The sequence below is a fragment of the Desmodus rotundus genome, chromosome 5 (assembly GCF_022682495.2).
Source record: "Desmodus rotundus isolate HL8 chromosome 5, HLdesRot8A.1, whole genome shotgun sequence".
NCBI classification, from domain to species: Eukaryota; Metazoa; Chordata; class Mammalia; order Chiroptera; family Phyllostomidae; genus Desmodus; species Desmodus rotundus.
In genome coordinates, this window is record NC_071391.1 from 153497678 (window position 1) to 153715372 (window position 217695).

Genomic DNA, 217695 nt, shown 5'->3' on the forward strand with positions numbered 1-217695 from the left:
TAATTACATTACCCAAGATGTAAGATGAGAGAATCTTAAAAGCAGCAAGAGAAAAGGAGAGAGTTACCTACAAAGGAGTTCCCATCAGCTGATTTCTCAAACCTTGCAGGAAAGAAGTATTTGAAGTCATGAAAGGCAAAGGCCTACATCCAAGATTACTGTATCCAGCAAAGCTATCATTTAGAATGGAAGGGCAGATAAAGTGCTTCCCAGACAAGGTCAAGTTAAAGGAGTTCCTCATCACCAAGCCATTATTACATGAAATGTTAAAGGGACTTATCTAAGAAAAAGAAGATCAAAACTATGAACAGTAACAACATAACCTTAAAGAAAAACAACAACTGAGCAAACAATAAGAACAGAATCATGGAGATCACGTGGAGGGTTACAGCAGGGATGGGGGGTGGGGGGAAAGGTACAGGGAAATTAGGAGCATAACTGGTAGATACAAAATAGGTGGGGGGGGTGTTAAGAATAGTGTGGGAAATGGAGAAGCCAAGGAACTATGTATGACACATGGATTAAGGGTGGGAATGCTGGTGGGAGCAGGGTGCAGGGCAGAGGGGGATATAGGGGAGAAAAGAATGGGACAACTGAAACAGCATAATAAAATATACTTAAGAAAAAGAAAAAAATCTTGAGACCAAAGAATTTGAAAACCACACCCTGCAGAAACAGGCTCAGTAGCTACCTGGTCTGCCTTGTAGAGACCAAAGAAGTTTGAGAACCCTGTTCTTTACCACTCTTGATTATATTGTATCTTACAAGTCTGATGGCAGGTGGCATCTCCCTCAGCCATTGCTACTCTACCAATCCAAATCCAAAGGTTGGGAGACATACACAGAGTCCCCACACTCAGTATTGGGAATCAAATCAGCTGCGATATTCTTAGCGACTCTGTTTGTCTCAGTGTTTCACTCCTGCAGAGTTTGGACAAGCAGGCGAGGCAAGAGAGCTACATCAAAACCCTGCTCGCTCTCGCCCCCAGCTCTTTCCCACTCTGGTGGAAGGGCTTTCTCCCCAAAATGTGGCAGGAACCTGTGCTTAGTCTATGGCTAGTCCTCTAATAGGCATTGGAACACTGTTAGAAACAATAAGCCCAGTAAGGTTGTAGGATACAAAAGCAATGTACAAATACCCAACGCTGTCCTATATACTAACAATGAAATTTCAGAAACATGAAAAAATATCCCTTTTGCACTTGCAACAGAAAGAATAAAATGCCTAGGAATAAACAAAGGGTGTGAAGGACCTTATACTGAACGTTACAAAGCATTATTAAAAGAGATTGAAAAGTACACAATGAAACGGAAATATATTCCGTGTTCATGGATTGAAAGAATCTGCATAGTTAAAATGTCCGTATTACCCAAAGTAATATACAGACCTAATGCAATCTCCATGAAAATCCCAATTACATTTTTAAAAGAAATAGAACAAAAAATTACCAGATTTGCATGGAACCACAAAAAACCCTGAATAGCCAAAGCAATCCTCAGGAAAAAAGAATGAAGCCAGAGGTACCACACTACCTGACTTCAAATTGTACTACAAGGGAATGATAATCAAAACAGCATAGTATTGGCAGAAAGGCAGACACACAGACCAAAGGAACAGAACTGAGAGACCAGAAATAAAACCACATGTTTATGGGCAAATAATTTTTGACAAAGGAGCCAAAAACATACACTGGAGGAAAGAAACCTCTTCACCAAATGGTGCTTGGAAAGTGAAAGGCTACATGTAAAAGAATGAAACTAAGCTAAAGTTCGTCCCCATGTACAAAAATTAATTCAAAATGGATTAAAGACCTAAATAAAACATCTGAAACAAATTACAGAGAAGCAAACATAGATGCTAAACTCATGGACCTTGGCCTTAGAGAAGATTTTATGAATTTGACCCCAAAGGCAAGGGAAGTAAAGGCATAAATAAATGAATGGGATTATATCAAACTCAAAAGCTGCACAGCAAGAGAAACTGCCAGCAACAAGGCAACCAACCGAATTGGAGAAAGATATTTGCAAACAACAGCAGAACTCATTCAACACCAAACAAACAATCTAGTTAAAAATGGGCAGAGGACCTGAACAGACATTTCTCCCAGGAAGACATACAAATGGCCAAGAGATACATGAAAAGACGCTCAGCTTCATTAGCCACTAGGGAAATGCAAAGCAAAACTACAATGACATACAACCTCACACCTGTGAGAATGTCAACTATCAAAAAGACAGGTAATAGGAAGTGTTGGAGAGGTTGTGGAGTAAAAGGAACCCTCATTCACTGCTGATGGGAATGTAAACTGGCACAGCCAAAATGGAAAACAGTATGGAGATTCCTCAAAAAGTTAAGAATAGAGTTCCCTTGTGACCCAGCAACCCCTTTCCTGGGTATCTACTGAAAAAACGTGAAAACATTCACAAAGACATACGCATCCCTATGTTCATTGCAGCATTATTCACGGTGGCCAAGATGTGGAGACAACCGAAGTGTCCTTCCGTAGATGACTGGATAAAGGAGGAGGGTACATACATACAATGGAACACTACTCAGCCATGAGAAAAGATACAATACTGCTATTCGCGACAGCATGGATGGACCTCGAGAATATTAATGCTAAGTGAAATAAGTTAGTCAGGAAAAGCCAAGAACCTATGATTTCACTCATGTGGAACATAAAACTAAAACAGACACAGACCACAGTATGGGGGTTACCAGAGGGAAGGGGGTTGGGGGCAGTAAAGGGTAAAAGGGTCTAAATATATGGTGATGGAAGATTTGGCTTTGGGTGGTGGGCACACAGTGCAATATAAAGATGTATCATGGAAATGTACATTTGAAACCTATATAATTTTATTGGCCAATGTCACCCCAATAAATTTAAGTTAAAAAGAAAAAAAATCTAACGTCAATTGAAAAATAAAAAAAAAAAAAGGCATTGGTTCTTTTCAGGTAGAAACCCAGCTTTGGGATTTCTGAGAAAAAAAAAAAAGCCTTTCATTTTCAAAAAACCCCTGGCTTTCAAGACTATTGTTCCACTATGAACATTTTAAACGTCTCGTTTGAAGTGCAAAGCTGAGCCATAACTTCATTCTTTTAGCCAGTGTCCACCCTTCTTCCTGGGCAATAGGCTTCAATTTCATTGTTTGACCAGAAGGCTTGCAGGGGCTGCGGGGCAGGGGCGGATGAGTTACTGCGAGGGGAAGCACATTAGTATCCAATAACAATGGGTTGCAGGTGTCAAATAGGTTGAAGAAGCCGTTCGGCGCACTGAGACCCTGCTTGTCAAGTGGCGAGCCCACGTGTGTGTGCTACCTGGACTTTTATGATGGGTGAGTTGGAGAAAAAAATCTCATGGATTTCATTTGTAGTTTTCAGTTCTGCATAGTAGGTGTTCTGTAAATATATGTTGAATTGAGCAGAATTCTTCATTTGCATTACACAATTCTTCTACATTTGAGAGGTGGGGAAATAGGACAGACGGAACACAAGAAAGGTAAGGAAGGTTTTTTTTTAAGTCAGATGTGAAAGAGGGAAGCATTCATTACATACTCTAATTTCAAATCATACTACAATTATTAAATTAAGAAATATATAGCTGAAGCAATAGGCAAAGTCATACCAATATTATGTACTCCTTTAAGTATACTTAGGAATGAAAAAATGTTCTAAGCATCACCTCTCCTCAATTTATTTGCAAATATACTTTATTTACAAATAAGTATATACTAGTATATACTTAGAAAGTTAAATTTACAGTGTATCTCTTGTTTGCTGAATCAATGCTTCTCTACTTTAATCTCTTAATTGCAATAGTAATATTAGCAATCAGATATTTATTGAGCGTTAACCATGAGCTTGAGGATGGGAAAGCTGGTCCCCGAGAGGAGTAAAGGAAAGACGACAATGACAGGTTTACGGCGTAAGTATGGCCAATCTCACGTACCTAGGTCCAGTGGGCATCGGCCCCTTGTAAAGGGAAATTACGCAATTCTATTATTCATGGCAACACACCTACATTTGTATCGCACATCTCACAAAGTGCTTTACGAAATGCATCCCATTTCATCCTCATCGCTGTCCTGTGAGGTAGAGAATATCATGCTTATTTAACATAAAAATCGGAGGCTCAGAGGGGATCGAGGGCCTGCAGTCGCACAGCTAGTTAGTGGCAGAGGTGGGGGTGAAACCCCGTTTTCTGCACCCGGGACACAAGCTGCGCCAAGTGCCTCCCTTCTGAGAAGGGGAGCACGTGCCCTGGCGTTGCTGTTCTGTTCTGCTCTGGCACTTCCTACCTAGCAGGGAGGAATCCAGCCTCCTTCAGGGGAGAGAAAGCTCTGCAATTAGACTAAGTATAGTCTGGGAGAGGCTGCATCTCATTTGGACTGATTATCCCGTCACCCGTCAGAAGAACAAAGAGGGAAGAATTTTCCAGGCCCATCATTTCCATTCCTCTCACTGGCTTGTGCTTCCATGTACTGGCCTGACTTGCAGGCCTGGAGACAAATACTAACAGAGCAGACGTGCTGGCTGGCGGAGGAATGTCTGGGCTGCCCAGGAATCCCCCACAATGACCCTATTTAGAACTGGAGGGAGGCTGGCCTGGAGAGAGGTCCTGCAGTCCAGGAAACGCTCGGATGAAGGGACAGGGAAGAAGGAAAGGTCTTCAGACAACGGCAACCTGACAGTTGTCTAATGTTATCGATACCCCATTTTGCAAAGCCCTCCTTGTCCTCCCATTTGACAAACACTTTTCACAGGCCATGTGCTAGGCACGCGGGGAGTTTATTAAATATCACACTATAAGGAGAGTCTCACTGAATTTCTGAAGAGTTCAAAACCAACGTTAGGGAAATTCAAGAAAAAGAAAGGTACTTGGGGGTAAAGAAGACTTGCACTATTGAAGGCTACTATGTCAGGGGCAAGTTGAAGCAATGAAATATCTCAGGAAGCTTTTATGAAATGCTCGTGTACACTAGGGGAATGCTATAGAACACTTGGCATCGGCCGATAAGATTTTTAAAAGCAAGAATGATGCTTAAACGAACACAAAATTCTGTTAACCACGAGTATTACAAGTGATTCCGATTAATCTGTTACTTTATGAGGCACAGCCTCTGCAGGTGGGCTCAGACAAAGTGTTATGTCAAAGAATCGGCAGTAACACATTTAACACCTGCAACAAGTTCCCAGTAAAATACCGCATTGGAAAAAGTGGTTTGCACATTTCAGATCAGACGTTTGCACATTTTAAAATACAATCTCATTTCTAAGAAATGGTACGTAGCTTGCTCAGCCAATGGGACATGAAATACGGAGTTCAAAGGATTCACAACATAGTTTGAGTCATCATCCAACCCATATGAGTGGGTACATGATTCATACATCCTGTGCTTGGTACTAAGTGCTGGATATTCAAGCTTTCTCAACAACAGTACATAGTCACTGATAACCCACTGTGACAAGGTGAGTGGGCGTGGAAAAGAGCCTTGAATTTCACACACACATCCTAGCTTCCCTGCAGAGGGCCGTGCTGTTTCCACACAGGATTCTGCTTCGGGGCGCAGCTATGAGGCAGGACCTGCCCAGGGGCTGGAGGAGAGGGAAGTAGGCTAGATTCCAATGCAGTGCTTTGGGGAAGCGGGATAGAAGACCGAGGTAGGCTGAGGGTGGGAACCGGGGCTCTTGAAGCCGAGAAAGTTGACGACTGGCCATTTCCCTTCTTTCTGTGCTTATTAGCCCTGCCCTCAACTCCTTTGGTTCTCTCTCTCCTCCCCTTTCTCCCTCTCTCTCCCCATCTCTCTCTTCCTTCCTCCTTCCCTCCCTTCCCTTGTGGCTTCATTTCATTTTGCCTCACTCCCCCTCAACCTCTGGTTTCTCCAAAATTGTATTGCTTTGCTGCACATGGGTGAGAAAACCACCAGATCAAAACCAGTCACTGCAGAAACCTGGGCTGCCCTAAAGTCCAAACTGGATTAATTATGCCCAGACAACTTTGAAAACACTTTAAACAGGAAGAAAACCAAATGAACTGAAAACTTGGGTTCAGTATAATTTGGTTCATTTGCATATCATGGTAGGGTCTTCAAAGGGTTAAAAAAAAGATGTCTTTTTCCAGGACCTTTTTGTTCGAAAACTCATTTCTATCAGAGACGCAGTCAAACATAACACTCACCAGATGCAGTCACAGTGCTGAGCACTCTGGAACAGAGTCCGGGGCCATTCTCTCTGCCCCCAAGAGCCGCCTCAGCTCTCCCCGCTCCCACAAACCCCAGTGTCATGGAGGGCAGCACAGAGGGCCAGTTTGCTAGGACATATAAGGATGAAATGTGTTTCTCTGCCTTTGCTGCCGAAAATAACTGATGTGGACGAAACAGGGCCCCTCTAGACCATGGTTTCTTGCCTTGGCACATTGAAATTGGGGGCCAGGCGAGCCTGTGCCGTGGGGCTGTCCCGTTCGCAACAGGGCGTTTGGCAGCATCCCAGTAGCACGCTCCCTGGCCCCCAAGTAATGAAAACAAAAAAACTGTCTTCGGACATCGCCGTATGTCCCCTGGGCAGCAAAAGCAATCCCTTTTGAGAACCATTTCCTTAGAGAAGAGGATAAAACATTCTGTTCCAAAATAGACATATAAGACCGTAAGTGTTTTAAAGTGTTTAGGGAAAGATAATACTTTAGAAGAAATATGGCGATAGCTTACCCTTCCTAGCTCTGAAGGCACTGCTCCAAGCTGGTGTTTCTCCTAAACTGCAAGCTTCATAAGGGTGGAAACATGTTCCTCATATACTGCCATAGTCCAGTACAGGGCCCAGGACATAGTAAGTGCTTAATAAACATTTGTGGAATGAACACCTCATCTAGTGAGCAAACACTGCACGATAAGCACTACAGCATATTCATGTCTCAACCCTAGTCCTTACAACAACACTAGTGTAGGATGGGCTTTAAGTAAAACTCGTCAATAAAGCAAATTCAGGTATCACGTCATTGTTAATTTCTCCTAGTTCCTGTCCTTCCCCAGCCACTGCTCTCCAATGAGATGAGCTGAAGTTCTTACCCAGCGGAGTGGGGAGGGCCGCAGCTCTCCTGGGACAGTGCGGGGGCAGGGGGCAGATGTCCTTGTGTCCTCAGAAATCTTCCAGCCAAATTTCCCTCGATCCAGAAGACACAATGGGTGTCAGGTAACTAAGAGATTCTGGAAATTATCGCCGCTCTCCTGGGAACCTTAGCCAGCCACGTAGCCAGGACCCGTACTTGTTCCCATCAATATTGAAACCGGAGTAAACAATCCCCAGGTGGCAGCACACCGCAGCTGGGACGGGACCGGATTTGGCTCATGTAGTCGGAACCCGGCAACCCGAGTCCTTTCATGGACATCTCAAACGCACGCCCTCATTTTATAAGACTGACCCCTTTCTGCCCACCCAGCACCTTAGGCTGGGGTTTTACTATATTGCTCTATGGCACCGATGAGGAAACTGAGGCCCTAAGAGGGCCTGAACAAGTTGCACGACTTGTTCAGATCCCAAACACGCTTTGTGGTAACTTGAAATTCGAACCACGCACAGCTGGGCTGACTCCGCACTCTGCCAGGCAGCACGGACCAGCGCACATGAACCCTTTCCGGAGAGAGCTGGTCATCGCCGTTCCTGTGTTCCCCGTGTTACAACTCCCTGAGTGGCTGGGGTGGGGGCCTCCATTCTCCACGGTGTGGGCTTGGGAAGGGCAGCTGAAGAGGACCTGGTCTGGAGCCAGCAGCCTCAAAGCTGTGCCAAGCTGGGGTGCAGCAGGCACGCCAGGATGAAGAGCAGGCAGGACTGGGCTGGCCTGGGAAGAACAAGCAGAGGCAAAAGAAAAAAAAGCATCTACTGCAGAGTTGAACAAGGTGAGGCAGAACCCAAATCAGGGACTTACTCACCACTCTTGGGGGAGACAGGACCATGAGTGAGTCGCTGCCTCCCAAGTAGGCCCAGGACGCCCGGTATCAGACAAGCCTGGCAGCCTGCTATGCTGGGGAGCACGCATGTTAACATGCGTACACAAATGTTTGCGGGGAAGAAAGCTAGCTGAGTATAGGAGTAAGCCAGGGCTGCTTATGAATATACTTTTTTTTTAGAGCACTCTCATTCTTGAAAAAACGTTACGCTCTGGGCAGTTGAGTGGTCACCAGTCTGGTCGTCGATGTGCGTCAGAGACTGGGGCCAGGCTCTAGTGCGGACCAGGAGTCCAGCTGGCCAGAGCAGCTGACTGTGTAGCCGTTCCCAGCACAGATGGTTGAAGCCAAGATGCTTTAATTCAGGGAGGAGCCGCAGGGCACTGTGACTCCATGACCCTTAACCGGGAATTCCATCCCGGGAGGGAGGAAGCCAGGGCTGCTGTGGGAGAGGGAACCCGAACTAAAGGACGTAGAACAGAAACACAGTCCAAACGAGCAGGCAATGCCAGCCCTCAACCCTCCCCAGATGTGATCAAGGGGTTGGGCTCCTCCCAGGCCAGGAGCAGGCCTCCCTGATGTGAAGAGGTCAGGGTGGCTGGCAGGGCAATGGCGAGAGGTGAAGTTCACTTCCCGCTCCACAGAGGTAGAGCTGCTGTTTAACACTGAGGAGACACACTGGCCTGACAGGACATCGCTCTTTGTACTCATTAACCTTCACCTGAAGTTGCTCTCTTAATTCTGCAGGGATATATGAACAATTGTACCTATTACATCCCTTCCTTTAGTCATTTTGTTTATTTCTCTTTTAAATTTAAATTTTTTTAAATCACAGTTTCTCATTTATTTATTTTAAAGATTTTATTTATTTGTTTATTATTTTTAGACAGAGGGGAAGGGAGGGAGAAAGAGAGGGAGAGAGAAACACCAATGTGTGGTTGCCTCTAATGCACTGGAGGACCTGGCCCACAACCCAGGCATGTGCCAGACTGGGAATCGAACTGGCGACCCTTTGGTTGGCAGGCCGGCGCTCAGTTCACTGAGCCACACCAGCCAGGGCTCTCATTTACTTTTTTAATGCATGAAGAACTAGTAGTATATAGTGTAAAAATGCATTCCGATTCTCACTGACACTTGCTCTAAGCTTTGCTCCAGACCCAGGAGCGCAGGACACGTAAGGTTCCTGCCCCCAGTCCAGTGACGCTCCTCCGGGGTGGGACTGGAAAGAAACGTGCATGTACGCAAATAAGACAGTTCCCCACTGGGGCAGTCATGTCTCTGAAGTTACCACGGTGCATCAGGATTTCCTGAATCAGTGCATTTGTCGTTCTCTATCATATCCTGAAGCTCATAATAAATGGTATTCTCCCTGGACAGAGCGTGAGCCCTAGATGCATGCGTTCAGCCGTGGCGCTTGGCTCCTGAGCTACCCTGTTTTCAACAGGCTGCTTTGGGTCGTATCCTTTTTGCCCCGGCAAAGCGAAGTTACCTGCGCGATCCGTGAGTCAGGGGTGTCATCGACTTGCTGCAGCTGCTCAGGAGGGAGAGGCGGCTGTTTTGTCTTGGTGAAGACTCTCGCCTTTAGTGTGTTGCCACATGTCAAGCCATGGCCCGCCCCAGATGCCCAAGCCCTCATCTTTGGAAACTGTGTGTCCTACTGGAAATGACAAAAGGGAAAGGGAACTTTGCGGGTGTGTGAGCTGGGGAAATGACACTGGATTATCTGGGTGGGTCTGATGTAATCACGAGTCTTTGTAAGAGGGAGGCGGGGATTGGAAGGGATGGAGGGAACCAGAATGATGGAAGCTGAAAACGCAATGTGCTGTGAGCTGCTGAGCGAAGGGATGGAAGGGCCTCTACAAGCTGAAAAGGCCATGAAGTCTCCCCTAGAGCCTCCGGAGGGATAGAGTCCAGCAAACCTTGCTCTTTGCCCTTATATGAAACTCATTTTGAACATCTGACCTCTAGACTATGGGAAAATCATTTTGTGTTGTTTTAAGCCAAGTTGTGCTAAGTTGTTAAAGCAGCAATAGGAAACCAACATACGCATTTTCCTCTAGACCCTGTGACAGAAAAATGTATGAACCCTTCTCCTTCTGGTTCCATCTCTCCTAGCGGCTTGCAGAGCAGGGTTGGACTGGGGAAGCCAGAGAGAATGGCAGGGTCATCTAGAGAAGGAAGGTCACGCTGAGCAGGAATCTGATCATTTTCTCTAGCTGTTCACATGATGTCCTCTGCCTCCTGCCATATTTTTAAGTCTCTCCTCCGAAAATGAAAGGGAGCCCTCTGCCTCTCTCTGTGCTCCCAGTGGAGAGGTGCTGTGTCTGGCTGGAGAGATTGGACCGAGCTAGGCCTGGCTTTTATTCCCTAGCAGCCAATTAAGGAATCCATAAGGAACACATGAGTGAATGAATTCACAAGGAGTTCAATTGGTCACCTGCATTTACTGAGTGCCTACAATTTGCCAAGCACTGCACTGACACTACAGAGCCAGAGAGAATTAAGCTTATTCCCTGACCTTGAGAAAGGACAGATGGGCACACGGTTAATTATAAAACAACAGATAAATTCCAAATGGGCCGGAGGAACCCAGGGCAGGGATTAATTCCGCGCTGGGATTAGAGGTGGCTCCATTCAGGAAATACCGTGTGATCTGGGCTTGGGAGGGGGTACAGAGACTTCACCGAGAAGAGGGAACACACGCCCCAGGGCCCCATGAACAAAATCACACTAAGCTTCACGGACAAAGAGTGTGAGTAGGAGTCACACACAAAGGACCGTGGAAACCAATATCGCGCCTTGGCCATGTGTGATAAGGGACCATTTCCTTCCAAATGTGGAATTGCTGGCCTCGAATTAGCTGCCAGCCAGCCTTCTTTCGGTTCTTCTGAGTATTCCAAATTTACCGTTTAAGTCTCGTTCCCCAGTGGAGGCGAACGTTTCTCCTGTTATACCTATGTGGAAACTACTATGTGACTGTTCAGATTTATTATAAAAATTTGTAAGACTTTACAGAAAAAAGGAATTTCATAAATGTATGTATCACTTCAACTTTTCTGGCTTTCGTCCAAAAAACGTACCAAAGTTTAAAACTGAAAAATAAAGTAAGAAAACTAATTTATCAAAGTTATGCTCCTCCCTCCCACAGAGAGGGGGCCCGGGGCCCCGGCTTCAGGTGTTGGCTGCAGCCTGAGTTTTCTCGGGCAGGCACCGTAAGGGGGCCGAGGGTCACCCTAAGGAGTGGCTTTGAGCCGTGAGGAACTATGCTAGTGTCCGTTCAAGTCTTTCTTGGCCAAAGTTGAGGGAGGGAGTGTTTGGGGAGGGCTCAGAGGAAGGAGCCTGGCTAGAGTTTGGGGAAGGAGCAAATTGTCACCACTCAGCTGCACTGTCTTGTCCCTGATGGCTTTCCAGGTCTTTGTCCTAGTCCTTCAAGAGACCTGTGTCTATTTGTTGCTCTTGGTAGCCCTGAGACACCCTTGTGTCCTCATTATAAAATGTCCTGTATTTAAGCGAATTGGCTGGAGTTCTGTCTGCAGAAGGAAGCAGTCACAAAGACAAATCAGTTTACCTGCATTGGCACGGCCCGCAGACTTGTCACATTTGCTCTTCGGTGGCCGTCCCTTCACGTAATGGATCAGAGCTTGTTTCTCAAGGACTTGGGTCATTTCCAGAAAGTTACTGACAACATTGCTTTTCCCCGTGTAGAAGGTGAGGAGGCGAGCGGAGCTGAGAGCCTGCACATGGCTCCTGGGCTCCTCCAGCCGATTAGCCGCAGCCCCACCTCAACGGGGGTCCCTGTTATTTAATGTGGTTTGTGTGATGGTGCCTTGGAGTCGTTTCATCAGTATTTTAAAACTGCTAATGCAATTTTATGAGGATTAAATTAGATAATATAGACCATAGCCCAGAGCCTGGCATATAGTAAGCTGTTATTATTATTAATAGTGATTGTGTTAAAAGTTAAATATTGACTTTACATATTTGTGTTTTTCTTACGTATTTGTGCTGGGCGTTGTTTCTCTTTGCACCCACGTGGGAGCCCCTTCTCAGCCTGCTGTGTGGCTTCAGGCTGCTTCTCTGGGCTCTTCTCACTGTACTGAGTTATTGATTCCATTCAGCCCATCTCTCTAATACTCTCTGTACGCTGGCAACTCACATTCATATCCCCAGCCTGCACCTCTGTCCCGCGCTCCGAACATCTCTAACTGCCTCTTTGCATCTCCACTTGGATGTGGCATCTCAGAGCTGAGCTCCTGCTCCCCTACACTGCCCCCCCGAGCTGCTCCTCCCCTGGCCTTTCCCACCTCAGCAATTGGCAACACCATCCTCCAGGCATTCAAGCTAAGGACTCTTGAGTCTTCCTCAACTCATCTTCCTCTCAAACTCCACATCCAGACCCCGCATCCTTTGAGCACCACCTAAAAAGTGTATCCAAAACCCAGCAACTTCTCTCCACCGCCACGGTCACCACTCTGGCCAAGACACCATTGTCTCTCACCTGCAAGACCTTCTCCGTGGTTTTCCCACTTGTCCATCCTCAGCATTTCAGCTTTGACCTTGGCCTTCCTCCCGATCCTACAAAGCCTGGTATAGTACCAACTTGAGGGTGAGATATAACGATTGCACTGGAAGAGGAGAAACCTCTTCATAAGAGTAAGAAAACCATTTGCAGAAAGCTCTCCAGAGTCTCGCCTGCCCGTCCCTAAGCCAGTCATTGGCAAGAGGAATAGGGTTACCGGACTGACTGAGACTAGCTGGCTTGTCTCCAAGATGGAGATGGGGAACAAGTAGATTCCTGCCGTACGGAGGCTGCTCGTTGAGGAAGAGATGCGGGACAGGTGCTGGGTAAGCATCAAGAGTCTGCCATGATGTAGTAGTTCAGAGAGTCAGTAAGGGTCCAGCTCCTTTTCTGAGCTGCTTAGTGTGGGCAGCCCTGGGCCCCCAGGACTTGGCTGGGTACAAAGGAGCAGAGGTCTACTCACCAAAGAGGGACAGGGATGGGGCAGGTAACGTGGGTATCTTTCTGCCCATCCAGAGAATCCCACCTTTCTTGGGGTTTCCTTCTTTCAGGTTAATGGAAGAAGATATTTTCTTCTCTTATTAGTATCCTAGGGCTACTGTAACAAATTACCACAGCCTGGGTAGCTTAACAGAAACGTATTCTCACACAGTTCCAGAGGCGCGCAGCGTGAAATGAAGGTTTCGCAGGGCCGTGCTCTCCCATGCTCTAGGGAAAATCTCTGCCGTGTTTTCTCTCAGTTTCCAGTGTCACCGACAGTCCTTGGCATTCCTTGGCTTGCAGGTGCATCACTACAGTTTCAACCTCTGTTGTCACGTGGCCTTCTCCCTGGGTGTCTCTGTTTTCTCTTCTGCTAAGGACATAGCTGTACTGAATTAAGGACATGTCCTACTCCTGTGCGACCTTATCTTAACTAATTACATCTACAACGATCCTATTTCCAAATAAGGACACCTTCTTAGGTGTGGGGGTTAGCACTTCAGCATGTCATTTGGGGACACAGTTTAATCCATTATACTTATATTTTCAGTATTAATATTTCTTTACTTCTTCCTTTCCAATTTGGGTGCCCTTTCTTTCATTTTCTTGTCTAATTTTCTGGCTAGAACCTCCAGGCCTTTATAGCTATAAATTGTCCTCTATGTACTGCATTAGCGGCACCCCATAAGTTTTGGTATGTTGTGCTACATTTTCTTTAGAACCTATGGTCTGTGCAGGCTTGACTTGAATTTGTTATGTAGGTATCAGTAACTGAAATGTTAAAGAGAAACGTGTACAAGATAGGTTCCTCATCTTTAAATGAGTGCAGATAATTTACTGAATAATAAACCAGTAGCCATGAATTAAGAATTATAGTGTTTATAGAAAGAGTGTAAAGACATTGTGTATTAACTTCCTCTCTTCTTTTAGTTGTTCACACCTAGGTTATGTCTTACCACGCTGCTAACGGGCCACAGCTGATCCCATTGCTCATGTCCCATCAGTTACCAAATCACAGGTACTGTGTGTTCGAGGAAGAAGCCTCACGGACCTTATAATTTGGAGACTACATGTGAAATTTGCATTTTTTATTTCAGTGCATCACTGATTCAAGTTTTATCTGTGAGCCAGCAACTTTTTGTTTGGTTAATTGCCTCCATTTGACAGAGCCATTTTTAAGACCCACTGCTGCAGTGAACTCAACGACCGAGTATTTATATTCTTAGGGTTTGAGGGACTGGACGAGCTAAAGCCGGAAAGGGAATCATCACAATGAGACTGTGCCTGCTATTACTTCTCTCTGACAAAGACGCTTCTCCTCACCTTTTCCCAGCTCTTCCCTGCGACACCCACGCCCCTGTGCTCCCAGGGCTCTCCCACGTCACCAGCATTCACCCCCTGCGTTCTCCACGCTGCCTTCCTCTTTCCTACCCAGTTCTCCAATAGCTTCTTAACATCTCAGGTGCCAGCATTCCCTCCTACTCTTTCCCCCAAGGAAAGGTGATGTCATCGCCAAGTTCACTGTTTAACACTTGACATTCAGACAAACATTTCTCTGTGTTTCCTTGCATGAGCCCACCTCTCTTTGATGCAAATCCACCCCAGAGTGGCCAGCCCCTGGCGTCTCCACCCCGGGGTATTTATAGGCCATTATCACAGCGCCCCTCACCTCACAGGCTGTGAAAGGAAGACTTCCAAGCTGACTTCTCCCTCCATCCCCATCCCCATCTCCATCCCCATCCAGGCAGAGGATGGAAATGGCTAGAGGATGAGATGAGGTCTGAATTGACTCCCAGTATAGCTCAACCAGAAACAGTCCAAATAAAAAGCCAGCTTTTGAGCATTTCACACCGTTTAGCTCAGAGTTCATCCAGCCTGCTGCTTCCGCAGCTGCTCAGGGGCTGCTCATCTTCACTGGCCTCTGCGCCAGGCCATTAGCAAGCTGCCAGAGCAGGTAGCTCGGGCTCTGGCTGCTGAGAACAGGCTGTGCTCAGAGCCACCGGCCCATCTATTGCGGACTTCACTGGGGATGGGTTCAGACCTTTCAAGGTCAGTGACTACTTGGCAGTCATACACAGTTCTGTTACTGAAGGTCTCAGTCCTGACTGTGGCTCATCATCTTGTTGTTCAGAGAGCAAAAGGGGCAGTAGGAAGGTGGCTTTTAGTAACTGTAACACTAGAACACATTCTAAACAGTCACCATTACCATTCTCAAGTTTCATGTTTTTGCATATTGTTTTTCATAGTTGTATAGCTCTAATGGTATTTTCTACACTTACTCATACATATTATTTAGTGTTCTTTTATAAATATTTCCTAAGTTCCCATACAATCTTTATGACAATTTTATTGGCTGCCTAATGCTTTGTTGCATATTTAAGCTTTTGCAGCAGTCACTTAGTTGAAGAAGGTGCCAGAGCATGCGGTGCTTCCCAGGGCCATGGTAAGGGGTGCCTCAGAGAGCGATTCTGGCACCCACTGCCACCTGAGGACAATGGGCACCTGGGGGATGGGGTTGTCCCAGGATGTCAAAAACAAACCGCTCGCCCGTTTGATCGGACACTAACCCTGGTTCCACGTACAAGTCAAGCTTTGCCTTAAAAAAAAAGACAACATACATAAACAAAAGAAGTTGAGTCTAGTGTTTTTGTACTACATGAATCACATGGGGCCTACGAGGGTCCCAAAGCCAGAGCCCACCGGTCGGCTTGGTAAAATCTCTGTTGGCTCCAGGACCAGCAAGGCTGCACCTGGCATTTCTGCTTGAGGTTGTGAGGGGGCAGTGTACGGGCTTCCTGCTCCCCCAGCCCTTGTCCCACAGCTGCGGCCACTTGGCCCTGCCTGAGTACCTGGGGCCCTCCCGCCGCCGGGCAAGGGAGAGCTAGTTAGCCTTAGGAATAGGAGTCACCTCGGGGAGGAGTGCTGAAAGTATAGATTCTTGGTCCTCACGCCCAGAATGGTAGGTACGGGATGGGGCCTAAGAATTATAGGATATATTTACCCATGCCTTGTAATTATTCCTCTAAATAGTATTTAATCCTGAATAATAGTACGCAGTAAATTCTAGTTACAGTGATATATTGCTGATGACTCAGATGTGTGTTTGTAAATTAGAGTTGACCTCTGATTCAACAACCAATAAAGTATAAACCTGTCATTTATTGTAAGAACCTGCAATGTCCTTCTTTCACCACTAGGAGGCAAAGGTGAGGCATTTCTACCTTTTTCTTTTTCTGGTAGCTTAGCACTACCTGGGAAGGTGCGAGACAGCAGAGGGGTCCTAGGTGCCCCAAGTCCATAAGAGCTGGGGGAGGGGGGCAGTGAAGGAAGCCACTGAAATGGGAAAAGGAGGAAACCAACATTTACTGTAGTCTGTTCCGTGCTGGATTTTGCGTTAGGCATTTACGCATACGTACATATCTAATTTAATCCTTGTAGCTACCCAGTTTACAGATGAGGAAGCTGAGAATCAGGGAGATAGAAGGACCTGCCCAAGATAACAGGGGTAAGACTCATGGAGCATAGATTTTCATAGAAGGCCCTCTTGACTCCCAAGCCTGAGCTTGGAGCCTAAATAATACCAGAGGGAAGGCTGGGGTTCCTCACTAAAATTTGGCCTTATTTTTAGTCTTTATATTTGTTTCTTCTATTGATTCTAGTGAGAGAGGCAGGGAGAGAGGGAGAGAAGCACCGATGTGAGAAAGGTTGACTGGTTGCCTCTTGCACGCACCGTGACTGGGGACCTAACCCGCAGCTCAGGCGCGTGTCCTGAGGAGGAATCCAGCCAGCGACCTTTCAATTTGTGGGATGACGCCCAGCCCACTGAGCCATACCAGCCAGGGCTTGGCTTTAATTTGCCCAATGACCAGCTCTGTTCTTGTCTGTGCCCAAACCACAGCTGTCTGCGAACCTCACACTTCACACAGCTACCTGCGTGCTTTTGCCTGCTGAATGGGCTTTGGAAGCCTGGCATGGCTCCTTTCTTTCCCGAAATTGAAACAGCCAAGTGTCTGATAGGGTCAGGCCCTGAATCGTAAATGATTGGCCAGATGCCCCAGTGTAGGGCGCTGGCAATGCAAGGAGCAGCAGCCATGCCATCAGCCCTCCCAAGCAGGGGTGCTGCTACCCAGGCCTCCTTGCACCCAGCTTTCAAATGTCCAGCATCACCCATTTGAGCCAGAGTTGTATTGATCTTCTTTAATTCCACTATGCATATTGTTTTAAAAAAACATATCACGGATAATTCCACTTCTGGGTAAATGTACAAATGAACTGAAAACAGGGATTCCATAGGAATTTATACACCAATGTTCATGCAGCGTTACTCACAACGGCCAAAGGGTGGACGCAACCCCAGCGTCCACCCCCTGAGGAACGGGTAAGCAAACTGTGTACACACACAGCGGAATACTATTCAGCCTGGAAAAGGAAGGAGACCCTGACACGGGCGACGACGTGGATGAACTTGGAGACATGATGCGAGGGGAAACGAGCCGGCCACGAAAGACAAACATCGCAGGTTGCACTGAAATGAGATACGGGGAGACCTAGTGTTTCACGGGGACACAGTTTCAGTTGGGGACAATGGAAGGGCTTTGGAGATGGTGGTGATGGCCGCACAACAACGCGGATGTGCTTCATGCCACAAAACGGCACACTTAAACATGGTTAAAGCGGCGAATTTTGTGCGATGGACAATTTACCACAATTTTGAATTTTTTAAAAAGATTTCCCTGGAACCCTCAGTCCGGCGTTGTTAGCGTCCAGTCCTCTAAGGCAGCTTTGTCTCCCACTGAGTGCCGCCGAAGGGGCGCATCCCTGGGCACATCAGAAAGCCTTGCTGTCTGGCTTGGCAACCGGGGGACCCCAGAAAAGGCTGGCTCTCGGTAGCACGTCCTTGAAAGCTCCTGAGACCCCCTCCCGTGCCAGCCTTCCGCTGGGCTGGTGTCAGCCCAGTCTGGACCATCGCCGGGCACATGCCCCTCTGCTTGCGGCTGCCAGCCTCACTGGAGACAGCCCCGGCCAGCTGGCTGCGCTCCTGGTTCAGCTCGCGCGCTCAACAGGACCTCTGTGTTGCTTGGAGATCCCGTCTTTTCCAGCTCGAGTAGAAGCAGTAGCTCGTTTTTCAGCGTGACTTTTCCAAATTCCTTCTGCTGTCTGCAAGCTTTCGGGATTTCAACATGGCTCTTGTGCCCCCAGCAAAGTATCTCCGTTTCTGCTTCACTAACTTCACTGTTCCAACCCATCTCCTAAAGGTGCCCGCCGCCCTTTCTGTTGTGCTTGGGGCCGACGGCCCGGGCCACGAGGGCTTTCACTGACCCCTCCGTTCCCTGTTTCAGCTTGGCATCAATGGCTCTACCTATGGGGCGCTGAATAAGGTTTGCCTGAAGGAAAGTTTTCTGTTTAAAAAAACTTTTTTTAAAAACAACGTTGCCTTCAAGGATCAAGCATCTCTCTTCTGATAGAGCTGACAGCCTTGATGCCTGTCCCCTCTTCTCCAGGGCAGTGATGCTTGGTTGTCCTCTCATCGGCCATCTCCTCACCCACGGACATGCTCCACGGTGCACACCCCTTGACCTTGCTTCCCCTTGACCTTGCTGACCCGAGCAGGCGGCCCTCCCAGCTCCCTGTCCTCACCACCACACTCAGCTCTCAGCTCCTCACAGTCTGGCCTCTGCCCTGTCCCCGCCAACACTCTTAGCCTGACACCTCCTGAAGCCCAGCGCCCTGCTCTGCGGCGCTCCCTGCACCCTCACCCTCGACGCTTCTCCCAGGCCTTCAGGCGCTGCGCCTGCTCTGTAGTTGCTTTTCCCCTGACACCTGAACTCCATCCTCTAAGTCCCTGCCTTCAGTCCTCTGCTCAGACCCTTCTGCCTCTCTGCCCACAGGCTTTCAATGGCTAGTTCTCGCTCACCCCTGAGGTCCAGCTGCCTGCTGGACACGGCCATTTGCATTCAACTCACTGTCTCCTGAGCTAGACCCTCCACTTCCACCCCCTGCTCCAGCCGGCCCCTTGTCAGCATCCCCGGGAGTCTGTGTCCCGGGCTGTGAGCCCTGGAGTTACCTCCCACTCCTTCCTCCCACGGGACACAGTCAGTCACCAAACCCTCGTGGTCCTGCCCCTGCAGTGTCCCTCTCACCGGTCTTTCTGTTCCTTCCACTCAGCTCCTGGAACCGCAGCCTGATCAAGCTCTCCTTGCTGCTCCCTTGCCTAGCTGCTCGCTTCCGGTCTTCCCTGCCCCGATTCTGTCTCCACGCTCCTGCCACCGCCAGGCAGACCAACCGCTCAAGGTGTGACCCTCCTGGCTCCAGCCCCCTCGGTGCCAGGCCTTCTGCTGGGCTCACTTGTGTCCTCTGACCACTCGCCGCTGCCCCAGTGCACCGGAGGAGGACTTGCTCCCTGTGACTTCTTGCTTCCACTGGCTGCTCAGACCATGCACCTCCGCAGCTGGCACCTCTGATGAGACTCCTCTGTCAAGACCAGAGCCAGTCATCCTGCCAGCTGGACATGACCTCTTCGTCTTCCTGACATTGGTGGCACTGGTTTTCCTACCTGGCAAATGATCTGCCTGTAGCAGAACCCTCTCTCTCTCCTTTCTCCCCATCCCCCAGCCCCACGTGCTATTGAGAAGCAAGCTCCTTGTAGCAACATCCCTGTCTTAGTCATCTTTACGTCCTCTCCAGGGTCTGATGCAAAGCAGCTGCTCAGGACTGCTGGCTGGTTTGAATGGACACGGATGGGGGGCTGAGGCGCTGTCTTCTGTCTGTACCTCTCTGGTTTCTGGTAACAGAAACAGGCCAGGTCACCCCTCAGGCAGGGCAGGTCCCTTGCCTTCAGCTCTTCTGCCAGAACCACCGTGGACAAAAGACAGGGCACCTCAGGGTCTCTCACAGTCGTTCTGTCTTCCCGAGTCACCATCTCTGATGGTGTTCCAGATGGCCTCCGTGACCCTCTGCTCAAACTGGGACTCCTGGTCAGCCCCCCCGGGTCCCTGGTGCGCTTGCTGGACGCTCCCAGGAGGGGCCCCTGCCTGTGTCAGGGCCCCTGTGGCTTGAGGGGCTCCAGACCACCCCATGGGGGGGCCTTCCTGCTCTGCTCACAGGGGAACGCTGGCTCGGTGCTGAGAGTGAGAGCAGAGAGAGATCTGGGGTTTAAAAAATAACTTTACTGTCAGGGCGACCTATAAGTAATAAGAAGGCCTTCCCCATAATCTCAGCTCTTTTACACAACTGTCTGCTCGTTCCTTTTCAGCCTTTGTTCTCATGCGTGGTCTGTTGTAAATAGTTACAGTGACATTATACATATGGCCTTCTTTCACTTACTGTGAAGTCAGAAACACTTCCCTAGCAGTCCACAGCCTTCCCAGGAATCCTTGTAATGTCTACCTAATATCACCCAGGCAATAATGTATTTATCCTTTTTTTTTTAGACATTTAGATTGTTTCTGATTTTTTTTTTTTACATTGCACTATAGCCTTTCTCTTATGTTTAATTATTTCCATGGGGTAAATTCCCAAGAATGGGGTTACAAGTCAAGGGACATTTTTATGACTCTTGGTTCTTATTCCCATATTGCTTTCCAAAAGAGTCGTACCGATGTGCAGATAACGGTATTTCAGCGGCCCCATAGTCCATTGTACCGCCGACGCCCATGCAGATCCAACGTGTATCTGACTGCTTCTTACGTGGGAGGCACTTTCGTTGTGACTTGTGCATCCAAGCCTCTTCCTTTCAGAGTTGGAGGACATCTGCTCGTTTTATAAATGAGGACACGAGGCCCAGAGAAGGGAGGTACAGGGTCGTGGCTGCAGGTTTGAAAACGATTGCACGTGTCCAGTAAAGGGGATCTGCAGACCTGGAGGCCCCTGCACTCTCTGCTGTGCCCAGCTGGTGCAGTCTGGGTGTTTGCTTATTTCCTGTTGAAGCAGAGCTGAGAAGTGACACTGCAGGTTTGTCCTCTGGCTGCCGCCACCCTGAGAGTCTTTTCCATGGAGTGGCAGTTGAGGTGGGAAGGCTCCCGCGGCTAAGCCAAGACCTCTGTTGACTAATGAAAGACTTGCTGGTACTGCCTTCTAAAAGGGGCTCCTGTCCTCCTTGGAGTAGTTCCTGCAGACTGCGGCACATTGAACACGAAGTAGCCTAGGAAGCCCTGTCCTTCCCCTCCCCGAGGCCTTTGCTTACACCCCTGCTCTCTCTTGCAGAGCCGAGAGTACCCTTCCCCTGGCTCTCCGTGCACTCACCCTCTCTGATCTTTAAGTACTGGCTCCTCCAAGAAGGCTCATCATTTATCCACTGCTGCCTTATAAACCCATCCCAAGAATGTTTACTTAGACTAGTAAAGATTTAATTTCCCACGATTCTGTGACCGGCAGAGTGGTTCCTCTTGCTGGTTTGGCCTGAAAACCCTCACTCAGTGCAGGGTATGCAGGGCTGGGGGTCCAAGGTGTCTGGTGGCTGTGGGCCAACAAGCTTAAGGTCCGTGGCACAGGCAGACACACAGTCCCTACCTGGGGGCCACGAGCCACTGGATCATGACACACTGTAGCGCCTCCGTGGTCACAAACGGTTCCCATCCCTCCAGGAGCACTCTCACTCCTCCCAGGGCCCTTTCATGGATGTGAATGGAGGCCACAGAGGCCCCAAGGAGCACCCCTTGGTAGTGACCAGGACATGAAAGAATCCATGGTAGAGAACAAGAACAGGGGCCAGACTGCTGCAGGCTGAGCTTGAAAACTGCTGAGACACTGAGCCACAGGGGCTAATCCCAAGACAAGGAAGTCAAGACAAGAGTTGAGAAGCAGAAGAAAGATGGGCCAGCCCAGCATTAGTGACAAGAAAGCACTGTCCTGTTCCTGGGGACGTCTGGCCTCATGCATCTTTCCCTTCGACTCTAGGGAGGAGCCCCGAAGGGAAGGGAACACGTATCTCTCTTCTCTTCCCTTCCTCGCAGGGTAACAGGCACTCCGGAGACTTACATTTCCAATGTCCAAGTCTGTCTGGTAACATTCTGGAATGCAAGCAGCTCTGCCCCCCGCCCCCATCACTCCTGCAGGAACGGCCTGGCCAGAGTCGAAGCACACGTGGCAGAATCGACGTCTCTCTTCCACCCTGGCCTGTTCGTCCTTCGCACTCGCCCTACAGCCAGAAGCTCCCCGAATAATTAACTTTAATGAATGGAGAAGCTCAGTGGTTCTCCACTTTGGCCACACATTATGTCCCTAGGGAGCACTCTTAAAACTTCAGTTCATCTCGGGTAGATCCCGGAGGTACCTGTGTTTTCCAAAGCGCCCAGGTGATTGGTAGTATGCAGCCCAAGTGGGAACAGTTGCAAGGACTAATCTTGCCAGTTCAGAAAGTTCAGTCAACACAGAATTTGTTGATCTTTTGAGGTATCTGAAAATATCACATAAGTCCTTAGCCTTCGGTAAACTAGCAGCACCGAGGAGATATCTTTCCTTGGATACTGTGGCCTCTGGGTTGCCTATTGGGGTAATTCCTGAGGATCTTCTGGGGGTCCCCTGTAGCCTCTGGCCTCCTGAGCTGCCCCCAGTGTGGAAATATGGTAGCTACTCCTGTGATCTCACAGAAGTCACCCTAGTGGGTCAGTTTAGTGAAATCTCCAGTAAGACACTGAAGGACAGTTTTGTTGCTGCCGTCCCTGATGCAAATCTTAGAAAGTTTCATTCATAAAGGTTTTCCTTGCAATTTGCCACAGACTCTCTGAGTCCACAAGCTCTCATGGAAAATCAGAACACCCTTGTCCCAGCACCGCCTCTCTTTCTGGCCATCCCGTCCCCGTCCAGAGCCTCCCCTCTGTAGATTCTGAGGGGGAACCTTCCTTCCACGATTTTGGACGAGCCTGAGAACCAATGAAGCAGCCTCTGGGGGGAAGCATTTCCACATCGCTACCCACTGTGCAAACTACCGGTTCCTCTTTGTTTCTTCCAAAGCTGCCTCTTTCGGCCAACAGCAGCTACCTCATACTGCTGGCACCCCAAGATTTGGAGGTGGCAACTGTGCCCCGACTATGCACACCTCTGGCGTATCACGTCTGAGTGCTCATCTTTCTCTGAAGGCCAGAGTTTGTGTTTTGCTTGTCAGCATGTAAAGAACACTCCTTCTGCTTGTCACTTTAATCACCCTCTGCTGGACCCTTTCCAGCCCTATCATGTCATCTGGAAGTGCCGGAGAACAGAATGGCACACATTATGGTGTCAGTTTACCATAATCTGATGCAAGGATGGAATTGTGATGGTTTCCAGGATTCTCACCCACATGTTTTTAGGGTTTTTTTGGTGGGGGTCGGGGGACAGCACCGTGCATTCCCGACTTCAAGGAATGGTTTTTCAGTGCCATTAAATTATTTTCCTTGAGCTGTGGCGACCTTCCTGCCTTCCACATGACACTCAGCTGGCAGGGGTCTGCCTGCCTACACAGCTCTGTGCGCCCTCCAGCCTCCCTCCCGACGCCGTGGGCTTGCTGCCCAGCCAGACCTGCTGCCCTGAACGGCCTGGGCATTCACTGGGCTCCTCTTCCCGCATCGCTTACAACCATGGAAACGAAGGCCTGGATGTTCAGACTGCAGAATGAAAATGGGGCAGGTCCTAGCAGAGATTTTTAAAAATACTTATTCCTGTTATTAAAAAAGGGCATGTTCACTGAAGACATTTTGAGACTATGAAAAAATACAAAGAAAATTAAAATCACTCTTAATCCTACCCCCACAGGTAATCCCAGAATATAAATCCCTGGATTATATCCTTCCAGTCTTTTATTCTGGGAGCACCACACACACACACACACACACACACACACACACACACTCTTTCCCTTTATTGTTTTTGTAATATGATATTTGATATCTAACAACTACGCCTGAAGATAATATAACATTGAATGTTGACTGTATTGAAAAAAATTAAAAATAAATATACTTGATACAAAAGAATATGTGGAACATCATACACACGCAAACAAAGAAATAAAACGTTACGTATAATTGGCGATAACCATCACTCACCGAAGTGCTCCCCCAGCCACCACTTCCTGGTGCAGGGTAACTATTTTCTCCAAGTTTGGGTTTGTTCTTCTCTTGCTTTATAAGAGTAATTCTATAAATTATTTGGGTTTACTTGATTTTAAGCTTTATAAAAATGGTATCATTTATAATCATATGTCTCTTGCTTTTTTCACTCAAAAATACATTAGTTCACTTTATCCATGTTGCCTTATGTAGAGATAGTTACTTCATTTTCTCCGCTGTCTAGTATTTCCATTATAGATACAGGCACGACTTATTTACTCATCCCTCTGTTGTTGGACATTTGGACTGCTGCTCGCACTGTGCCATTACAGCCGCTGCCTGTCCATGCCTCTGGGGACCTGTGTTGAGAGTGCCTTTGCGGGGAGATCGTTGGATATAAAGTATACAAAATTTCATTCTGAGCCATTACCAAAGTCACGGCACCAATTTACATCCCAGCATCAGTGCGCTGGGTCCCAGGTGAGCAACCCCCTGCCCAACATTCTAAATGATCAGACTTTAAAACTTTTGCCTTCTTAGTAGCTGTATACATTTGTAGTATTAATGTGCATTTTCCTGAATACATGCCCTAATGAAATTGAAGATCTTTGCATAGGTTTACTTTCCATAAGTGTTTGCTTTTCTTTAAAATGTCTTTTATGCTTTTGCCCCCTTTTTTATTAAACTCATCTCTCACACATGTTTAAACAAAATTTGAATCGTGCTACATACACTATTTTACACTTTCCCATGACATGAAATATTCTTTTACACTGTGATTTTAATGCCTGTGGCATCTTCTATCTCATGGATACCTCATAATTTAATTAATCAAAGCCCTGTACCTTAAATTTCTTTTTTTTTAGTTTCTAGATATAACTCTGGTAAGCTACCCTAATGCATAAATTTACACATATCACTTAATGTTTTCACAAAATAAACCGCAAGAATTTGAATTTCTTGGTCAAAGAATATCAACATTTTTTTTAAAAAGATTCCATTTATTTTCAGAGAGAGAGGAAAGGAAGGAGAAAGACAGGGAGAGAAACACTGGTTGCCTCTAGCACCCCCTACTGGGGACCTGGCCCACAACCCAGGCATGTGCCCTGACCAGGAATCAAACTGGTGACCCTTCAGTTCACAGGCAGATGCTCCATCCACTGAGCCACACCAGCCAGGGCAAGGATGTCAACATTTTAAAAGAGTTTGATGTGTTTTCCAAATCACCTTCCAGAAAGGTTGTATTATTTATATTTCTCCCCCAAACACTTTAACACTGGGTATTAAATTTCAAATATTTTGTTAATTTGTAGATATTAGAAATAAAGATAATCAACATTTTAAACTATTCTTATTGGCCATTGTGATTCTTCTTTTACTGGTATTGATTCTTCCCCCCCCCTCCCAGTTTATTGTTTGCATTAGACTGAAGGTGTATCAAAGCACTATATTCAATGACTTGGTTTACTTCTTTCTCCTTCTTCAGTGTGGTTATGCCATTCATTTGACATCCAATTGGGTTTATTTGTTTCTGTTTGCATTTAGTTACAGGTTTTAATTTTTCCCTATGCTTATGGATTTCATTTTATTTTTTGAATGTATGTGACATAACATGCTTCCAAAAGCCAAACTATACCAAAAACATGATGTAATCAGCATTGCCCCTCCCTCCCTACACTTTCCACCCCGTTCCCTCACTCAGGTCCTTACAGACAACCAACTTCATTGTTTTCTGGTTTATTGTTCTTGTGATTCTTTTTACTAAAATAAGTAAAAGGTAACATACTCTATATTTGCTTTTTTGCTTTTATAAGCTAATACTACACCCTGGAAACTGTTACATATCAGTTCATAGTGTTTTTCTTTTTAAATTTTTTTCAATTACAGTTTACATTCAATATTATTTTGTATCAGTTTCGAGTGTACAGCATAATGGTTAGACAGTTACATAATTTATGGAGTGGTCCCCGATATTTCTAGGACCCACTTGGCAGAGGCATAGTTATTATGATATTATTGACTACATTTCCTAATCTATACTTTACATCCCCATGACATTTTGTAACTACCAATCTGTACTTCTCAATCCAGGAAGACAACCTGTACTCCTATTTGTTGCTTCCTAGTAGTTGATTATGTGGAAGGACCATAGTTTATTCCCCAGTCTTCTATGTTTGGGCATTTAGGTAGTTTCCAATATTCTTCAAATGATGCTACAATGTAGAAGCTTACACGTGTAGGAGTGGGTCGTACCTTTGGAGGTATCTTTTGGGTAAATTCCTAGAAGTTGGAGTGCTAGGTTGGGAGGTAAATGTATAAATTGTTTCATTAGATATTGCCAAATGCTCCCCACAGGGTTTCTACTATTTTTTACTCCCTCTAGTAATATTTGTCTACTCATAACCTGACCAACACAGTGCGGCTGTGTGTGGCTATCCAGTTTGCCCCAACACCATTTATTAACAAGTCCTTCTTTGCCCTAGCTGGGTGGCTCAGTTGGTTGGAGCATCCTCCCAGAGAGTAAAAGGTTGTGGGTTCGATCCCCAGTCAGGGCACAAAAAAGTCCTCCTTTGACTTAGTCATTTGGCTGCTTGTCATGTACTAGATTTTTCATATGCAGTTGGATTGGTATCTGTATCTTCTATTTAGTTCCATTGGTCTGCTTATTCCTGTGCCAGAACCACTGTATTTGCATTCAGGAGCTCTGCAGTATGTTTTAGTATTTACTAGGGCTAGTCACCTCTCATACCTCCTCCTTTTCAGTGCCTTACTAGCCGTTCTTGAGTGTCTATTTTTCCAAAAGAACTTTGGAATCAATTTCTTTAGCTACAGAAAAAAAAACTTGTTTGTATTTTTTGAGGGGAATCATATTAAATTTAGAAATTAACATAAGGAGAACTGTCATCGTAACAATGTTGAGATATTTTAACCAAAATAAAGAAATTTCTTGTTCAAGTATACTTTCGTGTCTTTCAGGATTGTTTTATAGTGTTCCTCTTTCAAAGAACCAGATACATTGATACCCAATTCATATACCTTTTAATTCATCTATTTTAAGTGTGTGGTTTTGGGTGTATTCACAAAGTTGTGAAACCATCACCACAATCAACTTTAGAACAATTTCACCAATTCAAAAAGTAACCTCATATCTATTAGCAATCCTTTCTCAACCCTTCCAACCCCTCCAGCCCCTGGCAACCACTAATCTCCTTACCATCTCTATAGATATTTGCCTGTTCTGGATATTTCATGTATTGTACAGAATCATGTAATATGTGGTCTTCTGCGACTGGCTTCTTTCACTCGGCCTAACGTATTCACGTGTCATCCACTACAGCATGTATTCCATTCTTTTTTATTGCTGAATAATATTGTATTGTATGATTGGATTCACCACATGTTGTTTATCCATCAATTGATGGAGTCTGGGGTTGCTTTCATCTTTTGGCTATTTTGAATAAGACTCTATGAACATTTGTGCATAGCTTTTGTGTGGGCATATGCTTTCAAGGCTCTCGGGTGCGTACTCAGAAGCAGAACTGCTCGCTCATAAGATAACTTCACGTTGAACATTTTGAGGAACTGCCCAGCTGTTTTCCGGAGCAGCTGCACCATCCGCATTCTCACCAACATGCTGTCTGCAACTGTCGTCATAGCCGTCCCCGTGGGCGTGGAGAGGCACCGCATCCTATTTTGATTGACATTCCACTAACAGCTAATCGTGTTGAGCATCTTTCTGTGGGATTATTGACCATCTTCTCTGAAGAAATGTCTGCTCGAATCATTTCCCCATTTTCAGCTGGGTTATTTGTTTTATAACTGTAGTGTTTTGTTTTTTTTTAAATATATTCTGGGTATGTTTCTTATCCTATATATTATTTTAAAATATTTACTCCCATTCTGTAGGCTGTCTTTACACTTTTTTAATGGTGTCTTTTGATGCACAAAAGTTTTACATTTTGATAAAGTACAACTTGTCTATTTTTTCTTTTGCCACCTGTGCTTGTGGTGTTGTATCTGATGAGGCTTTGCCATACCCAGAGTAATGAAGATTGACACCCATGTTTTTGTCTGAGAGTTTTTATAGTTACAGCTTTTATGTTTAGGTAGTTGAAGTTCTACCCAGTCCTGCAGAATGTGACTGCATTTGAAGGTAAGGTCTTTAAAGATATAATTAAGTTGAAATGAGGCCACTGGGTGGGGGAGCCCTACTCCAGTACAACTGGCGTCCTTGTAAGAAGAGGAGACTAGCACAAAGATGCTCCCGGAGCAAAGGGAAGGCCCTGTGAAGGGCACAGGGAGAAGGCAGCCATCTACAAGCCGGAGACAGAGGCCTCAGAAGAAACCAACACTGTCAGCACCTGGGTCTTGTACTTCTAGCCTCCAAAGCTGTGAAGAAATACATTTCTGTTCTTTAGGCCAGTCTGCGGTACTTTGTTATGGTAGTTCTAGCAGACTAATGCATAAACCCCACTTGGTCACGGCATGCTATTTTCTTAAATCACATGGGCTTTGTACTTTTTTTTGAGAGATATAACTTCCTCTGTTTCTTTCCCTCCCGTATAGGAGGGGCAACTGCAGTTCGTGGGCCACGTTGAGACTGCTGCCTACTTTGGTAAATCCAGTTTACGTGAGGCGTAGCCACAGCCGCTTATTTGCATCTCATCTCTGGCTACTTTTGTGCTACTGTGGCCGAGTAGAGTGGTTAGGCCTGCAAAATGTTTACTACCTGGTGCTTTAGGAAAAAAATTGCTGATCCCTGTTGTAGTACTCGGGGTGGGCTTATGTGCATAGCTCCTTGAATTATAGCACTTTAGAAAGTTTCTTCTGTGGCCTTTGATGTTTGCAAAACGGCATGATGGATAGAAAATCCTTAACTTGCATCTCCTTTCCTTGGGTCTTGAGAAAGTTCTGCATCATTATTTGCCTTGTTTGGCTCTTGAGAAGTCCAATGCCAAATATTTTGGTTAACAGACTCCATAACAAACTATGTATCCTAAAAAGTAATGGCTTAAAGTAAGGGCTGTTTTTATTATAATTTCACAATATTTGTGGTCAGGAAACTGGGCAGGGTTGAGCTGGATGATTTTCTGCTCCACATGGCTTCGACCGGGGCCACTCAGTGGTACTTAGCTGATGGCTGGACTGATATAAGGCATCCGTGATGACTTCGCTCCTACTGGCTGGGATTCGCCAGGCCCCTCTGCTGCGAACCTCTCCACAGAGAGTTAGATATTTTACAGAGTGGCTCGGGGCTTCAAGAGCTAGTGTTCCCAAAGTCCCAGCTGGACTTTTCAAGACTTCTCCTGACCTACACTCGGAAGTCCTATACATAACCTCCCACGTTCTATTGGTCAAGCAATTCACTCAGGCCAGCCTGGAACGACAGAGGTGATAGGGAATGTGCAGCCATGTTTGATGTCCTGCAGCCTGGTGTTCTTACCCTTTTAAGCAACTGGAACTTTCCACGTGGAGATTTGGAAGATCATTATTATTTTTTTGTCTAATAATTTTAAGATGCTAGCTCTCAGAATCGATCATACTGTGGTCGTTTCCTCAAGCTCCTGTGGGTCCTTTCATTATGTGGATTTAAATTTTCTCATTTCCAGAAAGTTTCCTGAATAGTAGTTTCCTTATACCAGGAACTTTAGGGACACACATTTTGGACATTCTTTGCTTGTGTTCAAGTGGCACTCCAGAGAGAGAAATAAGTACAAAAGTATGGAGGCGAGAAAAGGTGGGGACACCCAGGAGTCTGGGCGGGGTGTGTGCAGGGAGTGACAGGACAGGCCGGGGCTAGATGAATGGAAGGTCTTGTGCGCCACACTGAGCGGCGACACCACGGACAGCACGTTTCTGCAAGTTTTTTTTCTGACGCACAGTGTGGAATGTGAATGGGAAGGAACAAGCCTACAAGAGGGAGACAAGATAAAAGGCTATTTATTACGTTAGTCTGGGGGAGAGGGGCTGAGAGGGACAGATTCTGGAGTTACTTACGGGGGAAATCAACAGGGTTGCTGAGTGTCGTGGGGAAAGGGAGGGAGGAATCGCGGATGACTCCCAGGTTTCTGAATGGGGCGTCCCAGTGGACGGTGCTGCTAACATGTGGAGCCGGAGGGGTCTCTCGGACCTTCAGGTGGGTGCGTCTGGCAGGTTTCGCATGTCTAGAACTCCGATGACTGGTCTGAGCCAGGTCACGCGTGTGGGAGTTGCTGATAAGTGTGGCAGATGAAGGCAGGGAGTGAGGGAATGACTCAGGGAGGACGCATGGAGATGAAAGCTGAGGACGGTGGAGACCAGACGGGAGTGGCCCCCAGGGTTAGCAGAGGAGTCCGGTTGTGCAGATAACTGGGGTTTCGGGAAGACTGGAATGCTCTGAGTGGCCTGGGGCATTTGGGATTAACCAACCACAAGGACCGAGACAAGTGCTGTGACGTGGCGGCGGTGACAAAAGCGACACAGCCACCAGGTGAGAAGTGAGAAGCTGCTCCGTTGGCTAAGATAAACTACTTCCAAAGTGTTTGTGAAAGAATTTGAGGAGACAGAGCAATAACTATGGCGCATTCAAGAATGACAGAGGGGTTTCTTCCTTTTTCTTCTTCTTTTTTTTAAATCCTTACCCAAGGACATGCTTACTGATTTTAGAGAGAGGGGTGGGAAGGGAGAGAGAGAGGGGGAGAGAAACATGGATGTGAGAAAGAAACATGGGTAGGCTGCCTCTCGAGGGCGCCCCTACTGGGGACAGGACCTGTAACCTAGGTATGTGCCCTGACCGGGAATTGAACCCATGATCTTTCCTATGTGAGACGTTGCTCCAGCCAAGTGTGCCACGTTGGCCGGGGCTCTTCCTTTTTCTTTAGGACGGGAAAAGCTTGAATATGAATAGATGTTGAAGGAATACAATAAGTAGGTAAAAAAGGAGTTGGTGATTTTCGGGGAGAGGGGAGAATGATTGAAATACGTTTGAAAGATGTTTTCTGAGGACTGGGGAGGTGATGAAACACAGAACCTAAATAGGGAAATGCTAATAGGAGGGCACTTAAAGTAGTCAGTTTCCAGAATGGTTTACAACAGTCTGGCCCCCATATTGAAATTACCTTGGCTTCCATCAGTAGGGCAACTATTTAAATATTTAAAGCAATATTTACATATTTATCTTACATCATTTACACATGTTTTCTTCTCGGAATAGGATCAATATTTTACCCTTTCAATGCCTCCTCCACAGCTGGTGCTCCAAAGTGGCAAATGAATAAACAAGATGTCTCTTCTCGGCATTCTTAGTATCTTAACATATCAGAACCCAGTCAAGGCCCTGCATGCAAGCGACAATGTCCTCTAGGCAGGCAAAATTGTCGTGAGGGTCCCACGTGAAAGGTGATGTCTTTTTCTGAGGAATCTGTTTACTCCCACTCGATAGAGTTGGTTGCCAGCATTTTTCCTTCACCATAGGAGTTTAAAAATAGGAAGAGGAGAGGAGGAGGAAGAGTTTGTTCTGAAGGCGGGCAGACAGCAGCAGGAGGTGGCTCATCTGCCTCATCATAAGGTGCCAAAAAGCAGTCAACGACCAGACTGAAAGCCTGCTGGCTCCACTTAGGGAGTCAATGTACTTCACTCACGTACAATGGTCCTTAAAGGACACTGCTGTTTTCAGCCTTAACTAGCGTTGAGGAGAACGATTCTCTGAGTCATTAAAAAGGCTGAGCCGTCTCTAATTTGGAGTCATCCTATGTTTTACATGGTTTGGAAAGGATTTTATCAAAAATGTATAATATTAAAACCAAAAAGCTGATGTGAGATGGGAAACCTCGGCAACCCTCTGTTCACTTGCCCAAGCTGTTCACCTAGGCTCTGATGTCCTTCCCCTTTTCTACTAAGCCTCTTTTTTTTTTTTTCTTCCTTCAAGGCTGAACACAAAAGCCACCTCTTCTAGGAACCTGTCTCCACGGTCCAAGAGGAAGTAATCTCTTCCTCTGAAGCCCTCCACAGTATCTCACTGTGACTGGCTTTGCACGGGTCACCAGTCCGGGTTGTTTATACGGCTCGGCTGCTTTTCCTCTAAGTTATGCGCTCCTCGAGACCAAGGACCGTGATCGTGACGGTGTACCCACCCAGCACCTGGCACGGCGCTAGGTACCGAGTCAGTGCTCAGTAAACGCTTGCTGAGTTGAATTAATTTGGAAAAATCATTCAGGGGAGGATCTCGTTTCCCGAGGACTGGATGAATGATTCATGGGGTGGTTCTTCGCATTCTTTACCGCGCAGTCACGTCGGGCGGAGTATCCAGCTCGCCTGGCAAACACCTGCAGAGTTGAAACGCACCTCAGCCGCCCGCCGTTAGCGTGCGGGAGACGTCCGCAGGCGACGAGTTTCACTTGCCCTCCGCGAACCCCGAGGCGAGCTGGGGAGCGGGGCCCGCCCGGCCGCAGGGGGCGGGGCTCGACGGGAACCCAGCCACTTGCCCGCCCCCTCCCCGGCGCGGCGGAAGCCACGCCCCCAAGCGCGCACCCGCGTCGGTAGCGCGTGCCCGCCTCTAACCCTGAGTCCTCGCGCCCTCGCGCCGGGGGCGGGCTCGCTGCGCGTGCCGGGCGGGGGAGCAGCGCGAGCAAGGCGCTGAGAACGTTCGCCGCGGGGGCGGCTCCAGGGCCTGAGAGCGCTGGTGCCGTCTCTGCTGCGAACGCCGGGCCGGAGGTGGCGGAGGAGGCTGCGGCCGCGGGACACCTTCTCGACGCCCCCTGCTCCGGCCGGGAAGTGAGTATGGTCGGGGTCCGCGGCGGCGGCGGCGGCGGCGGCGGCGGCCGCCGGCTGCGTTAGAGGTGCACGGTGCTGGAGCCTCGCACCCGCGGGGAACGGGAAGGAGCTCGCGCAACCCCCGGACCTCGGGATCCTGCGTGGGTGCAGGGCCAGGCGCGGCGGAGATGGTGCGCGGGGAGCCGGGGCCGCTGCACGGCGCGCGCTGCGAGAGAAGACGGCGCCGCGCTCACGGCCCTGGAGGGGCGAGCGGAGGGGATGGAGCGGAGCCTGGGGCCGGCGCTGCCGGGCTCTGAACTCCGGGCCGGGGAGGGGGGACTCCGGGTTCCCGAGCGCGCCGTGGTCGTCGGGCGCAAAGCCGGGGTGCGGGCGCTGGGCTGATGCTGCTGGAAGGAGGCTCTGCTTTAGGTGCTGAAAGGGGGCAAAGGAGGCAGGTCCTGGCAGAGGGCAGGTGAGGCAGGCAGGCCCTGGCAGAGGGAAGGGAATTTATTTCAGATCACCCCAAAACACTGTTTCCCGTGGTGCCTAACAGTGAACCTGTGCACCCTGTCACCCGTGGAAGGAAAGTGTGCTGGGAGGAGGGAGGATGCAGCTAACGAATGCTTGCTGTTCAGTTCCTGTGCCAGGCCTTGGGATTATGAAGACCTTCCAGCATTCTTAGCAAATGTTTATTGATTAGGTAGCTACCGCGGGTAGAGAACCGTGTTCAGCACTGGGACCGCAAAATAGTATCAAACACAGCCATAATTTGCTATTTAGGTGCTAACAATTCGTTTGTGAAAGTATGTGTATAAAATACAAAGCAGCATTGAATTTTGTTTCACACCTTATTCACTTTAGGTCTCTTTCCTTTTTTCCCAGTATTGGAACATTGGAGCCATACATTACTTGGCTTGGAGATAGAGCAGGAGGGTCAAGGAAGCTTGTGGGAGAAACTTAGGATATATTTTGAAGGCTCTACTGTGTAACATTTAAAGGGAGAGAAGAAGAAAACATTTGAAAAGAGAAGAAGTTCTCTTCCTTCCCTACTATTATTAAGCTCCGTGACTATTCACTGCTAAATCCTCAGTGACAGTTTCACTTAGCATAATGCTCTCCAGTTCCATCCATGGTGTTGGAAAGGGTGGGAGCTCCTTCTTTTTGCTGCGTGGTATTCCATTGTGTAAATATACCATAGTGTTTTGCTAAGTGAAATAAGCTAGGTGGTGAGGCACAAATACCATATGATCTCACCTTTAAGTGGAACCTAATCAACAAAACAAACAAGCAAGCAAAATATAACCAGAGACATTGAAACTGAGAACAATCTGACAGTAACCAGAGGGGAGGTGGGAGGGGATCATGGGAGGGAAGGCGGGGAGGGTTTTGAGGAACAGCTGTAAAGGACACAGGGACAAAACCAAGGAGAGGAGGGATGGGAGGTGGGGATGGCTGGGGTGGGTAGGGACTGGTGGGGGGTAAATGCAGACAACTGTACATGAACAACAATTAAAAAAATGCTAAATATAACATGTAATTGAAAACAAAAAGGAAGTTAAAAATAAATAAGTAAATCCTCAGTGACAAGAACAGTGCCTGGCCCAACAGCAGTTGAGCAAGAAATGCTTATTGCCTGAATGAATGAAGCAGGCACGGTTCTGCTGTGTATTGCACGGAGCAGTATTAATCACTCTGGATGGCTGACGGGCGTCCCCTGTTCCTAAAGTCCACCTCCCCCCTTTTTCTGCCGCGTAAGGTAACCCAGGTTCACAGGCCTGGGCATTTAAAGCCATGGCTAATTGCAGGTTGGCCCGTCAGGAACTTAGTCCCTGGGCCATTGCCTCAAATCATCCCCTTTCTGGCTCTTCTCTTTCTGTCACTTGAAGAAGAGTACTTTTGTCTAGGGAACATTTTTTTTTTTTTTAACTTTATCCTGGTTCTTGGATGGTAGGTCTGCAGTAAGAGAATGAATGTATCTCTTCTCCTCTGTATGGGCTGGAATTCTGCCTGTTCTCTGCCTTGGGTGGATTTCTGGACTCTGCAGCTCCAGTCTGCTGTTTCAGTTCCCTGGGTTGCAGTGCCTGTTAGGTTACTTTGCCTGCCAAATTAAAACTTGACCTTTTATGAGTTCTGTGAGGATTTTTATCATACATACGTGGAGCCACCTTGGAGGGGGGTTATGCAGTCGAAGCAGTGCTGACGAGGTTTTTGAGAGTCCACTCTGTGTGTGAGAGACAGAATTTCTACTTAGAAAATTAGACGTAGAACCAGTAGAATGCTGAGTTACCCCTTATTTTATATCCTTACTAGAAATCTCTAAGGACCTTTGTTTCCTCATTTAAAAAAAATCAGGTCACATTAATCCAAATTTGGCATTGTGTGATCAGTCTTGTAGAATGAAGTTAATTTCTTTGTAGGTTTCATATTGTGTACTTCAGAGTGCGTCTAGCAGGCGTCTTCCAGTTCTTGTTTGGGGGCTTGTAATTTGGGTACCTTCTTCCAGGTTCTCCCAATGATAATATATTTTATTCATGTATTTAATTTACATTTATTTTAAAGTCAACTTTACTGATGTATAGTAAGTATAGTACGTATAAAGCGCATAGAGGTCCATGTACAGATGGATGAGTTTTGAAAATGTGTGTACTTTGTCACCACTATCCCGGTCAGGATGTAGAAACCTGCATCACCCCAGAAAGTTCCCTCTTTCTGGTTTGCAGACCCCTCCCCCTTATTTAATTCATTTCTCACTACACAAGCATCAGGGATGTGGTGTCTCGTTGTGCAGGGTGTATACTGCCCGGCTTTGAGGGGTGCCTTCCGCAGCAGAGCCCCTGGGAACGGCAGCTCCTGGGTTGCGTGGGCACAGTCTGTGGGGCTGGGTGCCGCAGTGCGCAGATGGCTCAGGAATGCGCGCTCTTACAAAGTACTCCGACAGTCGGACAGGATAAAACCCTTCTTGGTGCACTCCCTTCTCTGCTGGAACTGTCGTTAACAGTTGGCTGTGATCCTTCCCGACCTGTCTCTGTGCGTTTTCATCTATGTACAGGTGATACAGAAAAAAGCAGACTTGCCCCATACACCTCACATTTGTGACACGATGCTGTACACACTGTTTGCAGCTTAAACAAGCAGAATATCTGAGGTCTTTCCCTGGTGAGACGTAGGGGCCTCCCTGGCCCTTCCTGTCCGCTACACTCCCTCTTACGAGTGTGCATCGTGTTGTAGTTTGGGCCTGTGCTGCAGCGAGTGGGAGGCAGACTTGCTGGGTCAGAGGGGTGCACATTTAAGATTTTCATTGCTGGAGATTGAACCATGTTGCTACTACTTGTGGATCTGATTCATTTATTTTTAATTGCTGAATAGTGTTCAGTTCCAGACTGAAACGACCGTTTGTGGTTTATGTCGCCTTCACTCAGTGAGGGACAGTTAGATTTTTTTGGATACAAATTTTTTTTGATGGATATATGTGCTGTGAAGCCACCCTGCCAGGCTGAGGCGTGCCTTTTCCCTTCGTTCACAGTGTCTTTGCTTGTATACAAGTTTTAAATTTTCATGTTATGTTTATGAAAAAATTCCCTCAAGTTAAAAAAAATTATGTATCTGGTTAAGTAAATTTTCTTTACCTCAGGGTATGAATTACATATTTCTGTATTTCCTTCTAAAATTAAAAAAAATGTTGCTTTCAGTGTGAAATTTTTATATGGCATAATGAAGAGAGATAATTTGTTTTTCAATTGGCATAACCAGTTTTTCAGCACTTTTTGTCATAATTTTAAAAAATACTTGATTTGTTTATGTTTAGAGAGGGGAAGGAAGGAGAAAGAGAGGGAAAGAAACATCCGTGTGAGAGAAAAACATCAATTGGTTGCTTCTGTTAGGTACCCCAAATCTGCCAGACTGGGGACCAAACCTGCGACCCACGCATGTGCACTGACCGGGGATCGAACCCACAACCTTTGGTGTATGAGACAACACTCCAACCAACTGGGCCACCAGGCCAGGGCAAGAACTTTTCCGTCTTTCCCACCTGAAACTCTGTGCCCGTCAAACACTAACTCCCAGTTCTCTCCTCCGTTCAGTGCTGGCAACCCCCATTCTACTTTCTGTCTCTATGAATTTGATGACTCTGGTACTTCGTATAAGTGGAAACATACAATTTTTGTCCTCTTGTGTGTGGTGTATTTAACTTAGCATAATGTCTCCAGTGTTTAGATGGTTGCATGCATCAGGAGTTTTCCTTTTTCAGGCTGAATACTATTTCATTGTATGTATATATCACATTTGTTTGTACATTCATCCATCTGTGGACATTTTAGTTGTTTCCAGCCTTTGGCTGCTGTGAGTAATGCCGTTGTAAACCTGGGTGTGCAAATACATTTTCAAGTCCCTGCTTTCAGTTCTCTTGTGTATATACCTGGAAGTGGAACTGTCCCTGATAATTTAAAAAGTTATATACATAACAATATGACCAAAACGGGTGGACTGTACAGAGAGTTCCTGTATACCTGTTCTTCCCCACGGGCAATTTCTTGCTACTACTATCTTGCATTAGTGTGGTACATTTATTAGAACTGATGATACATTATTTTTTTAAGTATATGTTATTGATTATGCTATTACAGTTACAATTTTTTCTCCCTTTGCCCCCCTCCGCCTGGTTCCCCCCTTCCCTCCAGCAATCCCACCCCTTTAGTTCATGTCCATGGGTCTGCATGTAAGTTCTTTGGGTTCTTCATTTCATATGCTGTTCTTGACTTCCCCTTGTCAGTTTTCTTCCTACCAAGTATGCTTCTTAATCTCCGCACCATTTCCCCATTCTCCCCCTTCACCCTCCCAGCTGATAACTCTCCAAATGGTCTCCGTATCTATGATTCTGTTCCTGTTCTGGTTGTTTGCTTAGGGTTTTTTTTTTTTTTTTTTTTTTTTTTAGATTCAGTTGTTGATAGTTGTGAGTTTGTTGCCTTTTTAATGTTCATGGTTTTAATCTTTTTCATAATTAAGTCCCTTAAGCATTTCATGTAATGATGCCTTGGTGATGAAGAACTTCTTTAGCTTTCCTTTTCTGGAAGTACTTTATCTATCCTTCGATTCTAAATGATAGCTTTGCTGGATAGAGAGATCTAGGTTGTAGGTCCTTGCTTTTCATCACTTCGAATACTTCTTGCCAGTCCCGTCTAGCCTGCAAGGTGTCTTTCGAGAAATCAGCTCACAGTCTTATGGGAACTCCTTTGTAGGTAACTCTCTGCTTTTCTCTTGCTGCTTTTAAGATTCTCTCTTTATCTTTAACCTTTGGCACTTCAATTGTGATGTGTCTTGGTGTGGTCCTCTTTGGGTCCCACTTGTTTGGGACTCTCTGTGCTTCCTGAACTTTTATGTCTGCTTGCTTCGCCAAATTAGGGAACTTTTCTTTCATTATTTTTTCAGGTAAGTTTTCAATTTCTTGCTCTTCCTCTTTTCTTTCTGGCATCCCTATCATTTGGATGTCGGCTCATTTGGAGATGCCCCAGCGGTTCCTCAGCCTATCCTCATTTTTTTTGAATTCTTGTTTCTTCTTTTTGTTCTAGTTGAATGCTTGTCTTGTCCGTATGTTCCAAATCATTGGTTTGAATCCCAGCTTCCTTCCCTTCTATGTTGATTTCCTGTGGATTACTCTTTATTTCACTTAGTGTGACCTTCATGTCTTCCTTTATTTTTTTTGCTGTACTCAAGGAGTTTTTCACTAAGCATCCTGATAACCAGTGTTTTAAACTCTGTATCTGATAGATTGGCTATCTCTATTTCACTTAGTTCTTTTTTGGGGGGTTTGTTCTGTTATTTCATTTGGGCCATGTTTCTTTGTCTCTTCAATTTAGCAGCCTCCCTGTATGTGTTTCTTTGTATTAGGTAGAGCTGCTTTTACTCCCTGTCTTAATAGTGTGGCGAATGTAGAAAAGGCACCTGTAAATGTGTGGGGTGGAGCCTTAGGTAATTGTGGGCGGGGCAACCCCCTTCACCACTTTCTGGCTCTGTGTGAGGGGAGGGCTCTGAGAGGGGACAGTGCCACTGCCTGGCTTCTGGCAGTTTGCCTGGCACTCGTCCGTGTCCAGTCACTTCACCCTCGACCTGTCTGTGGCTGGTGCCCTTCCAGCTGCTGCCTGGAGTGGGTGGGTTTGCCTCCCTTCGAAGACTGTCTGGACCTTTTGGCGGCAAAAATCTGGCAGTTTCTTCTGCTACCCCAACCCCCTCTGGTTTTTACAGCCAGAGGTAATGGAGATCTATCTTCCCAGTGCTGGCACCCTGGGCTGTGCAGCCCTGGGCTTTGTGGTCTGGCCTGGGCCTGGGATCACTCGCTTCCAAGGTGTCCCTCCCAGCACTTACGCCGCAGCTGTCCCTGCCGCCTGTCTCCAGGACTCTGCCCCTCCTACCTGTCTAGATGAATGAGTCTTTAAATCCTTACTTGTCAGACTTCCATACAGCTGAATTTTCTGATGGTTCTGGGTGTTACTAGCTTTGAGATCTGGTTGTAATTCTTTCTGTGGTTGCAGGAGGAGGCGAAGTGTGTGTACCTATGCCTCCATCTTGACCGGAAGTTTGATGATACATTATTATTAACTTAAGTTTATAGTTTATATTAGGCTTCACTCTTGGTATTACATAGGTCTATGGGGTTTCACAAATGTATGTCATGCCACATGACATTTTACGTAATGTCACTGAAGAATTATACAGAATAATTTCATTACCCTAAAAATCCTATCTTCCGCCTGTTCAGTTTTTCCCGCCCTCCTCCTGAGCTCTTGGTAACCACTGGTCATTTTACTGTGTCTATAGCTTTGCCTTACCCAGAATTTCATAGAGTTGGGATCATATAATATTGTAACCTTTAAGACTGGTCTCTTTTACTTACTGGCCTTATGCATTGAAGGTTCCTCAATGTCTTTCCCTGGCTTGATAGCTCATTTATTTTTATTGCCCAGTAATCCATTATATGAAAGTACCACAGTTTGTTTGTTTATCCATACCCTTATTGAAGCACATTTAGGTTATTTCCAGTTTTTGGTAATTTGGAATAAAGGCTCGTTTAATATTGGACATGCGTTTTCAGCTCTTTTGGATAAATACCTAGGAGCGTGATCACTGGATCGTAAGGTCAGACTAAGTTTTGCTTTGTAAGAAACTGCCTGTCTTCCAAAGTGGCTGTACAGTCCTGCATTTCTAATAATTTTAAAAGTTTATATTCTAACACCCTAAATAGACTTAAAAACAAGTGTTTGCCAAACTGTTCTGTAAAGGTAAACTTCATCTGGAATTCACATTCCAGTTGTTGCTTTTGCTGGCTCCCTTACTCAGCATTATATTCCTTGGTGTGGTGTGTTGATTCACTGACTTCAGTGTTAATGCTTTTGATTTTGTTTTTCTTATCGCTGCGCTCACCCTTCTCTGTGGCGCTTTCATTGACGGAGTGAAACATCAGATACGATAATTGTGGGTCAGGGGTTCTGCCCTTTGCGGTAATTGGGGCTATTTTACATCCACTCACCGAGTATGTGAGTTCTTGGTTCAGTTCCTGGTCACGAGTCTGTGTTTTTATCTTCCCAGGGCATTGCATAAACTAGTTCTAGGCAGAGACTGGCAGCAGAATTTTTTAGCTTCCTTTTAACTCTAGCCTCGTCCTTGGCCTGGAGCTGTGAGTCTGGCTCAGGGGGCTCCCGTTGGTCCAGGCCCTCTGTTTTGTGTGAGTGCCACTGCTCCCTGCAGAAAGCGCACCAGCTTCTGCAGTCAGCGTCCAGCAAGCCTGTGGCCTCAGTCCCGCTCGCAGTGTTGCGTGGCTCTCCTGTTTATGAGCCAGGGGGAGGTTTTTCTTGTCGAACCTTTCTAAGTCGTTTCAAATATATTCTAAAAGTACTTGAGTTGTTACTGTGTATTTGAAGCAGAGGGGATGCATCCAGGTGTCTGCTTGCGGCATTGCTTTGACCGGAAGACTTCCCCGGCCGGGCTTCTGTCTCAGCTTCATCGCACGCGCTCTGTTTTCCGAGTGCCGCAGCACCTCGGCCCTGCGGTGCAAACGTTGAGCAGCGGGGATTGTGACGGCACTTACCTTTTCCTGAGTGGGAATGCTTCCAGTGGTTCACTGTCAGATGTCGTGCTTCCTGAAGGTTTCTGGTAGGTGTCTGCCAACTTAAGGAAGTTTCCTTCTGTTCTTGGTTTGTGTTTTTATTGGGTGTTGAATTTTATCAAGGGCTTTTGGGGGGCATTTGTTGAAATTATCATTGTTTTCTCTTCAATAGGTTAAGAGTAGGAGAGACCTTTCTGAATTATAGATAACCAAGACAAACATATTTATATGATTTACTTGGTAATGCATTTTTAACAAAAAATAAACCTTTAAAGAAAACACATTTATATTTTGAATTTTTGCATATTAACCTTATATATAAGCTAAAACAGGACTGAAATGCGGAAATGGTCAGGTTTGGACTACATATTCTTATAACTAAGCCTCACTATAATGAAATAGTACTCACTTAAAATATGTATTTTTTAATTTGGTGACTTCTGGGACTCTGTGAAGACTTTTTCAACCCCTAACCATTTTAGCGTTTTCCTGGCTGCTTTTTCTAGAGTCTTGACTTTCCCCTTTTAACTCTGGTCTTTCCCAGCTCTGTCTCCTCTCGCCAGAGAGAGGCGATCTTCCTTAAGTTATAATAACTGTTACCTGTTATGAGGCCACTGTGTGCGAAGGAATTTCAGGGATAATGGCTCCTGTTTAATCTTTATGTCTTTGGCAGCTAGACATGGTGTCTGCAGTGTGGGGGTGAGGAGGTTGAGCTCAGAAAAGTTAGGCCTAGTTGGGGGCCACGCAGCTAATCGGCGACAGGGGTGACGTTTGGACCCAGCGTGCACTTCATAGCCCATGTTCTTTCCACGCGCTGTCCCTCAGCCAGACTGGTTCCCGTTCCCAGTTCAACTTGGCTTTGGCTTTTGGCTTTTTCATGTGATTCCCGAGCACGGTGATAGGACCGTTTTGTGCCTCCAGTCCTGTTTCCGGTGGGGACTTTTTCTTCAGTCGGTACTTCATTTCTTTTCACCAGGCGGAGCAACTGAGCCTTTCCTCACTGCATAGACCAGAGCAGAACAGTGTCAGGGGTAAGCCTGTGGGCTCCGGAGTAAAACTGTTTTGGTTGGTTTTTTTTTTTTTTTTAATTCTTTAAACATGCAATATTAGTCCTCAAAGAGGTATAGAAAATACAAATAGTGAAGACCCGAGTACGCGCTACTTAACTTAGGAAACTAGGCCCCTTCTAAATTTGAGCCCCATGTACCTCTTTCCCAGTTGCATTCTCCTCTCCTTCCAAGGGGACCACTGTTCTGAATTTGAGGCTTTTAATTCCTGTGCAGATTTTCATACTTTTATTATTTAAATAGCTCTAAAATGTATAATAGTTTTGTATTTTAAAAACCTTTCCATTAACACTGTTATTACACATTTTTGTGACTTTGTATCTCTCAATACTGTGATGCCCACTTATAGGGATGTATGTAGCTCTAGTATGTATTTTTCTTGGTGAATAGGATTCTGTTGTTTGACTACATCACAATTTACTTTTGTCTTTTCCCGACGATTGGCAATTAGTTTGTTCTGATTCTTTTTGCTAGTATAGATTATGCTGCTGTGAGTATTGTCACATCTCCCCGTGCACCCATGCGTGCCTTTAGAGTGTGCACCTGGGAGAAACCGCCGGCCTGTGTGCCGTGCACGCCCCCTGCAGTGTGGGGATTGCCACACTCCTCCCTGAGGTGGTGTTACAAGGTAACATTCGCACCAGCAACGGTGCCTTCTGCTGCTTCTCTGCCTTGTCAGCTGTTAGTGTTGTTAGGCTTTGTCAGTTTTGCAAATCTGCTTGATGTACAATGTAATTGTATTGCTATTTTTTTAAAGCCTCACTCAGCATTTTTTCCTTGCTTCTAGAGAGAGGAAGGGAGGGAAAAACATTGTTGTGAGCAAGAAATATTGATCGCTTGCCTCCAATATGCGCTCTGACTGGGGAATGAACCCACAACCTAGGTATCTGCCCTGCTGGAGGATCGAGCCGGCAACCTTTTGGTCTATGGGACGATGCTCTCACCAGCTGAGCCACACCGGCCAGGGCTTACTTTGGATTTTAATATATGTTTTTCTGATTACTAGTGAGTTGGGACATTGCTCCCTGTTTTTATTGGCTCTTTAGATTTCGTCTTCTGTGGTTTGCTTCTTTTCATCATTTACCTGTTTTCTGTTGTGTTGGTTTTCCTTTTTTCATATTGATTTATAACTTTCATTATAGTGTGGATGCTGACATTTCACTTAGATGGCTTCAAATGTCTTCTTCAAGTTTGTGGCTTGTCTTTTAAAACATTTAAAAAATAATCATCTTTTGATACACCAAAATTTTAAATTTGTGGTTTTAATTTATTGCTTATAAATTCTTCCCTACAGATCGTAGACACAAAGAAATGATCTTAGCGCTAACATGTAGAAGGGCGGTACAATGGACTAGGAGTTTGGGGCTCTCGGTTTCTGTTTCCATTTCCTTACTGTGAGGCACAGACATGCTGGGAGACACGTGCATGTACTTGGATGTGCAGACTGCGGGGTCCTGGTCCTGGGGAGGGCGTTTCTAAGCCCTCACATTCTAATTCCTTATTGCTGTGCTCGTGGTCTTCGTCGCTCATAATCGTTCCTACCGATGTGTGAACTGACATTAGAGTTATGAGACTCGGCAAAGAAATCGTTGCTGACAGCCGGGATTTAGATGCGAAGCCTGCACGTTGCTGTTCTGGTCAAAAAGAAACACAAATGACTTAGGTCGGAACACATTTAATACGTTTTTCATAAATTGCAAAATCGTTTAAAGAAGTAAGTCTTATACATCTTTCTAAAAACATTTCTCTCTAGGGACACGCTTAATTATAGAAATAATAAGGATCCTTTTTCTGAACTGTGACTATGAAAACTAGAGCTTTGGGTGTCATTGGGAGTACACCTGTTTCTTTATTATGTATGTGCTTTTAATATTTCCTTATTAGATACGTAGTAGTAGCTTTGCTTAGAACTAAAATTTCCTTTATGAACTAGGCAGTCCATAGTAAGGTTTTTTTTTTTTAATTAAGGTTTTATTTATTTATTTCTAGAGAGAGAGGAAGGGAGGGAGAAAGAGCGGGAGAGAAACATCGGTGTGAGTCCTCACTGGGGACCAAACCCGCAGCCCAGGCATGTGCCCTGACTGGGAATCAAACCGGCAACCTTTCAGTTTACAGGATGACACCCAGTCAACTGAGCCACACTGTCGGCTCAGACCGTGGTAGGTTTTAGGAAAAATGGTGAGGTTTGTCTTTAGTGGACTAGAAGCACCTGTTTCTCCTTTTGGTGACTTAACTGTCCCCTTATTTTCTTCTAATAACGATTCATTGGCCATGTGTTTTTTCTGTCACTTTGCTTCCTTTTACTTTTGTTAAAAACCTTTTTTTCTATTCTAGATTTCAGATGTTGCAAATGGTTGATAATAAAGTATTTATTCTTCTTTCAAGTCTATATTTGTATACTTTTAAATGAGTCAGAAGAACTGTAAGTTAAGACAAAGGATCCCTTGATTATAGAATTCTGGTCTAGGCGCCATCCAAGGGGGAGTTGCATAGTAACACCAATAATAATAGTGGGAGCTACCATTTATTAGGCTCTTATTTTGTGCCAGGTGTCGTGCTAAGTGCTTTACATAATTTATTTAATTGTTGCCACAGCCCTGTGAGGTTTTTGTTTGTTTTATTCAGAGCTCTGTGTAGTAGAGTGCAGTATTTGAATGTTTTTTTATTGGAAAACTTTTCCAGATTTGTAAGATAGAAAATCTAGGGTTTTATAAACATTTACTTTCCCTGGCATTTTTTAAAATCTAGAAGAAGTATTAGAGGAAGGACAGTGGAGAATTTCCCTGAAATAAGCAAGGAAGTTACTTCTCTTTCAGGGAAGTGTGACTAGTTACAGCCAAGTACGTGGTCATGACAATCTCAGTCATCTCTGACTTCTTAGTCACGTGGTGTCCTGAGAAGAGCTGACAGAAGTTTTGCTGGGAGACAGTGAACTCGCCCATGAAGCTCTGATGTCTGGATGCTTTATGGTAACTGAGAGCTGGAAGGGTGAAGACATTAACACAAAGATTCAAGGAATGAAGGATATTTAACACGTAGGTATGGTGCAGAGACATTCTGGAAACGTTTCTAGAGCCTACTCTCTCTCTTTCTCTATCTTTGTAAAGTTTTTAAAAAATTTACTGATTTTGGAGTGAGAGAGAGAGAAACACCAGTTTGTCCTGCTTCCTTACGCCGTCAGTGGGTGATCCTTGAATGCGTTCTGGCCAGAGACTGGACCAGCAGCTACCGTGGTGCATCGGGACCACGCTCTAACCAGCTGGGCCACCTCGCCAGGGCTAGAGCCTGCTCTCTTTCCTTTAGTTTTTGTTTTTGTTTTTAAACAAATCCATTTAATTTATTTACTTTTCAGTAAGTTTAAATCCTTGAGGGGTACAGCATCGCACGGATTCTATGTCCAATGGCCTTAGCAGGAAGTTTCAGAATTCGGCACAAGCCATCCACTGTTTCCATGCGTACGGGTTCCCTTTCCCCAGACGACTCGGGTTTTGTTCCGTTTGCCACCTGGAGTCACTGTGTTGTTCTTTGCTTTGTACACAGAAGCACGTCTCTTGCCTGGATAGAGTTCGGTTTCGTCTGGAGCGTACACACCTTCAATTTTAAGAAGAGCTGTGTGCTCCCTCTGGTTCCAGAGACTCTGCTTAAGTAGCCGGCAGAAATGGCTTCGGCCCACAGCCCTCCAGCTGTATTTGTCGTTACAGACATGCTGCCCCCGGCAGGCCCCCTGAGTTCAGCAGCAGGAACGCTGCTCTGTCCCATAGTTTTTACTGTGGGAGTTACTCCCCTCCTGCCTGCAGACTGAGTGTAATCTGGAACACGGTGCTTCCTAGGGAGCACCGACAGGAGGCCCGGCGTTTTGCAGCTCTAGCCTCCAGACCCCTTTTAACTACGAATCAGGTTCTGATCCAGGACCACAGTTTGGGGACCTGCATTCTTTCCCCTCTCCTGGAATCCTGGCGTTTGTCCTGGTGGGGGCGATGTGACACAGTGGAAAGAGAATGGACTTTCAGTCAAATCGGTGGCCTAAATCCACAAATTACTAGCTTTGTAACCTTAGGCCAACTTAACTCACCACATAGGTGCTAAATTTACTCATCTAATTTTACCGTCCACATTCTTCATTCGCTCCTCAAGGTAGGCACAGTCCTTCCTGTCTTCTCAATCTTGTTTTTTTTTAAATTTATTTATTTTTATTAAAAAATTTTTTAAGGTCAATGGTTTCTAAATGGGAGGCATGCACAAATGATTCTCTATGTAGGGATAACAAGAACATATGGGCAGGTAACTTCTAGTACTATGTAATCCGTAGTTAGTCCATAGGCTGGCATTTTACACCCGTCTGTAGGTCTGGCGATACACCCCCCCGTATGGTAAGCGAGGTAGGCCGAGCGGCGGGGAGTGCAGCACCTCGGCCTGGAGAGGCTGACACGTGAGCCTCCTTCTTTACTTCCTTACATTCTGCTCAGTGTAGTGGTCTTTCAGATTCCGTTATCTGATTGGAATGAAATGCAGCTTGCTCCACAGACAAAGGGCTTAAAAAGATCCCTACAAAGAAACTGCAGATTGAAGTTTCAGATTCAGCTGAAGATTGAAGCAACAATGCCAGGACAGGCGAACTGCAAGAGAAAAGCAGAGCCGATGCTTCTGTCTGTATCCTGGGCTTGTTGTCAGCGGCAAAGTACAAAAGCAATAATAATCTAAGCAGATTGAAGGGGAGTCAGTAAACAAAAACTGTAAATTGTTAAAAATGCTACTTGACACATGGATTTATTTATATATACCATTGAGTACATTGTCCCTCGGATAGTCACCAATGATAGTACGAGGCTAATGTTATCAGTTGAGATATTTTAAAACTAAGCATTAGAGTATGAAGGCGACGTTTTTGAACTTTTTCATTGATGGTTACAGTCATGTGCTAATTAATCTAGTACTTTGAAATTTTAGCTTAATAATATATTTTTAGAGGTTTTGTGGAGATTTCTTGCTTCAGGAGTAAAAAAACAAAAAGCCACAAACCTTTTCTTCCTGTTTTGGCACTTGTGGCTGAAATAACATATAGACAAATCAATAATTTTTGTTTGGTGAAATGCATCCTTGGTTAGCAAATACTGTTGGGATGCTCCTAGAAGACATTGCTGAAGATTTGAAGTAGTAAATATTGTACCCAATTATGGAGTTTGTGAGAGTTTCTGTTTATTTGGGTAACAGTACAGAGCTTGTGACATCTGGTATACGCCCATTTTATTAATAAAATATGTGGAGACCTGCCTTCTCCTCTTCCAGGCCACTGAAGAAAAGGTTTACCAGAGAATATATTCAAAGTAAAGAACTTAAAATTTTACTATGAAGTAGGACACATGATAGCATGAAGAATATCACCGTGTACCCAGAACAGCCTCGTAAGTAAGACATAGCCAGTGGGTGGTACGCCTCTGCGGTCGGTCACTTCTCTGAATGTGGCGGGGCGTGTTTTCTGTGTACCTGTGAAGAATTTGCATTCTGTCCTGATCGGGTGACATCGGTACAATCAGATCTAGTCGGCTGATGGTGGTGTTCAGTCCTGCCTCGTACTTCTGGACTTTCTACGTGTGTGGATCGTGGAGGAGTGGCGAAGTCTCCAAGTGTGAGTGTGGTTTGTCTCGTTCTCCTCTCAGTTCTGCTCGTGTTTTACCGAGTGCCTTTTGAAGTACTGTGGTTAGATGTGCAGACATTGAGGGTTGTTATGTCTTAGCAAACCTGTATGTTACAGGCCCAGCAATACAGTTTGGTAGGTATACTTTTGTGCAGTTGCTTTTTACTTATTTTTATTTTTATTTTTCCTTTTTTGGTAGCAGGGTGGTTTATTAAGCTGTGCTTATAAACCTTAGTACAGGCGCTGGGGCTCGCCTGTGGCGCTCTTGATGGACAGCGCCCGGACGTTCTGCCAGTCCTTTCTGAGCAGTGACGGCAAGGAGCTGACAGCGGAGTGGGTGTGGCGCACAAGCTCATCATCTGTCGTCTTCACGTGGCCACCAGCCACTGCCAGACACAGAACCTTCTTCATCTGGGACTTAACTGTGGCTTTGATTTCAGCCTTGGCCACCGACCTCTCATTGTGGGTCAACAGGAAGGGAACCGTCCAGCCTTATTCAGGCTGGGCCCAGGATTCGTGGGATCTGCTTGATCAGAGCCTCTGAAGCCACAGAGGCATCCTCCTTCTTGGCCAGCTTCTTATTCTTGCTGAGTTTCGTCAGCGCCTCTATGTCCACATGGGGGACGTCCACGGCCTTGGCCTCATCGCAGTGCTCTGGCCCCCAGGACACACACAGAGGGCTTGGGACGGGAGTGGACTTAAGCCTGATGGTCCCCGAGAAGCGTTTGTCCTTCTGGGGGTCACAGTTCTTCAAGCTGAGCTGCAGCTCCACTGTCTCCAAAGACTTCCGGTGCTTGTGCTGGTTCCTGTGCGGCCCCACCTCGTAGAGGGTGTCACGGGGAGACTTTGCTGCTCATGAGTCCTTACGCCGAAAACAGTGGAGAAGGGTGCAGTTGCTTTTTAAATCAGTTAAGAGAATAAAGAGAAATGAATATGTTCGTACTGCCTTTTTTAAAAAAATAAATTTTAATTTTTAGAACCGTCTTGGCTTTATAAGAAGAAAAGAAAAATAATTGCATCCCCTACTCTATTCTGTCATTAACCTCTTCCATTTGTTACAATTGATGACCCGGTGAGGATACATTATGCCAGGTCGTGTCTCCTTAGAGGTCTCTCGGCTTGTCAGTTTCTCAGATGCTGCTGATCAAGTTTTTGATGAATTTGACTCTTCCTGGCAAGGTCTTTGTAGATTATCCCTCAGCTGAGGTTTGCCTGATGTTTTCCTCACGGTCAAGCTGGGCTTGTGGGTTTGGGGAGGAAGGTTGCAGAGGTATGGTGCCGTTTTCATCACATCATGTCAAGGGTATACTCGCAAGTGGTCAACATGATTTCTTGCTGCTGATGCTGAACTTGCCCTGGCCAAGGTAGGGCTGATCGGGTGTCTCCACTGTCAGGTTACTTCCGCTCCCCGTCTTCTGCACCGTCGTGTTTGTGAGGAAGTCCCTGCGTGCAGCCCACACTTAGGGAGTGGGGGTTATGCTTTACTTTTTTCAGGGCTGAGAATTGGCATAGATTATTTGCAATTCTCCGCAGGACATTTGTTCTCCTTTGTTTATTAATTTACTCACTCATTTGTATCAGTATTCACTGATGGGCATGTAATACTGCTTTATTTATTTTGTTGCTGAAATTGTTCCAGCTTTGTCCGCCGGGAGCTCTTTCAGTTGGCTTCTGTGTCCCTTTGGTATACCTCCATCATGTGGTTTTTTCTCCTGGAACTTCTTTACTTTCCACACTACAAGATGCTCCAGTCTCATCTTGTAGATTTCCTGCCTCCAGCACTTCTCCTGGTTCCTTTTACTGGAGAATGGTATTGTAAACCAAAATTTGGGCACTAGGTGTGCTCATTGCTGCTGGGATGTTGTCGTTTCTACACCCTCTCAGTAGACAGAGCAAGGACTTACGTGTATAGGAACCCATGATATACGCCTCTCTAGAATTACTTCTGTATGTAACTCTGTATCTGTATTAAGTGAAACATGATCTCATACTGATGTCTGCAGTTGTAACCCAGGTGGATCATTCTAGCTTCTCACCGTGCTTGTCTGTAACCTTACACTCCAGTAAATGCCGCCCCTTTCCGTAATTGTTCAATTCCAGTATACAGGCACAGCAGTATTGGAGCTGGTAACTCCTCTAACCAGCGGGAACTAGAGTACAGCACTTAGGCATATTTTGTTTTGCTTTAGTCGTACCAGCACCATTCATTTCCAGAGTTACTTAGGCCACTTCCTTTACCTCTCAGCCCCCCGCAGCGAGGTTGTTTCATACATTTGTAATACAGTTAGATCGTTTTGTCACATTCTGCATTTCACCCTTGGATCCTCTGATGTCCTAAAGCACAGGAGGCAAACACAAGGCCCGCCTGGCCGGCCGAATCCGGCCCTCCACTTTGTTTTATCCTGCCCAGCACCTTGTTTCTACCTGGTGGCAGCGTGGAGTTCCTTGCCCTAGTTAAGGAGTAGTTACATTTATACAGTCCTAAACTTACATTCGGCCCCTTGAAGGCACCCGCAAGGCTGATGTGGCTCCCTGTGAAAATGAGTTTGATACCCCAGTCCTAAAGGACTTAATAAAAATTACATCCATTAAGGTTCACTCTGTGTTGTGAATGTCTGTCGGCTTTGACTGATGTGTGACGTCACGTACATACACGGTTGCAGCACCGTACGGAAGTTGCCCCACCCTAAAAGTCTGTGCTTCACCTGTGCATCCCTCATCCCTTGCCCCAGATCTCTCAACCACGGGTCATTTTACCGTTGCTGTAGTTTTGTTTTTTCACACGTTCATCACCTCACGTGGTACTTGTGTGTGTGTGTGGTGAGCACGTTAAGATCTTAGCGAATTTCAGCTGTACTGAATGTACATTACGCTATTAGCAACTGCAGTCACCACGCTGTGCGTTCAGTTCCCATGTTATAGGTAAAGTTTGTATCCGCTGACTGACGTCTCTCGATTTCCCCACCCCTTAGCCCCCGGCAGTCACCACTCTACTCTGCTTCTGCGATGAGTTTGACTTTTAAGACAAAAAGGTGTTATTCATTTATTTTTAGAGAGAGGGGAAGGGAGGGAGAAAGAGGGAGAGAAACATCGAAGTGTGAGAGAAACATTAATTGGTGGCCTCTCACATGCTCCCGACCAGGGACCTGGCCTGCAACCCAGGCATGTGCCCTGACCGGGAATTGAACTGGCGACCTTTCGGTTTGCAGGATGACGCCCCACCCACTGAGCGACACCAGTCAGGGCTGGCTGTCTTTCTTTCTTTCTTTCTTTCTGGTATTATTATATTCCACATATGAGTGAATTCACTCATATGTGTCTTTCTCAGTTGGGAATATTTCACTTTTGTGCTCTGATTTTTTTAATTGGGTGAAATAAGGCTCCTGAGTAGGGTGATTAGGACCCACTGAAGGGCGAAATATTTGAATAAATAACCTAGTGGGTTTTGCTGGGTGTTCACAGGATGAGTGGCAGGAAGAAGGGAGCACAGAGTCCTGAGATCACGGTGTCACAGATTTTTATGTGTGCATTCATACGGACAAAGGTTTTGGCAGTGAAAATGGGAAAAAGGGTGGATATGAGAGTGATTGCGAGGAAGGAAATGGCAGGGTTTGAAATCAGAGTCAGTATGTGAAGGGAATGTTAGGCGGTCTGCCTATCTCCAGATTGTGAGGCCAAGAAAAGGCAAAGTGCCAGGAGTCCGGGTGGAAGGAAGCAGAGAGACTACTTACATCCTTGTCAGTGTGGGTTGTCACGGTTACGTCAGGAAGACAAGGACGTGTAATCAGGCCTGTCAGGAGGCTTAGATCTCTGTCGAGTGGAACTGTTGTAATTGCAAAGATGCAGCTCTTCGTATCCGCAGAGCACTGGGACACCGCCGATGCCCAGGGAGGTCATTTGCAGTCACGGTAGTTTGTGTGTGCCCCGCACATTGCATGCCGTCTGAGTATAAGCGTGGTCGAAACAAGAAGACAGTCTTCGAGTTCCCCTAGGAGCTGACTCTTAGATTTGAGTGCAAGTATTTTGTTTTGGAGGTTATCCCAGGAAATACCAGTAGGGGAACGAGAAGGGAAGGGAGGAGGGAAGGGAAGTTAGACAAAAAAAAGGGGGGGGGGTTGTTATCAAGTACGATAGCACTGTGGATAACTGGGGAGGGGATGAGGTAGGTGGAGTGTGGTTACGAGGTCTGTCTGGAAAAAGTCCAACAGTTGTTAATATAACAAGAATGGTTTGCACAACATCGATGTAACCTGGCAGCTAAGAAGAGTAGACTGGAATGTGCATGTGTGAACTATGACGACTTCACTGTACTAGTCAGCGGGGGTGGTAGACACCGTTGAGTGAGCATGTGTACTGTGTGGCCGTAGCATTTAAAATGACTGAGCGAGTAGAGCATCGAATCTGCATCAAATTTTGTGTTAAGCTTGACCATTCTTCCATGGAGACTATTCAGATGACTCAGAAGGCTGCAGCTATGGGCAACTGGTGATTGGCAGCTTCATCACAACAATGCACCTGCTCCCACATCATGTCTCATGCAGAGTGTTTTGGTGAAACATCATATCACCCAGGTGACTCAGCCCCTCTACAGCCCAGATTTGGTGCCCTGTGACTTCCGACTTTTCCCAAAACTAAAATCATCTTTGAAAGGGAAGAGATTTCAGACCATTGACGAGGTTCAGGGGAATACAATGGAGCAGCTGATGGAGACTGCACTGTGTGAGGTCTCAAGGTGCCTGCTTTGAAGGGCACTGAGGCATCATTGTCCTATGTACAGTGTTTCTTGTATTTGTATCTTCTTCAATAAATGTCTCCATTTTTCATAGTACATGGCTGGATACTTTCTGGGCAGATGTCGTATACCAATTCCATCAATCACTGGTTAAGACTGCTCCAGAGAGTAATAAATCTATAGTATTTTAGTATTTCAGCCCTGCCATGCAAGAAACAAAAATGGATTTCAGATGTCAGAGAAAGTCCTCAGGTTAAAAAAAAAAAAATGCAGATGCTGTCAGTCCAGAATAGAAAGAATTGGTAGAGGTTAGGAGATACTGACCCTTTCCTTAACACCCTGGCATACAGCTCCAGTGTCTCCGATTCATTTTTTATAACACACCGACCCCCGCCCTGCAGCCCAGCATGAAATGAACTGATCCAGCAGCTTACTAGGACTGGCTCCAGGTGTCCTTTCCTTACTAACCTTACATTGGCCCCCAGGTCAGCACTATCAAGAGCCATTCCCAGGTATGTTCTCCCAGTTTCTGCCGGTGTATATCATCAGCTCCAGCAGCTGTTTTGGTGAATCACCCCTTTGCGTCCAAAGCAGGGACAGGACCTCCCTGTTCTGATGATACCGTGACTTGACCCTAGTTATTAGCCCAGACGCAGCAAGGGAGGCAGGGACAGGCCTGACGAGGGTCAGGTCTTTGGAAGTGTGCGTCTCGGGTGAGGCCTGTGCCTGGTCTTCACGCACAGGAGACTCTCACTTCTCATGGCTCGGAGGGTTCAAGAGGACGTTGGCTGTGATTTGCTTGCTCTCATAGTCAGGATTTGGGCCTGATTTTAGCGTCTTGTGTCCTCAAGTAATAGGGGCTGAGAGTTCCTTAAAATGCTGCCATGGAGGCCCCCTGGCCGCTGTGCCAGGCTCTGAGTTGACACTTGGCTGATTTAAACCCTGACATTTTCTTCTTCTGTGAATCAGTACCACTTAACAAAAGTTCAACACATTTGTCTTTAAATTTTTCTCAAATGCTAAAGCTGTTGCATAAGCCAGTCATCTTCCACCTGCCTCCCTTCCTAGCTTCACCGCACGGAGAATCGGTAACATCTGTGCAGCGGCCCCCCCCCAGGCCGCGCCCCAGCAGCCCTGCGGTCTGCGTCGTCTGGGTGGCACGTGGTCCCCTGGCAGAACCCGCCTGGAAGATCTGTTTTGCAGGATCAGACCTCCGGTTTGGGGTTACTCTGGAAGCAAACCCTGATGGAAGGATTCAAATAAAGGTTTTTGTTTTTAGTGATCCTAGGAAATGCCAGCAGAGGAATAGAGAAACGAGACAGAGGAGAAAGTAGTTAGCAAAGGGTTTCTGATTAAGCACGGTGGGTAAGCAACATTAATTCCAATGGAACCTGGCTGGTGTGGCTCAATTGGTTGGGCATCATCGCACAAACTGAAAGGTCACCGGTCCGATTCTGGTCAGGGCACACGCCTGGGTTGTAGGTTTGGTCCCCAGTTGGGGTGCATGCAGGTGGCAATGGATTGATGTTTCTCACATCGATGTTTCTCTCCCTCTTCTTCCCTCCCTTACCCTCTCTCTTGAATCAATGAAAGAAAAAAAAATTAAATCCAATGGGGAACTCAGGGAGCCAGTGCTCCACATTGGTTCAGAGTTACCCCTCTGATGGACAAAGGAGGTGGAGTATTGATGTATTACTTCTATCAGTGGGAGGGCTGCTCCCCGGGTAGTTAATTCTGTGGTACTTCTGGACTTCCCTGCAGCTGCCAACACAGTCTTCAGTGTCCAGAAAAACCCTCAGGCAAGACAAGCAGATTCTGGTAAATGCAAGCTGATCAGTTAGGCATCAAAGTAATAGTACAGGCAACGGAATAGTCAGAGTATCAACAGGGCCTGCTACACCTGCCAATTCAACACATGATGTCAGTGTTGTGGCTGCTGTTCAGTAAAAAGCTTTTCTTTTGTGTGGGTTTAGTTTTGAGGCTTTTAAAAATATATATTTTTTTTTCCTAAAGAAAAAGGTCTCATGGACATGGACAACAGTGTGGTGATTGCTGGAGGGTGGGGAGTATAAAGGGGCTAAAAAGATAATGTAAAAAAAAAATACAGTGAAGATAAAAAAAATATTTTTCTGGATACAAGTTCTGTGTCACATATATGATTTGGAAATATTTTTCTCCCGGTTTGTAGTTTGTCGTTTCATTTCTTTCTTTTTTTTATTTTAAAGATTTTATTTTTTGTTTTTGGAGTGAGGGGAAAGGAGGGAGAAAGAGAGGGAGAGAAACATCCATAGGTTGCCTCTCACACGCCCCCATCTGGGGACCTGGCCCACAACCCAGGCCTGCATCCTGACCAGGACTCAAACTGGCAACCTTTTGGTTTGCAGGACGACGCCCAACCCACTGAGCCACACCAGTCAGGGCTGTCTTTTCATTTCTTTTTCCCCCCTATTTTATTTTTTAAGTATATTTTTTTGATTATGCTCTTACAGTTGTCCCTGTCTTTTCATTTCTTATTGAAAGTGTTTAGAACAAAAGTGTTTAATTTTGGTAATGGCCAATTTAGCAATTTTTTTTTCTCTTACGTCTTTTATGCGATGTGCCAGACCATGAAGATTTTCTCCTGTGTTTTCTTCTAAAAGTTTTATACTTTAATATTTACATCTGTCTTCCATTTTGAATTAATTTTTGTATATGGCATGAGGGACAGGCAAGGTCCATTTTTTAATGAAGGTACAACTGAGACACAGCATCAGTTCACAGCAGTGATTCCACAACGGTTCATCTTTTTGGCACATACATAACCAGCTTTCCCACACACCATCTTTTCTTCCTTGAATTACTTTTGCACCTTTAAAAAAGTCAAATGGCAGTGCCTGTGTGGCCTGTTTCTGGACTCTGTTCTGTTTTATTGACTTGTGCGCCTGTCCCCTTGCCAGTGCCACACTGTCCCGGTCACCGGAGCTTTACAGGAATTCTGAAACCTGAGTCGTCTGACCCTCCAGGGTCATTCTCCTTCAGAATTGTCTTATCTGTTCTGTTCCTTTTGCTTATCCATAGAAAATTTAGAATTGTCGACATTTACCAAAAATCCCAGCTGGGATTTCTTCTTCTTATTTTGTATTGATTATGCTATTACAGTTGCCCCATTTTTTCCTCCTTTGCCCCCCCCTCCACCCAGCACCCCCCACTCCCTCCGGTGATCCCTCCCCCTTTGTTCAGGCCCATGGGTGTTGCATGTAAGTTTTTTGGCAACTCCATTTCCTACACTTGCTCTTAATACCCCCCTGTCTATTCGGTAACTGCCAGTTTGTACTTCTGAATCCCTTCACCTGTTCCCTGATCCCCCCACACCCCACTCCCCACTGGCCACCATCCCAATGATCTTCTTACCTACGATTCGGTTTCTTTTCTGCTTGTTTGCTTAGTTTGTTTTTTAGATAATTGTTGATAGAGATGTATTTATTGCCATTTTATTTTCATACTTTCGATCTTTTTCTTAAATAAGTCTCTTTAACATTTCATACAGTAATGGTTTGGTGATAATGAACTCCTCTAGCTTTACCTTGTCTGGGAAGCACTTCATCTGCCCTTCCATTCTGAATGATGGCTTTGCTGGATAGAGTGATCTAGGATGTAGGTCTTTGCTTTTCATCACTTTGAACACTTCTTGCCAGTCCCTTCTGGCCTGCAAAGTTTCTTTTGAGAAATCAGCTGACAGCCTTATGGGAACTCCTTTGTAGGTAACCCTCTGCTTTTTTCTTGCTGCTTTTAAGATTCTCTCTTTATCTTTAAACTTTGGCATTTTACTGAGGATGTGTCTTCGAGTGGGCCTCTTTGCATCCATCTTGTTTGGGACTCTGTGCTTCCCAGACTTGTATGTCTATTTCCTTCACCAAATTAGGAAAGTTTTATTATTTTTTCAAATAGGTTTCCAATTTCTTGCTCTTTCTCTTCTCTTTCTGGCACCCCTATGATGTGAATGTTGAAACACTTGAAGTTGTCCCAGAAGCTCCTTACACTCCTCAATTTTTGGGGTTCTTTTTTCTTCCTGCTGTACTGATTGGATGTCTTTTTCTTCCTTATGTTCCAAATCATTGATTTGATTCTTGGCTTCATCCACTCTGCTGTTGATCCCCTGTAAATTGTTTTTTATTTCAGTTAGTATATCCTTCATTTCTGCCTGGGTCTTTTTTATGCTGTTGAGGTCCTCGCTGAGTTCCGTGAGCATCCTAAGATCCTGTGTTTTGAACTCTGCATCTGATAGATTGCTTATCTCCATTTTGTTTAGTTCTTTTTCTGGAGTTTTGTTCTGTTCTCTCGTTTGGGCTGTTCCTTTGTCTCTTCATTTTGGCAGCCTCCCTGTGTTTGTTTCTGTGTTTTAGGTAGAGCTGCTTTAACTCCATGTCTTGGTAGCGTGGCCTAATGAAGTAGGTGTCCTGTAGGGTCCAGTTGCACAGCCCCCCCTGTCACCCAAGCTGGGTACTTGAGGTGTGTCTTTCATGTAGGCTAAGTACTCCCGCCTCTTGTAGATGAGTCCTGATTGCTGTTGGCAGGTCAATGGGAGGGATTTACCTAGTCCAGACAGCTGGTAGGCCTGGCTGTGACCCCTGGCTAACAACCACCTTCCTCCGTGGCTTGTGGAGGTGGTTGGGTAGTATTCCAACGTGGACTGTAACTGTCTTCTGGGTGTGCAGACTCTGGGGTTTCCTGAGTGGTACAAGCCGAGATCAGCCTCCACCTGTTCTCTGTCTGGGACCCCTTGGCATAAGCTGTAGACTGATCCGCAGGTGGCTGCTGCTAGTGCCGGACTCGGGGCCATTCAGGAAGTGGTATGGGGCTGGGCTTTGCTTTTGCTCATTTGAGTGGATTTAGAAAGGTCTGGAGTCTGTTCCCAGCCCAGCCCTTCATATGGAAAAGCCACTGTTACCAGGGTGGGAGGGTGGCTTGTGTGGGCTGGTAAGTGGGATGGGGCGGACCCTTAGGTAATTGTCGGGGCAGGACTTACCCTGTGAGCCAGGTTGATGGAGATTCAGTCGAGGTGCTGCCGCACTGCACTGTGGCGCTGTGTTGGGGAGGGCTCAGAAAAGGTACAGGGGCCGTTGTCTGCGTTCTGCTGGCAGGAGCCTCTCCCCTAGCTCTTGCCCTGGTGCCAGACATTTCAGTTCCGCCCCGTATGCCACTGGTTCCCTTTATGCTGCTGCCCTGGTGCTGGAGCCCAGAGGGAGTGAGTCTGAGTAAGTCCGTGTACAGTGTGAGGCCCTTTAAGAGGCGAGGCCTGAGAATCCCACTGTTCTCCTCACCTGTCACTGGAACCCTGGGCTGGGTGGTCTGTTGTGGAGGTGGGACCCCTCACTCCTGAGATACCCGTGTGTTTTACATCCACCACGTGTGGGTTTGGGACCAGCCTGTTCTGTGTGTCTGCCCCTCCGTCCCTCCTACCCTCCTGGATGGGTGTGGTTTCTTTAATTCCTTAGTTTGCAGACTTGCATACAGCTCGATTTTCTAATGGTTCTGCGTGATGGGTGTTCTGTAGTTCAGTTGTAATTTTGCTGTGGTTCTGTGCAGAGGAGCCACATCTACCTACATCTCCTTCTTGACCTCAGCTGGGGTTTTGATTAGATTCTATGTCTTTAGAAATTAACTTCATCAGTGTTCCCTAGTTTTAATATACAGATCCTATACGTATTTTGTTAGTGCATACCCAAGTATCTTATTTTTGTTAGAGGCATTATTATAAATACTATTTAAAATACTCAGTTTGCAGTTGTGCAATGCTCGCATGTAGGACTGTGGCTGAACTCTGTTTTGAGCTTGTGTCCACATTGTTAAACCTAGTTTTTAATCCTAGCAGCTCTTCTGTGTATTCCTCAGGGTTTTCTTAACAAAGATAATCATGTTGTCTGCAAATAGGGATGGCCTTCTTTCTTCCTTTCCAATGTTTGGCTTTTATTTCTTTTCTTGACTTAGTTCACTGGCGAAGACACCGTGTAGTGTTGATTAGAAGTGGTGAGAGTGGACGTCTTTGCCCCGTCCCCAGCCTTCGGGGGAGCCGTTCGGTCTTTCACCAACCAGTCTGACAGTAGCAGCCGGTGTTTGCAGATGCCCTTCGTCAGGCGGAGAAAGCTGTAATTTCCCGCTTGCTGAGAGTTTATCATTATGAATGGGCGTTGTATTTTGTCAAATGCTCTTTCTGCATCTGATATGATCGTGTGTTTTTCTTTAGATTGTTAATATGTTGGATGATACCAGTTAACTATCAAATATTGAATTGCCTTGCATTCCTCTGATAAAAGCCAGTCTTCTTTTTTATATCTAAATTCAGCTTATAATATTTTCTTGAGGATTTTGTTGCTGAGGGTTTTTGTGTCTGTGCTCACGAGGGATATTATTTGTTTTTGCACTGTCTGTGTCTAGTTTTGGGATCACGATGTTACTGGCTGTATAACCTGAGTTGAAAGGTGTTCTTCTGTATTTTTTGCTACAGATTGTGTGGACTTTATGTCATTTCTTCTAACATCTTTTCTGCTGCTGCCCTTCATGTGTAATGTCTCAGGTTTCCGTACGGAGTTATTTCCCTCCTTTCTGAGGAACTTGCTTTAGTAGTTCTTCGAGAGCATGTGTATGGGCTACAAATTCTCTTAGCTCTCTTTAATTTCTGAAGAGTATATTTCCTCAGTATCATTCTGGGTGGACAGCTTTTCAGCACTTTCAAAATGATATTCCACTGTCTTCTGGCGTCCATAGATTTTGATGAGAAATCCACAGTAATTCGTGTCATTCCCTCTCACAGGAGCCGCAAACTATGGTGTGTGGGCTGCCTGCCTGTTTATTTTCTGAATAAGTTTTAACAGTGCCATACCCGTCTGTCTGCATGTCATCTGTGGCTGCTCTTGTGCCACAGTGGCAGAGTTGAGCAGTTGTGACAGAGACCGTAGGCCCTGCAAACCCAAAATGTTTACTGTTCGGTCCGTTACAGAAATTGTTGACCCCTGCCCTGTGGGTAATGCATTCTTTTATTCTGGCTGGTTTTAATAAGTTTTCTTTACATTTCAGCAGTTTGATTTCGATGTGTCCACTTAGATGTTTGTTTGTTTTAGCTTTAAGTTGTTTGGGGTTTGCTCACTGTCTTAAATCTGTGGGTATATGTCCTTCACCAAACTTGGTGAGTAATAATCTCTGTGTAACACTTAAACACCGTATATTATTTAATGGGAGACCAAGATTGGGGAAGAGGAAGCAAGCTTTTGAATGTTTTTCCTTTGTAATTACAGGCTACTGGTACCAACTCCTGTTTTTTCTTAGGGCCTAGATTTCATTAGGGTTTTTTTGTTTTGTTTTTTTTTTTCTGCTGTTGGCTGCGTTTTCTTTGGCTTACTTTTTGTTTACAGTTCTTTCCTCTTGTGGCAAATTGTTAAGTAACTGTCGTATGTTGCAGTCTTTCTGGTAACATTTCAATGAAGTAGGAAAGAACCAATCTTTTTTTTTTTAAGATTTTATTTATGTATTTTTAGACAGAAGGGAAGGGAGGGAGAAAGAGGAGAGAAACATTAATGTGTGGTTGCCTCTCACACACTCCCTACTGGGAACCTGGCCCATAACCCAGACATGTGCCCTGACTGGGAATTGAACCAGCGACCCTTTGGCTCTCAGGCCAGTGCTCAATCCACTGAGCCACACCAGCCAGGGAGGAAAGGACCAGAGTTAATTATCAAAATGTTAATTGCAGAATATTAAGGAATATGTTCACATTTTACATTTTCTTTAGGACATAGTTATAACTAAACTTTCACCAGGCGCCTTGCTTTAATGGATATGTCATCTGCGTGGTCCTCATACTTAATTTGTGATTCTAACATATGCGAGAATGATTTATGACAGTGTAATCTGCTTAGGGAAATTATTTGGCTTATGCTATTTGGGTATTTTTCTTCATAGAATAAAGCAAAGTTCAGCTAAAGTTGTCACAAATTTTGTATCAACAGGGTCCAAGCAATGGGCTATTTCTGTTCTAGCTTTTTAGGCCTAGATATTTGAAAATAGGCCTCTAAAATCAATAATTATGTAAGAAGTTTAATGAAAGAGTTGAGAGTCTGCTCTCCCAGTTCTGAGGTGTGTGCTCTTGAGCAGGTTAGTGGTCTTTTCTAGGCATCTGCGTCCTAGTCTGTAAAATGGGGATAGTTTAGCAATAATAACAGCAGCACCCAGGGTTGGTGGGAGGGTTAAATGGGCTAACGCATGAAGAGAGTTCTAACAAAGTCACTGGTCTCAGTCCGACGATGTAAACTACTGTTACCATGTGATAGAAAGTTACATTTACGAGCTCTTTGAGTGTGGGGAGGAATACCTGTATTTGTTTGATATAAAAATAGATGTTATTTGTATATTTTATGTCTAAACTCACTATTTTATGTTCTTTACTGTAATAGCCTTTCATTATAATCACTTCCTAAATTATATTTAGTAACATACTTACCTATGTCAAACAGTAGGGATATGGGAAACTGCCTCAGCTAATCCAGGACTCTGCAGAGAAAATAAAGTTAGAAATAGGACATAGCCCGTATTTTCAGCACAAGAGGCATGCACAAGCTCATTTAAGCATTGACTTTTAATGTTTTAGAAGGTATCATAGAGGAGAAAGGGTTTATCTTTTTGGTATCAGGCTTCCACTTTATTTTTACTGATACCCTCTTAGTATGTGCATATTCAACTTGGTTTCCTGTACCTCTCTCTCCACAATAGAATGATAAGCACTTGGTCGTCAAATTATACAGTGATTTACTGTGTCTTTCTTTGTCTCTAGGATGATTGAGGAAAGTGGGAATAAGCGGAAGACCATGGCGGAGAAGAGGCAGCTGTTCATAGAAATGCGTAAGTCTTGAATCCTTCTGGAGTCCTTGTTTATATGTGTGGGAGTGTTTTTTTTTTCCTCCAGATGAAGTCACAGAAGTTTTTAGTTACAAGCTTTTGAACGGGAAGAATGAGAGTTAATGAGTCATGGAGTTGGAGGACCCCACGCCAGAGCATATTATTTTAATTGAACTGACTTGAACTACTTTCTGCAGCAAGGCCATAAATAGTACGGCAGAAGTGTCACCTACAGTATCTGTCAGACCAGGGCATGCCGGTCCATTTAGACCTCTTGCTGTAACTCCATCGTTACCATGGGCTGGCACGTGCTGATACATAATTAATATGTCATGTAATTTACCTGACCCTGGATACAAATTCTGAGCTAGAGAAGACTGTTAGGGTAACACTTAGAGCAGGGGGAAAAGTTAATAGTGTGAAGGTGTACTTCAGTATATTACTTTACTATACAACTTGAAATCTGTTTAAAAACTACATTATTATGTAAAACAGAACAAAGAGAAGATGGCGGAGAGGAGGTCCCCATTATTTGAAGGATTGTTTTGCTTTGTGACTACTTGTCTGTGCGGCCTTCACTAGCGCACTCATTCGCCAGGCCTCAAATTCCTCTGCCTGAAATGGGGCTGCTGGTCCCGGCCAGTGACCGTGAACCCTTTGAAAAGCATTTGACAGTTACATAGTCGGCGCTGCTCAGCTGAGCTGGAGAGGGGAGGCAGGAGCCCAGCCGGGATGGCCCCTGAGGTCCTTTCTCAGTGGGAAGGCCAGCTTGGGTTCCCAGGGGGAGCATCCTGAGAGAGGGAGAGCAGGGGCAAGCTGGCCACCTTTCGCCACCTGTCTTCAGAAGTCAGGCAGTGTCACTTCTGCCACATTCTGTTCATTAAGGCAGTCACAGTAACCTGCTCAGATGCAAGTAGAGGGAAATAATCTTTTGTTCTTGATAGGGAGGGACGGTGCACTGGAAGCAGGTAAAATACTGCTCTGGAAATTCTGTTATGGCCAGTTTTTGAAAAATGCAGGCTGCCACAGATCTGGAAGGGGACCTCAGAGATCAGCTGGTCCAGTTCCCTCATTTTGCAGAGGAGGACACTAGGGCTGAGAAGAGGCACATAACGGGGCCACGGTCAGGTTCTGTGGTTGGCGGTAGGGCTGGGGCTGGAATTGCCGTCCCTGACTGTAGGCTACGGTCTTCCCCGCTACGCCACTTCATTCCTCCTTCCTAATACCAATGATTAATTCATGCAGACCGTGAGTGCTCCTCCCCTCAGAGCTTGCTGAGGCCAGTAGACTGGATACTGTCGGCAGAATTGCGGGCGTAGTGCCTGGCGTGGAGTGGGCACGCAGAAAACGGACCTGGTTAACCCCCCTTCCCGCCTTTGGTTTTGTCAGAAGGCTTAGTTGAAAACTTCACTGTACGTTGTGCCAACACAGTGGAATGGAGTCTCTTCCCGGCATGTAGGAATTAAACAGTACGTCCAACCGAACGTGTTTTATTTGCCCCATTTTCAGGTGCTCAGAATTTTGATGTCATACGACTATCAACGTACAGAACAGCGTGCAAATTACGATTTGTCCAAAAACGATGCAACCGTAAGTCATTTCTGTGATAGCTGGATAGAGTTCCCAGTAATATAAAATGGAAGACTTTAATATCTTTTAGTCATGTGGTCATTTTAATTGAATTATTTTTGTCTTAAGTGCTTAGCAGAATATAAGCTGTGTAATGGAAAGAATGTGGCACTTTGAGTGTCTGTCGAAGTAGTAAATCAATTCCATATGTCCTAGTTGCGAGACTAGCACATTATTCACGTTCTTTAAATGGGAGAATGGCTTTCTCCTTGTCACGTTTTAATGAAAAGTTTTGTGCAGAATTAATACAATTTACCAGCTTCTGGAGGAAAAGAAAAATATTAATATTTTGATAAAGATGTAATAAGAATTAACTTTCTTGATTAAACTTAACATAACACAAATCAGCCTTTTCTATAAATAATAGCTCAATTTCTACTTATAAAATATGTATATAAAATATACGTAAACATATATACATAATATGCATAAAAATCTTTCCTAATTTCTGTGAAGGTGACCTACCTTACGGGAGAATTAGGGCACTTTTCTCATGCGTGTTTGTGTGTGTATGTGTGTATTAACGAAACACTTTTGTGTAATGGAAAGAACATTGGCCTTAGAATGGGCAAGAACCTTGGTTTTAGTCCTCGTTTTGCCATTTATCATAAACCCATGCCTTGGGCAAGTCACTTTCACAGCTAAATACTTCTACCCTACTTTACGTCTTACTCAGAAATCCTAGCTTAAAATTCTCTTTGAAGCGTGTACCATCCTAGACTGAAGTCATGTTTATTTTCTGGTGTTTCAAAGCATTGTTTTTCCAGTTATGGGTTGTGACCCATTAATAGTTTATGAAATCGTTTTGGTGGCCCGAGACAGAATTTAAAGCATGTAATAGAGAAAAGGAAGAAAGAGAAAAATCCGAACGCAGCTTATGTGGTAAATCTAAAAAATATTTTGTGAAATTTGTTTTTTATTATATCTAGGGTCTTAGGGGTGTGTGTGTGTGTGTGTGTGTGTGTGTGTGTGTGTGTGATATGATTTAAATATAATTTTGTGGGTTGTGGTCAAAAACTTTGAAAACCACTGCTCTAAAGAACCCACTATTTTTGCAATTCTTCCTGTAATTACTCGTGGGAAGCGGCAGCCTGTGTGTGGAGTGTTGAGAGTCTGAACCAGGCCCGTGGCATTTGTAATGTAGCAGATGCATCGTGCTAGAAGTTTGTTTCGCCACATGCGATTCTCAATCCACATGGAAAGGGTTTCTGGGGGTCTACAGCATCTATAGGGGTCGCACCTCAGGTGTTTCTACATGTGTGTTCTGTGGTCCCTCTACTGTTTGTTCAGAAGACCGCTTTTTCTCCATTACTAAACAGTCCTTTCTTCACTCTCTTTGGAAAAATGTACAAGAAAGCTCACAGCAGCATCTGTGTATGAGAAGATCTGCTTTTGGACTCTCGCACCCCATCGGTCTGTCTGTCTGTCCGTCTGGCCTATACCAGTACCCACTGTCACAGCCTCATACGAGTGTTGGTGTCAGGTCGAGGGGGTCTTCCTACTTTCCCTGTTTTGCTTTTCAAGATTGGGGCATTCCTGGCCTTTTTACACTTACTTTCATATATAGTTTAGACTCTGCTTGTCAGTTTCTACTAAGAACAAACAAAACAAAGAACTTTGCTGGGATATTTTCCTTCTTCATCTCTTTTTATAAGTATAATTAACATACAGCAAAATCCATCCTTTTAATGTACAGCCCTGTGGGATTTTGTTGCGGCTGTATTAAATCTAGAAATCAAGTTGGGACAATTGACATATCTCCCATATTTCCCATATTGAGATTTCCTCTTGTGACCATGGTATATACCTCTATTAATTTAGGTCTTTATTTCTGCCAATTATATAGATTTTTTTTTTTGTAGAGATGTTGCACATTCTTCACTGGCTTTATTTCTAAGTCTTTGGTGACTTATGATACTTTTAAATTTCACTCTCTGTTACTCATACATAGAAATACAGTGACTTTTAAATCAGTCTATGTTTAGCAATCATTCTAGACTCAAATATTAGATTCAGTAATTTATCCATAGAATTTTTTTGTTATGATTTTCTATGTGTATAATTTACTCATTTCTGAATAATGACAGTTATATGTCTTCATTTTCAATACTTATACCAATAATTGTTGCATAATTATATTATTTGGACCTGAAGTGCAGTAGAAATGATGATAGTGGGCATTTTTTGTCTCCTTCCCAATATCAGAGGAAAGGCTTTCAGCATTTTACTATTGAGTAATATGTTTGATTTAGTTTTTTGTAGGTATCTTTAATTCGATTAAAGAAGTTCTCTAATTTGTTTCTTCATTTCTAAAGATAAAGTTCATTTAAAAGTTACCTTTTTGATAATGATTTTTAACTTAATTTCATTTTGTTCAGAGAGCATGATTTATGTGATCTCAGTTCTTCGAAATTTGTTGAGATTAGCTTTCTGCTCAGTCAAGGTCAATTTCTATACATATTCTTTGGGTTCTTGAAAATAAAGCATATTTTCTAATCATTGGGGGCAGTACTTCAGATAATGTTCATTATCCCTTTTTTGTTAGTTGTAAAGTTTGATTTTCTATCCGTACTTATTTTTGTGTGTTTGCACTCTCATGTACTAAGAAACGTGTGTTAATACCTCCCCCAAAGCTTGTGAATTTGTCTTTCTGACGTTTGGTTGAATTTTACATTACGTGTTTTTGAGGCTATTGTAGAGGAGACAGTATTTACCTCTGCCCTCTTAGGGTCTCTGGGCCTGAGAATTAAATTGATACAAGACAGATTAGCAGGAGAAAAGCATACAGATTTTTACGAGTCCATGGGAGCCCCCATAGGAAATTGAAGACCCAAAGAGTGACTGGGTCCAAATGCTTACATATTAGGTTAAACAAAGAGTAGCAATTTTGGAAAAGTAACTAAAAAAATATATGGGGATACTAAAGAAAGGTAAGAGTTATTTGAACAAGTCCGTACAGATTACTCTTGGCCTCCATTCACTGCCTCTGTTGATGAGAATGTTTCTTTCCCCCGGGATAGGAAAAGCATCTTTCACATGAGAGTTTTATTTCCTGCTATCAGTGAGAAAAGGTGAGGGTCCGGACACCTCACCTTTGGCACCTGCTGTTTCTCAAGTGTCTTTAGCTCAAGGGAATCCTTATGCCAAAGTGGCATGTTGGGGTGGCATGTTCTGCCAGCCTTCACTAATCTATTAAATATAAGTACAGGTAAAGTTTGTGTGTCTTTCTGATGTATTAAAACTTTTAACTTGTTGACAGTTTATTTGCTTTGTGTTCTAGTCCACCTCGTTGATATCTGGAACATGATCGAAGCCTTCCGAGACAATGGCCTTAATACACTGGACCATAGCACTGAGATCAGTGTGTCCCGCCTCGAAACCGTCATCTCGTCCATTTACTACCAGCTGAACAAGCGCCTGCCTTCCACTCACCAGATCAGTGTGGACCAGTCCATCAGCCTCCTCCTCAACTTTATGATTGCCGCGTACGACAGGCTAGTACCTTATACTGAATTTTGGGGATGTTTGTCCCTTTATCATTCTTCTTCCATACTCCCTTGTTAAGGGTTGTTCATTTAGAATCATAGTGTCGTGCCGTCCTGTGGCATGTCACATGCTAAGCTCTGTAATGTTTCGGAGAATCACACACTTGAGACAGAGTGTTTGGTAACAGTATAGTTGCCTATCCAGTGAGACAAGGGCAAGTTATGAATTTGCTTATGAGGATTTCTATTTGATTTTATTATTATTTCTTTTTAGTTTTAATCCTCTACCCAAGGATATGTTTTTATTGATTTTAGTGAGAGAGAACGGTGGGGAGAGAGACACACACAGGCAGACAGACACATCAATATAAGAAAGAAACATTGATCAGTTGCCTCCCTTATGTGCCCCATCAGGAGATGGAACCTGCAGCCTAGGTTTGTGCCCGGACCGGGAATTGAACCCACAACCTTTTGGTGTACAGGACAGCATTCCAATGAACTGAGCCACCCAGCCAGGGCTCTGTTTGACCTTTAGAGCTAACTTGTCTTTATTATGTACAACAAATGCCCCTGAACTATATAGGATCTCATTTTCCCTTTATTTATGTTTAGTGTCTTATTTTAATTTTTTTTTCAATGCAGAACATTGTCTTATAACCTTATAATAATAGAAGAAAACTATTTAAATATTCTCTGAATTAAAGTAGAAATGAGTTGTTCTCTTTGTATCTATGGAGAATTAAGTTGGTTTTATAAAAAACAAAAAGAAATCATAAATGATAGAAACACAGAGTTTAATGGTTGTATTCCAGGAACTAAGAGTTCAGATTTCTTTTCTTTTTTAAAAAAATATTTTATTTATTTATTTTTAGAGAGGGGAAGGGAGGGGGAAGGAGAGGGAGAGAAACATTAGTGTGTGGTTGCCTCTCGTGTGCCGCCCACTGGGGACCTGGCCTGCAACCCAGGCATGTGTCCTGACTGGGAATCAAACCAGTGGCCCTTTTGCAGTCTGGTGCTCAGTCCAGTGAGCCACACCAGCCAGGGCAGAGTTCAGATTTTTGATCCCTGCTATTTCATCAGCCATCTGATTTGGAAGAGTTAATTCTCTCTACTTCATTTTCTCTTTCTGTAGACCTATTTTGTTGTTGTTGTTCATACATTTGCTATTAGTTAAATTTTATAATGTTGAGGATTCTGTGAATTAATGGTAAAACCATACAAGTGTCAAAGCCAAGTTACAGCATCGGCATTCACTAAATTTATAACATTTTTATAAACGTTATAAATTAGATATTTTATTCACTTAAAAAAATTATTTAAAGCAATTTGAATTTTTAAAACAACTGTGACATGAGACATAAGTCCCAAAATTCTGATGCCATGTTTTTAGCAATTTACATAGTGAAGCTATAATTTTAATACTGTCCAAGGAATGATTCTTTTGATTCAAAAATCTTAGTAAAACTGTAGCCGAGCAAACCGAGGCTCGGCCACATGGTACCTTGACACATGACCCAGCCATTAGCATTGAAGGAAACAGGTTTCTATTATCAGGGTTCCAACCTGGGTGGGGACAGGGCTGAGAGCACTATGACTATGAACTAGTTTAAAATCTTGTTTTAGCAGCTTAATTTGGATATATTTAAAATTTTCCATTGTTCCCTCCTTATGCTGAATGCTAAAAACAAAACAATATAAAAAAAGCAAAAACAAACCAGTTCATTTCAAATTCTGAATATGCCCAACTAGCATATTATAGAATGGACATGGCTAAAAAAGGATAATATCAGATTACTATCTTACTCAGTAGTGATTTTTAAACAAAACTAGAATTTCCTGGGAGGCACAAACATTTCATGTGCGGAAGGAAAGGGGCCACATGCAAAACCTTACAAGGTGGGGGAGGGGGGAGGGGGTGCTGTGTGGCGGCCTTACACACTCAGAGACCTCAAGTAACCACACAGGATGGTCTGAAATTAAAACTTTCCAACTACAAGCAGCGCATGGTGGGCCGTCATATCCCAGGCAGGCATTTTTCCCTAACAAAGATCAGTCACCTTAACCTAGTCTGCCTGTTTTCTTTTTGGATCTGTGATAACACACCTCTGGGGTGTCACATTTCCTTTTCTGGACCCCTCAGCACAGGCACCACAAGGCGGGGCGGGGGTGGGGGAGCCACAAGTCCCCTCGCTGTGACTGTTTTCTTGTTCGTTGTTGACTGTTAACTATCCTGTACCCACCTGTGTAAAAGGTGTGTCTGTCATTTTACTTTTTATCCAGCCCCAGAGGTCCCTCCCGCCTCCCTGATCTGTCCCCAGTGGATTTCATGTAACCCGTTTGTGTCTCCTCTTTTGGCTTTAATGTATAAAGTAAGGTGCAGAGCTGCCGTTTTCTGGACCATTTCTCAATCCACTGAGCTTTTGCTTCCTTTCAGTTGTCGTAAGTTTGGCTCAAATAAACTCACGGAAATTCTCTGCAGGCTTGATCTTACGCGGACACATGAGTTTATGGACAGTACTTACTAATACCCCTCCTTGTTCTTCGGTTGGTTCAAGATGACAGGGAAAAGGCAGCCAAATAAAGATAGGGGATGACTCGTGCTGGGTGGGAGGAATTTGCCCTCAATAGTAGCCCAGTTTTGTAAGCATCTGACCCTTCTAAGGATGGGATTATAGCTCTTTGAGGAAATGTCCAGGCAATGGTGGAAAATGAGTCAGGGTTGTGAATGTTTTAAAAACGTGAAATCCTAAGGGGAAACCTAGTGCAAAATGGAGAGAAACGGCTGCTCTGGTGGGAGAGAGGAGTGGAGCCCACCTGCCTGCAGATTCCCTGCCCTGCGGGACGCCATTGTCCTGTGGGTGTCCTGACCTGCTGTGTGATATGACACGACCAAAACCAGCTCCCTGAGCCCCAGGCTAAGTGCTTGGTGGCAGAATTATTCAGGCAGCAGAAGTGAATGAACTTGAAATTCTCCTCTTCCTCTTCCCATCACTTACCGTGTATTTTGTAGCTTTTCTTTTCTCCGGAGTGAAGTCATGCATTTGTGCTGATTTTCAGAGAGGGATCTCCTTGATGCCAGGGCCCCGTGCAGACCTGCAAAGGCTTGGTTTGACCATTAGCTAATAATTCAGAAAATTTATTTATTTTTTTGCTTATTGTGTTAGCCTCATTGTTTCCTTTTTATAAGCTTTTTTTTTTTTTTTTTTAAGAAAGGGCAAGGGGAATTCTTTTTCTGAGTGTGTTGCTTTTTCCTCTCATTGTTTCTCTCTGAAGGTGAGGACACAGGTGGTACCAGACTCCTCCAGTCCACGTTAATCTGGTTAGGACACCGTTTCACCGTGTAACTTCCCACCCCAGAAACCTTCAGACTCCCTGTGGTTTTTGAATGAAATTCATACTCCTCAGTTAGACCAAACAGTATCAATTCATAATTCTCTGCTCACACCAAGCTCTAGTTAAGCTTCTTGAGGCACTTCTCAATTTTTCCAATATGACATGTTCATTTTCCCTCCGTCCTGTCTGTCCTCCCCAACTCCAGTTCCTCCCTCCTCTGCAGCCTTATTATCGTCACCAGCCCGCTTTCCTCCCTTCGAGGGCGTGTAGTCTGTATCATTATTTTGACTTGCAATTATATTGCTCTGAACTGCTTCTTAAGTGTGCAAATAAGAGGGAAAGTCTTTGAGAGCAGAGATTTTACCTTTTTTTTTGATTTCTCAATTAATGCAGCATTGGATTCTTAATAAATATTTGTAAAGCTGAAATGAAAACTAGTAGGCAAAAAACATAAAATTATCAGGCATTCTGATTATGATAAAATTGAATAAGATTTCTCATTGATTTTACTTGATTAAGCTATTTGATATTTGCCAAGTGGATTCTTGATTTGTAGTTGATTATTGCATAATCCACTCACTGTGAAGTTTTGTAAATTAAGATTAATTGGAAAAATATGAGTTTGAAAATCAAAGAGAAATGCTTTTATTACTTTGAGCTGCATGTGATCATTGGACTGGTAATAGTGTTTCTAGAATAGGAGTCTATTTTCAAGGAAAAAGTACTAATTTATAGTTGGCAGCATCCACAGTTATTTGCTAAAGATGTAGAAACAGCTCATTTTCTTAAGTAAAAAGTGTTCCCTATCGTCTTGTTTTCAAAAGAATTAATTTGAATAGCAAGCTCGTATTAGTGCAAAGCTATAAACACCCAGATTAGGTGAGTTAGATATGAAAAAAGCTATAAACACCCAGATTAGGTGAGTTAGATATGAAAAAATACAGGCAGAATTTGAGACTTTGCGCAGCTGAAATGAACAGTCCCCATCCAAAGTGTACAGGTCGGGACTGCAGCGGCTTCTGAAGGTCCCTACCTGCGTGTTCAAACATACGTGTTTATTCAGGGTGACTCACTGTCTGCTTAGCTTGGCCCAGCGGCGGTCCTGGGGTTTTCTGTTTTGGATAATAAGAACTCTTTTAGAAGTCATGTGCACGGTTTACTGTCAGGCTGTAAAATGATAGGTCTGTGGAAATGAGTCACGCAGGGATGTCTGAGAAAGAAAATCGCTGTCATTCTCTTCATTGAGGGATTCTGTTTGGGTGGGGTTAAAATACCACATTTCCTCTCTCCCATCATCCTCAACAAATAGTGCCTGTTTATCCTTTCATTTTAGTATCTTTATGTGGGGTTAGTCTTTACTGTTCATTGTGTTACAGCTTAAATATTGACCTACCAGTCAACTCTGCACCTATCACAGGCCAGATTTCGAGTGAGTCATGTTTCTGTGATGAAACCAGATCTTTCCCAAATCTTGTTTGCAGAGAATTGATTCTGGTATGAACCTGGGCTTCACCTTGGCATTGTTGAAAACATGGAGTTGGGTGAGGTTATGTTGTATATGCCATGGCCAGGGGCAGCTGACTCTTCACTTTTAAATGTTACTTGACCAATGTATGTGGATTAAATTCACATGTCTGGTGGGAAGGATCAAGAATGAGTTTTTTTCAAGAAAAAAAGAATCAATTAGGTAAAGGACATAATCATAGGGTATTAGACTGCTAAGTGGCTAGTTTTTCTCTGTTGCCTCTAATTGTAGAGGAAGAATGCAGGAGCTGTAATGAAACATTAGCAAAGCAGAAGTGACACTTCCCTTGGCTTCGTTTGGGGCAGCTGTAGGGAGTCGTACTTAGGCGGAAAGTGACTTCAGGGGCTGAGCAAAAGAGCGGATGCTGAGAGCAAGCAGCTGGAAGGAGGGAGCTCAGTGTTTTTCTTTTTGGAGTAAAAATGAAAAGGACACGTGATTTGAAGAAGTAAGAATTGTGAGAACACCCCTTCAATAATGTTATTTGGACGATTATTTCTTTATACTAAGTTATACTTAGATTTTTATGTAAGTATCTTTAGGAAGTACTCCTAAGTGTCTTTATACCATTTATTAATTTGTTTATATGAATATTTTCCTTCGAAAGGCAAGTAAACCTTTTGATAGTAGAAACTGTGAACCTAAAGTTGTAAATGATGGTAAGCATTGTAAGTGGGGAGGATTTGTTCATAATTAAGACCTGAGCCTACTTTGCATACTTTTAAACGGGTCCTTAAACGTCAGGGCTCACTAAACATCATTCCCAAATCTCTCCTTCCTGCCAATTCATCCCCCTCACATTTGCTGTGATCCTTACTCACGCAGGCCCTTCGTCCTGTCGAGTTACAGGTTGACACTGAGAGACACGTGTCCCCCCCACTCAATAAAGCATGTGATGGAGCAGCCCAGAGAGCTTGTAGGCAGAGAGAAGACCCGGGGTTTGCCGGGAGGGAGATTATGTGTGGAGGTTGCTGTGTCTGTGTTGCGACTAGGAAAAATGGCTGGAAAGTAGATATGAGAAAGGATGAGATAATTACTACAGATAATTATTAGTTGAGGAGTTAAGGCATAATTTCGTTACTGCATCCACAGAATACTTGATCAGAGACCAGCCAATGAGACTAGTGATAACCCTAACTCGTGGACAAGGATACAGGTGTTTGAATGCTGATCCAGGTTGAATGAGAAGTTTATCTATTATTCTGTATGACTTTCTGAATCTAGGACTATTATTTGCAACACAGTTGAGTTACATAATATTTTGAATAAAGAATGGAAAATGTTGTCAATACTAGTTTCTAAAGCATTTTGAAAGTTAAGGAAAAGTGTTAGGTGCTAACTGTTACAGTAGTTTTTAGAAATAAGGATGTTATAGTACCCATTAAGACCTGTTGTATGGTGTTTACCGATGGGCACTATGTATGGGGTACGTCAGTCTTTCTTCAAGAATAGAGGCGGAAGTTGGACCTGGCTCTCCTGCCAGTGTGCTGGGCCCCGCCACATTCTCCTGTTTGCGTAGATGACACCGGTTTCTTCTCTTCGGCAAGGAATAGCTCTGTGAAGGAAGAATGTGAGATTTGGAGCCAGAGAGAGTTAAACAAACACAGATTCATTCTCTTTAATCTTTTATCACGTCCTTTGATCTATCATTGCCTGTGAAGTAGATGCTGAAGTCCTAGCATTGCATTCAAAGTTTTATGTTCATAGTTCTCAGCTCTGGATGCATATTAAAGTAACACAAAGGACTTTGAAAAAACGCTGAGAACAGGGTGGGATTTGGCCATGTGAGTTGTATCTTTGGTATGTTCTCATACCTCACTGAACTTTGTCGGGGTTTACAACTCTAAGGGTATACAGAGAACCACCTTGCTGATTCCCACAGAAGAGTCCTGTTGTGAGTTTGATTGGAATTGCATGGAGTCACCACAGGTTGTGGTGAGCTTGGGGAGGGTTGGCAGGTTAACAGTATCGCCTTTCATTGCATGAACATGTCGCCTCTCTTTACGTCCTCTTTGATTTCTTTAATCAGTAGTTTGGAGTTTTCATTGTATTGATCTTGACCATTTTTTTTTTTTAACTCTTTGTTGCCCTGGCTGGGTAGTTCAGTACATTGGAGCATTGTCCTGATGCTCCAGCTTTGCGGGTTTGGTCCCCTGTTGGGGCACATGCAGGAACTAACCAATGAATGCGTGGATAGGTGGAGCAATGAATCGACGTCTCTCTCTCTCTGGTTCTCCCTTCCTCTTGAGCTCTACAATCAGCACATTTTTTAAAACATTAAAAAAACTTTTTATTGATGCTTTTGATATTTTTGGTGCTACTGCATTTCCTATGATCTTTTGCTAGTTTATAGAAACAAAATTGAGTTTTCATGTTGACCTTGTATTCTGCAGCATTGCTAAAATCCATGATAGTGGTTTTCTTGATAAGGTCTATAGACTTTCTTGGTGGGTTCTTTGGGATTTTCTGTATAAAATGTCACATTGTCTGGAGTAGATAGAGTTTTATTTTTTAATTTTCAATCTGTATGCCTTTTCTTTCTTTCTTCTTGCTTTATTGCACCGGCTGGGTTCTCCAGTGCGACGCTGACTATTGGTGAGAACAGTCATCTCTGACTTGGTCTTGGTCTTGGGGGAAAAGCACTTTCATTATTAAGCAAGATGTTAGCTGTTATTACTTTTAGATGTTCTTTATCAGACTGAGGCAGTTCCTTTTTGCCTCTAGTTTTCCAAGAGTATTTATCAGGAATGGATGTTGAATTTTGTCATCTGCCCCTATTCACGTGATCAAATGGCTTTTCTCTTTTAGTCTGTTAATATGCTGATATCGATTGGTTTTCAAATCAGTGTTAACTAACATTCCTGAAATAAAGCCCCCTTTATCCTCTTTATATATTGTAACACTTGATTTGCTCACATTTTGTTGAAGATTTTTGTGTCTAAATTAATGAGGGACCAGCTTGTTCTCTTTGGTTGTAACGGCTGTGTGTTGTAGAAATGATGCTGGCCTCTGAAAAGAATTGGGAACTGTTTTTTTCCTTTTTTATTTCCTGGGAGAATTAGTGTAGAAGTGCAATGATTTCCTTCTTCAACTGTTTAGAATTCGCCAGTACAGCCCTCTGAATGAGGAGCTTTATTTTTTGAAAGGCTTAAAAATACCGATTCAATTTCTACAGTGGATACGGGCCAGTTCAGGTTATGTGTTTCTTCTTGAGTGAGCTCTGGAAGCTGTGTTCTGTCAGGGAGTAGGCGTATCTGTCCAGTTCATTGAGATTGTTGAATTTATGGACATAAAGGTTTTTGTAGTGTTTCCTTATTATTTCTGCGATGTCTACAGAACTTGTGGTGGGATCTCATCTTTCATTCTCGATATTGGTCGTTTGTGTCTTTCCTCCTCTTACTCTGGGTAGCGGTTTATTAACATCATTGACTGATGTGAAGAACCACCTTTTAGTTTCATTGATTTTTCTCTGTTTTCTGTTTTCAATTTTTATTGATTTCTGCCCTCACTCATATTATTTTTTTCTTTTTGCTTGTTTTGGGTTTAATTTGCTGTTCTTTTTCTAGTGTCCTGAGTTGGAAGCCTAGGTGATAACTCCAGAACCTTCTCTTCTAGTATAAGCATGTCGAATGTTCGTAAAGTGAAAAGTGACCACTCTTTCATTGCTTTCCTTTGGCTGCCTGTGTGCCGCCCTGGAGAAACTAGTGTTACTTTTTCAGTGTCTTTTCGCGGTTGGTTAAACTCATACAAACAAATGCACATGCTCTTCGCCTTACAGTGGAGTTATGTCCCAATAAGCCCATCATACCTTGAAGACAGCCTAAGCTGGAAATTCGTTCGATACTACCCAGTCGAGCACCGGCTGTTTACCTTGTGAGCACATGGCTGACTGGGACCCTGTGGCTCGCTGCCGCTGTTCAGCATCATGGGAGAATATCACGCTGCATATTATTAGCCCAGGAAAAGGTCAAAATTTGACATGATTTCTACTGTAAATGCATGTTGCTTTTGCACCACCATAAAGTTGAAAAATTCTAAGTTGAACCAGCATAAATTGGGGACAGTCCATGAGGATATTATTTTTGCTATTTCCTTTTTAAAGTAATTGCTAGACTGCATTCTAGCAATTATTTTGTTCCATGCCTTGCTTTTTCTACATCGTAAACTATCTTAGATATATTCTTTATCTTTCATATATTTCTTTTTAAAAATATTATTTATTTTAGTGAGAGGGGAAGAGAGGGATAGAGAGAGGGAGAGAAACATCAATGTGTGGGAGAATCATAGATCCGTTGCCTCTCGCCTCCATCTGGGGACCGGGCCCACAACCCAGGCAGGTGTCTTGACCGGGAGTCAAACCGGTGACCTTGCGCTTTGCGGAATGACACTCAACCAACCGAGCCATACCAGTCAGGGCTATTTTTATTTTTTTTAAATTTTTTATGATAGCATGAATAGCCAGTCTTCTATTAGTGGACACCCAAGGATGGGGCCCGGGCCTTGGTATTATTTTCTTTTTTCATATACTTTTATTATGGGAAATTTTATACATTGCAGTTTCTGTATGTTAAGTGTCTTTTAACTTCCAGGTTTCCCCTTCTTCATTTTCCCCTAAAGCCATTAGCTGTGTCCAGTAGTGGTAGCCTTCATTTTCCCAGGATTCATTTTTTTTAAAGAGCAGTTTTTGAGAAACAGAAAACAAGTACAGAAAAATACAGAAAATGAAGTGCAGCTTAAAATGAATTGTGATAAAGCAACTGTGACGCAAGCACTTGGGGGGCCAGGAACCCGCCAGCACCCCGGAAGCTCCTTTCTGTGTCGCAGCCCGCCCCTCCCCCAGGTGGTTCAGTATCCTGATGTTTATGAACATCTCTTCTAAGGTTTATTTTTACTTTCCCCCTGTGGAATTCCCCGGATATTCTTGCATCATGAGATGTGTCTGCAGAAAGATATCTTGAGCACATTTACCTTAAACAATGTCATTAGCGGTGTTTGCATGGCCTGGCTCCACTGCCGTGGGCCCTTCTTCGTTCTGGCCCTGCGGCCCCTCGGGCATGTTCCCTCTCCCTCTGCATGGCCGGCATGTTTGCTGCTGCTGCTTCATCTCTCTGCACCCCTTCAGGATCCAGGCTGCCTCCCTGAGCTCTTGGTTGTAAGCGGTAGAAACCATCTCGGGCTAGTTCATTAAAAGGGAGTGGGTCTTGCTAAAGATTCTCCGAGAGTATTGGGAGGGTGTAGGCACCGAGAGCAAAGCTCAGAGTCACCAGGATGGCCTCATAAAGCCTGTCTGCCGCCAGCCTGGGCACAGGTACTGTGGCCTGTGCCCCGGACACCACTGATGCTGGGCTGCGGGTGCCGCCCCAAGGCTGTGTCCCTGTTGCCTCAGGACACGGGGTGTGACTGCTCTGGCAGCCACCACTCTCTCCTGTGGACTCTTTGAGTTCCAGCTGCTGAAAGATGATTGTTTTCTCCTTGAAGTCTAGAGGTGCATCTTATTGGTGGGGCTTGTGTCATGGGCCCATGTCTGAGTTTCAAGAAGGATGGGAAAGCAGGTATCTGAGGGTTTTTTCTTTTTCAACATTTTGTTAGTGAGAAGAGTACGTGTCACATAAGGAGGGTCTACTTGAATGTAGACTCAGCATTTGGGTGGTTGGTGACCAAAAGGAAACGTGCACTGTTAGAAGTTCTCAGTGGGTTTGGATATCCATTCATTGTAACGTAATTGATGCTCTTTATGTGACATTGCCCCATGCAGTGCAGTGGGTATTGGACACAGGAATGGTCCTGATCAGTTCCAGCTACTGTATAAGACAGGATAGTCTCTGCATTTCTAGAGATCTGTGTATTTAAAACACCCCATCCTAATTTTACCTGGTTGTAGGGATTTCTGTTTTACCTTATGAATCAACTTAATGAGATGTAATAGTTAAAAATGTCATGGCGATTTTTCACTGAGAACCTTCTGGCTTGTAGATAATTTGCCTTTTTTCAGGTATGATCTTACTATATACAAAGGTTTGGAAAATGGGAGACACTTAGTAAATATAAGTAGGCTGATGTCAGATAGTAAATATAACAGGGCCATTAGTAAACATAAATAGGACGACACTTTATTAAAACTGAGACAGTATCATTCTGATTATTGCACAGGTATTTTACTGAGTTACTAGGAAACTTTGTAAGCACAAGCGGTATAAAACTAGCACAGAAACCCTTGTTAACTTACACATGATCATTTAAGAAGCTGAGTAGTGGAGCTTTCATCTGCCGTGAACCCAGGGCATGGTTGCCTGGGGGGGGCAGGCGGCCTGTTGGGTCAGGGGCCTTGCCGGCATTCTCTCGACTCTGCAGGTGCTGTGCAGCATTGCCTTGGGTAATTCATGTATGCGCTTCCACATCTCATCTTTCCAACTCCTAAGAAAGATTTACTGCTACTGACCCTTCCCCTTCACTTTTCTCCCAGTTGTGGGATGGGAAGGCCGGAGACAGGTATGACTGAGCTTCTTAGAATAAACACATGGTACCATAAGGTTGTCACAGTAAAACAAACAAGGATGAATGTCCTGTAAAATCTCTATAGCAACGTGCACCCTGTTGGTTTAGTACATAACAATAAACTATTGTTATAATATGGTGATGGATGGACACATTTCTGAATTAGTATTCAAAACAAGTGATGCCACAGTTGTGAATACTTTAAAACACTGCAGCTGTGGATTTAATGGGCTAAATTGATAAGAAATTTACTTCTGCGTAGGCCTCTTTCTGCACAGCCAGTAGAAATTGCTTTACAGAATGTTTATAAAACCAGTTTCCAAATAATTTGGGTTACAGGTAGTTTTAGCACTACTCACCTAACGTAGATGCAGCCTTAATTCTACAAAGGCACAAAAAATCCAAGGTTCCTAAAAATCCAAGGTAATGTGGCAGAACGGGGTAGGGATCAATTTACTGGTTGCTCGATGTTTAATGATACATTTGATTGCTTTTGTGGTTCCAGATGGCAATTATTTCTAATATAATTTCTCTTGCAGTGAGGGCCGAGGCAAGATGACGGTATTTTCAGTTAAAGCTATGTTAGCAGCCATGTGTGGTGGGAAAATGCTGGACAAACTGAGATGTAAGTATTTTCATATTATTTGAAAATTTTTTATTTTCAAATTAGGACTTTGAAGCAGTTTTAAGTGCGTGTTTTCAGAATTTTGGATGATGCTGTATTAAACATTTTTGTTTACTGCCACACCACTCACCTGACTCAGAGCATGTAAATTATGCCACCTACTGTTCAGATAGAAAAGTTGGTTGAGTTAGTTTGTTCGGTGTTTTTATTTTAAAGCTTTAAGTTTAAAGCAAGAAAATTGAAGGGATTCCAAGCAGTATGTGGGCATTTAAGAAATTATTTTTAAAATGGTTTCCATATTATTAAAAACCGTGTTTACAGATGATTATGTTGACTGTAGTTGGAAAATAAATCTGATTACTTTCAGCAGGTTTCGTGGTGGTTAGCCCTTTTCTTAGCCACGCCCTTCGTCCTCAGGCGGTGGTGTCTGCTCAGACTAGACTGTTCTTTCGGCCTCGGAGTCCAACTCGGTTGTCTAGAAATCGACAGCGTGTTTTCCCAGTTACCTTTCCAAGTTTTTTTCTTACTGTTGGCCATTTTGGCATTTTATTGTTCGTAAGATACTATAAAAAGGTGGTTAGATGAAAGCAGAGGAGGTGAAATGCACAATTACTTAATATTTTTGCTTTGATTTCTATTTATTCACTCTTTAGATAGTTACTAACTGCCTAAGACGTGCCAAGCGTTGTGCTAGGTGCTTGACACGTATTTTCTCACTGAATCCTTAAAATTTCTGTGAGCAGCAGGCAGTATTTTGTCCATCTTACAGACGAGCTAACTGAGGGACAGAGCTGGGTTTCAACTCAGGCTGTCAGGCCTCCGAGCCCTGCTCCTAGCTGTTTGCTACGTCCGCTGTGCTGGTCCCGTGCAGGGAGCGGAGTGCTGTACCACAGGTACCCGCAGAGCGCGGCACTGGCAGGTTTCAGGGAGCTAGGACAGAAGCCGTGGGTCTCTGCGAGGTGTGGAGATACGCTGTGAGCTGATTTGTTGGAGACTGGGCCAGCAGTCCTATAGCATTTCTCATAGACTGGATTTTGATGATTGGGTCCCTGCGATGTTCCTCTGTGCCTTACATGCTTTGTTTTAATTGAAAGATAGAGAAGCTTGATCAGATTCAAGTACAAGCTTTTGGGCAAGATTACTTCGTAGGTGCCTTTGTCTTCAGTGCTTTTCTTTTCTTTCTTCCTTTTTTTTTTAATTCTCACCCGAGGACATGTTCATTGATTTCAGGGAGGGCAGGTATGGGGAGTGAGAAACAGAAAGAAAGAGAGAGAGAAACATTGATCTGTTGCCTCCCGTATGCACCCTGACCAGGGATCGAACCTGCAACCTAGGTATGTGCCCTGACTGGGAATCAAACATGCAGCATTTTGGTGCACAAAACGATGCTCCAGTCAACTGAGCCACCCAGCCTGGGCTGTGCTTTTTCTTTTTACTTTTGTTGTTCTTTTCTTTTTTATTTCTCTCTGTGTGTATGTGTGTGCATGTGAGAGAGAGACTTTGAATTCTTTTTTTAAAAAACGGAATCTGCTTTTTCTTACATGTTACCATGACATCGGAAGCTAGAAAGCTAGATGGCTCACTAGATACAGACTTCAGCGTCTAAAGCGAGATCTCAGATAACACGTTGGGTCGAACCGTTACCCGGTTTGTCTCCATTTCAGGATCAGCGGCAATGCCTATCGAATTTTTGGTAGTGAAAATTATAGTTTTATTTAAGTGCTCTTCTGGGGTTTTTTCACATGGTAACATTATTCTTTTGGGCTGAAATTTCTTAATATTTTAATTCTAGCATGGTGTTTTTCTGAGGAGGACAATATAATATAATACATTTTATTTCATTCAAACAGAAAGAAAAAGAAAGTTGAGTTTTTGTTATTTAATGATGATGATACCAGATAAAGAATATATGACATTGGCCCTGGCTGGGTGGGTCAGTGGATTGAGAGCCAGCCTGCAAACCAAAGGGTCGCTGCTTCGATTCCCAGCAAGGGCATATATGCCTGGGTTGTGGCCAGGTCCCCAGTAGGGGGCGTGAGAGAGGCAACCACACCTTGATGTTTCTCCCTCTCTTTCTCCCTCCCTTCCCCTCTGTCTAAAAATAAATAAAATCTTTTAAAAAGAAAAGAAAAAAGGAATATATGACATTGTACGGCAACATGTGTTTCAGAGTCAGGGTTTCAGGGTCAGGTGACAAAGGTGAAGGGAGGAGGAAGTACAGTTGGTAGTTACAAAGCAGTCATGGGGGTGGAAAGGACAGGCAGGGCTGTCCAACACTTGGCCCGGGATGGCTCTGAATGTGGACCAACACATCGGAAATTCACTTAAAACCTTTTTTTTGCTCATCAGTTTTTGTTATTGTTTGTGTATTTAATGTGTGGCCCGAGGCAACTCTTCTTCTTCCTAGAGACGCCAAAAGGTTGGACATCCCTGCTAGGGAATATTGTTGTAGTCGGGAACATCGTAATACCAATGTATGGTGCTGCGTGGGTACTAGACTTTGGGGGGCAGTTCATAAATTATATAAATTTTTAACCACTATACGGTACACCAGAAACTCATATAAAATATCGAATGTCAAATGTAATTGAAAATATAAAAATTTAAAAAATGGTTAAAAATATATATACATTGCTGTCTTAATTAGTACTAAATAAACTGGTCGAAAATAAAAAATGGATTATGTAAGTGCACATTTTGGATGGCTCTGGAATCGTTAAGTTTCTGTGGTTGAATCTGCTGCATCCACATGGAGCGGATACCTGGCACATAGTGAGTGCTAAGATTTTGCCAAGTGTACATTGTTGGTTGAGTCCCTAAATTACTGCAGTTCTCTGTTGTAACTGTTAGTGAAAAGGTACAGACTTCAGTACTGTGAGACATGGAAGGGACTCAAGTGACAGCGGTTTTCTTTGTTTTACTGATGTGGCTTTTGAACTTCTGGGAGGCACACAAGTGACCAGTATTCAAGTGGTGTGAAAGCACGCACACCCAGGCACACGTGGCATGGCAGGTGTGCTCACAATGCCAGGTCATTGCACACACATGTGGGCCGATGAGTTACACGCCACTCTCAGTCACTCATTACCATGTTTATGTCATTCAGATAGATTTAAAACGTAGCGTCATGTCTTCGTCATGTTCAAAATCGTAGTTGCTTTACCATCTGTCACTATTTCATTGTTTTTATTGTACCACAAATAGCGTGAGAATGAGATGTTTAAAATAAGCAAAATAATCAGACATTGAAGCCTATTTCCCTTTTTAAATTTTAATCATCCAGGGCAGAAATCACTTTAAATGTGGTCTGTCCCCCTCATATTAAACAGAGCTCACCGATCATAATTTAAACATGTTTTCATCTCTTAGGGTGTCACTCTCTGGTGCACTTAGGGCTAATCATGAGGCCCTGGGTGGTCTGTCCCGTCTCCTGTTTTCAGACCGTTGTGCTGCTTCGGTTCTTGAGTGTTTGTTGTTGTGGTGGTTTGTAGTGATGGCGATGATGTGTGCGTGTGCTTTATCACTGTGATGTGATGGTGTTATCACAGGATGTGATGGTGTTATCAGTGCACCCGTCTCTGCAGATCTCTCTTTGCTTCCGATTTACTCTCGATGGACTGCTGACAGAGGAAACGTAACTGAACTTCGTGGTATTCTCTGTAGAGTGAGGAGATAGCGATTACTCTGATGCCATGGCAGACGCCCTTGCGCTTTTGTAGCTTGGTTGGCAGTTCTGGCTGTCGGGAGAATCCTTTTTCCCCCTGGTTTCCTAGTTCTCAGCTGTGTCCTACTTGGTTGAAGTAGCTGAATAACAGTGTAGACAAGAGTGGTGTGTCACACTGCATTGTAAGATCGCACAGCATGTGACCATTTATTCACTTTCTTCTACCTACTTACTCCATCGTCTTGGCTGTTCTTAGTTTCCCCTCTTCTTAGACTGACAGTGCTCTCTGCTGTCACCTCTGTTAATGTCCCTTTTAAGTCAGGTTTTCTAACTTATGGAATGTGCCTTAGTATCTCTACTTTCCTTACTCTTATTTTGATCTTTCTGCTTTTTACCTTTTCCTTTCTACTTTTTCCCATAATTTTGTCCCCTCCCTTTTTTAATTTGATATATTTTTGTTTTGTTTTGCTTTAGTGTCAAGATAGCCTTTGAAGGGACTTAACCAATATTTGTGCTTTTAGTCTGAAACTTTTCTTAGAGTTTTCAAATCTCCCGTAAGAGTTTCTATCCCAGGTGGCATTTATGTACAGAAATGGCTCGCTGTTGTGGGTTATGGATATGGTCCTCTATAGATTCAAAGGTAACTTAGTTTAGGATTCCAAATACAGTACCAAAGATTTATAATCAGAATGTAGACTTTAATTATAAGCATGATCAAAACTCAGTAATGTCAGTAACCCCCCAAATAACTCAGAGAACAATAAAATTTACAGACTATAAAGCCCATTATTTATTACATTGTACTTAATTGTCAGTTTCAGCATGTAATTTATTTACTTTGTCTAATTCTGCTGTTTGTTTTCTGAGAGACTTAATCTACTCTTATTCAAGCCCCATCTGTTGTACACCAAAAAGTAGGAGCCGATGAACTCATGCAGTTTATTTTTAAATTCTTTGAAAAACTGGCGCTACATTTTGAAGGGCCAGTCTCATGGGGAGCATCAGGAAGATTGTAAGAATATTTACATCCATTGACTCATTCTGCTACTTCAGCTTGTCCTGAGGAATCAATCAGAAGTGTACCCCAAGTTTTGTGTATATCTGTTGCAAGACTTTTTATAATATATGAAAACTTGAAAGAGCTGTAGTGTCCAACAGTGAGAGCTCAGTTAAGTTTTGCAACCCACATGTAATGCCTTTCAACTATGTTTCAGGTGAAATGCATAACTGTAATATAGGGTTTTTTTTTAAAAAAATTATTTATTTTTAGACAGAGGGGGAAGGGAGAAAGAGAGGGAGAGAAACATCAATGTGTGGTTGCCTCTCACGTGCCCCCTACTGGGGACCTGGCCCACAACCCAGGCATGTGCCCCGACTGGGAATTGAACCAACAATCCCTTGGTTCGCAGGCCAGTGCTCAGTCTACTGAGCCACACCAGGCAGGGCTGTAATACAGTTTTGAACAAAAATTTATGATGCACGTAGAAAAAGGATGAAATATACTAAAATGATAATAAGTATCTTATCTGGGTTGTAGTATAAACATGGCTTTATAATAATACTAGTTTACGTTATTGTACTTATGTTTTCACATATTTTTGATGGATGGCACTTTGAGTAGCCAGAGATAAGGTGACTCCAGGTTCTTTCTATTTTTAACCAGAACTGGCAGCTGTGGCATTTTAATTGTCTGCTTCCTGGATGTTTCATTAACAGACTATGGGAGGCCAGCCTTTGAAGTTATAAGTCGTTTTACCTGTTCAAAATTTATCCCTGTCTGCTCTGGTCTTTTGACCACCTGTCACTGCATATTTACCCGGCTGCCTTCTGTTAACCATTCCTTTTCTTGACTAGACAGAAGTGACTTTAATTTGAATGATGCCGTGTTTATGTTTCTCATACAACGAAAAAGGTTTTAGAACTGGAAGCATGTGAGTGATAAGTCCTGAATCTGCATTTAATGAATAAGAAAAAGAAAAGCAAGCAAACACCAAGGGAGGCCTTGCGACTATCTGAGGCGGTTCTGGTGGAGTCAGCGCCAGGAGCCCCAGCCTGCTGACTCCCTTCCGCCAGCCTCGGTCTGGCTCGATGAGCGATGTCAGGGTGCGTGTGAGTTGGGAACCACGTATGTGCTTGGGTTTAGTTACACACAGGCATTTGTAAACATGCAAATGTGTGTACATGCTTACTTGGTAGAAGGACGACAGGAGATGAAAGTCATTTGCCAAGGAAAGCTAACACACAAAAGAAAATGCTTTCCAGTTATAGACTTGGGTCTTTATTGTAAACAGCCCTGTCATCTTGCCAAAGTGCCGTGTGGGTGTGGTCGGTCGTGGGGGTGGAGGGGAGTGGACAGGTGGACAGACGCAGTGAGTAAAACCAGGGTCGTCGTCATCAGGGAAAAAGTGGAAGCATACATGATGCTGGTAGAATAATAAATAGCATTATTTTGCCAGTACACAGAGGACAGAGTGTTTTTTAAAGTGTGTGCACATGTGCATTTAAGGGCTTGATTGTGGGTTTTTCATAAGGGAGAAAGCCTGTATTTTTATCTGGAACAACTAATGGGGAATCAGCATACCTTTTTTCAGAGGTGTATAAACAGAAAGAGAATTACTGGGGAAATTAACCAATGATCTGGGAAGTAATTTAGTCCCTAATGCCAGAAGGTTTTATGGCTTTAATTAGAGGACAAGTTTAATTTTTTGGATATTTTTATTAAATTGTATTGTCTCTTCTTTAGTAAGATCTTTTTATCTGTACATAGTAAATCATACTTAGATTCATTGTTATACTTCATTTGTGATTTAAAAAATTAGCAGTCATTCTTATAGAAAAACTAATCTCAAAATACTTCTTAAACCAGTAATTCAAGAAGTAATGACTTCCAAGTAATTAACTATACCTTCAATTTTGAGGTGTAGTATTTCTCTTATGAAAACAAACCAACTAACAAATGTGTTTCTGCTTGTTCTCTTGCTATTATAAAATGGGCCTATTAAGTTGTTATGTTTTTTTTCTTGAATTAAATTTTTTTTACTACTTTGAATCTATATGATATATGTGTAACTGAAAATAGTACTTTATTGAGGGGGTAGTTAGTCATTTCACTAATCACTCCCTTTTATTGCTGTGAATGAGTTGGGTTCTGATTTGTTGGTGAGGGTATACGCCCATGTTTTTCTGATTGTGAAGTTATACTATGTGTATCTATAGAATTGGTAGCCCGAGTATCTGGTCTTAAGTATTTCTACCATTAGTGCTACAAGTTAATAACTTGCCAGTTTATCAGTTTGGAATGTATTGAGTAGCAATTGAAATTCGACTAACTGTGGCTTAAAACCATTGGGATTTATTTTTCTCATGTGGAGTAAGTCCATAGGCTGGTAAGTTCAAAGTTAGTACCACGACTTAGGGAAGTCACCAGCGACTAGGGTTCCTGGCTGCCTGCTCTGTCACATGGTTTGCCTCCTTAGGTTCGTAAGCAGTTGCTCTATGCCAGGCGTCATGTACTCATTCCAAGTCGAAAGAAGAAAGAGAGGCCTTTTTCAGGAAAGCAAGAGCTTTTCTCAGAAATCCACTCCAGAGTTACGATGTGCAGCAGAGGCCGGGAAGTCATTTTTTAAGTGGGCACGTTGCCCTTCCAAACAGCATCAGGGTCCAGCCGGTGAGCGAGAAGCGGAAAGCAGATGCCGAGTAGCAGGCACCTTGCAGTGTCTGCCGCATCCCATACTGAGCCTTTGTTTCCATCCAGATTTAACGGGTGATTATTGTCCTCATTATGAGAATAGAAGCCAGCTGTTTTAAAAATCGTGTTACTATGCTTCTCCTTCCTTCAGAGGACGTCTGTTATTCACATAACTGGTAACGCCTTCAAAACTCTGTATCTGTGGTCTCGAACTGGGGCCCGGTACCCTCTTTCTAACTGCCTGCAGGGTCGTTCCCCTGGGAAACTTGCTGATTACAGTTACGTGCACAGCTTGGTGTCTTAATCTTCTGCGTGTGTACTTCGCTCAGGGTCGTCAGCATTTTCCCAAGCGACAAACCGAGAAGAACCCTAACTTCTCAGATTCCTTTATTCTCTGATGCAGCTTGCCGTCCATTGCAGGTCGCTGCATTGAAGTGTACTGGAGTTGACCCCTCTCCCCCAAAGTGTCCCCACTGAAGCCCCGACCCCTCCTTGTTCATTCATTGTGCCAGTCAGTAGGTCTCATTTTCTTGAAACCCAGCTCTATAAATATTTCTTCCCTACTTAAGAGTTTTTAAACCAAGTTCAAATTGCTTTCCTCTTTCAAAGTTTTCATTCATAGCATACTATTCTTATTTAATCTTTATTTTCATTTATTTCTCAATGTAAATAGTCTTTCATAGAATGTCTTCTTCAATTCACTTTCTTGCTTTTCATCATTAATCGATACGCTCTATAAATTCCTGTCACAGAAACTTTTATTCTTCTTTCCTCTAGTTGTGTCCCCAAACCTTCACTCCCAGGCTGTTTTGACCTTCTCATTCCAAATCCTATCTTTCAAGGCCCAGTTCTGAATTCCTTCCTTGACAATCCTGCCTGTGTGCTTTTGTATCTGTTCTACACTGTAGTTTGAAGAAGTGTGGTGCAGTGGAGTTTCTTTGGAATCAGGTAAGTGTCGGTTTAAATCTTGATTTAGCCACTTACTAACTTTTGGACCTTAAACGAGTTAATCTTTCTAACCTAGTTTTCTTATCTGTGGTTTTTTTTTTTTAAAAAGATTTCATTTATTTATTTCAGAGAGACAGGAAGGGAGGGAGAAAGAAAGGGAGAGAAACATCAATATGTGAGAGATACATCAGTAGCCTCTCACACACTTCATCCAGGGGCCTGGCCCACAACCCAGCCACATGCCCTAACTGGGAACCATACCGGTGACCCTTTGGTCCATAGGCTGGTGCTCAATCCACTGAGCCACACCAGCCAGGGCTCTTATCTATAAATTTTAAATAATCATGTGTATACATATATGCTTGTACACACACACACACCTCTTTGTGCAAATAAAATGAGGTAATGTTTAGTATTAAGGATTGTTGCATGAAAACAAAAACTTAGGATAATAGTGTCTTAAACAAAGTTGAAGTATATTTTTTTCTTGTGTGAAAGAAGTGCAGGAGTAGGTAGTCCGGGGCTGGTCTGGTAAGTGTCTTCATTTTCACCTGGGACCAGGCTTCCTCTGTCTTTCTTTTCTGTCATTCTAGTGCATGGTTTCTACATTAATATTGGGATTACCATGTATTCCAAGGTGGCTGCTGGAGCTCTTGCCATCACCACTGCATTCCAGGTAGCAAAAGGAGGAAGGAAAAAATGGTCTACCTCCTACATTAGTCAGCTTGCTTTAACCAGTCGTCTTGGAACTATCTCATAACCCTTCTGTTTATAGTCTCTTTAGCCAGCACTTAGTCACATGATCACAATTTACTAAAAGGAGTCTGTGAAGTTTAATCTCTCAGTTGGCTACATTGCTGCACAAAATAAAATTACTATTCTATTACTAAAGTAGAAGGAAATAAGAATATTGGGTGGCTATAGGCAGACTCAGCCATAGTTATCTATTGTGGCACCTAGAAAATAGTAAGGTTTAACAAGTATCTTTATGCCTCTCTCCTATTTTATTGAGAGTCAGCACTTAATTCTTCTTTGCTTCATATGTATCTTATTTTTTTCAGCTACATTGAAAGTTTCATGGGAAATAAGGACCATGAGTCAAACTTGTTTGTTGTGTTTTGAAACACCTAGCAGAGTGCTTGACACTTGGACCACATAGTAAGAATTTGGGGTGCACAGTATTAATTAATTGACTTTACTTTCCACTAGGACTATACTTCTTTTAGCCTTTGGTCGCCTGTTGCCCACCTGTATGGTTATTTAATACTTTAGCTATAAACTGGTAGCTGACGTGAGAGGATGTACTGACAATGTTCATTCTTTGGTTAATTTCCTGTTTTCTAACCCCTTAAAAGTTAACCTGTGGAACTGAACACTTAACATTGATCTTTCTTTCATTAATGTATTTTGAATGTTTCCCCACCCCCCAAACCTAATGCTTTGAGTCAAATTCCTCAAACTGAACCTAAAGAGTAATGTGTCCATGTATATTACCTAAGTCTATTACATACAGTATACCTGTCCATTGTGAATATATAGGGTATGACTATTCAAAATGCTGTTTGGAAAGGCCTCAGGAAATGATGTGTGTGTGTGTGTGCATATTTAACTTACCAGTTTGTTTGTAAGGAAGCTCAGTAGTTTGAAAAAAATCTTAGGTCACATTTCTTTAAGTACTTTTTAAAATCCTAGTTTTTTTTCCTTTTTTTCCCCAATTGTGGATGGGAAGAAACGGATAAGTAACTGGGCACAGGAAACTTTCTCCATGAAGATAAAGAAATAGTACTGTTATTGGAGACTTCTTTCCCAGTAACAGTACTCTGCTTGGGACAGAGTTTATGTAAAAATATATCTTACAGAATCAGAAAGTATCTTGTGATAGAAACATTTATGAATTATTTTCATTCTACTTTGGAACTCATTAGATGGAATATTTTTAACATGCTGTATGCTTCCTTCCAATTTATTCCATCATGGAAATATTACATTATTAGTACATGAGTATATAAATATAATACAATTTCTTTCATACCCCATCACCAATATGCTAATATATTCACACACTCAGACATGCGTATGTCTTATATAAACACATATATAAAAAAGATATGCTCCTACAAATCCTGAGGCATAAAAATATATATGCACATATATATAATTCAGGACTGTACACTCAGAAAAAGTACATAATAGATAGCAGACTGAGTGGAGATTTGATTTGAGTTTAGGATGAATTTTAAGTGGGTGGGGGAGAGGGGCCTCATCAACCAAGTAACCACACAATGTTAATAAAGAGTAAGAATCCATGTCAATTAAAAATTGTAATAACTTTATGGCACTTTTTGACTGGTGTACTAATGACTTCGAGCCATTTATACAAAGCTGATACTTCTTTACAGTTTGACTTTATCTGGTTTTGTTCTCATAGATATTTTCTCCCAGATGTCAGATTCCAATGGCTTAATGATATTCAGCAAGTTTGACCAGTTTCTGAAGGAAGTTCTGAAGCTCCCAACAGCCGTCTTCGAAGGGCCGTCTTTCGGTTACACGGAGCACTCCGTGCGCACCTGCTTTCCACAACAGGTGAGGCGGGGGGGGGGGGGGGGGGGGGGCAGGACCAGAAGAGGGCGCTGGCCCACTCCTTGAGCTTCTGTCAGGTCTCACCAGGTCGCCTCCCTCTAGGGATATAGGTCCTGAGTCAAGGGGGAAACAGAGGTTAAGGTCAGGGATGGGGTAGAAAAGGGGGGATTAAAATTCACCCGAGAACTTTTTTGAGGGGTGGGGAAAGGAGTATTTTCTATAAAAATAACATTTGAAATGCTTTAAATTACTAAAAATTTAAAGAAAGATGTTCACGATGAAGTGGCTATATTGTTGCTACTGAACATACATGACTCTTTCCAATGAGTTCTTTAAGCCGTGGAACCCAGGAGTTTGGGTGCGAAGCTGTCTGCAGTACCGGGTTGTTGTTTCCCGAGTGCTGGGGACAGCAGAGCCAAGCAGCCCCCGCTCCACACTGAGCCCCTCGAGCGAGCCAGCGAGGGACCGCTCACTGCCACTTTACCCAAGTGATGAAATGCCTGTCACCAGTCAGAGGGGCAGGCTGACACTGCTGCCTCCCAGGAGGGCGCACTGAGGAAGGGCCCAGTGCCATGGCGGTAGTCCTGCCTGGGAAGCATACCCGAGTCCCATCTTCCCAAGGGCAGGGGTTTCTGCAACATAGAATGTCAGTGTCAGAAAGACCGAAAGAGGCTAAGGGGCTCTTCCAGAGCGCAGGCGTCCACAGAGATGGGAAAACCGAATGCAGCCTATGGTCCAGGATTTTCTTTTGTTATAAAAGATATTATGGGGATATTCTGGAAAAATCGGAAGAAAGTTTGTAGACTAAGATAATAGTATTCTGTCAACGAATGTTAATTTCCTGATTTTGATATTTGTAGTAAGAGAATGTCCTGGTTTTTGAGAAAAATAATATGAGGTATTTAAGGGGAAAGGGGTGTCTGTGCTGTGGTGTTAACATTTGAGGAACCTGGGATAATGGTAAATGGAATTTTTAAAATAATCTCTTACAGCCTTTCTGTAAGTCTGAAATTATTTGAACATAAAAGCTAAAATATAAAATGAACAAACCCTCCTGACCTGTGATACTTTGATTCACAAAAGAAGCAAAAGCACACATATACCCCTTTTTACCTTTGAAGTTAAGAATCCATATTTGTCTGAATTCAGACTTTCAAACAATATTTTATAATTTGTTTAGAGAGTCTCAACTTTAGCTCTGAAGGTGGCACCTATAAATACTGCAGAGTTATTTTTAGTAACTTCTGAGGAGATGCTCTTCCCAAATTTGTACACATGCCGGCCGATTGTTTTTGTGAAAATTAGCCTCTATACATTATTTATTTTTTCTCTCAGCATAAATAGCAATATCAGCTTTTAGCACGTTAAAAATATCTCTGTGCTTCAGTTTATCCTAATAAAGCACAGTTTGCATTTTTCCCTCTGAAGATGCATTTTCTAACGACATGGGGCTGGTACTGAGCGTCCTGCAGGCATTGAAATGCCCTGCGGGGCCATAACTGAGGATGAGGATGAGGATGAGGAAGACACCAAACAGCACTGTGGGCGGGGAGCCTTGTACCTGACGTACATGCAGCTCTTTGCTCTGCTGCTTCCTTTTGGTCAGGCAGAAAACTGATCAAGTTCTGTCAAGTAACGTAGTCTCAGGACGGGGGAGAGAACTTATACAGAGGAGTATCACTGAAGAACATTTGCCCGCAGGGTGATAGTTATGTGGGGTACTAGCTAAAGCAATCTTTGATGTACTTGTAACGTGTGTACTATAAGGAGAATCCAGTATTGCAGTAACAGTTTAAAATGTTGAAGTATATTTAAAACATTCTAATTGTGACTCTAAGAATGCTGTCTAGGATTCTCTGAATTACTTCATGCCACCATTGCCAGGCCTTTGAACTCACAGCCTGATTGTTGCTTTTTACTCGCTTCAGATTCCTGTAAAAAACTCCGTCTCTGCTTTTAAACATGTCAAATTTGGAAAGTCAGAGAAGCACAGGAATGTTGCTTTTAGATCTAAAAGATGACAAAAGGGCCTCCAAATAATAGAAACTACTGAAAGAATGACCAAAAGTATGAGACTTGGGACAAAGTTTCATGCAGCAAGAGTTAAATTCAGTGAGTTTGGGGTGTCTTTTTGAAAATGGGCTTTTCCTATATGGTTTGTTTTCCTACATTAAAAAAAAAGATTTTATTTATTTATTTTTAGAGAGAGGGAAAGGGAGGGAGAAAGAGGGAGAGAAACATCGATCAGTTGCCTCTTGCGCGCCTCCTATTGAGGACCTGGCTGCAATGCAGGTGTGTACCCTGACCGGGAGTTGAACTGGCGACCTTCTGGTTTGCAGGCTGACACACGCACCGAGCCACAGCAGCCAGGACAATTGTTTTCTTTTTAAAACAGGACTTTTGTCAGTTAGCAACACCAATGCCAGCTGCGTACTTGCTATGGGAAAGGTTCCTCCTGCCCCCCGCCCCTCTCAGTTCCTACTCATGAGCTGAAAGCGGGTCCTGATGTGCTCAGCCCTGCTCCCTGGGCTGTGGCAGGGCTGAGAGCTGCTGGGCACGGCGTGCTGGGGGCCGGGGGCCCAGGTCCCTCTCTGGGGCACAGTGGTGGGACTCCCACTCCACCACCTGCCCCAGAGACTCATGCTCACTAGTCTCCGGGGAAAGCAAGAAAATTCTTCGCCAACAAAACCGAGGACCCTGGTTTCCTAGTCACTGTACTCCGTGGCCTAATGGCCCCTCTTAGATATTACTTTTGTATTATTATTCCTTTTAGTCATAAGCAAGTTCAAGTCAGCATATTAAACTACAGCTCTGCTGATGTCTCAATTTTGCTTAAAAACACATTACTAACTCCTGTTTCCTAGTGGATGAGGTTTTTATCGTGGCACCAGGGTGCTTATCAATCAAGCCCCAGCCTCGCTTTCCCCCTGGGCTCCACGGCACGCCTCAGACCCCCTCCACCAGCACGCCCAGGGTCTCTCTGGAGGTTGTCGAAGTGCCACGGGAGCTCTAATGCACCCCTGTGCATCCCCGCTGGCAGTGTATAAGGGCATCTGTTTCTCCCCATCCTTGCCAGCAGCATATGTTCTTACATTTATGAATTTCTGCCAATCTGATAAGATGAGAATGTTACCTCAGTATAGTTTTGATTTGCATTTCTCTTGTGTTGAGTAATGTGCATTTGGAGTGAGCGAAAGTAGCACAGTTCTTGTCTTTGTTTATGCTGTTTAGCTCTCACTGAAACGCCAATAATCCCGACCCTTCTCCTCCAGCAAAGGCCTCATGTGTCAGATTCCCCTAAAATATCCCCCCTTCTTTGATGCTCTGAGGGTTTCAGTGCAGGATTATCCTTCCTCCTCTGCAGCCCATGACATGTTACGACTAGCTCCCTGTGCCCTGGAGGGGCGCGCCTCAGTCTCCTCCAGCTTTCTGTCCCCGTGACAGCAGTGTCTGGAAAGTGAGCGTGCTCACTAGGTATTTTTTGGGTTGGGTGGTGATTTTAAGGCAAATAGGCACGAGACAGGGTCATTGTCTCGAGTGCTGAGGGAAAGCTCAAAGCTCAGGGAGGCTCTCCCAGCTTGGTTTTCCTTGATGTTATTCCATGATTTTCTCAGATGAAACCATCTTTGTAGTGAGGAGAAGGAAGTTTTTCCAGTTTTTCTTTTAGCTATAATCAATAAAAATACCTCTGCTAAAAAGCACAGCAACATTATATTGTGTATTACCAAGTACTGTAATGTTCAAAGTCCAAAATAAACCTGTGATATGGACAAATGCCGTGTCTAATACTAACTGAGAGGCTGAGCCGTAGCACCAGTCCTATAACTGGTTTTTTATCACCAGTGTGTCTGCCTTTGTCAGGTTAAATAGTGTTAAAACGCTACACAAAAGTTCGTATAAAACCATTTTAATCTAAAAGTTTAAAAAAATACGTTAACTAAATGTCATACGTATAACTGATTACCAAGTAAAGGGACAGGGGACAAGAAATATTTCCCTGTCACCCATAAGGGAGTAAGTTTTTAATGGAAACGATGGGATTGGCAGTTGCATCTGTGATGATCTAACGCTAAATTATTTTGCTTGTTTTCTCATGTAATTCTGCGTGTCTCATTTTTAAGAGATGGTTCCACTTCCTTTTTAAAACAGGAAAGATGTAGCCAAGGGCGGAGGGAAGGAAGTGAGAGTGGCGTTCGGGGTAATAAAGTGTCGATGCTGAGGACAAGAGTGACGGAGTGAGGTGGCAGACAGGAGCATCCCTGTTTAAGACCAGAGGCGGGAGTGCGCTCCAAGGTCGAGGCGGCGAGGACTCAGACGCAGATCGCGGTGTTTGAGCTGAGTGGGGCAGCTGCTAAAGTGGTTAGAAATGAAGGTCTTGTAGCAAAACAATAAAATGTTTAGTGAAATGTTAAATGCAAAAACAGATGATATGTTTTTTACTACTTTGTGCACATGGTTACATAGAAACATTTATACATTGGGAGGGAGACACAAAAATGAGAATCGTGGGGGGCAAATTTGCATTATTTGCAACTTTATTATAGTGTTTGTTATAACTATTGTGCTATAAAAAATAAGGAGATATGCAAAGAATGCGTTCAACTGAAGAGGAAAAATAAAATAAAACAAAAAGGAAGAAAAAAGAGCCAGTCTTTCACATAGTAATGTAGTAAGTCACGGTTTTTAAGCTGGAATTCTATCCCATAAAGTTCTCAAATTTTTGATCTCAGGACTTCATTACAATAGAAAGTATTGAGGACCCCAAAGAGCTTTCGTTTGTGTGGGTTATATCTATCAATATCTCCGTATTATAAATTAAAATTGATAAATTAAAGAGCATTTTAAGTCATTAAAAATAACAATGATAAACCTATTGCATGTTAAGATAAGGAATATATTTTAATGAAAAAAAGAACTATTCCAAAATCAAAAAATTTAATGAGAATGCCATTGTTTTACATTTTTGCGAACCTCAGATTTGCTTAGTTGAAGACAGCTGGTATCTCGTAGTTGCTTATCCATTCAGTCTGTCGTGCTGTGTTTTGGTTAAAGCATAGAAAGAAAGTCTGGCTTCACGCAGTCACGTCGCTAGAGGGAGGAGGAGCACTTTCCTGGTGTTTAGCGGCAAGTGGGGATATACCAGATTGCCTCTGGACCCCACTGTACACTCAGAGGAGAACAGTGTTGAAACAAGCAACCATGTCTTAGTATTGTTATGAAAATAGTTTTGGTTTCCTGAACTTTCTAAAAATGTTTTAGGGACCTCCCAGGGGTACCCCCTAACCATGCTTTTGAGAACCACTGCCCTGGAGAAATGAGAAAGCTGAAACCAGAATGTTAACTGATTTCCTCCCCCCAAATCACATGTTAATGGAAGACAGAAACTGGGGCACAGTTCTGGTTTCATTTCTCACACTTTCAGGGGACTTCACAGGACAGTATGACTTTAGGACAGCTTTCGGAAACTGATCCTGAGTGTGTTTATGAGGCTCTTCTGAGACAGTGAATCTAACTGCTCGTTTTTGTCTTGAACATTAAAAACAAAGTTAAATTCCATGACTGCTGAACCAAAACTATTTGTTTTTAATCCTTACCTGAGGACATGCTTATTGATTTTAGAGAGGGGGGGAAAGGAGGGAGAAAGAGTGGGAGAGAAACATCAATGTGTGGTTGTCTCTCATGCTCCCCCTACTGGGGACCTGGCCCACAACCCAGGCATGTGCCCTGACTGGGATTTGAACTGATTACCCCTTTGGTTCACAGGCGGGCACCTAATTCACTGAGCCACACCAGCCAGGGCTACCAGTTTCTTCTTTTAAAGACTATTTTCAATAAGAATGACTTCCAATTTGCATATAATGGAGTCAAGATTCTCACAGGTTGCCAAAAAGATACCCGGACTTCAGTCTGTGTGGTCCCGTGGCATTGGAAGGTATTGTGGTGGGTCAGGGGAAACTGCCCGAGGCTTATGTCGCCTGGCCAAACGCCACACTGCCTGCACTCCTTGCTTCCAAGTTGTGCAAAATGTGTTAGTGATGAAAGTCAAAGTTACTTTGTAATGGACTGCCAAATATTTGTCAGCTCTCACCAATTTGGTATTTTCTACCCTTTTCTCCTGAGGTATTTTAAAGTTTTATGGGGAAGCCCTATAATTTTTATACTGTTTTTCACTTTGAATAAAGTGGTAGGACTGAGAATGTACAGCTTGGGAGAGGGGGAGGCGACATTCGGGGTGCCTTGTGGCTTCACCCACCCTTAAGGCTCAGTGTCTCCCCCAGCCCCAGCCTTTCAGTGGTGGGGCCAGGCCTTGGAAGAGGCCTGTTTACTGGGCTCTGCGTCTCTTACTCTCTGTGTGGGCCCTTTTGCTTTGCTCTCCTTTTGGAATGAAGTTTGAAGTGGGGGCCTAGGTGTCCAGGTTACAGTGACAGAACTCCATCAGCTAGTTGTATGGCACTGCCTTTTCCTCCTGGTTCCTTTCCTTTTGGAGCTAGAAAGGTGTTCTGTGGGTTAGAGTAAATCAAAAGAAAAATAATTAATTCGAAATATTGTTGAGAATGTGTTCTATCTACATCCTGTGACTATTTTTATTCTGGACTGTTTTCTAAGTTTCTAGGTCTGCATGGGATGTAATTTTATCAGTGTTTCCCATACAGTGGAAGCTTACTGTACATGGGTTTAAAAGAGAGAAACAGCAATAGGACAGAAACATGCAGTTCAGCCAGGGGCATGGTGTGATGGGGGGGGAGGCTGTGACGGGCATTTGGATAGTTAGGTTCTAGTTGCGTCCTTCTCACAACTGCTTCTGTCCTCCATCAGACAGCTCACTGCTCTGAGCTCCAGTTATCTCTCCTGTAAATGTGAAGGTTGTTAACTGGTGTTTACACCAATAAGTGGTGCAAAAGGCAAGACCTTTACAAGTCCTTTAAATACTTGGTTCTTTTTTTTTTCTCATCTGTAAAACAAAGATAGTAATACCTAACCTATTTACCTTAGGCAGGTGTTTTAAGACTCAGATAAAGTAAAGTATGTGGAGATGCATTTGAATATAGGAGTAGCGTATAGTATGGTGTGTGGCAGTGTCTGTGGTAATGCAAAATATTTTATTTTGCTGTGAAATTCCACGTGTAATTTATTATGATTTGGTTGGGGGAGTCCTAAGTAACCTTAATCTTGGAGTTCAGAGGTACTTGAAAACTACGAAGTATATATATTTTTTCTTTTCTTCACAGAAGAAGATAATGCTAAATATGTTCTTAGACACCATGATGGCCGACCCTCCTCCCCAGTGCCTTGTCTGGCTGCCTCTCATGCACAGGCTTGCCCACGTGGAGAACGGTAAGCAGAGCCCACAGCCTTCGTTCCTGCGCTGTAGGAAGTAGATGAACTGAGGGCGTTTGTTGAGTCCTTAGCTCTTACGATTGAAATTATATAATTGACATTTGCTGGCACTTTATCATTTGCATTTGTGACTTTAGCTTTCAAGGGAAGAATATGTCGCAAAAAAAAGAAGTGGTGGGGGTCTTATTACTTAGGGTGCCAAGAAGCAGTAATAGCAGGTCATAAAACTTTGTGGCTCGAACTCTAGGCTTTTTTTCCCCCTGAGGTTCCAGGTGGTGGTTTTGGTCTGGAGCCCACCTGATTTAGCCGTGGCTTCTTTTTCCCTTTGATTTATAAAAATCATAGATCTAAAAAGATGGATATATTCGATATCAACCACTGAAACTATAATTATTTTTGAATTGTCTGAAGGACAGCGGCTAAGAAAGAACTTGGCACATCGTCAGTGTTTTCTTCTACTGTTTTCCCTGGGATTTCTCTCAGTAGCCTTCCCAGTAGTTGGGCTTAAATCTTTGTTTCACTTGGAATTGCAACGGCACTTATCTCTTAGTACCATTGCTTCTTTTCTGCCGTTGCTGTCACTTCTTCTCCTTGCTGAGGCTGTTTATTAAAGGGAAGGCTGTGGTTTTTCTCCGTGGCCTGCCGTCTCTCAAGGCTCTTGAGCATCTCGCCTCCTTCCACGCGAGAACAGTAACAGCTGAAAGGCCCTGGAAGCAGAGTCCTCTTTTCCCCTTCGGAAGAGTGGAACACACTTTTGCACATTTTTATTCCCCCCCCCCTCTTATCCGTACATATGGTTTTTTCTTTTAAACTGTGGCTTTGGTGCACGAGCGCCTTAGGTCCGGGGTTACTTTCTTCAAGGTTCAGTGTCTCTTGGCTACAGTGAAACAACTAAAATTTTTAATAGGATTTTTGGATAGAGATTTATACTGTTAGATTATTACAGTATTATTGGTTCTTTTGGAGGTGCTACTTTTAAAGCCTTAAATGTTTTCGTAGTTTTATAGCCAATTCCTTTTCATAAAATAATTTTGTATCTGCTGTACTAAGTAGAAAGAGTCATTTTTCTTCACGTATTATTATTATTCATATGAACATTTTATTATGAATTTGTATTATTTATTGATTACATTCTTACATGGTTATTGATATTTTTCTTAGAGACAGAAATATCATGAACTTATTAGAATACCTAGAAAATAAAACATCACCTAGCACACTAACATTTATCTATATATCTTAATATTTATGATGGGAAAGAAATTAAATTATGGTGTTTTTAGGGTTTTTTGTTGTTTGGGCCCTTAGGAAATTCATCACTTGAATTGTATTGAAGTTACTATTTCTAAGGACAAATATTTATTTGCTTAAGCAAAAGTTGCATTTTTTTATACTGGTTTACTAACTCAAGTGTATGTAGTACATCAGAAGTTAACTACCACTTGATGTGTTCTTCCAAAAAGAATACTTTACCAAAACCTGATCTTATTTATCATTGACCAGCATACTTGTTGACTCTTTCCTCACTCTGGCTCTGCGTTTTCCCCCCGGTCACCCATCCTACTGACGAATGTAAGCACTAGCTGACCGGTTATAAGACAGGAAAAATCACGTAGACATGCATGTTCAACCAAAATGATCGGGACCTATTTGAGAGTTTAATGTTGATATACGTGTCATTTAATATTGACCCCGAATTACTACACGGGATTGTATATATTGGCACCTTCTGCTGCGTGCACTGATTTAGATTGATTTAGGAGTATGTTTTCTGGCAGAACTCTGCTAAGTTGTATAGTTTTAATTTGGAACACAAACTCAGCATTTTTATGATTCCTTAGAAATTTTTTGATGAAAAAAACTTGAATTTCTTAGAGGAAGTATTGCCTTTGGATTTCTCACTTGTATTTTACTTTTCTTTTTGTCTTTGGTTATCTTGTTATATTGTTTTCCTCACCTAGTGCTCAATTTTTTTTTTTGACTCTTGATTTCCTAGTTAATATACATTTTTGGAAGTAGGACTAAAAATCCTTAAAATTGAGATAAGATTGCTTTGTATGTAAAGTACTAGAAAGAGTCATTGAGATGAAGATTTGACTACTATGAGGGAGCCCCACAAAAATGAAATTTATTTATGAAAAATTGTGTATTTATCCTTAGATGTTTGAACTTCAGTCACCTTCAAAGTGCTCTCTATTTGATGCATTACACCTGTAGAGACGTTCTTTCTGCTGCTCAAAACAGTTTTTGAACACGTCGATTTAGATGCCTTTTAGTGCTTCAGCAGCTTTTTTGTTTCACCTCTTCCACATCGACAAAATGTTTCCCTTTGAGGACTTTTTTCATCCAGGGAAACAAAAAAAGTCTCTCAGGGCAAGATCGAGTGAATAGGAAGGGTGAGGCACGGGGTTCATGCAGATTTTGATAAAAAACTGCTGAACACTCAGCACGGTGTGGGCAGGTGCACTTGTAAATCACCCATCATGAAATGGGCAAATGCGTTGAAAGTCTTCAAAAAAAAAATTCGCTGAAGCTGAACACAGCCTCTCACAACAACACCAGCTGGTACGCTGATACAGATGGGTTCCTAGAACACTCATCTAGCAGGGAAAGTCTGTATAACATGGTGCCCACCATCCAGAAGATAATTCCACTTTGGGGGGATCCCCCCTCATATATCCCTATTTCCTGTTGACTTTCATTTCTTCTATTCAGAATTGAATTGCTACAGGGGACAATTAGACTACCAACATTTAAAGATATAAATAATAATCTGTAATATACAACTGTGAACTAGACTTCCCACTCAGTGAATTAGACTTTCTGGCTCTAAGAGAATCCCAGTAAAATCTTTTTTTTAAGTCTTTTTTTTTTTTAAGATTTTATGTATTTATTTTTAGAGAGGGGAAGGGAGGGAGAGAGATGGGGGGAGATAAATATCAGTGTGTGGTTGCCTTTTGAGCTCTCCTTACTGGGTTCCTGGCCTGCAACTCAGGCATGTGCCCTGACTGGGACTCGAACCGGCCACCCTTTGGTTCTCAGGCCGGCCCTCAATCCACTGAGCTACACCAGCCAGGGCACAGTAAAATCTTTATGAATCCTTACTGCCATCTGACAGTTTTTCATAAGGTAAGAAGCCCAGTGTGGTGGAGAAAAGAGCCGCAGATCATGGAGTTTCCCTTCCTCCAAATTACTGTCCCTTACTTGGTCTAGAGTACTTTATTTTTATGCTGCTACTTAGAGCTCTTGGCCCAAACTGCTATTTTAATATGTCTTGTCTTACTTTTTACCAGTTACCTTTTGAGCCCAGGTGTGTGGTCGTATTTAATTCAGGAAACATTTGCAGGTCCTCATTGTAGGGTGCTGTGTAAAATACCATTTGCAGTAACAGTGATACACGGTACCTCGTCCTGGTGCTCACGGATTTTGTGTTAGTGAAGGAAACAAACTCATGCATGTACCACTCACCGTGATATGTAGTAGATCTTAAAAAAGCAGTAGGTTTGGAAAAGAAATTTTGGAGCGAAGGCTTTTCTTTCTTCCTTATTTGTATCCTCATCTAAATTTTGAGAAACATGAGTTTCATTTTAAAGAAAGAAATTGGCAGCAGGAGGCAAGGAGGGGAAGCCGATTCCAGCTGCATCCGCAAGGCTTGTGACTCAGGCAGTCCTGCAGGGACAGCAGGCCTCTGCAGTACCCTTTCTCCCTGCTGTCTTGGTGCTCTGCTCCCCCCACCCCCCAAGTCCTGTGCGCTTCCCAGGGGGGTGGAGGAAGAAGGGCTAGAAACATTGGTTAGCAGGGCTGGCGAGGTTGTGCCAGAGAGACCGGGGCAGGCACCTCTGAGCCCTGGCTGTGGGCAGTGGCCACTGGGAGCCAAGGAAGGTTAAAGAGGTTGTGGAAACAGTCTCTACTTTTGCAAGCAGGGGAGAGTAGGGATGGTGAGAGCCCAGGGTGAAGCAGCAGCACTAAGCTGTGAGCAGACAAAGTCACTTCGGAAACCCAGTTCAGTAGCTTTTAAATAAACTATCAAGGGGGGAAAAAAAAGAAACTGGTTATTTTCTGAGGTGTTTGAAAAAAATTTTTTTCTTACTGTCTTTCTTTTTTATTCTGATAAATGGCTGGTTAAATGAACTAACTAGGAGACAACTTGGAATCATCAGTTCTAAGTTTGTTTTCATCCTTGCTTTTTTATATTAGATTTGGTCTCCACCGTATTGACTTTATTCTCCAAGTGAAAATGACTTTTTCTCCCTCTTATCCCACTTCTTCTCCGCTGCCCCGCTCTCTCCCCGTTTCCTCCGCCTCCTACAAGTCTTCCATCCTGTGGAGTGCTCCTACTGCCGGTGCGAGAGTATGATGGGCTTCCGGTACCGATGCCAGCAGTGCCACAACTACCAGCTCTGCCAGAATTGCTTTTGGCGTGGCCATGCCAGTGGTTCTCACAGCAACCAACACCAGATGAAGGAGCATTCCTCCTGGGTAACCGCTTTGTGTTTCTGTCTGGGTCCCCACCTGGTCTTCTGTTTCATCGGTGTCAGCATCGGGCCTGCTTCTGGCCAGACACCAACAAATGAGCTTGTTGTGTAATGAGCTCGTAATACTGACATTTAGGGCTGGGGTTGCAAGGATGTGGTGCCTCATCGCTTGATTTTGAAAGCAGAATTTTTATTTATTTATTTATATTTTTAAAGATTTTATTATTATTAGAGAGAGGGGAAGGGAGGGAGAAAGAGAGGGAGAGAAACATGAATGTGTGGTTGCTTCTCATGCACCCCCCAACTGGGGACCTGGCCCACAACCCAGGCATGTGCCCTGACTGGGAATCGAACTGACGACGCTTTGGTTCACTGGCCAGCACTCAGTCCACTGAGCACACCGGCCAGGGCAGAGAGCAGAATTTTTAAGGTTCCAGGAGATGGAGACACTATTACACTTGCAGTGGTCCCTTTTATACAGTAAAATGGAATGTTACAATGCTCCCTTTCCCAAGTAAAAAGCCAGTTTTTTTCTTATTGTAAAATTGTACAAGATATCCTCTAAACGTTTACTCCATCATCGTTCAGTAAATTTAAAGGTTTTTTTTTCAGACAAATTTTCTTAATGTTTATAAGATTTAAATTTTTTGACTGATTTTTAGAGAGAAAGGAAGGGGGAGGAGAGGGGAGAAAGAGAACGTGAATGGATTTGTGGTTTCACTTATTTACGCATTTATTGGTTGGTTCTTGTATGTGCCCTGACGGGGAATTGAACCTGCAGCCTTCATATTGGGATGATGTTCTAACCAACTGAACTGCCTGGCCAGGGCTGTTTATAGGGTTTAAGTGTTGTAAAGAAAGCTGCATGAGATAAAGAAGTTAAATTTTTGCCTTTCTAAGTTCGGGAAAATACTATATTTTACAATTGCCACATTAGTCTCTCAAAAGTAGTCTTTTAAAAAGAACAATATTTAGGTGCAGGTTGATGTCTGATGTTTGTGTAGTGTTTATAGATCATGTAACAAGCTTAGTATCAGTCATTTTTCTTCCCTTCTTTCAATTTATTTCCAGTTTTTAAAATGCCATACTTTTATTGCCAAAATGTTGCTGTAGCTTTGTTTTAGAATCTTTTTCTCTAATTTTGATTGTTGGTTGGTTGGTTTGCTAAAGGGTGGAAAAATATATAGGGTTATTAGCATAATTCAGAATTTAGGTTGTTGAGCCTGGCCATTTCACTGGACTTTATTAAGTAAAAAAAAATATTTATCTTCTAGTTAGCTTTCCTAAAGGTCAACCAAGAAAAAACAAGTTTATACCAGGGATTAGTTTTTAAAAAAAAAACAAAAACTTCCACCCGAGTGTACACTTTACTTCCTGCATCTCTGGCAACGTGTTAGAGATTTTTTTCTCTATTGTATAGCTTTCCAGTTACAGTTAATGATAAAATTTTGTTAAATTGAACATCCTAATCTGGGCCTTGTTGTGTTGTAAATTCCAATATCTTTTTGTTTGGGGAGTTATTTTAAATTTTTTAAATGAAGGAAAAATTAAAACCAGGTCATTTGTTCTCTTTTTCATTGAATAGAGAGAATTTATAGATTTTCGATATAACTTGTTTCCCTCCTAAAGTACAGGTGTCCCACACTGTTCTTTGGTTCGTTAGTGCTAACCCCGCAGTTCTCTGTTCAGTGTCTAATTCTATGCTGAGCTGGCTCTTCGCTCCGTTACTTTGGAACGGTGGATTCCCTGAGAGGTCGCTAATGAAAGTTCTCATTCTCAATGTTTGTGCTAGGAGAATGAGGATCTTCTTGTACACCTTACTTTCAGCTTGCTCACTTAACTAATGTATAACCCTTTTGGAAATGGGAATTTTACATTCATTTAAATACAACTGACTGCTGAAGTGTTGCTTTGTGATTTACAAAGCGGTTTTTGATGCGCTTTGTTGACTTTTCATTGAGCTATAACCTGTGTCAGGAAAAGTAAGGAAATCACAAATGGTCCTACTTCTGTTTGGGCCTCAGCACCCTTGTAAAGTGAGCCTTACCCCAGTTTGTTATTTTTATTTCAGCGCTTTTATTTTTTCTATTTTATTAATTCATTTTTGCTGGAATGACTTCAGATTTAAAGAAAATCCAGTATTATCAGCATGCGTAATTTTGAAGCTGGTATCCCAAGGTGTCAGTTCTGAATTCTGACGAGTGTGCATGTTACGTGGTAGATGCAGACTGGGGAGGTCTTTTAGCTGTGTGTGCGCAACTTGTTTTCAAGGTCAGGACTCTGTGTGCAGCGCCTTCGCTCTGTGAGAAAAAGCTCGGGGTGAATTTTGAGGCCGATGGTGAGAAAAGAAGTTTCCACCCAACAAAAAGATGTGTGATCATTTAAAAGTAGTTTCTTTGAAGATTGTCCTCCGTGTTTGTACCAATATGTCGAATAAATGTTTCTCTGTGTTCACAGTGCATGAATTTGGTGTGCGTTTAACCAGCTCGTGTGTGAATTCTCACTGTGGATTTATTATGTGTAGTGTCGGTGCTTAGAAGTCTGTTTTGATTTTTCCAAAAGCTTCTGCTTAATGTTTTATCTAAGTAACTATGCAGTCTAATTCATTATTCTTTTAGTCAGCAATCCATTCATTTGCCTTTATTATATAAAAAATGCCATATGGTATCATGTCCATGATTCATCCTCTTCATTCATTATTCATTCAGAAGATATTTTTTGAGCGCCGGCTGTGTGCCAGACACTGTAACAGGCATGAGGAGTGCATCGAGCAATAAACCAGCCAAAGATTCCTGCCCTTGTGCAGCTTCTGTGTTGGAGGGAGTGACAGAGACTGCTAGCGCTCGCCAGCCTCGCTGTTTTCCTGTTCTTGCTGGGCCCGCAGCGACCTCCATTTCTCAGTCCCCGGTATCTAGGCCGGACCATGGGAGGGGTTCTCACCGGTGGAGTGTGAGCAGAGTGAAACGTGCCTTCCCAGGACAAGACAGCTAGTAGCCGGGTGCCTTTTCTGTCCTCTCGGTGAGCTTAGTGGGGAACAGTGCATGAGATCCCAGATGAGGGTGAAACCACAAAATGAAAGGAAACTAGTTCCTTGAATACGGGGTTGAGAAGAATATCTTGCCAACCCGCTTGACTTCGGTGGGAGCGAGAGGCAGACATTGTGGTCAGCTCCTGAGGTTTTAGTGTTTTCACAGTAGTTGGTACGGGGAGCGGAGTGCTCTCAGAACAAAACCTTCAAATGTGTGCCATCGGCTCAGCCGTCAGGTGGCACGCTTGCGAGGACACTGGCGTTGGAACTAGGAGAGACAAACCCACGCTGTGCGGTGGTGAGCAGTTGGGCAAATTTGTCATCTGTGATAACTTGGAAGGCCCTCCTGCCGACCGAGCTCGAGGTTAAATGTTGGAAAGGATCAGAGTGTGACTGTGTGTGTTAACTGTGATTGACAAGGTATTAGGAGGAAGAGGTGAGCTTATGAAAGAATTTGCAAGTTCTCAAGCAAAAACCGAAAGGAAATAGAGAAAGTTCTGACCCTTGGGACAGTGAAAGGAAAAACCAGACTCTTTCTAGACCCTAGAGAGTAAGCGATAAGAATTGAGAAAGGCTTGGAGCGACAAAGGCCTAGCAAACTTCCTCAGGTCAGCCGAAGTGGCTCAGTCCTGTGGCAAAGGTCAGATGAAGGGTACAAGTTCTTGTTCTTGGGTGCTCATCAGAATCTCCTCGGTTTCACCTACACAGTTTCTGATTTAATGGTCCGGGGTACATGAAACCTGGACACAGGCAGTTTTTTAAAAGTTCCCCCAAGTAATTCTATGTATTGGCAGCCAAAGGTGGAAACCACTGACCTGCTGCTTCATGTGGCCTCCAGGTGGCTGCCGTAAGTTGAAAGCAAGAGTCATGGAGGCAAAGACATAACTCAGGCCTGAGAATTACGTCTAGGAAAGAACTTCATCATTACTGATGCATGGGACTTATGGGAAGCAAACAAATCAGAGGTGTATTGAGTTTTGGGGGGAATTATATTAGCAAGAACCATGAGCCTGGGGTGAACAAGTCATTGGCTATTTGAGCTTAAAAACCACTTTCTAAAGACCCAGAACTTGCTCTGGCGGGAAGCGGGTTGTGAAGAGTATATGGCCCCTTAGGAGGGCATGCCAGTGCCTGGTTGGACACAGTGCTGGATGAGGAGGAGCCTCCTGCACCTGTCCCACCACTGTATAGTGGGACTGCGGAGGGAGAGTGCGATAGTTTGGTTTTTTAGTTCATAGGTTGCATCATAAAGAGCTACATGTGATCTCGATGAAGAAGACTGTGCTGTACCCAGAGTTCTTGGACTTGAGTTAGATGCACTGGCTGACTAGGCGGGACTTCAGGTTTTCTTTTGAGGGGTAGAAGGATTTGAGTGTGTTTTATGTTTAGGAATAGGTAGCAAAAAGATATTTAATGATTAGGAGTACTCACCTGTATTCCAAGTTTTCCTTTTCTTCCCGGACATATAACTAGCATATATGCGTTTAGCCCGACCTCCTTGCCGTCAGATGGAGCCATGGGATTAATTTCACCAGTGAAAGTTGTTAGGAAATGATCTATATTACTTCTGTGTGAAAGCAGTTGAAAGCCTTCTCCATCTTCTCTATCTTAACCCTTCCATCTCACGCTATACATTGGCCAAATGGAAATGTCTCCAGAGCAACTGGCCAAGGCGGAAGCCGTTCGATAGAAGGAGGCTGGATACCTGAGTGGACGGATCAGAGTTCCTCTGCCAATTCACACTGAACAATAAGTCAGAAAGGGGAGGCAGGGGGAGCGGGGGGAGAGTCCTATAGGCCTTGTTGAGAAAGTGAGGTTTGAGCAGTCTTAGATGTCTGCCGGCAGACGTCTGGAGATGAGCAGAAATGTTTGGTGTTGGGCCCAAGGGTAGGAGTGTGCCTCTGAATTCAGGGAACAGCAAAGAAGCCCACGTGGAGTGAGCAGGGGAGCGTCGTAGGAGAGGGGGTCAGAGAGGTAATGAGGGCCTGTTGGCCAGTGTAAGGACTTCGGCTTTTACTCTGAATGAAAACAGGAGTCTTATAGGGTTTCAAGTAGAAAAGTCATGTGATTTGATTTATATTTTAAATTGATCATTCTGGATGCCATGTGAAGAGTAAACTGGCCCTGGCTGGGTATCTCAGTGGGTTAGAGCATCGTCCCCATACACCAAGGTTGCGAGTTCCGTCCCTGGTCAGGGCACATACAAGAAGCAACCAGTAAGTGCATAAATAAGTGGAACGATAAATCAATGTTTCTCTCTCTTTCTCTCTAAAATCAATTAATCAAGAAAGAAACAAAGAAAGACTTTTTTTTTTAATTGTAAACTGGAAGGAAAAGATAGTAGCCAAGAGACCATTTAGGAGAAATGATTGCAATTATTTTAAAATAAGATAGGAAAAAAAAGATTGAATTAGGCTTTATTTCATGAATCAGCCTAATGGGTTGAATGTGGCTTGTGAGGGGAAAGGAGTCAAGATAAACTAAGACTTTTGTCCTAAACAACTAGAAGTTGGAAACATCTTCATCGGCCATGGGGACGTCTGTACATGGAGTGTGTTTAGGATCAAGGGTTCCGTTTTGGAGAGGTGGAATTTGGGTGTCCGTATGTGGCGTTGTTGAGTAGGCCACTGTACGTGAAGCCTCGACTTCAAGGCGATGTCTGAGACAGAAATACTGATTTGGAAGGCATTGTCACGTAGTTGATGTTTAAGGCCGCAAGAGTGGATGATACCAGTGAGTGAGCAAATGATATACAGGGGAGAGAAGAAAAAAACTGACCTCTGGAGTTAGCCAGCATTGAGAGGCCTGGGAGAACAGGAGGAACCAGCACCCACGAGGTGGAGAGGAAACCAGGAGAGTGTGGTGCTGTGGGAAATGAGGAGGGTGTTCTGTTGAGGAGGAAGTGATCCTCTTTGTGCTGGATGCTGCTGATGCTGAGTAGGAAGACCGAGCCCCAACCCTGACGGTGTGAGGATCATGTTGACGGAAACAGCCCCTGTGGTTGGGACAAAAACCTGTTCAGAGTGGGTTCAAAAGGGAAAGGAGAGAGGGGTGGGGACAGCAAATGTAGACAATGTTGCTAGTGAATATCTATTTCTAACCCTTTTCTAATGGTAGTTTTCGGATGTTGGGAGACCCATTTAATCCCACTTCCCTTTTTCCCACCCATGATTGCAGCCGAGTTAGGAAGATGGCAGTCTGTTTGAGAAAGTGGCTTTGATTGAGAGAGAAAACTGGACTTGCTCGTAGCCCCTGAACTGAATATAACCCTCACCCAGCATGGGCCTCTCCAGCGGGGAGTAGAGCCTTGCCGCTGCCCCTCCTGGGAGCAGGGGAATGTATGCTCTGTGGAGTTTGCAGGTCCCAGGAAACAGGACGGGAAGAGGCTGAGCCAGGCATGTTTACTACTTCTCCAAACCCAGCCAGTCTGATTGGGAGAGGAAGTGAGTGAGGGCAGATCATGTCCTCGAGAGTCCTACAGAGAAGGTGACACCGTGATCCCACTTCCCTTCCTTCCTTTCTATTAAGTATGGTAAAATATACCCTTTCTTGATATGCAAAGAGGCTGGAAATAAACAAGCCTATTCTTACTCTCTGCCCAAAGTGCCTTACATTCAGATCTCTGCTTACCGTGGTCTTCACTGTACCAGGGGAACTTTGAGTGATTCCCGCCTGGTTATGCTGTGGCCGGAAGCGTGTGTGCGTGTGTGTGTGTGTTTATATGAAGTACACACACACAGGTTGCTAGGAGAGGGCCTCAGTAGAGGTAGTTACATAACTCAGCTGCTGCCACCTTTCTTCCCAGCAGATGGCAGACTTCACCTCTAAACAAAGTTGCTTTTTTTTTTCTTCAAAATCTACTATAAATGACAGAGTATTTGGATTTATTTAACAGCCTCTGTTAATATTATTTCTTCCTTTTTTAAAAATAAATGTTAACGAGCAATTTGTATATGTCTACTGCAGTTGTTTGGCATTAGTGATGTTAAATCATGTCCTTTAAGGAGTCAGAGCAAATTGCGTCTTTGTAGACCTGGAACAATTAAGATTGTTGACTTACCTTTTTGCCAGAAAAATCCTTAGAACAAAATATCTTTGTGAACTTGGGGTAGCACCCAAGTTCATAGAACCTTCCTAGACATGATATGAAAAGCACAAGTAACAGATGAAAAACAGATAAATTGAATTTCATCAAGATTAACAACTTCAGTACTTCAAAAGATATCATCAAGAAAGTAGAAAGACAACCCACTGAGAAGGAGAAACTATTTGCAAATCATGTCTCTGAAAAGGGACTTGTATCTAGAACTACATAGAACTCTTACAACTCAGCGACAACAAAAACACCAAGGAACCCAATTTAAACATGGACAGCAGGAAAGTAGAATGGTGGTTGCCAGGAGCTGGGGTGAGGGGCAAAAGATGGGGAATTATTGTTTAGTTGGTACAGAGTTTCAGATTTATAAGATGAAAAAGTTTAGGAGATCTGTTTCACAGTAGTGTGAATAAACTTACTACTAAATTGTACATTTAAAAATGAGGACTTCTGGCCAAGATGGAGGCATAGGTAGATACACTTTGCTTCCTGGCACCACCAAAAGGAGGACAACAACAAATTTCAGAGCAAAAAATAACCAGAACTGTAAGAAAATTAAACTATGGAAGTCTGACAGCCAAGGAGTTAAAGAAGAGACATTCATCCAGACCGGTAAGAGGGGCAGAGATGGGCAGCTAGGGTGGGCGAGGAGGCAGCTGGTGGGGTGGTCGGTCCCACATTTGTGTGTGAATAAACTGGGAGGAGCAAGTAGGGAGCGAGACAGACTGTGCAACCCAGGGCTCCAGCGTGGGGGAATAAAGCCGCAAAAGCTCTGAAAAAACCTGTGGCGGTTGAGGCGGCGGAAGAAACTCCCAGCCTCACAGGAGGGTTCATTGTAGAGACCCACAGCGTCTAGAACATACACAAAACCAACCACCCAGGAATCAGCACCAGAAGGGCCCACCTTGCTTGTGGATAGCAGAGGAAGTGACTGAAAGCCAGCCAAGAGCTGAACAAGTGGCATTGTTCCCTCTCAGACCCCTCCCCCACATACAGTGCCACAACACAGTGACCTGGTTGCCCTGCCCTGGTGAACACCTAAGGCTCTGCCCTTTACATCGTAACAGGTACTCTGAGACAAAAAAAAATATGGCCCAAATAAAAGAGCAAGCCAAAGCTCCAGAAAAAATACAACTAATGAAGAAGATAGCCAACCTATCAGATGCACAGTTCAAAACACTGGTGATCAGAATGCTCACAGAAATGGTTGAGTATGGTTGCAAAATAGAGGAAAAAGTGAAGGCTATGCAAAGTGAAATAAAGGAAAATGTACAGGGAACCAACGGTGATGGGAAGGAAACTGGGACTCAAATCAATGGTTTGGAGCAAAAGGAAGAAATAAACATTCAACCAGAACAGAATGAAGAAACAAGAATTCAAAAAAATGAGGAGAGGCTTAGGAACCTCCAGGACAACTTTAAACATTCCAACATCCAAATCGTAGGGGTGCCAGAAGGAGAAGAGGAAGAGCAAGAAATGGAGAACTTATTTGAACAAACTGTGAGGGAGAAATTCCCCAATCTGGCAAAGGAAATAGACTTCCAGGAAGTCCAGGAAGCTCAGACAGTCCCAAAGAAGTTGGACCAAGGAAGAACACACCAAGGTACATCATAATTACATTACCCAAGATGAAAGATAAGGAGAGAATCTTAAAAGCAGCAAGAGAAAAGGAGAGTGTTACCTACAGAGGAGTTCCCATAAGACTATCAGCTGATTTCTCTAAAGAAACTTGTAGGCAAGAAGGGGCTGGGAAGAAGTATTCCAAGTCATGAAAGGCAAGGACCTACATCCAAGATTATTCTATCCAGCAAAGCTATCACTTAGAATGGAAGGGCAGATAAAGTGCTTCCCAGATAAGGTCAAGTTAAAGGAGCTCATCATCTCCAAACCCTTATTATATGAGATGTTAAAGGGATTTATCTAAGAAAAAGAAGATAAAAAACTGTGCATAGTAAAATGACAAGAAATTCACAACTATTTACAACAGCAGCGGAACCTAACAAAACAAAAATGAACTAAGCAAACAACTAGAATAGGAACAGATTTGCAGAAATGGAGATCACGTGGAGGGTTATCAGCGGGGAAGAGGAGGAGGGAGAGGGGGGAAAAGGTACAGGGAAGAGGTAGCATAAATGGTAGGTACAATATAGACAAGGGGAGGTTAAGAATAGTATAGGAAATGGAGAAGCCAAAGAACTTATGTGTACAATCCATGGATGAACTAAGGTGGGGGAATGCTGGTGGGAGGGTGGGTACAGGCTGCAGGGGGATTAAGGAGAGAAAAAATAGGACAACTGTAATAGCATAATTAATAAAATATATTTAAAAATGGTTAAGATGGTAAATTTTATGTCATGTATTTAGTACCTTATTTTAAAAGTAAATTAAGTGGGGGAAAATGGGCAAAGGACCTGAGTAGATATTGTCCAAGCAAGATGTACAAATGGCCAATAAGCGCGTGAAAAGATGCTCAGCATCATTAGTCATCAGGGAGATGTCTAATCAAAACCACAACGTGATGCCACTTCTCACCCACAAGGATGACTAAAATAGAAAAAGGTTGACAATGACAAGTGCTGATGAGAGTGTGAGGAAATAGGAACCCAAATACACTGCGGGTAGGACTATAAGATACAAAGAAATGAATATAACAATGGACCATGGGTTGTCGGCTGTTTAAAGAGAGAAATAAGGCCGTGAGGGAGATAGGGGAGTAATGGAAGGTGCTAGCCTCAGGGGAGTAGAGGTCCCACGGGGGCTGGAGTACTGTTAAAGGAAGGGCACTAGGAGTCAGCTCGGAAGGTAGACGTTGGTAGAAGAGTGGGGTGCTCAAAGTTACGATTGCAGGCGATGTTCCGTGATTGGAAATAAAATGTTCTGCAATACGCCCGAAGCTGATGGCCAGTGTAGAGGAGGGGAGAGGTTGTTGCAGGAGAGGAGTTGAGTGAAGCCCAGTGTGCAAGTTCCCTTCCTAGGGCTGCCGTAAGAAATACCCCAAACCTGGCGGCTTACTGCAAATTTACTCTCTCACAGCTCTGGATACCACAAGGTCGAAAGGAAGATGTCTAGTGCGGCATCTCTTTGTGCTCATCAGTGTTCCCCAGAGAAACAGAACCAGGGGAGATACATAAATAAGAAGAGATTTGCTATAAGGAATTGACTCACGCTATGGTGGAGGCTGAAAAGTCTCAGGATCTGCAGGTTGAGTTGGCAAGTGGAGACCCAGGCGAGCTGATGATGTAGTTCCTGTCGGAGTCTGAAGGCCTTTGAACCCACAGAACTGATCATGTAGTTTCGGTCCCAAGACCAGCAGGTGTGAGACCCAGGAAGAGGTAGGGGATCAGTTCAAGTCTGAAGGCAGGAAAAGGTAGGCAGGCAGGAGGAATTCTCTCTTACTCAGGGGAGGGTCAGCCTTTTTGTTCTACTCAGGCCTTTAACTGATTGGATGATGCCCACCTCCACTAGGTAGGGCAATCTGCTTTATTCAGTCTCCTGATTTAGATCTTACTCTCATCCAAAAATACCCTCATAGAAACAGTCTAATAATGTTTGACCAAGTACCTGGGTAACCCATAGCTCAGGCAGTCTGACACCTGAATTGGCCATCACACCATTCTTGACCTTGTCCAGCTTCTGGTGGCTGTTGTCGTTTCCTGACGTGGGGCTGCATCACTCCACTCTCTCTGCCTTGTTGGTCCTACTGCCTCTTCCTCTTCCCTCTGTCCTCTTCTGTGTGTCTGTCTTACGAGGATACATGTGATTGCGTTTTGCGCCCACTCAGATAATCCAGGAAAAATTTTTGCTTTCCAGGTCCTTAACTTAATTACATATTTTCCTATACAAAGTAATGTTAACTCATTTGCCACATAGGGTAATATTCTCAGGTTCCAGAGACCAGTGGGAGATGGGGTCATGTCAGGGGATGTGCGGAGCCTCATGGGAATGAGGATCCAGCGGGATCCAGCCCTGGATGTCTTGTGAAACCAGCATGGCCTCTGATAAAAGTTGTGCTGGAATTGGCCCCAGACGACCTCCAAGGCAGGTCACGGTGCTGCCGCCGTGTTCGGAGAGAGTTTTGCCGGGAGCATGCAGCGCTCTGGCTTCCTTTCTTTACTCCTGTTAGCAGTGGTGTGCAGGCCTGGGGAGAAGTGGCCTGACCCACCGCTAAACTCACTGCATCATGGCCAAGGCCCTCCCTCCCCCTGAAATTATGGACTTTCCAGGGTCATCCACGAGATAGGAGGAATGGGCTAGGGGTGTCTTGACAGCATTTATCAGCGTTTTCAATAGGTTGATAGGGGTGGTTTAAATACTGCCCTTTGTAGCATCTGAACATTGCCCTCCTTCAACTGTGGCACTTGGATGTGCTATTGATTCTTAAACCCCTTTACAGCTGCAAAAGTGCTGAGTTAGAAGGCAGGCCGTGTGAAACGGCCCCCGCTGTTTAAAAAGATGGATGCTTCCTGAAGACAGTAGTGGCGTAGAGTTTTTATAACACGACAAGGCAGCTTTTTCACCCGTATTCTGATTGCTCTTGGAGCAGAGAGATGACAGGGAGGTTTTCCGTCGCAGAGAAATGTGTGACTGTCCTCTAGCAGTCATCACTTCGCCACAGCCCTTCTCCAGGGTTAGATGTTTTTCAGTTCTTCCAGGTGGCCGCGGGAGCTGAAGTGGAGAATGTGTAGCCGCGTCCACGTGTGGGAGGAGTAGGGCTCTCTGTGACTCAGCACTGTGAACTGCTCGTCTGTCTCTACGTGGACTCAGACACGTCAGTGGTGATTACCTGTTTAGCTAGTGCTTTGTGCGCGTGTCTATAGATACAGGTTTAGGGTAGAACTGTTTCTATAAATACATTCAACATATGTGCATTGTATGCCCATTACATTTTATCTCCACTTAGTGACTGCAGAATGTCCAATTATGAAATGTTCCTGTGCCGTGTATTCATTAAACCTTTTGATTACCTGCGATAAAGCAGATGGTGTGTCCCCAGCATTCTCTCCTGGGCCCTTGTCTTGTCTTGCGGTGCCTTCCCTCAGTTCCAGGTTTTACAAGACCCCTCCCCCCCTCCCCACCCCAGACACTGATAAATGGCTAGAGGTTTGATTCCAGCCCAGGCTTCTTGTCTGCGTTTACTCCTGTATTCAATGGTCTTAGGGACGTTTTCGTCTGGAAATCTCACTGACTTTTCTGCGATACACGGACCTAATAATTGTTCGCTTAGTTTTCTTGGACTTCTAGGTAGATAACTACATCATCTGTAGGAAACGACTTAGCCATTTTGCAGCCATTGTACCCCTCTCTCTTTTTTAACCTCTTTGTGTTGGCAAGAACTTCTAGAGAAGTGCTTTCAAAAATTGCCTGGAGAGAATCATCTGGGCTGCTTCTTAAATATGTAAAGTACCAGGCCTCTTCCCTGGGAATTATAACTTAGTAGGTCTGGGTTGAGGCAAAGGAATCTGCCTTGTTTTGTTTTGTTTTTAAACTAAGTACCGCAGGAATTTCTTATCTTCAGCCAAGTTTGGGAAACACTGTTTCAGGGCAGTGCCAGATGACCGTGGCGGGTGTCTTTGGGTCCTGCCTGGTGTGTCTGTGTCATGTGTGGTGTCGATTGACTGCTGGCTCTGCTCCTGCCTTGACCTGTGGTGGTACTGGCAACAGGCTTCGGAGTTTTTGGGCGCCCAGGGGCAGTCATACAGGGGCCAGTCTAAACCAGACAGAGAGCTTTCTGCCCTGGTATCCCTGCAGTAAACACGTCTGGTGCCTGCTATGTTCCAGGCCCTGCAGAGAGCTGCGGGACAGAGAAGCACATGCCAGGTCGTCTTGATTTTCCGACCCCCGCGCTCTCTCTAACCTCTAGCCTTTCCTGGGACTGTGGCTGCCTGTGAATATACTTCCATAGTGCTCGTGGGCTCTGCTTCTTTTTATTGTAGCTGATTAGACCCTTAGCTTGCCAAAACCTGAAGTATTGGTCACACTTCTTTTTCATTCTGTCCTGCTCTGCTGCCTGTTACTTCATTTCAGCCAGAGAACTGTCTGCTCAGTGTCTGCTAGAAGCGGCTTCTAAACCAGAGAGGATTTGGAACACATTGAAGTTTCATCTTGTGGAGTAATATTTGAAAGCTTTTACAGTCGTTTCCTTGGTCTGGGACTTCTGTGTGTCTCACTCACAGGCAGCACCGTGGCGGTATTGAACTAGTTGCAGTTGCTTGTTCCGCCCTGTTTTCTTTTATGCCTTTGGAGCTGCTGTGCTAGCTGCCTTCGCCTCCTCCCTTCCCTGTCCTCCCAGCTTTCCCTTGCCAACCTCTTTGTAGCCTCTGAGATTTAGCCACTGCCTCTTCCCGATCCCCCAGTCTTTCGGTAAAGCTCTATAATTTTTCCCCAGAAAGGTCTTATAAAAGTTAGATTAATTCTTGTTTCCTTTACTTTGTTGTTGCTGTTGTGAATGGTGCCTTCTTTCCTAGTTTTTTTGAGACATAATTTACATGCAGTAAAACGCACCTACTTTAAGTATATAATTTGATGAGTTTTGGCAAATGTATATAGTCATGCAAATGATATCTTTTTTGAATTATGTATCTTAACACTTTGTTGCTGGTGTATGGAAATGCAGAGTATTTTGGTATTTTAATGCACTATGTAGTTAGTTGTATTCCTTAACTTGCTCACTGATTCGAGTAATGTGTACTCAGATTCTTTTGGATTTTCTATAATAACTATACCACCTGCAAGTAGTGATAACCTTGTCTCCTCCCTCCCACTCCTTTTACTTTTAAACGTTAATCATACTCCCCCCTCTTTGGGTCTTCTAATGCATCTAGAACCTCCAGCACAATATAAGTAAATAGAAGTAAATTTAAAAGAGTGACGTTTAAAAAAGGAATGAGCTAATAACAAGAAAGGACCAAATCGAACTTCTAGAAATAAAATACTATGGCTAAGCTCAATAGAGAGGTTAAATAGCAAATTAGAGACAGCTACAGCAAAAATTAGGGAAGGGAAAATATATCTGAAGGAATCAACCAGGATGGAGAATATTGAACACAGAGACAGGGAAATGGAAAATGTGAAAGGCAATTGAAGGGTCTGGAGAATGGAATGAAAAGATCAACCTAGAATTCTGGGTGTAGATAATTTATTCAAGAGCAAAGATGAAATAAAGATATACTTTCAGAAAAAGTTGCAATGGGTTTGCCACCAGCAGACCATTGCTGAGGAACTAATAGAGGATATACTTTGGGGAAAGAATAATTGAAGCAATAAGGAAGAAATGGAATACAAGAAGAAATGGTGAACAGTGGAATTAATAAATGTAAATACATTTAGAGGAGCATCGTGTATAGAATAACAATAATAATGTCTAATTTTGATGGGCTTAAAATAAGATGCCGCTAAAGCACCAGTCGGCTATGACATGGGTATAGTTGAGGCATGATTACAGAGTTACAGGATTTTAAGTTTCCAGAGATGCTGGTTAGGAGTGCGGTCAGTGTTCATATGAAAGTAGTTAGAGGAGGTTCCTGTCTTGTCTGAGGATGCAGTCGGCTTCTGCTTCTGCTTGGACCCCTCAGACGGTGGCTTGACGCTCAGGATGATGGACTCAGAGAGGGTGGTTTCAAGTGAGCAGGACGGGAATGGCCTCCGTGGCTCCAATCCTGAGCTCTTTCCATTAGGCCGCTGTGCTCCCAGGAGTCAGGGCCTGTCGGCACGTGCCCTGAGCTTCAGACTGTGCAGCGCAGGGAATCAACTTGAAGCTGATTGAAAACACAGTCATCTGACCTTAGAAGAACTTTCTCCCCGCGGGGTGTCTTCGTGCCAGGTCCACGAGTTGCAGCCCTGACCCAGGAACTCTCAGTGCAGCAGTTCCAGCACAAGTCACCTCCCTGCCCCTCAGGTGGGAACTCTGTGTCCCCACTCCCAGCTCAGCAGAGCTTTCCCTGTATGACCCCTACTGCAGTACTTGGGGTTCCCAGTGTCTTTCTGACTCCTCGCAGGAATGTCGCAAGGTCCCAGGCTGTCTCTCCCCATCAATCCCTGTGTGCTCTCCCTCCGGGTGGTTATTCCTGCTGAGGGGCTGTGCTGGACCGTGAGAAGAGTAAGACAGGCCCATTCATATGAGCTCTCATTTCCACACCTGTAAAACTGCGGCCATGAAACTAATTCACAAGACTGTCCAATGGTTAAATGAGTCTGTGTGTGTGCACAGCACCTCTTAGGTGCCTGACACTAGCTAGTGTCTTAATAAACGTTACTTCCATTTCAGGGGAGAAAAAGATGAAACCACCAGGAGAGTAGACTCAAAGACTATAATTGCCAAAAACAGGAAATCAAAATGAATTAAAATGAGAAAAATAAAACCTGAAAAGTAGATAAGAAAGGAGAAAAATAAAAGAACAAATGAAATAAAATGAAAAATGTTATAATAAGCTATAGAAATAAATAAAAATATATTAGCAGTCAGTAAATTAAAATAACTACTCATCCGATATGCCGCGGTTGTGAGTTCAACCCCAGTCAGGACACATACGAGAATCAAGCAATGAACACATACGTGGAACACCAATCAGCGTCTCTCCCCCTCCTTCCCCCTCCTCTTCTCTCGTTCTCTAAAATCAATTTTTAAAAAAATCTATAAAATAACTAGAGATAAACGAGAAATGCATAGATTCTGTATGGAAAGGAATTTATAACTATTGAAAGACATTAAAGAAGGCATAAATGCATGAGGAGATGAATATATTTATAAAGGAATATTCAGTATATAAAGATGTCACTTCTCTCCAAAACCGCCTATAGATTTGATCAGTTCCCATCAAAATCCCAACAGGATTTTTGTGGTAAACAATGCACTGACTTTAAAATTTGAGTGGTCGTGTGAAGTGTCAAAAGAGAAGAACGTGAGTTCGGGGCTCGGACACTAACCACGAAGAGCAGGGGACGCCATAGCAGTGACATCATGTCGCGCCCGCCCAGGGGTAGAAGCACAATAGCTAGTACGGTGAGAACAGACTAGTTACTAAGTGATCCTCAGGCAGTTGAGAATCCGTAAGGAATAAAAGTGGGTTCTTTCTTCATACTTACCAAGCAGATTAGTTCTAAGTAGATTGAAACTTAAATATGAAAGTTAAAATCTCTAAAACTTTGGAAGACAATGTGGAAGACTACCTTTCTGACCTCAGAGAGGGAAATATTTCTTAAGATACAAAAGTACAAAATATAAAGGAAGAGCGCACTAAATTGGGACTAATGTTACATTCAAAGATGACTGTATGAAGAACAAATAGAGTGAAAAACAGGCCTTACAGTTAAGGAGTTGTTTGCAAGTCATAACTTCCATAGGATTAACATCCAAACAATATAAAGAACTTTTATAGATGAAAAAGAGAAAGACAACCCAGTGAAATACTATGCAAAAGACAGGAACAGGGATTTCACAGATGAAAGAACACAAATGGCCCATGAACACAGGAAAAGATGCTCAATCTTTTCGGAACTCGGAGTTATAAATTAAAAGCACGATACTGTTTATCACCCCCCAGACTGACAAATGTTAAAATGTGTGACAACACCAAGGACCAGCCAGAACGCGGAGAGGCGGGAGCTTCCCACACAGCCGAGGGGAGTAGGGATTAGTGGGGCCACTTCGTTAAGACAAGTTGCCGCACCTGGTAAAGTTGAGTGTGCGTAACTCATGACCCCGTAATTCCACTCGTATGACATTCTTACATGTGGCCACCAGGAGTCGTGGACAAGGAAGTTTATGGCAGCATTGTGACTGAGGGGAAGAATGGAAGCAACCCAAATGTTCGTCAGCAGTGGATTGAATCTATAAATTATGATGTAATTAGGAAACGAAGTACAATCAAACATTGAGAAAAATGAATAAATTACAATTAATTATGTCAGTATGGATGAATTATAACGTAATTTTGAGTGAAAGAAGCAAGTAGCAGAAAAACTATGCAAGTCTATATAGGTTTTAAATGTGTTAGATGAATCATATGACTTATGCATAATTGAAAAATAATAAAATACAAGAAACGATGAATACAAAGTCCAGGGCGCTGGTTCCGGGAGAGCCGCCAGTGTGGTGGGGGGGGCCACACCGGGTGAGGGCCCGCCCACGGCAAGGCCTCGGACTGACCAGCACCAGCGCGTGCTGCTTCTCAGGAAGGATAGTAGGTAGGTGGGGACATGCTTTATAACTTTTGAAACTGTTCATACACATTTTATACACAATTTGGTATATTTTTAATTGTAAAAATATATGAGGGGGACCCCCAAAACCCCAGAATTTATTAGAAAAAATTGTGGTTTTATTCTTATATGTTTAAACTTCATTCACCTTCAAAGTACTCTTTTTTAAAAAACGATTTTGATTATTTATTTTTAGAGAGAGAAGGGAGGGAGAAAGAGAGGGAAAGAAACATTGATGTGTGAGAGAGACATCAATTGGTTGCCTCTCATGCGCCCCCCCGACCAGGGGCCTGGCCTGCAACCCAGGCATGCGCCCTGATTGGGAATCGGACCAGAGTCTTTTTGACTTGCAGGCCGGTACTCAGTCCGCTGAGGCACACCAACCAGGGTTCAAAGTACTCTATTTGATTCAGTACACCTATCAAGACTTTTTTCCACTGCTCAAAATAGTTTTTGAATATGTATATTTTGATGCCTTTTAGTGCTTCTGCTATTTTTTTGTTTCACCTCTTCCACATCGGCAGAAGGTTTCCCTATGAGGACTTTTTTCATTCAGGGGAAGAAAAAAAGCCGATCAGGGTGACATTGGGTGAATAGGGAGCGTGGGGCACAGGGGTCATGCCGTTTTGGTCAAAAACTGCTCAACACTCAGTGCTCGTAAATCACCCATTATGAAATAGGCAAGTGCATTGAAAAAGTCTTCAAAAAAATTCACTGAAGCTGAACACAGCCTCTCACAACAACGCCATCTGGTACACTGATACAGATGGGTTCCTAGAACACTCCCTAGCTGGGGAATCCTGTACTACACGGGGCCTGCCCTCCAGAAGGTAATTCTGTTTTTTGGGGGGTCTGCCCTTGTATATTTTAAACATTTAAGAGATGGTAGGAAATGTTTTGAAATTAGATGCATTAGGGTGTTGAAAATTCACAAAGACTGGAAGTCATCACCTAAAACTGTTTGGAGGAGACTTAATTTTCTAGGTTAAGGCCTCCCCATATTTCAGTTTCAGAGTTCGGGTGAAGGGGGAGGGACAGAGACCTAACGGAGCATCACTGGCACAGTAGCATACACGGAGTATGGGGGACACTGGTCCCCGGACCTGACGGCTTCTCCTCCTCCCTCACCCCCTTCTTCACGTCATGAATATTCAGTGACTGACTCCCCAGTCTGGGCACTGTCTTTGGGGCCAAGTAGCCAGAAGAGGTAAAGGCCCGTCTTGGTGCTCACGGTAGTTTTTGAACCTTGGTTAGTACAGGCTTTGTTACTCTCAGCCTCCTGACTGACTCCACAGTGAAAGTCACTGCAGGTCTGTGTCACAATCCAGTCTTTGAGGTTTTGTTAAGGAAATCATTTATGTACGTATTTGAACAATCTAATCAAATGCCGTCTTTGAAGTTTTCAGTGTAATGGCGTTTCTGATTTGGGACTAGCCCATAGTTAATATTCTAATTCCTGTATTTTTTATCTTCTAATGTTTTCCTATATATCTATCAGGCTTCTCTTGATGAACTCTAATTATTAGGAACTGACTTTGATGTATTGATTTTACCATTCTATCTATATTTTTTAGACTTGAAATTGTATCTAATTTGAGACCTTGTCTTAAAGCAGTATTTGCAAAGCACAACAGGTATACTGCTGGAGAACATTAAGTGGGGCAAGGGGAAACATTTTTTTATTTAACAGCCATGTAGTTGTTTTAATGTTTATTGTAAAAGATACATATGGAACCTGTGATTGCATGGCTGCTATTACTCAGGGTACAGCTAAGATAATCCATCTCCCACAAACTGCATGAGTTAATGGCCCAGGTGGCTCCCAGATAGAGCAAAGCTCCATGAAGTGACTGCCTAGAGTACAGATGTGGGGCTCAGCTGTAGAGGTGAATTTAGGTATTCTCTGGTGTCCTCTGCTTGTCTGCTACTTGTACCGTAATTCTCGAAAAATAAAGCACGTGTGGTTTGGTCAGGGAAAAAGCAATCTACGAAATTCATCTAGGCAAATAATTTATTCAAATAACATATTCTGTTACAGGACAGGTTCTGGAAATACACAAGTACATGAAATACAGATCCCACCCTCGTGGAGCACCAGACTAGCGGAGATAGGCACGTAACTTAACAAGTGCAGGGCGACACGGAGAGCACGCCAGGGGAAGTGCGGCCGTGGGACACGGGCAGCATTGAAAGGTGGGCGCTGACTTAGGGAGCAGTGAGGAAAGTCTTCACAGAGGAAGGGAGCTTGCGAGCAGTCTTGGGAGCTGAGCAGAACATTCACAGAGAACCAGGCTGGGAGAGGCAGACGTCAGAACCAACGGCAGGTGCCGAGAGACAGCTGGGAGAACGTGCTGTGTTGGGTCAACTTGAGCAGGCGCTTGTCACTTACGCTAGTGTGAGGTGAAAGGTGAGGGGCGAGGAGCCAGGCATGAAAGCTGTAGAATATGGTGGCATGTACTGAGATCTAATTCTGAAAGTGATAGCCAGCCTTTGGAGGGTTTTGAGCAGGAGACTGATGTGTCTGGGGGAAGTGTAGACAGTGGACTGAAGGAGGAAAAATCAGCATCCTGTTACAGTTAGTCCTGGGGCAAAGGGACCAGGACAGCCACTGGGGGAAGTTCAGAATTTCTGCTTTGTTTCGTTTCGTGTTATTTTCAGGAAACTGGATTACATTTAGACTTTTCTGAGAATTTGATGGTTCAAAGGGGATAGTGCTTGGTGATTTGGAGGCTATAATATATGAAGTTTCTGAAGGAATTGGTATTATTCCATCTTTAAACAAGGTATTAACTAACTTTGCCTATATAATCTTAAAAGCCAATAGATTTTTGCTTGTTTTGTGTTAAAATATATATAAGCAGCATATAAAGGGAAATGGAGAACATGGTATTGATGAGGTACGTGGCTGCAAGCAAGCAAGTCCTCTTTTCCAGTGAGGCGGTGCGTGTGGAAATAGACTGCAGAGGCAAGAGAAAGAAAGGTTTAGACTCCTTCGCAGTTAATATCCTGCCAAGAAACTCTCAGACAACAGTGTTATTGGAAGGGAATTGGGTGGACAGCAAAGTCAGCGTCCTATAAAGAGCCTCCTTGAAATCATGAATGTTCTACCTCATTGTGGCATATGTTTACTGTGGTGCGTGTTTCCTCTTAAGTCCTAGACTTGGTAGTCTTGGCGTTTTGTGTGCATTGTTCTACCTTCCAAAGAAATGTATTAGAATGCCAGCCTATTCTTGTACCTCAGCATATCACAATGTAGAGCCGCGGGCCTGACGCTGGCTGCCCGTGCCTGTGAGTGCTCATTTGTTTCTGTAGGCAGAGCCAGACCCTGAACACCAAATTCTCTGCCTCATATTTATTTTGGGAATGTTCTCCTAATAGGCACGTTTTGGCATGTGGCTTAGTCAGCTAATTGGCTAACATTCAAAAGCCATGAGCTCTCAGCACTTCAGCCCAACACAAATTTCTGACTCCAATTAGGGAATGAACTCTAAAATCTTAAAAAAAAAAAAATCCAGAAGCATCAAAAGGGGGAATTTATGTAAAGGGCACATAGGGATGTTCAGAAGGGAAGTTGACATTGCCTGGGTACTGTGACTGCACAGGGTGCTGAGGAAGCCAGAAATGAAGGGCCACAAACGGCCCGGGGCAGCTGTGGGTGCCTTTCTGCAGAGCCCATGAACATGGGTTATAATGGAGCGTAGTTTACATGGAAAGCTGTGTTCTACAGCTCTTGTCACCATTTCTTTTGAAATTCTTTTTCATGCGTTTGAAGGTATAATTTTCCTTACTTCCTTATTTTCTACTTTGACACAGAAATCCCCTGCAAAGAAGCTGAGCCATGCAATTAGTAAATCTTTGGGGTGTGTACCCAGCAGAGAACCCCCGCATCCTGTTTTTCCTGAGCAACCAGAGAAACCACTTGACCTTGCAAATATAGTGTAAGTATACCCCTGGTATGGATGTGCATTAGACTGACCTGGGGACCTTGCTAAATTCTCTTGGATCCAAACTACCTAACATGAACTTTTAACCTGGTTTGGGGAAACTTAGACTTCAAGCTTTCAGCTCTAAATCACTGTACATGTCTATGTGGATACCTAGCTCCTGAGCCCTGAATCTGAGTGACATATTAGAGTCTCCAAGAAAAGCACTGATACATTGAAGAGTAATTATTGTGCTGGATTTAACAAAGTTGCCGTTTGTTGTCGGTGTGCTCTTCCCTTAAAACAGTGGTAGAGGTTGTTTCTTCTCTATAGCAGTAATGCCTATAGATTTTAAAAATAAATTTAGACAACGCGGAAATGAATACCAACCTGATTTGCTCTTTCTGTATTGAGAGAAAATTAGGAAACATAAGGCTGTATTTTATAAACAGAACTAGTGAGATATATATATATATATATATATATGTGTGTATATATATATATATTTATTTAATTAATTGAATATTCATGCTAGAAAGCTGAAGGGACCAAAAGAGTTAGAGAAACAGAGGAAAAGGAAGGAGGAGGGGCAACAAAGGTGGATACTATTCTGATCCCTTCTCTCTGAATTAAATGATGGTACTAAGTTCAGTCTGCTGGATGAAGGTGGGAGTTTTTGATCATTAGTCTTTATCAGCTGTTAGAAGTTTTTCTTTTGGAGTAGACATTCATTTTCTTTTCCCACCTGATGGTAGAATAATACAAGCATGTGGCTTAAAAGTTCAATAGCACAGAATTTAAAATGAAACCCAACACATCCTTCCACACTTCATTGTGTTTTGTTTGGCTTTTGGATCTACTAGTGGTTAGAGATATGGAGATATCTCTAAACAGTACCTTTAGAGCACCATTTCTTGACTTACCAGTGTTGGACATTATTGAATCCTTTCTGGGGCGTGAGGAATCAACCCGTCCCAGTTTTTCATAATTACGAGGTCTGTCTGGAACAAGTCCAGCCATTGTTAATATAACGAGAACAGTTTGGAAGACATCAGTGTAACTTGGCAGCCACAGAGAGTGGACTGGAATGCACATGCGTGAACAGTGACGACTTCACTGTACTAATCGGTGGGGGCAGTAGACGCTGTTGAGTGAGCATGTGTCCTGTGTGGTCATTGCATTCAAAATGACTGAGTAGAGCAACGAATCTGCCTCAAATTTTGTGTTAAGCTTGATCCTCTGGAAACTATTCAGATGATTCAGATGATTCAGAAGACTTTCGGGGATGATGCAGTGAGTGCAGCACAAATAAAAGTGTGGCACAAGCGCTTCCAAGATGGTCGGGAATCTGTTGAAAGTGACCCACGTTCTGGAAGGCCTGCAACAAGCAGATCACCTGAGAATGTTGAACGTGTATGGGCTGCAATCAACAAAGATCGGCGACTGACAGAGCAAGAACTAGAAGCTGATCCGGGGATTCCAAAAACTACTGTGTCTGAGATTTTGACTTAGGATCTGGGCATGAAACGTTTTGTGGCAAAATTTGTTCAGCAGCTCCTGCTACCAGAGCAGAAGGAACATCATGCTGCAGTTGCTAATGACTTGATTCAAACCACTGCCAATGAACCAGATTTCCTCAAGGTCATAAATTTGAAGGGGACTGAGCTGTCATTGACCTATGTACAATGTTTCTTATATCTTGTATCTTCTTCAATCATTGTCTCTATTTTTCACATTACGTGAATGGATACTTTCTGGACAGACCTCGTATATCACCATTTTTTACATTGGTCAGCTTTGTAATTTTACATGATTTTTTTTAAATGTATTTATTGATTATGCTATTACAGTTGTCCCATTTCCCCCCCCACTCCACTCCATCCTGCCCACCCCCTCCCTCCCACATTCCCCCCTATAGTTCATGTCCATGGGTCATACTTATAAGTTCTTTGGCTTCTACATTTCCTACACTATTTTTACCCTCCCCCTGTCTATTTTCCACCTATCATCTATGCTACTTATTCTCTGTACCTTTCCCCCGCTCTCCCCCTCCCACTCCACTATTGACACCCCACCATGTGATCTCCATCTCTATGGTTCTGTTCCTGTTCTAGTTGTTTGCCTAGTTTGCTCTTGTTTTTGTTTTAGGTGTGGTCGTTAATAACTTTGAGTTTGCTGTCATTTTTACTGTTCCTATTTTTGATCTTCTTTTTCTTAGGTAACTCCCTTTAACATTTCATATAATAAGGGCTTGGTGATGATGAACTTCTTTAACTTGACCTTATCTAAACCTCTGTTTCTTCTAAGTTTTCTTGACTTCTGTATAAAATGAGGAAATTAGTCCCTTCTGTTTCCTCCATCTCCTCGCGCCTCCTGACTTGTGTCATCTGTGCCTTCACTTTTATATTGTCAACACTGGTGATATGTCTGTTCCCTTTTCTGCAGGGTTAAACTAAAAGTTATAAGCCAAATAACAGCATTTACAGTTAATACCACTTATTACAAAGTGCAGCCGTGTGCTGTGATTCTGTATGCTCTTTCTTGTAGTTCCAAGTTCGTGATCCCTGTGAACTCATCTGCGTTCAAGGGGAACTTCCTCCTCATACAACGCTGACTGCTCAAACCGTGCCTGTTGACTTTGTAATTGCATTGGCTTTCTGACTTGTGTTTTCTTCGGTTTCCCATTGTTTTCGTCTTCTTGCTACAGAAAAAAAAACTTGCTTTTTTACCCACTATGTTCCATACTGAGTTTTACCTGTTGCGTGTAATCCATTTTGGGGGTTAAATTTGTTAAATTTTCCCTTTTTGGTTAGTGTTTTTAATGTTTCATTTTTTTTTTTTAACTTAAAAACAAAGTCCTTGTCACCCTGACAGGTGTGGCTCAGTTGATTGGGCTTTGTTCCGTGAAGCTAAAGGTTGCTGGTTCGATTCCTGGTCAGTGCACCTGCCTGGGTTGCGGGTTTGGTCTCGGTTGGGATGCATATGAGAGATCAGTGTTTCTCTCTCGCATTGATGTTTCTCTCCCTCTCTTTCTCCATCCCTTCCTCTCTCTCTAAAAAATAAATAAATAAATAAATCTTTTTTTAAAAAGTCCTCGTGTATCCCAACATTGTAGAGGTTTTTCTGTCTCTCCTTTTTCCTTTTTAAGTTTTGAGAATTCCCCTTTCACTATGTCTTTAATTCATCTGAAGTAGATTTCTGTGTATAGTGTGATATAGAATATGTAATTCTCTCTCTTTCTTTGCTTTTGAATCATAACTTGTCTCAAAGCCATTTATTGGATAATTTATCATTTCCCCACTGACCTACAGTGCCGCTACTATGGCATAAATGAAGTTTCCAAATATACACAGTCTTGTATCTGGGCTCCTTCTTCTGTTCCTATGGTTAAATTGTTTATCCCTATGCCAGTATCTTAATTACTATAAGGGATTAAGTAATCTTTTTAAAAGAGTGTCTTATCTATTCTTTGCTCTTTCATATAAAGTTTAGAATCAGCTTATTGAGTTCCTCATTATTGAGTTCAAAATTTGGTTGGGTTTTTATCAGGTCTTCACTGAATCTGAAGATCATATTGGGGAGATTGACATCTTTACAGTATTAAATCTTTCATCCCAGGCATGTTTTATGTCTTTGCATTTATTTAAATATATTCTTATGCCTTTCAATAAAGCTTTCTAATTTTCCCCAGAAGGGTCTTTATATAAGTTAGATTAATTCTTATGTACTTTACATTTGTTGTTGCTGTTGCAAGTAGTACTTTTTTCCCTATAGTTTAAAAATACAATTGACATGCAATAAACCACCCACTTTAAGTGTGCAATTCGCTGAGTTTTGGCAAATGTATATAATTGTGCAAATGGCATCTTTTTTGAATTATGCACTGTAACAGTTTGTTGCTGGTGTGTGTGGAGGTGCAAATTGGTTTGGTGTGTTAATCCACTGTATAGCCATCTTGCTATGTGTAACGTGCTCATGATTCTGGAAATTTGTACTCAGGTCCTTTGGGATTTTCTCTAAATAATATATTACCTGCACGTAGTGACAGCTTTGTTTCCTCTCTCCCACTCCTTAAACTTTTAAGCATTAGTCATACTTTTTTTTTTTCTTTAGGTCTTATAATACTGGCTAGAACTTCCAGTGCAATATTGAATAGAAGTGGTTTAACAGGCATTCTTGTGTTATCGCTAATCCCAAAGAGAATGCTTTCAGCGTTCATTTAGTATGTCATTTGATGTAGTCTTTGAATAAACTGTTTATCAGGTAAAAGAGGTTTTCTTTTATTACTAGTTTGCTAAGACTGCTTGCTTTTTGTCATGAATGGATGTCAGATTTTCTTAAAGACTTTGTCTGCATTAATTGAGATGATCATATGAGGTTCTTTATTAATGTAATGAATTACATTTTTTTAAACAATCCTGCAATAAGTGTAAATCGACTCTCCTTTGAATACACTGCTAGGTTTCACTTCCTGATATTTCATTTACCTTTTGCCTATGTTTATGAGTTAAACTGTTCTGTAATTTCCCCCCCTTTTTTTTGTCTTTAGGGCAAAGTTTGCCTAGTTTGCTTACTTCAAAAAGTTGAGGAACATTCTCTCTTTTTATATTTTTTAGAAGAGCTTGTTTAAGATTGGAATTATTTGCCCCTTAGCCTTCTCTGTGGGAAAGTTTTTAATGGTTAATTCCATTTTTGAAAATGCTTATAAGACTATTTTCATTTTTTATTTATTTTGTAGTCACTTTGGAACATTTTATACTTGTAGGAATTTGTCAGTTTCTTCTAAATTTTCAGTTTGTAATATTTTAAAAGTTTGTAATATTTTGTGTACAGTATGTATGTTACTGTCCCTTTTTTCATTCCTAATTTCATGTGTTTATGGTTTTTCTCTCTCTTTTTTTATTTGAAAAATCTTGCCATAGGTTTGTCTAACCTCTTGGGTTTTCAGAAGACCACCTTTTGTTTTTTATGATTCTCTTATTGTATGTAATTGTATTTTTAAATTTCACTTCCACCCTTACCTTCATTATTTTTGTTATAGTTTCTGTGAGTTTCTTTTGCTACTCTAAGTTCTTTAAAGACATGGCAGCTTACTCGCTTCAAGTTTCCCCCTAATGTAAGCACTGAAGCCTATTAACTTCTCTAAGCACTACCAGAGTGGTGTTCCAGGGCGCAGTATATAATTTTTTTGTTTAGCCCTAAACATTTTCTAAGTTCTGTTAAGATTTCTTCTTTGAGATGTATACTTCCTTAATTTCCAAACACAGTTCCTTTTTGTGATTAATTTTTAGTTTATTTCATTTTGGTCCACATTATTCAGTTCTTTCCGATTTGTTGATACGTATTAATTATCGAACACAGACTCCAGTTTTTATCACGGTCGCTGTAAATTTGGAGATAACACGTATCCTGTGCTAGCTGGGTGCAGAATTCACGGCACAGGACTGACTCTACGTCCGTGGGGTCCACTTTGTAGTCACGCTGCTCAGCACTTCCGTAGCCTTATTTACTTCTTCCAAGTAATGCATTTCTCTAGCAAATGGAAAACTTATTTTCACGTAGTGCCTCTCTTTATTTCTGATAATTCTGTGTGTTCTCAAGTCTATCTGATATGCTAGTAATGTCTTTTAACATCTTCTGCTAGGTATGTGCCAGCTATTACTTTCCCATTCTTTTAGTGTCGGCCTTTCTGTGTCCTTGGGTTTTCAGTCTGTTTCTTGCAACCTGGATTTTTTTTTTAAGAAATTTTATTTTTCAATTACAGTTTATTATTGGAATATTTAACCTTTTGTCAAACTTGCTGCCAAACTTTTCTGAATTAGTAAATATCTCAACTATTTTTCTTGGTCAAGTTTTTAGTTTAAAGATCAAATTTGTTACATTTTTTCATGGTTTATGGCTCCCCTTTCATATTTAAAATAATGTTCTCACCTAAACATTATAAAAATACCTCTGTCTATAATAAAAATTTTCTCATTTCTGGATTTCTTCTGTAATCAGATGAGACAGAATTTAAGATTATTTTTTTCAATATGGATAGCCATTTGTTCCAACTCCATTATTTTCCTAATTATTTTGTTGCAGCTTTAATATGACTTCTTTTAGCAATTGATACTCACTTTGAAGCTCTGAGAAATCATATAAATTACATATTTGCCCTCTCTATGTAATTTTTTAAAAAGATGTCTTTGCTTTATGGTCTGTCTTTATCTTAGGGGCAGGTTAAGAAAGGCTTTTGTGAAGAATCAATAACATTTACAGTGAAGCTTAAGAGATGAATAGGGATTAGGCCGGTGGAAGGCAGTGGGAGGAGCGTTCCCAGCAGAGGGGGCCCTAGGACCGAGGGCCAGGAAAGTCTGCACTGGTTCGCAAAGGCGCCCGAGGTTTTGGTCGTTATCTCAAACTGAAGGGTTTGGATAGGAGAGGGACATGTTGAATTTTATTTAAGAAAAGGCATTGCCTACTGTGGGGGAATAGGAGTGGGACCACAGTGAAAAAGAAGAGCCGGCTAGGATTCTTTTTTTCCACCAGCCAGGTGAGAGATGGCGGTGGTTTGAGCTATCATAGAAGTATACCCAGAAATAAGATTAAAACCCCAGTAGAAATTTGGGTCAGGAATTGAAACTCAAGGTATACCGTAGTGTTAATTGCTTCCATTTCATTTCTGACATAGAGTAGAGATTTATTCAGAGCCTCACAAATTTGAGATTCCAGAGTTGCTGATATTTGTGGAGCACCCTTAGTGTTCCAAGTCCATTGCTCACCTCCTGCTTACCCCTCAGTGTGGGTCCTGAGCCCAGGGTCGGACTTTTTCTGTTATTGGTAGTCTGGCTGACGAAATAGGTAATGTACTCATCAAAAGTATGTATTTTGTTAGGCTGAGATGAGGAATCCAAAAGATCTTTGAAATTAAGATTAGATGTTAAAGACATTCTGATAAATTAGAGAGTTGTTTTTGTAAGGAAACAATTCATTCCAGGTTAATCTAATTTTCTGTGCACAGCCTAGAAGTGGTTTAAGAGTGGGATTTCCACAAGCAAATTGTTCAGATAGGCATTTTTATTATAGTGGAGTTCTAATGATGTAGTAGGGAGAGAATAAATCACACAAAAACTATACTCTGGGGCTCTTATTGTTTTACCTTCCTAGAAACAACTTTACAAGAACTGTGATCTAATATCATGCTATTGGTGTTAATTTATACACTAAACGATCGAAAGTAAGTTTTTCTAAAAGTGCCGCAGGTAGTTGAGACACTGCACCACCCACCAGCGATCGAGAACAGACTCAAGAGCCACCCTGCCTCAGTTCAAATCCTGCTTCTGCCGTGACTGGGTTGCGACCTCAGGCATCGCACGTTACTTCTCTTCATGCCTCAGTGTCTCCATCTGTTAGAATAAAGATAATAATAGCGTCTGCCTTATCGGTGGTTGTGAGGTTCGAGTGAACGAGTCTGCGGGAAACACTCGAGCTGAGTGTGGCACGCGTGAAGCCCTCAGTGAGTGTTGCTGCTACTGTTATTAAAGACTCTCCACGCTTGACTCCATTACCAAGTTACAGACAAGACTTCGCTGCAGCTGCCAATACTGTAAACACATCTACCCCATGTAACAACGAAAAATGTCACTATTTCACTCTGAGAATAGTCTAGATATAACTAGACTAGATATAACACTAGATATAACAGAGGTTACTCCTTACACACTCTACACGTCTGTGTATTAACCTGCATGGGGCTGACTCACGACCAACAAATATTTCCTGAAAGCCTGCTCCATACGCAGGCCCTCGAAATACAGTGATAAACAAATCACAGGTTTCTTAGTCTGGTCGTGGACACAACGCAGGTTGATTTAAGGTGGTTACTTTCTTTTTGGAGGAGGTGGTGGTAGGGATGTTGGGGGACTGTGCAACTTCGAATCTATTCAAACCATTTAACAGGTTCTTCTTGTAGTGACAGTGTCAAAGTTGTCTCTGGGTTTGTAACACTTTCCTTTTCAGTTTGCTTTGTTAATAATAACAACAATACCATAGACTCACCTTAGAAAGTTGACTCAGTGGTGTTATAGTTACATTTTTGCTTTAACTTTTTCCTACTTTATAATTTTTACATTAAACATCTTTTCCTCCAAAAATCAGGAAAAATTAAACTGGAAGAATTGGAGAAATATAGAAAAGTATAAATAGGCAGGAAACAAGTTACCCATAATTCCACTTTTCTTAACAGTTTGATATATTTCCTTCAGATATTTTGTCTTGTTATATTTAGATGAGACCATGCTGTGCGTATGTATAAATAATTTTATCTTATTTTAGAGGGCTATTGCCAGGATAAAATAATGTATTTAAAGCTCTAAACACAATGTCTGATAGACTTATATAAATATTTAATAGTTGTTAGCTATTATAGTTATCTTGCCCTTCCTTTTTACCTCTTACAAGCTAAGCACTTTTCTATGTAATTAGAAAGTCTTCATAAGCATTATTTTTTAATGACAACACAATGGCCTATAATTATGGATGCACCATTGTTTACTTTTCCTTTGTCTTATATTTGAACATTTAGATTTCTACAATATTTATCCTACTCTAAGTATTTCCCTAAATATTTAAAAGTGTAGACTCGTCTTTGCATTTCTGATTAATTCCTTAGAATTGATTTCTAGAAAGGGAATTATTGAGTCAAAGTGAACATTTTTAAAGGTCTTTAATAGACATATTACCCAATTGCTTTCTAGAAATTTTGCTTAACTTTATACTTTTACTCTTTCCCGAGAGTGAGTTAACGGCCTATCTCAGAAAATCCCCTCCAGCCCTGACCAGTGTGGCTCAGTTGGTTGGAGCATCATCCTATGAACCAAAAGGCCAAAGGTTCAATTTCCTGTCAGAGCACATACCTAGGTTGTAGGTTGGTCCCTGGTTGGGGTGCATACAGGAGGCAACCAATCGACGTTTCCCTTTCTCTCTCTCTCTCTCTCTCTCTCTCTCCCCCCCCCTTCCTCTCTCTCTGGAATCAATGGATATGTCCTTGGGTGATGATTAAAAAAAAGAAAAGAAAATCCTCCCCAGCCTTAAGGATTACCTTTCTTCACCTTTTTTTTTTTAAAGGTTTTATTTATTTTAGAGAGAAGAGAAGGAGGAAGAAAGAAAGGGAGAAAACACTGATGTGAGAGAGAAACATCAATCGGTTGCCTCTCACACATGCCCCGAATGGGGACTGAACCTGCAACCCAGGCTTGCGCCCTGACCAGGGGTTAAACCAGCGCCCTTGCGCTTTGTGGGACAACACCCACCCAACTGGGCCACACCGGCCAGGGCAAAGATTACCTTTTAAAAAATTATGTTTTAAAGGGAAAGTGGTCTGTAATTTTAACAAATTTCTTTGCTTTTTTAAAAATACAATTAAGATACTTTTATGTTATTATTTGTATTGTTTTTTAAAGGTATATTTTCACTTTGCTCATTTATCTAATTGAAATCTTAATAACTGTCTTAATGAATTTGTGTGAAGACTATTGTTACTTTCTCATATTTGTTGAAATAAATCCCCAAATTTTGTTTTCTTTCTACTTGATTTTAATATTTCAAGTTAATTAGTCTTTTCCTTTGTAAGTTTTTTATGGCTTTTGAGCTTAGACCATCCTTTCTGTTCATAGACCTGTATTTTTGTCCTAATTTATGTAAGTTAGCATTTACATTTAGCTCCGGAGCACCCCGGCAGTGTATTTGCCTCTGTGGGGCGAGGGGTCTTCCTTTGCTGGGGTGCAGGCATAGAACGCCGGACAACGCGTTGGGTTTGTGGTAGGGTTCGCATGTCAGCGAATGCCAGCTAACTGGTCCGATGAGGCGTGTGGGTTCTGCTGCTTTCTGAGTTTCTGTCTGCCCCTGGAAGCATTGTTCTTGCTCTGCCTCACTGGGGCTGTGAAGACTTTTTTTAAGCAGAAGTCATTTTTGGTGCATTACATCTCTCTTTTTATTTAAATCCTCACCCAAGGATATGTTTGTTGATTTTAGAGAGAGAAAGGCAGAGAAAGAGAGAGAGAGAGAAGCATTGATGAGAGAGAAACATCAATCGGTTGTTTCCCATATGTGCCCCAACCAGGATGGAACCCACAAGCTTTTGATTTACGGGACGACACTCCAGCCAGCTGAGTCCCTCCGCCAGGGCGTGTGTTACATCTCCTGACTGCATCTGAGCTGTTGGCTTCCACAGTGACTTGTGGATCTAGTGGGAGACATCAAAGATCCCCTTTATGTTTTCTTTTTCTTTTCTGGTTTTTTTTTTTTTTTTTTTTTTGGCTTTAAAACAACAGAAAGTCATTGTTTCACAGTTCCGAAGGCCAGAGGTCAGGGGTCACACTGTTGGCAGCTTGGTCACCACTGGAGGCTCTGAGGGAGAGTCTGCTCCCTGCCCTCCCGAGTGTCGGGTGGTTGCCGACTGTCCTCAGTGCTCCTTGGCTTGTGGTGGCATCACTTCACTCTTTGCCTCTTCCTCTTCGGATTGCTGCCTTTCTTCTGTGTGTGACTGTGTCTCCTATTCTAAGGACACCAGTCACTGAATCAGGGCCTGCACACTCTAGTATGACTACATGTTGACTCATTACCTCTGAAAACTTCTCTTTCCAAATGGGGTCACATTCTGATGTTGCTGGTGCCCGTGAATTTTGGAGGAATGCTATTCACCCCAGTACAGGAAGGAATCAGAGTCTGACTCTATTATGCAGACTTTAAGCAATCCTCTGTTTTCTGTCTCACACCTCCTGATCTCAGACGTACCTGTGCATTCAGATCCTGAGTCCTCCCGGGCCTGGTTCTGCCTGCTTTGGTCTCTCCAGTCCTGCAGGCTCAGCTTCCACTTTCTCTGTTCTGTCCAGTGAGGGACCTTGTGTGGCAGATATACAGTCATCATGGGCATAGACTCTGGGGCCAGATCATCTGGGTTTAAATCCTGGCTCTGTGGCTGTGTTACACAAGTGACTTAACCTCTCTGTGCCTCGGTTCGCTCATTTGTAAAAGGGGGTTGATAATAAGAGTACCTACTACATACAGTTATTTTGAGGAGTAAGGGGAATGCTTAGGATGGTGTCTGGAACGAAGGGTTTGTGATGACTCTTGGCTGCTCTACTTCTAGATTCAAACGTTTAGTGGCAGTTTTTCCTCTGGTTGCCTTTGTCCCTCTATGTTTTCAGAGGCCTCTTTCATCTTGGACTGCAAACACATACCCATTTTCTCCTCAAAATTTGCTAGAAGTCTGATATTTGGGGCAGCCATGATTGGTTTATAGCTTATATTACTGTCTGGTTTTGAACATTAGAGAAGAGGCTTTGACTGTGTGTAGACCGTCATATTTGAGCATGGTGTTTGCCAAGAGTTAGAGATGATTACGAAAGACTTTTATGATATTGGATCAAACAAAATGCTACAAATCATGAAATTTTATCACATGGATCCATGTATAAGGGTTTTAAAATGTTGTTTTGTCATTTTTCCTCTGAGAATGCCAGAAAGAAATTGAATGAGTGCAGTGTCTTCAATACTGATATGTACTAGGTAACCGCATTAGGTTGGTTTGTTTGCTATTTTTTGGTTCATAAGGTTTTTAACTGTCATTTCGCAGTGAAAATTTTTAAAGTTTCCTCGGAGTACTTAAAATGTGAGAGGCATAGGTCAAAGAAAAGCAAATCTTATAAAACCGGGTTCCAAAGAAAGAAACAAGACTTTTTTTTTTTTTTTTTTTTTTTTTTTTTTTTTAAATATATTTATTGATTATGCTATTACAGTTGTCCCATTTCCCCCCCCACTCCACTCCATCCTGCCCACCCCTCTCCCTCCCACATTCCCCCCCCATAGTTCATGTCCATGGGTCATACTTATAAGTTCTTTGGCTTCTACATTTCCTACACTATTTTTACCCTCCCCCTGTCTATTTTCCACCTATCATCTATGCTACTTATTCTCTGTACCTTTACCCCCCTCTCCCCCTCCCACTCCCTTATTGACAACCCTCATGTTCTAGTTGTTTGCCTAGGTTGCTCTCGTTTTTGTTTTATGTGTGGTCGTTAATAACTGTGAGTTTGGTGTCATTTTTACTGTTCCTATTTTTGATCTTTTTCTTAGGTAACTCCCTTTAACATTTCATATAATAAGGGCTTGGTGATGATGAGCCTCTTCAACTTGACCTTATCTGAGAAGCACTTTATCCTCCCTTCCATTCTAAATGATAGCTTTGCTGGATATAGTAATCTTGGACGTAGGTCCTTGCGTTTAATCTTGGGTAATGTAATTATGATGTGTCTTGTTGTGTTCCTCCTTGGGTCCAGCTTCTTTGGGACTCTCTGAGCTTCCTGGACTTCCCGGAAGTCTATTTCCTTTGCCAGATCGGGGAAGTTCTCCATTATTTGTTCAAATAAGTTTTCAATTTTTTGTTCTTCCTCTTCTCCTTCTGGCACCCCTATAATTCGGATGTTGGAACGTTTCAAGGTGTCCTGGAGGTTCCTAAGCCTCTCCTCATTTTTCCAAGTTCTTGTTTCTTCATTCTTTTCTGGTTGAATGTTTGTTTCTTCCTTCTGGTCCATACCATTGATTTGAGTCCCAGTTTCCTTCTCATCACTATTGGTTCCCTGTACATTTTCCTTTGTTTCTGTTAGCATAGGCTTCATTTTTTCATCTGTTTTTCGAATAGATTCAACCAAGTCTGTGAGCATATTGATAACCAGTGCTTTGAACTGTGCATCCGATAGGTTGGCTATCTCTTCGTCGCTTAGTTGTATTTTTTCTGGAGCTTTGAAGTGTTCTGTCATTTGGGCCATTTTTTTTGTTTGTTTGTCTTGGCGCGTCTGTTACTTTAAGGGGCGGAGCCTTAGGTGTTCACCGGGGCGGGGTAATGCTGGTCGCTGCGCTGTGATGCTGTACGTGGGGGCGGGGCCGAGAGGGAGCAATGGCGCCCGCTTCACTCTCCTCCGGATTTCAGTCTTTCACTCCGCTACCCACAATCAAACTGGGCCCCTCTGGTGCTGGTTCCCGAGTAATTGGGCCTGTGCACACTCTAGGCCCCTGTGGGTCTCTCCAACAACCTCTCCTGTGAGGCTGGGAGTCTCTCCTGCCGCCCCAACCCCCAGGGGCGCTTTCAATCAGAGGTTTGAGGCTTTATTTCCCCGAGCTGGAGCCCTGGGTTGCGCAGCGGTCTGCTTCTCTGCCCGCAGTTCGTCCGGTTTATCTGTGGGCGAATGTGGTGCCGCAATGTGCTATCCGCCACTCTGCCTGCCCCACTCTCCGCCACTCTGAGTCCGGCCCTCTGGGTTTATCTGTGCAAATGTGGGACCGCAGGGTCTGCTAGTGCTCGGACTGCCTGCGCCATTTGTCCCACACTCCGCCAGTCTCAGTCCCGCCACAGCCACGCGAGTCCTCTCCACCCCAGTGCCGTCTCCGCCCCTCCTACCAGTCTGGATGAATGATTATTTTCTGTTTCCTTGGTGTTGGTCCCCCTTGCTGTTCGATTCTCTGTCAGTTCTGGTTGTGCGAGGAGGCGCAGTGTGTCTACCTACGCCGCCATCTTGGTTCCACCAAAACAAGACTTTAATACAAGGCCTAAGATAGACAGAATTGGGGAGCTCCTCTAATTATAGTCAATATCCAACACACTGGTCCTGTTACCCCTTGTTTTTTCTGTTTATGGCAGAGAGGTGCCCAGGGAAAAAAGAATGTAATCCATAAAAGAACAGCAGGCACTCCGGCAAGACCGTCCAGTTCTTGGGTGGACGTGGTCCAAATCTCCTCGTAGTGGTCAGAGAGTAGTCAGATGTGCACGGGTACTTTCTCCTCGGGTGCTCGCGCGTGACTCTGAAAGGCCGATTGTTCACGTCTGTCTCTGTTATGTGGCAGACAGATTTCTCATCCAACTCGATGGTATTTCAGGATGGAGAGCCCCCTGTAGGAGCCGTTCATCAGCACCTCCACGACCTCCATGGTACCGTGGTTGGTTCCCTCTCTCTCTCGGCCCGGTCCAGCCAGGTCACATTGGGCTTAAGGTGCCAGCCCTTGGTGATGCGGGTGGCCACATCCTCATCATCAAGCCTGTGAAAACTGCACCTGGGGCCTTTCAGCGTCATTTACTATTAACTTAGCTGTACTTTTGCCTCTTCCGTGTGGTGTGATGGCTGAGCACTCATAGTTTCATCCGTGAAATCCCCATTTCTCAGTAAAAGTGGGGGAGTCCTCTCAGAAATTTCAGCCCGATCCATAGAGACTTTTCCCTCATACGGGCAGTCTGGTTCTCCAGTTGCTCTCGTATTCCTCTTGGATGTCTTCTCATTCCCAAGAAAACAAGATTTTCTGTGCCCTCCCCAAAGGAGAAACGGCAGGAGAGGGCGATACCAGTCAAAGGGCGGCCTGTAACTCTTCCCTAGACGCTACACATGGACAAGCAGGAGTGTGCTGGCAGTCAGCAGCAAGAAAGACCTTCTGTGTTACAGCTGGTCCCTCTGATCAGCCAGGTGAGAAGCAAGTGGGGTGGAGTCAGGCAGGTCTTCAAAGGGACCGTTGTGTGGCAGTCTCCAGGGTCTTCTCGGTGATTCTGTTGTTACCAAACTGTGGCAGCAAAAGCTCAATGCTCCGTGAAACTTAATACTTCTAATGGCTGTGTTTTTTGGCCAAACAAACGTGTTTGCAAGGAAACCTAGACAGGGTGGCAAGGTGGCCCTGGATTTCGGGGACAGGTTACCAGATGGGGGCAATGTAAAGCAGGGCGTGGTTCAGAGAGCAGTGACCTGCGTTAGTTTTGAAAGCAATATGAACGTGTTCTTATCTTACTTGGGAAGGGGGTCGCTAATAGTAATGTGTTAGAGAAGCAAAGTCCATTCTGTTTCCAGGACCAGGATGTTTGTGGTGCTCTCAAGTGCGAAAAGCTATGAGGCTAGATTTCTTCTTTCATAGGCATTGTCTCCTTGTTCCATTTGGACAACTGATTTAAAAGAACTGGTGGCAAAAATGTAAATTTAGGACTAAAATTAACCCAGTTTTTGAGTTGATGTTCACTTCTATTATTAATCAACCTAAAACGATTGATTATTATCCAGCAAAGCCAGTAGTGTTAATAGATCGAACGTTTAGGGACAAAACCAGGTATCTGTTTGGAAGGCAGGTAGTAAGATAAATAATGTGGATTTGAAGTCCAGCGAGGCGTGCTTCAATTCTGAATGCCTGCCTTGGGGACCTGCCACGCACTCGGAGGGTGTGTGACAGCGAGCACAGTGCTATGGCTTAAAGATCAAGAGACCTAAATCTGTTCCTGCAAATTATTTGCTATCTGTGGTTCTCTCCATTAAATGGGAAATTACAAAAATATTTCCCTACCCAGAAATGAAAATTGGCTTTAAAAAAAAAGTGCCCAGGTAGACAGACGTAGATCTGCGTAGACTGATCCATTCATCCCTCTTAACCTTTCGTCTAGGTTCCTTGGCTCTACCTGAGAAATTTCCCTTGAGACTTTATTAGAACGCACTATGAAACCTGTAAAACAATAAAGGTGTTGGTCCCTTCATGTTTACCAAGACTTGCTAAGTATAACCTCTACAAAAACATTTTACATAATTAACTCTTAAGGAGAAACCAGGAGATAGTTCTCAAAACACCTAAATATGAGAGAAGGATTTTCCTGCTTTACTTTTCTGATTTTGGTGAACAAATTTCTCTGAAAAGTACTTTCACTTTAGGAGAGGAAGTAGGAGATTTCCCAGGAGAAACTGGCAACAGTCATGTGAACCTGGCGGGGGGGGGGGGGGGGGGGGGGGCGGGGCGGGGGGGAGGGGGGGCGCTGTCGAGGGCCTGAAAGGCCAAATCGTAGATTCCTTTTGGTAAGTTTGGATTCATTCATTCATTCTAGACACAAGAGGGAGAAATAGACCTGGAGTCCAGAAAACCAGCAGTTAAAGACAAGTTATCAAAAAACGCTTACCTTCAAATTTAAATTTGGATTAAACTAGAAAAGGAAGCATTGTAAGTGGAGCATAGGTATAAAATGTGGTTCATTGTTCCCAGGCTGGGGCCATTGTTAAGAGTCTAGTAAAGGATTAGTGCAAGAATTTAGCATTTAACAGTTTAGTTGTTTTGGTAAGAAGTGTGCAGGCTAAGTCTGAGGGAAGGCGTGGGCTCCAAGGACGTCTCAGGTGCTGCGGTGACCTGTGTGATGCAGCACAAGCGCCCACACCCAGTAAAACACCTGAAATGCAGAGCTGCTAACGAAGTGGAAGAACTCGGATTGCCGGGTACTGACTGACACGACAAAGCAAAGAGCGCAGCGCCTGTGTGCGCGTGGAACGCTCCTCCCGGTAACATCTGGCTTCACTGGGAGGACCCTTCCTGTGGAATTTACCTTAGGCTGGAAGTATCGATTGTTTTTTTTCCTGCCCTCTCTCCCCGTGGGTCCCACTGTGCTTCTCAGGAATGATGGTTGGTTCTTTTATCATTCTTCATTTGCTCTCCCCCAGCCATGTTGGTGATTATTAATATGACGTAAATATCTTTTTTTTCCTCAGTCCTCCTCGCCCTCTGGCCAACATGAATGACACCGTGGTGAGCCACATGTCCTCTGGAGCGCCCACCCCCACCAAAAGGTGCGTGTCATGGCTTGTGCCTCAGTCGCCACTCAGATTTGGGGACAGGCCTCTGGTTGGGAAACAGAGCGTTCCACGGGGCAGAAAGGACTGACTTGCTTTCTCCTCCTTTGACTCTCCTGTAATATTATTTTCTACTTTTTACTTATTTATTTTCCCACTGACTCCTACATATAGCAGCTGAAGGAGTCTGTTTTGAGTGGTGCCTTGAGGTGGAAACTCTGCGTTTGTGACAAGCAGCGAACATGGTGTCAAAACAGATTAGGCATGTTTGAGATCTTTTCCCGCACGTTAAAAACATTGTGATAATCCCGAATTTCAACACTCGTGCATTTGAGTCTTTGAGTGTCAGGGATGGATCCCGTGTCCTGATTAGACTGTGCGAAGTAATTCCTCACATTCTCCTGAGTTGTTCTGCCGATGATTCAGCAACGTTGACGGTGAAAAGCACAAGAAGTAGTTTCCTTTACGGTCCTTCAAGGAACCAGAACTCTGTGTCTCCTTTCTCTTTATTTAATTTGTTTTGCTCCAAAACTCTCTTAGGCAGAACTTGAAAGAACTGTATAAAATGGCTGACCTTCTATTTGATTTAAGCTGTTCCCTGACCAGAGCAATGCAGAAACTCCCTCGGGCACAGCCCTTAAAGAAGTCTTTCTGATAGTCACCACTCATACAGGAAGCGCCAACAACAAAAGCATGTCAACCCAGTCCCCACGTCCTTCCCACGGGAAGTCGCTCTGCGCCACAGTGTGCTGACTGCTTTGGATTGATTCGGCTATAGACATGTCATCTGGTTGATAATGCTTCGATTGATACATGATATACAGCAGGTCCTCAGGTAGCATGGCTTCATTCAATGTCATTTCATTACACTGTTGGTAAGATGCCCACGGAACTTGTCTTGTTTTATCAAGTAGCCTGTGGTAAAACTGGTTTCACTGTACGTCTTTTTGCCGCGGTTCCGAGAACCTACCCACAACGTTAAGTGAGTGCTTGCTATATAATACTTAAGATCAACTCTGTTAGTTCCCACGGGCTGAAACTCCTAGAGCAATGTTTCCCAAACCTGACTGATGCAAACAGTCACCTGGGCCCCTTACTGAAGATACAGCCAACTGGGACCACGTCAAACCCAGTGGATCCGGAGACCCTGAGAAGCTGCACGTTCAGCAAGAATTCCAGGCGATTCTTATCATCAGGCAAGTTTGGAAAATAGCCTTAGAAAGAAGCTAAGTAGTAAACTGTAGGCGGGCTCCCCTAGAGCGGAGGATTTAGGGACTTCATACATCAGAGTGACCCAACAGCACAGTGTAGCCCACGTGGAGACTCAAACCCTGGCCCGGCGAGAGTGCTCGCCCACGGCCTTATTGAAACACCGCCGGCAGGGGAGTGGCCGCGCCGCTTCTTGTGGGCGGAGGTGATGGTACCGTGTACTAGAGCGTAGACTTTTTATTTTTTTACATTCTCAACATATTTGTTTACTTATTTTTCTCGTTTTTTAGATAGAATTTATTGGGGGTGACATTGGTTAATAAACCCACACGGGTTTCACGTGTACAGCTCTGTAACGCGTCGTCTGCACACTGTGTCACGCTAGAGCAGCAATTTCCAACCAGCGCGCTGCAAGGATTTGTGAGACATGCAGTAGCTGACTATCTAGTAGGGACACTGACCTCTTTTCCCTTAGGCGGCCAGACAAAAAGATGACAACTGCCAACACCACAATAGCCACTTGGTGTGAACGAATCAAAATTATACCTATTTTTTGTAGGGTCAGCAAAAAATATAAGTAATACATTTTCTGGTGTGCTCAGAATTTTAGTAGTTTGTAGGTGCCGTGACGTGAAAAAGGTTAAAAATCTCTGTGCGAGAGCGTGGGCTCTTGAGTCAGACTGTTCTCGTTGGAATCCTGGCTCCTGCCTGACCTTGGACAAGATTCCTATGTTCTTTTTTTAATCTATAAAATGGGGACAATAATAGTGCCTCCCTTGTGGGGTTGGTGTGAGAACTTAAGATGTTGTTTTCGTTATTTAAGAAATGAACTGTAATGAGAGAGCTGGTGAGGGAGAACAGAATAATTTATGAGTGATACTCCCTCAAGGGGAACAGAATGCTTCTGGAAGGAAACAGAGCAATGAGTCTTCTCCTGTCTACCTGGACATGACAATGACCCTTGCTGCCCTTTGTCCTCAGCTTCTTGTGTTAAACACCCACAGCGTTTACCCAGACCCGGACCCAGAGTCTATCAACTTGGGGATGTTTCCATTTCAAAATTAGGAAGACAAGGTGCGTTGTTGGAAGAAGTCAGCTTGTAGGTTGTGTGTGAGTTTTAGCAATGCCGCTGATTGGGGTTTCGCTTCATCTGAGTTGTCTTCATGTGGTGGTTTTGTCACTTGAGTCACCTGAGTCCCCGAGGGCCCTGCGTGCCTGCGCACCAGACGTTCAGTGACCACAGCCGAATGCAGCTGCCAGAGGCTGTTAGAGGGAGCGCATCTTTCTAGACCAGGGGTGTCCAACCTTTTGTCGCCTCTGGGCCATGCTGGAAGGAGAGTCATCTTGGGCCACACATTAAATACACAAACGAAAACTGATGACCGAAAAAAAAAAAAAGGTTTTAAGTAAATTTACGATTTTGTGTTGGGCTGCATTCATAACCATCTGGCCTGCATGAGGCCTGCGGGCCACAGGTTGGACACCCTGGTCTAGACAACGTTGTATGGCTCACAGAGACGGAAAGAAGGGACTCTGGAGCAGTAACCATCGAGGCTGCCTCTGTGGAACTGACCTTTAGGCTTGAGGTGTCAGTATTAAGCCCCAGGTGTACAGTAAGTGGCCAGCTGCAATTGTCAGTCACAAAGTATCTACCATTTTTGAAAGTGGTGTTAGATAATATAGCGCAGCCTAGATTAAGATTTTATTTTGAAGATAGCATTTCAGCCAGCACCTCTTTCTAGGTAGACTTAGTCCTGGAGGTGGTTGGCTAGGGGCTGCCCAGCACACCAAGGGCAGCCAAAGCCCCTAGCAGAGCAGAAAGGGAGCATCACCAGACTCTGCAGACACAGGACTGAGGACACTCAGTGGAGGAGAGGGGAAGTGACGAGCCCCGAGGAAGTAAAGAGCTTACTGGCTGGAAGTGCGTATTGTTCGGAACAGGGGCTACGAAGGGCCAAATCTATGAATTGTGCAATTAATGTTCACATGTCATATCATAATGTCACCCTGGATAGAAATGGCATCTCCTACAATTCAAAGGACTGTGTTACTAGTGAGGGGGCATCTGGTTCCCATGTAGCCTCTACTGCAGGAACTGCCCTTCCCAATTCACCACAGCATTTAGACCCAGGCAGCTGCATTCGGCTGTGGTCACTGAACGTCTGGTGCACAGGCACGCAGGGCCCTCGGGGACTCAGGTGACTCAAGTGACAAAACCACTACATGAAGACAGCTCAGATGCAGCGAAACCCTAATCAGCGGCATTGCTAAAACTCACACACAACCTACAAGCTGACTTCTTCCAACAACCCACCTTGTCTTCCTAATTTTGAAATGGAAGCATCCCCGAATTGATAGATTCTGGGTCTGGGCCTAAATGCTGTAGCGAATTGGGGTTTCCTTTAGAACTCAGCATAAGACAAAAGTCCCTCGGCCCCTCCCCCACGTACAGCGTCACAGCGCAGCGACCAGCATTACCCCACCCCGGTGAACACCTAAGGCTCCGCCCCTTAAAGTAACAGACGCCAAGACAGACAAACAAACAAACAAAAAATGGCCCAAATGACAGAACTCTTCAAAGCTCCAGAAAAAATACAACTAAGCGAGGAAGAGATAGCCAACCTATCGGATGCACAGTTCAAAGCACTGGTTATCAATATGCTCACAGACTTGGTTGAATCTATTCGAAAAACAGATGAAAAAATGAAGCCTATGCTAAGAGAAAGAAAGGAAAATGTACAGGGAACTAATAGTGATGAGAAGGAAACTGGGACTCAAATCAGTAGTGTGGACCAGAAGGAAGAAACAAACATCCAACCAGAAAAGAATGAAGAAACAAGAACTTGGAAAAATGAGGAGAGGCTTAGGAACCTCCCGGACGCCTTGAAAGGTTCCAACATCAGAATTATAGGGGTGCCAGAAGGAGAAGAGGAAGAACAAAAAATTGAAAACTTATTTGAACAAATAATGAAGGAGAACTTCCCTAATCTGGCAAAGGAAATAGACTTCCGGGAAGTCCAGGAAGCTCAGAGAGTCCCAAAGAAGCTGGACCCAAGGAGGAACACACCAAGGCACATCATAATTACATTACCCAAGATTAAACGCAAGGACCTACATCCAAGATTACTGTATCCAGCAAAGCTATCACTTAGAATGGAAGGGAAGATAAAGTGCTTCTCAGATAAGGTCAAGTTAAAGAAGTTCATCATCACCAAGCCCTTATTATATGAAATGTTAAAGGGAGTTACCTAAGAAAAAGAAGATCAAAAATAGGAACAGTAAAAATGACAGCAAACTCACAGTTATTAACGGCCACACATAAAACAAAAACGAGAGCAAACTAGGCAAACAACTAGAATATGAGGGTTGTCATTAAGGGAGTGGGAGGGGGAGAGGGGGGGAAAGGTACAGAGAATAAGTAGCATAGATGATAGGTGGAAAATAGACAGGGGGAGGGTAAAAATAGTGTAGGAAATGTAGAAGCCAAAGAACTTATAAGTATGACCTATGGACATGAACTATAGGGGGGGAATGTGGGAGGGAGGGGAGTGGGCAGGATGGAGTGGAGTGGGGGGGGAAATGGGACAACTGTAATAGCATAATCAATAAATATATTAAAAAAAAAAAAAAGACAAAAGTCCCTGAATTAGACAAGGACATGCACAGGAATAAAAATGCAGGAAAATTTAAGAGCCCCAGTTTCTACTTTCTAATAGGCATTGCATAGAAAAAAATAGTGATAGCCACAGTACTCAAAAATAATACTGTGTCATACATCAGTCCAAACAGTCAATGATCTCAAATATAAGGGTTACTTTTTACAGAAGAAAACCTTACAAATGGCAGCGATGCTGGCTGTCGTGTGAGATACTATGAATTATGTTCCTGGGAGGTTCCACTCTAGGGATTTGCCCTCTTTAATATTCTTTTATTATTTCCATATTGGGATTTCTGTAATTTAAAAAATGATGCCTTTGCCTCAGTGTAGTTTCTGCAAATTATATTGAAAATAAAAGGTTAAAACATAATTGGAATAATATTAAATTGCTTTCTTTAAAAAGAATCAGAATAGTTCACCTAAAAACAGACAACAAAAAAACTTTAAAAGAGGCTTAAAATCTCCCTCCTCCATCTAATTTCCTCTACGGTTTGCTTTTGTCTCTTTGTCCCCAAGGCTCAGAATGTGAGCTGTGATGCTGTGCTCTGTACTGTTTTAAGTCGTTCCATATATTCAGACCGATGTGGGAAATGATGCTAATATTTTCTATTTTTAATGTCTTCTGAAGATTTACCTTATTTGTAAATGTTTAAGTTTTTACAAGTCTGTGGACATTTCATATAACTATGGCAGTAACAAAAACCTTCAGTATAAAACTTTTTGCTGTGTGCATTTGGTTGGTATATTAGTATCAACTCTTAATTTCAGGTATTAAAATTTAACTTTAAAAAACACAAACCCAGTTAAGCAAGATGAAAACGTTATAATTAACACTACTATAGTGTACCCTAAGAAATGTAGGAGGATAGATCTCATATTATGTATTCCCACTCAAGTGAAAAAGGGCGGGGGGAGTCACAAACCCACAAAGGCAGAAGCAGAAAGAGAAGGGCAAAAGTGTCCATGGGTCACCAGGGCAACTGAACTGCTCCAGGATGCCCTGCGTCCCCTGCTTCCCCAGTCTTCCTTCCCTTGTACTGCGGGACAGCTACTTCTCATTCCTGCCAGCGCTTCAGACACATATCCAGCGCTTGTCACTCAAGATGCTGGGCTCCTCCCATGGATGAGAAAGCTCCAAGGATTGTATGACTGCCCATCCTTGTATGTGTGTGATGAGTTATACCGCTAAGAACAGAAGAGAGCGATCCTGGGAAGAAAAATAATGGAGGTTGTTGACAGACCACTGTTTTGCTACCCAGCACACGAATGTGTGCAGAAGTGTGTCCTTGCCCACATGAACAAGCCCTCACACACTTCCCGCACACATTCACATTTCCAGAGTGTTTCTTCTTCACGTAGTCCAGCCCTCCATATACAACTGCAGATGCACACGAGCCTTTCCCAGGAGTGTCGCCCACCTCCTGCAGACAGCACGGGGCCCCAGATAGCCAGGCTATGTCCGTTCGTCCAGGTGGGGGCTAAGTAGGCCACTAATTCTGAATAGTCGCCGATTGCTAGGAATCTTAAGAAAAGGCAGGATGTTATCCGTTGGAATTTTTCTGCGTTATTTTAACACCAACTTCATAAGAAGGGAAAAGCAGTTTTTAAAGGCCAGAAGATCTCACTGTAAAAATACTATTTCTGACCAAATTTGGAGATGTAATTGTATTAAAAAGGCTTTCTGCTTGGATGCCAGGCCGAAAGAGTTTTTCTTGTTATCTACAGACTACAGTGAAGTGACAAAAGCCACGAGCTGCTGTGTTTTTAGACTGAGAACGGAAGAAATGTTGGGGAAACGGAGAAAGGAGGCAAGATGGGATCAGTTGAGCCAGAAGCTGTCCATTTATGGAGTCACGCCACTGATTCTCATCCTTCCTGTGAAATAAGAAAAGCAGAATTTGATTGAAAAGCACAGTAATGAAGGTTTCAGCCTGGGCATGGGACAACCAGCTTGTGTGAATTCATGAGAATCTCTCCATGGCAACACAGGGATTTTTTTTCCCTCCAATATTTTTTTTGAAAGACAAAAAAGCAGAGTAATTGAAAATTAACACATACTCGTATGGAACAGCAGGGTCCTCCCTGCTGGCCGGGTTCCAGAGTCCATCCTATAGCTTGGGCAGACCTCCAGCTTTTAACTGCTCCTGGGTTGGGATTGAAGTCTATTTCCATTCATGCATTTAAGGTAAACCCACCAGCAGTTCTAACTTAGGTTAATACAAACAAAAACAATGCGTGTGTATATTTATAATTTACATATACAGTAATATATATGTTTTTTGTCAAAAAGGGAAAGTTTAAATTCAAAAAGTAAATCTGGAAATCAGGTACAATTTTGAATGTGAGTAGGAAATACGTAGACATGTAATTTCTTCAGCTACCATGGGCTGCTGGGATAATGCTTTTCCTTTTGGCTTAGACCCCTAATTATCTGGCAAACAACGCCAGTTCTGAATAACAGTCTTCACGTGAAGCCGATGGAGCTCGGTGGACTGTTGCTTTTGTAGTGCACGCCTCATCTCTGTTCTGCCGTTCCCTGGTCAGGTCTCCCCTTCCCGTTACTCTGCCAAAGCCATTTCTGTCCAGGAGGCCGGTGGCTTCCTTAGCGCGAATCCAGGACTTACCTTACTTGATCTATCAGCGGCAGTTGACATAGATGATCATTTTCTTTTACTTGAAACACTTTCTGCCCTTGCCTTCAGGTATTGTGCCCTTCTGGTTTTCCTCTTATCCCTGCTCGGCCTCCTCTGCTGGCTTTTTCATACTTCTTTGAACTCTAGACGTTAGTATCCCAGAGGGACCCCTTCTCACTTTTGTCTGCACTCACTCACTGTAGGGAATCCCATCTAGACTCAGAGCGTTAATACAGCCGACACACTGGTGACTTCCAAACTTATTTTTCTGGACCCGACCTTTTCCCTGAGCTCTGACCGTATACTCTCCTCCTAGTCAGTATTTTCACTTGGCTGTTTCATGCATGCCTCACAATTAGCATGTTTCAAGCTGGGTACTCTGCCTTTCCCCACCGAACCTACTTCTCCCATGTCTTCCCCAGGCTCAGTCAATGGCAGTTCTCCTAGTTGCTAAGTCAGAATCTTTGATCCTCATCCCGTCTCATCTGTCAGATTATTAGCTCAGCCTCATTCAAAAACACCATCAAAATATGTTCAAGATCTTGCTATTTCTCACCCCTTCTGCTCCTGCTAATTTCCTAGCCTCTTTGGTCTCTCATCTGGCATGACGCAGCAGCCTTCTAATTAGCTGCTTCTTCCCCTGCTCTCTGGTGCTTTACCTTCAAATGAGCCTTTTACAATACAAGCTGCATCTTGTATTGTAAGATGCTCACCTCTGCTCAAAGTCCTCCAATAACTTTACACCTTGGAGTAAAAACTAAAACCCTTATAATGGCCTACCAGATTATACAGCATTACTTCTCCATGTCTGCCTTAAAGAAGCAGTTTTGTTTTAATTTCTAGTTTGAAGTGGATCAGTACTTTACAAAGGTGTGATAAAAATGAGTTACTATAAGAACTTTCACTCCGGTCATGATGAAGTAACTGGCCACAGATTAGCTCTTCCACTATAAACTGCTAGGAAACCAGTCTGAATATAACAACTGTTTTCAGAAATTAGAAGGTAAATAAGGCAGGGCTGATCTCTGAGGGATGAGAAACAAATGAGGAGATTGCTGTGATTGTCCAGGCTTTCTGCTGAGAGGCATTTGCCCAGCTCCAGTGTGCGGTACAAGCAGAGCAAGGCAGTCTTACTGAGAATAAGGAGACAGTGGTTGGAGTTCGGGGAGGCAGGAGTTTATGGAGCAGATTACCAGAGCATAGGAAGTATGCAGAGAAAGAGCTCCATAACTCTGCATGGAGGACTCTTGAGTCTTTGGGTAAAAACTAAGCTACATTTGCATAGAATGAGATTTCACAAGATCAGCAAAGAACAACTACCTGGGAAATTACAGCCCCCGAAGAATATGAAAGTGGAATAAGTACCCGGGATTACGCGGTTGTTGAGTTTCAACCAACATGGTAGAGAGACATCATTGAATGCTTGAGGCATTCAATAAAGACCCCAGAGAGTCCTAGGGACAGGGCAAAAATAATCCTAGGTAAAGTTTACCCTGGATCTGCACTAATGAAGCTTAAATCCAAGCCTCATAAGGATGCAGCCATCCACAAGTAAATTAACTAACAGATTCTTTGGAGGAAGACATCAAAATCCAGACATTCAAAAACAATAAAAAATTTTTTAATCCAGACATTAAACAATATAATACTCACAATTTCCATCATTCAGTAAAAAATTAGAAGGCATAGGAAGAAGCAGGAAAGTATGACCTGTAACCAGGAGAAAATTAGTTAATGTAAAAAGAGCCAGAAATAATAGCCATTATGCAATTAGCAGATAGAGACTTTAAAACAGTCATGATAAATACCAAAGAATATAGTGGAAAATATGAACATATTGAAGAGAAAAATGGAAGAAATAAAAAAATCAAGTATAAATGTAATTCTAACTTTCTACTTAAACTTACCATTTTTAAATTAAAAAAACAACTTCTAGAGTTGAAAAGGATAATACCTTACATGAAAAATTCAAGGGATGGACTTAACAGACCAGAATGCAGGTGAAAAGTCCACTGAACTTAAAGACAAACGACCCAAAATGAAGCACAGAGAAGGAAAAAGTTGGAAAACAAACACAGCATCGGTGACTTGTGGAACAATGTCAAGCAGAGGGGGAGAGAGAAAAAAATAGTTAAGAAAATAAATTTTTTCCAAATCAGTGAAGATTATAAACCCACATATACAAGAAGCTCAACAAACTGTAAGCAGGATAAATAGAGAAAACCATACCAAGGCACATCACACTCAAATTGCTAAAAACCAGTGATAAAGAGAAAATATTCAAAGCAGCTAGACAAAAAATGATGTTACTCACAGGGGAACAAAGATAAGATTTTTCAGTGACTTCTCATTAAAAACAATGCAAGCTAGAAGAAAATGGAATGGCATCTGAAAGTACTGAAAATTTTGTTTTCTAAAATATATAAATTTACTAGCTTTATCCACCGAAAAGGTCTAGAAGCAGTGACAACCCAGGAACACTGAGCGCCATAGACCCCTGTCTGTGGTCTCTAACACTCTTTTCCAGTAAAGGGAACCTGAAGTCCTTGGAAGAACGGTGGATATCAAGTGTGGGGCAGGATATACTCAAGATGGGACTAGATATCCTACTGTCCCAAGCAAGAAAGCTAATAAGAGCTACTGTGTATGTCGGAGGAGCACAGGAGCCTACTGCCTACAGGGCTCCCGCTGACCAAAGATAGGACAATCTGAGCAACAAAAAGATGATTGTAACTGATTGAAGCACATCAGATACATACAGATCTGAGTTCATGTGACACTAAAAAGGAAAAGCCCTTGGTAACCATTGGAGTTTGCTAGGGTACCAACTCACTCCTTGTCCTGAATTTTGTTCAGTAATAGGAAACATCATCCATTCATTTTACCTTTTCCAAGTGAGCAGTATTTCAAGATAAACAAATAGAGGAGAGTTATAAATGGAGAAAATGAACATTTTGCAACCCTTACGGAAATAATGAATGTAGTCAAGAGCATCAATAAAGGCAAAAACCATCAGGTGTAATGTTGATGGGGGACTTCATAATGGAGACACGTAACCAATAACATCTGAACCCACTGGTCAACATTCATATTTCATTATGTGCCTCCTACTTGACTTATAAGTACAGCGTATTACCTACGATGGAGTCTAGCCCCTTCCCCCTTCCAAAAAAAAAGGCACAAACTTTACCCAGGCATTTATATCTAATCACAGAGGATAGAGAGACAAATTAAATGACACCACAGGAAATAATCAGTTAAATACAGAATATAGGATATGCTAAAAGACAACCTGTTTTCTTCACAAATAAATGACAGAATGGAAAAGGAGGAAGTGCTATAGATTAAAAACAGAAACATCAACCAATTGCAAGATCTGTGGACCTTGTTTGGATCTTGATTTTAACTGTAAAAGTATTTTTTTAAAAGATTGATGAAATTTTCAGATGGACTGAGTTTAAGTATTTTTGTTAATTTTCTAGGTGTCATAATGCCATTGAGGTTATTTAAATTAAGTATTTCTGAGGCAAAGAATAAGTTGTCTGGGATTTGCTATAACCACCCTTCCTGCACAAACTGTTAGGAAAAGGAAGACTAGAGTGAACAAGTAGGAAAGTGTTGATTTTTGTTGTCGTTTGGTGATGGGTACGTGAAGGGTGTTCATTGGATTACTCTCTATTTTGTGCACATTTTAACATTTCTACAATAAAAAGTATTTATTTTTAAAAAGATAGCGTGCTCGAGGACCTTCCGTCGATCTCGAGGAGAGAGCCTCGCTCGGAACACATGAAGTGTTGTCTCACAATGAGATACAACTCTGACAAGTTTGGTTTAAGTACCAGTTGTGTGGGAGAGAGCAGAATGATGCTAGAGGCGGTGTTCTTACAGAAATAAAAAGGTTGAACTGCTATCATGAGGCAACACTGACAACTCTTACATCTAGACAAAGGGGGTGAAAGCATTAGGGGGCCTCTTTGTGGTGTTAAGTAGACCCACTTTGCCTGTCCTCGTGCCAGCCGGCATTCCCTTAGAGGTGCACCCATCACAGAGCCCCGACCCTGGACAAGCCTGTGGGGCAAGGCTCCATGGTGGCCCCTCCGTGGTTTCTTTGCTCAAGGGTTGTGGTGTCAGGTGGCCAAAGCTATCTCCTAAGGGACTTCTTTTGCTCAAAGGCTTTGTGAGACATACTCCCTATGGTATAACACCACATTCCATTACGCATTGTGGTTTTTTTTAAGTTTGTCTTATCATGATTTATTATTTTTCTATATTTCTTTGAAATTTGCCCATTTTAACTCATGTTCATTTCTCGCTCTGTGTTTGTGTCATGCTTGCTGTCTTTGCCTCCATTGTCCCTAGGTTACAGTGTAGCCAGGATATGCCCAGTCACCTGGCCGATGAGCACGCGCTGATAGCCTCCTATGTGGCCCGTCTGCAGCACTGTGCACGGTCAGTGGGAGGGCGGCAGCAGGCGGGTAACCCGGGGCTGAGCAGAGGGTGGGGGAGCTGCGTTGCCCAGGGTTGCCAGCTGGAAAACGCTCTGCATGTGGGGTTTTGCCTGAGAAGCTCGCAGCTATGTTTGGCAGAGTTTATGTTATTGCTAAAGCATTAACTTCTAAAGGAGAAGGAGCCTTGCCAAGCCCAGGCACTTACCTAAACATATAGTCAAAATTCTCCTTTGAAGTGGAGCTCACTTCCTTCAGATTGTACTTAAAGAATATACAAACCTCGGAGAGATAGGCGGTCCGAAGATGTACATCCACAGAGGCATGTGATGAGCCTCTATGTTCATTCTTGCCTAAGTAGTGAGATCTTTCTGTTGATACTCAAAGCCTAGGCCAGGCAGCCCACGCACATCGCACTCCGTCTCATCTCCGGTACTGCCACTGTTAACATCTTCACACCTCACACTGCCACCTCGTCCCCCAAGTCTGCCGTCATTGTTCATTTAAACCAGTGCTTTTCAGCAGTGGTATTGGGTCATTGTTGCCTTAGGGACTTTTTCCCAATGATGTATGCCTCCTCATACTATAATAATTACATGTGCTATACTAGCCCCACATGCCCCTTTCCCTGAAGCCTGTGATCATGACTCATTCTTAATATGGGAAGGTGACCGACCCTTCAGTGGGTTAGGACAGAAAACCGTTTGATAACCACTAACCGCAGCGAAGGTAACCCTTTAACAGAGTTCATACCAAAGTGCTGTCACGCTCAGGCAGACCTGGCCACCTGCCCGCGCCATGCCCACACCCACCAGCACTCCACAAGGAGAATGCAGGTGAAGGGTGAGTCACCCAAAGCCATCGCAGCCGCTCTGCATGGCAGAGTCACTGTACCTGACAATGAGATTCTTAGTCTTGGGGGGACCCCATGATGTATAAACCAAATACATAAGGGAGGCCGGAGCCTTAAATTTTGGTCTTCGTTTTGCCCATAGCATACCATGGTTCCATGAGAAGGCAACTCTTATTCCCCATGCTGACAGATCAATTAATAGTCAATGAGGAATGCATATATTTAAAAAGGACTCTTGTTAATATTATACTTTATATCATTTCCCATAGTTTCCCTAGTACGACTAAATAGCATTGCTATTTCTAGGCACTTACCTAGCTCTAGAGCCTTAGAGAGACTGTAGGGTTCTCGTACTTCCCAAGTACGTTTGACAGGCTTCTGCTTCAGGAGGGCAGGCGGGGCCTGGCTGCTGCTTGTGCACTGTGTCACAGAGAGCGTCTTCTCATCCGGCAGAGATGGTTTCTGTGCGGTCTGCCCCGCCCCTCGGTCGGCAGGAGCAGAGTCGTCTCCCCTCACCCCTGGCAGGACAGCTCGCTTAAAATCAGGGCAATTGTCCAGGTGGTTAAAAGTTTCCACAGGGAAAGTAGCAACTGAATGTTGGACAGCAACTGCTACCTGATATTTCAGCCCAAGAAGATTTATGGTAGTTTTAGCCAAGGTCCTCACGTCTTTGGCTTGAGGATAAGGCCCCCTGCTCAAGAATCAGTGGCCAGGGACCCTGGGAGAACGTTAAGGTGCGGTGAGTACTACCTCTCTTCCCGACTTAGACTCTAAGGAACTGAGCTTCATACTTCCTCAAAGAAATCAGAAATTTCATGGCTAATTCTGCAAATGAATTCAGTTCAAGAAGAATAGGGATCCTTTCTAATGTTCCTCATAATTTTCATTGACCCTAAAACCTCTCATCAACACAAAGTTCTAGTTTCTGGCTGGAAAGCAGAGACCATCAGAACAACCATGTCGTCTACACTCTGGTGTAAATGACAAGCAGGACTGCCCTCCCTGGGCGTTGGAATGAGCTGGAGAAGGAGCTCTCCTGCACTGAGGAGCACGGTGTCCCTGGCCAAAAAACAGAGGTTAACCTTGTTAAGTCTCACTTCTTAGGCTGCCAGTCCCTCCATGATATTATCTACTTGTATTGTTAAATGTTCATTTCTGTTGTTTATTTAAAGGATAAAGGTAGCTCTCTTGTGTCAGACAAACACCTTTAAAACACAAATACATTTCAGCCCAGACCTGGGGCCTTGGCCCGAAGATGTTAAAGTCAGCTGATGGTAGCCTGTTCTTACTGTATGATCAACTTCTGAGAGGGGAATTATACATGTTGGAGACTGACATTTGCACACCTAAAGTTACAAAGGGTTCAGAAGTGTCATAGGCAGAAGACTTTAAAGCATATTCCCTCCCCCCCCCAAAAAAAAAAATCTATCCTAGAGGAAAGACTAAACTTACAGCATTAGCCACAGAGATAGAAATATAGAAAGGTGAAAAAAATCTAGGAAGAATACAGTTGATTGTATACAGAGAAGGTGGAGCTCTGTTAATCTAACTCTACCCTTCCCAGATTCCCCTCAGTGATTATAACAAGATTTGACGAGTATTGAGCTCATGTCTTTAAATTTTTTCGTAGCATGTGTCAGGTTGCTAAATTCCAAGCAAGGGTTTTTAGAACTCCGAAAGCCTAGGGCCAAAGTAGAAGCAAGCTCTGGTCTGTCATCGTCATCTCTGTTACGTTAAAGCTCCTGCCAGACTTAAACAAAGGGAACTGTATAGTCACAGTCCCTGTTCATCAGGAAGTCCCTGATACGAACACAGGACAGTCGATGTCATGTGCTAAATTAATGGAGTCAGCTGTTTCATCTACAGCTCATTGCATTGCATAGAGCTGACCTGCTTTTCATGCAGGTGCGGCATTACCTGATATCCCACCTCGGTGGGTCTTTACATTTTTAGAGTGCTGGAGCTCTTGTAAAGAGTAACGGACTGAGTGGCTCCAAGATGGGGCTGCCACGTGAAACAAGCATGGTAAAAGAAGAAAAAGAGGCACTGAGAGAAATGTTTGATACCATGTACGCTTCTCCACCTTTACCACACGCTGGGCCTGCCTCAGCCCTCTGTTTTGCTCGGCCAGTGTAAATTGTACTTTTTTCAGCCCTTTTTCATGCTGCTTTGTCAGCTTTCTTTTGGTCTTTTGGGGTTGGAGACTTATGTCTAAAAGTGGTGAGCTTTTTAGAACATTTGATCGGAAACCCCTCTCTCGGACTCTGTAAATGCCCTGTCTTTTCTCAGTCCTCGTATGAAAAAGGAAGTGCCCGTCTGGCAGTGTAAGAGCAATGGGATGTGCTGCTGAAGAGAGGTGACATGCGTGGCCTCATTTCTCTAAGTCCCCTTTGTGTCGGACGGCCATTGGCGTGCGTGAGCCAGGCCTCCACTTCTTCTCTTACCATCCTTTCTACAAGCTTTTCTCCCATGTCATTCTGAAAGAGAAGCAAGAAGAGGGGATGTTTGGGAGACTCCTGTTGAATTTTTATCTCCTTGACAGTGTCCTGGACAGTCCCAGCCGACTGGACGAGGAACACCGGCTCATAGCTCGCTACGCCGCCCGGCTGGCCGCAGAAGCAGGAAACCTGGTGAGTGAGTAGAGGGTTCCAGTAGCACAGCACATATTAGCGTTACTTGAACGCAAGTGATAGGGGAACAGTCAACATGAAACTCAGGAGGATGAGCACTTCAGGGACAGGAGAGGAGTGGGTTTAGGGAAGGGATTTCAGTGGTCTTTAATTTTATGATATTCTGTCTTCAAAAAGTGAATCAAGAACAGAAAATCAAAGAGTCAGTTTATTAATTCTTTGAAAAAAATCAATAAAATTAATAGATCCCTAGAGATCCTGATCAAGAAAAAAAGAAAGAAACCCCAAATTACCAATATCACAAACGAAAACGGGACGTGGCTACAGGTCCTGCAGACGTTATTAAGGATGATAAGGAAATGTTAGGAGCTACTTTTTGCCAATGAATTTAACAACCTAGATGAAATAGACACATTTCTTGAAAGACAGATTAACAATACTGACATAAAAATAAATAGGAAATCTAGCTAGTCTTAAACCTGTTAAATTGTATCGATAACTTCCCAGAAGGAAAACTTCAAGCTCACATGGCTTAGCTGTTAGATATTATCATATTCATAAAAGAGACATTATAACAATCTGACATAAACTCTAACAGGAAATAGAGGAAGAAGGAACAATTCCAAGTCATTTCATCAGACCCCTATAATCTGATATCAAAATAATACAAGACAATTACAAGAAAAGGAAATCGATGGCCAAATTCTCTTATGATCATGGGTAAAAATTTCTTAACAAAATATTAGCAAATTGAGCCCTGGCTGTTGTGGCTCAGTGGATTGAGTGCTGGCCTGTGAAACAAGGGGTTGCCAGTTCGATTCCCAGTCAGGGCACGTGCCTGGGTTGCAGGCCAGGTCCCCAGTAGGGAGTGTGCGAGAAGCAACCACATATTGATGTTTCTCTCCCTTTATTTCTTCCTCCTTTCCTTTCTCTCTAAAAATAAATAAAGTCTTTTAAAAGAAAACTTCTTTTAAAAAAAATTAGCAAATTGAATCCAGCAGTATGCAAACAGGGTAATACTCCACAATCAAGTGAGATTTATTTTAGGAATGCAAATTGATTTAATACACAAAAATCAGCCAGTGTAATTCCCCATACTAGCAGTTTAAGGAAGACAAATATGAGGCCATTTCAATAGATGCAGAAAAAGCCTGTGACAAAATATAATCATTATTTATGGTACAACGTCTCAGTACCCCAGGAGTAGAAGAAACTTCCTCAGATGATAACAATTGCCTACAAAAAACATACAGCTAATACTACACTTAAAGGTTAATTTTCAGACTATTTTCTCTACCTAATATTCTCACAACAAGACAAAGATGTCCCCTTCTACCACTCCTATTCAAAATTGTTCTGAAGGCCCTAGCCAATGCAACATCACAAGAAGGGCATAAATATTAGCAAGGAAGAAGTAAAACTGTTATTATTTGCAGATGACATGATACTGCATAGAAAATTTCTAAGGAATCTGCAAAAACAATACTAGAACAGATTCGTGACTTTGTCACAATGTTGCAAGATACAAAGTCAATATAAAAATTTATTTTATTTACTAGCAGTAAACAAGACAGTCAAATTTAGGAAATATGTCATTGACTATAACATTAAAAATCATCAAATACAAGCACAGAGCTTAAAGGCGGAGTGATCTGAAGCCAGAACAACAGGCCGTGCGAGCGGTGACCAGGTAAAGAAACTGTGATGAGTGGCCACTGGGGTGTTTTGACACACGTCGAGGCCCAGAGTGGGGGATTTCAATAAGAGAACAATCCCGGAGTGAGCCGGGCTGGACAGGAGGCCAGATCGCTCTGGACTGCAAACACGGTATATTAACTGTAGAAATGTGTACCAGTTCATGTTTACTTTTTCATAGCAAGGTGGAGTTATGAAAGCTGCCAATAGAGAATCTTGCTTTGTTTCTCCCCCCCAAAAAGTAATGTATTCCTTTGCGTTTGTTTAGAATTCAAAAAAATATATTTTTTAAATCTCATATTAAGTCCTACATCACACTCTAACATTACAACTCTAAAGGTTAGTGAAATAGAACAGAATAGAGGGGAAAAGTCTGGGGGAAAAGCAAAGTGCCATTAGTTAAACCTCACACATATACTCAATCAGTCACAACTATTCACGTTATTTTAGCAATTAAAATTTATAAACAAAATTAATTAAATTCATTGAGATGGACAGCATCATGGTCGAGTTTTTTAAATTAGGTATATTTAATGGCATTATAGAGTCTTGTTGACTTTGCATAGTACTTTCAAAATGCCATAAATTAAAGCTCCAAAGCCATTTGACCCTGAATAGGAGATTGCAGTTCTCCTTCACTACAAACAAGATAAGTCTGTTTACACCTGATAGCTTCTGATACCAATTCTCTTATTTGAGTGAAAATGATCGTTGTTAGATGGGCTTGAGACTAAATACTGATATGGTGCCTTTCATCTTCAGTTTATTTTCTAAAGTGTAGTTGTCTTATAAATATTAGACCTCTCAGGTTGGGTTCTCCTTGACTAGATTTCTGTTACCCAGAAGACTTCTAATCTGCTAATCTCTCACTGGTACAAGTGCTCTGCCTAAAGTGGGTGTAGTGCTTAGAAGAATTTATAGCCTGCCAGATAGACTGTGCCTTGATCTTTTTACAAAACATTCCTCCACAAAGAAAGACCATTAAATCACCCCAGCAGTCGGCACTGCACCCCGTCGCGGGCTTCGGCGTCCCCCTCCCCAGGTGGCACACAGTGGCCACTGACACCGTGGCAGGCTCACCCTCGAATGCAGAGATTCTAGGTGCCCGGAGGAGCCAGGGGAACTAATGTGTTTTTCTGAAGAAGTAAACAAAACAAAACTACAGTGTGTGGAAAATCATAACAACAGTAAATTCTTAAAGTTTTATCAAAAACATCACCAGCATTAGATATACTCAGATGTTTGGGGTTTGTTTCTAAAGTAATTTTTTGTGTGTGAAAAATTAAAAATTTGCAATGGAAATCTTGGAAGAAAGGTGGAAAGGAAGGGGAAACTTTTGCATTTGCATCCCACGAAGCTGCACAGTTTTGAGATGCTTTTACCCAGGTAGCACGGTCTTAGCCACCACAGCATCTTCTTGGGTCGGTGCGCACCATTCCAGAATTCTTCTGTGGTTTCTTAGAATCACGGATCAGCAGTGTCCATGTGGCGATTTGCACACACTCAGTGACTCAGAATCCCCTGTAAAAATAGTAAGTGACAAACCTGATATTCTAATTGTGTGAAGCAATTAAAAAATAGGCCCTTGGCTTTGCCTCAGACCTACTGAATGAGAGTCTCTTGGTTTTTGATGCCTTGATTTTTATGTACAAAAGGAGTAGAAGATTCCCAGTCTTCTTCTGTATAAGCTAGCTCTGGGACCACCACCCTAAAAGACATTATTGGGTTTTTGAGAGATGAGAGAGAGATTAGTAATCCACAGCCCTCGTTAGTCTCAGTGGGCTTGGGGTGATGGCAGGACTTCCCCTGCGATACAAAGGGAAGTCTGGTTGGTATCAGGCACATACCTCCCTTTGGAATTCATCGTCACCAAGTTCATACAGGTGGGCAGCCTCCAGTGTACAGGGTCTGGCAGAAGTAAGGTCTGTGTGAGTGTGGTTGGTAGGGTAGTAATGTGGGTGTAATCATTTATAGTTTTAATTTGAGCATTTCACCTAAAATGTCATATGGTGTGCTTGCGTGTGATACTTGTCATGTTACAGAATTATATGCTTATGATTTTGTAGTAAAAGATTTTGTAATGAAAAGGGCATTATTTATGCCGGGCCCTGTATTTTTAGGAGGCCACAGAAATGCATATTACCAGACGGCAGTTCGCTGACGGTTGGCGTCCCTTGGTTGTATAACTTGTGCCCAGTTTCACTCGAGGGGGTCTCGTCTCTCATCCTGTACTTTCCAGGTGTATCTCCATCTCATTAAAGATGGTGGAGCTCTGCGAGATTGCCTGAACCTAAGAGAGTGCCGATGTAACAGAGGAAGTGATCCTTTTCACATCTCTTTTTGTAAATATCCCCACTCTACAGACAAGAAAAAAAAGGCCCAGTAAAACAAAATAACTCAAGCTCTCCATGATGATAAGTAGCAAAGGCTGGGATTCCTACCTAGCCCACCCACTTGCATTCTTACCCCACTACAGCAGATTCTCCACTCGGCAGCCAGAGCAGTGTTGTTCGGAATAAACTTTTATTGCAGGCCAGTTGTAGATCTACAGAGGAACTGTGAGGCTAGGTCAGAGAATTTCCATACCCAGTTTCCTGATACTAGCATCTTACATTAGTATGGCATGTTGCTTGCACATAATGAGCCAACATTGATACATTATTATTAACCAAGCTCCATATTTTGTTCAGACTTTGTTAGTTTTTTACCTAATGTCCTTTTTCTTTCCCAGGATGCCACATTGTACTTAGTTGTCACGTCTCCTTCGGTCCCTCTTGGTGGTGACAGTTTCTCTGACTTTCCTTGTTTTTGATGGCCTTGCTGGTTTTCAGGAGTATTCGTCACATACCGTAGAATGTTCCTTACATGGGATTAGTATGATATTTTTCTCATGATTAGACTGAGACTGTGGGTTTTGAGGAAGAAGAGGCAAGCGCCACTTTCTCTCATGTCAAGGGTACATAGGATCAGCATCATTTATCACTGTCGCTGTTGACCGTGGTCACCTGGCTGAGGAAGTGTTTTGTCAGGTTTTTCCAACATAAGATTCCTCCCCTGCCTTCCCACCGGCCTCTTTGAAAGGAAGTCGTTATGGGCAGGCCACACAGGAATGGGGAGTTAGGCTCCACTTTCTTGAGGCTAGAATGTGTTCCTGCATTATTTGGAATTGCTGTATTTCCCGTTCAGGGTCCTGTAGTGGCTTCACTCCACATTCAGAATGAAACGGAGCCTCCTGTCCTTGGCCCACTGTGATCTGGACACCAGCTTCATCTCCCAGTTCATTACTGGCCACTCCCACCCCAGCTCACTCACTGACCTGAGAACAGCAAACGCAGCAGCTGTAGGCCTGTGGCCTTTGCTCATTCCTCTGACCTTCCACTGGTTTGCTTCCTAATGTCAGTGAGTCTCTGAGAGCATTTCACCACCACCTCATTTAGAAAGAGTCCCTGTCTCAGCTCACTCTGTCTCATTACCCTGTGTTTCTTCATTGCGTTTATCACAATGACCATATATCTTTCTGTCCCGGTGTAACGTATGCTCCGTGAGGGTGGGGGCTGTATCTTACCCACTAATGCATCACTAGTTTCCAAAGCAGTGTCTAGCACACAGTGCTTGGGAAATATTTGTTGAATAAATGAATGCATGAACTATTTAATTTTTGAAGGAAATTATCTTTTGGTCTCTTCTTGCCAAAGTAGTCTGTGTCTTTATGACCTAATAATTCCCCTTCTGTTTTTTTCTCTTTAGTATCCTCTACATTTTAGAAATAAGGATACCTGGCTTTTTTTTTTAAGGAGCACTATGGTGTTTAAGATAGTAAATAAATAAAATTCTCAGTTTCTCTGTTATTTAATGTGTAGCTGACAGTGTTTAAAATCTGACCTGGTGAAATAAGCCCTGGTGAAAAGTGGACATTTGCCAGTGGGGCTCTCCCCGTTCTGTCCCCAGGCACGATACCCCAGTGGGAGAGCTGCCTCAGGGTCCCACTCTTCCTCCACCTTCCCCCGCCCATGTCTTTGTATGTAAGTGATGAAGCTCCTTGGTGCCAAAGGCTCCTGCCTGGTCAGGAGCCGCTGTCGATAATAACCCCTGATCGCTGTATTAACCTCCCCTCTGAAAGATGCCTTTGAGTACCTTCAGACACTCAAAACTGAAAAGGTTCTTTAGAAATTTCCAGTGGATTACTGTGGGGTTTTTGTCTGTTTGTTTTCTATCTAGGAAGCCGATTCCTTTCAGAGATCATTTCCTCCTAATTTTCCCTGGTCCCACTCTAATAAGAAGCCATTAGTTTGAACTCCAGTTTTCAGAAATTGTAAATCTATTATTCATAGCAGGTTCAGTCTCAGGCAAGCCATTTTTCTGAGGTTCAATTCAGAGTCTCACAAGATTCTTAGTATAATATAGAAAATTCGCTGAATTGGCTGCTGGTCCACTCGTCTCTGGAGGAGAACAAAGAAAAGAAAGAAAAATACTTGGTAAAAAGCCTCCCACCCAGATTTGCTCTGGGCTTTGCCCCTGTTTGTTTAGGAAACGCACCTTCAGGCTCTAGATAGGGGTCAAGGTTCCTGCTTCACTGCAGGTCAGGTCTGGGGCAGCACTGAGAGTGTGCAGAGTGAGGCGCAGCCATCGAAGGGCCTTCACTGAGAGCTTTCGCTCTGGTTAACAGCAGAGGGAAGCCTCACCTGTTCACCTGTTTTCCTAGTTCGTGTTGATTGGCTTCCGTATTCTTAAAGGGGGTAACAAGTGTTGTAAACATCAGTGGACTTACAAAACAAAACCACAGTGATTTCTTCAAAGATAATATATAAGTGACCGATAAGCACACGGAAGCGTGCCCAACACATTAGTCATGAGGAAGATGTAAACCGATTCCACAACGAGATAGCGCTTCATCCCTACCAGGATGGCGATGATCAAAACGAAGGACAATAACAAGTGTTGAGGAGGACATGTTAAAAATGGAATCCTCATGTGTCAAGAGTAGGACTGTAAAATAGCTCAGCCACTTTGGAAAACAGTTCGGCAGGTCCTCAGATGGCAGTTACCATGTGACCCAGCAATTCCCCTCCTAGATGTCTACCCAAGAGAGATGAAAATACATCTCCATGCAAAAACTTGTCCACAGATGTTCATAGAAGCATTATCCAAAATAGCCCAAAAATGGGAACAATTCAAATACCCACCCACTGTTGAATAAACAAAATGTGGTGTGTCCATATCATGGAATGTTGAGCAGCTGTACAAAAAGAATGGAATACTGATACATGTGACAACATGGACGAACCTCGAAAACATTTTGCTCCGTGAAAGAAGCCAGATATAAAAGCTCATGTATTGCATAATTCCATTTGTATGAACTGTTCAGAATAGGCAGGTCCAGAAAGACAGGAACTAGATTAGTAGCTGTTGGGTGGGGAAGGGGCTGTGGGGAGTGACTGCTAATCAGCTGGGGTTTCTTCGTGGGGGTGATGAAAACGTTCTGGAATTAGTGACGGTGATTTCACAACATCACAACTCTTCTGGAAAGCACTGTATTCTGTCAAAGGGTGGGTGGGGTTCATGGCCTGTACATTACATCTCATTTTTTAAAACAAACCCACAGTTAGATACGTCACACCCCCCACTAGAGTGATTAACACTAAAAAGACAGTGACAAGTGTTAACAGGACGTGGAGCATCGCTCCCTGATTCATTGTTGGTGTGACTATAAAAGGGTATAGCCGCTTGGGAAAACAATCGGACAATTCCTCCAAACATCAAATACCTTATAACTCAGGAATTCCACTTTTAGGTGCTTGCCCAAGAGAAATGAAAACAGACACGAACACATAGCTGCTTCACTGAATAGCAGAAAGCGGCAACAATGGAATGCTACTCAGCAATAAAAAGAGGGAGCTCCTGACTCATGAAGCAACGTAGATAAACACCAAAAACATCATGCTAAGTAGAAGCTAGAAGCCAACGACTGCATGTTATATGATTCCACTGACAAGCAGCTCCTAGAAAAGGCAAAGCTAGACAGCAGACCAGTGGGTGCCTGCACTGGGGGATGGGAGTGAGTGGCAGTTGACCCAGACTGGCACGAGGGGCATTTTTCTGTGGTGGTGGAGATGTTCTAAAGCTGGACTTCGGGTGACTGGCTCCACCACTGTTTAAACTCACTAAGACTCATTGAACTGTACACTTAAGATGGGTGGGTTCTATGGTAGGTCATTCTTACCTCGAAAATTACCCAACAGTCTGTCTAGGACTCTGGATATATTTGAATCAGGGGGAAAAAGCCACCTTTCTGTCTCCTCACTGCAGACCCGCCCTGCCACGGACCTGAGCTTTAACTTTGATGCCAACAAACAACAAAGACAGCTCATTGCAGAACTGGAAAACAAAAACAGGTAAGAACACACAGGCTGAGCCGCTTTCTGAAGTCCCAGATTATCACGTGAGGATCTCGTTTTCCTGGCAGACTAGATGGCTTTTGACAACAAAGGAAGAACCTTGGCCCCCACCCCCTGCCCCCCAGTGAATATAGGCCAGCCCAAGTCCAGTAAATTCAGAGTAAGACTGGTAGAGATTGCAGTGCAAGAGTGGAAACTTCTGACGGAAGAGGGAGCTGTGAGGCCCTCTTCCTTTCTTCTCTGTCTCCAGGGAGATCCTGCAGGAGATCCAGCGGCTCCGCCTGGAGCACGAGCAGGCTTCCCAGCCCACCCCGGAGAAGGCCCAGCAGAACCCCACGCTGCTGGCCGAGCTGCGGCTGTTGAGGTAAGAGGCGGGCTATTGCATCAAATGATAATCTGCTCCGGTAGGAATTTATATCCCAGGAAATCAAATCAGTGGGATAGAATCTGTTTTATCAGTGTAACTAGTCAGGTCAGAACAAACACTGAAGGTTCCACTCCTTCCATTATGGCTTCAGGCACTTGGGTTCCTTTGTTAGTCCCTCTGAGAACTTCTGCCTGCATTACAGAACTAGGCGAACACCCATCTCCAGCTCCATGCCAAGGAGAACAGGGCTTATACTTCTGTGGTTGCTTCAGGAAGACTGTGGTGCTGCATTCCATCTTCCTGTCTTGCTCATCACTCTGCCTGCAGGAACTCTCAGCAGGAGTAATGCTCTCCCGGACCTAAGGATCTGTTCTCCTGGCTCTTCCTAGTCTGAGCAGGACTGTGTTGGAGGAAGAGTGCTTCCCACACACATCTTACTGAGACCCGAAACCAAGTGCGAACCCCTCACACCATGGTTGGGGGACCTTCCCACTCCCACATAAATATGAACTGTCCCGAAGATCGAGAGGCTCAGGGTGCAGGACCAGGAGAGTAGAGAGCAACTCCGGTTCCATTCAGATGCTGTTGTGGAGGGAATGAGGTCTTCCAGAAGAGCAGAGCATGAGTGCGGTCTGATCAAAGTTATTAGGCTCTGATTTGCTGTCAGTCTTAGAAAGATGTGTGTGTCTTCTGCAAGTGGAGACAGTCTGGAAACTGAGTGAGTGACGCGAGCCTCACTCACCAGACCTCTAGACTTCCGGCTGGTGGTTTTTTTCTGTTCAGGCTGTGACATGTAACATTCCATGGTGGGTTTTAATATGCTGTCGTCTGGGATTCTAGCTGTGTGTCCTTTCTGAGTTCTTCTTTTGACTTAGGTCATGTAGCTTCTCAACCACGACTTCTTTTCCTAGAAAAGAGAGAAGATAGTTTTTCTATAACTCATCCTGTTTAGATTTATAGCATTCATAAGTAAGTCATAAAGAATCTTAAGGGTGCAGATGAAAATCATCAGAGGTGGTGAGATCCTCCTTTTCCTAAAAATTCATTGTAGTTTCTAAATTTAGTTGGGCGAGATGTCGGTTGCTCTGTAGTCCATGGCCACACGGCCATCGAGAAGGATGCTGGGTCAGTTGGTGATGCGTACAGGCAGAGCACCTGGGCTCTCTACCGCACACTGATACCGAAAGAAGGAAAGTACCAACCGACAGATTAGATGTGGAGACGAAACTTCAAAACTTGTAGAAGAAACTGTAGGGGGATTTCTTTAGGATTTGGGAATAGAAAATAATTTCTCAGAATTACTAAGCATGAAAGAAGTTCATCAGTTCATCCATGTTAATAACTTCTGTTTATTAAAAGACACATAAAGGGCAAGGTTCATGTATAGGTACCTGGCATCCGTCTGTTGCTGATCGATATGTAGGAACTGCCAGGAGCTGCGCATGCCCGGCCGTATCACAGAACAAGCCAGAGAATTTCATCGTTAGGGTTAGTGGTGATGATTCCTGACCACCAGAGTTGTGTTTTCCTCCGTTATTACTATTCTACTGGCATATTTGGCACAATAATTTATGTGACAAAGGTGTGAAATACGGAGCGTGGTGATAAGGTGGGCCCACACCCTACTGGAGAACTCATATGTGACAAAACCACGTCATGTGTGTACGTGCCCCCTTATCCCACATCCTCACTTTCGCCTTCCCCCACAGAGCTAACCTCTGCAGAATTTGGTTTATTATCCCTTTGCTTTTGTAAACAGTGGTATCAAATATATGTGTATTCCTACATAATAAGGTATTTAGTTTTGCTTTTGTTTTCTAGACGTTATAGAAATGTTATTATATGCAGCCTTCTGGGATATTTCCCCTCCGTATTACTCTTTAGGACCCTTCCATGTTGCTGCACGTGGCTGTAGTTCATTCATTTTCACTGTGTGGTACAATTATTTGGTCGTGTCAGCACAGAGGGAGGGTACTGTGTCTAGTCCTGGGGGTTCAGGGAAGAATGAGCCAGCTCCCCTGATTGAGTTTATACCTGTGCTGGAAATACGGGGCATATAATGATTCTATCCTCAAACTTTATAATCTAGTTTTGGAAACAAAACATAAAATAAGTTGCTAGTCAGCTAAGTAACAATATACAATGTTAATAAATAGTATGGATATTACAAGAAATCTGACTAGAGTGTTATAAGAACCTAAACCTGCACAGGCTAGAAGCAGTTAGGCCCATGGAGCGGGGGAAGTTGAGCGAGACCATGAGAGGTAGGTATGTCTTGCATGGAGTGTGAGACAAACCATTTCCGATTAGAAGTGATGTTGGGGTTCAGCATGATCCCCCAAATAAATATAACACATCTCAGAGAGGGGAAAGGCTCTCAGAGCTAAGAATTTATTTTCAATCATCCATGGAATTAATCTTTAAGTGCCAGCGATAGGAGATAAAATTAGTTAGATAATTGATACCAGATTCTGGAGAACCTTAAGCAATAAGTCATTGGAACTCCTTGAGGAGTTTCAAATAATGATTTCCTTGAGTTAACTAGAGGTTAACTGAGTACACACGGGATGTGTGATAGTTTATTAAGGCTCATCCCTTAACCTCGAGGGTTCTGCAACAGTGGGAATGACAGCGCAGCAATGCAGGGTGAAGTAAGGTGCCACAGAGAAGCACCGATTGTTGTAGTGATGAGCTAAGCAGGACCTGATACCTGCCGAAGTAGTCAGGAGCAGCTTCCTGGAAAAAGTGGTTTGGGATAGACTTGAGGAAGTGAATAATATTTGGAAGGGTGGGTAGCTGTGAGCTGTAACTTGATGGGGTCTGTTTAGGGAAAAGTGCACCATCTGGAGGTCCAGACCTGGAAGGAATAGGAGGTGAGGCACTGTGGACAGGATTGTGGGTGGGGTCTGGAGCCGAGCTCTCCCACAGAAATACACTGGGAAGCACGTGCCCAGCTAAAACTTTTCTAACACCCACAGCGAAAAACTGAAAGCAAATAGGTATCATTAATTGTAATGCTGTCTTTTACTTGACCTTATATATCCAAAATACTGTCATTTTCACATTTGATCATCATGAAAACTTACTAATGACATAATTACTTTGTTTTGTCCACACTAAAGTGTGTGAAATCCAGTGTGTGTGCTCCTTTCAATGCATCTCAGTTAGGACTAGCCACGTGTCAAGGGCTGGGGAGGCACATGTGGCTCGTGGTTACCCTGTGGGGCAGCGGAGGCCTAGACTGTGCAGAGCAAGAGGCAGTGATGCAGACATTCTATCGAGGTCATTACAGAGGATGATGGAATGAACGCGCTTTCCTCTGAGCAGCACCGCAGACCTCACAAAACACTTGCATCGTCGTTACCTTTTTTTCTGGTATTCCTCAGAGCATTGCTGATGTTGTACATTATCGGCCCCCTTTCACAGAATAGGAAATTGAGGCTCAGACAGGTTAAGAGACTTGTCCAAAACTGCACATTTAGAAAAGGATGGGCCTCGAGCCTCCCACCGCTTTCTGCTCACTGTAGTCCATGACATCGGGATCAGGCAAGCTCAGAGCCATCGGGTGTGTGCGGTGAGCAGCACTTGGAGAAGGTGAAAGGAGGGAGACTAGAAAGATGGGTGCCTAAATTTCCAGGGAGGGATTATCTATAATAATAATGTCATTGCCTATAGGACAGAAACAGGAAAGTGTCGCAGAGGACTGACTTTTTCAGCAGTGACTCCTGGAAGGAAATGGGGCAGAGATGGGGGAGCTGGGAAGGAGAACTTCGGGGGAGGGAGGCTTGGTGGCGGGCACACTTGGGTGGCCAGCACTGACACAGAACCTGTCCTCAGGGAAGAGCAAGTCACCCTGGTGCCTGTCGCACGTCTAGAACCGGTGTCAGGTGCTGGAAGCATGGACCGCTGGACCCTGGTTTTCCCGAGCGGTTTTCATGCCTTTTCTCCACCATTAATTTAAGTTTGGACTGGTTCTATGCATTTTTCTAAATGAGGTGTTTGACTTCCTGACAAACAATTTTTTCAAACACTTTAATACTACTATTAATAATAAGTTTTCTCTGTTTGGCCATGTATACCTTTCAGAGCATTTTTATGCTATTCTCATAGTAATAATAGTAGGCAAAATAGGTATCTAACCCCTTTGTACATAAGGTATCAGAGGTTAAATGGCCTGCTCAGCATCTCATACACTGGTAAGTAGCAGAATTGGGTCCAAAACAGACATTACCTGGCCTCAGACCCTGTATCTTCCAAGTTTCGTTTCTGATGGGCTTTTCCTCTTGGACAGGCAGAGGAAGGATGAACTGGAGCAGAGAATGTCGGCTCTGCAGGAGAGCAGGCGGGAGCTGATGGTTCAGCTGGAAGGGCTCATGAAGCTGCTGAAGGTAAGAGCTGGTGCCCACTCTCGGCCTCCTCTGGCCGCTCGCTGTCTTGTCCCCCACCCACCTCCAGGGCAGCTCGGGCCTCCCACCCACTGTGATGTCGGGACAGGAGGAGGCTGGAGGCTGACGTATTGCTACCTAGACCCAGTTTCTAGGTGAACCTCCATTACGGCAGTCTAATTCATTATTACAGTAATCTGCAGTGGTAGAAAGCCTGATTATAAAAGAAGAAATTAATAACTGGGGCCAGAGTAATGTCTTTGAATAGTTGCTTTTGTGGATCTTTATAAATAGGACATTAGCTACGTATTAAATGCATATTTCCTAACTATTTGAAGTTTCTTTTAAGACAAGTATTCAGATATTCCACCTACAAGTATGTCCTTTTTTAGTATTGCAGAGGCACACTGATCTTATCAAGCCAACTCTAATCGATAACTTTGCTATATTAGAAGGAATAAAATAGCATGTTAGTTCTAGGTTTGGTAGATTGGGGCTTCAATAAATCTGGAATGATTCAAATCTCACTATTTTTTGTTGTAAAATATATTACAACCCCTACACCCAGAGCAGAGAGGGGCATGCTTGGCATGCAAATGCCCTCTCCTGGACAACTTTATGAGCACCGAACAGAAATACTTCCCCAGCCAGGGAGCAGCAGTGCCGGAGCACGTCTGTTCCGGCCATTGATTCCCAAGGCCCGTGCTCTGAAACCGCCGTCTGTTAAGGCAGGGCAAAGTCAGCAGCCGCAGCGGCAACGGGAAAATGTGTAGTGCTTCAAGTGCCGGGCCGGGCGGGGCTGGGTTTAATCCTGTGATGGAGGGGAGTCTCTGAAGGTATTGAAAAAAGAGTTAGGAAGATGTGCAGAACAGGTAAAAACTGGGAGGAACTAAAGGATAAAAGGAGACTAATGAAACCATCCAGGCCCGAAGTGATGAGGTGACTGGGGCGATAGCCCAAGAAGTTATCAACTTGGAAAATACCAACTCTCCTTCAAAGCAGTTCCTCCATTCTAAACCATTCCTTAAAAATGAAGCTAGGGGGATTGGCAACTGGGTAAATGGGTTTTAAACTGGCTTTCGACTTGCTCAAGGCAATCACTTCTTTTAGTCCTGAGCAGTTTGTTTCTTGCTTTGGTCCAGGATGTTGGGGTGGTTTTGCCTGGATGCGGTTCTACACTGACCCCGTCCGCAGGACTTCTCCTGAGAAACGTGTGATGTCTAAGTGGGTCTTGTTTAAGGGAAACCTGATGCATAAGACCTGGCCCAGATCCCTCCAGTAACTGTCAAGTATCCAGCTAAGCAGCCCGTCAGCCACTCAGCATCTGCAGCCTCGTGGGGCTTTGGAAGCCCAGCTGGTGGGAGGTTAGCCCACCGGTGGCTCAGAAATGACAGGGGATCCACGCATTCCTCCCCTGTGTCAAAACTCCCTTTCAGAAAATGCCCTCAAACATTACCCGGACACAGAGGGGAAGGTGCCCCACGCTCAGTTTTGTGAAAAGTGAAACGTTTAGGAAAATTAAAGGAAGTGAGAATTTCCTCTAACTACCACTATGCCTTCCCGTCAGCTGGTTGCCCTCAGTGTGCCTTGGGGTCCCTGGCTCAGAGCCCCGCGTGCATTGCCGTGGCCTCATAGTTCAACTCTGATGCTTGCCGTCAGGGGCCAAGCAGAATGTGCTGAGGCCTGGAACTCTAATCCCGAACCCCGAGGTTCTTGCCTTTCTAGCTGTTGTCTTGTGGTTACAATTTCAGTAAAAGAAGCAGGATCCCGCTGCCTATTCAGTAGGATCCCCATCCAGGTGCTTAATCAGAAATCTTATTATTTACCCTCCTGACAGGTGGAGGCCATGCAGACTGGGAGGAAGGATTTACAGATTCCCCAGGGAATGTTGTCTTCTTTTCCACTGAGGAGCATTCACAGCTGAAATCTCATTCCTTTCCTTCCGTCTTCCTAAAAGGATTACAATCTTAATTTGTGTATTAGGTACACTCCTAAAGGGTCAGCCCCACACAGGAATCACCGACTTCTATTAAAATTTCAAAGGTGTTTTCCTACCATTAAAAATATATACATTCATCAACACATGATGAGAGTAACCTTTGGAATTCCCCTAATTTTTCTTTCAAACGCCTGTCCTGCTTCCCCGGTATTCAGTCTGCTCGCAGTTAACCCGCTCACAGAGCAGCTGGAAGCAGCAGGTCAGAGGGACAGTCAGGCCCGCGGTCTGGGGCGCTCGTGAATTGAAGCTCGCCACACGTCACGTTTCCACTTCGCAGGGTGTTCCGTCACTTCCCTGCTTCAGTGAAATACTACGTGCCTCGTCTGTTTATCTGAAAAGTAACTGAAAGAAGCATACATATGACGTGCCACCATTGTTTATGAATTCACCGAAAAAAAAATCATACATCCTTTTTTTTTTTTTGGACCAAGGCTGAGTAAAAATTAATCATACATTTAACAAAAAAGCATTGAGTTCCTGAGTGTCGTGTTTAGATATTTGGCATGTGAGGGTGAGTAAGACTCCATTCCTACCACCGAGGAGTGTCAGAGACCTTACTGCTTTGTTCTTAATGACATGATGCGGGCTGTCAGTCAAGCTCCCTGTCTCAGAGGGTCTTCTCCCTCCCTGTTCCCCTGATGAATGAGCACGTGGATGGTTCTGCCTCCTACTTCTTATTTAATCTAGAAATGGTTATGTGTTGGTATTTCAGTTTCTAAATTATGTTCCCAATATTTTTCTACATCATTTTCCATATTCCCCTTATTGCTTTGGAAACACATTTACCAGATAAATTGTGCAGTTTGGAATTTCAACGTCGTTTGCAAATGAGGCTTCAACATGAATTTTTAGATAGGTGACTGCAGGGACTGTGGCATTCCTCTGGGCGCCTGGCCGGGCACTCCCTGTGTGGGAGAGCCCCTCACGCTGCCGGCGGCAGAGCAGGTCCAGATTCGCACTTTGTAACAAAGGTAGTATTGCCCTCTTAAACCAGGCTGGCTCCTGCGCCTCGTCACCAGTCAGTGTTTACTGGCCCTAACTGACCGATCGATAACAGAGATGTTCTAAGACCTTCTATCTGGCCTGTTTTTTGTGTTGACAGAGCCTTCAAGGCTTTATCCGAATGACTTTTGTGAGTTTAAATTATACAACACCGTCCTAAATAACGCTTTGCCGAGTCCACCCTCTCCCAACCCCGGTGCTCACAGAAGCCTCTGAGTCCTGCAAGTGCTGCCCCGTCACCTCTGTCCCCACCTGACACCTGGGTCTAGTGCAGGGTTAATGGTTTCCTGTCTGCACAAACTGCATACAAGTCACCAGGTCTGCAGACAAACTTGAAACATTGCTTTTTGAAACTTCCCTGTTCTGTTGAACCAAAGCAGTGTTTTCTCCAATCCCACACCTGGAGAAAGCAGAGAGAATGGGAGGTGTCCTAGGGCCAGTTCTAAGAAATTACAGGCTGGTCTTTTGACCTCAGATGCAATCTCAGCCCGTCACGATTGCCGCATCCCTTCCTTACCATTTCAACTTGCATTTCAACACTTCGTGCCAGCAAAAAAAAAAACCCACGTTTTTAAATTGTTTCATAGCTCTACTAGGACTGTTTGCCTTACCAGTGAATGGGAGAAAGTGTTCTGTCCTACAGGGACGCCTGGCTGGGAAGGGAGATGGCTTCCCAACTGCAAACCCTAAGCCCTTCTAACTAGAGCCGGGAGTGCTGGGTGCAAAAGACCCTGACTCCTCAGGGCAACTCAGCTCGCGCTCAGGGCCCGCTCCGTCTGGGCCCCTGGGAGCGTAGGTTTGGCCAGGCCTCTCACAGCTGGCTCTCACTATGAGAACATCTCCTGGGGCTGACTTGGAAATGTGTAGTGCCCCTTTGGTTTCCAGAAGTCCATGTCTCTCCCTTACAGGAATAAAATTATTTTCTCCAAATTTGTACTTCCTCTTTCCCTTTTGTAATTGCTTGGCTTTCCTGAAATCATTCTCGCCACCGCATGCAGATGTGCACGGAAAAGCCCTCGTCCTTTCCTAAGACGCCCCCTCACGTGGTCCGTGGAGACCGCCTGGACAGAGGGGTCCAGTTTAAGTGGAACCATTGCAACAGCGTGTAGATGCGCGTGCTTGGGGCAAAGAGCAGAGGCTTCCTATCCACGGTTACCCACGACCAGGCACCAAAAGGAAGCGAAGACGCCCATTAAAAGACAGAGTGACTGAGGAACAACAGACAGGACAAGGAGAGGGAAACTTGGAAGTGTTGATCTCTCTCTGCTGTGCTGCTCTCTCTAGCACCGGGGGGCACATGCTGAGAGCCCACGGCCAGCGGGGGCTGCTGCGCACCCTCGTTGTGAGGCTCCAAAGGTGGAGACCATCTTGTGTTTCTAGAGCTTTACACGTTAGAAATACTAAGTAAACCCATGTGAGTTCATGCAAAAGTGAGGTCCTTCGGGGCCCTGAAGCAGTTTCAGGTTTACCGGGGAAAATGCTGCATTCTTCAGAAAAACCAAAGCAGCCTGGAAGAAGTGGAGGGGAGGGCCCTAATTCAGAGATGAGTCTGCGCATGGGGATGCTGTCTGGGGAAGTTCCTCGAGCACTGGCTCTCAAACTGGCAGTTGTCGGAATCAGCTGAAAGGCTCGTTGAATCCACTGCCGTGTCCCATCCTGAGAGTTTCGATCCAGTCTTTGAGGGGTGGGGTCCAAAATCTGCGTCCCCAATAGGTTTTCAGGTGCTGCTGCCGCCTCTGGTCTCTCTTCCACACTTTGAGGACCACTGCCTGGATAAGTGTGCCTGAACTCCTAAGAATATTATGAATATTGAAAAGGTTATTGGGCTTTTGAGTCATGGTGTTGAGCCCCTTCTTTGGGGTTTCCCCAAGTAGTTATATGTGGGGAAAGTCAGACACTCGAAGCCTTTTTGATGCATCATGGGATGAAATCAGACCAGGTGGCTTTTAAGGTTCTTTCCTTGAAACTCTCTAGAAGTCAGCACTTAATGTACTGGGTGGGGCAGAGGCCAGCTGTTTGCTCCGTCCCACTGATGATGCTCGTGGTGCTCAGGGCTTTGATCTCTGAACCCACGGGCCTGGCCTCACTTGCCCTGTTCTTCTGTCATTTCTTCCAAATGTCTGTGGCGATGGGCATTAATCTCTCTTGTTTTCCCTCTGCCTTTTTGTTTTGTTTCATTTCCGTCACCTCTAGGAGGAAGAGCAAAAGCAGGCAGTAAGTGAACTTCAGAGTTCTCCACCTGGTTCTTGCTTGTTTTGCATGTTCTTTTCCTCATGTAAATCCTTTCTCCTCCCCTCCCTGCACAAGGTCGTCTCTGTAGAATCGATCATGTGTGAAACCCTCAGCAGTTCTCTCCATGGTCTTGTAAAGTGGCCTAAAAGTCCCCATCATGTCACCTAGTAGAGCATGTTCTTATTTGAAACCAGAGCTTGTTGAATTATTTTTCAAAGTACACATCTGTTGTGTTTATTTGAGTATGCATGACTATGCTGGCTACCATTGCATTTTCCTGCTCTTGCTTTCTCTGCTGCTTCCTGTCTGGAGTGACATTAATTGCTTGAAACAGTTCTTGGAGGGGTGGGGGTGACCTCAGGTCTAAATACTCTGTTCTGAAGGATGGTGCATGAAAATGGGCAGTTCTTTTGATAACTTCACATGTCTTTAGTCCTGCACAGGCTTCTGGATGCTGCAGCTCCAGTTGCCTTCTTAACAAAGTTACGAAGTTAACACAATGAGAACTGAGGGACTGATGATGCTGTGATTTCCTGTTCAGAGCCTGCCCAGAGGGAGCTCTGGTTCCTCTAGGCTGCGTGGCTGTTGCATGGTGTTTAGGGAAGGGTTATGTTTGTTTTCATTTATCCTGATAGCTACTAACACACACACACACACAGTCAGTCGAGGGCCTATCCCCAATGGTAACACCATCTGTTCATGTGGCACAGCGAGGTTCCCAGAGCATGCGTCTTTCAGATAAGCTAGAGCTGACGCTTAATTTACCTCAGGGCTTTTTGAAAAAAAATGTTTAAACAAACTTTTGTATTTTCTTAAAAAACTCTAGGAAATCTTATGGACAGATTCCATTTTCCAGTACCTTTTACATTTTTCCTCTGAAATAAAATATGCAAAAATACTGCAATAAAATATGCAATTAGGGAAATTTGCAATTCTGCGTGTTTCATTCCATACATCTTTTCTTTTTTAAATATATTTTATTGATTATGCTATTACAGTTATCGCATTTTTTTCTCTCCTTGATTGCCCTCCGCCCTGTACCCCTCTTCCTGCCAGCATTCCCCCACCTTAGTTCATGTCCATGGGTTGTACATATAAGTTCTTTGGTTTCTCCATTTTCCATACTATTCTTAACTTCTTCCTGTCTATTTTGTAACTACCAATTATACTTCTTACTCCCTGTACCTTTTCCCTCATTCTCCCTCCTCTCCCTCCCCACTGATAACCCTCTATGTGATCTCCATTTCTGTGAATCTGTTCCTGTTCTAGTTGATTGCTTAGTTTGTTTTTGTTTTTGTTTTTTTAGATTCAATTATTGTTAATTGTGATTTTGTTGTCATTTTACTATTCATATTTTTGATCTTCTTTTTTGGGGGTAAGTCCCTTCAACATTTCATATAATAATGTCTTGGTGATGATGAACTCCTTTAACTTGACCTTATCTGGGAAGCACTTTATCTGCCTGTCCATTCTAAATGATAGATTTGCTGGATAGAGTAATCTTGGATGTAGGTCCTTGCCTTTCATGACTTTGAATACTTCTTCCCAGCCCCTTCTTACCTGCAAGGTTTCTTTGGAGAAATCAGCTGATAGTCTGATGGGAACTCCTTTGTACGTAACTCTCTCCTTTTCTCTTGCTGCTTTTAAGATTCTCTCCTTATCTTTCATCTTGGCTAATGTAATTATGATGTACCTTGGTGTGTTCTTCCTTGTGTCCAACTTCTTTGGGACTGTCTGAGCTTCCTGGACTTCCTGGAAGTCTGTTTCCTTTGCCAGATTGGGGAAGTTCTCCTTCATGGTTTGTTCAAATAAATTTTCCATTTCTTGCTCTTCTTCTCCTTCTGGCACTCCTGTGATTCAGATGTTGGAACATTTAAAGTTGTCCTGGAGTTTCCTAAACCTCTCCTCATTTTTTTTTGAATTCTTGTTTCTTCATTCTGTTCTGGTTGAATGTTTATTTCTTCCTTCTGCTCCAAACCGTTGATTTGAGTCCCGGTTTCCTTCCCATCACTGTTGGTTCCCTACACATTTTCCTTTATTTCACTTTGCATAGCCTTCACTTTTTCCTCTATTTTGCAACCATACTCAGCCATTTCTGTGAGCATCCTGATTACCAGTGTTTTGAACTCTGCATCTGATAGGCTGGCTACCTCTTCATTGCTTAGTTGTATTGTTCTGGAGCTTTGGGCCATATTTTTTCATTTGGGCCATACTGTTTCATCTAGGGGCACCTGTTACATAGTAACCATCTCTGACCCTCCTACCAGTGTGGATGAGTGTTTCTTATTTAACTCCTTGGTTGTTGGACTTCCATACAGTTCGATTTTCTGGCAATTCTGGTTATTTTTTGTTTTTAAATTTGTTACTATCCATCTTTTGGTTATGTGAGGAGGCAAAGTGTATCTACCTACACCTCCGTCTTGGCCAGCAGTCCAGGGTTTTTTTTTTTTAAAGAGAGAAATATGAGATGTTAATTCAAAAAATTAATCATGTCTTTTTCATAGAACAAATTTATCTGTTTCAGATTAAGAATGGGAATTACATTTATTATTATTTGCATTAGGAGAGCAATGGAATCATAGAGCAAAGGGGAGAAGAAAGGAAGCAGGAGAGGATAAGTGACAGGAGGAGGTAAGAAAGGAGTGACAGACTGAGGGAAAGAGGGTAGGAAGAGAGAGCGTGGTGTTAGGAGAGGCAGACAGCCCGGAAATCCCAGGGGCTTTAATGTAAAGCTTGTTATCTTCATTCACATGCAGTTTATTGCTTTGATCTATGGCACTTCCATATCAACAGATACGTTGACATGGGCAAAGCAGAAGACCAGGATGGCGAGTGAGGTGCAGCAATTTAAGGCATCTACCAGGAAGTGACACACATCACTTCCGCTCCACTTCATTGGCCAGAACCAGTCACATGACCACACATCACATCCAGTTTGCTTAGCAGAGGCAGAGAAGCAGATACCAGTAATACGTAGGTGCAAAGTAGGAAGGTCTATCCTTCCTGCTCCCTTCTCCACTCGGTCCCTGGCAGTCTCACCCCCTGGCTTTCGACTGTACCTTTCCTGCTGATACCACGCACCACCTCACCTGTGGTTGCTGACCACGAGTGTTCTCCTCCTTCTCTTCACCCTTCTACACCCCCGAGATGTACACTCTATGGTCAAAAACACTTGCTGGAAATGTTCCGGCAGTCCACCCAGACTTGCATCTCCTGACCCCTCTCTAAATGTGCCAGCTCAGAGTGAAGCACGTACTTGAGAACACCCTACACCTTCTTGAGAACTCTCTTGCAGAGGGGGGCAGACATTGTGGGTATTTATTTATTTTTGGCAGCAGTAGAACCTCCAATAGACATTTCATTTTTTAAAAAATCTTATGGATTATTGTGTAATCCAAGAACCAGAAATTACCGCTGCTGGTGTATTATTTCTCAGGTCAATTTAAAGCTATCCTTGGGCAGACAAGGGAATACACTAATGTGTTCATTTCAGTGACTTTGATTCTGTACAAGACCATCATCCCTTTGAAGTTGGCAAAATGGGAAGCCAGACCCAGGCCGCTGAATCCTCCAAGTAACAAGCCACTTGTGTGTATGTGTTGGGAATTGCCCGTTGCCACATTTTGGGCCTCTCTCATTACTTGAGTCAGTTGGGATATCAAGTGGGACCCTGCCCCTTCTGACTCCCAGAACCAAGCAGATAACCCTCTACTTCTACACCAGAGAAGGCATGGTGTAGGCTGGCCCTCTCTGACCACAACCCACCAAATATGCCTAAAGGAAGGGCGTTCCGTATTTAGTTAGCCGTGGTGGACCCCGAGGACTCCAGCAAGCCTCACGAGTGGTAACTTTGTAAATTTAAGAGAAAATACTTAAAAAAAAATACATAACAACAAATAAAAACTTCCTCTGTCCATTAAAAAGATGATTGGCAAACCTCTTGACGTGCTCATGGGTCATTTCCCCTCTTGGCCGCTTAACCTTTGGACACAGTCTCACTGGGAAGTGATTCACATGCCTCTGAAATCTTCGGGACTCTCCCCACCCCCTACCTCATGCTCTGAAACGGAAGCCTGCAGCAGCTGCTGCTCCCTCAAAGGCAAAGGGTTGCCATTTATTTATTAACCCAGCAGTGTCTTACTACCCATGTTCAAGGCAGTGAGCCTGGCCTTTTGGAGGATAAAAAGAGAAATCCTCCTACATGAATCCCACCTTCAAATAGCATGAAAGTTACTTCGTGCTTGGCGTGATGCCCTAAATACAGGAACACAAGCCTGGTCAGAGACATCTGAGCCTTCGGCACCCCTGCTGCCACCCTGAGTTTGCAGACTGCCCGGTGTCTCAGTGAACGGGGACCGATGCACTGGAGTGCGTGGCTCTGCCGTGACCTGCAGCCTGGGCCCTGTCCCCGTCTGTGTGCGCAGACTCAGCAGTCCCTGCACACAGACATCCTCCTCAAGGTCCGCTGGTGCCCGCCCGTCAGGCTGGGCTTTTATACTCACTACAGGGACTTGGCACCTTGTCAGTTTGGGGTTTTGTTCAACTTTCTCCCCCAAGAGGAAATGCCATTCCAATATTTAAAATAGGCATTTGTATTTCACTCCCCCAAGAAATGACTGAATGCCTATAAGGAGCTGGCAGTCTTGAGAACACGCGGGAGGCAGCTTCGGGTCTTTGCAATACTCCCAACGTTTTTCTTTAGTCTCATTGGGGACGGGCTGGTAGGTTTGCTTACCTGCTTTCTTATTTCCCTCCTGTGCTGTGCTTGTCATTTCCTCTCCTGACCAGAATGCACACAGCCTATGGAAGTGTCTGCCAGGGTGTCCAGGAAAAGCCTACACACCAGGCAGGAGAACTTGCCTTCTACTGGAGGAATATTGAATTCCCAGGACCACCGTGTGTCCCCCCAGAACATTCCAGTCTGAGTCTCAGCAGAGAATCAACAGAAAAGAATGAGTGAATGGTGGTTTCTAGGTTTTGAGCCTGAAGCCTTGGAAAATGATGAATACCAGTGACTGAAAAACCAAAAATGGGGAGGAGATCTGGGTTAGGAAGGGTACTTTGGTCTGGTTTTGAAGCTATTAAGTTACAAAGAATAGGCAGGCAAGCAAGCTTTTCGTCTGGTCTGCTAGATACTTGGGGATATGCAACTGGAATTTCAGTGAGAACGCAGGGCTAGCATTGTAGCTGTGCAAGTCTTCATAAAACTGGAGTTGAAATCATAAACACGAGCCTTAGGGAAAACCAATAGTAGACAAAAAGAAGAAAGTAGTGGTCAGGAAGGGTAGGATTGTGGGTTCTTGTGAAAGCCCAGTCAGTTGCAAGGAGAAAGTTAATACACAATAAGCACAGAAGCCCTTGAAATTGACAGTGAGGGAGTTATCAGCACCTTGGAAAGGAAATTTTCAGTAGAGTAGTGGAGCGCTGACAGCTCCGAAAAATGGGCTTTGTCATGTCCAACCACTTGCTTCATTCTCACCCTGCTGCATACACCCTCACCCCACTGCACACACTCACCCCGCTGCACACACTCACCCCGCTGCACTCACTCACCCCGCTGCACACACCCTGCTGCACACACTCACCCCACTGCACACACCCTGCTGCACACCCTCACCCCACTGCACACACTCACCCCGCTGCACACACTCACCCCACTGCACACACTCACCCCGCTGCACACACTCACCCCACTGCACACACTCACCCCGCTGCACACACTCACCCCGCTGCACACACCCTGCTGCACACACTCACCCCGCGGCATGCACTCACCCCACTGCACATACTCATCCCGCTGCATGCACTCACCCCGCTGCACGCACTCATCCTGCTGCACACACTCACCCCGCTGCACACACTCATCCCGCTGCACGCACTCATCCCGCTGCACACACACACCCCACTGCACACACTCACCCCGCTGCACACACTCACCCCGCTGCACTCACTCACCCCACTGCACACGCTCATCCCGCTGCGCACACTCAACCCGTAGCACTCACCCCGCTGCACACACTCACCTCAATGAAGAAAAGATTAAATCTTCAGTCTGCATGTTAGATTTTGACTCAGAACCTTGCTGACAAAACTTCATTTCTTTTCTGTCTGAACATGTACCTAACCCTTACCAACTTCAGTTTCCTCTTCTGTAAACTTCCAGCATCACAATTCTTTGATCCTTTTGTCACTGATAACCAGTTGGTATATTAGGGAAAGGCTGTAAAACAAAAAGGGGCTATAGAAGTTCAGCTAGGCTCCTTTTGCCTGGAGTGTCCTTCTGCAACTTTGAAACCCTCTGGTCCTCACTTCACTGTCTGCACTTTCAGTCACCAGCTCCTTCCCCAGGGTTTATCGTGCCAGTCGTCTGCCCTCCACTTTTCCAGACAGACAAATGCATCCCATGAGAAGGGCATCACCTCCTCCCATGAACCCACTCCTTTGGCTTATTTCCGGGACTCTTGGCCATGCCTCCCACAGGACGGCAGGGATCCCGGGTGCTCTCTTTCTGTTAGACCTCTCCCTGCCCTCAGCCTGGTTCTGATGGTCCATCTTAGCAACAAGGCTAAGGTAGAGAGCTTCCTGGCCTAGAGTCCTGAACTGAGATGAACATCTGCTTCTTTTCAGCTAAGGGAAGCATGTTCTAAGGGCTACAATAGACTCTTTTACTCTCGTCTCCCTTTACTGCTAACATAATTCGGCAAGTAGAATTACTCTCATTTGGAGCTGTAGTATAGATGTCCCAATGCTTAAAAAAGGAGAGAGGGAGGGGCCTGTATTCTAAAATTAGAGGCAATGCAGAGAGACAGTTTACTGCAGCTCAAGTGTTCCCTTTAATAAGAACCCACACCAATTCACCGCTGCTCTACAAAGCTGGCTAACCTTAAACCCTTTGGTGCCTTTATTATTATGTATCCTTGTTAACTTCACAATATACACTCACCCCGCTATTTATACATTACTTTCACCTTTCAGATTTCAACTGCTGTAGTTAACCAGCTCAGACCTCAGGAAACCGAGAGAGAATCTGGGAGACTCTCGGGCCTATAGCTGCCCTCCGGGTCATCTCCCAAATGTGCAGAAGATATCAGAGTTTATTCTTGGGCTCTTGAAAGTTCTAACCTGGCCTTAGGCCACTAGTGGCATGCCCTTCCTTCTGCAGCGGCTTACCCCCCTGGAAAAGCAGCCCTGGCCTGGTCACCCTCCGTACGCTGAATCGCCCTCATGCAGGTTTCTTATTCTCAGCACCATGGACACATGGAGCCAGGTAACTGTTTGTGGAGGGCAGGGGACTCTTCTATGTCTTGTAGGATATTTCGAAGCATCCTTGACCTCTCCCTCCTGCATTCTGGTGCCAGCTACCCCCACCGCCAGGTCCCCAGCAGGTTAAATGACCCCCCATTAAGAAGCCATGCCCTGAGCCCAGAGAACCTTTCTCTGTGACACCAGTCTGAGCCCCCAGGCCTTCTCGGTACCCCTTATTCTGGGGGTTAAGGGTGGGATGGAAGATGAAATATTCCATCACGTTCCCCCACAAATCACTGCTCCTCCCTATCTCCTGCCGCACTAGCAGCGTTGCCAGCACTCCCCACAGGCGTGCTCCCTCCCATCTCTGCTCTTCCTACTCAGTTGTCAAGTCCAGTCCACTTTTCTCCGAATGCTTGCTCTCCGCTCTCTCCTTCCCATTCCTATCACCTTCTTCATGCCAGCCTCCATCATCTGTCACTCGGCCTATGGGAAAAGCCTCCTAATGAGTCCCCTTATCGGCTGTCTCTTGCTTCCCAGTCCCTCCTTCGCTTTGCCCCAGATTCCTCCAGGCAGACCACGCTGACCTCATCATTCCCAACTGGGGGACCTCTACCAGTTCCCTCTGCCCCTGCCTAGGGTAGGTCAGCAAGCTTTCACTTCAAGGGTTAGATAGTAAATATTTTAGGCTTTGTAAGCCAAACCAACAATATTATGTAAGTACTTATATAACCACTTAAAATATAACCATTTCAAAATGTAAAGCCATTTTTACTCGTAGAATATAAAAAACAGGTATGAGCTGGATTTGGTCACGGGCTGTAGTTGCCCATTCTGTAGCCTACTCAATACACTTGATGACCACTATTTATGGCTCTGCATACTTGTGGCTCTTTCGCACCCTTCCCTTTCCCACCACATGGCTTCCGTGCTCCCCGCTCCCGGTCTTATCCCCGTGCACAGCCGCCTCTGTCCCTGTTCATGCTCTTTCCTCGCCTGCATCGCCCTTCCTGAGCCTCTTCTGCCTCTTGAAATCATACCCCCGAAGATACTCTCGGATGCCACCCCTCATCGTACCCCTGAGAAACCTTACCCTGTTCTGGAAGGTCGGAGTTAAAGCCCCTGTGTCTGTGCTGCTTTTCCTTTGTAGCTCCAGGTGGGTATGGGTTTCACCCTCCTTCGTGTGCTAGTTGCCCAACTGCCCTCAAGCCTGTGAGCCTCCCCGTGGAGACCTGGCCCCTTCGTAGCCCCAGCCCCTTGCTGAGTCATGGCAGGTAGCGCGCTGCTGAGCTGATGTGCGAAGCACGTATGTTCATCCTCACCCACCTGTGGAGAGGTTATTATCGTCATTTTATATATGAAGAACCCGAGGTGCCAGAGAGGTTAAGTAAGTTGTGCGACATCACACAGCTAGCAAAGAACAGAGCTGGATCCAAGCCTGGATTCTCACCACAATGTTACATATAACCATGGACTCGGCAGCGAGCGGTGGTGGTGAATGGTGCCGTACCTCACGGTACTAGTCTGGCCTACCCACGCAGAGCACTTAAATTCGTCTCACTGAATTTTAAAATATCAGAGATAGGTTCTGGCCGCCTGCCTGATGGTCACTGATGTAGCTGTCTGAGTAGGGGCCGGGCTGTCCTGGGAGCCTGTTCGCTTCGTGTTTCTGATGTGCAGGCGGGGTGTTTGGCATTTGCTTTATAGGGATTTTTTTTCCCCCTTAATGAGGTTCCTGATCATTGTGCCGAGAGCTGGTGTTAAAATCCTGCAATGAGAACTAATGGGATACCATTTGCCACTAGAGCAGGGCAAACTAGGAGGAGCAGACAGAAAGAGGGTAAGTCTAGTCTTGGAATTTATTAGCTTCCCTATCGAAACGTCTAACTTTCAACTTACCTTTGATCTTTGGGTTCACGGTGAGTTTTAATAGGTTGTTCTTTGTCTCAGGAGCTTTCCTCTACTAAGAAAGATAGCCAGATACCTTGCCCCCACCGCATTAAGCCTCAAGGTAAGCTTTGTCTTCTGTATAATTTAGTTGGATTTGAATAGGGACGAATCACGAAGATCGGAAACCGGGACTTTCCACTGAGACCACCAACCGGCCAGCAGACCTGCAGTGGCTCTTTCCCACCTGCAGCTGCTGTCCCCACAGCCACCACAGGGGACAGGCTAAGTGTAAGCACCGAGTTTCCTGAGGTGACGTGGGAACAAACAGGTGTCAGCCCTCTCCGGAAGGACCTCATGGCAGACTTTTCAATGGCCCTGACTTTCCAATGGCCCTGACTTTCCAACACACACCCACGACAGACAACTGGTGTTGACAGTGGTCAGGGAAGAGACACCATGGAACTCTCCGGCCCCTCTCTGTGGTGGTTAGAAGCCAGGTTTATCCTTAAACGCTGCTCTGCACTTAAGCTTGTAGGCAGGCACCTTTGCCTGGAGAGCGAGGTCTCCAGGCCTGTGCTTTATCGGTTTTAATTAACTCCCAAGGGAAGCACAACCTGTGTCTTGGCTCATTGCTACTGGTTGTCTTTCTCTTCTCCTCCACCCTACCCTCCATCGTGCGCTCGCTTCCATCCCTGGTCCTAACTCCCAGCGTCGTCACTCGTGTCAAGCTAGGCAGTTACCGTCACGTCTTGCAGCGGAACAGACAGTGTGGCATCCCATCGTCCTCTCTCTCCCTTTACTTCTGTGTTTGATGAGACAGCTGCATTTTCCTAGCAGAGACAACCAGCGCCAGCTCAAAATAGCATGTGGGTTTTGTTTTTGTTTGTTTGTTTGTTTGTTTTTTACCTTTTCTTGAAGGGAAAAAATGTACAAAGGCTATTCCTTATACATCCCAGTTCTCTATGCCTCTGTGGTTGCCTCCCCTGCCTTTCAGACTGACGGCTCCTTTCCCCCAAGGTTGTTTTTCAGTGTTTTGTTTTTCTGAGAGGGCCTCTCAAAATCGGCAGCAAAGAGGCCAGTTTGTTTAATTTAAATACACTGCAGCAAAATGAAGGTAATTGTCCACACAGGCCATCTGCTACCTGGCAGGTATCCACGAGTCAGAGAGAGAAATGGGAGACTAAAGTGTCTCCTTCTGTTGCCATGATAACAGCTCAGCTGGGAGGTTTGGGGTGCGGGGTGGGGGGAGGGGGAGAGGACGTGTGCGGTTACCAGGGCTCCTCAGAGGGCAGTAACTCTCAAACACGGGCTTTTGCCACAAGCCTCTCTGGGCACCAGAGATTTCAAAACAACTCATACCTGCTCCGTGTGGAACAAGAAGGGAAGGCAGCCGCCCCTACAGTGTGTCAGGCACCACGCCGGGGCCGGGGACGCCTGAGCCTGGCCCAGGACAGCACTTCCCGTTTCCCGGCTAAGACAGGGCCTTTCTCTGTGTGTGGCAGGTCCCTCTCTCTGCTCAGGTGCCAGCTGCGGGGAGGGATCACGGTGTCCTCAGGTCACCTCCTCTGGCACTCTCTGTACCTGTTTGACTCCAGTATTAGATTTGGGCTCTAGACAAGAGACCAAGTCACAATTGTGTTCCTCGCATTCCTCACTGGAAATTGGCCATCCTGTCAACATGCCTGGAAATTGGCTGTCCTGCTGAAAGTCGCAGTGAGCTGCAGCAGTGAGAAGCCGTGACTGACCCGAGTTCCGTCTGGCTCAGACACGCGTGCTGGGGTCCCACTGCGCCTGGTTCCTCCCAGCCTTGTGAGGCGATTAGAAGACCCAGACACGTAGCCTTTCTACTGATTGGTCATAATTGACCTTATGACCTCTATAGGCCTCATTCTCCTCAAATATAAAATGAACGTTGGACTAATCTAGAGGCTGTTTTCCTGGGGTCACAAACCCTCTGAAATTATAAACATAATTTCTGAGCTGTTTCCTTAGAATGTGATACATTGTCTTCTCAGGTTCTCAAGAGTTTTGCTGATTTAGAAGAAGTGAAGAGCCAGCAGACTAGAGAGCTTCTCAGATTATAACATTTCTCTAGCTCTGTGTTTTCAGCAGAATTGTTTTCAGCTACAAGGGACCTCTGTGTTCAGAGACCTGAGTCACAGGGCATTTATTGTGTTTAGTTATTGGTCAGACACGTGGTGAGCCTGTGCTGTATTCCGGCCTTTGTTACAGGTTACATTTCAGTAACATTCCACTGTCCTTGCATCAGGAAACCTTAAAACACCAAGCAGCGCATTGCAAAGCTTCCCGGCTTCCCAGGCTGACTGCCCCTCTCCTGGCACCGGAAACCCGGGGGCCCACGATGGTCTCATACCCTCATCGGTTAGCCTATTCCCATCCCCAGAGCCACCTGACTAGTTCCTCCACCGTCACCGACTTCTGTGTGATTCTCAATTCCCTGTAATCTCGAGGTCCCAACTGTGACACTCTCCCCGCCTGCAGTGCCACTTACCCAAGATTGGTTTGCACTGAGCACAGTGCTTGGCGCTCTCCACGGGGAGGGCCTACCTCTCAGAGCGTAAAGCCCACCTGTGCTTTTGAGGTGAGGTGCCATGGATGGCACAGCCCCGGGCTCCAGCTTCCTTTTCAGTGTGTGTCTCCAGTCCAGACCTTCCAGGAGGGCCAAGAACGAACAAACCCAGCCTGGTTCCTAGGGGACGACGGTCAGCCTGCTGGGAGTGCCGCCCGGCGCTTAAGCGCTGTCTCAGACTCCGTGAGGTCCCTACACCCAGTCTGTACATTTAAGGAGGCAGTGTGGTGCAGTGGGAGGTCAGGGGACCTGGGGCATTGCAAGGACATGGTTTTAAACGCTGTCTTTCTTGGAATAGCCCTATTCTCTTGTACAGCAGCCTGCTCCCTTTGCGTGAGGCCTAAATGGGCATCGCCTCTGGTGCTGGCTCCACCTGTGACAAAGGTGAGTTAGCTACGGAAGGTGCCCTCGCGTGACCCTGAGATGCCTCCTGAGACCCCTCTGAGGAGGATCCTTCCCTGGCAGTGCAGTTGGGGCTGAAGCAAAGCCATGCTTGCTTGGCGTTTCTGAGATGAGGTCACCTGGTGGAAGTCAGAGACTCATAGAATTGCATACCTGGAATGCCTCTCAGTTTACAAATAGGAGGACGGAGCCCCGTAGAAATGTGACTGCAGGTGCTGCCGTCAAAAGACAAACCCAGGTCCCCTGCCATCTAAGCCGTGCCCCTCCCACTGAACCTCGCTGCTTCCTTCAGCGGGCTCCCCTCCCTGAGGCAGGGGTGAGGGCCGGGTGCCCCTCGGAGCCTGCGACTTCCTCCCTCCTGGGTCACTGAGTCTGCAGCAGAGCGCTGTCTCCAGTTCTGTAAAAGTAGGGAGGCTGCGACTTTCAGTGTGGGGACGGAGGAAGGCACTCAGGGACTTAGGCACGAACTCAGATCAGAAAACATTCTCAGCTACATAGCCTTGCCTCTCTCCTTACCCACTGTCCTCTTTTCCAGGGTCCCCAGCCTGTCGTGAGCGCCTCTGGGTCTGGTTCCTTATGCCCCCAAATTCTCCCTCTCCCCACCAAATGTCCTTCCGGCGGGACCGATGTAATACCACATAAAGAAAAAATCAGCCATAGCACGAGTTGCCTATTGCTGCATAACAACTTACCCCAAAACCCATTGGCTTAGAGCAACAACTATTTATTAACTCTCAGCTCCTGTGGGCCAGGAATCCAGGCGCTGTGTAGGGGGCCCTCACAAGCCGAGGGGCAGGATCTCTCACCAGACTACAGTCCCCTCAAGGCTCAACAGCTTGTGTGGCTGTTGGCAGGCTTCCTCATGGATTGTTGGACTCGGGGCCTCTCTGCAGTGTGGCTGATGGCTGGGAGCCATCCTCAGCCCCTTCCCATGGGCCTTTCCACAGGACAGCTCATGAGGTGGCAGCTGGCTTCTTCAGAGTGAGAAGCCCGGGGGAGGGGGGCGCAGATCAGAGTCACAGTCTTGAAGAACCAAACCTCGGAGGCGGCATCCCCTCCTCCTGACAAACCACACCCAGCCCGCCTGCAAGGGGAGGGGGTTACAGGGTTACAGGAGAGTGTGACTACAGGGCAAGGGTCATCGGAGGCGTCCCAGAGGTCTGCCCAGCAGCTTCGCTGTCTGGTCAAAGAGGTCACACCCGACGCTAGCGAAGACTGGTAGAGTGGGCGCTCCCCATTAAGCCGGGGTGTGGGGCCCAGGCCTCGCGTGGGGAGGTGGAGCCAGCACTCGCCACATGCTGCAGGCTGGGTCAGCCCTCCAGGGCGACAAGCGTTGAAGTGAGTTTGAATTTCACAGGCCACATACTCAGGCCCCCCAGTTTTTTTTTCCTTTTCTTAATGGGGCTTGATTTCCCTCTTGAGTGGTCAGTGTCTGCGCTGTGCACTTCTCTCGGCATTTCCAGGCAAACTCTGAAGCCAGTCATTTTAGACACTCTTATCCCCCTTCCTGCGCCCGAGATGGGTGCTATGCCTTGGGGACCTGTGCTGGGTGCTGTTCTATCAGCAGACGAGTGCCCGCAGCTCCTACCTGATCTGGGCTGGGGCCGTTGTCCTCTGCTTGCGGGCGGGCCTGATTCCTGCAGGCCGCATTCCCTGCTCCGTGGGGGAGGTGTCAGAAGTCTCCCCCAGCACCCAGGGTCCTCACGTGATCTCACTGAGGTTCTAGCTCCATAACTGAGAGACAGCTTTAGGCTCTTTGTCTGATGGTATCAGCCTCTGGGAAACCCATCGGCTGCTGGGGTGCATGGGGTTCTCCCTAGAGGCTCCCCAAGCAACCCAGCCAATGACCTTGATTCTGGTCCATTGCTGTGACCTCCTGCATCCCAACTGTGCCAGCTCACAGGGCTTTCCTGCGAGGCAGGGCCTCTGCATTGCCCTTTCTTGCCTTTTCTGCAGGTTGTCGCCCTTCCCTCCCGGCTTGCTTATCTAACTTGGATTGGGTCTCGGACTGCTAGATCTGGCTCTTCATAAGCACTTCTCCAAAGGATAATGAGTTTTATGTTTGATTCCTCCCCCCTGTCCCATAAAAATGGCTAAAAACCGGGATGGTGGTGATTATGGGTTAAAAGGTGGACATGGTTCCCCATGACACAATAGTGTGTGGCAAAGCTCTCTGGCCAAAACAGGGTTCCTAAGCTGCTTGTAAACTAGTTGGGAAGAGAAGATGTATATACCCTGAGAAAATAGTAAGTGTTTTATAACTGCTGACAGAAAATAGAAGAGAATATTTCACAAGCTAGAACATGTTTCATTGTCCATGGAAAATTATGATAGAAGTTAAGCGGTGGTAAAAAGAGCAAAAAGACTTCGTAGTGCTCCACTAAGTGGACCCAGTCAGCAGCCCAAGGACTTCTGTGTTACTTCGACTTTTGGCCTATTGAACTCTCGCTAGTGAACATTTGCGTACGAGTTTTGGGGGGACATATGTTTTCGTTTCTCTCGGGTATACGCTCAGGAGAGAAAGTGCTGGGACATATGGTGACTTTATGTTTGACGCTGTAAGAAACTGCTGCACTGTTCTCCAAAGTGGTCCCACCCTTTTCCAGGCCCCTCGGCAGTGTGCAAGGGGCTCAGTCCCTATGTCCTTGTCAGGCTTTTTGATGGCAGGTAGTTCAGTGGATAAAGGGCATCTTGTCATTTCAGTTTTCTCTTCCCTAATAACGTCTCGTGTTGAGCGTTTTTCATTTGGGTCATTAGCCCATTTGTGCATCTTCTTTGATGAAATGTCTACTCAGGGGATGTTTGCCGCCTTATTCAGTTGTAAGAGTTCTTATGTTCTGGACACAAGGTTTTCTTTTTCTTCTTTTAGCTTATATTTTTAATTTCAGCTTTATATCTGTATAATTGCTGTAAAATTATGAGGTACTTACAGTATACATTGTGGTGATTTGATACACATAATGAAAAGATTCCCTGCATCTAGTTAATTAACAAATCCATCACCTTACCTGTGTATCTTCGTGGGGGGGGGCATGTAAGTTCTACTCTCTGACCAAACCTCAGTTATGTGACGCACCTGTAGTCACCATGGTGTACACGAGACCCTCAGACCTCACTTACCTAACAGCAGAAGGTTTGTGCCCTTTTACCCACCTCTCCCTGCTTCCCCGCCCTTCAGCCCCTGGCAGCCACTTCTCCTTTGTTTCTGCGAGTTTGACGTATTTTGGATTCTACATGGAGGTGATACCGTGCAGTATTTGTCTTCTTCCGACCGGCTTCCTTCACGCAGCATCGCACGCTCGCCAACAGCAGGACTTCCGTCTTCTTGTGGCCGAGTAATATCCGCTGGACGTGTGCATCCCCTCTTCTTTACCCTTCACTAGGTTGTTGCCATGTCCTAGCTATTGTGAGGAACGCCGCAGTGAATATGGGTGTGCTCATACCTCAGGATCCTGTTTTCATTTTCTCTGCGTATCTGCCCAGAAGCGGGGTCTCGCTGGACCGCACGGCAGTGCTGGTGTTAATTTTGTGAGGAGCCTCCATCCCATTGTCTACAGGGGCTGCACCCGATCACACTCCCCCAACAGAGCACGAGGCCCCCTCTTCCCCACCTCCTCGCCAGCGCTTGTCTCTGTACCGATACCCCTCCTACCAGCTGTGAGGCTGCAGCTCCTTGTGGCCTTGATTGTATTTCCCTGATGATTTGTAATGTTGCACACCTTTCCGTGTACCCGCTGGGCATTTATTTGTTTGTCTTCTTTGGAAAATGTCTGTTCAGTTACTCCGACCATCTTTTAATTGGACTGTTTGCTTTTTGCTAAGTTGTATGAGTTCTTTATACATTTTGAATATTAACTCATCATCACATACATGACTTGCAATTATTTTCTCTCAGGTTGCCTTTTCATTCTGGTGATGGTTCCTTTGCCGTGCAGAGCTTTTTAGTTTGCTGTAGTCCCATTTGTTTAGTTTTCTTTTTGTTGCCTTTACTTTTGATGTCAGATCCAAAAAATCATTGCAAATACCCACAGTATCTGATATATTCTTTATCAGATATAATTTGTAAATATTTTCCCCAGTATATGGCTATCTTTTTTTCCTTAGTGGTGTCTTTTTTATAATAATTTCATTTAGATATAATTTACATAACATACAATTTACTCTTTTAAAGTATACACCTGAGTGTTTTTTTAATATATTCACAGTTGGGCAGCCATCAACCACAACCAATTTTAGAACATTTCATGACCCCCAGAATGCACCCCATACCTCGCAGCACTCACTCCTCTTTCCCCCCAAACCCCCCAGCCCCAGACAACCATCAATCACCTTCGTCTCTATGGATTTGCCTGTTCTGGACATTTCATATAAATAGACCCAACAACATCTGGTCTTTTGTAACTAGCTTTTACTTCGCATATTTTCAAAGTCTGCCCGTTTTGTAGCATGTATCAGTACTTCCTCTCTTTTTACTGTCAAATCACATTTTATTGTAAGAATATACAACACTTCGTTCAAATCATTCATCAGTTGGTGGGTATTTGGATTGTTTCCACTTTGGGGGGATTGCGAGTCATGCTGCTGTGAACACTTGTACAGGTTTTTGTGTAGATATGTTTTCATTTCTCTTGGGTGTACACATGTGGTAGTGGAATTTCTAGGTCATATGGCACTCACTGTCTGACCTTTTGAGGAATTGCCAGACTGTTTTCTAAAGCAGCTGGACCACTGTAGGTTCCCACCAGCAGCTTATGAGGGTTCCCATTTCTCTACATCCTTGCCAACACTTGTTATTGTCTGTCTTTTTTATTATAGCCATCCTAATGCTTGTGAAGTGTTATCTCCGTGTGGTTTTGATTTGCATTTCCCCAATGGCTAATGACGTTTAGCATCTTTTCATGTGCGTATTGGATATTTATATATATTTGGAGAATGTCTATTCAGATTCTTCACCCACTTTTAACTTAGGTTGCTTGACCTTTTATTACTGAGTGTAAGAGCTCTTTACATATTTTAGATACAAATCAGTAATCAGATAAATGATTTGCAAAAATTTTCTTCCATTCTGTGAGTTGTCCTTTTTCTTAAAGGTGTCCTTTGAATAAAACATTTCATTTTGATGAATTTCAATTTATTTATTTTATCTTTGTAGCTATTGCTTCTTGTCATATCTAAAGAGTCATTGTCTAGTTTTAGTTCCTATATTTATCGTGATCTATTTTGGGTGAGTTTTTGAATATAACATAATAAGGGCCTAAGTTCATATTTATTTGTATTGTGGAAAAAATCTCAAAAAGCATGCTAGTGATAAAAGCAAATTGCAAAATGATATGTGCAGTATGATACCATTTATGCAAAATTTAAATGCACGACACGTCACCCATTATTCATAGTTACCTATGTACACATAGGTATAAAGCTCCACACCAAATCTTTGGTAGTGGTGGCCCCAAAGGGATTAGATGAGGGGGCTGGGACTGGGAAGGGCTGGTGGTGAGCGGGGTCTTCAGGTTTTCCTGCAGTATTTTCAGGCTGAAATAGATTGACACAGTGGTAACAATTATTAATGTGGGTGGTATATTATCTTATACTTTGTAGCCTCCTCTATTTTTTTAAATTCCTCTAAACACACACACACACACATGCACACACGAGGCAAAACAAGAACGATGGAGAACAGACTGGTCCTGGTGAGCCTGGCGCCCACACTGCCTGCAGCGTGGAGGGGAGGCCGTGTGCACACAGCCAGCCAGCCCATTGGGGCGGATTCTATTTGTGTGGGGGTTGGGGTTGTTGAGCTAGATCCCAGAAGGATAAGGATGTTCATTTGAACTCATTTGCACACTTTGGCTTACGCATTCCCAGTTTTGCTTCCACAGAAGCCCCAGCCTGTCTGCCACGCTCCGTTCCCCTTACTCTTTGAGTGGCAGCGCCCCTCTCAGTGAGCTCTCTCTAACCAAAGCTTTTAAATCGCATCCCCTCGCCCCAGGCTTTGCCCAAACCCACCCCAGAGCCTTCACAAGGCAAGATCGGTTTCCACTGAGCATACGACCATTCTCAGCTGGTCCCTGCAAGGTGGCCCACAAAAGACCTCACCGTGTGTGCCTGACACACGCAGTGTGACAGGCCAGGTGACCCAGCTCCTGATGCACACACACAGGCACGTGGGGCATGTGGTCTGGGAGCCACAGAGGTTCAGGGGACATGCCGTGGCCCTTGGGGAGAAGGGGTTATTCCAGCATCTCCCGAAGGTAGCCTGACACAAAGCTCTCACTCTTTCATCCTTGGTTTTCTTCTGTAAAATGGATACAAAAATATGTGCCCTTTCTACATACAAGGTGTTGTGAGGGCCAGATGAGACAGTGTCCATGAAAGTGCTCACAAACAAAAATGAAGGGCGTTTATGGATTATGTTCCAACTGTGTGACCCCCCCCCCCAACTCTCAGACCCACGCCCAGCTGCCTGCTCAGTCTGCCCCATGAAAGGCCTGCCCTCTCTGAGCTAGCCCCTGTGATCCCCCCCATTTCAGTCCCTTCTGCTGCCCTTCTGTCTGCATCTCTGCCCTGTGTCCTCCCGTTCTTTCTTCCCTTTCTTCTTCGCGCCAGTCCTGGAGGCAGCCCGACTCCTTCCTCTCAAACGTGGCGGCGCACTGACTGCCTCGCCCCAGGAACTACAGCCCAGTCAGCCAGCTGGAACTGCCTGAGAGAAGGGCCCCCCTCCCTCCGAGGTCGGGCACCGGAGATAACATTTCCTCTCTTTGGTTCTCCTAGGCCCAGGCCGCAGGATCGCCGCACACCTCGCCCACGCACGGGGGCGGCCGCCCCATGCCCATGCCGGTCCGCTCGGCGTCCGCTGGCTCCACGCCCACACACTGCCCACAGGACCCGCCGGGCGGAGTCGGGGGAGACATGCAGGAGGCCTTTGCACAAGGTCAGTTTCGGGATCAGAGTGCAAGGCAGAGAACTGAAGGGGGTTGGAAACATAGCCAAGGTTCTTACTCAGAGTGTTCCCTTTTCTTTTCTTTGCTCTTAGCTTTAAATGGTCAGATTTTTATACACAGTAGTAGTCAGTCAGGTGCTGGCTCCTTCTCCTCGGAGGGCTGTCTCCAGCGGGAGGCCGGCGGGCTTTGTACCTGTGCGGAAAAGGAACTCAGGGCCCCTGTGCTCTTTTTCTGGCTGTGAGCAGTGCCTTACCCTGCGGGCGTTGCTTCCTCCCAGGTGATCGGGTGGGATCATTCCCAAAGTCGCGCTTACGGCCTTGCCGGAGGCTCATTCAGTGTCAGGAGGTCACCGCTGCCCACAGAGCCAGCGGCCAGAGCTGCGTAGCTGGGGAAAGACGGGGCGGCGAGGAAGTCTCGCTGGGGTGCAGACAGAAGACAGGGCGGTGGTGGCACTGGGGAGGGAAGTCCTGCCTGAGACTGAGGAGCACCTGGGAGCAGTGTTCATTCCGGAACTCAGCTCTTCCGGTTGTGGCTGGAAGCTCAGAATTGACAGGGTCATGCCCTTCCGGTAGAGAAGGAGAGGGAGGAAAACCTGCCGGTGGGCACCCGGAGCTGCCCATGTGCCTGGGGACCGGTGGGGCCGCCACCACCCCACGTCCCCTTAGGTACTCAGCACCGTGTCCCAGGGCCTGGCAGACGGAGTCTCGTGCTCTGCTCTCCCTTCTCCATGCCCACCCACCTGGCATCGCCATCTGCTCTGACTCTCCTCAGGTACGAGGAGAAACCTCCGCAATGACCTGCTGGTGGCTGCCGACTCCATCACCAACACCATGTCATCCCTGGTGAAGGAGCTCCACTCAGGTGAAGCCCAGAGCTCCCACCCGGCCTCATGCCTCCCCTTCCTCACTCCCGCCTCACATGGTAAAACGTCGTCAGAGAGCAGAGACACCTCATGCCACCCCTCCATCCTCTTGCCTCCTAGGGACACACTGGATGTCCTCACCCAGCGAGTCTCTCTCCCTCGAGATCACATAGAGATAATGACACAGTTAGGTTTCTTTTAAGAGTACACCTTGTGGAGCCAACACGATTCAGAATTCAGAGAAATTCAGGCCTCCAGGTACAGTTCGGCTCCCTCCTCCCTGAACGTGTCTTCCATCGATGCCCCGTCTGCAGCTGGTCTGTCCGCGGCCCTGGCCCACTGTCTCGCTCTGAAGCTTTCCTGGGCGGCTGGAACCCAATCGGCCACGAACACTTCTGGACTTTCTCCCAGCTGCCTTTCTGCTCCCTCCTCTCTGATTTGGTGTTGAAACCCTATTCTCTCCTTTTGTCCATGACGAGGCTCTCATTTCACTTGAAGTTCATGACCTGAGGCTGTTGCTTCCTTCCCTCCTCGGGTTCAGTTTCATCTGTGACTTCTTTCTCAGTCTCTCGGTCACTTAGCTATTTCAGCGATTTTCCAGAAACCCTTACCTCATGGCCATTTTCCCCCTTACGTGAAACCCAGGGAAAGAAGAAAAAGCCCATTCCCATATCATCATATCTCGAGGAATCCTTAGGACTCCATCAGTTTTGTAGCTGCCAGATATTTGCTGATTTTCTTACAGTGGCCCGATTCTCCTGTTAAATATTAAACAGGCGGGTTCCCTTCCTGAGTTCCGTAGGTCACTCATACAGATGGCTCTCTTGTGTTTCTTTGGGCCTAATGTAATGCTTTTAAATGCCTTGACAAGGTTACTAATTACCAAGGTTATTAATTAAAAATACAAAGCCGTTTTTCCATGGCCTGTTCAAACAGATACACCTATGCAAACACATGCCCTGGAATCATCAGCCGCTGCCCTGAAGGAAGGCCAGCCTTACAGTCCTGCAGACTCTCCTGAAACAAAGGACGCGCCTTCGGCGTTGTCCTGGGGCCGCGGCGTCGCTCTCGAATCTGCCCCGTTTTCTTTTAGAAGAGAAAAAATGTGTGGCCTCCGTTGGTTTTCCCAGTGCAGCTAAGATAAGGTGTCAGTTCTGTGCAGGGAGCATTATGGTGACACCATCCCCATCCTAGTGCCTGTCAAAATCACTGTCCCCCCTGTGCACACTTTTAAACAGAAGCGGTGGCTGCCGCTGAGATGACTTCACACATGACTAGACAGTCCCTGTTACAGCTCCCCACAGATTCCAGGCCGTGGACATCAACCACACTGGTGCCTCCTGGCCACTTACTAGGGTTTATGCAGAGTAAGTGGCTCATGAGCTCATCACGCTAGCACGAGAGGTGACTGGACACCGTTCAACAGGAAGCGCACACAGACCAAGCAGCTTCACAGCAACCAAAAGTTTAGGGGAATAACTCAGCAATCTCTCAGAGCAGGAAAGGGCGGTGCTGACAAAATTAGGTGATGTGTTCGGAAGGTCCCCGAGAGGTCACATTGTCCAGTCCCCTCACTTGGGAAATGCGGTGAACGCTTAACGGAAAAGTCATTTGCCTGAAGTTAGGCAGCTTGAAGGGGCAAAGCTTGTTCTAGAACTGAAGTCTTAAGAACATTGAGTCAGCACTCTCACCACTGCCCTGGCCCCACACAGGACGAAATGTCTAGTCTGTGGTCCCATGAGGCCCCTTTCCCTGCTGCTCTGCCCTCTCAAACACTGGAGACCAAAAAGAGGTGTGGACCAAGCCCGCACGTGGCAGCATCTCCACAAAATGCAGGAGTCAACTTTCCTTACACACGAGGCTGCCAGTGCCCCAGGGACTGGGACAGCCCAGCCAACACTGGCCCGTCTCCACTGCCACCGTGGGGGCTTCAGTTAGGGTGCGATTAGATGCTCAGGTCATCTTTCCGTATCTCCTCTGCAGCGCGACCGTACTGTGTACCCCTGGAAGTCCTGTACTCCAGCTTGGCTCCCGACATAGAAGTCCTCTGTTCGTATGTTTCCAGTGAGCTCATTCATGACCCCCTCTCATCCCTGGGAAGTTCTTCCTAATCAGGGAGCCAGAATAAGCCTTTCTGTTCCCATTTATGCTTGCTCAACCCTCTAAACCTACGCAGAGTAAGTTCAATTCCTCTTCTTTGTGTTGCCTTTCAAGTATGTAATGGCAGGTAACAAGGGTCTCCCTAAGCCTTATTCTTCTTTCGGCCACTGTCGGCCCTTCTTTCGGCAACTATCGGCCCTTCTCTCGGCATTCCCAAAGGGACACAGTTTTCACTTCACCATCCTGCTTGCCGATCCGGGGATGTCTCCGGGTGTTTCAAGACCCCAGTTCAGAGACCCCAGGGCTGAGCGTACTTCTCCACACCCAGGGTGCTGCTTCTGTCTGCAGAGCGCAGTGAGCCGTGACGTCGTCCCTTGTGAGGTGCCCCTGTGAGGGATACTTGAGAAGGCAGCCTTAGAAGGCATCTATTTTTTTCCCACAGCCACACTGCAGTGTTCAGTCATTTTAAGACTTGTCAGCTAAAACCCCTAGTTGTTCATTCGTTTTTACGGAATTAGTGTTAATCTAGGTTTTCCCCGCCGTGCACTTTCATGGTTGATTCCTTTAACTGGATTGCAGGATGCTCGATGTATCCCTAGCAGGCGTCATCCCTTAGGGAAAACAGGCATAGAGGAGAAGCCGCCACCCCGCCTCGTCACCAGGGAAGCCAGCAGCAGTGTAGGCGACATCAGGCTGCTCTGTGGGCGCAGGACTGCTGAGTAGCCCTATTAAACAGTGCAGGGGCCGGGCCGCACAGGGTGCAGACTGGGCGAGGGAGCAGCCCGGGAAGCTGCAGCCCTGAGCCTTCAGCTAGGGTTTCATCCCAAGCCTCCCGAGCTGCTCCCTCCGCCCCTCTTCTATGCTTGTCCTGTGCTGAAGGGTCACGGGCCTCCTTGGACTTGTTTTCACAGCAGAGGAAGGTGCAGAGGAAGAAGAAGAGAAGATGCAGAATGGGAAAGACAGAGGTAAAGGCAGCTCACAGGAGCCCCAGTTTCAATGGGAGCCAGAGCTACTAGCCCCTGAACGGACCCCCCTCCCTTTTGTTTCTGCTTTTCTTCCTGCTGCCACCCAGAAGGGTTCAGACCCCCACGGCTCCCCTACCTGCTTTTCCCAGCAGCTGCCCAGCAAGTTTTCCTCTGGAGGTGGTAGTGTCCGTGGATCAACAAAGCGTCATGATTGCTGATAGATGCTAGACATTGGGATACAGGAAATAGATACAATAAAACAAAACACGACTCCTCGCCTCAAGGAGTTTATAATATAGTTAGGAAAGCAACATGCAAAATAAACAGGAGACAAGGGGCAGGAAGAGTTCGTCATCAGACTTTGAGTGTATGAAGATAAATACAGGAAAGTTTCCTGAAAAGGAGGAGATGATCGTGGGCAGACTAGCCGAATGGCGTTGTGGCTTCACAGAAGAATGAAAAGCAATGGGGAGAGGCATCAGCAGAGAGGGCAGCGCAGGTGGCGTGGTGGAGACGCTGTGGGATCGGTTCCAGACCGCCACAGGCAAGCTGGTATGGCAGTAAAGCCAGTCACCTTTTTCTGGTGGAGGCTCTGGCCTTCAGTGTGCACAATAAAAATAGCAATATCTGGGAAGTGCAATAAAACGAAGTTTGCCTGTAACGCCTTCTTAAACTTACTGTATATAAAACCTAGTTAGTACCTGTCTGTGAAGAGCTGTGCTAAATGATTTCCACCCATAATCTCACTTACCCCTTAGCAGCCCTGTGAGATACATAGCAGCACTTTACCAGTGAGGAAGCAGGCTCAGAGAAACTTAGGTCGGGTGGTTATGAAGTTGCAGACACTGGGTTTGAACGGGGTCTGATTCCCAACTTCATGCTCTCAACCTTCATGCTTCGGTGTTACACTGGACAGAGAACAAAATCCTCTGTGGACATTTGAGCGTTAGCTGTCATTCTGTTACCTGTGAGTATGTCCCTGCTGGGTTCTTCCAAAACGTGAGTGCCACAAGGCAGAGGTTCTGGTCTGCTTTGCTCAGGTTGTATCCCCAGTGCTTAGAACAGCACCTGGAGTATAGTGGGAGGTCAGCAAGTGAACGGGTCCGATGAAATACACGGCGGTGTGCCAGAGAGCACTGTGTCGGGGAGAGAGCTGTGTGCCAGCCGCACGGAGCACGCCCCTCCTGTTTGATCGCACAGCCCAGTGAGGGAATGATGGCAGACGAGACTCAGCCGTTAGAGAACTCGTTCAGGTAGTAAGTGTCAGAGCCTGGGCTCACTCCGGGTTTCTCTAGCCCCAACGCCCAAGTGTAGTCGGAGCAGATCAGCGGCCTGAGTGCCGTGGAGAGAGTCGGTATAGGCCAGGACGCTGTGAGGGGAAAGGGGAAGCCGCGTGGCATGGGGGTCTGCAGCATTGTTTGTCCCTGGGGGCTACTGTGGGTGAGAGAGCCAGCATGCTCGAGCGTGTCAGCAAGGACATGACATCGCCAAGGGAGAAGCTGGGAGAGGAGGGGCCATCCTTCGGGTGCTGAACTCGTTCAGAAGGTGGACTAGAGCCGGGATGCATGGGTGAGGGTGACACGTTTGGCACGGGTGTCCACAGGTCAGAAGTGGAAGGCGGTGGTTTGAAATGTCTAGAAATGCTACAAAGAAACGTCAGCACGACTGACGCCCCTGTGCCCGGTGGGGTCTAGGAAGAAGGCAGGAAGGCTGTAGTGCAAAAGGTGCAGAGCAGATACACAGAGATAAATGTACAGTTGTGTACACACAGCCTCCAAACACAAGCACGCACGCACACACACACTCCAACCAGATCTGGCATTCATTTGAGAATGTTCTTGGCTGAAGACTTAACAGCTGCTACTTTGGCCTCCCTTCCCATGTACCCTCCCTTCCCCAATAGCTTTTCCCATGGCCTCTCCCCAGCCTCCCTCCGCTCCCCTGAAGCACAGGGGACTCTGCCCTGCCCACGGGGGCCTTGCCCTGACCATGGACTTCGGCCCTCAGTCCTGGTTCAAGTCTGGCTGCAGGCTGCGTCTCCCGTAGGGACTGGCAGTGGATTCCCTCACCTGGTGTCTCCTGGCCTCGGGGGCCTCTGTCCTCACACCCGAGTTGCCCTGCCAGCAGCTCTTCTCCCTCCCCCTCTTTCAGCATCTACGCCAGTTTCTTTCTACCCGTGTGCAGTCTTCTTGTGAAAATGCCTGAATTTCTATTTCTCTGGCTTTAGATGTCATCCCCGAGGGGAGGACTGTTAAGAGCTGGGGTGAGAGATGGATAGGGTTTTAAAAAAATATTTGACTTTCCACATTATAAAGGCCCGAGCATACGCCCCTGCAGCTGCTACGTGGGTGCTGTTCTAAAGCCAAGTGTTTTCACGGGCGGCCCTTACGGTTCTCTGCCGTGAGCTGGGCACGAGTTTTTACTGTGTAGACTGACATTGTGGCAGCCGCTGTCACCTGGGCATTAGGCAGCAGCAACTGTCACCCAGAAAAGAGAGAGACAGTTGCTGCTTTGGGGTTGAGGTTCTGCCGACATAATGTAAACACGACTTGGTCGGCACCCTGTCAGGCACTATGGCCTGCTCAGTGCAAACCCCCTGAGAGCCAAGGGGATGCTCTGGAAGAAGTCATGACTGAGCCGGACGCCTCAACCACATCCGCCCCCTCAGGCCTCTCCCTGCCCTCCCTTGGCTGTCTGTCTGATGCACCCTGGGGAACGCTTCTGCTCTGTCGGGGTACCCTTCAGACTTTGCCTCCCCTACTGCTTACCCTGAGTGGTAAGTGCTTTTCCCCAAGACACCATAGAACAAACATAGATGAGCAGAATTCACCCCGTGTTGCTTCGGAGCCCCACCCTTGTCTCTGCTACTCCAGAGCCTCATTTTATGCTCCTGTGTTCTTCAGAATTCCCTCTCCCCGCACCTGCCGTTCATGGCGAAGAGCTGTAACTCCAGTGTGCACACTTAGGCCTGGTGCGTGTCTGGTGGGCTGGCAGCCGTGGCCCTCTGTGAGAGCGGACAGGGGTCTGAGGGTCCAGGCAGTGCTCGTCATTCCGGGGTGGGCAGGAGAGGGACTCGGCACTCCCAGACAGACGGGTCTGCAGGAAGGGGATGCTGCTCTCGTCAAAGTGCCATCGCCTTCACCTTGTTCGCTTCCAGGACCACGTGGGCTGTGTGCCTCCGAACTAACTGCTCCCCAGATTTCAGGTGGCTTCATTTCCGGCCATATTAGTATTCCCTCCTCCTAGAGGCGCTTGTCTCCATGGCTGGTTTGTGGCAGTTGCAGTTGCTGGTCGTAGGTAGTGATGCTCCCCTGGTTCCAGACCTGGTCGGGAAAGTCGGCCTACCAGGAGCAAAGGGGAGAGGCAAGACTCGGAGCCCATGGGTGCAGGGGGCCAGGGAGGCCCTGGGAGAAGATCTGGGGGGTGAGAAGACCCTTGTTGTGACCTATGTGTTATTTGTGTCCCCGCTGCCCAGGTTAAGCAGAGGAGCCAGAATGGAGAGCAAGCAAGGTGAGTACAGACCATTCTCTCCCCACAGCTCTTTCCCTTTGCAGCTAAGTGCCCCCCCCCCACCCCCGAGGTCCGTTTGAGGCCCATCCTGACTGGTGGAGACCCAAGTTAGGGTTTTCTTTAAGAGCCCAGCTGTGCCTCTTCCCTTTGCCCAACCCCACCAGCCTACCCATTTGGCCCGGGCTCCAGGCCCTGAGCGACCTCATGTGCTACGCCAGGGCCTGGGCTCGGGCGGGGTGGGTGTCACCTGTGTTGGGATGCAGTCGCCTGAACAGGCTTGTGACTCAGAGGTCGGCTGAGGGCCCCTACATCCTGGGGCTGCCTCTGCTGCAGCTCCTCACCGTAGTCACCTGTTTCGTCACGCAGATGCACACCGACTCCATAGGCCGGGCATGCCATTTCCCACGGCGTCTGGCCATGCTGCACCTTCTCGCCTCCTTAAAAAATTAATAATAAAAGTACAGATTTCCCCACAGCAAATGCCCGTTGCCTTTAGGAATTCATCTTTTACATTTTTTCCATCTTAGGACCTTAATTCTTGCCTAGTTACAGTTACAAGATAGTGCAGCTTCTGGGTGTGCTCTGGAAGGACCGCACAAAAATAGACGCCGTTCTGTTCCAGAGAAGGGTTCTTTCAAGGGTGGATGCCTTTGGTGCAACCCTGAGAGTTCTCTTTGTTTTTCGATCTCTTCTTCCCTCTCCTCCCCTCCCCTGCTTTTCGTGCTTAAAAGTTAGGCATCTTGGTTATAGATCTTTCCGGCACCAAAGCCAGGGCTGCAGGCCTCATGATTCAGAAAAGGAGCTTTCCTGGACCCTTCCAAGTAGTCTTACCCTGGAGCAGCCTCCAGGCCGCGTCCTGCCACCCTCCCCCTCCCACCTGCACCAGGTCCTTGCGGGGCTCTGCTCCCCTTGCACCTGCAGGCTGTGAGCCGGCACTGACTTGGATCCTGCAGGCTACGGATGGGCAGTGCCCAGGCTGCTGCAATGCTCTCTCTGGCCTGGAAATCACAGAGCCTGCTGGGCTTGGGCAGGCTTTTACCTAAACTCACTGCACACCCAGGCAAGGCCCTTGCCAAGAGCAGCCCGAGGCTGCCCCAGCCAGTGAGGGAGTCAGGAGCTGACTTGCCCTTCAGGAACCTGCCAGAGCTCCTGTCTCGCGGGCACAGGAACTGGGGGACAAGGAAAGGCAGGTCCGAGTCATGTGGCCCAACCCCTGTTTGTGCCAATGAGGAAACCAAGGCCCATGACCCAACCCGGAAACCTGGTGTCAGAAAAAGAACTGGAGCTGGGTCTTCTGCTCCTAGCGCTGTTCCCTGACCCTGTCGGAAGTTAGGAGAAACGCCCGCCACGGTAGAGAGTTGGGAAAAAGCACAAAAATTTCGGTGGCTCCATTTCAGGGGCCCTTAAGGTCTGTTCTCTTCGGCAAAGGCTTCCCTCCCACCAGCCCCATGCGTACAGGCCTGTCTCTGACCTCCCTGCCCTTCTTTCTCCTCAATTCTCCTTCCCAAGAAACCACCACCTTCCAAACCTTGCACTGCAGACCCAGTTTTTTCTTTCTTCCCTGGAAACGTTTCCCGAACCAGTGACCTACACAGGGGCCCCAAAGACCCTAGGTGCCCCCAGGAAAGAGAGCATGCCTTTCCTTAAAGGGGGCATGAGTGTTGTCTCCCAAGGTGAGAGGAAACATCCCAGCAGCCCAGCCCTGCAGACGTATGACGTTGTCTCGTCCCCAGCAGAGGGGCGCAGCGTTTGCTAGGAGACCCTTGGCAGTGCCCCAAGTAACAGTGCGTCTGTCCTGCACAGGCACGGGGGACGTGGAGCGAACTGGCATCAGCCTGAGGAAGGCGAGGCCCTCCCCCAGAGGGGCATTCCTGTCCATCTCTTCACGGCACACCTGGACTGGGCTCGCAGGATGCCAGATGTCACCACCTGCCAGAGGGAGGGGGACCCAGTGCCAGTGGGAAGTGGGAGGGAGCACCTGATGCCCTGCCGGTGGGCGGCCCCTCGCACAGTCCTGCATGAACTAGCATCTTCACCACTCCCCTCGGGCAGGGGCTCATCTCTGCCCAGGAATCTGCCGGGAGGTTGAAAAGAGCAAAGAAACAGCACAAGTCTCTGTGTGTGACCTGATGGCGTTCTCGCTGGTGGCTTGCTAGCTTGGGGGGGTGCTCCCCAGGATGGGGGCACGTTTCCTGTTACCTTTGACCTTTAAAAACAAACAGGTTTTCTTCCTTCTGTCGTGCAAGACAGCTTCAGGCCCTGCTCGGTTCTAGAGACATTCACGCCCTGGCCACAGAGCTAAAAATAGCCTCCTTCCTTTCTCTTGCACTGCTAAGGCTTCCGCCGGCCCTCCCCGTTTGATGCCGCAGCTCTGCAGCCTAGGCGGGAAGGGGGAGCAGAGAGCTGGGGCTGCATCCTGGACGGTTCCTCCTGCAGCAGACAGTTCTGTGCAGCCAAGCCGAGGGCCAGCCGCCAGGGCGCCCTGGCTTGCGGCCGCCAGAGGGAGCCCTGCCGGCCGCTGTGCTCTCGCAGCCCGTCCCCGGCTCAGGGTTCCCTTCTGCTCTGGCACACAGGCTCTTCAATCCCAGGTCCTGGTGCTTTGCATTTATTTTTTTTCTCCTCCCTGGGCTCCAGGATGTTATTTTTAGTAGAAGAACTTCTATAAATATTTATAAAGGGCAGTGACTGGAATGAAGTGAGAGGCCCCACAGCTGGTTCTTGCATCCCCCAACACATGCCCCTCTGCAGACCCCTGCCCGCTGTCTGAGGAGGTCTGTGCAGAGCCAGTGGGCTTGGCCCAGCCGTACATGGACAGTCACATGGAAACCTCGTGAGGGAGCAGCCAGGGTAAGGCAGGGGCAGGCGTGACTCCCCACCCTCCCACTCCACTGCGCTCCCTCCATCACTCTCATTCCTGAAGGAGAGCACAGCGGTGTGTGGGAGTGCCGCGCCCGGGAGGCCCCGCTCCTGGGTGTCATAAGTACTGGGGGTGCAGGGCAGGTGCAGGGAAGGCTGCTGTAGCTAGATGACAGCAAGGAGCAAAGTGGGAGCCAGGAGCCGGCTTCCCCTGGGGGGCAAAGAGCTCTCCTCCTGCGGGCCTCAGGAGGAGCCCCTATACCTGGGGGAGGGCTTACCCCCCACAGCAGCTCTGGAGTGCCGCAGGGGCTCACACTGACCAGCAGTGAGCCGAAGCCCTGGAGAGTCAGCAGGGATACTGGTAACAGAAAGATAGGTGAGTACGTGCTCCCACCCTCAGCAGGGACCCGGGCTTGCCACGAGGGCCAGAAGAGGCAAAGGCGAGTGTAACCTGGTGGAAGGTTCTGGGGGACAGTGCCGAACCATGATGAGGTTAGGTATGGGGGTGGCTACAACATGCTCGCAGAGATGACACTGTGGGTGACTGCTTCTTCCACCACCCTGACTTCTCACACTTTGTACCCCGCCCCTGAGGACGGCAGAATCCCACCTCCCTGCCCCTGACATGAACTGCTTGCTCCTTGCAGAGCTGAAAGCCAAAGGAACAGTCAGATCGAAGGCACCAAAACAGCCGGGTGCTCAGGCCAGCTGAGGCGCACGTGGTCTGCTGGGCCATGTGTGTGCCACTCTGCTCCTTGGAGGCTGCCCAACAGTGCAGGGCTGAGTGCCACTCAGCAGGTTCTGCCTCACTGCTTGCCTTTGCCGAGGAGAGGCCTCGATGTCTTCTACCTCAGGGAGGCCTGGAGACCCAGCCTCCCACTGTTGCCAGCACCTGGAGGCAGGCAGCACCGAAGAGAGCCGCAGCAATGGACTCAGATGCCAGCCTGATGGTGCATAGGTGTTCCTTTTTTATATAAACTCTGGTTGACAGTTGATTTCTTTTAGAGCTAGAATATTCACCATTATTAAGGCCCCTGAGGTGTCTCCTGACTTCTTGGCATCTGATTTATATCAGAATCTTAAAGCAGCATCCGTTTCTTCAACCCGGACTGGAAACACGAGTGGCCGTCCCATAGCGGGCACTTCCTTCCTGATTGCTGTGGCCGTGTAGGAACCAATCTAACCTCGGTAGATGATCTCTTGCTATAACTGGCGTGTGCTGTCATCATCACAGGCCCCTCAGGCTAGCTGGTGCAGTGTTGTAGCTGTGAAGCTCCCTAGAGAGATCCCAAACACATCCTGGGTCTTGAGGAAGTCATGGCCCCACTGAGCTCCGGTCTGTAAATCCCAGCCATGCTGAGGTTCCATCTATTTTCGCAGCCTCATCTGCTGGGTGAGCTTTCTCCGCTGGTGCACACACACCCCCCCCTTCTGCATTGCTTACACCCTGCTCCTGTAGCCCGTGACAGCTTCAGTAAGGTACAGTTGCTATGGCAATGCCCAGAGCCATCTGAATTCCTGCTGCACCTTCTGGAAGGAAAGGGCTTGTGAAGAACCATTCAGTGGATTCCAGATCTAGCCTTCCCTGGCCTCGCGTCTGCCAGGGTCAGGTGGCTGTAAGTGTGGCATGTAGGTAGCCCGTCTTCCCTGGGAAGATACTCTCCATAGGTGCAAGTCCTATGCACCTGGGTAGGCTTTCCACGTGGGGATCAGAAAACTAAATGAGGCCTCCTACCTGGGGCTCTTAGGTAGCATGTGGTTCTGGTGGTTCTCAAACCTAGGAGTCCCCTGGAGGGCCTGTGAGTAGGTGGATAGCTGGGTCCCACCCCAGCAGCTTCTCACGCAATGGCTCTTGGCTGGAGCTCTTGAGTGGTGGTGGTGGTGGTGCTGTGGGTGCTCGGACCACCCTGTGAGGACCAATGTACCGTTTGTGAGGAGGAGGAGCAGGATCCACATCAGCGCAAGAAGCCGTCGCCAGTCAGGTGGAGAAAGGCCAGCGTCAGCTGTCTATTCTAAAGGAAGGAAAGGGAGTGGGGAAGCGGGGAGTACTTTACAGTCACGTCTCTAGGCCAGGCGTCCTGGGGAACACGTGCCGGGACTGGTAGTCCTACACCATTTCTCTTTGTTCCCCAACAATCAGTGAACAAATCCATTCCCCTAGATGTGAAGGAGAGGGCAGCATCCTGAGTAAGGCCTTGAACTTACAGAAGACCAACCTCACAGATGTCTCGTGGCTGAGAGGGTCTAGAGTCTTGTGGGGGAGGGCTGGCCTGTCCAGCTCCGGAGGGAGGAAGGGGCATCACAGGTACCCAGCCCCCACTGTTGGAGCTGGCACACCAAGATGCTTTCCCCAGGATGCAAAGATCACATTCCACACTGCGCAGTGTTCAGGCCCCAGCTGGGCTGCTACCCTCAGTCTACGGAAGCTCCAAGTCCCGTGGGTATTACCATCCTAAGAGAAAACGATTGCCGGAGGACCTACGGTGGGCGTTGCAGGCACACCCAGCCATGAACAGCAGATGCTGGGTATCCGGGTGTTTTCTCTGCACCCTTCACCCTGACCAGAAAGCCAGGTCTCTGCAGGTGGTGGGCTTGGTGTCTCTCCTGCCCAGGGTTGTTTGCAAACAGGTGGACCGTGCTGGTGCCATCTCCTGTCTGCCTCCTACCCTGTGCGGGGACAGCTGGAAGTAGAGTTGTGGCATATGAGAAGTGGGCATCGAGTCAGTGTACCAGTTCCAGAAAGCAACATTTGTTTCCCAGTTCTGTGAAGGTCTGAAGGTGTAGTATCCCTCAGGGAGACCCGAAGGCAAACGGGGATTTGCTGGGGGGGAGGGTGTCCTTTGAAGAGGTAGAGATTGAGAAGGGACAAGGAGCCTCAGGTGGACTGTCCCTCATTCCAGAAGCTTCTTGATGAGCGCTGACTATGGCGGGGCACCAGCCCCTCCCCAGGTCTGCAGGCCTCAGGGGTTAAGGTTGAAGCCTGGTCTTTATTCATAACTAGGGAGTGAGCAGTGGGCTTGGAGTGTCTGCATTGTCCTCTGAAGCCCCCCAGACTGGGGACAGTGGATACAAACCCAGGCCACTGCAGGCAGGGAGGAGGGGGTATAGACACTACTCCTCCAGTGGGCAATCTGGGCCCGTGAGTGGGGGAAGAGACTGGGAAGCATCTGCATGAGTTTAAGGGGCACAACTAACATATAGAAACATTCAGCTGCCTGGGGTCTAGGCGCACGGCCAGCTAATGAGTTAGTGTTAGTCATAACCAATTATAGCCAGAATCCCCTTCAGCTTCAGCAAGAGCCCTCAGCCAAGCAACAGAAGAACATGTTAGGATGTCAGCCTACAGCCATTGCCCCATCTCCCGATCAGAGTTAAGAGGCCGTGGCCTGTGGGAGGGTGGTGCGGAAGACACACTCCACCCAATTTTGGTGAGGGGCGCCGGGGGTCCACGGTGCCCATGCGCACGCTCACGAGCTGGAGGAACCTTCTGGCTGGTTAAGATTTAGGGTGCAGGGGCTCTGGCTTCGTTGGAAGAAAGCAAAGCCTCAGACTCAGCACCTGACTCCTGGGCCCGCGGGAGGGCGAGAGGGTGTGTGCAGCGGCGGGCTTCGAGATCGTGGGCTTTCCATTCCTGTCCCAGGTCACGGGCCATGCCAGCGCCACCATGGCCTGGTCCCAAGCCCTTTGTCGCTTAGTCTCTGAGCCTCCTTGTCAGAGATGGCATCCATGTACACCAGGCATCCATCCCCAAACAAGAAGATTCAGTCTGGGTCCTGGATCCATAGATCTAGAAGTCCTCCCCACCCACAGCTCCTCCAAACCCCGGGCCTGATAGTCAGACATTTTGCACCCTCAGAAAGCAGGCCCTCTGGGGGCTCCTCCTCCACAAGGCCAACTGGGCACTGAGGAATTGTGCCTGGACCACGGCCCTGCCTGCCTCCGCCCCTTGACCTTCAGGTATTACCTCCCTGGGGCTCCAGGATGGGTTGGGTTGGTGTTTGGAAGGGCTACCTCTCGCGTTGGCCGGAAGGAAGGCACGCGGAGAGGAAGCAACAAGCCAAGAGCCAGGTGCAGAGGGAGAGCTCTGGGACTGGGTAGGAGCCAGCAGATGCTTGGCTGTGAGAGAGTCAGCCAGGGCTTCCTTCTGGACCAGCTCCTCGGGATGGGAGTCAGGTGGGTCAACAGGTGAGTGTGAAAGAGGCCTCCAGGATTGAAGCCTCTGAAGGTCCCCCTCTTCCACTGGTCAGGTGTTTGTCCTACTTTCCTCATCACCTAGGCAACCCTCCCCCCACCCCCACCCCCCCGCCTTTCACCCTTTGCCACCTAACCTACCCTGGGAGCCCACTCAGAGGAGGGGAACAAAGGACCAAGGAATATGGAGCAGTGGGGTAAAGAGGGACACATGGACTGAAGGACCAGGGAGAGGGGACTCTGAGAGGAAGCAGATGGGAAGAGGCAAAGCGTGGGCTGAGGGGGGACGTTTGACACTGGGATCCGGGGGCCTGGACTGCAGGTGAAGATGGGAAAGGTGGGGAAAGATGGAGAGAGGAAGGTTGGGTAGATTCTCCTCAACCCTCAGCCTTAGGCTTAGGGTGTCTCATTCCTTTGTTCTCTTGTGGCCACAACTCAAGCCCCAGATTTTACCCTTTACATCCCACTGGTTTTTCACCCCCAGCAAGGATGGGGACCAGGCTGCACAACCTCCCACCGGAATCCCTCACCCCTACCCCAACCCCTGCCCCAGGCGCAGACCTAGGCAAGGGCCTTATCTCCCCAGCCCCTCCCTCCCCTCCACAGCCCACCCTGACCTGGGCCTGGTTTCTAGAGCTCAGCTCTAGCCTCGGAGGGGGTTGATGGAATTTCCCCTGGGGTTGTCTGGTTCAAGGAGTCACTTATCTTCTTGCCTTCAGCCACTACTGGAGAGGGAAATTAGCCTGGGGTCATCGGAAGGCCTCTGGAGCCAAACTTTGCAAACTGGGGGGTTTAAAGCTTGGGTGGAGCAGGGAGAGGCCCTTGTTTAACATTTCTGTTTGCTGAGGCCCCTACCCTCCTGACCTGCCCAAGGCCCACCTCACCCTATTCCTAGCGGGGCTTTCCCTGCTCCCACTTTATGATAGGGATTGGGCCTTTCTTCCCCTGCATATTCTATCTAGGGAGCCAGCTCCCTGGGCAAGGTCACTCTCTAGCGGTATTGTACACACAGAACCTCAAAAAGGCCTTTCAACTCAGCACACCTAGGCACACCCAAGGCAGGAACTCACTTCCAGCGGGGCCCCAGAGGAACACAGAAGCCACAGGCAGCCCCCCTTTCCCCCCACCCCAGGCTACAAAGCACTGGGCAGAGGAAGAAAATGGAAGTCCACCTTGAGAAACCAGCCAGCAGAGCTGCTGGAAGACATCTAGGAGGGAGTAAATGAGGGAAAATGCTAGAACAGAAAAACAGCAAGATGGTTACACACAGAATTGTAGTTGTTCTGTAAGGTTCCTGGATGTCGGGCATGCTGATGTCACTGGGTGATGAGAACCAGGTGGGCTTCTTTAAGACAGCCTTGCTCTGAGGGGAAGGGAACGAACATACGTAAAGTGCCTACAAAGTGCCAGATGTATTTTCATATGTGATCTAATTCAGTGTCCTCTGGTCAGCAAAGCTGGGGTATAGATGGTACCGATTCCCAGAGACACGAGGCTCTGAGAGGTCAAGTACTTTGACGGAGGTCACACTTGTAGGAAGTGAAACAGCCACCTCATTTGTTTCGCTGTGATGCAACTCTTCCTCCCCTCGGCTCCAGTGTGAGACTGTTCACTCAGGGGCTCCAGCAGCATTTCAAGGGAACTGTCCCAAGAACAGTCCCAGCCTGGGAGGGTGAGGGGAGAGGGGAGCAGGGAGGGAGCGGAGTGTGGGGCCAGCTGGGTTGCCTGCTACAGAATCCACCGTGGAGAAATGATCATCCAGATTCACTGATTTTTTTTTTTTTAATCTTCAAACAACTGGGATAGTGTCTAATTTCTAACGTCATCTCTGCCCCAGGCGTCCTACGCTCCCCAGTCAATGCAAAACCAACCTGTTCCCGTCACAGACACTTAAGTTCATTTTCCCCCAAATACAGGCTCCCCGAAAGCACGCCCAGCAAGAAGAGAAGGTAGGACAGGCAGTGTGGGCAATGCGTGTGGCACATGCACACGCAAGCTGAGCAAACCAACTTCATTCCCACAGTTTCCCCTAAAAGACACCACCAGCGCTGTCATCCCTTGTGGGACAGATGAGGCAACTGGAACAAAGGAAGTATTTTGCCTGGGGACACAGGCAGCCAATTGCAGTGACTTGCTCCCAAGCAAACGGTCTCTAAAGTCGGCTCCTGACCTATTCTGCCTCTGCAGCTAGCAGACATTGAGTGTGATTTCTGGGCCTGGTGCAGTGCTGTTCTGCCTACGTGTTCTCAGACTCCTATAGGAGAGGGAAGGCAGAGGTTCAGCTTTGCTTAGGGAGGGTGGTCCCTCAGGCCCACTCTGCATTTTGAGCACCTTACTCCCATGGACCAATAGGGATGCCTGGGGCTCCTCAGCCTCCGCTAGACTTCGCAGGGCAGGATTTGAAAGTCCCCCACCCCACCTGTTGCAGTCGGTCCCGAGGAGATGTGCAGGGTTAGGCTAACACCATATCCTGGTGTTAGGCTAAATGAGCATTCAGCCTACTCTCCCTGCCTAAGCCACATCACAAAGAAGGCATCTCCTATTGGCAGCCGTGGCTCTGCCTAGTCACCAGGCTTCCCCAGCCACGGGAGGGAAGGCCCCTCCGCACACAAATGCACCCCGTCAGAGGACGTGTTCCCGGAGCCCGGTTACCCAGTGACTGGCCTGCGCTACTCTGGTCAAACAGGGCATTCCCCTCCTCTCTGCCTTAGTCCCTCGCAAAATTAGATGAAAAAGAGTGCTTCCTCTGCCGCCCACACTTGGTCCTGTGTGTAAAATGTCACTGTCCTCGAGGGGTTCCAGCCCGAGGCAGAAGGGCACAGATGTGACGACGCAGTATTTCAGAGGGAGGAGTGGAAGTGATGGAGCTGCGCGCGCAGAAAAGTGCGAGTGGACTAGGGAAGGCGGGAGAGTTCAGTCGCCGGTACATAAAATGACGTCAACGTGTGAACTAACGGGACACGTTCCGACTCCTACTCCACGGACTCACTTCTGCAGTCGCTCGCACAGCCTGCGCAGGCCTGCTTTCAGAGAGAGTTCCAGTGAATCCTGTTGCCGTTTCCTACACTTGCTTCTAAGGCCTTAAATGTGCCTGGTCAGCTCCCTTGGCGTGTTCACTTTTTAAAAACACATACTAAAGACTATTTTTGAAGTAAAGCCTTCCTCCTGGGATAAAACTTCCCTTCACTGGCTCTTGCTCCTGAAGCCGCAGCTCCTCTTCCGCGAGCCAGAGCCTCCTCCCTCCCAGGTCCCGTTCTGTCTGGAAGGCTGTGGGGTGTCCATGTGCCTGGGCTGATTTTAATTAAACCCCTCAAGGCGAAGCTGAGCAAATGGCTCTAACAAGCTGATTTTCCAAAGAGTCCATCTTATTTTGAACCAACGTGTCAAAACAAAATCAAGTCAACCTAAAACTCATGCAAAGCAAATAAGTACATCTGTTTGTGGGTTTGCCTTCAAAATTACAAAGGCAACGCAGGATGCAGAGGGCCTGCAGAGCTCCTGGGGCGGCAGGGCATCTACTCCAGCTTCCCCACAACAGAAATGGCAGCACCAGCCCGTGTCCTGGCCGCAGGGTGGTTGAGACTGGGCTCAGGACTTGGATGGTTCCTGTCTCCTCCCCACCTGTGGGCCCAGGGTGGGGGTGGGCTAAAGAGAAAGCCTCCCCTTCACCTGCTGTCCCCGCCTCCTCCTTGCCACTGCAGATGCCAGGCGGGGAAAGGGTTCTGGCCCTCACGGTTGTGTGTGCCAGAGGCGGAGAAGGCGTGCTCACCCCTGTGCCTCACACCAGGCGGAGACCTCGCGGGCCGGGGGTGGCCAGGGAGCCCACATGGACACTGGCCCTTGCTGTTGCCTCAGCCTCTTTGGCCAACTCTTGCCTCTGGGGAAAGAGCACTTTGAGGAGCACATCCCCAGAGGTGGAGTCCTTATCATTTGAACTAAAGAGACAGATGCTCTGCTTGCTGTCTGGGGTCTAAACTGCAGGATATCACGGCAGTGACCCAATCTGATTTATTATCTTTGACCCCAGACCTGTTCTTAGAACAATTTAATGAGTTGTGAAATACCAGAAAATTTCACAGAAGAGATCTAAATTTACAACTTCTGGACAAGTTAGAGTATCTGGCTATAGTGGTCCCCCAATTTCCCCATGGAAACAAGTCTGCTGAACACCCTCTGCATACACCCGCCCGCCTCACTGACCAGGCCTGTGAGTCCTGGGGCAGTTGCCCCAGGGCCACAGGGGCCTGGGAGGGTCAGGTTCTGGCCTGCATCCTCTGGAGCACCAGCCAGAGACCGCCTCCCCTGGCCATTTCCAAGCAGCCGTGCACAGGGGGCCTCCCTCTGATTCTGAGTAGAACAAACCCTTTTACTAAGAGTTGAGACAATGGACTGTCTGGGGAGCACAGACTTCTGGGAAAGCATCCACACCCATCCTCAACCCACCCCCTTTACCAAGCTGCTCCTCTGCTGAGCCGTGCAGTGTCTGGGCAGAGCCAGACAGTGGCCTTGACCCAACTCAGAGACAGTCAGTCCCCTTGGCCCTGGTCAGCTGCCGCAGCGCAGGCTGTTACCATGCTTTTTACCACCACCATTACTCAACGCAGGGGAACTCCGGGGGCAAAGCCCACATCCCCAAGCCGACTGCTCCGTTTTGCTCATTGGCCGTCAATGTAAAAAATTTGCCAAATGCTGGTGTTCCTGGAAGACATGATCTCGGGCCACTGCATAGTGATGGCTGTAGTAGTGACTTCCGTGAGTGCCCCGGGGGTATAAGCAAGAAAGGGGAAGTAGCGTTAGAGGAATAAGCTGCTGAGTATGAGGAGAGACCCTTCAGTGTTGTCACAGTCATGAAATTAACATCCACCCAGCCCAGGGGGTTTATGTTTGTGTTTCGTATCTCCACTCAGTTGACAGATACAGGACGCTGAGCCTTGGAGATTTTTAACTGAGTTCTTATCTCCCTGAACAGACAGACCGCCAGCTCCCTGAGGGCAGGGATGGGGACACATTTCTTTAGGTCTCCTTACAACCTGTAGTCCTCCAACCTTCCTGGTGATTAAAATGAGTGCTTATGGACAAATACCTAAAGTACAATGATTTATTAAATATAAACAGATATACCACAGAGAATGAAATTGCTGTCCATCCGTCATTACTCATGAAATGCTAGGATGATGTCTGAACGAAGTTTACAAATAATATTTTTTAAAAAGAAAAATCCACCTATCATCACCTGTCAGCCTTAATGAACCCCACTATGCCACACTGCCCCCCCCCCAAAGCGAAAGCATCGTAGACAGATGCTGTCCTCCTAAGGAGATGGGGCCCCTCCTCAGGGCTCTCTAAGAGCCAACTGCTACCTAGAGGTGTTTACAGGGCAGGTGGCAGATGACCCAATCACTCTGGCCCACGTGAAGGAATTTCCCACCCTGGGACATGACCACTGGGGATAACCCCACTTGGAGAGGCTCAGAAGGGGGATCACCTTCCCAGACACACCCACCAATGTGAAACGGGGGAGAGAGAGCTAGAAGAGAGAACGCTGAGTGCACAGTGGTGCCGATTCTCAGTGAGCAGACGGCCGATGCTTGGTGACTCAGGGTGCACTAGCCAGGAAATGAGATTTAGATTAGCACCTAGTTATTGTGTAGATGGTTCCTACCAAATAATGGAAAAAAAGACGACTTTTCCAGTGAATATGTAGTGTAGATGATGCAAAGGGCTATCCCTCTGTAGAGAAATTCAGGGAAACTAAAGGAGGAGGTAAGGATCACATCTCAAGTAAGAGAAGAGCCAACACCTGAACCCAGGCCCTGCTGCCTAGATGGCGTTTCCTTGACTGCCTAGAACAGACTGTGTGTCCGGGTGGTCCCAGACCCTTGCTCTGACTCGGTTCTAGCATCCTGTGTGCCTTCGCTTCTGCGCTGTCTGTTCACCACTCTCCGGCTCACAGGCCAGCTCCCAAAAAGTATTCCTACCTTCAGCTCCACGTTGGTCCCAGGTCATCAGTCCTGCTGGGGTAACTCAGGCTGCCCTGGGCTTCCCCCACAACCTCCCAGAACTGCCACCTCATGCCTCAGTTTATCTTTCTGACTCTTTTCCCTCTCCCTAAGAGCCTGCGTGTCCCAAGTCCCTCGATTAGGCTCCTCCTTCTGCCTTTGTCTTTGCTCCCAAGCAAAGGCCCCACCTTCTTCTCTGAGATGGGCCCACCCTCTCTCTTTCAGAGGCCTGGCTGGGTCCTATTCCCTGGGAGGCCTTCCTGGGACTCCCCTCCCAACTCTGTCTCCTTAAGCAGCTGTGGGTGTGGCGGACCGAGCCCAGGCTTGGGGGAGGGGACAGCTGTGCCTGCACCCGCATGCGGCTCCTGATGCAGCTCCTGTATGGAGTGTGACCACAGGTCACATCTTACCGTCTGCACCTACAGAATGAAAAGAATTCCAACCCTACAAGTTGTCATGAGGATTATATTAAAACACGGGAGACACCTGGAGCAGTGCTTGGCATACAGCAAATGATCAACAGCCGTTACTCTCCTTCTTCTGCCACTAAGTGCATCCCCTCTAGACCCTGCAGGTGCTGCCCTTTCAGGCCACTCCACCTCGAGGAAGGCTCCGGAGCCCCACTGGCCAGGCCCTTCCTGGGGTCACAGGCGAGGCAGGGATGGAGGACCCTGTTGTTGCTGGAGCCCGAGCCCCATGCCTGGTGCCAAGTGGCTCAGAGGAGCCCTGTTGGAGTCTCCCAACAGGAGAGTTTCACCTCAGTATGTCGCTCTTTGGGAAAGTGGCAGTGCTGCCCCCTCACTCAGCACCTCCCTTATTCAAGTCTCCCCGCTGCTCTCTCAAGGCACCAGCCACTTTCCATTTACTGTCTCAAGGGCCTTTTTACTTTGGCACGCCTGTGATTGCTGATTCAGGTCTGTGAGTTCCTTGAGGGCAGGGCCAGGTCTGTTTTGCTCACCACTGACTGCCAAACCCTGCCCGTGCCTGGCAGAAATTGGAAGCTTAACAAACAGCTGTCTAGTGTGCAAATAAAATACATCCACGGATACAAAAGTATTTTGGTAATGCACATACAACAGTCAAAGACCAAAGAAACGTGAAAAAGGAAGACCTGGCTGAATGGTAGACCCTGAAGCTTAGCTCTAAACAATGTATCTGATCAAGGATTTGTTCCCTGGTGTGCAGATTTATGAGGTGTCTTACAGAGTTATTAAAAAATGGAAACTCAGTTTCAATTGTAAAGAAAAAATAGCACACACTACAAACCACACACACACATTCTTTCCAGTAACTCAGGCACCTACCTGAACTGGAAACCTTTGGCGTCTGGATGCTGAAAGCAAGCGGGACTGAGACCAACCAATCAGAAGTCAGAATTTCTAGGGTCCCGCCCCTCCACCTGGGTGACAGACAGTGCGTTCAACCCAGCGCCCCCTGGAGGCGAGGAGTGCAGATGCTGCGCCTGCGGAGAGGGTTCCCTGCCGGGCGGAGCTGGCTCACCTGGCGAGTCTCTGTCGCCCCTGGAGATGCGGCCTCCTCACCCCACGCGGATGCATCCACAAAGGGGGCCGCCGTCGGGTCACACAGGGCTGAGCTACTGAGGAGCTGCCAACAGCAATTTTTAACCTGTTTGCTCATGTGAGTTTTCCCACAACTTTCCCCTAATTTCTGCTGTAAACTACCCCTGTTTAATCCGAAGAATGGGTTTGATGAGGGAAAGTGGCTCCCAGAAGCGACACAACAACGGTGATAAAAGCTTCAATAAGACCTCTTGGGGACCCAGCCGGACCTCCATGGAGCAGATGGGCGTAGAGAGGGCGTGGCACCCTTTCTCTGGTCCCCGGTCACTGGGATGGGGGTACAAGGACGGCCACCACCTCCACCTGCTGGCCCGGTCATCCCAGTTGGAGCCCCGGCTGCTGCCGCTGCACCCAGACCGCCAGGTCTGACAGCCAGGGTGTCTTCAGCTGCCCCCTCTCTGCAAGGACCTGACTGGGTGACCGGGGCCCTGCTCTCCCGCCCCGGGGCAGGGCACGAAGCTGAAATGATCGTTCCTCACTTCACGGTCCTCGTTCCCAGTTTGAAAGGAGGTCTGAGGAGCATCCCCTGCGGGGACGCCGAAGACCTGCTTGGTTCAAGGTGGGTTCTTCCTTGCGTCCCCCAGTGGCCCTCGGGACAGGCCCTGGGCCCCGCCGGCCCTGCTCTGCAGATCGGGCTTTTGCAGGAGGAGGGTCAGGTTTGTGCAGGCAGGTGGCACGAGAGCCGCCCGACACCCGGGAGGTCCAGGCTCTCTGCACCCCCAACAGGGGGAAGGTGGGGGAGGGGGAGATGTGCGGAAGAGAAGTTTTTACTTTATCGAGCACCTACTGTGTGCCAAGCACCGTGTGAGATTTCTGACCAGGACAGCACATTCCTCACAAAGGCCCAAGAAATATGGTTTTTAAAAAATATATTTACGTATCATTTGGATGTCACATATTCATTTTATGCAGAGGAGAGTACCCCTTTAGTCTCCTTTCCTACCACCTCCTCTTGTGGGGGCCAAAAAGGTGGCAGTCGGTGGGGTGGAAAAGCCAAGGTATGACACCGAATCACCTGAGAGGGGAGGTGGGACCCTGGTCTGATTAAGCGCCAGAGCAGTTGGGAGAACTAGAAATACAGGTCCAGGCCCCTCCTTGGTGGGTGAGGAAAAACTCAAGATTTCTGAAAAAACTAGCTCCAGGGTGACGTCCCCAAGCAAGGAGGGGAGTGGGCGGGGCAACTCCATGCACCCTGCTCCGGTCTGGTTACCGGGAAGGGCAGGTCTGGTCAGCCACCAGGTCAGAAAATCTGTCGCGTTGCTGCTGAAGGGGGGTGGGGGTGCCGCTTTGTCCAAGGCCTCCGTGGTGGTGAGAGAGGACTCCCTCCTCAGGCACCCAAATTAGCCCTGGCAGGGCCGGCAGCCACCCTAAGACCTAAGACATGCTCTTCCTGCCACTCCCTGAGTGAGACGCCCCAAACCCTGGGACCCCAGAGCGTCACAGTGGAGTGGCCTTTGCTTCCCTGGTAGCGCCGAGCACCCGGCCTCTTGTTCCCCTCCTAGTTCCAATATACTCCTAGTTCCCTTGTCCCCAGGAACATGCGAACCCCAGTTTTGGTCAGGAAACTTGGCTCCCGTGGCCCAAGTTCTACCCCCGAGCTCGACCCCGACCTGTCCCTGTCCCAAACCTGTCTTTCCCTCCCCACTGCTCTCCTGCCCTGTTTGAGGACCCCAATGTCCCCAGGACTACAGGTCCCATTCAGCTCCTAGGAATTCATTAATCGTGGAATAAAAGGCTGGGTCTCTAAGCACAGAAATGTCAAGACGTCTGGGGGCAGGTGGATTTTCCAAATGTTCCTTGGATGCTGGGAACCTGGGATGCAGTGCGGGAGGAGGACACTGTAAAGACAGGGCTAGGGTTAGACCTGCCTGGGGACAGAACTGTGAGCCCAAAGCTTCGCACGCTGCGTGGCAACAGGTGAGCAGGCAAGCCTAGGACCATTGCCACAGCCATCCCCACGTGCACGCAGGAGCCCTGGGCCCTCTGGGAAACTCCATGTGAGCACAGAGTGGAGCTGGGAGTCCAGGTCTGGTCCCGCTCGGCCACTGACTTGCCAAGAGCCTTTGAAAGGGGCACAACAGTCACTGGCCTTCATGCCTTCAGGCTTGTTGATTAGGACCTGGAGAGCTCAGACTGAAAGCCCATTGGAGCATTATGTCCTACTGAGGGGATTCTGCTCATTCTTCTCTCCCCTCGTGAGACAAGGGGTAGAGGGAAGTGAGGACGCAGTTGATAAAAGCGATGTTAGCTGAGTTGTGGGGAGTGTGCCACCTGTCTGGCTCTGTACCAGGCACTCAGCATATTTAATTCTCCCAGCAACTGCACGGACCGGGCAGGACCGTGGCTGCCAGCGTCACTTCCCCCCAGCTCACCATGTCTGGTGAGTGGCCAGGCCTGCACTCAAATCCACATCTGCCTGAAGCAAAGATCTTCCCTTCCCTACCTGCCACCCCGCCCCCCAACACCATCCTGGGACCGGTTTCCAAGGGAGACCCTGCTGGCCTGGGGCAATGCCTTGGCCGAAAGTCCGGAAGTCTGACCGGCTTTCGGGCTTTACCCCAGCTCACCGCGGGGACTGGGGCAACTTACTTTACTTCTCTGGTCCTCTGTCCCTTCTTTTGTTTAACAAGGAGTTTTGCTCCCTGACCACCCCCGCCAAATCCTTGGGGTCAATTCTATAATCTTTGGCCCTGATCCTACATTGGGTTAGAAAAGAAATAAAAGTGCAAAAGGGAGTCAGGCCTGGAGTAGGGGGCCAGGGCCCTAGAGTGGGGTTTTCTCAGCCTCTGGACATCCCTACCTGTGGCCCAGAGTCACCCACCCCGGGAGGGTGGCAGGGAGCCTGTTACCAAGCTCATATTTCAGAAAACTGAGGTCCACTGAGGTAAAATGACTCCTCAGGGTCAAAGAGCAAATTAGAGGCAGAGCCAGGGTTGGACTCCAGATCTTCCAACCCTGAGACCAGGCTGCTCTCAGGCCCATGGGCTCCATTCACGGGGTGGTGGGGGATGGGGTAGAACAAGAAAAGGGAAGTATCAGCAGGACTGTGGTCCTTTTGGAAAACCCTAAGGGAAAGACCACTTTCTTGCCTTTGCCAGCTTCCAGAGGCTGCCCAGATTCCTTGGCTCGCGGCCCCTTCCTCCATTTTTGAAGCCAACAGTGGGTTGAGGTTTTTAAAAATAATTTATTTTTATTGTATTTTTCCCATTACTGTTTATCCCTCTTATTCCCTCTTCTACCTCCACCCCCCCCCCAAGTTGAGTTTTTCTCACACTGCATCACTTTGACATCGACTATTCTGCCTCTGTCCTCTAGTTCTAGGGGTCCCTGTGGTGACCTTGGACCTATCGATAATCCTGGGTACCTCTCCATCATCTGCGCTGGCTGATTATCAACCTTAACCCCCCTGCAACCTTTGTTCCCTTTGCCATGTAACCTAACACATTCACAGGTTCAAGAATTAGGATGTGATGTCTTTGGGGGCATTATTCTGCCTGCCACATGCCCCTTGTCTCTAAGGGGACTTCCAAAAATAGTTACATTTCCTGCACATCCAACACGTGGGTTGAGGTGTGTACCTGCTCCTCTCTCCTATGCACCTCCCAGAAAGTCTGTGTTCAGCCCTGGCCTTACCCCTCAAGGATTTCCCTTTCATTCCGTGTCCTGCCTCCCTGGTGCCCACCTTCTCAGCACCTCTCTGTATCCCTTTCACAAGCAGACCCTTTACCTCTGAGCCAGGCAGCCCCGAGCTGGAGTGGGGAGAGGGAAGCAGCTCAGGTTGCTGGCCAAGCTCAGCAGGGGAACGGGAATTGCTCTCCAGATGGGACAGGGGGCTGATTGCTGCTGGCTGCCTCAGCTCAGAGGGTGCCAATCCTGGCATGTGGGACAGGCTATGGGATTGGTTCCCGTCCTCCCAAGCCCAGAAAAGTTTCCTGTGTCTCGATGACAAGCGCCAGTTGGGGAAATGGAGAGGGTGAGCCAGGCGCTGCCTGCTTGTGTGGCTCGGCTCCGCTGGGGGGCAAAGGGGTGCAGAGGAAGCAGGCCCCAGCAAATGCCTGAGCTGGGGTCTTCTGGGCATGGGTGGGGGCTCTGTCTACCTAAAGAGGGGTGGAGGCCCTGAGTTTGTCCACATCTCCCCGACGTGCTGGGGAGCTAAGATCTGGGCATCACACCATTGTCTTCCTGTGTTCCGTCTTCTGCTTCTTGTGCTCTCCTGATACTGTCTTCTCTGGGGTCACCTGGGGGGACACTTAGGTCAAATCCAGCCACCTTGTCCTTGCACCCTGTAGTAGGCGGCTTCCTGGTGGTCAGATCCTTCCGTAATAATCCCCT

General features: G+C 45.5%; 1 protein-coding gene and 1 pseudogene across 11 annotated transcripts; one reads left to right on the forward strand and one right to left on the reverse strand.

Annotated features, from left to right (window-relative positions):
* The first annotated feature begins 32485 nt into the window (after window positions 1–32485).
* Window positions 32486–200848, forward strand: DTNB (dystrobrevin beta). Of its 11 annotated transcripts, none has more exons than XM_053925400.2 (22): window positions 32486–32711; window positions 61026–61093; window positions 62600–62680; window positions 66000–66213; window positions 78094–78179; window positions 88908–89062; window positions 96289–96394; window positions 100710–100876; window positions 122007–122131; window positions 138649–138726; window positions 150589–150678; window positions 154070–154157; window positions 162159–162244; window positions 162498–162611; window positions 166906–167002; window positions 172194–172214; window positions 191131–191290; window positions 192072–192161; window positions 194146–194215; window positions 195174–195227; window positions 198703–198737; window positions 200541–200848. In XM_053925400.2, exons 2-22 carry the CDS (start codon window positions 61027–61029, stop codon window positions 200717–200719), a joined length of 2163 nt encoding a protein of 720 aa, XP_053781375.1. In that variant the 5' UTR covers window positions 32486–32711; window position 61026; the 3' UTR covers window positions 200720–200848. The 11 variants fall into 11 exon arrangements, with proteins under 11 accessions (XP_053781375.1, XP_053781371.1, XP_045045170.2 ...); XM_053925396.2 differs by lacking the exon at window positions 32486–32711 and adding an exon at window positions 40350–40835; XM_053925397.2 differs by lacking the exons at window positions 32486–32711; window positions 172194–172214 and adding an exon at window positions 40355–40835.
* Window positions 47531–49410, reverse strand: LOC112298177 (large ribosomal subunit protein uL1 pseudogene; annotated as a pseudogene).
* Window positions 200849–217695: the final 16847 nt, after the last annotated feature.

Coding starts and splice junctions, on each gene's coding strand:
- DTNB (XM_053925396.2), top strand. CDS start 40,612: ATGCATCCAGGTGTCTGCTTGCGGCATTGCTTTGACCGGAAGACTTCC. Junction 100,877..122,006: donor TGAAGGAGCATTCCTCCTGG/GTAACCGCTTTG, acceptor ACTTTGACACAG/AAATCCCCTGCAAAGAAGCT. Junction 167,003..172,193: donor GGCTCATGAAGCTGCTGAAG/GTAAGAGCTGGT, acceptor CGTCACCTCTAG/GAGGAAGAGCAAAAGCAGGC.